The 288358-nt window shown below is 42.4% G+C and overlaps 3 protein-coding genes across 5 annotated transcripts; all 3 read right to left on the bottom strand.

Moving 5' to 3' along the window:
• Nucleotides 1–27963: 27963 nt before the first annotated feature.
• Nucleotides 27964–34389, bottom strand: LOC148026942 (bidirectional sugar transporter SWEET11-like). 2 transcript variants are annotated; one of them, XM_087690544.1, is made up of 7 exons: nt 34254–34389; nt 34044–34080; nt 31094–31307; nt 30309–30467; nt 29975–30094; nt 29514–29890; nt 27964–28058 (listed from the first exon to the last, which is right to left on the bottom strand). In XM_087690544.1, exons 1-6 carry the CDS (start codon nt 34285–34287, stop codon nt 29741–29743), a joined length of 714 nt encoding a protein of 237 aa, XP_087546670.1. In that variant the 5' UTR covers nt 34288–34389; the 3' UTR covers nt 27964–28058; nt 29514–29740. The 2 variants fall into 2 exon arrangements, with proteins under 2 accessions (XP_087546670.1, XP_087546671.1); XM_087690545.1 differs by having other exon boundaries at nt 30309–30472; nt 34254–34333.
• A 67952-nt stretch (nt 34390–102341) lies between these two features.
• LOC148026940 (uncharacterized) lies at nt 102342–250390 on the bottom strand. Of its 2 annotated transcripts, XM_087691485.1 has the most exons (9): nt 250166–250390; nt 249678–249806; nt 231861–232040; nt 189968–190022; nt 135456–135574; nt 134619–134757; nt 133679–133806; nt 104602–104679; nt 102342–104200 (listed from the first exon to the last, which is right to left on the bottom strand). In XM_087691485.1, the coding sequence occupies exons 1-9, from the start codon at nt 250220–250222 to the stop codon at nt 102770–102772; spliced, it is 2316 nt and encodes a 771-aa protein (XP_087547611.1). In that variant the 5' UTR covers nt 250223–250390; the 3' UTR covers nt 102342–102769. The 2 variants fall into 2 exon arrangements, with proteins under 2 accessions (XP_087547611.1, XP_087547613.1); XM_087691487.1 differs by lacking the exons at nt 249678–249806; nt 250166–250390 and having other exon boundaries at nt 102345–104200; nt 189968–190029; nt 231861–232018.
• Nucleotides 129651–133663, bottom strand: LOC148026941 (histone H2B.11-like). The gene has a single exon (XM_087691488.1). It carries the CDS (start codon nt 130524–130526, stop codon nt 129897–129899), a length of 630 nt encoding a protein of 209 aa, XP_087547614.1. The 5' UTR covers nt 130527–133663; the 3' UTR covers nt 129651–129896.
• Nucleotides 250391–288358: the final 37968 nt, after the last annotated feature.

Raw genomic sequence — 288358 nt, 5'->3', positions numbered from 1 at the left:
CAGCATATCAAGAACATGGGTTTGAACAGTTTCTTTGTTGAAACTCTACGATTATGATATAGTGAACTTTGACATCCAATATTTAAATTCTTCTTGTTAGCCTCATTTCTTGCTGTACCTTGAACCCCGTGTTCTGCAGCTCTTGCACGAACTCTTCGACAGCGTAAATTGATTTTTCAACCCTAACTTATCGATTTAAGGTCAGGTTAGGTTAATTCCAACTAATCTTCCTATAACTTTGCGAATAAAATTCATGCTAAACAAGCAACCTTTTACTTGATAATTTATGCAGTTAACAAACAATAATTGCCTAGAGCTATGCATCATAAGAATCATTTCATGCCTTGCACTTTCCTAAGGATTCCTAGCACTTTCCATGATGATTCATTGCAAAGAGGATATGGCTTAATAATGTGATATGCAATTTATACTTCCATGTTTAAACAAGTACACTATTTTAATTCCATTTTATAACAATGGACATTAATCTAATTTTAATTCATTGCAATGCATAAAGCTATTTGCTAGAAATGCATTTATGCTCCCTTTATTTTTCTAGTTTTATTGAAAATATTAATGACTAAATTCCTCCGTCGTGAGCTAATTTTTCTAAATCATTTTAAGACGAAAAATGCATCCTATTTCCAACAATTATCCTTGCACAATTGAATTATAATGATACCAAATAAAAATTAGGAAGGAAAACCTAGGCTTGGGGTGAGATGTCCACATGGATGCTAGGAGACGACCCTCCTGGCTGCGCCTTGGGCTTTCTTAGGAGGCATTGTGAATGCAGTCTTTCCGTCATGGATGCCGCTTTACAACTCCTTTTTGAAATTCCACCATGGCTCCCTTTTGTGATCACTTGCACCGTCCGTCGCAAGCAGTTTTAGAAGGCTTCCTCTTGAAGTAGGGATTTTGAAAAGGGGGTGTTTCAAAATCTTTCATGAATAAGGCCTATTAAAGCCATGGGAAAAGCTTAATGGCCTTATGAAAACTCACACGAATGGGGAATAAAAGGTATAAAACAAAAGGGAGTATAAAGGTCCTTAGGGAGGAAATTTCGTGGATGGGGTGTTATATGCAAGGGCACATGAAGGCTTTGAAATTCCCGGGGATTAGGGGTCATTTTGACAATCCCTCACGAACCTCGGCTAGGAGGGAAAAGAAAAAAAGACATGAAAGGCCTAAGGGAACCCTTAGGGAGGGATTTTGAGGGGGGTGGGAGAAAAAGGGCTTAGGAAGGTCTTAGGAGGGAATTCAGGGGGGGGTAGTCTTAAGGCTATAGGAAAGGGCCTAAGGGGGATTTTAAAACACGGGAGAGGTAAAGGCCCTTTGGGGTAACCTTTTATGGGGGGGAAAGGCCCTAAGGGAGCCTTAGAGAGGAATTTTAAAGGGGGGAAAAAGTAGCCTTAAAGGCTATAGGAAAGGGGCCTAAGGGCCCTTTAGGGGAAAACTTGGAGGGAGGGGGTCGTCCCAAAGGCCATAGGAAGGGGGCCTAAGGGAGCCCAACCTTGGAAGTTTCCAAGGCTCCCTGGAAAGGCACGTCCCTGGAAAGGCACGTGGGGGGAGGAAATGATTCCCCCAGGCAAAGACTAATGGCGGCAAGGGACAGCGCGGCCCACGACTTCAGGTGGAGTGGCGGCTATAGGAGATTGGCGGCTGAACGATGACGGATGGCAGTGGCCTCTGCAACAGCTTGGCTTCCCAGGCGGACTGGCGGTGACCACTTTAGCCTTTCCCTCCCTCACGATTCCTGGCGGCCTCCCCTAATGGTAGTAAGGCATTGCCTCCTCTCTCCCACTCTGCAGTACGATGGCGTACAACATCGTCCTCCTGATCCCTGGCGGCCACCATGGTTTAAATAGGGGAGGGGAGGGGGATTCTCCCTCCCTTGCGTGTCACAAGGCATGCACCATAAGCCTAGGCAACTACAAGTTACGTGATGACATTATCGGTGATTTTGGCACCTAGTTTATATCATGGATTTAGAGAAGCCTTGTCCACCATACTATTCCCCTCTTCCTCCAGCTCAACAGTCGGCTGGAGGAGAGGGGAAATAATTAAAAAATTTTACTTTTGTCTCAAGAATTATCTAGTTCATTTATCTTCTGTTGGGGCAGTTCACGCGTGCCTGCACCTTCGGGATATTATAAGGCTAAAGGAAAAATGGGATGATTAAGAATGGAAAGAGTGGTGTTGGTTGAAAATGTCATGGTAAGTAGTACTACATATAGAGATGTCTTGTAGCATCGATCTCATGAGGAAGAATGTAGTTTCATTCCTAATAGCCATTATTTGCACATGCATTGGGCAAGAGCTAAAACTAAAATTGTTTTGAAGATAGGTGAGTGCCCAGGTAGTTCAGTATATGTATACCCACTATATCATGTGCGTTCAAGGCCTATTTATAAATATCCTTATCTATGATTTTTTCCTTAATAAAACATACCCCTTTTCTATTCAATTTGTAAGTAAGCCATTTATATAGGACCTTTCTTTATGTAAAAAATGCACAAAAGTTGTATTTTAAAAATCCCTTATGTTGAACCCACCTGATACATACATATATTTATGGATGACCTCCCCATGGGTGAGTGGGAGATGCTGTGTGTATTGCTCTCTTGGAGTATGGGTCTGAAATTAATATATGAGAATGGTGATTGGCTAGTGGATATAGATCTTGGGTGGTGTATGTGGGCTACAAACAACTCATTAGGGGATCTCTTTGCTGCATGCCAGAATATTCTAATGACTATTGGTGATGTCCATGATTATCAATACTTTTGTGTGTGCAAGAGTCTTGTAGCTATCTTGTTATCTTGGGGTAGTCCTACATTGTGGAAATAACAATGGAGACTAAAGTATTAGATGATGGTTTGCCGTATGCTTGCGTGTGAAGTAGAGATGGTAGAAGAACAGTTTAGTTCTTAATTATTTGTGTAAATCATCCCTGTAATAGGTATATTCTCAGATATTATCTGGTTCTGTCTAATGCGAGAGAATTCAAGGGTTTTTAGATAGCACTACTATAAGTGGAGGCTATGGTAGTGTTGCTTGGAAGATCTTTTGCCTCCAAGAAAAGGAATGCCTTCAAGTTGTCTTTGTTTTTGGTTTCAAGAATGGACAACAAATAGTGAAGCATTAGGAGAAATATGGACTCTCTTTTTTGCCCCTTAAGGGGTTTCTCTCACCTCTCTCTCTCTAAAAAGAGATTCCAAAATAATATTATAAAAAGAGATCTTCTACAATCAAGAAAATCTCGTTTTTGTGTTTTCAATAGATTTCACCTATTATTTTATTCCCAAACTGCAGGATAAGGTCACTTTTTCTCAAAATCCTCATAACTAAAAAAATACAATTCTATTTTTTCTAAAAACGCAGCCAATCATTCTTTAATGCCCTCATGACTCTTTAATGCCCTCTTTAGTGCCCTCATGACTTTTCAATCATTCTCATTCTCGCTTCTTAAAAGGGCGGAAGTTAAAAAATGATATAAAATGACGTACACATCATATTTTAAGATTATTTTTTACCTAGAGACACCTTTTTGACTCAAGAGTTTCCTTGTAAATTTTCGTCTTTTTTGGACAAGTATATACCTATTTCTGGGCATTTTTTCATTCCCTCAGAAAGCTCTAGTTTTGTCCCAAATTTTGTGCATTCTTCTCTTTCCCTCCAGAATATGGTTTCTTGCATACGAGTTCTTCTGAAGCAGCATTGAGGAGTAGTTTTGATACCATTTGTTGAAATCAAAGAATCTCTATCTACAACACACTCTACCCTGCTACAAGCCATCTTCCTCTTCAGAAATATGCAGTAAGAAATCTCCGTCTTCAACAGTCTATACTACAAGCAATCCAGTGATAATGGAGGTATCTTTATTTTTTAAATCTTTGTGATGTTATTATTCTTCACAGTTGTTGTTCAGTCCTTAAGCATCAATTCATAGAGAGAGAGAGAGAGAGAGAGAGAGAGAGAGAGAGAGAGAGAGAGAGAGAGAGGGGAGAAGGGGGGGGGACAGAGAGGACTGTGTGAGATGAACAAAGAAAATAAGTGATAGAGTGACAGATAGTAAATTAGGGTAGAAGATAAGATGATGTTATTGTTTTCCACTAGCCAAGCTTTAGTATGAATGTGTTTAGGGTTTCCTTGATGAATTTTTGTTGAGAGAGAGAGAGAGAGAAAGAGAGAGAGAGAGAGAGAGAGAGAGAGAGAGAATATTTTGGATAGAACAGAAGATAAGATTTGATGCTAATTAGAGGTAGATTAAAAGCCAAGATTACAGGCTGATTAGGGGTTGATTAGGGTCTATCAAGACTGAAAGCAAGAGAAAGAGACAAGAACCAACTGGGTTTTAAAAAAAACACAGATATAGTGAATCAAAGGGGTGTAGTTCTGCTATTTGAATGTTAATCCAAGTTAACATTTGCATACTTTTTTTTTTGCAGAATGCAGGTGCAGGATGTACCAAGAGAAAGAGAGATATTCACTTTCAATTGGAGGATGAATATGCACCAATGTTCAAAAGAACTGTGGAAAGAGATGATGCAATAAGATGCAGGATGCAACAAGAAAGAAATGCAAGGAAAAAAAATGTGGACCTTTGGGTTGATGGGTGCATTTATCCACCTGATCCACTCACTCAAAGGCCACCACAATTTGAAGGGCTTACATCATTTGTAAAGTTTGCTTGTGAAGGCAATGAAGGATTGTATGGATACACATGCAGACTTGTCACACAAGGAATAGCAGGGGCTCATCAAACCTTGACAAATATGCAGACAAGATTACAAGGGAATATGCAGTCTTTGATGGAAAAGGATAGATTATTGGCTGAGAAGGATAGAGAGAACCAGAACCTACAACAAGCAATGTCTGTCATTGAAGATGCTATGCATGCTACACACGTGCAGAATATGGAGTTACAGTCTAAAGTCAATGACTTGGAGAAGGAGAATCAAAACATAGAGAGGAAGCTCACAAAAACTTTGGAGATTGGGCCCACTTTAAAAACCAAAGGGGCACGTCGGCGCATCCGATCCGTTAAACCAATTGGCCAATTAGCCAAAGGAAGTGGACAATATCATAGACGGATATATGCTCAATCTACTACAATGAGAAATATGTTTCCTCATGCAGAGAATGATACTATTGCCAAAGTCCTTAGCAAGAATATGGTAAAAAATGCATTGGAAAATCGTAAATTCAGGGACATTGTGGATGGTGTTGCTAGTGAACGTCTTAGGGATGTGAGCAACTTGTTTACTGCTACAGATGCTCAGGGATTATGTGACAAGGTGGGAATGAGTTCTGAGTCATATAGTATGCTCTATCAACAATTGGATACAGGTTTTAAGCAAGTCTTCAATACTAAGCGAGTAATGCCTCTGCCAAAACCATTTCACGTGAAGAAGGCTCGAAAACAACTAAATGAGAAAGTTTTAGAACTAATTGGTGAGCCTACGCATCTGGAACACACACACATATTGAAGTATGGTTCCAAAGAAGTTGCCTTTGTATTGAATGCATCCAACAACTTTGTATTGGATATATGTAGGGTTCAGATTGCTATGGTCAAGTTTTACAATATGTCTATGGAAGAATGTAGAGGCAAGCTTAAGTTTGTCCTCAAACTTGATGAGAGTGAGATTATCAAGGGGCAAAAACTTGAGCGTGTGAGTATAACACTTATGAATCGAGCATTGGATCCCAACATCGATGAAAAACATCCTTTATACTTCAGTGTACAATCGGAGAATGAAATATGGTGGCTTGCAGCATTTGAAGTACCAAAGGAGGACCATGAAGTACTTAAAGTTTTTTTTAACCTCACTAATATACCCAGTGTTATTCAACAGCAAAATAATGGAGCAGTTTTACATGTTGAGGGGTTTGGGGACTATCAAGTTGAATGGCATCTTGCAGGTGATTTAAAAACATTGAAGTGTATGTTTGGTTTATCAAATGCAGCAAATGCAAAATTTCCGTGCATATACTGCATGCAAACTAGGAAGAAAGGGAAAGATGGAAAGAAAGAATGGCTTGCCAAGGCAGGACAACAGGGTGCTCCGACACGTGATCAGAAAGTCATGAGAAATGGAATGCTAATTCCAGTGGATCCAAACTGGCGCCCTATTTTGGAAATACCACTAACAAGGGTTCACTTTTGCACATTGCATTGTTTGGTTAGAATAATTGAGAAGCTAGTATATGAATATATATGCTTTGCATACAAGATGCAGCCCGTGTCAGAATCTGATGCTACATGCAAGAAGGTAGAACAAGTCCTCTCTGAAGTTGGATTGCACGGAGGCCAAGTAGAAATAAAAAAGGACGAGAAAAAATCGGGGAAGAGTGGAAATGTTCCTTGTAAACCATGCTTTGGCGGACCCAAGGCTAGGAAGTTTTTATCTCCACCTCGAGATAAGGAAGGCAATATACTAGTAAAACAACCAGAGAAGTACGAAGCATGGAAAAAGTTGCACCTTGCTGTTTCAGATTGGAGCAATGGGGGACGAACGAGGATTGCGAAGGCAGAAGTGTGGATACACCTAGATAGATTAGCAGCTCTCTTACAGAAGTTGGGGTTTATGGATGGTGATGCCAATGCATTTAAAGAGACAGCTGCTAAATTTCATAAGTCCATGGTGGAGGCATGGACTACAAATAGCATAACACACTACATGGTCAGTATTATCACCATTGCAAAAAAAAATCATCATTTCGAATTACTTTGTGTTTCTAATCTCTTTTCTTGTGCAGCATATACTTGAAGCACATGGTCCATACTTTGCAGATCAAGGAAGTTTGGCAATATGGTCAACTCAAGGCATAGAAAGATCTCACTGGCAAGCTCGCTGTGCTTTTCAAAAGGCAACTGATCATGGAGGTGGCATCAATGATTCCAATTCTATGAGGCAATTATTCCAATGGTGGTATAGGAGACTAGAGATACGATACGAGGAAAAAGAAAAGAAGTCCAAAACATCTCAAGCAGAATCTATAAGTAGGGCAATATATGAAGTGAGAAAAGCAAGATATGAAAACAGCACAGCTAGACAACGGCACGCAGAATGGTTGGCAACCCAAGAGAGAGATGGCAAAAAATGGAGACCTAGATAAAGATAATAATTTTGATGCATTTAGAGTCCACAAGAGAGCACAAGTCCCAAGGATACGACACATCAATACTCATATCTCTAACATGAGATGTCTTATAAATTTTCTTTAAAATTTCAAAGGTTTGTCACTATATTTTTCAAAGTCGATTTCGAACTTTGTTTTTTAATTATGAAAAGTCCATTTTGAAATCCTAAGACAAAGATATGAAAATTCTAAACATTGGAACATTCATTGGCCTAGAGAGAGAGGGGGGGCATGAGGGGGGTGTCAGGAGATAGAGAGAGGTAGGGATGGGGTGGAGAAATGAAATGAAATGATAAATTTAAAATTCATTTACACCACAATAAGTTTGAAAGTTTCGTATTTAAGTCGTCTCTCCTTTCATTTTTTCCCATTGCTCTCCACTCTACCCTCCACCTTTCTATCCTTCATTATCACAGCCATGGCACGTTCCAAGCTTCCTATCAAAAAGGCGCCTGCGAGAGCAAGAGCTCAACACTCTTCCGAATCTAGTGAGCGTACTGTGAGTGACAAAGATCCCCTGGTGACCGATAACGGTGGCCCTACTGCAGCCAATAATGGTGGCGCTACTGTGGCCAACAATGGTGGCCCTAGTATGGTCGATAATGATGGTTCGCCATTGTCCAGAAATGGTGGTCCACATGCTCCAGCTGCTCCACCTCCCACTACTGCTCCAACTCGTAATACACGCCCTCCAACACATAAAAAGCGAAGATGGAGACCAGGCACAGCTGCGCTACGCGAGATAAGGAAATTCCAGAAGAGTGCCGACTTGATTATTCCTAAGGCACCATTCTCCAGGTTGGTGCGAGAAATACTGCAAGATCTACAGTCAGGGCATCATCACAAGTTCTTTTCGAGGAACCAGGCAAGGAATGTGGGGCGATGGTCAAGCCAAGCCTTGCTTGCTCTCCAAGAAGCAGTTGAAAGCTACTTGATTGATCTAATGAGTGATGGTCAACTTTTAGCCATTCATGCCCGACGTATCACTATTAAGCCCATAGATCTGGTTCTTGTTCGCAGGATCCGCAATAACAAGGATGCATTTAATCTTAATGTCAACAATATGCTTTGAGAAGCTACCTTGTAATTGGATCTATGTTTTTAGCTCAGGTTTGGTTGTAGATTGTAAGGATCTTAGTTTTGGGTTATCTTTCCAATAGACCTTCAAGTATTTGATAGTAGTGGCCTGCAAAATGGAGCTAAATTTTCCCTAGCTCTAGTCGTACTTGGTGCGATGCACTATCTACCGTGTATTTCATAGTTTCGCAATGCTAAATCCAATATGTGATATTCTATTTTGACCATGTTTCGCATTGTGTGAATTTTCAAGTTTCCAATTTTGTAAGTAGTTTTGTTGAGGATAAATTCAATGTGCCACCACGTACACGTCGGTGATCAGTTGTACATGGGCCGATGCACTATATCCTTACTATATTTAGTGGTTTGGCAACAGTATATCTAATGCGATATTCCATTTTGCCCATGATTTATTTTTTGTCAATTTTTAAGTTTCCAATGTTTCGCATTGCGAGGTTGACAATACATTTAATCTGCAGTTGCACACACTCATTATCAATACATTTAATCTACAGTTGCGAGGTTGACAATACATTATCAGTGCAGTATAATGCAGTTAACGCATTTTCAAAAAAAGATTGAACCGTCAAATTTATAAATCGGAATCTGGTGAAACTTCACCCTCATGCTGGGCATTAGAAAAACTCATTTATATTAAAAATTTGGCCCCATCAGAAGCCTCTGGGTCACCTGTCCGGAGGCTCGCGTTTGGGGCCCTGAATCTGGGGATTCAGGGCCCCAGACGCGAGCCTCCGGACAGGTGATCCAGAGGCTTCTGTTGGGGCCAAAAAAATTTTGGATGGTTGATGTGTCCTTGAGGAGCCTACAGGTAAAATTTCATGTGAATCGGAGCACTGGTGATATTTTTCCTAAGCGTGGATTCATTAATTGAAATTTTAGGGTTTTTGAAAAGTTTGGCTATAAGTTTAAAGTTTCACCTCATTTTACACATTTCACTTTTGAGTTCTGAGTTCTCTCTCCTAGAAGACATGGTACGCACCAAGCAAGCGGCCCGGAGATACCCCCCTGGAAATTCCATACGGCAGCCACGTCCTCCAGCTCCACCACCACCACCACCACGCCAGCATCGCAAGCGTCGATGGAAGCCAGGCACAGTGGCTCTTCGCGAGATCCGCCACTACCAAAAGACCACTCACCTCTTGATACCGAAGGCTCCATTCCAAAAGTTGGTGCGGGAGATCATGGAGGGCATATTGATCATGAACAACAGGAACTAGTTTCCAAACACATCACGCGCGAAACAACCGGATCGCTGGACTGCCCAGGCCCTCCTCACACTACAAGAAGCTGCTGAAGCCTACCTCGTAGACTTATTTGGAGACTCAGTCTATGCAGCGGTGCATGCAAGGAGGGTCACTGTCACCGAGAGGGATCTGCGGATAGTCAGGTTCTTTCGGCGATGGAAAGATAGTCCTCGCGGAGGTTAGCAAGGATAGAGGTGTACAAACTCAAAAGCACATGGAATGTAGCTTCTGAAGACATTTTGTAAAGCCTTGGTCCTAATGGACCCCATGTAAAATTATTATTAATACAAATACAAAGTTTTTGGCGCGTCTTATTTTTGTTTAGTCACTTGATATTTATTTTATTTACGTCGTTGAGTTATCGTTACATGCGTTCGAACAAATACATGTTGCGCACGAATTCGATAAAGCACTGTGTATTAAATTTAGGGTACGAATCGTGTTACGTATAAATTCGATAAATAAATGCAACATTCAAGTTAAAAAAAATAGTAAATGACACGTATCACAAACTACATTGCACGCGAATCCAACAAACATCAGTTTTCATTACTTGAAGAGAAGATTACAAAGTGCACTACATCAGTGATGCGATATCAGTAGGCAATAAGTACATCTATTCTCTCCTAGGCTTCTTGGAGCTAGGCTCCCCATGGTCAGAGCTATTCTTGATCATAGGCAACAATACATTTTGCCCCAATAGTTCCTGTCTAATGACAGTGGGGTCTTCAACACCGGCAACCATGCCACGGGCCACCATGGAGAAAAGTGGGCCAGACCTAGTACTCGTGAATAAGTAGAGAAGCTTCGAACGTCGAAGCAACACTACTTTCTCCAGGCTGGAGTTGGTCGAGATGGTCTTGAAGGGCCCAGCCTTTGTTAGTGCCCTCAACTTCAAGAAGTTCTCTGCAAAAGCAGGGGAGCATGTCTTATGAAATACAATAATGTCGTTGACAAGCTGCCCAACATACTCCTTCAATGCCGAGTCTTGCACCCTTCCTTGGCTACCAGATCGGCCACCCTGCCTAGATGAAAACTCATCTATATAGACAATCTCCTGCAACACACAAGTTCAGTATCAGACTCACTATGCATGGAGTGTGCTGAAGATATATAAATCATATTCATATGAAACTTAACCAGTAGGGCCTCTAGGGCATCGGGAGCACACACATCTGTTTTTGTCGGGATCGGGCCCCCAGAAGTGCCCTGGCCGGAGGCTCGCGTCTGGGGGCCTGAATCTGCAGATTCAGGCCCCCAGACGCGAGCCGCAGATTCAGGCCCCCAGACGCGAGCCTCCGGCCAGGGCCAGATTCAAGCCCCCAGACGCGAGCCTCCGGCCAGGGCACTTCTGGGGGCCCGATCCCGACAAAAACAGATGTGTGTGCTTCCGATGCCCTAGAGGCCCTACTGGTTAAGTTTCATATGAAACCGAGAACATTACCTTCTCTGCATCATCTATCTGCCGCTGTAATGGAGCATCCAGGTCTGCTCCTGCCACTGGGCTGCCCTCGTCTCTCTCCTGGGTAGGCACTGCATAGTCGGGTCGAGGACCAAAAAGGCTTTCCTGCAACCGCTCGAACTCCTCATCAGAGATCTGATACTGTGGCGCCGCATTCTCAATCTGCTCCTGGATGCTCACAATGGCAGAGATGTCATCGATGCTCGTGCCATCATAACGAGCCACCTCATCAACATGTGGTGGGGCATCCTGTAAATCAAAATCTATGAAATCACTAGGTGCATCACGCACCATGATGCAGTATAGTTCTTCTTCCCTAAGCTCCAACAACTCTAGCACATCCTGCATGAGTAGATATTCCACCCCCTCGATGGTGATAGCATGGAGAGAAGAGAGGGGTGGCTCTTCGCTCGTGGGCATCTCATCAGGGCAGGGAGGTGGGTGCACAATGGCCAGGCTCTGTGCTGCCTCAACACTCAGATCGAGAGTGATCTCCTCAGGCTCCCTCTCAAAGTACTCTAATAGTGGCCGAGAAGGTGCGTCGATGTCCTCGTCACTGTCCTCTTGCACCTCAGTGCACATAACATATATGGCAAAGGCGGCATCCCTCTTAATGAGATCCATCGTGACATGGTCCTGTGACGAGGTGGGCACTGCTCTAGCGCGGAGATGTTGCCCCACATGCACCAGGGCTCGACTTATCACCTTTGCATGGCTGGATCCGGCACACAAACTATACAAAAAATCCATGGGAACCCACCTGAGAGTGGAGTCAGGAATAGAGCAAGTGAGAGGGTTCACTGCATCACAAAACGATGCTAGTATACTAGAGTCAGGGTCTACAGCGGAAAGCGAGCTCTCTAGACTCAAGGTCATGCAAAACCTAGGGTATATCTGGTCCCCTATGTGCGCGTAGCATGTGGAACTGATCCATGCGGCGAAGGCGGGAGTGGTAGCCATGGCACACAAAGAGAGAAGGAATGAGAGCACAAGTGTAGGGAAGTGGAGAATGAAAGCGAAAATGAGTTTGGAGTTATAGCTTTTATGTGTCTAGGGTTTTAAATAAAGATTCTTTATAAAGTTATTAATTCTAAAGTTTCAAATTAAAACTCTTACCTTAGTTTCTTTATTTCAGTACTTTAAAGTCACTGTTAAAATTACTCATACAGACAAATGCTTCGTTCTACATTATTATATCCTCGAATATGTTTGGGTCGCTGAGTATATTCAAGTCTAACGAGAGAAAATATATAATTTTTTAAAGAAAATAAATCTAAAAGGCCTTGAAATTCCCTTTGGATCCAATTTAATATTAAAATGTAATAAACGAGCAGCAGAGATGCGCTACAATATATCATTGTGCAAAGACAATATTCTCTAGATTATAGACCTCTAACCTACAATTTAATTATGATTTTTAACTGCACGATTGAGTAATTACAGTATGTATTATCGCACGCTTGGATCACAGTAAACTAAAATTTAAAGTACTCAGAAGTTCAAAAAAGGTATGTATTCGCTCTTTATAAAGTTTTTTTACAAGGATTCCACTATCTCAAGGATATGTGGAGAAGCACATTGTTTACATGTCATGGATTGCTCACTACGAGTCCTGACTTTTCTATTATCTAACTTGAAATAGAAGTTGTAGAGGGGCTCACTAGACATTAATTGGATTTCTTGTCTCAGAAAATAAATGGGCCAATGACTCTCTGCACTGACTACGAAAGGATTATGACCACTCCACAAGATTACCACATCTACGAGCGCTGTATGTGTGTCATCTCGGATATCTTGATCCAAGCTGATCCACTCCCCTCGCAAAAGTCGCCATCTTCTATATCGAAAGCGAACGCACAGAGTTTGTCTAGCAATGAAATACCTGTAATAAAAACAAAAATAATGGTAAGTGATCAATGCGACTAACATAACAATTCATCTAAGCGAGACCTATGTCAATTAAATCAAGGTATGCAAAGTAGTAAAAAAGTTTTACCTGAATGTAATATCAGATTGGTTGACCCTGCACTCAATCGTCTCATCAAAATGTGTTCTTTTGACTTCCCAAGACTCACCCAATAGCTGACTCATCCATTCCTCGGATGGACACTTGCATTGATAAGTAATCTTTGTTTTCTTCAAAACATCACATGAACCAAACAAATGTGCAAACAATGAGAATGGAATAAACCAATTAAGATGCACATCTTTGGAGCCTGTGGTGGGTTTCATAGCACTATTGATGTCAGATTTTATCTTCGACTTGCAAGCTCCTTACAACTCCAAGCTACCAATGAACCATTCACCACTAGACAATGGCGGCAATGGGACATGCTGCAATCTCTGGCTTTCTACCACATACAATGAATTATAAAAAAAGATATTTTGAGTGGCAAGTTGACTTGTAGAGGTATTATCATAGATCAAAGAACCTATCTCTTCATGCCAAACATGTATCTTGCCGCTTAAACATTCCACATTCTGCCATTCATGCAAAGTCGATGGATATAGAGCTGTCAATCAAACAAGACTGAATTAGAATACTGCAAAGACTTTTAAAAACAACTCTGATACAAAAGAATAATCAATGATAAAATTTAACAACTTACTGTTTTGTTTATAATTTGCAATGTTGTTCTCGTCGTGTACAGAGATTTGTTTATGCGTATAAACATGTTGAATCAACACTTCTGTTACTGCACTTGTGCCATTAAACACTTTTCTGAACTCTAGAATTCTACCTTTCCAATGTTTGCTAGGGTTTGCAACATCCTTGCGCTTGACCTTGAAACTCCCTCGAGTACTTGGGTGCATCAAAATCCAATCCAACTTATAATACTTATCACAAATCCAATTACCGCCATTATCTTTCCTATTGAAGACCTCCACTACAAGTATGCTACTGATATTTTTCCTCCGTGAAGACATCTGTAATAACCAAATACAAAAGTTACCTATTAACATGTGTATAATTTGCAAATGTTATCTCCAAATGAAATTAAATTTAAATGGATCAATTTAAAAAAGAAACATTATACCTGTAATTTCTTTCACAAAGATCCCTAGATATGTTGAACAAGAAGTTGACTTATAGCAAGACCATTGTTCCTTCACTGACAAATTCCTGTAGTACAAAAACAAAAGAAATATTGAGTCAACACATACATATAACTTATATAGGCTTTGTCCAAATGCGTTGAAATTTAACCATGGAACAGTAGTAAAAAATGGCAATATACCTGTGGCTTTCTCTGCAAAAAATCCCAAAGATATTGTAGAAGTTGAGTTCTTAATAAATCATTGTTCTTCACCCTCGGAGATTCTTGGAGTAAAAAAACAAAGGAAAGCTCAGTATGCATGTAACTTGTATACATTTTGTCTAAACGAGATAAAATTTAACAGTGGAGCAACAAAAAAACAAGACAATATACCTGTAACTTTGTTTACAGAGAAACCCTAAGATGTTGAAGAAGAAGTTGAGTGTTCAAAATCCCAAAGATGTTGTAGAAGTTGAGTTCTTAATAAATCATTGTTCTTCACCCTCGGAGATTCTTGGAGTAAAAAAACAAAGGAAATCTCAGTATGCATGTAACTTGTATACATTTTGTCTAAACGAGATAAAATTTAACAGTGGAGCAACAAAAAAACAAGACAATATACTTGTAACTTTGTTTACGGAGAAACCCTAAGATGTTGAAGAAGAAGTTGAGTATTCAAAATGTCACTATTATTGACTGTAAGAGACTCCTAGAGCATCAAAACAAAAGAAATTACATGTCAGAGAATGCACATAACTTGCACAGGTTTTCTCCAAACGAGATAAAACTTTACCATAGAACATCTATGGAAGAGAAAAATATACCTGTAGAGTTTTGTGAAGAGAATCTTAGGGCTTTGGTAAAACAAGCTCTGCTCTCATGAAACACATGAATCTCTCTCTGTGCTTGTGCAAATCAAATGAAATTTTACAGGGTTACAGACATGGCAAGAAACAGTGAGGCTGTAAAATTTCGTCAGGAAAGAAGAAGCGGGGAAAGAGATATGACAAATTTGAGTTCCGCCTAAAAAAGAGGGGGAAACTGAAAAGGGGAGAAAAGAAAAGTCAAACATAAAAAATAAGAAAATGAAAATTCGAGGCACAAACTTCCAAGAAGTGACAGCTTTGTACTCCCCTTTTCCCTTATTTTATTGCTGAGGGAAGATTTGGTCCAAGATATGGCTAGAAGATTCATGTTACATGAATCTGAAATCCCAGCTCTCTCATTGGTTAGGCCTATATTTGTTTATTCACTCCTTAAGGGGCAAAAAAGAGAGTCCATATTTCTCCTAATGGGATTTTTGTGAGTATTAAAGCCATGCACATGGTTGAAAAGGATATGTATCTCAAGTTAGAAAATAGCTTAGGAAATATGGTACTTTGACTATAGATGACTCTATTTTGAGACTCTTTTTAGGGATAAAGTTTACTTATACGTTGGATGAAATTACAAGAGTCATTAATGTTGAAAATATAGCTAAAAATCATGTCATTCATGTATGTACTAGAAGAAACAAAATATAAAATAGTTGAAAAAATGGTTAAGCATGTGGCTTTATCTTTACCCCGTGATAGTGAAATTAGCTATATATAGTCTGTATGTTAGCTATATATAGTCTGTCTATATATAGTGCCCCAGGTCCCCTTTATATATTCCTATCATGTGTGCTCAGTTGACACACTTCTGGGGTTCCACTTCCGGTGTCTCATATCTCTCTTCTCTCCTCTCTTCCTTTCGTCTCTCATCTTCCTCGCAGTTTCCAACAAGTGATAGGCTGAATGAGATAGTTTTTAGATAGCCAAGTCTATGTGGCTGGATGGGTGTGGGGCATAAGTTCATTATAGAGTCATAAAAGAAATTGAAGGTTGGATGTGATGGGCTCCCCTTACTAGTTGTAAAGAAAATTTTCATGCAAATGTTAGCCAAGCATGGGAATCCATTTGCTATTTAGCCTGCTCAAATCCATGATTGCTATAGCTCTTATGGTTATCTTTAGAGTTCCATATGTTTTGTGTAATCTTAAATTGATTCCTATTACTTGGGTGTACTTCCCCAAGTTGATGGAGCTCTTAAATGAGATGAGGATGAGGATCTTGGATCCCTCTTTAGCTCCATATTTTAATTGTTGGTTTACAGTTCTGAAGAAGAATGGTGTATTGTGGTTCATACAGGATATGTAGCTTATCAACAAGCTCACAATCAAGAATGTAGATGTTGGATTGATTGTAGATGAGTTTGTAGATGTATTTGCTAGCAACTCTATTTATTCCATGGGCAATTTATACTTCGGCTGCTACGATCAATTTCAATTAGCATTAGAAAGCTATGTTATTACTACTACATGAAGATGGCGCTGAGCTTAGTGTGTATGTGTACCCTTCCATAGGGGGTGACTAACTCAGTTTCCCACATGATGAATGTGATGCATAAGGTCTTGCCCATGGTAGAAATTCCTCACCAATTAAGATTGATGGGATTAGCAAGTTGTAGGAGACATGCTCTAATCTATTAAAAGTCAGAAGGTTTTTGGGTGCATGCATCTTCTATCTAATACGGATTCCTCATTTTGCACATGGCTAAAAGCCTTTATTAGTTATTGAGGAAGGGGTGTAAGTTGAGGGAAAGCATATAAAGGCTATTTGAAAGCTAACGAAGTTGTTGAATTTTGGACCGACATTGAAGAAGGCATATTATTCAAATTGAAGGCCTATTATCCTCACAATTGATACATGCCCTATCGGTATTGGATGGATAATTGGGTAGGATGATGTTGAAGGTAATATGTATGCTATTAGATTTGGAGAAAATGTATTGAATGAGAGGCAACAACAGTATCAACAAGTGAAAAGAGAGCTTTGGGGAGTTATTACAGCACTTAAATGTGATAGAGAGTATTTTGTGGGAGCACAAGTAGTTGTGGAAACAGATTGTACACTAGACATAGCTATGCTATGTTGGATAGCTTATATTAAGTCTTTGAACCCTAATTTATGGCATATTGCTAGACAAGGAAAATACGATGGTTGATATATTATCATGAGTATGCTATGAAGATGAAGATGGCATGATGGATGAGGATGAAAAGAATGACTTTCTTGCTAAAAATGCTTATTTTATAGTAGGGAATGACTTGACAATTGTTTTATATAATGATCAAGTGTCCTAAATGCTAGTATAGCTATCATAAATGTAGGGATAGTAAGGAATTCAATAAGTACAACAAGCAAATTACCTTGGAATGCTGTTATTGAAGGAAGTTTAATAGTAATAAAGGAGTATTTGGCCATGGGAAAATCATATACAATAGCAAGAAGACATCAAAGATGTCATGTTTTAGCTATGGAGGTGTTTCTAGAAGCTGAATATATAGGTGAATGGCTAAGAGTGGGACAATATCTTAGCACTCTATCCAAGAGCGAAGACTAGATAAAAGAGGAGTTTAAAAGGTAAAGATAAAGGCTTATGGATTATTTTTGAAAGATGGCTATATATGGAAGCATGCTAAGAAGAAATGGAAAGCTCCACTATGAGGTCTTGTAGGTAGAGCCACATAGGTACAAGTTATATGAGAGTTTTGCAAGAGCTTGTGGGCTAATCATAGAGGTGTATGGAGCACCTTTGAGAAGATAAAAGAGAGATACTAATGCAAGGGGATGTATAAAGACATCACACACTTTGTGGAGTCTTCTACTACCTATTAGATGTATCTAGTAGTGAGATAGAGAGTGGATTTGGTGACTATACCTACTAGACTCTGGCAGAAGTGGTACCTTGTGTTTGCACGAGAGGACATGATAAATCAAGTGGAAGGAAGGGCATGAAGGATAAATTTTACACAAGTAGTGTATACACTCCTCTTAGAAGAGATCTTTTGTAAATATGGATGTGTGGGAAAAATTATAGCAGATAGGGGAGAATTGGATACAGACGAAGTATTAGAGTTCTTCTCTCAAATTAGGGATAAATTTGGCTCTTACTTTAGCTTAAAATCTAGAAGGCAGTGACAAAAGTGAGCATGGTCGTCTACCTACCATTAAGGCCTTGGCCAAGTCATGTGAAGGAAATATCAAAGAGTGGCCAAGACTACTCACGTATGATCTATGCGCTATAAAACAAGTTATAGTGATGTCAAACAATACATTCCAACTAAATTGATGTATAGTCAAAGGCCCATTATGGTCATAGAGGAGATGGCTGATACTTGGAGTGTATTGCCTTGGAAAGAGGGCCTGAGTAGAGAGGAATTATTGGTTTTATGCATAAGAGAGCTGGAGAAAAGGACAAAAGATATTAAAGTAGCTATGGAAAAGTTGAAGGCATCCAAGCTTCAAAACAAGAAGCGGTTTGATTAGAGACATAAATTTTGGCCAAGAGCCATGTAAGAAGGGGAGTGGGTGTTGATTTATGAAAGCAACTTGGAAAATCTACATAGTGCTAGTGAAAAAACCTCTAAGTGATGAGTTGTTCAATATGTTCTAAGAAAGGTACATGACAATTCTACCTATTCACTCAATTAGCTAGATGGGGTAGCATTGATTATTCCAATTGTAGGTAAATGGATCAAACTTTTTAAGAGAAGAAAGTCTACAATATATAAGCTAGATAAGTTGGACACCACTATTATCCTTGATAGTGTGGAAGAGGAAGAAGAGGATGATATGGATATGGATGAGGAATACTATGAATCTGGTGAATATTAATGTTCTGGCATATGCCAAAGGATGTGCAAGTCTGAAGAACCAAACGAACAAAATGGCTGCAAGAGACTACAGTAGTGGACAATGAAGGTAGATTTGAAGATGTTGAGTTTTTAAATTTTGGAAGTAGATTAATGGTGACCAACACATCCAAAATGGGTTCCAATACTTGGGAAAGGCCGCTACAAAGTTTATTTGACATTCTAGTTCGTATGCAAAAGTTATAGGATCGGAAAGGGTGATGTCTAGTTGGGATTACATGTTATGAAGAATAGTTACAAGCTGCACAATCAATTTTAGGGGTTGTTATCTTTAGAATTTGATATTGGTGTGTTAAAAGAATTTGTAGATCACAAATGGGGCGATATTTTTGTTTTTTAAATCTTGGTGATTTGAGTTATGGTCTGGAAGATACAAATAATTTCCTATAGTTTGAACCTACATGATCGTCTTTTAGTTAGGAAGAGATTGAGTTTGATGGATGTAATCTACTATATGTGACACATGCTTCAAAAAATTTGCATAAGGCTAACATGTGGGTGCCCAAAAAAAGAGAGAGGATTAGGATATAAAAAATGAGAAATGTAGAAGAGGTCTATCCACTGGTGAGCATGGTTAAAGATTAGCAAATTGATAGAGATGAGGAAGAGGAAGTGGCAAACATTGAAGATGCAACTAAAGGTGAGTTGAAATATGAACTTGGGATGCTAGGTGGACTTATAGGGATTGGAATGTTATATGAGATATTGTTGCCCAAAATACATGTAACATGGGATGTATGTGCTCTTGATGCCTTACGATCCGAGTGGGAGTAGTTGGACCTGCAACATGAAGATGATAGGTGTTTAGGCTTTTGATCTTGGGGGGCTACATGTGGTACCTCTGGAGGACATGCAGGCTCAAAGGGGGTGGATGTCATGGGATTTTTGACATAGAGTATGAAAGCAGAGTATGCTTTGTCTACAGAATGGTAAAGTGACAGACTTCTTAGTTTGTGGACTTCTCTAACTTGCTCATTTTCATGAGAATAGGAGTTAGTCAGTGGAGTCTTAGGAGTTATTGACCATGTGCTTTGAATAGTGATTAGTAGTCACTTAAGTAACTTTTTTTGTGGGAGGTATGGTGAAGAATGAAGCAAGAGATTAAAAAGACCATTCAACACATATTTAGGGATGCCAACAAGGCTAATTGGGTGGTTGTTATCTAACGTGGCCACAAAGGTGAAGGTGATGGCATGTTAATGGGGAGAGAATATGAAGGAAAGGTGGGGGGAAGAGCCAAAGAAGTAAGTTGGCTCGAGGCTCATATGTTAGAGAGGAGAGTATTAGGACTGTTTTTGAATATGGGAAAATAGGGAATGATAGGGCAACAAGATGTCCTTGAATATCTTAATCTCTTATAGGGTCTTTGAGGCAATCTCTCACTCAATTTTTGGTCCCAAACATTAGGCGAACCTTCCTTGATCATCAAAGAGGGATTTTGATGGGTTTATGCTCTTCATGTGGATTGTTTTCAGCTATGCATAATATTCAAGAATAGGGTAGCAAGTTGGAACTTAATATTGATGCTCAAATAAGGCTTCTCTTGAGTTCTACCACTTGATTGTTGATCTCTACCTTTGATAGAAATAGTATAGACTACAATGTTTTTCTATCGCAATAAAATTGCAATTATAGGGTTGAAGTTCTCCTCAAGGCCCATAGAGGTTATTTACGTGCATTTATGCATTCATATTCATGTGTCTTGTCTACCATGATGCCATCATTTTCTATCCAAAAATTTATGTATGCATGATATTTTGAGGTGTTACCTACTACAGCTTTTGGATTATTTTTAGTAGAGATTATTTATGTATTAGTGTGTATATTGATCCATAGTGTTAGTTTACGTTGGGCTATTGTCCCAAGTGTATGCATGTACCTTTGTTTTAGGCATATATATCAAATCTATCAAGTGTATTGCAAATTGATTACTTTATTGAGCCATACAAAATGAAGTCACTTGGTTTTAGCTATATCTATCTTAATTAAATCTTCTAAATTTTAAATACCCTTTCTTTCATCTTGTTCTATCTGTCAATCTCCCTACACCCTTTTGTCTCTTACCCCTATAGTAGACCTTGAACACTACATGCTCTGACACCGTGCTATGGGTAACAACTCATCACAATATCATGTATATTTTATGAACATTGTGAGGTATCTAATTGATTGCATATAGACAAAGCTTGTTGCATATATCTTTCCATGGCAATTTGTCATACTAAAATCCCACATGTGCATAGAGGGATGTGCCATTGAGCTAGCTTGCTCTTGTGAATGAGAAGTGAGTAGCTTTGTTGCTCATCATGGAATTAACCTAGTGCCACTGATGATAGACAATTATCGATGGGAGAATGTGAAAGATTGAATAAGTAGAGTAGAAGTTCATGTATTGATTCCCACCAAGTAGGTCATGGTGACAAAATATGAACGCATCCACTAGTAATTGATCAACAATACCCTTATCAAGACCCAAAAACACTAACATATACAAGAGTATGAAGACATCTACTACCTACAACCACAATTGTAGTGTGCTAGCTTTGAGCTAACTAAGAACATGCACATCATACAATGAAATTGGACTTAAAATTTTTGAAAATAGAAGTTTGCATGAGAGAACTAGATGTGGATTTATAATAATATGGGAAAAATGTATAAAACATGAGATTGGTATATAGTTTGGTATCATATGAAGGCCTAGCCTAGAAGATGGAGTTCCATGACCAATGGGTTTCCTATTTTCTTTAACTAGTGGAAATTTTCCTATGTAACGAATGGAAAATTTCCTATGTAGGGAAATTTTGTTATGTTACTAATGGACATTTTCCTAATGTAAGAAATTTTCCTACATGGAATATTGCCTATCTGATTCTTAGTTACTCTAAGAAGGAAATTTTTAGTTTTCCCTTGTTTTAACTCTACTTAGGTGTGCTTTTAACTAGGGAATCTCTTTTTTTTTTCTCCCTACCTAGGGAATGATTAAGATTTTCTTATGTTAGATTACTAGTTGACTACAAGGATCAACATGGAGACAAGCACATTGTTTACTTGACTTGGGTGCATTTTTTATATGGGGCAAGTTAATGAAGAATGGTGTAACAACTCCGTAATAGAAATACCCATTCCGCATATGCATTCCCTCTTGGGAAGGGGCCATAGGGATAATCATAGGGATGATATTTTCTTAATTAGGTAAAAATTTTTATTCCCTCCTTCCCCCAGCCGACTGTCGAGCTAGGGGAGAGGGAGGGAAGGGTGGACACTAAGCTCCTTGCTGGAGCTTGAAGCAAGGGAGACTCATGTGCCTCGACGTGTGGGGGAGGGAGGATCTTATCCCCTCCCCTATTTAAATCGAGGGGGTGCAGACAAAGGGAGGCTGAACGTAGTCTCCATGATGCCATCATGATTGTGAGGAGGCCGCTGCTATAGAGCTTGAGAGGAGGGTGAAGAGCCGAGACTCTGATAAGAGTAGGAGACTAGTTGCCGCTGCCATATGATCTAGGGAGACTGCCATGCTACCGTAAGGCAAGGGGGAGAAGTTGTCCGACTGATCGCCGAGGGGGAGGAGACAAGGTGCTGGACGCCGTATAGCTAGAGGGGGTCGCCGCCAGTCTGTTGGAGTGGAGGGGAGGAGTGGAATGTGCCGCCGTGAGAGGGAGAGGAGGAGTGGGAACGCTGCCACCACCACTTGGAAGCATGCCAGCTGCCACCCAGGAACCATTATCTTGTTCCCCTCCTCCACATAAGGCTTCCACATGCAAAAGCTCTCGGAAGCTTCTGGAAGCTTCCACGTGGGCTTCCTAAGTCCCCTTCCACACTACACCCATTCCTCTTGTGGTCTCCCACCAAGCCTCGGTTCATGTGGGCTTGTTAAATCACCCCCCCTGCCCCCGAAAATCCAAAGCCCTTTCATGTGCTCCCATATAACGCCCCCATACATGAGATTCCCTCATTAGGACTCCATAAGCCTCCTTTTCCCCCCCGACAATTGACTTGAAGAGCCTTCATCTGGGATTCTTAAGCCCTTTTTCCCCCATGAAAAAGATTCCTTCTTAGCCCTTTTATACCTTTGTTTCCCCCCTTTTTCCTTTCAGCCAAGAGTTATTTTCCTTTCCCCCCCCCCTCCCCCCCCGGGATTCAAGCCCCTTCTCGTGCCCATTCGTAATACCTTTCAAGTGGGTTGAAAACCCAGTTACTCCGTGATTTAACCCCTCATTAGCGGGTTATACATTCTCCTTCCTTCCTTTTCCGATCCACTAAGACCGTTTAAAACCCTCCCGAGGTTTAAGCACCCCCTTTTTTGTGAAATCCCTACTTCAAGGAGGAAGCCTTCTAAAACTGTTTCCGACGGACGGTGCAAGTTATCACAAAGGGAGCTACAGTGGAAGTTCAAAAAGGAGTTCGCAAAGCGCATCCAAGACAGAAAGGCTACATTCGCCATGGCTCCTAAGAAAGCCCAAGGCGCAACCGCAGGAGGATCGTCTCCTAACATCCACATGGACATCTCACCCCAAGTCCATGTTTTCCTTCCTAATTTTTATTTGGTATTATTATAATTCAATTGTGCGAGGATAATTGTTGGAAATAGGATACATTTTTTGTCTTAAATGCTTTAGAAAAAAATTAGCTCAAGACGGAGGAATTTAGTCATTAGTATTTTCAATAAAACAAACAAAAATAAAGTGAGCAGAAAATTGATATGCATTTAGTCCATATTTACAAAAACGAAATTAAGATAGTGCACTTCGTTTAGGCATGGAAGTATAAAATTGCATGTCACATTATTAGGCCATATCTTCTTCGCAATGAGTCATCATGGGAAGTGCTAAGAATCTATAGGAAAGTGCAAGGCATGAAATGATTCCTAAGTTGTATAAACTAGTCAATTATCGTTTTTCAACTACAAAAGGTTGCTTGTTTTAGCATGACGAACAAGTTATAGGATGCTTAATTGGAATTAGGTTATAACCTAACCTATGCTTGATCTTAAATCGTTAAGTTAGGGTTGAAAATCGATTTACGCGTAGACAATGAGTCATGTGTTTATGGAAATGATAACGTAATTATCTTCACGAATTAAACAAATTGGCATAAAACTAATCACCTAAACCCACGGAGTACTCGTTTTAGAAAGAGTTAATTCAATTCCAAAGAACTCACTAGGATCTAATACGTGACCTAGTTGCACGTATTGCAAAAACTGAAACTCCTATACCCTAAATACTTGCCCACATTCACCGAATGTAGGGACAGCGGAACATACTTGAGAAGTGATCTAGGGTTTGTCCCTAAGAATCTTTCGCTAAAAAGATGGAACTTGGAACCCTAGGACTGACAACGTCAGCCTAATGTAATCAAGAACAGATTGTTTCGTGACTCCATTTGATGAATAGAATAGTCCCATAGTTCGATGTGACACTTGTGCAACAAGTGCACAGTCGTATGATCTTGTGATTGGATCACAAGGGAATGGCCAATTCTCGAAATGAGGTTGGCAGATTCTTACGCAAGTTATCTTGCAAGACGATGAATAATCGTCCTAATATAGTATCTTTCTGGGGTGAAGATAATTGCTTGGAGCAAAGGACAAACCAATAAATTGGAATAACATATGAACTTAAGGTATTGACCAAGTCGGGTTAATAGGGTACGGCCCTAACCCAGGATATACGGGATCTTGCCAAGTCGCAAGTCATCCCCGATCGAGTGTTGGATGTATTCGAAAAGAAGAATTCACTCCTTAGTAGTTTGCCAACATTAAACGACCAATGGAAATATTTGTGCTTGTTATAGATTTAAGAGCATTGTTTTGCTTTGTTTGATCAATGAGTTAAAGGACAAATGGATATCTAATACTTCAGGTTGAAGGCCTGAAGGGAGAGGCAACTTCAGTTACCCCCGACTATCTGCCTGACCCTAACCAAGGGGGTTGTTAACCGCGCCGGGAAGGTGGACCGAACCCGCCGTGAGAGGTCTCTCCGTTGAGCGCTAATTGAAGTAGGAGGACGCTTGGGTGCCAGGGGGAACTCTGGCCGTAAATCCCTCGCCTTCCGGGCCCTGCACAAGAGGCTAACATGACTCGGGATTGGATCTCGAGACCCGCATACTAGTCTGCGGGTGGAATCTTGGATTGGCAATCCCTGTGGATTGCTGGATAGCCTTCGGATAGATTGTGGATAAGCCTACGGGCTGGACTTTATATAAATATGATAACCTGTTAAAAAGGAACTTGTTTGACATTGCTTTTCTATGTCAAGTGATATGATTACGTGAAGGAACTAGTGCCTAACGGGCTAATTAAGGAAGCTGATTGATACATGTCCAACTAAATGTGTTAGGTAATTAAATAACTAAAACAACCCGAGGAAAGTGCGGTGGATGGGCCATAGGTCCGTCCTACAGATGGATGGTCCCGGTTGGCCGGGAACTTTTCTCAAATCACGAAGAACAGCCAAAAGATCGCTCAGAGAATACAAACAGTAAGAGCATTGACCTAGAGTTATAACTAATCCCGATTTACGATGTTTTAGGGGAACGGAATGGGACTATACCTTATGGCAGAGAGGTTGAGCTTTGTATCCCTCTCGTTTCCCATTCTCCTTAAACCAAGTGCAGCGTGAATCTGCTTCGGACCTGGGGTTTCTGCGTAAAGTATTCGCTCGGTTTCGACGTTAGTTGCTGTTAGGAAATGACCAATAGGGAAAACCCTAATTCAGGTCGGTCCTAAGTGGGAATGGCCAGAATACTTCTGCTACGTGGCAGACGCGGAAAGTCCTAGATCGCAAACCCCGTACATTCCATGGGAGCGCCGGGCAGAGCTTTCTAGACATCCTTTCCAATGGACTGCTAAGACGTGTCCTGAAGATACGAGTGGACACGTTACAAATGGACATGATTGAAGGACCTCAAGGATAACTAGAAAAGGCATAGCAAATTCAATTGAAGGCGATGATGAAAAATGAAGCATATTGATAGGGTGAAAAAAAAATCAAACTTGATACTTCTATTCATTTTGAATAAGAGTATTTTGGTAACTTGAAAATATCTAGGAGTCTATACTTTTTGGTCTTTTTATGTAAGCGAATAACAATCTATCTATGATCTTTAATGCTATGTTTGGTGTTTAGTGGACATGATAACTTGGAAGTTAAATTTTAGAAGTGAGCCTCAAAAGTAAATTTGAAGGTTTAATTTTAGAAGTGAACCTTAGAGCTTGTCCAAATGATAAACTATAGTGAGGGAAAAACTCACATGCTTGAAAGGGTCATTAGACCATCTCAAAACATCTATTCAGGGATGATTTTCTTTTTAAAAGACATATGAGAGGCTTCCACATGGGGAACTTTTCTAGTTTAACCATGTTGATCATGATGAACATATGTTTTCCTTGTGGTTATTGAGAGAATCTTAGTTCAATCTTAAAGTAAGTGCCATATCACTAAAGTGCTTACCATGGTGTATATTTTGTGAGCATAGTCCATCATCTGTGAGGGCTTTCAAGAGTGATTTCAGATGGTCAAGATGATCTTGAAGATGACAATTTAAGATTTTGATAATGTCTTCTTTTGAATATTGAGCCTTAGAACGAAGCTGAAATGATGATTTCATTCAAAATGTGACAGTTGAGGGTAAGCTTAGTAAAGGGAAATTTTTTACATGCCTCAAGCTAGTACATATGGGTTTAAATGTTCACATGTGCTTTTATTTATCTATTGTTCAGGGTGATTTCATTTTGGTAATGAGAACAAATCATTTCCATTTTTATATTAGAAGAGGCATCAATAGTCTACTTTCTTTGCAACTAAAGGAAAGCTAATATGCCCATAAGGCATGTAATGGCCAATAGAAAAGCTAAATGTGAAATACATTCAAACACTCAAGTAACCTACAATATTTTTACAAATAGCTCAAAATAATATTTTTGCCAAAATATGAAATAAACCGGTATTCTCTATTGATCTCTCTCTATCTTTAGGCTTGATTTCTTGTTCCTTTCTCTCTCTCTCTCTCTCTCTATATATATATATATATATATATATATATATATATATATATAAAGTCAAATATAGCAACCAAACTATTTTTCTTGAGCTCTCTCACACATACATAGATAACCTTTCTCATCACAAGAGAAAGCTCAAAATCTAGGCTTCTCATGCATGTATGTGAAAACAAAAAACGTTACCTTGAAGCCATTGTCTTTCCCAAAGGTAGTGTGGAGGAGAGGCAAGTTTGGAGGAGAAACAAGCAAAGAAACCAAAAATCATGAACAATATATAGGGAAGGAGCTCCTACTATGGTGTTTTTGCCGCCTTTTTCCTTGTTTGCTCTTTGTACACTCCTTGCAAAATGTACACAAAGAATGAAAGTTTTGTCTGTAGGGTAAATTTAAAATATGTCATTATGTTCATTGGAATGTAGTCAAAATGTGCACTATTGGTATTGGTAGAAAGAGTTCTAGGACTTGCATAAGAACATTCAACAAATATATCCAATGGACCTAAAAGGGACTATTGAAGTGTTTTTAGGGCAGGTTGGCTTGCACCAGAGTTGGTTTTCTAGGAATTAGGCATGCCACACTAGTATCTAAGCTAGAATTATGGCTAAGTATAAGGCTCCTAACACTTGGGAGGCCTTGGGTTCAACCGAAAATTCCAATACAATTTCCCTACCTATTAGAGATGCCACACTAGTATCTAAGCTAGAATTATGGCTAAGTATAAAGCTCCTAACACTTGGGAGGCCTTGGGTTCAACCGAAAATTCCAATACAATTTCCCTACCTATTCATTTGATGATTGTCTTGTCTCTCTTGTTTGGATGTGTAATCCAATACCTAAAGTATATGCCACTACACATGGCACTCAATCAAGTCATCCCAACCCATTGGCACACATAGAACAATAAGCTATTAGAAAAAGGACAATCAGTGCTTTTCAAAGCTAGCTTCCATATTATATGCCTGCAAATGAATGCTTCTAGTTGTCAACAATGTAGTGGTGCCCTAGGCAATTATCTAGCCAGGGATAATAAAGACGCAGAATTGCATGTAGTTTCCAGTTCATTGGCTCCGAAAATGCTCAAGCAAACACTAGGGTCCATCTTAGAGTTAAGATTAAATGGGTTAGAGAGATAGAAATCCACTCATTCCATCTTAGAGTTAATATTAAATAGGTTAGAGAAATCCACTCGACACCTTTTTTCTATTTCATAGAATGATACGTTTATTTGCCTTATTAATATGATCTCCATTAGCAAGTTTAGTTTGGTACATGTGTTATGGCCCTCAACAAGTCCAGTCATTCCCTTAGAAGGAACAATGCAATTCTTGGCCAGTAGATATTTTTCAATGGAAAAATTTAAGCCATGTAATGGGAAACACAAGTAAACTAAGGTAATTGATCTCCCACTATTATGTTAGCAAATACATGGCTTTAAAGTAGAAGGTCCACCCATAATGTGTTTGTGAAGCTTTGTTCTTGTGCTTCTATGCAAATGGCAAGGCCATAACTAACATTGCTTTTTAAAAGACCAAACTTATTTCCTATATTGGTGTCTTCGATAATTTCCTACTTCAATTAAGGGTTACTAGGGTTAAATTTTGGCATTGAAAACACTTTTAACTGCTATGATTGAACAAATAAGAAAATGTCATGTGAAATACTATAGGTAATCAATTAGTTAGTAGATCCACACTAATGGACATAGAAAAAGAGGACAAAAAGTACATCTAAGTGTTCCAATTCTCTCTATCCCAAGTGACCATGGGGACAATATATATAAATATATAAAAGGGCTATTCACAAATTGAATAGAAAAGGGGTATATTTTATTTAGGAAAATTCATAGATAAAAGTATTCTTAACTAGGCATTGAACATATGCTATGGTTTCCAAGATCAATTCTTTTACTCTAGTACACTTGCCAATATAATCATTGATATCGTGATATCTATATATGCTCTAAGGCACTTGTTTTTCTTAGGGGTATATTTTATTTAGGAAAATTCATAGATAAAAGTATTTGTAACTAGACCATGAACATATGCTATAGTTTCCAAGATCAATTCTTTTACTCTAGCCTTGCCAATACAATCATTGATATCGAGATTCAAGTAGATCTAAGTGTTCCAATTCTCTCTATCCCAAGTGACCATGGGGACAATGATGAGACAATGATCACAAATTATATATATATATATATAGGGCTATTCACAAATTGAATAGAAAATAGGTATATCTTATTTAGGAAAATTCATAGATAAAAGTATTCTTAACTAGGCATTGAACATATGCTATGGTTTCCAAGATCAATTCTTTTACTCTAGTACACTTGCCAATACAATCATTGATATCGTGATATATATATATGTTCTAAGGCACTTGTTTTTCTTAGGGGTATATTTTATTTAGGAAAGTTCATAGATAAAAGTATTCGTAACTAGGCCTTGAACATATGCTATAGTTTCCAAGATCAATTCTTTTACTCTAGCTTTGCCAATAAAATCATTGATATCGAGATTCAAGTGTGTGTGTGTGTGTGTGTGTGTGTGTGTGTATGCTCTAGGGCACTTGCTTTTCTTAATGGCTTATCATTAATCCTTTAACACAATATTAGTATAATACGCTTTGAGTGGTTGTTAATGCGATATTTGTGCATGCTTTTCTTGATAGTTTGATAGCAATACATCCACACACGGATCAAGGCAGTAAGAAAAAAGTAATATTTTTGCTATTTCACGAAAAATGTTTTAGCCCATTTTATGGCTAAAGTGCACTAGACCAGCGGGTTTTATACATAGCTCGAAAAAATCAGATTTCTAAGAACAATGGTCTCGACGGGCATGCTACTTCATAAGCTAGTGGGGCAAAATAAAATCACTTTATTGCCGAATTTCTCTAAGGTCCTACGCCTCCATCGTCCGATCATTGAGAGTTTCAATGTTCGGGAAGTCGGGGTGACGGTTGGATGGCAGCTCGGGTAGAATATGGGTGGTGGGAAAATATAATTTAGCAGCACTGATCAGCATGTAAGCTGCCGATTCCTTTTGCTTTTCGGACCTGGAGGCTGGAAGCCGCCACAGCAGCTGCGGCAAGCTTGTAATACGCGAAGATGAGGAGCTGCACGGCGGCCAAGGACAGGTTGACGATGTTGGGCACCTGCTGAACACGGAAAGTAACTAAGAGCACCATTATCATAACAGAGATTAGTTATTAATTCGAGGAGGAGAAACTAATATTTACCGCCATTAGAATGTCTTCGGTGAGCCATGCGAAGGCTGTCCAAATGCTGGAGCTGAGAAAGAGGAAGAGCGGCAAGTAGAACGGCATGAACTCCACGTTGCCGGTCCTGATCACTGTTCTCTATAACGTCCACCGTTCAACATTTACTTACGGGAGCATTAAACCCAAATCTAGAATTAATTATCTGGATTAATCATGAAGAGGTCGAGAAAATACTTTGTTCTATTAAACAAACACAATAATTTTGCTATTGCACAGGAGGGGGCCTGGTCGATGGTCGATCGTCATTAAGAAGAGGTAGAGATAATATAGAGGGTTTATCAGAGATTGATACCATGATCAAGAGGGGAGATGCGCTGAAGCACATGGAGGTGGCAGCGCATGCGATGCCAACCACGGTCGCGCGCTGCTTTGCAGAGAGCAGAGCTTGCGTGAGAATGACCAGGGACAGGTAGAACCCTGCAGCAGCCCCCAGCAATTTCATCTGGCGCAGCTGCACTGACAGAACGCATTAATATTACGATTTAACGTAATTACCATTAATATTGATCGACATTACGATTTAACCTAATTGAATCGCTGACTACATGATTTTACTTGAAATTTATGGAAACATTCTCCAGTGAATCTGCTTTCACATAGCTACTAGACTGTAGCCACACCGACCAGTTAGAATCAATGACCGTATGATTTAATATCAATATGTATGCAGTACTAATCTTAATTGGACGTAGTAATTAGGACTTCAGAAATACTACCATCAATCAGTAATCAGACTCCTTTCACGTTGATCAGATCATGAATCGCAATACTGCACGACTCAATGACGCGCTGCCCGTCATTGTGGCATTAACGATATGATGACACGCTGCCCGTCATTAACATGATTTCAATATCGTTAATGATCACACGCTGCCCATCATTAACGATCATTAACATGATTTCAATATAGTAACAAGCTGTAAAACGCAGAGTTAGAATCAATCCGTGAAATCTCTATCCGAAACCCCCTTCAGATTATAATCGATCGCATTCTTAAACTCGCGATCACACAACAGCCAGGATGCAAGGCTTATATGTACACAGTGGGGCTTATTGTTGTCATTATGGATGTTATACCTGTTCCGGCTTGGAGGCGAACTTCAGGTAGATGGAATTGAAAGCGAGGTTGAGGGAGAAGCCAAAGGTGGTGAGGAAGACGAGAGGCCTCGCATCCGGCCCCCGCAGCAGTCCGAAATAGGTCCACTGCAGCGTGCTCAGTACGGCCACCGCGTATGGCACCCCCGAGAACCCCTCCGTCGACCGTCGTCGCCATATCCTCACGAATGTGGGCCTGCACATCCACACACACATGCACACACGGTCGCTCATATCCTCATTGCTACACACAAACACAACAATTCGTGGGCTGCACATCCACACTCAAAAAATGCACATCCACACTCGCAAATGTACACACAATGTCATTCCTGCGAGCAAAAACATTTGGACTTGCTGTAACAGTATATACAAGTTCAAGGAAAGTTATAAATTTCACCTCCATACCCCAGAGCTTTTGGATATATTCCTTATATTTCACCTCCATGCCCAACAGCTTTTGGATGTATTCCTTGTAGTTTTTTGCAATCCAAAACATCGTTAATTTCTACAAGGTGGCGTACATACCATCTGCATATTTAGCTACTTCCAGTTGGGGGCCAATACAGTTTGGAGTACCAAGTTTCTCCTTCCCAAAAACTACCCTACCATATTTGGAGGACAAATTAGAGCTCTCTTGAAACACCCCATCATATTTCGGAGGAGAAATTGCATCTCCTTTTCCTCTACTTTCCGAGTCCAAAACATCATGAAGTCATATAATAAAGTATATTGTACTAGGCAGCACTCACAAAAAACCTTTTTCTCAAGCCCTTATAATAAATGCAAGCTCTTAAAGGCAAACTGGATTTGATGTTCAAAATCCATATGAGATATCGGTTCTATAACTATGACGCTCAAAAAACCTGCCGGTAATTTGAGGGGTATAACCAAATTCTAACCGATATTTTAGGGTTCCAACCGATACAAATACACTGAAATGTTGGCGCTATTTTAGGATACCAGTCAATACAAATACACTGAAACGCTGGTTTTTGTTAGCATTGTGTTGTAGTGCAAAACATCATGAACGTCTCCTAGGTGAGGCAACATATTGCACGCATGTAGCTCGCTAGATGCAATTAGGGCCTCGACTAAAGTTTCGAGTGCCAAGTTTCCCCTTGTCTCCAAAAAACTAGCCTACCATATTTGAAGGGGAGGTGCCTACAAGGGTGTCTGTGTGTGTATGTGTCATCTTCAAACCTGACAAACTATCTTTCGGGAAACAAAAACTCCCATATATGACAATAATCACCCATATACATGTAGCTCTTTGAATCCCTAATGCAAGTTGTCGTTAAAGACTACTAGGCGCTCCGCGCCTAGACTCGCCCCGGCGCTTCGCACCTGGGCGGGTGCGATTTTTTGGGGGGATGTGTGCTGGACGCGTGGCACCCGCCCCCGCATTCTCAATAAATAAACTGTGCATTATTTTAAAAAAATGTCCAATTTTTCTTTGTAGAAATGCCCGTTCAGGTCATTTGTGTTTTAGGCTTACTAAAAGGTTTTCGTTTTCTGTGAGATAAAACCCTCATAAACCTGTGTATCTTGGGTATGCGTGTTTGCCTCCACGAGAGAGAGAGAGAGTTTTCTTGCTGCTGCTCCATGGTCTGAGGTGCACAGAGAGAGAGAGAGAGAGAGAGAGTTGGCATTGCTATCCAACTACAGGTACAACATTCTGGCATTTCTGTCTCATTGTCAAGAAAAATCAAACGAATTTGGTTTCCTGTCAAAGATGAACTTGGCACATTGTGCCACGGAATAGAAACATTGTAGCGGCCTTCACAATAGTAATTTCCTCTACAATTCCTCCCCTTGATGTTGATATACTGCGTAGATCTACCTATTTTAGTGTAGAGCAAAAATGGACCACATACTACGAATTACACATTTAGATACTACGAATTACACATACTACGAACAGATCAAGAGAGAGAGAGATAGCACCGCCATGTCATCGCGAGATTTTTCTTCAGGGTCTGAGAGAGAGAGAGAGAAGCATGGCAGTAGGATTGACGCTTCGAGCGAGATTTTTCTTCAGGGTCTGAGAGAGAGAGAGAGAGAGAGAGAGAGAGGCATGGCAGTAGGATTGACGCTTCGAGCGATGGCGATGGGCAGAAGCGGACTCTTCTTACACAACTCAGTGGATGCGCCCCGTTCTCTGCCTAATCTGTGTCCCGTCCTGTTCGGGACGTACTCCACTCTTGCCTCCCAGCAGCATCGGGGAGGAGCTCGACTCAACCGAGTCGCCCTCTCCCCTTTCGTAAGGATGAGAGCATCCAAATCAGAGCACTGACGTCGATGATCGAGGTGGGAGCAGGTCGAGGTGGGCAAGTCGAGGCGGTGCGCAGGTGGAGGACGGGTAGGTGCTGTCGTGGCACCCGCCCCTGCCATTGTTCGTGGGGAGGCGTTCGTGGGGAGGCCGGGGCTGCCACGTGGCAGCAGCCCCCGACCTCCTCATATATAGTAAGGATACGTCCCCTTTCAACTTGAAGATTTAATGTCAAAATATGGGAAATAATTTGCAAACTGTAGACTTGCAGTAGCCAGGGGCCCAGGGCCCCTTTGAACGAGTGAATTAAGAGACGTTTCGATGTAATTCGCATTGAACTGATAGTATTGTGTCTCAATTTCCATGTTGAATGTTTTACGGAGAATGATGGCTAAAGCCATCTAAAATCAAACTTTTGCGATGGCTAAATAATTGGAGAAGCTAAAACTGAGAGGTGGAATGTCGTAACGTGCTTGACAATATCTTAAGGACCTGCGAGTCATGACACAATTAAACACAATCAACGCGGCTGATTATTGCATGCACCGTTTGTCAACACACGTTCCATACTATTGGAAATGCGCATGGAAAGAGAAACCCAATTGTCTAATACATGCAATATTCTCAAGTATACATATTCGACACAATCTTGTAACTTACGTTGGCGACACATACAGCAGCACCCCTGTCACATTACCTGCCAACAGGCAACAAACCAGCTCCATCATTAAACACCTAAACATGTTATTATATATTACAATCTTCTGCATATGCAAAAACAAGAATTCCCGAATCCCGATAGGAATGAATTAATAAGGAATTAGATTGCCTCTCAGAGTGGTGTTAATCTGCGTGAGTAGATTGATTTACCAAGAAGGCCAACTGCAAGGATCAAGGCCGTCATCGTGGCGCATCATCAAACATCAATTAATTCCTGCATTTACCCGGGGGAAAGAAAGCGGAACATTAAAAACAATAAAATCATTCTGTAAAATATATTGTCTCGAAGCTGCAGAAATCAAAAGGCCTCGTGACGTCCTCGGAATGGCTGATCATCCCTAATTTATACGTGGAGGCGATGACTTGAAGTTAACGACAGATAATCCTTGGCTAAGATAAGACACGTGCGCCTCCTAATTAGAAGGCAGTACGTACAGTACGTCCTCAGAATGGCTGATCATCCCTAATTTATACGTGGAGGCGATGACTTGAAGTTAACGACAGATAATCCTTGGCTAAGATAAGACACGTGCACCTCCTAATTAGAAGGCATTCTGTACTGCATCACATGTTTTCCTTCTAGGCTCCAATATTCATTGGCTCACGCTAAAAAACTTGTGGTGTTAAACTTGCCGTTTCTGCCAATCACACGGCAGCATGGAGTCTCCCTGTCCAGCATGGCAATCGAATCGTCTGTGTCCAGAGTGGTGGTCAAGTCGAACAGAATCACAGCCCGAGGCCAAACACCAATCACACACAGCTGGAATTGGCACTCTCTTTACTCTCCCCCTATACCCGCGTTGGAAGACTGGTTGTGGAACATATTCTCCTTCTCCCCTCATCCTACACCAGCCCCCCTCCGACAAGATTTAGGGTTGACCTTGCTTCCCGAGCTCTAGCCCTGCTTTATGAGCTCCATCCCTACTTGTGTGTGCATCAAACCCTTCCGGCCTGCCTTCCATTGTTATCAGTGATGCAAACACTACCATGCATTGGGTGAAGGGGAGAAGGTGCATAATAGAAGAAGAAGAAGAAGAAGAAGAAGGTGTCTGTCTCCTCTAGCCCTCCCCCGGCCTCCTCTCGCCCTCCCTTGGTCAAGAGGAAGGCCCTCCCTTGGCCAAGAGGAAGGAGATCTTCTATGTACTGTTGTTGGACCTACCTGAGTAGGTCTTTGTACTAATGTTGGACTTACTTAAGTAGCTCTTCTATGTGTACTACTCTTTTATTTGGGAATGTGTCCTTAATTTTTGTACATATTTTTCTACTTTACTAATGGGAAACTCATCTTATCAACCCTGATCCAATGTTATGTCTACTTTGCTCATCTAAAACTAATGTGGAGCTGCAGCCCTTCACCTCGTTAAGTAGTGGATTAATATTGTGACTAATGTGTTCGGGCAAGTTGCACCCTTTACCTCTTAAGAAATGGATTGATATTGTAACTAATGTGTTAGGGCTTAATAGTCAATAGATAAAGAGCTTCACATTTTCATCCCATTTTGTGACACCCGCTTTTGTCTCCAAGCTAACAATATCACATGCTTAAATGTGGCTCTCATATCTTATATGTGTGGGTCTTAAAAGCAGAATGCATATCCAAGAGAGGAAGACAAATAAACAAGAAATGTGGATCCAAATTTCAACTTCATCACATACAAATCTACAACTTCTTCACATCTCATCTACTTTTAAACCCATGATAGTGAGCTACATTCTCTTTTTGAATTCCAATCGGCTTCATGTGTGGCAATTATAATCCACATTATATAAGGTTTGAACATAGATTTAAGGATTGAAACTACATCAACATCATAAAACATCCCATAATGCTACTACTTTCACTGAATCAAATTCTAGGTGTCCTCAAGATCTAATTCTATTTTTATTTTATCATGTCATGTGATGCATATAGGCTCTTGATATGACCACCATGAGATGCATTAAAGTACAAACACTACCTCCCGGTCCTATACAAGCCTCTTCCTTGCATTGGGAAAACATAATTGACCCCCACTCAAGGTTTAATGTTCTACATAGTACTTATATACCTTGGGATCGTGTTCAAGACTTTATCAATGGGAAGTGTTATAAGATCTAAGATACACACTCGACCTTCTTATATACTTAAAAGATATATGGTGAATATTATGTTGGCGCAAAGAGAGAACAGATAAGAGAAAAGATATATATATATATATATATATAGAGAGAGAGAGAGAGAGAAAGAGAGATTGATAACACACTAGGGACTGGAAGATGGGCCAGTCCCTCCCCTTGTGGAGTTATATTATTGACAAGGAGTAAGCTCCTCTGTTACACATAAACCAGTTCTTAACTTGTAGATCTTGGAAACAAGATCACAGTTCCTTGCACAATATACAGCCGGCTAACACTTGCACAACTTGGAAGTTAGCACCTTTTGATCCTTCTTGAGTCTCTCCTACATAGTATATGTAGGGCTCTCCTATTGGAGCTTTATTTTAGCAGAACTTCTGCAACACTTGCTCCTCTTCTCCTCTTGGAATTTGATTTCAGTAGAGCTTTCGCAGCACTTGCACCTTCTCATCTCCTCTTGGAACCTTATTTTAGCAGAGCTTCCACAACACTTGTTCCTTCTCTTCTCCTCTTGGATGCATGCAAAGTGATGCTTTCTTCAACTCCCCCACACCAAAGGAGAGCCTCCTCTTTTATAGGCTTCAAGAGCTTCTCTTCTTAGAGAGAGACTTCAATGCCAAGATTGGAAAGGTTGATCTTCATGCAAGATGTGGCTATTCCAGTACCTACTCTGCAGTACCATTTTGAAATATCTCTCTTGCGTTGCTCGAATGGAAAAACGTCCAACACAAAAGTTGTAGATCTCGCCATTTTCGATAACCATAGTGGGTCATCTTTAGAGATCGACTTTCTATCGCGAGATATTTTAAAAATGTATTCACCATGTCTATTTTAAGAAAAGCTGCTTTTTAAACTCTATACTTAACTTATGGTCCATGCAACCACCTTGAACTATAGATAAGGAGAGTTCATTAGATTACCTTGAGTCTCAACCTTAAGATTGACTTAAATACAAAAGCTTGTGCCATCTTAGACCTTAGAAAGAGAAAATTAATTCTCTCCTCACTTCTAGAGAATCACGTCTCTCGTCTTTCTTAGTGAGAGAATTACCTCTCTCATTCTTCTTCATGAAAGAATTACTTATCTCCTTAATTCATTAAGAGAGAAAAGACCTTAAACCTTGACTTATCAGGGAGAGGATGACCCCAAATGAATGCAATGCTCATTACACATAAGTAAACGTTCCCAAGCATCCCCAAATACACACATAAATACATATACACAATGCTAATGCACTTCCTCTTCTTAGAACTCAATCCATATTCATTTACGTGTAACTCCTTGGTTCTTGTGTACACTTTTACACTTGCGAGACACTTTCTTTCCCCTTCATAACTTGTACTACATGTACTAGATATCCCTATCACAATGCTCTGATCACTCCATTAAGTGATGCACTAGGAATACTAGTCTCTAAATGGTCTCATGGCCATGCTAGATATTCATCAATACTTAAAGAAAAGTGAGTCATTAATTTATTGGCATAAATTTACTAAATAGAGAATGTGTAATAAGCAATCAATTTAGTGACATCCTTTTGGCTTCTAAACAATTGACCTCAACTGTAGAGGGGATACATAGTCCTTAAGAAAATCTACAAAGTCTTGTAATTCTCTCTCAGTCATAAACTGAGCATCCAATGGGGGATAATTCTTAAACTTAACTAGCACGATCTCTCTTACCAGATTTATGTCCTTATCCCCAAACTTGAAAGTCTTAGTCTTCTTAAGCTTTCTCCTCTTATGGTCCCTCTTTGTTCGTTTGCTAATTGCACGAGACTTAGAACCGAGAGAGTAGGAACTAGAAGATGAGGAGGAGGAGGAGGAACTTGAGTAATCAGGGGAGTAGCTGGTTGCGAAGGGAGATGACTCCCTCCTTATCCACCTCACTCGAGGTGAGGTCTTTTTACTCTTCTTACGTAAAAGTCCTTCCTTCTAGGAAGCTTCTTAGCAATTGGATGCTTTGCACTTTCACCATCAATTGGTGCAATGGTGTTTCCTCCAGTATCACCATCTTTTGGAGGATTCGGTCCTTCATAAGTAGCTTCTTTCTTTGCCCTTAAGTTGTCAATGAATTGAGGTACTTCAAAAATCTCCAACAAGCTACAATGCTCTATCAATTGAGCCTGTAATTGCTCACTTGTAGGCACTTCATCAATTTCCATATTTACCTTCTCCTTGCAAGGATCACCTTTACTTTGAGAAAAGCAAAGAGACCTCCTCTGATACCACTATTATAAGATCTGAGATACACACTCTACTTAAAATATATATGGTGAATATTATGCTGGCACAGAGAGAGAATAGATGAGAGAAAAGAAAGATATATAGAGAGAGAGAGAGAGATAAAGAGATTGACAACAGACTAGGGACTGGAAGATGGGTCAGTCCCCCCCTTGTGGAGTTATATTATTGACAAGGAGCAAGCTCCTCTGTTACACATAAACCATCTTAACTTGTAGATCTTGGGAACAAGATCACGGTTCCTTGCACAGTATACAATCAGCTAACACTTGCACAAGTTGGAAGTCAGCATCTTTTGATCCTTCTTGAGTATCTCCTTCTCTCCTACACAATATGTGTAGGGCTCTCCTATTAGAGCTGGATTTCAATAGAGCTCTTGCAGCACTTACTCCTTCTCTTCTCCTCTTATATGCATGCAAAATGATGCTTCCTTCACCTCCCCCACACCCAAGGAGAGCCTCCTCTTGTATAGGCTTCAAGAGCTTCTCTTTTTAAAGAGAGAATTTAGTTCCAAGATTGAAAAGGTTGATCTTCATGTTGCAAGATGTGGTTATTCCAAGACCTACTCTACAACACCAATTTCAAAATATATCTCTGTGCGTTGCTCGAATGGAAAAACGTCAAACACAAAAGTTGTAGATCTCGTCGCTTCCAATAACCTTCCTTAGTTGTTTTTAGAGATCAACTTTCTATTGCAAGATACTTTAAAAATGTTCACCATGTCTATTTTAAGAAAAGCAGCGTGTTAAACTCTATGCTTAACTTATGGTCCATGCAATCACCTTGAGCCATAAATAAAGAGAGTTCATTAGATTGCCTTGGGCCTCAACCTTAAGATTGAATTCAACACAAAATCTTGTGTCATATTAGACCTTAGAAAGAGAAAATTACTTCTCTCCTCACTTCTAGAGAATCACGTCTCTCATCTTTCTTAGTGAGAAAATTACCTCTCTCGTTCTTCTTTGTGAAAGAATTACATCTCTCCTTACTTCATTAAGAGAGAAAAGACCTTAAACCTTGAATTGTAAGGAAGAGGATGACCCCAAATGAATGCAATGCTCATTACACACAAGTAAATTATCCTAGACATCCCCGAATACACACATAAATACATATATACAATGCTAATGCACTTCTTCTTCTTAGAACTCAATCTATCTTCATTTATGTGTAACTCCTTGGTTCTTTTGTACACTCTTACACTTGGTAGACACTTTCTTCCCCCTTCATAACTTGTACTGCCTGTACCAGATTTCTCGTCACAGTGCTCTAATCACCCCATTAAGTGATACACTAGGAATACTGGTCTCTAAATGGTCTCATGGCCATGCTAGATCATCATCAAAACTTAAAGAAAAGTGAGTAATTAATTTATTGACATAAATTTACTAAATAGAGAATGCATAACAAGCAATCAATTTTGTGGCAGGGAGAAAAAAAGAGAAGGTATGCCCACAAATGTTCCAAAGCATTGGACAAGCTCAAGAGTAATGGGATCCTTGCCAAAATCAAATGAGTTGAGCTATTTGCAAATGACTACATAAGTTTTTCATAAGTGTATTTATGTTATCTACTACAGAAGAAAGTCTTGATGAGTTTTATGTAAACAATGTCATGTTAATGCATAGGTATTGGTGTGCATATGGTCCTAGAGATACACATGGATAAGCATCTCAACCCCTCATGGTACATAAGAGACAGTGTGTGTCAGGCATAAATGCATGCAAATGTACATGTCACTTTAGTATTAGCCAACTATATCTATGGCCCCATATCACTCAAATAAGTTATATCCAATGTGAGCACATAGACACAGTTGGTGAGATATGCCATGGTGTATCTTTTTCTAGTGAGAGAACATCTTTCACACCATGGTTATCCATTGACATGAAGAAGTGGATAACCAAAATGCTACACAAGGGTTTTACACCTTCACAAGTTTTGACTCATCATATTACTTTGGTATCTCAAAGTGCAATGCAAGGTTACTTTCGTCTCATTAGGGATACATTCTTGACCCTACGAGACATCCTCAATGTAGCAAGCAAGTTGGACTCTCTCACATTTCAAACAGATGTAGATGATGTAAAAAGTGTCCATAACTGGGCATTAAGTAATCAAAGTAACACCTTCATTTACCATCCATTTGGTGGAGTGGCTATTAGACCTTTCATACTCGGTATTCAAATGGAATGGCAACTCAAAATGATGAGCAAATGGGGCCACAATAGTGTGTTGGCTATGGATGAGACATTTGGTACAAAAAAATACAAGGTACCATTAGAGATTGAATTATTTCAAATTCAATTTGTGGGATTTTGTTTGTTTTTATTTCTAAAATATTTACTATGTTGCAATTTCTCTTATATACTGTACTTGTATTTGACACCTTCATGAATGATGTGCTGGTTTCATGGGCTATCGCTTCTTACAATGATACCCCATCAATCAACTCATGGCTTAGGGCTCTATGTGATTGGGTGCTTCATCACAATAAGTCTTAGGAGCCAAATGCTTTCATGGTCGATGATGCCCAAGCTCAAATCAATGCAATCCAATAAGTTCCTTTCCACTGCACATTACATTGAGTATCATTTGCAATGTGAAATTAAATAGTTTTTTATCTATTTGTAGGGTGGTGTTTGGTGTGCCAATATACCTATGTATATGGCATGTTCATAGGAGCTGGTTGAAGAATTTGATTAAAAAAGTATGCCTGGTTCACCCACAGTTAGGACACAAAATAGAGAAGAGGACGGCTTGCAACTTCCATGAGAGTTCTATAATGTGTATTCAACAGAGATAGAATTCGTAAAGTACTTTAAAGACCAATGGGGACATTGCATAGGTATATCCTAAAGTCATTTTATTTGAAATTTACTATTTTTAACATCTAAAGCATTTGCAATGTCCTATTGATATGTTGATTCGTGCTATAAGGATGCTTCCACATGCAAATCAAGATACAAATGGTATTGTGGAGTCATATCATGCATTTCTGAAAGGCCATTTTCTATCAGGTCGTCGGACTATCCATGGCAGAAGGGTTGATTGGTTAATTCAAAAATTGGTATGTCATTTCTGCTCCTATTATTGGTATCAAGACATGCTCAATATGCTGGATTCAAAAAAAAAAATCAACATTTTGAATATTATACAAAACTCTATAGAAAGGGCTACAAGCATCCCCAGTGAGAATGTGCAATTCGCTAATGGATCACGATGTGATGCATATGTTCGTAGTCGCACTCATGAATCTCATTCGTATCATGTTCGCAATGCGGATTGTGAGTGGGCTTGTTGTGATTGTGACTAGGCACAATGTGGAAATATGTGCAAGCATCAAATCAAAGTTATGGAAATAAACGGATTACAAATTCTCATTGTCATAGAGAAATCGATGGACCTTTACAATGCACAAATGAATAGCCATGAACATGAATTTTAAGGCACTTCTCTTATAAGTTTATTTAGATTCTAACCAAGTTTTATAAAACTCTTGTATTTCAATTCTATTTGTTGTCCTTTTATAGTACAAGAGCTACGATTGCATGCAAATATTACAAGGGAGCTTCTGCCCCCTTCACCACAAACTCATAACATGGATGCTCATGAAGGCATTGTCCTCATACAAGCCACATATACAATAAATTATTTCCTATACAAACAGTGATAAGTATTGATGGTTTTATGATGATTTTAATGCAAAGGACAATTTGCATTCCTTATGCTCTTCCATAATGGAGGATCCGTCCGTGCCTAACCAATCTTACTTAATCATGCAAAAATTTTGCTCAAGAAAGTGAAGAATGATACTGATCAATATAAGGCATCTCTCCCAAACATTGGTGGTCATCCTTGCATTCCATTGCAACGATTAAATGATGGTTTCAACAATAGCATTCATAGAGCACATCCATTCTTTGAAAAAGGGGGGAAAAGACAAGCCATGCAACAAGTTGAAGGAGTAAGTGTGCAACCCTTTCCTTGCCCTCAATGTAGGAAACGACCTAGCATGCAAGAAAGTTTGGATGTGCAAGCACGGAAACCAATGGAGAATCAAAGTGAGCAAGGTTCTAAATATGATTTTGGAAATACAGAGATGGACTAGTGTGGCATCTATGGTACTAGTCCTCATTTATTTAGTAGCTAATGTCTTGAAGTCCTTGTAATTTGAGATGGTGATATGTGTTATAATTGATGGCGAGATTTGTTCTCTTCTTTAGTTTGACAATTTCATTTATACATGTTTGTACTAGTCTTTTATAATCTATTGATATTTGGAAGCAATTCTTATATGAAGATTGTTGTTTTTATAGAACTAGGCACATAATTATGTAGTTAGAAGTATTACAAGATTTACATTGGCCTTCATGTATGTTAAAGCATTATAAGTAGGGTTTATGCATGTTAGGGAGCATCATATCTATCTTTTTTTAAAGTCTTATGAAACATTTTCTTTCATAACCATATTTAAGGGATGTTCCTAGATCCCATGTTTGTATATAATGCACATTCTATTACCACCATGTTCAAGGGGTATTCTTAGTTCGTATGTCCATGATTGATGCTCGGAGGAACTAATGCTTAAATGTAAGGTCCCTGAGTGACACATAGGTAAACAATGTGAGTGTTGTGTGTCCAAAAACATGAATTGTGATTGCATGCAACCTACCTTAGAAACATTAGATTGCATTCTTAGATGAGAACTTCACATAAAATATTGTTTACAAGTTAGTGGTATAGGATATAAAGTAGGAGAAAAAATGATAAATGATGGTGCAAGACGAAGGAGGTAATGGAGGATGGTGGTGAGGAAGGTCGTTCATAAAGGAAGGGATGATAGTGAGAGATGGCAGGCCAGTCATGGTGGCAAAGGATATGGAATAGGAGGCATGGGGGGATAAAGAAGGTGATGGAGGAGGGTGGTGAGGAATACAAGGCAAAGAGAAGGTGATAATACGGAGAGATGATAGGGTATTTTTAAAATAGGCCAAAATTTCTCTTTTATAAGTATGTATCTCACATGTACCCTCTACATATTATGGCAATAGAGTAGCATTATGTTATTTGTTTTATTATAGCATTTTTTAGTTCATTGAATAGTATCTTCCTTAGTATTGATAGATTAGGAGGATTATGAAATATTAAACTAGCTTTGTTCCTATACATATGTTGTGTGTTAGGTGATTTTATTGTAATATATAACCCTTATAAATATGTTGCATGATATTATTGTAGTGCTAACTAATTCTGTTGCATGATATTATTGTAGTGCTAACTAATTATGGTTTTTGCTAGGATTAAATGTGTGTATATAACCCTTATAAATATGTTGCATGATATAATTGTAGTGCTAACTAATTATGGTTTTTCCTAGGATTAAATGTGTGTATGTAATAGTCCTACCAAAAATGGGATAACTTCCTAGGATTAAACATGTGTATTGATCGATTAGGAAGATTACGAAAGATTAAACCAATCTTCTCACTATATATATATATATATATATATAGCATATTAGGCTAGTTTGTATTAATGTTTGACCCTTTATAGGTGTCGTGCATGACATTATAATAATTTAACTTATAAATACCATAAATTCCAAGTATTAACATGTGTAGATGTCTTTTATCTCATGGTGCTATATTAGATAGCATATTGATTTAATTGTTATGTATACAATGGTAACAGAGTTATGTGTCCTTAATCTGTTATCATAGTGATAGTGTTAAAGAGAGAGAGAGAGAGAGAGAGAGAGAGAGAGAGAGAGAGAGGGAGAGGGAGGGAGGGAGAGGAATTAAAGGTGGAGAGAAGGAGAGGGAATATTAAAGGTGAGGGGAGACAAAGAATGGCAGGCTTGTGCAGGTGGTGTGGTGGCTTCCGCTTCCTCGAGCCAACGTGGCAATCCCTTCTACCAGCCCTCCAACATGGCAAACATGACAAAAGGTACTGCAATTTCACTATAAGGATATGGAGGTATAGCGATGGCGCTTTCTGATGCAAAATAGCGGTGTCGCTATTTGTGTCGCTATTAGCGTCGCAAATGTGACGCAAATAGGGGCGCTAATAGCGACGGTGCTCAGACGAAAAAAACGCAGAAACAAACAATAAATACCTAAGTGTCCAAGACATCAATCATGCTAGAATACATTTTTTAAAACACATAATTTTGAATTTTTTTCTTGCGCTTTGCACCTTCAATTTTTTCTTACTCTGCCTTTGTCCTTCATCTTCCTCCTACCTTGGGACTGTCTTCTACTTTCAATTTTTTGGATTTTTCATCCTCGTGTTTTGAGGGTTAACATTAACCCCCCTCCTAGCTGAGTGCCCATCCCATGGCGCTTGATGGTATGGGCTAAAAATGTTGATGGTGTGGAATCTTTTTTTGAGCCTTTGGGGAGGTAGGTCATGTTGGAGATGCTCTATGTGAAGCAGGTTTTAAGGTTGTTGATGTCAAAGATAGATTGGTGGTTGAAGAAGGCCTCAGCAATTGTGGGCTTGTGGCACCACTACACAATGTACCTGAAAAGAAGAAGAGTACACTTCCTAGGGGAATGTGTTTATCTTATCGTGTAGTGTATTGTGCAAGTGATAGTGGAGTTTGGAGATGGGTCGATAAGTAAGCCTAAGGTGTTGTCCTACACTTGAGGACCAGTTCATGTAAAGGGAGGTGTTATGTGTAACTTAGGGAGACATGTCTATCAAAATGTCTTGCTCTTGATTTGTCGTAACTTGTGAAGTGGGGGAGGGGCTAGGGTGGTCCCTAGGTGTAGTGCTTGTGACACTCATACGGTACAAATTGAGGGATTTCATTTTTTTATTTTCTTTTCTTTTTTAATTTTTTCTCTTCTCCTTTATTCATTTTTTTCTTTTTTCCTTTTTTTAATTAAAGGAAGTGTGTTAAGTGGCATCCTGTTCATAGGCAAGGGCCAAGCTATAGGGAGGCTTGAGAGATCTTCTTAGAAAAGCTCTACTCTACCTATAGCCCTTCAAGCTAATTCTTACATTGAGGGGCACAGTGGACAAAAATGGGTAGTTGCACACCCAGTAAACCTACTATCGCTTATATATTCTAATAAGCTCATACAAAATGATGGCAAGAGGATGGCTCTCATCATGAGGCACGCCATTGCATGACTATCTATCCTTGCATTAATGTCAAAAAAGAGGGGGTGGTAATCGCTCTCCCTTTGCAATAGCCTCTTGTTTTAATAATATTCGTAAGAGGGAGAGATAATTACAAGTGGTGATGAAGGTAGGATTTGGACAAGAGGAGAATTCCATGAGGAAATCTGTTATGGATGGGTGAAGGTCCCTCTTAGTGAAGGTTAAGCATCCCTCTAGAGATGTGACATTCACATTATATATCTTAGGGAAGTCATACCTACCATGCACTTCCCAATCAACTCCAATTCTCTGCAAGTAGGGCATGTAGGTAGTACGATCATTTCTCTCGTATATTAGTTTGCTACAAAATTCCATCCACGCATCTAGATTAGAGTCCTAGATGTTTCTACGACAATTAGGTTATGCTTCATACCCCTCCACTTTTCTAGGCACCACCGCCACCTTGTACTCCTAGTAATCTCCTCTAACCATCTCTTCCCGAGCACCCTTGGAGAAAATAATCTATCCAATGTTCAAGGGAAATTGAATGAAAATTCAAATGGCCAACTATGATTCTCCCACTACTCCCATACTATAAGTTCCTTGCTCCACCTCATAGAATCTCACTCCTCTCCTTGATGGATGGCCATATGAGGAACTTGTACCGGCTTGGCTTGGAGTTTTCTTCATGCTAGATCTACTTATTCTCTCTGCTTGTGCCTCATTTCTACCATTCTCTTGGGGGGTGTGGTTTTCTCTCGGGTAAGTTACTCATGAATATATGTGTGCATCATGTGAGTTCAAAATAATGTATTTTTAAAATACCATTTTTATACATTTTTACATACAAAAGGGTGTAATATGAAGGTGTTATTTACAAATTGAATAGAAAAGGGTTATGTTTTATTCAAGAAAAAAACACAGATAAGGATATTTATAAATAGGCCTTGAACGCACATGGTGTAGAGGATTTACTTAAAGTAACTTCCCAGAGGGTTTTCTTCCCTTGCTCTTTTGGTTGTACTTGTGTTTGCAAAGAGGGGCTCAGTTCATGGCAGCTGCTCTTCCTCAATGTGGTCAAGCTCAAAGTCCGACCCCTTTTTGAGCATTAGGTCTCTTGGATCTTCAAGGAGAGGCTATGCTCATTGCTCTAGCTCCCCAAACCCTAGTATTTTAAGTTCTTGCATGGTTAATCCAACCATGATCAAATGGGCTCTTTGTTCCTCCACTCCTAAGATGGTGCTAGGTTTGGGTGACTTGGCATGGAGTCCAACTTGAAATGCTCTCCCAACTAGCTCCAATTTCCTTTTGAGTTCCTCAATTGTTTCTTCTTCTCTTGACTAGGTATCATTCAGTACTATGTTTAAGAAGCCTTTTTGTTGCTCCAACATTCCTTTCTCCACTGCTGCAACTTGCCTTCTACCATAGCACATTTACTCTCTGAATGGGCCATCCAGTAAGCTAAGTCTTTAATCATGTCCTCCTTCTTGGCTACCCATTTTTTACGCCTTCCCTTTCATCTACTCCAAACCCTTGGTCTTGGTATTGGCTATTTGATGCGTGAATGCCTATGTTTGATGCCGGATGTTTGGGGAATGTATGCCTATTTATTGACCATCATTTGGAGCTGATTTAGTAGCCTAAAATACTCAAATTTACACAACAAATCACTGCTATATACTCCAAGGCTGAAGCTTATTTAGTCACTTTATGCTTTTCCTATTGGTCCCATGGGTGCTTCTCAGGTGTTTCATATGACTATTGGGATGCAAATGAAGGTTAGAAAATGCTTTGGATGGTTTTAGAATGTATTTTGAGCCTTGTTTGAGCTTCATATTGATTGGCATTTACTTGACATTGGTCCGCACTGGCATGCTTTGTGACAGAGGTTATACCTATGGTCTATGTATGACTCATTGGTACATGCTTGATGCTCATGTTACCTACACATGCTAGTTACATTATTTGGACTTGAATGCTACCGGAGCTTCATTTAGGCTTGACTATGGATATTTTGGAGCTTATTTTGGTCTTGCTTTGGCTCGTCAAAGATTGTTGGGATCGTCTTTATGGCATTGGATGCTATCATTGGATACTTGACCGCTCATATGCTCTGGATGTCTTACTGATGTATAATCTTGGATACTCCATCACTGGTACTCTTACATGCTTTTTTCAAAGCTTATTTTCTTAACACTTATGGCTTTTGTCCCAGTGAAGTGTCTTTGTATGCTTATCAGACATTGAGCAATGCGGATTATGCATATTGAGCTTTTGGAACTTTGAGACTGGGATCTCCTCGTGGACGATGTATGATTGATATACCTTGGTACACATAGATGTACTTGGGCTAATTCAACTTTGTATTCACTGAGCAGACACCAACTTGTGCCAAGTCTTGGCAGTGGTATGTACATTTTGTCATACTGATTAGGGGTGTACTGACTTTATTGACCGACTTTTTCTCACGAACATGCTTGGGTGTTGGCTCATGTCAGTTTGACTATTACATGCTTGTTTATGCCCGCTTGTTGCTAGTTTTGCATTAACAATCAGTGATTGGCTTTGAATATTGGGTTTTGCCTACTGTCAGCTCACATTGTACACTGCTATCATAAATTATAGCAAGCTTATATCTCTGGATTGTACTGTCATGTATTTTTCATACTGAATCATCCTGGTTTGATGTACTTTTGATAGTACTTGGTGGACAATATCATTAAATACTCATTTCTCGCCATTTTCACTTGGTTTTGGTGGTTTTTTGTCATTTTCTATAGTTTACAATAGGCAATTTTGAAGTGTCTATGTTTTTTAGCTTGTAGTATGGCATCTTCTTCCACTAATAGTGCTATCTTCAACATCATTAAGCTTGATGGTACAAATTATGTCTATTGGAAGAGCCAAGTTTGGTAGCTATTGGTGTAGAAATCACAAATTAAGCCATCAAGGTTGAGTGGAGGCAATCATTAAGACTCCTTCTAGGACCTCCTAACATCAAGGCGCTCCCTCCTATAGACTCAAAGCTTGAAATTACTAATCATTCAATGTAGCATTACAAAAATTCATCAGTTCTGCCCGAAAATGCACCTACTTGCGTGTATCTGCTCTGTGCATGACGATTTTGCAACGATGTAGACAATGATCATAGGGCTTTTATAGAGCATAAAGAGAGATTCATTTCCATAAAAATACTTTTGAAAACAATCCACTACAGCTCCTAAAATTAGTGAAAAACCAAGCTTGGGTCAAAACCCTAATCCAAGAAGCCATAGTCAAAGCTTCAAATTTTGACATTTTTCATTGTTTCTTTTCACTGAAGTTATCAATAGTGATTTTAATCACTAATTAATACTCTCTGAAGTTCATTACAGTTCTGGAAGTGCCTGAGGAGGCTCAAACTTCATCCACAAAGTTCGTGAGAGAAAGCAGATCAAGTATCAACTTGTATCCATTAATACTCAATTAGTGTCAATTTAATACTAATCCTCTTGTGTCTCTTGACACATTAAAATACAACCTTTTTGCTTGTTAAATTGAAGCTTATTAACATGGCAAAGCTTGAGAAAATAGCTAAAGTCAATGGTGAAGGTTTTCATGCCTAGAAGGAGAAGACCATGTATCACATTATGCGAAAGGACTTATGGGACCTGTTTGAAGATGATGCAGATAGCACGAAGGAAGATGATGAAGATGGGTTCATTGAAGAAGACTAGCTCAAAACCAAAGAATGGAAGAAGATGAATAACAAGGCACTAGGCATCATTGCCTGGGGACTAAGTGATGATGTGCTACATCATATCTCTGGCATTAGAAATGCTAGAACTTCTTGGGAGAAACTTGACAAGATGTTTGGTACCCAAGCAAAGAACTCAAAGGTAAAATCACTCATGCAGTTTTATAAACTAGATATCAAAGACAGTGTCTCTATGACCACGCATTAACAAGTTCAAGAGCCTAAAAATCCAGCTTGCAACTCTTAAAAAGAACATTGATGAAGATGAGGCAATAGCAGTGCTACTTGCCAGTGTTAATCATGAACCGTATAAGAACCTTATTTCAACACTAAGTAATGTTCCCAATCTCTCACTCAAAGACATTGAGCACTCACTGCTTGATGAAGAAAGAAAACTTAAAATCAAAGATGTAAAAGAAACTAGTTCAAGGGAAAATCTATTATACACTAAAGGAGCTGCTGGACCCAAAGGAAGAGGTCGAGGATTCAACACCGATAACAAAAGTCGGATGACATGCCATTAATGTGGTAAGACTGGCCATATTGCTAGTGATCGCTTTCATAAGAAAAGAGCACATCAGATGCAGAATGACCACCATCAAAGTCAATTCATGAATGAAGAAGAAGAAGAAGATGCTTCCGGTATCATCAACAAATTTGACAGATTGTTCTAAGGAATTTTTTCCCCATAGTGGATGTAAAAACCCTACCAAGATGTAAAGTTTCAAGCCTTAACTTGACTAGACTGCCAAAGAGCTAGTCTCCTGGTCCATGTACACACGCAAGGGGAGCAAAAGCCAGCAAGAGTATAGACTCATCATTTGAGGGGGGCTATTGAGAAATAGAAAAATGATGTATGCTGTAGGAAAAGCTATACTGAATCCCATATGCACAGTGAGGAGAGTGAAACAACCAAACTTCTATAAATAATTGTACTTGACTATCACTTTCATATGGAATGAATACAATGCCATAATGCTTTGTACTTTCAATTAAGTGTCTTGACTTTGTTAGTTCTACACAAGATTGTGTTTATGAGTTCAAGCTGCCATCTTGGAACCTAATTCACTTGTGTAATAGTGGTGCGCAGATCGGACGCAGGTAGCTCACGTAGTGAATTCCCAAAGGTCCCCAAGAACAAAGTACTCTACTTTTTAGCACAAAAACCAATGTAAAAACAAGCACGACATGAGACAAGAGACAAATTGGGTTGAATCTCCCCCATGCCTTGTGTGAGCGCTTCACAAAGCATGTATTTAATATATATTTCCAATCTTTTTGCTCAAAAATAGCCCAATTACAAAAATATGACAAGCTTTTAGCTTTTGAGTTTGCTTTCTACCAAAAATAGGAAAATAAAGCTAATGGACGGTGCCCAAAGAGTCTGGCACGCCCAATCTCAATGTCCAAATAAAAATAACATATCCAGGCGCATAAGCGCATACAAAATAATAATAAATAATCGATGTCTCTATAGACATAACAAAATATAGGCGTGGCACCTATCAAAATATAGTCCAAAGGTCGAAAACCCGCTAGACTCCAATGCTTTCCTCCGCCACTGCTGCTATCTCTACACATCAACTGAAGCATTCACAATCGTTAGTAAAATAACACAATTAAACCGACAAAAGTGAATACCTAGCAGTCTTCAGCTACATAAATAAATCAACTGGTTAGAAATAAATCCTAACCTTAATTTATTACGAGTGCGCACTCTAAACTCATAAACGTTTATTAATTTAATATGCATTTTGCGGAATCACCCGCTATGGAATCACCCATGTACACACTAAATTAATGAAACGCCCGAAAAGGACAGGCGTCCCCATCAACTTCTCGCACAAAGAATCCTCTTTGCATATGAGCCCCGGTCATCTAAGTTTACGGAATCCACCGTAAAACCTTACGGAATCCACCGTGGCACGGAATCCACCGTGAAATATGCCTATCAAAATATAGTCCAAAGGTCGAAAACCCGCTAGACTCCAATGCTTTCCTCCGCCACTGCTGCTATCTCTACACATCAACTGAACCATTCACAATCGTTAGTAAAATAACACAATTAAACCGACAAAAGTGAATACCTAGCAGTCTTCAGCTACATAAATAAATCAACTGGTTAGAAATAAATCCTAACCTTAATTTATTACGAGTGCGCACTCTAAACTCATAAACGTTTATTAATTTAATATGCATTTTGCGGAATCACCCGCTATGGAATCACCCATGTACACACTAAATTAATGAAACGCCCGAAAAGGACAGGCGTCCCCATCAACTTCTCGCACAAAGAATCCTCTTTGCGTATGAGCCCCGGTCATCTAAGTTTACGGAATCCACCGTAAAACCTCACGGAATCCACCGTGGCACGGAATCCACCGTGAAATATGCCTCCTGGCATCATACCCCCGGGGTGGGATAGCAATTGACCTCAATTGCTATTAGCTCAATGTGGAGCTAACAGAGTGGGGAAAGCATTTAAGTGTCTAGCGTGCATCCATTGTGCTTCCTCTACAGGATGGTTCTTAAATTTGACTAGATATCTAGAATACCTTCGGCCAGTTCTAGTGGTCATGTAGTCAATGTCTATGATGGCTTCTGGTTCAAGTATTTCAGTTTCTTCCTCTAATAAAGGTGGGTTTTCATAGACAGGGTGGATAGGTAATTGGCCTCTAAATGGTCTCAATAAACTAATATGAAATATATTATGAATTTTCCAATGAGATGGCAATTCTAACTTGAAGGCATTATCATTAATTTTATGAATGATTCTAAATGGTCCGTAGAATCTAGGGGCTAATTTGACAACTGGATGTCTATCTACACTTTGCAGTCTACGCTTTTCTATTCTAAGCCAAACATAATCATCAACTTTGAAATTCATGGCTTGTCTTTTCTTGTTGGCTTGTTTGGTATATGATTGTTGGGCTTTAGCAATCATATCCTTTACCTCATCAAAAATAGTGTTATGCATAACAGCAATATCATCGGCACTTTGTATTCTATTAGACAAAGATGCAACAGGTGTAGATAATCTATGTCCATAAATAACTTCAAAAGGTGCTTTCTTTGTAGATGTGTGAGGTGTATTATTGTAAGCAAACTGTAATAAATGCAAATGAGTATCCCATGTCTGAGGTTTAGAGATAGTGTATGCACGTAAAAGATCTAAAATAGTGCTATTTGTGGCTTCTGTTTGTCCATTTGTTTCTGGATGAAATGCAGATGAGAAATCAATCTTTGTGCCTAGATTTGCAAACAGTGTAATCCAGAAATTATTACAAAATCTAGAATCTCTATCTGAAATAATCACTTTCGGCAATCCATGGTTAGTAAAAACAGTTTTCAAAAATAACTGTGCTGCTTGTGATGCTGTTAAAGTTTTCTTACATGCAATGAAATATGCTTGCTTACTAAATCTATCTACAATTGTCCAAATCATGTCATGGTTAGATTTAGTATTTGGTAATCCAGTAATGAAATCCATAGATATATGTTCCCAAGGTTTAGATGGAATAGATAAAGGCATTAATAACCCATACTGTTTACCATGATGTCTTTTTATTCTTTGACAAATCAAACATTCAGAAACAAAATTAGACACATCTGCATCCATATGCGGCCAATAAAAATCTTCAGTTAACATGCGTAATGTAGAGATGATACCTCTATGACCTTGATATGGGGGACAATGAATTTCATTTAAAACAAAAGATCGGAATGGAATAGTAACACACAGTCTCTTTTCAAAGAACATGAATCCATCATTATATGATAATGAATCAACAGGAATGAAATTATTTTGAACTAATTTTTGCCAATCAGAATGAAAAGTAATATCCTGGTGATATGTGTCTTTCATAGCAATCAAAGAATCAAAAGATATGATAGAAATGTTATGAATTGCAGGTCTTCTACTCAATGCATCGGCAACTACATTTTCTTTTCCAGGTTGGTATTGAATGATAGGATGGAAACTTTGAATGAATGAAGCCCATTTGATATGACGGTCAGAAATTTGGGGTTGGCTAAGTAGATGTCTAATGCTTTGCTGGTCGGTCTTTATCATGAATTCTGAACCCATTAAATAATGCTTCCATTGTTTTAATGCTTGGACAACTGCTAAGAGTTCTTTGTCATAAGTGGAATATTTAAGCTCAGAGGGTTTCAGCTTAGAACTAGAATATGCTATTGGATGGTTATCTTGCATTAGCACGGCTCCTATTCCTGATCCGCTAGCATCGGTCACAACTAGAAAGAATGGTCTATTAAAGTCAGGCAATTGTAGGACAGGGGCATTGGTCAATGCACGTTTAAGTAAATCAAAGGATTTCTGTTGGTTTTCAATCCATTGATAAACAATGCCTTTCTTAAGAAGTTTGGTCAGTGGTAAAGCAAGTAATGAGAAATTACGTACAAACTTCCTATAGAAACTAGCAAGACCAAGGAATGAGCGTAATTCATGTACATTTTTAGGAATAGGCCAATGCAATATTGCATCAATTTTCTTAGGATCAACTTTTATTCCTTCTTCTGATACAATATGACCTAGATATTCTATTTCTGTCTTAAAGAATTCACTCTTGTCAGGATTTGCAAACAATTGATTTTCTTTCAGTAATTGAAAAACTAATGATAAATGCTCATAATGCTCTTTTTCACTTTGACTGAACACTAAAATATCATCAAAGAAAACAATCACACAATATTGATATTTTAGAAAAATACGGTTCATCATTCTACTGAAAGTAGCAGGTGCATTAGTTAATCCGAATGGTATAACTAAGAATTCGTAATGGCCAAACTGTGTCCTGAATGCAGTCTTAAATATGTCGGATCTATCTAGCCTCACCTGATGATATCCAGATTTAAGGTCAATTTTACTAAATATAGAAGATCCTTGCAGTTTGTCCATAAGGTCATCAACTCTAGGTATAGGATACCTATTCTTTACAGTGATCTTGTTTAATGCTCGGTAGTCAATACACATCCGATAAGTATTATTCTTTTTCTTGACTAAGAGCACAGGTGCACCGAATGGAGAACTGCTAGGTCGAATTAAACCTCTATTTAGTAATTCTTCTACTTGACTCTGGATTTCTTTTTGCTCTATTTGATTGTGCCTATATGGGGCTTTGCAAGGTGGTTGTGTGCCAGGTATTAGGTCAATCTTATGGTCTTCTGGACGTGATGGAGGTAAACCTGGTGGTAGGTCTTCTGCAAAACAGTCCTTAAAATATGCAAGAAATTCCTTATGCTTAGGGTGCATATGAGTTTCTTTTGCGTGTAATTCATTCACCCAAATGAGATATGATTTAGTATTCTTGCGTAGTGCACGTTTTGCTTGAGTATGCGAAAGCAGTGGAAACATATGAGATGCATGCATACCAAATAATGTAATAGATTTTCCTTGAAAATTAATATTCATTGTGTGTGTGGAATAATCTATATTGGGATTATGTTGGTGTCTCCATGGCATTCCTAGAATAATTTCGTTAGACTGTAATGGGACAACTAAGAAATTTCTTCTTTCAATATATGGACCAATTTGAATTTCTAAATTTTGAACTTCTTGTGTGCCATTGTACCTAGTGCCTAAAAATGCAGCTTTTATGCGATAGTGCGTAGGTACTGTATGCAATTTCAATTCCTTTACCAATTTTGCTGAAATAAAATCATGCGTACTACCGTCATCATGCAATACAGTTCTTTATTTTCCATGCACCATACATTTCATAGTCAACAATGAATGTAAAGTAGGCATACCTGGTAAAGTGTCAGAAGTAGTAGTAGGATCATCTTCTTCTTCAGTGAAATCCGGCATATCCTCATGCTCGTCTTCGTCCATAGCTCCAAGGTAGTTGATATGTGCTAATGGCTTCTTTGAATGACAATTTGCTGCGAGATGGCCTGGCTGGTGACACTTGTAGCATACGATAGGCTTGGCTTTGGTCACATTATTTGCAATGGCTGGGAGTCTGGGTATATTTGGATTTGCTTGTTGGATATGCTTAGGATTTGGATTGATAGTGGATGGTAATGCGGGTGGTTTAGGCCAATTCTTGTGGAAAGATGGTGATGAGAAACGACCTGGATTAAACCTTCTGAAATTTGAATTGAATTGTTTAGATCCATAATTACCGTTTACTTGGAATGGTTGTGGTCGTCGATCTCTTCCACGTAACTTATCTTCAGTGTCGTGAGCTAAAGAGATGGCATCTTCAAGGGTAGCAGGCTTGAACATATTCACCTCAGCGTAGTAATGTCCAAGAAGTCCAGACATGTACTTCCGCTTATGTGTCGTCTCTGGTACGTCTTCAAGCATGCGTAGCTGTAAAAGTGCATTCCAAAAACGCTCTGTATACTGTGGAATAGGCTCACGGTCGCGTTGTTGAAGTAAATCCCATTGCTTGATAGCCTTCTCATGAAATTGCGGTGGTAGGAAATTTTGCATGAACTTCTTCTTGAAATCTTCCCATGTAGCAGGACATTCTATGCTCTTGCGGACGACAATCCACCAAAGTGATGCTCTATCTATCAGATGATTAGTAACACACTTGATTTTATCTTTCTCAGGATAAGTTTCCTCATGGAAATAGTCATCAAATTGGCTAATGAATGATAAAACAGTCTTTCCTTCTCTTATGCCATTGAAAGTGCGAAACTTGAAACTTCGTTTACTTATCTTGGATTCCTTGCGAATGGTCTGTGCTTCAAGAGTGGCGTCGATGGTACGGCGTATCAAATCTTCAGCTTGAGGTTCTTCTTTATCAATGGACGCTCCTTGTAGCTTTGTCAATTGCGCTTGCAAGGCTTGCCTAGCTCTTCGCTCTTCGTCCAATTGTAACATGATAAGATCCAGCTTTTGTTCCATGGTAGGCTCGGGTAGATCGTCTTCAGCCATAGGATCATCCATATGTGGGGTAGTCATCCTATAAAACTCAACAAACCTTTCTCACTCAAAATCAGTTAGCGGGATGAGCGTAGCTCAAATTTGGGGTTACAAGGCTATGTATTTTTGGGTATTTTCTTCTTCAATTTTCAGAAATTCTGAAATATTTCTGTCTCTGTTTGCTGAAAGTACTTCAACGAACTTGCAGATAGGTAAAACAGCTTGCTGCGAACAACTTTCCAGTTCTGAGTTTTTGCAAACGAACAAGTCTTCTAGGAGTTTTAAGCAATAGTCAGTTCTGATTTAGTCTGACTTGCAGAGTTGCAGACTTAGAAGACTTGCAGGGTTGTGAACTTGCTGAACTTAGCCGACTTGCAGAACTTGCAGAACTTGTTTACAAGTGACTTGCTGAACTTGTCTTCTGGAGTGCGTGACCCGGAGTTTGCAGACTTGTCTGCCCAGTAGAACTTGCAGAGTATAGTATGGCTTAAGCTTAATTAGTTAAGCTTAAGCTAATAAGCTTAAGTAAGAAGCTACAGTCCGCTGTTTTTTTCGTGAAGAGGGGGGGGGGGGCCGTTTTCACTGCGCGCAATTTTCGGACCTCCCAGGATGCATCGATTTGTTGATTAGAAGCTTCTAAAGCTTCTTAAGCTTTGTCTTAAGCTTTTACACTAAGCTTTTTGAAGATAGAGTTATGGCTTCTTACTGTTTATCACGACTTGATGAAGAGAATTGATGATTGGTCCTCCGCCGACAGAGAGTGGTCCTTCGCGATCTGACAGTAGAAATAGGGGTTCTTGATCGCCAGAAGTCTGCCTGTATCGACGGTTCGCGACGAGATTGACTGTAGAGGTCGTTTGTTCCTGGAGCTCCGCCTTCGCTCGAGATTGGTAGCGATTGGAAGCCCTTGATCTCTGCTCCGCTCTGATACCACTGGTGCGCAGATCGGACGCAGGTAGCTCACGTAGTGAATTCCCAAAGGTCCCCAAGAACAAAGCACTCTACTTTTTAGCACAAAAACCAATGTAAAAACAAGCATGACATGAGACAAGAGACAAATTGGGTTGAATCTCCCCCATGCCTTGTGTGAGCGCTTCACAAAGCATGTATTTAATATATATTTTCAATCTTTTTGCTCAAAAATAGCCCAATTACAAAAATATGACAAGCTTTTAGCTTTTGAGTTTGCTTTCTACCAAAAATAGGAAAATAAAGCTAATGGACGGTGCCCAAAGAGTCTGGCACGCCCAATCTCAATGTCCAAATAAAAATAACATATCCAGGCGCATAAGCGCATACAAAATAATAATAAATAATCGATGTCTCTATAGACATAACAAAATATAGGCGTGGCCACGCCTATCAAAATATAGTCCAAAGGTCGAAAATCCGCTAGACTCCAATGCTTTCCTCCGCCACTGCTGCTATCTCTACACATCAACTGAACCATTCACAATCGTTAGTAAAATAACACAATTAAACCGACAAAAGTGAATACCTAGCAGTCTTCAGCTACATAAATAAATCAACTGGTTAGAAATAAATCCTAACCTTAATTTATTACGAGTGCGCACTCTAAACTCATAAACGTTTATTAATTTAATATGCATTTTGCGGAATCACCCGCTATGGAATCACCCATGTACACACTAAATTAATGAAACGCCCGAAAAGGACAGGCGTCCCCATCAACTTCTCGCACAAAGAATCCTCTTTGCGTATGAGCCCCGGTCATCTAAGTTTACGGAATCCACCGTAAAACCTCACGGAATCCACCGTGGCACGGAATCCACCATGAAATACGCCTCCTGGCATCAAATAATTTGTCTCTACTTGTCTATGTCATCATGAGTTTGGTCCTTATCTTCCATCCGCCATAGCATCTGCCATGCTCTAGATCCACAATTTTAACATTATGCAAGTCCACCCTCATCTTGTCTCTCACTGAACACGTGCATTACAATGTGGTTGAGGAAGCACAGAGTGCTTGGAAGCTTTGGTATAAGATCAAGAACCTCTATGACAAGCAAAGTCCTGGAAGTCAAATGTATTGGCTAAAACAGCTTATGGACCTCTGCATGAAAGAGAATGTGACCATCTCAGCTCATCTAAGCCAATTTCATGCTATTCTTAAGAACTTGGTTTCGCAGGGCATTGATTTCAAAGAGAATGTCACTCCATTGTTCTTGCTTGGAACTCTTAATGAGTCTTGGGATGTATTTCACACAGCCTTATGTGCTTCTACCACTACTCTGAAGCTATTTGATATTGAGAGCTCTCTTTTACAGGAAGAGATAAACCATAAGAATTTGGATGTGTCTCGTGTGTCTCATGCTTTGACAGTTAGAGTCCGACATGATGAAAATGCAAAGAATAATCGTGGTAATGGCCATGGACCGAATTCGCAGAAATCTTGGTCCAAGTCATGTGGCAAGTCACATAGTAAGTCTCGTGGGAGAAATGCAAATCTAATTTGTCATCATTGTGGCAAGAAAGGCCACATAAGGCCACAGTGTCATGAATTGCACAATGAAAGGCGTAAAGACAAGGGGAAAGAGAAAGTGCAGGAAAAGTCTTCTTATCACAGCATAGTACCTGTTAAGTCAAGTGTTAAAATTGAAGAGATCAAAATTATGCAACTCGAGCATAGTGATGCGGAGTATATCCTTGTAGCAGCTTCATCTAGTGCTTCACAGATGACAGAGATACACTCTATATATGCACAATGTTGGCTCTTGGACTCATATACGTCCTTTCATGTGACACCTTGCCGAGAGTGATCCATTCATACCATTATATTTCGTGTTCTATGCACTTGGTTGATGATAGGTCTCTTGACATTGTCAAAAATTGGTGATGTTAGGCTGCAGTTTCTTTATGGTAGCAGTTTTATTATGCACTATGTACGTCATGTACCTGCATTGACATGCAGTCTCATGTCCACTAGGGAATGCTAGATGATGCAGGATATCATGTATCTTTTGGAGACTCTACATGGAATATTACTTGTGGCAAGTTTATGCTTGTGAGAGGTGCCAAGGATAGTAGCCTTTACCGCTTAGTCGTTTCTAGATCTACAATTGACCATGCTTTGTCTATGGAGTCTTTACCTCATGTATCTCTTTGGCATGCTTATTTAGGGCACATGTCTGTTAAGGGAATAAAAATGCTTTTTGATTTGCAGTACTTACTACCCCTTGACTATTCTCATTTTGATTATTGTGATCATTGTCTTTATGGCAGGCAGACTAGGTCTACGCATAAGAAGTCTGGTATGTCACACATGAGTAACCCCTTGGCTTTGGTACATTTTGATATCTGTGAGCCCATGCCGTGCCAGTCTTTGGGTGGTGCAAAGTATTTTGTTATTTTCATAGATAATTTTTCACGTAAGGTATAGGCTTATCCCATAATGCAGAAGTCCGATGTCTTGGTAGTTGTTCAGAGGGCAGATTGGTAGAAAACGAGTCTGGGCATAAGCTAAAATGCCTCAGGACTAATAATGGGGGTGATTATGTATCATGTGCTTTTGAGTAATTATGTGATAAGAGGGGTATTAAGCGTCAGTTGATCACCCCTTATACCCCTCCCTAGAATGGTATGGCTGAGCGGATGAATAGAACCATCGAGGAAAGGGTTCATAGTATGCTTAGCCATGCAGGCCTACCCCAGCACTTTTGGGCTAAGGCAATTATGACTATCGTGCATATCATTAATATATCACCTATAGTGGCATTCATTTTCAAATTGCAGAGGAGGTATGGATAGGAAGCCTCTCTCTTAGGCGCATTTATGTGTCTTTGGATGTGAGGCATTCTACCATGTGCCCAAGGACAAGTGTAATAAGCTGGATCCTAAGAGTGTTAAATGCATATTCCTCGGTTATGGAGATGCAGAAGAGATGGGTTACCATCTATGGGATCCGCAGGTGTGGAAAGTCATTTGGAGCCATGATGTAGTCTTCCATGAAGACAATATGCATAGGCAGCCGAGGGAGTTGTGGAGATATGCAGGGTTATATTTCAGAAGGAGCCATGTGCTCCCGTATAGCCAGCTAGACAACTTGTAGCAATAGCAGATGCTCATGGCCAGGGTGTTGAATAGAATGTTGGGCAAGTAGAAAAGCATCCAGTGTGGCATTCTACTAGAGATAGATGACCACGTGACAGATTTCAGCCCTCCATGCACTATGTCTTGGTTATAGATGCAAGAGAGCCTCTCACCTATGATGAGGCTATGCACAAGAGAGGGCTATGGAGTCTGAGATAGACTTCTTGCATAAGAATATGACTTGGGATTTGGTTTCCTTGCCTAGTGGCAAGAAGGCTTTGCCATGCAAATGGGTATTCAAGTTGAAGAGTATCCCTAGACACCCCAAGACGGCTTATAAAAGATTTTTTGTTAAGAGTTTTAAACAAGAGAATGGAGTTGACTTTGATTAAATTTTTTCTCTTGCGGTTAAGATGACCACCCTTTGCTTGGTTTTGGCCTTATTTGCACAACTTGACTTGGACTTGTATCAGATGGATGTCAAGGCGACAATTTTACATGGGGATTTGTATGATGAGACTTACATGGAGCATCCTAAGGGCTTTGCAGAGCCAGGTGGCAGGGATCACCTAGTGTATAGGTTGAAGAAAAGTATTTATGGCTTGAAGCAGGCACCTAGGGAATGGTACCATAAGTTTGATGCTTTTATGTAGTCACAGGGCTATAGCAGTAGTGCTATGGATCCATGGGCTTGTACACGAAGAAATCTTATGATGGATCTTTGCTTATTTTGATACTCTATGTGGATGACATGCTATGTGATGAGCTAGATGCTCTTAAGGCTCATCTCAATAAGAGATTTTTGATGAAGGATTTTGGACAGGCCTCTCACATACTTGGTATGCACATTAGATGCAACAGGCATCAAGGACTTCTCTTCTTATCACAGAGGGAGTACATTCATAAATTCCTTGAGTGCTTCCACATGGAGGACATAAAGCCTATTGGTTGTCCATTGCCTTCTTATGTGAAGGTATCATAGGTCAATTGTCTACAGACAGATGAGCAGTGGGTCAAGATGGCCAAAATTCCCTATGCATCTGCAGTGAGTAGCCTTATGTATGCCATGATAGCCACTCATCTAGATATTGCATTTGCAGTTGGTATTGTGGCACGCTATATGGCTACACATGGCAAGAAGCATTGGAATATCGTGAAGGGTATCATGAGGTACCTGAAGAGAACTGCAAATATGTGCATATGCTATGGCAGCCACGATACAAGAGTGATGAAGTACACTGACTCTGATTATGCAAGACATGGAGATAGTAGGAAGTCCACTTCTGGCTATGTGTTCACCTATACAAGAGGTGTTGTCTATTGAATGTCTAGGGTGCAGAAACGTATGGCTCTTTCCACCACTGAGGCCGAGTATGTTGCAACCACTAAGGCTTGCAAGGAGGCCATATGGTTAGGGAATTTGGTTCATGACCTTGGTATTGATGATATCCCTACACTGCATTCAAATTCTATGAGTGCTATTCAGTTAGCCAAGAATTTGGTCTTCCATGCAAAGACAAAACACATTGAGGCGAGGTATCACTTTATACATGGGGTCAATCAGGACAAGTCTGTTGACCTTGTCAAGATCTCGACTGACTAGAATCCTATAGTTTTGCTCACCAAAAGCCTCTCTATGGAGCGCTTTGCCTTCCTCAGGAGATTGATGGGCATGGGATGAGATGACGTATTTCCTCATCTTCTTGTACATATATGCATATTGTACTATCTTTACTTTTTCTTTTTCACTCCTCACTAGAAAAAATTCACCTGTAAGTGGGAGGTTGTTGGGGGTAAAAGTGCCTCCGCCTAGCCGCTCGTGTATTACTACACTAACAGTACCCACACCTACACACTGCAAGTGGTGGGCACCCAATCACCATCGCTTTATTATTTCCTCTTTTAGTGATAAATGAATAAAAGGAAGGTCCGTCACACATTGTGATTGGAGTTCCCACATTGTGAGTCTCTCTCTTGCTCTTGTTCTCCCACCGTAGCTCTCCTGTGCAAGCTTCGATCCTTCTCACCTTTCACTTCTTGGATTACTAATCATTTAGGGGTTTTCTCCACTACCTTTTATCTTTCCACCACCCTCAAGGCTTCCAAGATTATGGTCATTGGCACCCCTCTGAACCCCACAGTTGACGCCTTGGACGTTGTCTAAGGATAATTTGAAACTCTAGGACGTTGAGGGTGTCTTACTCACAGAGGAGATAAATAGAAAGAATGTGGATGCAGCCTTTAGTGTGTCGTCAGTGTGCCTTGCTATTTCAAGAGACAGTCTTAAAACTTTGGATTATACTCTAGTGTTGCATAATAGTCCATATCCTATGGACAAATTCCCAACTCTATGATATAAGTCAATATGTTGGTCAACAGGTCTAGTGTTGCATAATAGTCCATATTCTATGGACAAATTCCCAACTTGAAATGTGGAGTTCCTCCTCTATTAGGATCCTGTATCCAAGTATGGATGTAACATGATATTGTCTTCTAATTGCCAATTTCTTGTCATTGCTAATAGGCTAAATGAAGTTGGAGCCACATATATTTAGTCATACTCAGAAGTCTTGATGGCATTTCCTTGCTTTGCATTGGTCATGATTTGAAAATTCTCTTATGTCCATGAAATGCACAAAGAATACCACTTGCATAAGAAATTGCAGATAGATTGAACTAATCGTTGGAGCTCAATAAGTTCCTATAGTGGCATGGGAATTTTACTTTTCTTGAAGGATGTGATTAAGCATTGGCTTAAGCCTATTCTCTTAAAATTTCATTCGCAAGAATCAATTCTTTTGCAATGCAAAATGCCTTAATGAAGATGAATTTGTGTTCTTTCCAAGAATAGGGCAAGGAATGTACCTCATTTGTTATGTGCTGGTCAAGTAGGCCTATGTTAACCGGAAGATGAACAAGGCAGAAAATCTGGAGAAGCTAAAGCAAAAGACAAAGGCCAAGGCAAAGTAAAACGGAAGACAAAGACGCACAAGGAGAAAAATCCTAAATAAGGGAATAAGGCGCACAAGGAAAAGCGCAAGTCAATACTTTTGTAAAAGAGAGTAAGTGCATCGTGGTTTAATTCAAGGAGCTCTCCATCTTCTCCTCTCTTCTTCTCTTCTCTTCTCTTCTCTTCTCTTCTCTTCTCTTCTCTTACTCGCGACTATGAAGCTTGGAGCGTGGAGCTTGAGGATGGAGCTTTATGGATGGTATATCGGCTATATGAGAGGTAGCCATTAGTGCTCGGCTTGGAATGCTTGAAACAATAAGCAGTCCGTAAGTCTTGGCGGTTGAGTGAAAGCTCCCACATTTTGCTTCCGTTGCCGGGACCAACGGATTCAATACTTGAGCCCTTGCGCACTTCGAATCGAGCATTGAAGGTTTTCCCCGAACCGGTGCTTGAGGTAGATAGGTAGGAAGCGAGGGAGTTTGAAGAGGTATTCGATCTCCTTAGCAAGTAGGCTTTTGCTATTTTGGACTTGGGAAAGCATGGTGGAGTAGTGTAGGTATTTTTCTTATAATTTTTTCTTGTATTTAGGAAGGATAGGAGCAAAACATTGGAGCAAACAGTAGGGTTTTCTATTGCGGTATAACAGGCTGAAACAGGGAAATAGGGGCACAGATTCAGATTTCTGGCTGGAAGAGTATGAGGGACTAACTTATGAGGTCACAGCAGGCTGGGATGGGACAGTAAGAGGCCCAAGGAACTAGAAAAAACCACATTTGACATCCTGCCTTCTGAGAAGAGAGTGAGCTTGAGAGCCAGGGAGAGAGAGCCAGAGAGAGAGAGAGAGCTTCGGGGAGATCGTTGAAGCGCTGATCGATTCGAGCGCCATAGTGATTCCAGGTAAGTCTTGCATTTCCTTGTATTTCTTTGCATCTATTTGGAAGGCACGGCACGATTCCTGGAGTAGGCATTGACCTTGAGGCAACGCGCGCAACCCGTGGGTCGTCATCCACGCCGTCCAACCAGTTTGTTCGAGTCCTAGAATAGGATTGCCCGACTTCTGGAGTCGGACTGTTCGACTCCGAAAATCAGACTACTTTTTTTATGCAATTCCCAAAATCGAACCAGTCCCAGTATCCGACCACCTTTGCCTGTCTGATTGGACACTGATCACCGTCCAATTTTGAACATCGGACACTCAGACCCTAGAAATCAAAAACAAGGAATTGGATGGCTCGCAATCTGACGTCTATCAAAATCAGACGTCCGATTCTAGAAATTGGACGTAACTAAAATCGGACCATTGGACCGATCGGACCAACCTGAAATCAAACATATGATTCTGATAATCAGACTCCTGGAAATCGGACATCTGAAAATCAGACAAAAAACTGTCAAAATCGGCTAGAACACAAATTTTGGCGCATCTAAACCCCGAAATTGACCCCAAAGGCTACATAGAGCTAAAGGCACATCGCAGATCCATCAGTGGGCTAAAACTTAGAGCAAGTAGTTCAAAATTTGGCTATAAACGGTCCTCCAAATTGCCCATGGCATTTACCATAACGGCCCTGCGGACCGGGGGACTGCCCCCCTCGGACCCCCGCAAAGGGGGCTCTGTCCCCTCCGCACCTCCCCCAAGTAGGTTGGAGAAAATGCGCGTCGTGATAGGTCCTCCGAATTAGGCCCTAGTGTAGTAATGGCTCTACACAAGCATAGATCTTCACTTACAAAGCAGCAAACAGAAGCCCATACCCAAATAAAGACAAAAAGAGACCCTAGAACCTCAACAGGCCAATCTAGCCATCAAGGGCAAAAAGGCCACACCACGAGAACACAAAGACATTGTGTTCAGACCGTGTCTAGTCAGAGCAAAATGCAACATCAGCAAGCTACAAATGCGAAGATGACTAGACATGACACTCTTGACGAGAGATGTACCTTGAGCAGCACTGCACAGACGACCCAAGACATCGGTTGAGAATACACATCTGGTTGTGCAGTTGAGGACTCAAGCCAAGACCCAGAAGACGAAGACATAGTACCACTTGCTTATCTTAGGGTCAAACTCACCGCGAAAAGAGAGCATACTATCGATGCTCGGATTGATGAAGGAGCAAATTTTAATATCTTGACCTATGAATCATGGACCCTACTAGGCTAACCAAAGCTCACACCGACTAATGCAACTCTTAGCCCTTATGGGGGACACCCACTAGCACTTGTAGGAAAGTGCAAAATCCTTGCAAAAATTGAAACTGAAAGCTTGCCTATCCTATTTCATGTTCCTCCAAATAGTGCTAATTACGAGAAGGAAACCCTCCTAGGAAGACCCTTCAAAAGGGGGACCAAGTGTGAGGCTGACTATGTAGCACAGAGGATACACGTGACACTACCGGGTGTGAGGATAGTCACAACCTTTAGCAAGGGTGACCTCGTTGAACCTTGAGGAAAAGGCAAGGAAGGTGCTAGCATAAAAGTCAAGCCTACTAACGAGAGCAAGGACTTATTGGAAGAGTTGATACAAGCACAAGTCGAACAACGAGAATCAGTGAGTGAGGCCATGCCTGAAATAAGAAGGTCAAGAGACAATGCCAAGGACAAGCTTTCGACTTACAAATATCGTAGAAGACCCCAAAAGAAGCCCAAGCCTTATAGACGAAGGCATCAATGCAAGGTCGGCACAACGCCGCGATGAATATCCAAAGCATTGCTATGTGCTCAAGGGTATTACGCAGGTAACCGATGGATTTGGGTACCAAAACCCCCTGCTAAACCACCTCTATCAGCTGAAGGCCATATTTCATCAAAAGCAACGAAGTACAGGAGGAAATCTAAGAGAAACTCCAGGTCTCAAGGCAAGAAACCAAACATGAGTGTTCGAAAGAAAGAGCCTCAGCCTAGCATGCTTAATAAGCAGATGTCATATGTAACCATTGAGAGTGCACAAAAGCCATTAGTGTCCAAAAATCCTTTGATTTCCCAAGAGGATAACAGGCATCATAGGCACAACATTGCTCATGGCAAGGCTGATCTCTCAACAAAGCAAATGGCACAATCGTCTAATAGCCTCGAGCAAATCATTCAGCCACCAGTGCCAAGTCCACCTAAGAGTCCTAGATCTCCTACACTCTCTTTTTCCAAATGGACACAGGAAGCACAACAGTGATCGTCAAGGGCAGCTACTCAATCCCAATCTCTATCTCCATCTAAGCTTCCAAATATCCAAGAGGTGGGACATGACACCATCCGTAGCCCTCGGCCCAAGGATATGCTTGTGCAACCTATTGTGACTAGCTCAACTCATGCTCGATCTACACAAGTGAATGCTCAAAGAGCAACAAAAGACGCGACCACTTCCGATCACCCTAGAACACCAAATTGGGGAATATGGGAATTTCCCATAAGTTCGGAACACGTGGTCAAATCTTTGGATTTGTCATAACTTGAACACTATAACTCCAAATCAAGTGTTCTATAGCTCAATAGATTCCATTTTTCAAGCACTTTCCAATGATAGCTCACATCATATGGTTTTGAGAAACTTATGGGCATGTTATCCAAGTGGCACCTTTTTAGTATTCAAAAAATGGAAATTGGGAGATTCCCAAACTTACTAATATTGTGTTCTAGGGACTTGACACCGCAATCCACCAAGAGTAGCCAGCCCACTGGACTAGTCGCTACTACTTCCAATCAAGAATCACAGTAGTCACATCCCTTGGCCATGACAACGCCCCTTGCGAAACGTATCCTTAGTAGTTTACCTGTGGAGGAGGTGTCGCAACCAACTTCCTTGACAACTCCAGCACTTCCAAAGTGCCTAAAGCATAAGCTGGAGGAGTTAAACACAAGGGAATTGGCTAAAGAGCTAGACTCTCCAAAAAGGGAGGCAATTGTACCCTCACAACCTAGCAAGGCTATTTAGCAAGCCATGGTTATGTCCCATCAGGACACACTAGAGAAAGAAAATGTTGAGGCCCAACCAAGCACATCAACAGTTGACCTAGTCCAGGGTCTTGAGTCATTGAGAGATGCACCTTCACTGACCAAGAAAAAGAGGAGAAAATAGCAAAAACAACAACAGCTATAGGTGGTTGTGGACCCCAAGACTATCGAGACCAAGAGCGCTAGAGAGCTGAGGAATAAAGCATCGAGACCATCCACCAATAAACCCATTGATGTCTCTCCTAATAGCAATGAAACCTCAGACACATTCGTGTGCTCTGAAAAATCAAAGCAGTCATTACCATTAATGGCTGCTTGCAACACTCAATCCACCGACAATAGAACTCGCATTGACCAATCAAGAGTGGACATAACGCTATCACAACAAGGTGACAAATTTATACCAGTCACATCCAAGGAGAACCATAACGCAATAATGAAGCCTCAGGAGAAACATGGAAACCCTAAGAGCATAAGAAATCCTAGCATTGGCCAAACTTGCTCGTCTAGGCCTGAGCCCCCAGCTATGCTAAAGCCCAAGCAAACTCCTAGAACCTTGCATGAGATCGCAACTGAGCAAGCCCTCCTTGAACATAGAATTGTCACAGAATGCTTAACCGAGTTGGATGCTAAGCTCAAAGTGTTCGCACGCGTCTATGTACTAGCAGACATGGGTGCATTCCCTAAAGAGCAGCTTGAAGAATACTTGCCATTTTCCTTGTCCTGGGAAGAGCAAGAACATCTTGACGAGCACTATAGCAGGCTCTTGTATGAATGCATGCGACTCATCTCTGAGGAGGAAGCCGACGAACTACTCTTAACTGTAACATTCAATGATGTGCTCTGCCAACTAAATCTCTTAGAGATAGAGCAATTAAAGTGACTATCAGAGGTTCAAAGTCAATTTGAACAACGTTGGTGTGAAAACCGTGTTGCAATGGCCGAACTAGGAGCCCATATCATGACTGGCTCAAAGGAGCGATTGGCCAAATGGTAGTCTCAAAGAGACCCAACCTATGTGGCACCAACTTTCTTTCGAGTGCTGACTGTCGGGTATGGACTTAGTTGAATCTAGCCAAGAGAACTCTCTGTCTGATAAGGTTCTCACTGAGGAGGAGCTACATGTTGCCAATAGACTCGGACAAGCTTCCATGCTACTCAATGTTGCAAAATATCTATCGGTATTGAGTAAGCTGCCACGAGTACTAGATGCGTGTTCCACGCTCCAGTACGGAGTTTTACAATTTGCTTTTATCCTTGTGAAGTGACATGGATTTGTCAATATGTATATAAATAAACAATGACTTTTGTGACCCTATATAGACAATGTCAACACACACAAGCAATGATAGTCAAGAGCAGGGAAATGAGTTGGGTTCAACAGGCTAAGCTCCTTAGGTCCTCCTCTCACCACACATTTAAAGTTGTGTGACCATCCCCGCCTCCAGGTGGAGGGCATGCAACCCTCATCACCACCATAAGAAGCTCTGACCAACATCTCGGAGGGTGTAGACATGGTACCGTCCCTTTCTATACACCTTTCCCCTATCTAGTCTATCCTTCCAAAGATGAGCCATGCCCCACTCCCTGACAACCAGTCCACGCAACTTAGCATAAGCCAAGATCTGCTAATGGCTAGAGGCCAAATGAACATCTCGAAGGGTGTAGACAGGGTACCGTCCCTTTCTATATACCTTTCCCCTATCTATTCTATCCTTCCAAAGATGAGCCATGCCCCACTCCCTGACAACCAGTCCACGCAACTTAGCATAAGCCAAGATCTGCTAATGGCTTGAGGCCAAATGAACATCATCATAGGGGCCATACCTCTACTACAACCACTGCATGCCTCACCTCTTCCCTCCTCGTCATATGCACTTGATAACCCACTGTATAATCCCTTCCATGCGAATGGTTTTATCATGTCTCAAGGCCTAATCCTTGGTTTGCATTTTGGAGGTCCCCCTATAGTAGCAGACATGGAGCACACAGTGCAGCTGGCTTGCAAAGACGATGTCCACCGTCGAAGGGAGCATGCAGCACAAGCTCCTCCATCGGAACGCTACGTGCCTAGCCTCAAAAGGTATGCAAAGAAACAAGGCCCCAAGCGACATCGCCCCGGATATAGGCCAAAAAATCCCCAGGCCAGGGGAATAGAATCTCAAGGGAGCATGCAAGGCATGGCAATACCAGTTGTGCGGGCCCCCAACAAACGCTCAAGCACCAAGTGCTCGAAAGAGGAGAGGTCAGCTCGAGACAAGGAAGAATTTGATGCATTGTTCAAAAGCATTTTGGAAACGATTGCAGCCAGCGACTACACCATTCAAGTCCCGACCGACATCTTCCTTGCCCAACCTCATAGGAGCCCCTCACCACAACAGAGCCTCAGTCGCCTAACCACCCGAACTCACCCCACCTTGTGCAAATAGAGTAGCCCCTATGATATATAAGCAACTTAATAAAGGCCATCCTGCCATAACTTTTTGTCTTTAAATGGTTAAAGGGGCAGGCTCCCCACCTGTGCACACTTCCCTTACCTATTGCTACTTTAACAAGCACTAGAATAGGCATCGCAATCAGCATCATAGGATTTTGAAAAAGTAATATCTTGACATGATTGCATTTGTTCGTTGTACTTGACGCATACGACTTGCATATACTCTCATGAAGTGACAAGTGGATGCAGGTTGACACAGGTCTTCATGCAAACGTGTTCAATGCCCAAGTCACTGCAAGACCACCAACCTCACAAAGAACTACGACAAAGCCACGCTGTCGAAAGTGAAAAATCACCCTTGCGAGTGCCCACATCGTGTGGCCCAAAGCATAGTCATGGGCTATGCTCTCTTGCTGGGTCAAGCTCTACAGTTGGCTCATGACAATTGTTACCTCAATTTTACCGACATTGCATGTTGCAAAGAGGTTTGCAATATCTCAAGTGTATCTCCCCATCTCAACAACTGCTTCTCTAACAACGAGGCTAGGGCACAATCATCACTGTAATATCCATTTCCTGAGCCTTTGAAGCTTAACATTTCCCAACCCATTGAAAGGCTGATAGCCTCAACATATTGCAATGGTTGTACTCAGGCAATTCCAAAAAAAAAAAAAAAGAGAAGATAAGAGAAAGAAAGAAAGAAAGAAAGAAAAAAGCATAAGAAAAAGAAACAAAAAAGAAAACAGAAAAGGAAAAAAGAAAAGAAAAGAACGAAAAGTTAAGAAGCACCCACGATCACAGCACAGCACCTAGGGGTCCTCAAATTAGGTGCGTCCAGTGACCTTGGTCAGCTGGCTCCGTCCCTAGTCCCCTAGCCCCTTAGCATCACCCACAATTGTTCAGGGCACATCAAGGGCAGGACATACCTAGTCCAGTGACCTTGGTCAGCTGGCTCCATCCCTAGTCCCCTAGCCCCTTAGCATCACCCACAATTGTTTAGGGCACATCAAGGGCAAGACATACCTAGGGAGCTTGTCTCGCTTATGGTTAGACCTGTTACCCTGACCCATTCACACAATTCCCTCTTTCACTCTACCTTAATACCATTGCAATCAATTGTGATAAGCACCGCACGAATGGCCATAAAAAGTACACTCTCCTCATCATGCAGGTCCAATACCTACCAACTACCGATAGTGCAGTGTCCCTGTGTTCAATTATGTTACGTCGTGTAGTCACAATGCAAAGGATGTTGCATACACCTTCACGTGTACTTCTTCTCAACATGGAAAACTTTGCTTCATCCACACATTGTTATGAGAAACCAGCCCGCAATCTTCTAACTACATAATATCTAAGGATGCACGAGCACTCACATAATATCTGCACCAAAATATATACACAATTTGGGTCCTCAAGTGCAGGATAATACTCTCAGCTTGCTTAGAGTTTGACCTGTCTCCCAAACTAATTAAACTATGTCTTGTGCACGATAGAGAAGACTAGCACTATCCCTAGGGAGAGACCACCTATGAGAGGTTTTCAATTGTAGGTATTGAAGACTCCAATGAAAGTATCGTTCACTCTTCATCGACACCCAACTCTGAATTATTATCCTTTATCATCTTGCAAGCCCGTCAGGAATTGTCATGTGCAAAATCCCTAGCAAACCAACACTTGTACTGGCCATCATGAACAACCCTACCACCAACTCCAACAACCCTACCACCTGCCACCTAGGCCACCAACGTGCCCCCAACGACCTTCCTCCACATCACCACCAACACTCCTCCATAGCAACCACCGATGTCCCTTCCACCCACGTCTTCAGTACAGGCCAAAGCCTGCTACCTACGACGGTGACTGCCATGGAACTGGCACTCGTTTAGGAGGGGGGTAATGTTAACCGTAAGACGAACAAGGCGGAAAATCTGGAGAAGCTAAAGCAGAAGACAAAGGCCAAGGCAAAGTGAAACGGAAGACAAAGACGCACAAGGAGAAAAGTCCTAAATAAGGGAACAAGGCGCACAAGGAAAAGCGCAATTCAATACTTTTGTAAAAGAGCGCAAGCGCATCATGGTTCAATTCAAGGAGCACCGAGCTCTCACCCGTGCAATTTGTAAATGTAGACGGGCGGTGGAAAGGAAGCTAGGAAGATAGGACAATGGGAAAAAGGGCCTAGGCCAGGGCCAGGCATGTAAAAAAGGGGATAAGGGCATGACCGCCCAAAAGGGATTTAGGGTTTTGTATATAAAGTTGAAAAGTGAATGAGAAGCTCATTCTTGTGTGTGGCCAAAAGTGGCTCTCTTCTTCTTCTTCTTCTTCTTCTTCTTCTTCTTCTTCTTCTTCTTCTTTGCTTGAGCTTGTTCTTGAGAGAGGGAGTGTGAGAGTGTGAGGGAGTGAGTGTGTGAGGGTGAGGGACTGGGGAGGAGAATCTCTCCATCTTCTCCTCTCTTCTTCTCTTCTCTTCTCTTCTCTTCTCTTCTCTTGCTCGCGACTATGGAGCTTGGAGCATGGAGCTTGAGGATGGAGCTTGCTTGAAGCTTGCACTTGGATCATAGAGCTACCGGAGTGCGCGGGAGAGGAGGTAACTCGATCGGCATGGAGGTAAGCTCACTACACCCGTAGATATGAATGGCACATCAGCTATGTGAGAGGTAGCCATTAGTGCTCAGCTTGGAATGCTTGAAACAATAAGCGGTCGATGTGTCTTAGCAGTTGAGCAAAAGCTCCCACACCCTAGGTCCAAGCATTCATAACTTCTAGCAAACAATGTGAAAGTTGAGTCTAATCATCAAATGCATGTTACTAAGTCATCCCCTGTGTCCATGGCCATATTGAAAGTCACTTCAAGAATGGATCATTGTTGCTTCTACAACTTAAGGTTTCCTGGTGACTTTGGCTTAGTTGGACTAGACAGGTTGGTATGTTGTGTTTCTACTTTGGGATTCTCATTGGCTTTGGTGAGCATGTTTGAGAAGTTGATTGGGTTTGGAGTTTGGTTGACACTTTGTCATCGAATTTAATAGTGGTTATCACATCAGAGTTATTAGGTCAGAGTTATTATGTGGAAGCTCATTGATAATTGGTTGCTCATTGATGCTTGGTTGAGCTTTTGATCGATAGACCACTGGAGCACTCATGGATTGGGCACCCTTCCTCTTGGGTTTCCTCTTACCCTATTTTGATTTACATTTTTGAGACTTATTTTCTGGAATCTATTGAGGATCATACATGCCACTTGTGAGTTTAGGCATCCACACCAAGGTTTTACCTTCATAGTAGCCTTGGCATGCAATAGGCTTTTGGAACCCGGTGTAGCCTAGTCATCTATGTACCACAATGGTGCCAACTCCTCCGTTTAGGTCTAGAGTGTGAGGCATGAAAATTATGAGTTTCAAATATTTGGCTTTTGTGAGGTTTTAAACACTAGTGGGACTTCACAATGGGTGTACATTGTGGTGCACTACCCCTCTCCCTTAGGGTTGACACTAGAGTTAACTATCGATGTGGCACTCCAGGCATTTGGAGACTATGATGCCCTTGCTAAAATCTACTACTATTCTAACATTTCCTATGGCAAGGTGAATGCATTGCGAGTCGTAGTCAACATTATAGTGGACTTATTTTTTGAGCACGTGATCCAAAAATAATTCCTTACCAAAATTTGTTTGTTAGGTAGTACATAAAAGATGATGGGTAGGCTCTTAGTCTCAATAGAAACTATTAGTTTACACTTCCCTAAGAGTGGAAAGGACTACTCTCCAAATGGGTTGAGTTTTGTATTGATTGGTTGCAATTAGGATTGGCCCACAATGATCCAGTAATCATATGTTAAGATGTTAAAGTCAGATCCCTCATCAATTAGCATATCAAAGGTATATGCCTTCTAAGCTATCACTATTATACACAGGTAGGCTAGTGCTATTGCTTCCTCATCCTCATCCTCTATTTCAGTGTTAATTGCAACTCTCACATTCATTGGTGGTTCTATCATTAAAGGTTCATAGAGTGGATCTTACAGAGGATAATACTTTTTTACGTAACTTCCATTGAAAAATCCTATGCCTTCCCTCCCTTAAGGTTTTGAGTTTGATATTGCCTATTCTACTAATATTGCGAACCTTGAAAGGTCCCTATCCCCTTAATTTCATATTTTACTTGTGTCCCTTAACAAAGTACAATAAGGCTAGGTCTCCTTAATCAAAGTCTTGTTGTTTAATATGCTTGTCAAACCAACTCTTGTGTCATGCCTTCTCGTAGATTAGGATATAGGTTGCAATGAGACAAGTCTTAGATAGATATTCTAGCTTTATCAACCATTTTTCCATGCTTCCTTGCCTTCCCATCTCTCCTAGACTGCTATTCTCAAGCTTGGAACAAAGAATTCCACTAATAGAATTGTTTCAATTCCATAGGTCATTTTGAATGGGGGTTTGTCCTATGGTTGTTTTGTAGGCCATCCTATATGCCCATAGAGCTACCATGAGCTTATTGTCTCAGTCACTGCATGAAGTAGAGACTAGCTTTATTAGGACATTTACTAAGATCTTAATTCATGGACTCAGCTTGACCATTAGCTTGAGGATAATAAGGTGAGGATTTCATGACATTTATTAAGAAGATGGATAACAAGTAAGCAATTACTTTATTGATGAAGTGTGTGCCTTGGTCACTAATTAACTCTATGGGACAATTGAATCGTGAGACTACCTACTCCCAAAGGAACTTGGCCATGGTCCAGTGCCATTTTTGCAAGTTTCTCAACCTTCCATCCACTTGGTGAGATATTCTGTGTAACAATGATGTACTTGGCTTGTGAAAACTATGCCACAGGGTTGATTGGACCAATGAAGTCAATTCTCCATTTCTCAAATGGTTGGCTTATGATCACTGGGGTCAACTCCATTGTGTCCTTATGAATAGGAACTTTGGTCTATTGGCACTCATGAAAATGCTTTATAAACTTAAATGCATTGTGGAATAGTGTAGGCCAATACAACTGAGATTGGAGCACCTTGCGTGCTATGGTGTCTCCACTAAAATATCCTCTAGTAATCCCGCCATGTGCTTCCATGAGCACATCATGCATTTCATGTTTAGAGACCCATCTCCTTAAAAGGCCATCCTATCTTAACCAATATAATTGACCAGCAATCAACTAATAGGATTGGATCTTTCACATTAGTCTCTTCAACCTAGCTTTTTCTATGGGTTGTTCAAGCAATCCATTCTTTAGGATATGGACTATATTATCCACCTAATATGGTGTGAGGTCTACACTAAAACAAGTCCTATTCACACTAGACATTCTAAAAATATGTGCATCTGATAGGTCATTAATAATTCTCTATCCAACCGCTTCACATGTGGGTATGCGGGATCTATGATCTGCCATATAATGTTGTTTGCCTTTGCATACTACCATAAGAAGTAAAATTCCAACAACAAAAGTAACCATCAAGTAATGTGTCCTTTTGTGCAGGGTTTATTCACAAGATAGAGCAATGCTTGATGATCCACAAAGAAGGTAAAGAATGTCACTGGAACATAGTATCTAAACTTCTTTACAGCAAACACCATGGCTAACCCTTTTCTCTTTATTGTGGAATAGTTCATTTCCATATTAGTGAGTTTTTTGTCTGCAAGCAAATCACATTGGATAATTAGGGTTATGCTCACCAAGGTAGCACAACACTACCCCAAGGACAAACTTTGATGCATCAATGTACACATGGAAGGTAATGGACCAATCTAGGACTCTTAAGATAGGAGTTGAAGTTAGAACTTGTTTAAGTCTTTCATAGGTTTTTTGACATTCTTCGATTCACTCGAACACTACCAATAGCTTGTACAAAGGTCTAGAAATCAATGCATAGTCCAACACAAACCACTGGTAGTACCCAATGTGGCCTAAGAAGCATTTAACTCCCTTGAAGTTGGTCGGAGGGGAAAGGTCTGCAATTACCCTAACTTTTGAGAAGTATGTAGCCATCCCATTCCTTGACACAACAATGTATCCTAAAATACAACCATTCTTCACTCAAAACTAGCACTTTAAGGGATTCAATGTAAGAGAACATATTCCCTATATCATTTGAAGACTATTCGTAGCTCTTCTAAGTGTCTTTCCTAGTTGGTTTGGATACGCAAGTCATCAATGAACACTTCCAATGATTTTCTAAGGATATCCTTGAAGATGGCACACATGAGGCAATGTAAGATAGCAAGGGCATTATCATCCAAATGGACTTGCACTTGGTTATAGCATGAGAAGATGTCTATAAAACTATAGGCTTCCTTTCTTGCCACTCTCTCTAGCATGTGCTTGGTGTATGGTAATGGATAGTTATCTCTCTTTGTAGCTGCGTTGACCTTTTCATAGTCCATGCACACTCAAATCTTTCCATTCTTTTTCATGACTATCACTAGGGGTGATAACCATTCTGTGTGCTCTATCTCATAAATGAATCCTGCATTTAGAAGCTTATCAATATATTCATTCACTAGATGTACATGCTTAGAACTCATTGCATATGGCCATTACTTAAGTGGTACTACATCAGGGTCATGGAAATATTATGAGTCACAATACATGGATCTATTCTGCTCAACTCATCCAAGGACTATACACGCATTTAGAAGCTTATCAATCTCTTCATTCACTAGATGTGCATGCTTAGGACTCATTGCATATGGCCATTTCTTAAGTGGTACCACATCAGGATCATGGAAATATTATGAGTCACAATACATGGATCTATTCTGCTCAACTCATCCAAGGACTATGCAAACACATCAGAGAATTCCCTTAAGAGTGTTATGATATTAGTCTCTTCTTCCTTAGTTAGGTCATCTACTATGTACTCAAGTTGAGGCTTTTCTCCTTCCCTTGCCAAGTTGACTTCCTTAACTTTGGCGATAACTTTGGCCGGTTCTTCCATGGGTTCACTTTACTTCCACCTTCATAAACTTTGTGAAGTGCTTGGGAAAATCTTGGAGTTATACTCACAATCCTCACTGGAAGAGGCTATCTCCCCTAGTGGTCATAGCTTTGAGGCTAACTTCACTCCAAATAATGAGGTGTTGCTAGGCTAGACTAATCTTGCTTGCTCATAATCTACTACCTCTAGGTATTCTAGCCAAGTTCAATCACAATCTACCTTGGCAACTATTTCGTTCACTCTAAAAGCATTGACCTCTTAGGGTTTAGAGTGTGCTCTGATTTGCTCATAATGTACTACCTCTATGTATTCTAGCCAAGTTAGATCATAATCTACCTTGACAACTCCTTCATTCACTCTAAAAGCATTGACCTCTTGGGATTTAGAGTCTGCTCTGATTTTCTCAATTACTCCTCTATTTGTGTCATATTCTATGGTCTCCACTTTCTCTTGATTTCCTCTCTTATGGAACATCAATCTTCACACTCATTGTCAGAATACTTATACTCAGGTTGTGTGTTGTGTTTATGGTTCCTATTCTTAAGTCTTTTCTCGCTCATGGTGAGAGTCCAGTTGTATAGCAAGTTTCCCACTAGCTCGCTCGACATGCACTCAAGGATTCTATGGAGTTCCAATTTGTAAGTTGGGACATGATAGGCGATTGGTATCGGTCAATTGATGGAACTCCTAGCCATCATGCATAGGGGCACTATGGGTAGGTTAGAAGTTGTGGCTTTCTTAGGTTTGCTAGCTAAGTCTACAATTGGCCTATATTTATCCCCATCATTTGAGAATTGGAGATCAATGGTTGCCACTCATCCTCAAGACGATAGGAAATGTACTTAGTTAGGGGTCGAGAATTTATTTTGGCCTTTGTGTCATCCTTTAGCATGGCAAAGATGGCATCTAGGTCCATTGGTGAGGCTCTCCAAGTGTCTATCTCTCAAACTTCTTTTGATATATTGCCTAAGAATACCAAACCATTATCCCAATCCTCTATCACTCGAGCATTTCTCATCTAAGGTCTATTTAGCAAGATTTGATATCTTTAAAAGGGAAAATCCTTTAGGACTCCATAGGGTCTAACCTTCATCCTGTTTTCTAGAGCAACATTGAATCATACAGTTTCCACCTATGGGTTTCCCCAAGCTTGCAGGACTGCATGGGTAAGTATACTAACTCCTATTCATTTGTTTACTATCCCCTTCCGCGTTGTGTCTCATAGGGCAACAATAGGTAAGACTGTGTGCATCTGAGTGCATTCCCAAAATGCATTCACTTATGGATACTTAGACATTGGATTCAACATGAGGCCTGGTATGTGCATCATCATAGCATCATGGTCAAGCAAGTCTTGGGTTCATGTCTATCGATTCATTCTACCCATGCTTTAACACTTGCCACAATGCATGATTTTGGCTAAGAAACTCTCCCAATGGCAATGTTACAAGAGTTTATATAAGTATGGGTTACTATAGGTCGTGGAAATCTAGGGATTCTTGTTGGATTAATGTCGATTAATGTCGATCCTTGGAGTGGGTTTGGCTTTGAATCGTTAGGTGTAAGTAGAGACAAAGGGGTTCCTCTTCCCAAGTAAAGTTGTCTAACTCCTGGATAATACAACTGGGCATAGGGTTATCAGTATGGCAACCATCTTGGAAATTGGTAATGCATAGCATCATGCCAAAATCTTTCATGGTTGGCACAAGGCTAAGATCTAGGATCGAAACACTCAGATGGCATGTGGTTCCCTCCACAATGCACACAATACATGTGAGGTCACACTAGCCTTCATATTGACTCCTATGGTTTGATCAACTCTAACTTTAGATTAGTTATCGCTTGGATCTGGTAAACATCATTTCCTTTATCTTTCTGACTAGGGACTGATCATTCGCTAAGTGTTGCAATTATCTTGGCATTTCTAAACATGTTATTCCCTTGTTGCGTAGCCCTAGAGCTTCTCTCTTTGAGCAATTCATCCACTTGTATAGCCTCCTCAAAGACTATACAAGTGGATACTTGAATGTATAGACTCCACCATATTCATCAATGGGATCTGCAATGAAAACCTCTATAAATCCTTAGGGGGCAGCTTAAACCTACAGAGGGAGGCTATAAAAGTGGATGACTTGCTCGGCCGGTGGAGCTCTTGAGAGAACACTAAGGAAACAAGGAACTTACCATAAGAAAATCTATCTTATATTCATCAATAAGCTTGTTTTCATCATTTATATAAGCATAACAAGAAAAAGAATGCCAAGCACGAAAAATATTCACATAATATCATAGAAAGAAAAAAATTGATCACATTCTTCTTAGTCTTCTTAGAATCCATTAAAGAACTACAAAAACACAAAATAATGCTCCATTTTGGATGGAATTTCATCACATAGTATTCATCTTTAATGTCTTCATAGTCTCTTTCAATCTCTCATATAGATACAATGTTTTTCAACATAGAAATGACTATCTCTCATACTTGATCTCTCTCACACATATCCTCACTCAATAGTACATTGGAATTACAATCAATAATCCTCAATAACCCTCTCTTGATCATGGATACCCCTCCCAAGAGGTATATCTTACATATGAAGAGCTACCACGGGTAGTACAGTGTCCCTTGAGAGCTCCCTAATGTCACTGTCACTACTTACAGTTTTCACTTCAAGTCTTCTTCAAGTACTTCTTCGAGCTATTCTCAGCTTGTATTCTTCCTCTTCTAAGATTTTAAAAATTTCCAAACATCCATCCATCAGAACATTCATAGAGGCAAACATAGCAAAACATAATAGAAATTGAGGCTCTATATAAGCTTAAGAAAACATTACAAAGGATCAACAGTGGGGATAAAAATCATGCTGCTTCAACCAAACCATCCAAAACCATTCAACACATTCTCAATCATTCCACAAAAGGCTCATTCATAACCTCAATCTCACAAATAGAAAGAAAATAAATAAAACAGAGGCAAAACAAACCCAATTGGAACCAAATAGACTCACATCAACCAAAAAACCATCCAAAAATCAACAAAAAGTAGCTAAAAATACATTAATTTTATCACTCAACGTGTCCCCACACTAAGTCAAGGAGCATCCTTGCAACCTTAGAAAAGGAGAATAAAAGCTCAAAATACTAGCTCATCACTTTTATCTTCAACATTGATCAATTAGTGTTCATGAACCAACCTTGACCCCATCCAATCTTCAAAAGAACCTAAATTTAATGAACAAATTGATGAAAGGAAAACACCTTAAAATATAGATCAATCTTTAGTGGTCAAACTAGAATCAAACAAATTTGTAAAGGATATAAGAGGGTTCTGCATTGCAGCACATAGTCATCGAAACATTCTTTAACTTCAACCTCCAACCAGTTTGGATCAACTTCAGCTTCAATCTTCTTCAACGACAACTTCATCATCTCCTCGTGACAAACATAATATACACACCACACACATAGAACATAGAACACAACACTCACAAATACACATCAAAATGTAGTATGAATGGCACCAGTCCCCAAAAATGGAGAGCTAAAGAGAAGGAGAACTTTCATTAAAAAGATTATACATCCAAAGACTACACCACTACTATGTAGGATGAAGATATTTCTTCTTAAACTTTATGCTAAGCTTGAGAAGTTCTAGTGTTTTTCTTTCATCCACAAAATGGAGAGGTATATTCTGAAGGAATTGTAGAGACAACACATCCTTTCCAATAAGATAATGAATCTAGTAGGAAATACCTATGTAAAGTAGTATAGCACATCCATCTAAGCAACAATCACGTCCTCATTAGGATTTACTGTCAGATTTGGAATATTCTTTCAAGTGTTCAAATTGGACTATTGATGCATAAAGGCAAGATACCAACAAAAATGTGTAGCAATACATACATAATTATCCTCAAACTAAGCATGCACATGAGCAAAAGGAAGATAGGAGTTCAAACATGTTGAAGGAGTCTCCCAAGACCCAAGAATAAAAGGCCAATTAAATACATGCCCTATCACAGAATCATGTAAACTCCATTGTCATAAATGAAGGATGTCATTATCAAATCCAAGAGTGTCCAATACATACTGAGGTTAAAGATTGATATATTCTATAGGAGGTGCAATAGGAATGAGTGTACAACATTGTGAAGAGGTAGATCATATGACATATCATAGAAAGATGGAAAGTGTAAGGATAATGATATTGAAAATGGAGGAAATAATACTAAAAAGACTTAAAGTGATTCTAAACAAAAGGTGGAAGGAATAGGAGGAACAATAAGAGAAGAATTTGTAGTAGGAGGAGGAGAGGTAGTAGGATGAGCAATAAAAGGGCATGAAGTAAAAGTTGGAATACGAGGGAATAAAGTAGAGATAAAAGATAAAATAGGATTGGAATCAAAATAAGTAGTAAGAAGATGAATATAAGAAGGAAGGTGAGCAGCAATGAGGGAATAAGAAATAAGATCATGAGGATCATGAGGATAAATGGAAAAACAGAATTTAAAATTTTGGAATAACTTCTCAATAAACAAGGGATTATCAGCAATGTGTTGCAACACTTTAGCACACAACTGTTGGATATCAGACTTATAAAAAGTACTATGTCAGTGGCGTGGACCCATGACAACATCATCCAAAGAAGAATGCCAATCAACTCCTCTACATCCTGATGTGCACTCATGAAAATTTTGCAAACCATCCACAAGATTGAAATCCATAGAATATACATATAATATAGCTTGAAAAACCACATCTCCCACATAAATATTCAAATCCTCCTCCTAGAATTTATAAATCCCCTTTAATATACATGAAAGAGAGCAACCTCACTTGAAGATCAAGTATGTCATCCAACGCTCTGTGAAACACTAAGTTAATCAAATCACTTGACCAAATATCCTACCAACCACCCTCTAGAGGCTGTAAATCCACATTACTCGAAAAGATATATAGTGTCAACCTCTGTTGATGATATTGAAGCCCAAAAGAGGGTGGAGGGGAGACAATTTTAATGTAAGAGTAGAAGCTTCTTGCACAAAATTGATAAAATATTATAACCTTTCCACCTTGGTAGCAAAGGCAACACACAACCGAGCATGTTCTTATAAACTTTCCAACTCCTCCTTAGAAGGCACAACAAAAAGGAATAGCATGAGTGGGAGTGAGAACAGAGAAGATAAATATTTTAGACTGCAACTCATCAATATGCTTCTCTTGAGATTCCACGGTCACTTGGGCATGTTGTAATTCACCCTCACAAACACTAAGCTTCATGGCTAAAGTGGGCATCTTTGCCAAATCATCATCCTCCTCTTTAATAATGAACACTTTATCTGCCTCTAAGCTTGCAGCTTTAACTTCTAACTCTCTAATAGTAGCTTTATGAGAATCCATTAAAATAGTAGCTCCTTGCATTTGCTTATGTATGTCATTGAGGGGGACAAACCTTTTTGAAGCCAAATCTTTTAGTGCCTTGCTCAATTGACAAGTCAAAGAATCCACCTTATCCTACAAAAAGATAGAAACTCTTGTGTAGACACACTGGAGATAGGAAGTCAAAGTTGTTTTCATTGTAGTTTGGACATTTGACATGAGTTGGGAAAACAAGGTGCCAGTCAAGTGTACCTTTCCCATTATAGTGCAAACAAATTAGGACATACAAGGAACGGGAGAAGAAAACTAGCAAATACCTTAAATAGGAGTTTGTATCACAAGCGACAAAACAAGGGTAGGATTAGAAAAACCTTGTGTGTAGCGCTTCTCACAAACTGAACTTGATAGGAGGCACATCTACTCAATTTGAGTTGGATTGCATAGGAAGAGAAGAAACAAAAGGAGGAGATTGCTGAGAAAGTGGGACAAGATCAAACACAGGCATGCCACTTTTGGGGGAGGGGCCAATTGAGTGATCTTCTATAGAAAAACCCCATAGAAAATAGAACTGAGTTGACCCTTCTTTACATGCTCAAAGTATTGATCCATTTTATTCAACATAAAGGTTGTCTAGTTAAGCTTAACCCCCTCAAGGATTCTGACAGATGCAATGAATAGTTCCCTAGACAAGCACTTGGATGCAAGCTTTGCCCCAACATAAATCAGTCCTAGAGAAATTGGCATAACTACTTCCATAAGGGAGAGGAAATATGTGCCAACTCTTGAACTAGTAATAGCCTTATTCCCTATCAAAGGAGTAGAGCTCTCCTTCTATAACAAGGCAAGAATATCTACAATGGATAGTACATGATTACCACTAGGCACAAGGAAATCTGCAAAGGGTAGAAACACGGCCTTATTGACAGTGGTGGCAAGGGATAAACAGAAATGATGGCCATAAACCAAGCCCAAAATCTTCTTGTAAGTTTCTAAAAAAGAGTAACAAAGCTTCGACCACAATAAGATAAAGACCAACCTTACAAATGCCATTAGCATCCAACTGGAGAGAATAATCATGGACCGAAAAGGGAAGATGTTGAATCACAAGTGTAGGAGGTCCAACAGGTGACATTCAAACTATTCAAGAACAATAAAACACAAAAATAAGAAAAAAATTTGAAAATTCTTGCAAAACACTAATATATAGACCACAACTGAGATATAAAAATTTAAGGAAAAAGAAACAAGACTAAAGCAGACAACTCCAAGCAAACCACAACCTATGGAAATAATCATGGATTGAAGGAAAGATGTTGAATCACAAGTGTAGGAGGTTCAAGAGGTGCCATTTAAAATATTCAAGAAAAAAAACACAAAAATAAGAAAACAAAGTAAGGAATTCGTACAAAACACTAATACACAAACCACAATTAAAATAGAAAAATTTAAGGAAAAAGAAAAAGTCTAACAAGACTAAACCTAACAACCCCAAGCAAACCACAGCCCATGAAAAAAATTTGACATGACCTACGCACACGTGCGACCAAAAGCTTCATGATATACAAACAAACAAGTACTCTAATCCCTCATAATAACTATGCAATCCAAATAAAATATAATCAAGTCACACCTTATCCCTGACTTAGACTTAAGCCAAGAAACCATAACAAACTCATGACATAACCACTAACCAACATATAGGACTGCCAATACTACTATTTAAGTCATAAACCCCAACCGCATAAGCGCATGTCATCATCCTAAGGTGCGACGATCTAGGTTGTGTAAACTAAATGGATTCTTTTTAGCATATGATATCAACAATAATTTTTTGTTAGATTATGCCCTTAATGCATAATGAGTCGTAGTTGGCAACCCAAAACCCACATAGACTAGACTTCAACTTTGACAATGGCCTCTACAAATGCACTTCCTTGTTACAAATTAGATTACGTTTGGCACAAAGCACATGCATGCGTGACGGTAGGAGGTTTATTTTTATTTACAATTTAAATGTGTCTACACTGTGTGTATGTGTGTACTATGGACTTCAAGGGTCAATTTTAATTTACAAAACTATGTGGATTATTGCACAAGGTGCTTGTGCAATGGTGGGGGTTCCTTTTACAAATAAACAATCAGTTGACTTTAATTAAAAATTTCATGGGGTGCATTTTATTAATTTTGTAGGTGCAATAGTCATGATAATTTTATTTACAAAATAAATATGTGTTATGGTGCACGTGAACGAGGAAAACAAAAATGAAACCTGGTACTGTGTATATAGTACCCTCAAGGTCCGATGGCACAATGAAAGAAGTAGCGTCACTCCCACGTCCAAAAAAGATCTGCAAACAAGAGTGCAGTAAGTCCACCAACAAAGAGTAGACCTCCTGTGGAATGATAAAAATAAAGCAAAACCTTGATGGCTAATACCCATCACACATAAAAAAACAATAAGAGTGTCTAGTTATGTTTGTTACTTATCGTTTTTTTCATTTTTGTGGTGTTTTTTTCTTTTTTCTTTGTAAGTGTGTTTAAGTTTTTTTTCTTTCTATTTTTTATTTGTAATTATTAATTATATGGTTGTGATTTTGTTTTATTTATTTTTCTTTATTTTATTTATGTGAGTTAGATTATGTTTATTGGGTTTTTTATTTTTTAATTTTAATTTGGGTGTTGTGTATGTGTTGGTGTTTCTTTTGTTTCAATGAGGATGTTGTGTTGGTAGAAAGAAATATTCAATTAAAAATGAGTGGAATTTATATACACAAGTGTTTTTGAATTTTTAAGATTTTTTGGAAATTTTAGCTATTTTTATGGATTTTTATAGATTTTTCGTGAAATTTACCAATTTTGATTAGATTTTTTTTTATTCTTGAATTTTTTTATGTAAATTTCTCCTTGAAATAGATTTTTTTCATTCTTTAGAATTTTCTTTATTTTTATCATAAATTTTCAATAATTTTTCCCATTTAATTTGATTTTTTATGAATTTTCATGTGTTTTTAGGTTTTTCATTTATATATTATAAATAATAATGGGGGTAAAAGCTGGGTAGTACCGCTACACAGGAGTGAACTACAATCTAGGTGTGACCAGCAGCAAATCCACTATACAGAGAAGACCACACACCTGTCCTCATGCGTGAATGGGGCCTTAGATGGCATGCACGCATAAACCAAAAAATTGTACACCAATAACCATGAAAAAAAAAACACATGAGACGAGCGTGGCACAATCTGCACAAACGATTGCTACACAATGTGAGGGCGATCGAAGGAAGGGGTATAAAACTAGGGGTGGAGGGACCAAATTTGGGGGCGGAGATCAAATTTGGGAGGTGGGGGCCAAATTCAGAGGAGGGGGTAGGCAAAGTCGGAGGGGTGCAAAAATTGAAGGGGGTGGACAAATCAGAGGGGGTGTGGGGTAGGGGACGTGTGGAAGAGGGGAAGAGGGGAAGGGGCAGTGGGTGGACTGGGTGGACTAGGGGGAGAGGGGAAAGCGGCGAGTGGGCAGGATATTGTAGGGGTGGGATAGTGGCAGGCAAGGTGGGCTGGGGGGAGGGGAAAGGAGCGGGTGGCAAGATAGCATAGGGGGTGGGATAGCAACATGTGGGCACAATAGGGTAGGGTATGGGACAACAGTAGGAGGTGGGCTAGGCTGGGGGGGAGGAAAGAGCACTGAGTGGGCAGGATAGGGTAGGGGGTAGGGAGGGGGGGACCGGGGTGTAGGGTAGGGGGGGTAAGGTGACGGCACACAGGAGGTGGGGGATGGGAGGGGGGTAGAACGACGGCAAGGGGAGGTGAGACAAGGAGGATGGCAAGGAGGAGGAGGGCGTAGGAGGCGGAGGCAAGGAGGGTGGTAGTGAAGGTGAGGTGGCACCAGGGGATGTCGGTAGTGGCTAGGGAGGGAGCCACGTGGAGAGGCAACGGCGAGAGAAGAGAGAGGAGAAGGAAGAGAGGGAGGAGAGAGTGGGAGAAGAGGTGGAGGAGGGAGAGGAGGGAGGAGGAAGAGAGAGAAGAGATGGAGAGAGGAGAGGATTGTAGGGGAAGAGAGAGAGAGAAGAAAGGAGAAAGGAGAAAGGAGAAAGGAAAGAGAGGAGAGAGGAGAGAGGAAAGGGGGCAAGAAGGAACTGTTGGGGGGAGGGTTTTTTGTAATTGTTGAGTTTCTTATCTTTTTTTGCTGTGTAACCCCTCCATGTCACACACCATCGCGGGGCGAGAGTAAAAAAATTTACTATGACAGGATCGGACAGGAGTGGGAGAAGTAGCTGTAGGTCGTTGGACATGATATAGTGGACACACCGACGCACAGTACAAGACAAAACCCTACATTCACATGAAAAAATGACAAAAACATGTACGAAAACACACTTAAAAATTAATAACATAAAATTTGACTAACCAAAATGAGGTGTAGAAAGAAAAAAAAAAATGTCTGAGCAGAGGTGTCATACTGGCTTGTTAAGTCAAAACATAGTTCTAATAAGAAAAGGGCACGTTCACATGGAACAAACGAAAAAATAAAACCCAAAAACGTGATCGAAAATTAATAACAAAAAATCAAGTGGTTGCAATGGAATGCAACAAGAAAGAAAAATATTTAAGTTGATGAGAGCAATAGGGTTATTAAGTAGAAATATGGGTCCAATGACAAACAGAGTGGCTCACGTGGAAAAAAACAAGAAAAACTCGCACAAAAATCAAAACAAAAATTAATTCCAGACAATTCGTTAAGCAAAACAAGGGGCAATTTAAAAATGTCCAAGAAATAATGTTCGATAGGGTTGTCCGGTCAGAACATGATTCTGGTGAAAGAAAGTACATTCACATGATACATGAGGGCTGAAATGATGAATGGGTTGCCTCTTACCCCTCTTACCCATCCAACCTCCAATTCTCACTAAGAGAACTAAAGAGGGGTACTACCTGGCCAAAGGGAGGATGGGCTAGGATATCTCTTTTCTCAAAGAGAAAATCAAAAGAACTAAGACACAACTTCACAAGAGAGAATATATATACTAGACACCATACTAGAATATGAGAGAGAGAGAGAGAGAGAGAGAGAGAGAGAGAGATGAGAGGAGAGGGAGAGAAGAGGAGAAGAGGTAGGAGGAAGCTTGCCATTATGTATTCATGGAATGAGAAGATGAGAAAAGAGGAAGACAAGAGGAGAAGAGGTAGAGGAAGCTTGCCATTATGCTACATAATAAAATAACTCACTCATAGCTTACCTCAAAGAGATGGACTAGCATGAGGGTATTCTAGAGTGCTCTCATGTGCTTGTCATTGTCATTGTTCTTCTTTATATCTCCATGGGCTCCTTATATAGCCTCCATGAGGGATTAGATTAAGCTAATCTTCTTAATTAACATAATCTTAGATTATGTATGGCATCTTTGAAATATGGAGAATAGTGGATGGGACAAGTCCCCACCTTGGTCATCATGCAAGAAGCCAAGGGTGGTGGTAGACAAAATAGAGAAAGGGAGCTAGATTACAAGAGGTGGGTGCCCAAAGCACATTATTATAATATATTTACAAGAAGGATAGAATGGAAAGTTTACATAGTGAAAGAGAGAAGAAAATTGCATGTAGCCAACAGTCTGCGCCTTCGTAACTTCAAATCGGTGAAGAATCTTAAAAAAAGTCTCTTTTGCAACTTTGTAGACTAGGTCGAAATCGATCGGAGCCAAGCGAGAATTTTCTTGAAATTCACTTTCCCTTGGGAGTTATTGAGATTATTAAAAACGGCTTCCAAAAGCTACTTTGACTTTAATTCCTTCTATATATATAAATACATATAAGCATGTGACAAAAGAGGTCCATACTTGTAATCTTTTGTGTAATGTGTAAGATCCAAATGACACCATGATGTGGATATTGACTTGTGTACTAGGGTGAGGTGTCCTCTAATGATGGTGATAGATTCCAAATCTTAGTGATGTAGGTGGAACCCACATGTAGTTGGAGGCCAGTCCTTTGAAAAATCTATTCACTCACTCAACTCCTAGGTGTAATCCATATCCATCTTCACTAAGATAATCATCACTTTTACCCTTTACATTGACATCCCTCCTAAGAACTTGTTCCCCCCATTCGCTAGAGTTGTCATAATCGAGAAGCAATATAGCATACCTAGTGCTTGAAGAGTAAACTCAAAGTGATATGGTAAGGCTCTTGATAGGGGTTTTGGCCAAATTTTGTGGTAGAAATCTGCTTTGTAAATAACCCGGATCAATACATAAGAAAACATAATTAAAAATTAATAACAAAAATTCTGTGGGTCAAAATGAGAGGGAGAAATAAGAAAAATGTCCAACATGACCAACAACTCAAGACTATCCAAATACGATGCCATTCCGACAAGAAAAGAGCGTGATCACATGAAAAAATAGAAAAACTTATGTAAAAATAAGCTTGTAGACATGCAAAAATAAATAACAACCAATCCATGCATAAAAAAGATGGGATATAAAAATAAAAAGTATCTATTAAAAAAAGGAAAGATCAAGGCTATCACATCAAATTGCAATTTCGACATGAGAAAGGCGTCACATGGAAACACGCTCGATTCACGTAAAATTTTTCAAAATTAATGACTGATAAATCGTTTCTCAAAAGAGAGGGTGGTAAAAAGAAAAAGTGGCTAGTTCAAAGGAACAAGCAGGGCTATAAGATCAAATTGCAAGTCGAGTGAATGTAGAATGTGTTCATATGGAGGATTAGCAAAATGATAAAACAATCCAAAGGGCAAGAGAAGACCGTCGGAACGAGTTAGAATAGGACCGATGGGTGAGGAAGAGTTCTCAACAGGGCATTGTTTAGAAAATGAGGACCTCTGTCACACTGATCAACTTGAAAGGAATACCAAAGTGACTGGTGATATTCTCGTACAAAAACAGGGCCACATTATTGTCATCATCCCGTTTGAGACCTTTGGCTTCACACCACTTCGTCACATAGTATGTACTGACCAAAATATATTTATTCTGCTTTCTTTTGATTGGTGGATCAATTGGGCCCACAAATTCGATTCCCCACTTCTCGAATGGCTTTAGGAAAAGGATGGGTTGTAGTGGCATAGCAATGGTTTTGGTAGGCTTTCCCATCCACTAACAAGTATCACAACATTTACAATAGTCATAAGTATCTTTATACAGTCGGGGCTACCAATATCTTGCGAGCAAAGGCTTTCTAGGTGTAACTTCTCTTACAGAGTGTCTACCACAAGGCTCATCATGGCAAGCTTTCAACAGGATCTGGATCTCATCTCTTGCAACACATCTTCATAACACTTCATTTTTATCTCTCTTGTACAAAAGAGCGCTGCCTAGCCTGGTGTAGAGGGAGTTGATTCCAACAGAAGCTTCATCTTCTCACGGCTAGAGAGGATACTTTTGTATAGCAAAGAGATTGGCCATGTCTACATACCATGGGTTTACTACTTGATCCACAAATAAGAAAGCACCTTGAAGGTCTAGATCATCTTGCTCCTCTTCGTTTCTTTGAGAGATTCGCAACAAATGATCGGCCAACACACGAGAGTGACCGGGCTTGGTAACCACTTCAAAGTCAAACTCTTGGAGCAGGCCTTTCACATCTACTTTATTCATCAAGGACAGTGCCTCATGGTTCAAAATTTGAAGTGCATCGATAGCAAATAGTGTTGAAACTTCTCCAAGACAAACAGCATTACGAGGCATTCTAACTCCATAATACTATATAGTTCGTTTCTCAATCAATGACCTTACGATCTGCATAGTAGTAGATGTGCTAACTGAGCTTCAAGGAGTCTTTTGTACATAAGATTTTGCCTAACCCTTTTATAGATACATCAATGTGTACATGGAATTCCTTCATCCAATCAGTAGATTGCAGGATGGGTGCTTCAATCAAACACTGCTTCAGAGTGTTGAACACTTCCTCACAATCAGTGGTCCAAGTAAACTCTGAATCTTTCCATATGAGCTTATGCAAGGGAGTTTCTTTGGTTGCAAAATGTGTAATGAATCACCTGTAGTAGCCCACATGGCCCAGAAATCCCCACAACTGTTTGAGATTGCTTGGCACAGTTAGAACTATAATCTTCTCAATCTTGACATAGTTTTTTGCTATCCCTTGTATAGAGGCAATGTAGCCCAGGAAGAACTCTTGCAGATGTCAAGATTGTGGGAGAGAAGGAATGAGTCTCACTTGTAGCTTTCTTGCTTGCACAATGGGGGAATACACACATAGGTGAAGGCTGAAAACAATTTTCCTCTTCTTAGTTGTATAAGCCAAAAAGAACTCAAGTATATAGAAATAGAAGAACCCTATATATGGGTCTCAAACCAAACTCAACTAACTAAGGTGGCATACTAACTGAGCCACGAACTAGAGTAGATAAGGATAGTTGTCATCTAGCTATTATTCATGGGCGGTGTACCAACCGCATCTGCAACCGACAAGTCGGTGACATAAATGCACAACGGTCACCCTGGCATATCACGAGTGGAGCTCGATATCTCAACACTCCCCCTCGAGCTCAATCCCAATTCCTGCACACCAAGCAGGTCTCTGAACTTGTGCAGCTTCTCTGCACCCAATGCCTTTGTGAATATATCAGCTACCTAATTCTCTGTGCTGACATAAACTAGATCAATAAGACCTAGTAAAACCCTCTCCTGCACATAGTGATAATGCACCTCAATGTTCTTTGTTCTAGCATGATAAACTGGGTTATTTGCCAAGTGTATACTACTCATGTTTTCACAATAAATGACAACTGGCCCATCTGTAGGCAGATGCATATCATAAAGTAGCTTATGCAATCAAGCTACCTCACATGCAGCCATTGCTACACCCCTGTACTCAGCCTCTGTGCTCGACAAGGCAACTGTAGCCTGTTTCTTGCTACTCCAAGTGACTGCAACACTCCAAAAGAGAGCACATATCCACTGGTAGATCGTCTATCAGAAATATTACTAGCCCAATCAGCATCAGTGTATCCATGCAACTGTATCTAAACCCCAGTCTGATAAAGTAGTCCATACTGCAATGTGGACTTCACATACCTGAGTATGCGTCTAGCCGCATCCAAATGCGGTTTCCTTGGAGCCTACATAAACTGACTTACCAATCCAACAGCATAGCTCAAATCTGGCCTGGTAATAGTCATATAAATCAAACTTCCTACTATGCGTCTATACATAGTAGGGTCTTCCAGAAGCTCACCTGCATCTGCGCTCAGCTTCACATTCTGCTCTAAAGGAACTGAAGTAGGCTTACAGTCTGTCATCCCATATTTGGACAACATGTCCAATCCATACTGCCTCTGCAAGAGCTATATCCCACTTGGTGATCTAATCACCTCAATGCCCAAGAAATAACGCAGCTCTCCCAAATCCTTCATCTCAAACTTCTGCTTCAATAGCATTTTCACATGAAGGATATCTTCACCACTATCACTTGTGATAATCAAATCATCAACATAAATGACAATCAGCATAATACCTTTCTCTGTTTTTCTCACATAAAGTGAGAAATTTGCCTTGGAAATCTAAAAGCCAATAGTGACAAGATATTGTCCTATCTTGTCAGACCATGCTCTAGTTGCTTGCTTCAAGCCATACAAGGCTTTCTTCAACCTACAAACAAACTCAGGATGAACAGCGTGCACATAACCTGGTGGCTGCTCCATATAGACCTCTTCTTGCAAATCACCATGCAAGAAGGCATTCTTTACATCCATCTGATGTAAAGACCATTCCTTTGATGCAGCCATAGCAATGACTGCTCTTACGGTTGCCATCCTTGCAACCAGACTGAATGTTTCTTCATAATCAATGCCATATGTTTGTGCATACCCCTTGACTACTAATCTTGCCTTGTATCTGATCACAGAACCATCTGCATTGTGCTTCACCTTATAAACCCACTTACAACCAATTGCATTATTATCTTTAGGCAAAGGTACCAATTCCCATGTAGCATTTTCTTCCAAGGCATCCATTTCTTCATCCATGGCTTTCTCCCATTTTTCTTTTTCCATGGCTTGCTCAAAAGAAGTGGGTTCTGGTTCCTGTATCACTTTGACCATATAGGCATAGTGAATGCCTGTAAATCCATCATATTTCAGTCTATCCACAGGATACCTAGCTCTGGTAGACCTGCGCAAAATAGGTTCACTCCCAGGTGCTCTCAAAACATCCATGGTCTTCCTTACTCCAGGTGTAACAATAGAAGGAATACCCAACTCATCATCAATGCTCTGTTCTGAGCCACTGGATTCACCATCCACATAAGAGTGACTTGCATTCACATCAAAAAGGGGCTGTGATCTACCTTCTCTTTTCCTTTTCGTGATACCTGCATACCACTATCTGCATTGCTTTGAGAAAATTCTCCTGATCTCAATCTGCCTGTCCCTGGCAAAGAATGTGAACCACTACTAGAGGACGCTCCAGGTCCACTAATATCTTGTGACTGCTGCTGTGAATTCTGTGTAGCATTACCATTTTGTGCATCTACATTATCAATCACATTTACTGGTTTATACCAGCTACTCATCTCATCAAAAACATCTCTGCTCACTGTAAACTTATGAGTAGAAGGGTTATAGCATCTATACCCTTTTTGCTGTAGAGAATAACCAATAAAGATGCACTTCTCAGCTTTTGGATCCAACTTGGATCTCAACTCATCTGGCACATGAACATAGGCAATGCAACCAAAAATTTTTAAATGAGAAATATCTGGTTTCCTACCAGTATACCTCTCCTCTGGAGTCATCCCATGTATTGGTGTTGTGGGAGTCATGTTCATTATGTAGACTGTTGTAGCAACTGCTTCAGCCCAGTAAAAATCCGAGTAAAAATCCGGCAAGTCTTTTTCATTGAGTATGGCACGAGATACCTCTCCAATATGCCTGTTTTTTCTTTCTGCAATTCCATTTTGTTGTGGGGTATGACTACATGAATATTGCTGCTTTATGCCATGCTCCTGCAAGAACCTTGCAAACTCATTTGAGAGGTACTCTCCCCCTCCATCTGACCTTAGGAATTTTATTTGCAGGCCTGTTTCTTTTTCAACCATAGCTTTAAGAGTTTTGAAATGCCCAAAAACTTCACTTTTCTTTTTCATAAAATACACATAAACTTTTATGCTATAGTCATCAATAAAAGTGACAAAATAATGACAGCCTCCAAGAGATGTAGCTTTAGTAGTCCGCACATCAGAGTGGATTAATTCCAATGGCTTATTACTCTCTTGAACATGTCTAGGAAATGGTTTCCTTGCCTGTTTTCCAAATTGACAGGCTTCACATACCTTATGCATTTCTGCAACCTTGAATTTAGGCAATCCTTCAACAATATTTTAGGCCTGCATTGATTTAAGTCATTGTACATTAACATGACCAATGCGTTTATGCAAGATATCAATATCTGCAACTACACTGGTCCCATGTGTAAATATTGCTGCACTCAATTCAGGCATGTCTGCATCCAACGTAAACATTATGCCCTTCTTCTTTCCTTTTGCTATCAAGCGACCTTTATTTTTCATATCCTCAACAAAGCATCCATGAGGATTAAATCTGACCTGCAAGCCCTGCTCAACCGTTTGACCAACAGAAACCAGATTCTTGGTGATATTCGGGACATGAAATACATCGTACAGATATTTCTTTTTTCCATCCTGCATAGACAATGGATTTTTTCCAATATGCACAATAGGATGTGCAGTATCATCACCAGTCTCCACAAATCTTGGTTTTTCCATTTTCCTTGCATCATCCATCCATTCTCCATGACCTGTCATGTGGTTTGATGCACCTGAGTCAACATATCATACATCGTTGCTTTCTTCTACACTTGTCACAGAATTGTTCATGTGCTGCACCATAAACAAATGCTCATTTCTGTCATCACCCTGTCTACTAGAAGATGCATAATTCCCTTATTGCAATTTTCCATTCATGATGTCATTATGCTTTTTATAGCAGTCTTTAGCCATATGACCCATTTTACCACAGTAGTAGCATTCAACATTACTATTTGCATTTTGGTCTCTTTGCCATCCACCACGACCTCTTTGGCTCCCCCTGCCTCTAGAGTTACCACGTCCTCCTCCATAGGACTGGTTTTCTTGAGTTTGCTGCATATTCTGATTTATACCACGGCCTCCAGATCGGCCTCCTCTACCTCTGCCTCTACCTCTTCCAGCATTTGAGTAGAAGAGAGCTTCTTTTGAAGTTCCTCCTGAAGAAGATGCAATGCCATTTCTCTGCTCCTCAGAAATTAGAAGAGCAATCAACTCCTCAAAATCAGGAAATCTTTCAAGGACGGAAATGGATGTTCGGAACTGTGCATAATCCTTTTCTAGACCATTCAAGGTCACAAAAACTAAATCATCAACTTCCACTGGCGACCCAATGGAAGCAAGTGCATCTGCAATCTTCTTCACCTTCATGTGGTAGTCATTGATGCTCATACTTTCTCTTTGCACATTGGTCAACTCTTGCTTGAGCTGCATTTTCCTGGCTTGCGTATTTGTGCTATACATTTTTTATAAAGTATCCCATGCCTCCTTTGGCGTACTTGCATCTTGAATATGCACAATCATAGAGTCTGAAATGCTGATAGACAACCAGTACATAACTTTCCTGGCTCTCTCATGCCATGCTTTAAATGCCTGCATTTGCTGTTGATTGGGAACATCAGGAAGAACTGGTTCTTCTTCATTTCCTACAACGAATTCCCAATATCCTTTTCCCATAAGGAAATTCGTCATTCTGAACTTCCATGCTTGGAAGTTGTTCTTGTCAAGCTTTTCAGTGACAATCTATGAAAGAGAATCAGACGCCATTACAGAACACTGCAAAAAATTATTTCACTGCAAAGAACACAGCTTCAGCCTCACAAGGGCAAATCTGCAAAACTGATGAAAGTGGTATTTGACCACACAGTCACTTCCTAGTGACGATTTTGCATCAACAGGCAACAAGGATAATTCTGTAACTCCCAATGTCTCTGTGCACAGGCATACGATGCAATTTCTACAGTAACTTTTCACCGACCTGTAGAACAGTGGTCGTAGAGCATAAAACTGGGCCTTTTCCTGAGTGCGTGTAGAAAACTTCCACCTCCAAAACAGGCCCCGAAATGGCCTCAAATCAAAAAAACAGGGTCACCAGGGGCTAAAGCCTTCTCCTGCAGCATATACTGCCCTCTTGCTTCACCGCGAAGGGTATCTCAACCTGAGACAATACACTCTTGCACTTTCCGGTTGTGCTACCTGCAGAGACTTGCTCCCAAAACAGAAAAATGAAAGCAACACTGGTCCTCTTACCAGAATACCGCGAACTTGGTTTGCTTTCTTGAGCTCCTTACCACGAACAAGGCTCTGATACCATGTCAAGATTGTGGGAGAGAAGGAAGGAGTCTCACTTATAGCTTTCTTGCTTGCACAATGGGGGAATACACACACAGGTGGAGGCTGAAAACAGTTTTCCTCTTCTTAGTTGTGTAAGCCAACACCTGTATTCATGGGCGGTGTACCAACCGCATCTGCAACTGACAAGTCGGTGACATAAATGCACAACGGTCACCCTGGCATATCACGAGTGGAGCTCAATATCTCAACAGCAGAGACTCCAAAAAAACATTTATCGGGGTTGAGAGAGATCCTATGCTCTTGACATCTATCAAAGCATTACTCCAATTGTCCCCAATGCTCACGGATTAAGCTACAGACACAAATGACATCCAAGTAAACATCAATGAAATCATGAAAATGATTTTGAAATGTGGCTATCATCACTCTTTGAAAGATAGAAAGGGCGTTACAAGGCCCAAATGGTATCACTCTGTAGCATAAGTTTCCCATTATGTTGTAAATGATATCTTGGGTTGATGTTCTTTTGCTATCTGGACTTGGTTATATCCATTGAATCTATCCAAGAGGGAATAGATTGGTAATGCTCTTGACATCTATCAAAGCATTACTCCAATTGTCCCCAATGCTCACGGATTAAGCTATAGACACAAATGACATCCAAGTATACATCAATGAAATCATGCAAATGATTTTGAAATGTGGCCATCATCACTCTTTGAAAGATAGAAAGGGCGTTACAAGGCCCAAATGGTATCACTCTGTAGCATAAGTTTCCCATTATGTTGTAAATGATATCTTGGGTTGATCTTCTTCTGCTATCTGGACTTAGTTATATCCATTGAATCTATCCAAGAGGGAATAGAGCTCATGTCTTGCCACTGTGTCCAACAGTTGATCTATAAAAGGAATAGAAAAATGATCATTCTTGTCTTGGAGTTTAGCTTTTGAAAGTCCACAAGTATTCACAACTTTCCATTCTTATTGGATATTATCACAATGGGCGAAACCCATTCACTATTGGCCACTAGATAGATAAACTCAGCTTTCAAGAGCTTCAATAATTTGGCTTTCACCAAGACTGAGTAATTTGGATTCATACGCCTCTGTCTTTGCCTCACAATTTTAGCATCATGCTCAAGATCAATGTGATGTTGACACAACATGGGATCAATCCCCTTCAAATATTTATATGACCATGCAAACATGTCTAAGGTCTTCTTCAATAGGTCATGAAAGACTGATAGCTCCTCTTCTAGAATATTGATACCCACCTTTAAGTGGTGACGTTTAGTTCATTTGTATCCACAAAAGTTAATTTATTTTCACATTCCACTTCGCAAATGAAGGTCCCATGACTTTTGGATATAGATCTTACTCCTTCAAGGGAGTGGCCTTCTCATCTGATACTCCACTGAAAGTGACTTCTTCTTATGGGGACTCAGCTAACTCTTTGGAATGTTGAAATAGTATCATGACTGTTTTGAATTTTATGGGAGAGTTACTTATCTATTGACTCAAGGACTCATCTTCCGAGGATGCCTCCAAGAACGTCACATAAGAGGAACCATCTATGCTTTGTTTGGGCTACAAGACTAGTGTTTATTGTTAAGGTGCATCATAATCATCATTTCTTGAGAAGAGAAAATTAGGGCAACAAAGAGTAACTACTAAAGGAGGGCTTATTCTGCTTAATCCATTTCTTATGGAGGTTTTGCATATGCTATGGCTCATTAACCAATCCAAAGGATACTAGAGTCATTCTTTCTAATAGCATGGGATCTTCAACTTGAACCACTTCTAAAACTTCATTCTCATTAGTATTCTCCTCTAACTGTATAGATTCTTTCATATCACTTTGATCATCTTCATCTTGACTTTCATCCTCATCTTTGACAGACTCTGTCTCGGCCTTTATAGGGACTCTGTATGAGAAAAACAAACTCTCTGTGGTATCCTCTGCTTCTACTTCTCCCTCTGCCTCTGCTCTTGTGTCTGTCTCTATCTCTGTTTATGTCTTTGGCTCTATTATCGCCATATAACAGGATGAACAGTGCATCCATATCTCTATCTCATTGTCAAAGGTAATTTTAAAAGTCATCCCTAGTTCACGCAGTAGGTATTCACCTAATCGACAAGGACTTTGTTTCTCTTAGAAGTGGGCTTACAATGCCTATTGTCAAGGACTGTGTCTCTATTTTCTTGGGAAACGTCTATTTGACAGCTTCTTCGTCTACTAATGTACCGTCTATAACTTTGGTGGAGGAGTCGATTAAGAATTCGATAGAGGTGGATCCATTACCTTTTTGCGAACCATACAACTTTACTACCACCTTGTTGGGTCCTCTACCTGAGGTTAGGGTTCCCTTGAACCAATATATTCATGCTTTTACTTTAAAAAGCCATGGTCTTCCCAACGCAAAGAGTATGAGACCCTATAGAAATTTGATTTTACCACCAAATAGGTTAGTCAATAGCCTCATCCTGTGAGAGTTGTCTTCACATATGGAAGAATGTCCAAAGGCTTAATTTTGCTTTAGTTTGCTAGTCTAATAAGCCATCATGTAGAATGCATACGTTGTAAGCCTAGACCTTTCATTGTCACATCCGTCATTATATTCATTGATGAACCTCTATCAATAATCAATGCATCCGCTATAAAACATCCCTCAATCCAAACACCAATCTCTAGGATACCAAGATCCAAACAGGTGTTAGCCACACCCACTTCTTTCATAGGCTTTGGGGCTTTATTAGACTTAGTGGTAGCTGTAGGAACAATTCTTAGGCCACATCTTCTTCTCAATATGCTTTTAAATTTCTTTTGACACAACTGGGAGACAACATCTGAAGGTGTCTAGGTCTTTGACCAAGTCATACTTTTTTATAAGATCCATGGGCTTTTCCAATCAGCTAGGGTATGGAGCAACACCCACTTTTATCTTTTCTCTTTCTTTTAGTAGTGGCATCATCTACACTTCTTCTATCACTAAGGGTACTTCTCCATCCTCTATCTATTGGACCTCTGGTTTTGCTCTCTGTAATTGTCTCAATATCCTTTTGTGGCACAAGACTACTCTATATTGCATTGTTTTGTTCCGTATTGTTATGTTTCTCCTTTGGCAGATTGAACTTCACAATTTTGACAGAAGGAACTTTCCCTTTAGGAACTGTGGGTTCTCTTTTCGTATTACACGTTATTGCGTCAACTTCCAATTCCACCAAGTTGGAGACATGTTTTTGGGTCTTCTGTTGGTTTTCAATTGTGGTAGCTTCTTTCACAAGAGCTAGATTGGAACAATCTTTTTAGTGTGGCCTTCTCCTTTGTATCAATTTCAATTGTGGTAGCTTCTTTCACAAGAGCTAGACTGGAACAATCTTTTTAGTGTGGCCTTCTCCTTTGTATCAATTGCATAAGGGTTTGTAGTCCATGGACCTTCTTGGGTTTTGATCATTTGGTGAGATATGTCCCTTTCCTCTGTATCTGTAACACTCCACTTCTGATCTTTGGCTTTGTCTTTTAATCTTATTGATTACATATTGCAGTTTATCACATAGAAAATGGCCTTGCCAACATCAATGCTACATCTTTCCTAATTTTTTTGGTTAGTGGCTTGAGGGACACCTGCATCTTGTCGCCATGATCAACCTCTACTCTGGGTTTGGATCCCACAATACTGGACAGGTGTTTAACAAACACCTTTACAATGGAAGCACTATCTAGGTATTGTTTGCCTTCATCGCCTTCAATTAGTTCCATGTGTTCCCTGCTGCGCTTTTGTTGCAGGGACCTGTAGAACATGGATGTAGAAGCATATTTTTCTATGAAATATTTACCTCTGAGTTGCACTTGCAAGGTCGCAACCCTCCTCAAATCTTCTTTTTTCATAAAGGCCTCGACTTGTCACAACAATTCTATGGCAACTTGATTCGAAGGGTTTGGTTATATCCAACACACATGCTCTGAACTTCACAGCGCTATCAAACTCCCTTGTCCTTCTGTCATGATTTTTTGCCAACCCAGTGACCTTTATTGCCTCTTCTATTTTCAAAAAGGGGTCTGTCGTGTCTTTCATTAGAGGCTTTCCACATCTCATGCAGGTTCCTAACAAATCTCTTATTTTCTAAGAACGAAGTGTTGAACATGAACTGTAGGGACCCTCCATAAAACCCTTGGATGAAGTGATTTTAAGCATGATTTGTATTGGAAAATGATCCGAATCCACCACTTTCACCAACGCCTTTAATGTTGATTTGGATCCAACCCACCAACCTCCCGTGTTGACATAAGCCCTATCCAATCTAGTAGCCCTCCAAGAACGACCAGTTTGTCTGTTGTGCCAGGTGAATGTCAATACTTCCCTTCCCCCATTATATGTGCAACATCCACAAGTTCTTGGCTCCATCACAGTTTAGTGTAGTTCTCCCTTTTAACCTTGATCATAGTGGTACTTTTATGAGACCTATCTCTCTCCTCAAGGACCATATTCCAATCACCAACCAAGATGGTGTTCTTCAAATCCATAATGTGCCCAAGCATATCCCATTGTTCGGCTCTCTTAGCCGAGCTGTTACAATCATAGACAGAGACTACTTAAATCACCATTTCCTCTATTTCTATGCTTACACCTAAAGCAGATACTCCATTGCCCCTCCAAATCAACTTGGGTTTCAGTTCTTCCCTGATAATCAACGGGATCCCTCCTCTCCTCTTGCTTCAGCATCTATCATAGTCACATGACCATTCAGTAGTATTTGGGATTCATCATTATTGTGCAATTTGATTTACTGGACTGCCAATAAGTCTGGCTTTCTCCTGCCTACCAGCCTTTTTCATAAGATGCTAGCTTTCTTGTTAGCTCGGATGTCAACTCAGATGATGCCATTGTTGGACTTTGGTACTTCACCCAATAAGTTGATAGCGGGTGACGAACTTCATCCTCCATCCAATTCGGCAACCCATGGCAGGTGACCCACACCATGCAATCTTGTTGGAGAGATTCTTCAAGGTTGAAGTGATGGGTCCATTGCACAGCATAGACGAAGTTTCCTCCATATCCCATCGCTGAATCAATAATCCAATCTCTTCTACTGGGTCCCCAGAAGAGTGAAATAGAACCCTCTTCCCACGAACTTATATTAATAGAGCAAAGCCCTCCCATGATAGGTGAGCATAAACCATTTAGCAAAATCATTCTCACTAGGGATTTTTCCCATGAAGTAGAAGTAGATCCCACATGCAACAAACCATGCATTGCCCTTGAGTTTCTACGAAGAGAATGAGGCTTTGTGCCCTAAATAACTTAGCACCCTTCTCTGCACTAGCCTTCTTCCTGCGCTTAGAGAACTCCTTGATATTTTGCCTAAGATTTCTCTTGACCTCTACCATGTCAAGATTATATTGCTTACCAATAGGGGCAAACAGGTAGTCCAAGTCCATAGCATCCTCTCCCTTAACAACCTTCCTCCTCAACTCAATATCAGCACTTCCACCTTCTGCTTAGTGTTTGCCCATCGAGGCTTGTTGCATGAACTAGGCCATGTTAGCACACCTTGATGGCCATAATTATGGACAAAAAAGGTCTTTGAATGTTTCCTTAACCACGTGTTCCAAAAGTTAACGATTCTTTCATTTAGTGAGTATAATTCATTACTAGTATTAAATGTTACTTCAAAGAGTTTTCAAGGTAAAACTAATCAATTTTGTATCTAGAAGTAATATACCCTACTCATTCGATCCATTCTCATGATCACAAGCTTGACTACAGTAAAGGCAATTGTGATCTTCAAGAGTGTACAATCTTTGCCAATTAGAACATACTTTTAAATTTGAGTTTTTACTTGCATCTACCTTTATGTTATTGAACAGTAAAGAAAAGTGAAGATCTCGAAAGCATACGAGGAAATGGCACCTACCCCATAATTCTAACGCAACAAAGAGACTTGTGCCAACTCTTTAGCATGCTACACATAATATGTTCATGTGTTTTTCAATGTTATTCCTATGGTTTTATGGAGTTATAAGTTAATTCTTAAGCAAAAAAATATTGAAATTTCAAAGCCATTACATCTTAGACTTGGCTAAGTCACCTGCTTAGTTTATGTTTTATGTTTTGTAAGATACTTTTTATCAAGGCAACATATCAAGCTATACAAGTTTCCGAGTAAATATGATTAGCTTCAAAAACTTGTGAGTGGTTATTTATCTTATGCATCGTTCAAAATTATTTATCTTATGCATCGTTCAAAAGGCACATCATCAATCTACCTAGATATGGCTAAAAGCAACTTCAATTCTGCAGTATTGATAGGATTCATAATGTACATAATTTTAGTCACTAGATTCAATTATCGTATGCATTAGTATCATAGTCAAAGTACGTTTAAATTGGAGCATAGAAACATCGAAGTAAACTATTTGAACTTTTTGACTTGATTAAAAAATAAATTCCATGTGCTTTGTAAACTCTGTGTTGCTTAAAATATGGTAATTTTAAGTGATTGTCTATTTACTAAACTCTAATGCAATATTCAAAAATAAGCATTTGGAGAATTTACATACAAAATACCGTTAATTTAACTAATTGCACTTATCAACCTAGATGTTTGCTCATTTTATTCCTCCATCATTTACAATGCTTTAAAAGGTTTGTGGATGTAAATCATTAAAAATCAATGGCAACTCATCCCACAAAGTTTCATTCGAAAACTTGATTAAATTAATTATGAAATCCCTTTGATTGATGTGTCCTTCATGACAAGTCTTTGTGGGATGTGTTCATTACTAGAAAAACCTACTACATTTCAATTGCTCAATAATTCTTGCCCACATTTAGGAAAGAATCCAAATGCCCACACACTAATGCACCCTTGTTTATCTGTACAAATAGAAAGGTGTGCCTTATGATAAGCTTAAGGTTATCACTGGTTAAGAGCTACAAATTTATAGTTCAACTAGCGTGCGCATAACATGAGACTCTATTTTCTAATTCTACTTGTAAGCACTCATTTACTTCCACTCAAAACAGAAAATTTTGCCTCAAGTTTGGCACTTACTGAATACTTCAGCATCTAACATACTTCAACTCATGGTTAGCTCTTAATTGGCATTGCAATTTCAGTTTGCTAAGGTGTAGTTATTGCACGTTTTCTTAATGACTGGACTTCTACCAATTCCTCTCACACACTTCACGAAGGGTATTGAGTACTTTGCACCTCATGATATTCTCATGTCCTCCACATTTAATAGCAAACAGGGAAGGATGGACAAATTTTCTGAGGCAGCTGCCACAGGAAGTGGGATAAAAGAACTTGAAAAAACATGCCAAGTTATGCAGGACTTTTATGGCCTACAAATAGTCGATTCTGAAATGACCACTTAAATTAACAAGCAATTCATGCATCAAAACCTGAGCAGGACCGTTCCTTGATGCTTGTTCATGGAAAAAAGAGGTTCTTAAGAAATAGCTGCAAGATAATTGCCTCACGCTGGTCGGCATTGAGTGTTAACAAATGGGGGTCTTGCAAAATTTTGTTGTGGTAAAGCTGTGGGAGGCTGCGCACCTGTGAATGGCCTTGCAAAAGTCTGTTGCATTGGGGCTGTTTGCACCTGTGGTCTCATTGGCATTGTTGGTCTGATACCTGGGTTCACTTGTTGAGGAGGAAAAGTCTGTGGAGTTGGGGCAATCGTACCAGGAGGCAAGTTGCCTGGCATTCTTTGGGGAGAAAGAGTCTGCGGATTAGGTGCCATCATACCAGGACGCAAGTTGCCTGGCATTCTTTGGGGAGAAAAAGTCTGTGGATTTCGTGCCATCATACCAGGAGGCAAGTTGCCTGGCATTTGGCCTGGTGATGAGGGTAATGCAGACTGCCGGCTGGCCAACATCATTCCTTGTGTGGGAAACCCAGCTGGCCAATTTGCACCGATGCCTTGAATGGATGAGGGCTGTCCTCCATCTGACATACCCAATGCTTGTGGAAATATCCCTGCTTCTGGGCATCCCATAGCTTGTGGGAAAGGGGCGAACCCTTGTGATGACTGCATGGGTTGTGACATAGGCACCCTTCGTGGAGGCCCTGATCCATCTGCAGAAGGCATCATTTGCATTGGAGGCCGAATCACTGATGCAGGAGGCCCAGGTGGTAGAGGCATCGAGCCCATTTGCTGCTGGAAGCCTCGTGGTACTAAATTCTGTCCCACTGGTGGCCATGCCATTGGGGCCTGTTGCATGGGCCTTGTGCTAGTCTCTGGCATAGAGCCTGGAAATCTAGGTGCAAAAGTTTCTCTTGGTGGTCCTGCAAGAGGTTGTCGAGGTTGAGGTGGCACAAAAGATTCTGGTGATGGCCTTCCTATAGACCATTGTGACTCTGGGAACAGCCTTGCTGCTGGTGTTTGAGGAATGAAGACCTGTGTTGGTGGTCCTACCTTTGGCACTGGTGTTTGCTGCCAGCTTGTGGATGCTTGATTAGAAGACTGATTTTGCATCCCCGGTAGCTGCTGATTCTGACCTCTTATCCATGCAGTTGTTCCTTCCTCTACCTGATGTCCCCAGGTATCCTGAACAGATGGGGTTGCTGATAAATCTGCTTTCCTCTTCATCATATCACTAAGCATGGTTGAATTAGAAACTATTCCACTGTTAGAACTGTCATCATTATCTTGAGGCGAAATCAGTTTGTCGATTCCATCTTCTTGTTTCTCTTCAATACCTGCTACTTTTAAAGCTGCTTTCTTGATATTTTTGAGTTGTTCAGCTGTTTCAAGTACTTCAGCTTGAATATTCTTGTAGATCTTTAAGGCTGCAGGTTGACTCTCTTCTGTGTCCTGCTCATACTCTTGTTGCAATGCTTCACACTCATCATCAAAAATTTTGGGGTTGAAGTTGAAAGAGTATCGTGGTGCTTTGGAGCGAATCTGCAGGAAGAATTGACTTTGTAACTGGCTGTTCATGCAGAAAGAATCATTTGTGTACCTGGCTGATCTATTTTAATCGAGAGTAATATCTGTGAAAGTAAATGACAGCATGCTCAATGTGTATGAAGTAGTCTAGCCGAGATTGAATGTGGACAAGTAGGTTGGGCTGCAGAAAGACAACATAAGGCACATACCCTACCGATAACTAATAAGAAACCAATCCTATAATATGCAACTAGACCAACACATCTTATAATTACATTTTTGATACGAAATGCAAATACACACCTTCCAGCTCTAAATGCAGGAGAACAAATACCAGAAAAAGGAAGAGAAAAAAAAAAAAGCATAACAAGTCAATTCCTGGTTTGGATAGAACACACATGCCAACTTCCACACACCTTGGCTTGTCGTTCTTGTACAAGAAACATCCCATGATGTACTTTGGCTTTCATCTTTTCTCTGGATTCTTTTCCAAGCTGAAAGTTGAACAATGAAAAGCTCTATTACTCTTCAAATAAAGCTGTGCTGGAAACCATAATATTTACCAACATGTTGTAATTAATATCGTAACCTCAGTAACACACATTGGCCCTGAATAGGCAATGCAAACACATGTTCCTAACATTATAAACAACATAATGTGCAAGGTGGATGAACTAAACCAATGCATTGGTAAAAGGATTGCACAAAAACTGCCCCTGGTTAGATGCTCATGACCCTTCAACCACATTAATGGTCCTATCACACCACTCCATGGGGTAGTTAACGCAGAAGCATTTTGGTAAAACAGTCGCCCTTCTACATCACGCATTAATTCAATGCCTGCTCACTTGGGGATAAATCTGGGCATATTTCTATCTATAAAACATACAAACCCATGCCTTTGAAACTACCCAGCTACTTCATGATGTGGATCTCAAACACTCCTTTCTTCGTGCATGTTATTACTAGCCAAATTTTAAACTCAAAAAAAGGGCTAGAGCTTTAAATCTGTACAGCCTAAACATGCATAGGGTACACATCCTTCACTGTTCTCATTTTGATAAAATGTGCTGAACATGCATAGGGTACACATCCTTCACTGTTCTTATTTTGATAAAATGTGACAAATCTGACAACTTTAGATTGTATATGGCAGCATTTACATGATTGACAAAGACATCCAAGTTCATTCACTCTAAATCTAGAAGTTTCATTGATAATCCTTTGACCACAATGTGTATTGAAACAGCAGGGTGTTATTTACCTGAAAGAAAATAAATTATGAGACTTAACCCAGACAGAGGGGACATGAGTTCTGAGCTAGAGTTGGCTAGAGATACAAAATGATCCTTGGGACAAAGATGAGCCAATTAGAGTTGTACAATTTTATGGTCAATCACCTCATTCATGAAATATGCTTCAAAAGAGCCACGGTCATGCTTGACTTTTGAAACTTTTTCTCCAGGAAATAAAATTTTACAAAACTCCCTCAGCAATAATCACCACAAAGGTCAGAAAAACAACACAATCAAACTCTGAATACATGGAATATATGTTTAATAAATAAGGATCTACCAGCCCAGCTGCCTGCTAGGAGAATATCTACTACAAGGACTAACAAAAAAGCCAAGCTGGTGACCTATAGTGCCAAACCATGCAAGAGATCCCTAAGGAGAAAATGCATTAGTCCCAAATGTCAAAGAAGGTATCTTCATCTAATCATGCTTTGAATCTTCAGACAGTCTCTCATTAACCCCTAAGTGTGTTTGATCTCTGTCCACACGCAGGTGAATCTCTGAAGTAGAAAGAAGCTTCTGTCAATAGCCTCACTACATCTTGCTGTCCAACTGTAACAATGCAATCATAATCCCAACTATGGCGGTTTCTGCAATCCACTCTATTTTGGTGCAGTGTGGATTGTGGATGACCCTTGTTTGGTGGCTTATGTATGACCCTCATTTCAGTGAAGTGCACATGGCTAGTTCTGGATCAATGTACCACTTTTAATTTCAATTTTCTACAACTACTCTGACAAGGACAGCCTGTACAGTCTCAAATCTGCCTCCTTTCTTGTAACTCTGCCATCATCTCTGACTGTGGAGTAGAAGAATCCCTATCTGCCAACAGCTACTAATAATTTTGGGATATTACCTTTGTAGAGCAACAGCATCCATGTCTATGAAGTGTCCAACTCTGTCCTCCAATCCTCAGGAGCCCCCTCTAAAATAGACTGCAGGATCAACTGACCTCCTCTGGGTCCTACTAGTCTCTTGTCTCTGATATATCTATGAAAGCAAAAGGTTTTTCAATTAACTATCAACCTCAAATTGAGATGGGGGCCTCTGCCCTCTGCAAGTGATATAAAAAAGGCATAGGAGGTGACACCCTCTACTGGCTCTCCTCTGTTGGTAAACTGTATCACTAATTGGCTAATCCCTTCAGAGAGTTATCAGTAGCCGAGACCTTTTTACCAAGGTTCATTGTTGGATCCTTGCTCTCACAAAATGCTCACGAGGCATACAGATGGTGCTGCAAGCCCTCTGATAAATGAGATTTGAGGACAATGTCATTAACATACAGTAAGAGTGGTATCAAGAACCCTACAAGTCCTTCACGTGGGCCTCTATATACTCAAATATTTCATCAATATACATGGTCAAAACCATGGGGATAAGGGCAGCCTGGCTGTACAAGTAAATTGCAATATGACAAGACCCCAATGAACTCACCCGAATTTGGCCTACAAACATTAGCAAACAGAGTAAATCACACCAAACCCAATTCCTAATCAGCACGATTGAAACATACATCAAGTGCAGGCAGATAGGATGCTTCCCAAATAGTGCCCTCATCACTAACAAAAGCAAATGCTAAGGAAAGTAAAAAAACACAAGTGGAAATGTACAAAGATGCTTTACCAAGAATTAGTACCTATGAACATTCTGAAGAGTTCAACTGCGCCCACCAAGGAACAAGCCAGAGCCATTTGGTCCAAGCATATCCCGCTATACTAGGCTTCCATAGCCCTTGTGCTGCTCTAGCCTATGAGGCTGACCCCCAAAGATCAGGTAGCCACGAGGGACCCAAAAGACCCATCGGTTGGTGCAAAAAGACATCAAGGTGCCTCAAGGCAAGAGAGTGGCATCAGCCACCGAGAAGAATCTAAGGCAAGCCATGAGATTAAACTTAGGTCTCTCCTCTGATTTGTTCTACCAAGAAAGCAAACAAGGCACCGCTAGAATCTCCATTTGCAATGAAGCAACCAATTTGTCCTCTGTCGGATGCCATTGGACCTTGCAAAAGCACCATTTTTCATGAGCACACCAAATGGTTGAGAACTAACGCAAATGTAGAGAACTAAACCTCAGCATTAAACACATGCCACCATGAACTCTGAATCTCCATATTAGCATACCAAAGACCCCAATCCTCAAGAAAAAAATGGGAAATAACCATCCAAGGTTGTTGGCCATCATGCATTGCCTGAAAAAGAGACCAGCAAAGGGCTGCCATATGAGTCTGGACCATAGCAGCCAAAAAGGTCAGAAACATTTAAAAACGAAACATTAGAAGCGTGTTTCCTAAGTTTCTTTCAAGAGGGGGTAAAATAAGAAATGTGGGTTTTTTTATATAGGAACTTTTAATAGTTTTGACTAGGGAGAGAGGTTCTAAACCTCTACGGAACTCTCTCTTAAACAAAGTATGGCCAATTGAGCTTGAGTGATAATAGAGTCAATTGAGAATAGTACGTTACACATCCATAATCCATTATTGACTTAACACTTATGTCAAAGTTAGTCTCCAGACAAGCTATACTATGGTTTAGAACTCAAACATTATGATTCATATATATCATAAAAAGAAAATTGAAATAAACATGTAAATAGCCTATCTACAATTTGGACTACTGAGTTAAGTTGCAACATCATGATTCTCATTTCAAAACAAACTGGCAAAAAGTCAAAATCAAGAATAAATCATAATATATCATAAACAACTCATAAATGAGACTAAAGTCGTATAATAATCAACTCTCGAGACAAAAATAGATACTATATTTACAAAGTCCAATAACTAAACAAAATCACAAAAAAATTAGTCTCTCATCCAAAATCTTAAGCCCTCACAAGTCATTGCACATCATCATCATGATGTTTAATATTGCCCAACAATTTTTGTCAAAAAAACCATGTTTTGAGTTCCAACTCAGCAACAGAAAAAAGAGAAAACCACGTTTTTTACTCTCAATAACATTTCATACTTTATGAATCGTTTCGGAAGTTTCAAACTGAAAGAAACATGTTTTTTAGCTACTATGGTTTGGACATCAAAACAACCCCGACCCCACGGATTTCGATGTATAAACATGGCTCCAAGATATCCAAGATATACCAATACACACAAAATCTTTCTTCCACAGCATGACACAAAAGTGTCCAGTGAGATCATTCAAGGCAGCATTAGTCTAAGGAAGCAATGGCAAAAAATAAGTGAGCATGGGGAGCATAACGGTCTATGCCACTTTAAGGAACACATGAAATGGCCAAGCTTGAGACCTCCAATAAACAAGCTTGGCTTCCAATTTTTGTGATATCCTGCATATCAACACCCAAGGGATACCCAAGATGCCTCACAATGTCTCCGTGCTGAGACCAACCAAACCATACCACCCCAAATCTAGCATATTTGAGCCAATACAAGCAATGAGGATTCAACAACATTAATGTGGAGATTCAACATATGTCCAAACAATTGCCAATATAGCGAAAGCTTTGCAAAGGTTAGAAGCATCTACGTTCACAAGCATGAATGTATCATTAGCGAGCACCTGGCCAGTAAAATGTTGGCGCAAAGGGAGTGAGAGGCCACCCAGCTGTCCTGTATCATCGAGATATGATAACATAGAAAGAATGGGGTAAGTAGCAAGTGCAAAAAGGACTGGGCTCAGAGGAAAGCCCTATTGAATTGAGCGTGCTAGGGAAAAGGACTCAATGACTCTGCCATTTAGCATAACACAAGAAGTAGCACTTGTATTGATGGTATAGATCAACCTAGATATATGAGGCCCAAAACCCATGGCTTGCATGAGATCCGCAAGAAATGACCATTCCGACAAATTGGAGGCCTTCTCAAAATCTAACTACACTAGAACAACATCCTATTGGGTGAGTCATACATAATCTATGGCCATCTGCACATTCAAGATATTGTGTCAAATGTTTCTATCCTTAATAAAACCATATTAATGAGGATGCACCAAACCAAGTAGGTGTTTATGAAGACAATTTGCCAATACTTTCGCAAAGATCTCATATATAGTGTGCCCGTCAAGGAAATCTGTCTCCAATATGTAAGTTTCAAAGAGAAGAGAACTTTAGGGATCAACTTAACAACCCCTTCTTTCCACAATAAAGGCATGTTGCCAGAAACCGAGACCTACTAACACATGGCTGCCAATGGTTTTGCCAAAAGAGACACATAGCTTCCAAAGAATTCATTGGTAATACCATCCCAACCAAGGCTTTTATCATTAGACAAATGCAACAAAACTTCAATAACTTCATCGTCACAAATATCAACCTCCAAGGTGTCTTGCATATCCTAGGGAACCCGATGTCTAACCAAGGCAAAAAAGATTGCATAGGTGTGAGCAACCTAAGGAGAACATGCTTGCTATGAACCCAAAAGATTCACATAGTCCCAATTAGGGTTGCATTCCGTGCGTGCGCGGAAAATTCCGTACCGCACGGTACCGTACGAACGTTACGTACGGTTCCATGCAATAAAGTGTGAGTTCCTAGTACTTACCCCAGTGGATCTGACCACTGCAAAGCCTAAACAACACACAAATTCAATTTTCTAACCATTTTTAATGAATGTTGGCTGAAGTTGACTTCTCTTTCTAACTTCTCTCCTCTCCTCTCTCTCACCTCAGCCCACTATAAAGGGCCACCCCCCACCCCTTGTCACCTCTTCACCCAAAAATCAACCACCTCCTTCAATCTTCCCCCCTTAAGCTCAAGCTTGAAGCATCTACAATATCTTCTCCTCCTCTTGAGTCTTCTCCCCCTCTCCTATCCCTATCCCTCTTCCTCTTGCTCTCCCTTTCTCTATTCCTATCCCTCACCTTCTCTTCCTCTCCTCTTCCTCTCCTTCTCCCCCTCTCCTATCCCTATCCCTTTCCTCACCTCCTCTTCCTCTCCTTTCCCTATCTCTTTCCCTCTCTCTCCTTCTCTCTTCATTTCATCCATCTCCCTCTTCCTCTCCCTCTCCCTATCCACAATGCCAAAGCCTCTTCATGAAGCTTTTGGTCTCTATACCACAAATCTTATGAAGGCCTTGGCAATGCAAATTGCTATCGTTGGACTTGCAAGTTTTGTGGAAAGACAATGACTAGTAGCATCAGGAGGCTCATCGTCCACTTGACCAAGGTGGATGGTCAATGCAGCCCATGTTCTTCCATCCCTCAATCCGTAGCGGATGAGATCATGAAGAAGTACTCTCCCCTCTCCCGTCAAAGTGTCCATGCGTCATCGAGCATGGCAAAAGCTCAAGAGTAGATGGTTCCCCCCGACATGGAAGTGGATGCTTCTGAAACACCTTCTTCTACACCTCCTAGCCCATGCACCTCAACGGCCTCAAGCTCCACTACCACCATTGAAAGCAAAAGGTCATGTAGGCAAGTCTCACTACATGAAGCTATGGGTGGTATTTCCAATCCTTTGTCTTTCCTCAAAGAGAGGCAAAGGAATGTGGAGATAGAGATTGCACACAGTATCATTGAGTGCAATCTCCCATTCCACTTGCTTCAAGTGGATAAGTGAAAGAGAATGGTCAAAGCCATTGCCATGGTTGGTCCATGCAAGGGATGGTATAGTGTCACCTACAATGACATACAAACCAAGAAGCTTGATGAGGACAGAGAGAGAGAGAGAGAGAGAGAGAGAGAGAGAGAGAGAAAGAATCAATAAATCTCTCAAGCCCATGCGTGCCGAATAGGTAAAGTATGGTTGTATAATACTTTTTGATAGATGGAGCGATCGAAAGAAACAAAGCATCATCAACATCCTTGTTTCTTCACCTCTTGGCACATTCTTCTTATGGGCCGTGGATGCAAGACAAAGAGAACAAAGAACTACAAGCACATTCATATACTCACATATTCGCCAAGCTATCATTTAGGTCATCTTTTTTTATTTATGATTCAATGATTTGTTACTCATTTTATGTTTCAATATTCATAAATCATAGTTCAAACTTTATTTGAACTCTTCGTAAACATCTACCTCTTCATTCTTCATCATGACTCATAAATCTCTATCTCCATGATCCATGATTCCATCATAACTCAAACATATCTCATCTTTCACTTATGCCATGTAGGTTGGTGTGTCCAACGTGGTGCAAGTGGTCAACGACAATGCTTCTAATTATCGAAGAATAGGCCGCTTACTTGAAGCAGAGTTCCCGTCCATTGTATGGACTACACGTGCCACCCATTGCATTGATCTCCTCATGGAGACATAAGGTTATTGGAATGAGTGAGGAAGATTGTTGGGGATGCTTGTCTCATAGTAGATTTCATTACCAAGAAAGTAAAGGGCTTGGCTATCTACCACACCTAAAGTGATATAGAGTTAAAGAAGCCCTCCAAGTCCCATTTTGCTACTATGTGGTTGCTTCTAGAGCGACTATATGACATGCAAAAAAAAAAAAAAAAAACAGCGAGCCATGGTCTCAAAGGAATTCAAGGCATGGCTACAAGAGGAGCCACTCTCAAGCATAGGAAAGAAAAAAGCCATTCAGAAGTTTTGCTTGAGAGAGGCCTTTTGGAATGATGTACAAGCGCTTGTCATTGCTATTACCTCCTTATATAGGGTTCTACGCATGACTAACATAAAGGGCGCCACCTTGGGGCTTCTTGTGCACTTTATGGGAAAGGCCATTGAGAAGATCAAGACATACAAAGTACTAGATGCAGAGGACCCAAGGTAACTACACTTGCTTTTGCATAGCTTAATTAATTTTAAAGTAAAGAGTTTTAATTTTCAAATTTGAATAACTAAATCAAATGTTTTCTTTTAATGTAGTGTTGACATATTGGATGTCATACCAAGGTGTGATAACATCCTTTACTTAGTGGGGAAAATATGAAAGTGGATGAGAAGACCCATCCACAGATTGACTGCCCTCTTACATCCTGCTTATAAAGCTCCACTCTTTTTCATGGATCAAGAGTTGGCAAGCCGATGGAGATGCCTATCTCCTGAAGGCATTGGATAAAGACTAGCACATAGCATTCTTACAATAAATCATCACTTATAGTGACCAAAGAGGAACCGCTTTTGCCAACACTCTATGCTTGAAGAGGATCTCTTTGGCCAATAAGTCTTTTTTTGTGGGAATCTTTTGGATATGAAGTACCCACTGTCCAAAAGATTGCCCTTAGAGTGCTTGCACAAGTAAGTTGTAAGTATCCACTTGTAAGTTGTCACCTAAAGTTGAATTGTTATGTAATCATTGAATTTGAATTTTTTGTCTAATGTAGGATTGTTCAACGTGTGTGTGTGTGTGTGTGTGTGTGTGTGTGTGTGTGAAAAACTGGTCAGCATATTCTCTCATTCACACCAAGATTTGAAACAAGTTGATCACATGGTAGTTAGAGTGAGTAATATATTGTCGCTCTAACTTGCATATGCTTCCAACTATGCATGAGATGCCCATGGCTAGACAGGTAAGTTAGAACTTAGAAGTAACAAGTTGTATTCCACTTATTATGTATTCTAAATACTGAGTTAGATTCTAAATATGCAAATTATCATTTTCTTTGAATTAGGTGAATGTTGACGAGATCAAGTTAAGTAGGCCTACCTTGAAAAGTGTCAACAAGGAGCAAAATGAGGAGCAGAGGCCATCTTCAAGGATCTCTATATGGAGCTGGAGAAGATTAACTGTCAAGTCTCACGCACGCATAGGATACATTGAGTTGTTGCCCGAGTTGCAAGCACTAGAACCGGCCCCACACCAACCATCAGGACCTATGTGAGGTGAGGCCTTGGGAGTTCCTCCACTACATGTGTAGTTGTTGTAGAGGATGCTCCAATAAGGGAGCCTGAGTATGATGATAATGGGATTGTTACAAGTAATGGTGACTTTGGTGAGCCATTTGAGGCCTCTTCTAGTGAGGGCAGCTCTCCACCTTCCGATGTGTTTGAGCCTGATGATGAGTCGTCCTCATGAGTCTAGATATTTTGTACTTAGCCCATTTTTCATTATACATTTTGAGTCCTTTCATGAGCATTTGCCATTGATGAATCTTTTTGGAGCACTCAATACATGACTCTAGTTTCAACTCTTTCGACCTATATGGCCTTGTAATTGTTTTCTAACCTCTAGTCTCTAATTCATGAAACTTTGTGATGATTGATCTATCTTAAAGTTGCACATTTTATGTGTGTTTTTATACATACATGCATATAATTTTACATGTATTTTTTAATGAACATACGAAATGACGTATTTTATTCTTGAAGATTTTGTGTATATTCTGGACTGCACTAGTTCACGTGAATCATATCGTACTAAACATATGAAACCACCCTGGTCCCAATACATACATACAATAGACAAGGGTTTGTGACCATGTGACCATCTGCATTCTGCAACCTTAATATATTCTCCCATGCAGGGGATGCATACAAAGCTCAAAAAATTTTATGAGTCTAACAAGAACTGTCCCAAAGACCTTCAGTCAAGTCCCGGAGTATAGCTTGTTGATAAGATTGCAGCTGGAAACATTAAATAAGTTCAGCCAACTCTGCCGATAAGGAGACCAAAAAAGCATCATGTGGAGAATCAAGTAATTGTAGGCGAACCAAGGCTAGAATGTCCTCCGCAGCATGCAAGTGCTACCTAGTAAGCAAAGCATGATAAGTTTCCTATTGCATTGACATCGTCTGCACATTAAGAAGCAATATTTCAACTGAGGCCAAATCTTCTAGTGGAAAATTGTACATGAGCCTTTCAAGCAGCTAGCTCATGTATCCCTTGAAGACAACATGACTTTAAAATGAAGAGTTAAAACCGTAGGAGCAGCTTACCCAAGAGACCTGCGAAAGCATCCACAGGTGGTCTGATGACATCAAGCTGCAAAGGAAAATGATCTAATAAGACATATTGCTGCAACACTTGTCAAGAATCGTGTGATGGGGGGAGAGGCTTGAGCTGCTACGCCAAACACATACTGTATATACAAGAGGAAGCTCACTCAAGAACACAAGAAGAGAGATGGAGGCCAAAACGTTTTCTTACTGGTTTCTTCTTCTTCTTCCACACACTATACAATGTACACAAAGTATAAATAAGATACAACATAAAGGAAAGTGGCCTTCTAAGTCAAACAATGCATAATCGACTATACTAATCGACTGGCGTTATATCTTTGCCAGTTGTAGGTAGATGTAGCAAACTAAATATAATAAGTGATAAGTCAGTGGCCATGTGAGTATCATAATGACCACCAACGTGCTAAGTGTAGACGTGCGGACTCATCTAGCTAGGCGGTCCATCATCAATGTCCGCACGTGTTGAGCTTGCCATCTCAACACTCCCCCTCAAGCTCAATTCTATCTCTGCAACTCCAAGTAAGCTTCGAAAGTTTCGAAGCTTCTCTGCACCCAATGACTCTGTGAAAATGTCAGTTATCTGATCCTGTGTGTTGACATATACCACGTCAATCTCTCCTTCAAGTACCTTCTCTCTCACAAAGTGGTAGTGTACCTCAATGTGTTTTGTCCTAACATGGAACACTGGATTCCTAGGTAGCTGTATGCTGCTCATGTTGTCACAATGAATGACAACTGGACCATCTCCCTGCACGTCCAAATCACCTAATAACTTTTGCAACCATACCACCTCACATGCTGCCATAGCAGTACCTCTATACTTAGCCTCTGTACTCGATAAAGCAATTGTAGGTTGCTTTTTACTGCTCCATGTAATTGCTACCAAGGGAAAACATGAATCCACTTGTAGATCTTCTGTCTGATATGCTACCAGCCCAATCTGCATCTGTGTATCCAAAGACCTATACGTCCTTACCTGCCTCATAAAAAAGTCCATAATGTAAAGCGGACTTCACATACCTCAATATACGTCTAACTGCATCCAAATGAGGCTTTCTAGGCATCTGCATAAACTGACTGACCAGGCCAACAGCATAGCTCAAGTCTAGCCTTGTGATAGTCATGTAAATCAAACTTCCCACTATCCTCCTGAACCTAGTAGAAACTTCTATCTCATCCCCAACGTCAGCACTCAACTTCACATTTTACCCTAATGGTACTGAAAGAGGCTTAGATGTTGTCATACCATACTTGGATAACATATCCAAGCCATACTGCCTTTGGGACAACCATATACCATCATCACATCCGATCACCTCAATACCAAGAAAGTATCTCAGCTCACCCAAATCTTTCATCTCAAACTTCTTCTTCAAGAAGTCCTTAACTTCAACAATCTCATTGTCACTGTTACCTATAATAATCAAGTCATCCATATAGATGACTGATAACTAAATTTGCATCTCCCTTTCTCACATAAAGTGAGTGATCAGCATCAGAAATACAAAATTCAATATTAACAAGATACTCTCCAATCTTGTCAGACCATGCTCTAGGTACTTGCTTCAGCCCATAGAGCGTCTTCTTTAATCTACACACATATGTGGGATGCTCTAAATCCTCATAACCTGCTGGCTGCTCCATATACACTTCTTCTTGCAATTCACCATGCAAGAAGGCATTCTTAACATTCATTTGCTGTAAACTCCAACCTTTGGCTACAAGGCAATCACACACCTAACACTTGCCATCCTAGCAACTAGGCTGAATGTCTCTTCATAATCTATGCCATATGTTTGAGCATAGCCTTTGCAACCAGCCTAGCCTTATACCTGCTAACTGAACCGTCTGCATTATGCTTGACTTTGTAAACCCACTTACAGCTAATAGCTTTCTAACCCTTAGATAAGGGTACCGAATTCCAAAGCTTATTGGCTTCAAATGCAGCCATCTCCTCATCCATTGTTACATCCCAATGAGCATGACCAACAACACCCTCAAAACAAGTCGGCTCAACATCTTCAACTAGTTTCACCATATAAGCATAATGGTGAGCTGCATAACCTTCAAAACCAAATCTTTTAACAGGCTATTTGGCCCTACTAGATCTGCGTACCACCAGATCACTCAATGGAGCTTTTATATTACTATGAGCTCTCTGTACACGTGGTATCCTGACTCAAGGAATACCAAGCATATCATCCAAACTCTCCGAACCACTAGAATCTCCATCAAATCCCAAATGACTGATAGATGCATCATTACCATCTAGCACTTTCTTTTTTCCTTTGTCCTTCCCTGCAACACTTAAAGATCCACCTAAAGATGTGGGGCTACTCCTTAGTCTCCCAGACCAAGAACTCACTGTAGGTGTAGTACCAAATGATGTTTCTGGTCCACTAAGACTCCGTGATTCTTGTTTATCTTTCTGCACATAGCTGTCTTGATCATTATCATCATCCAAAACATCACCAGTAGGTGTATACCAACCTCCCATCTCATCAAAGTTAACATCCCTGCTCACTCTGAACTCACCTATGACAAGGTTATAACAGCGATACCCTTTCTGCTCTAAAGAGTATCCAATAAAAACATATTTTTCTGCCTTTGGATCAAGCTTCTTCCGTAGCTCATCTGACACATAAACGTATGCAACACTGCCAAATACCTTCAAGTGCAATACATTACGCTTCTTGCCAGTAAAGCATTCTTCACGAGTCATCCCATGAACTGTAGCTGTGGGAGCTCTGTTCATAATGTAGACAGTAGTATGGACAACCTCAGACCAAAAATGTTTGGGCATATTCTTTTCAGTCATTAATGCCCGTGCAACTTCAGCAATATGCATGTTTCTTCTTTCTGCAACACCATTTTGCTATGGGGTATATCTGCAAGTAAATTGCCTCTTTATCCCATGAGTCCTCAAGAAGCCACTGAACTCATTAGAGACGTACTCTAACTCTCCATCTGATCTCAAGCACTTCACTTTTAAGCATGTTTCTGTTTCAATAGCTGCCTTAAAAGATTTGAAGTGCTCAAACACATCACTCTTTTCCTTCATGAAATATACCCATAGCTTCCTTGAATAGTCATCAATAAATGTGACAAAGTATTTGATACCACCAAGAGATACATTCTATTTAGGCACCCAAACATCTATATGTACTACATCAAGTATATTTCTACTCACCTCTATCATACGAGAAGGGTTGTCTTGCCTCCTTATCAAACTAGCATGCTTCACAAACTTTATGCAATTCTATAACTCTAAAAGAAGGCAACCCTGTAACCAATCCTCTGGACTGCATTAATTTCAACATTTGCACATTTGCATGTCTAATACGTTTATGCCATATTTCAATATCTGCAACTACTCATTTTCCTTTAGCATGCATAGCAGCATCCATTGTAGGAATTTCAACATCTAAAGTGAACATTCGACCAACTCTACTTCCTTTTGCGACCAACCTGCACTTATCATTAAAGTCTTCTACAAAACAACCTTTTGCATTGAATCGGACCTACAACCCCTGCTCTACCATTTGGCCAATAGACACTAGATTCTTTGTAATTGATGGCACATGTAATACATCTGTCAAACTCTTTATCTAGTCATCATACAAGGACAAGGGAACCTTTCCAATGTGTAAAATTGGGTGATACGAATCATCACCCATCTGCACATAACCTCCGTTTTGTAAATCATGCATCTCTCCAAACCATTCAACATGACTAGTCATATCATTAGATGCACTTGAATCAACATACCATATATCATCATGTGTCCCCTTTCCTGTAACTGCATTTATCATATGCTGCATAACAAACGCATGCTCATTTTTATCTTCATTCTGTCGTGAAGACGATACATAGTTTCCTTGCTGCAATTTACCACTGCGAATATCATCCTTCTTAGCATAACAATTGATTGCAATATATCTTGTTTTGCCACAATAATGGCAAACAATAGCAGAATTTCCAGAGCCTCTGTTCTGCCATCCACCTCTTCCTCTAGAGCTCTCCCTACCTCTAAAGTTTCCTCTGCCTTCAAAAACCTACATTTCACCAAACTGTTAATTGAATCTGTTTTGCTGGTTATCGCCAGCACGCCCCATACCACAATCTCTCGAAGAGGATCTACCACGTTCCCTTCTTGAACTCGAGTAAAATGCTTGGACATGTTCACCATTTCTTTCAGACGAATCACCCTATATATTGATATCTTCAATAATCATGAGAGAGATCAGCTCATCAAAATCTGAAAATGGCTTCCGTACATATACTGAAGTAACAAATGATTTCCACACCTTCTCATTGTTAAGGCCACTTATAGTGGATGAAACCAAATCATCATCATCCGGCATTGTATCAATCGCTGCTAAAGCATCTGCAATACTCCTCACCTTCAACATATACTCATTGACAGACATTTTCGCTTTCTTTAAGGCATTCAACTCTTGCTTGAGTTGAATCTTTCATGCCTCTGTATTTATTGAAAGCATGCTCTCAAAAATTGTCCAAGCTGCATGTGAAGTTTTTGCATTCCTGATATGTCCCAACATAGTATTATCAATGACTGCAGATAGCCAGTACCTCACCTTTTTGTCTTTCGTATTCCACTCTTTCCATGCTTTTAACTCATCTGCAGTCAGAGGGATACCCAGCTCTGACTCATTTTCTTCACCTGAAACAAACTCATAAAGGCGCTTTCCAATGAGGAAATTCATCACACGAAACTTCCATGAAAGGTAGTTGTTCTTGTCAAGCTTCTCAATAATGGGATTTCCATTGTTCTCTGTCATTATCACAAACAAGGATACAACACAACAAGCTAGTCTTCTGCAAACTTTTACAACATGTGCACAGCAATACACCAAGCAACCTTTTTTACTGATTGCTCAATAGTACATGTAATCTGCAACCTATTTGCAGATAAAACTTATGTTTGCTTCCTGTAAACACCTCAAAAATTACAGATTCGCAATCTATAACCTACACACCCACTTTCAGTCAATACAACAAAAATCACAATATACCCTGAAATTGCTGTCCGCAACCTTGTGGCTTTAAAAAGGGGCCTGAAACGGCCTTAGACACCCAAAATAATTGCGGGCTAGCCCTAAAGGGCTAATCTGTAGAATATACAGTGATCTACGCGCACACCAAATCTCATAGCAATCTGAGATTTTTGCTCGACCCTGCTTCCGGTGCCTCCACAAGCACTATCCAAGAGAAAGAGTGGAAGAATGAGAGAGCTTCTTACCCGTTGCTTACTTGCTCGAACCTTGCTTCTTCTCCTTCACTTCAGCCTTCAAAATCAGCCTCTCTCAGTGGCGCGGCTCTGATCTCATATCAAAAATCGTGTGATGGAAGGATGTGCTTGAGCTGCTGCACCAAACACACACTGTATACACAAGAGGAAGCTCACTCAAAAACACAATAAGAGAAATGGAGGCCAAAACGTTTTCTTGTTGGTTTCTTCTTCTTTCACACACTATACAATGTACACAAAGTATAGATAAGATACAACATAAAGAAAAGTAGCCTTCTAAGTCAAACACTGCATAACCGACTATAGTAATCGATTAGCGTTATATCTTTGCCACCTGTAGGTAGGTGTAACAAACTAAATAGAAAAAGTGATAAGTCAGTGGCCATGTGAGTATCATAATGGCCACCAACGTGCTAAGTATAGACATGCGGACTCATCTAGCCAAGCAATCCATCATCAATATCCGCACGTGTTGAGCTTGCCATCTCAACAACACTAGCATTTCCAAAACTTCTAGTAAAAAGGAATTCTCACACATAACATAGATGCGGTCCCATCGGGACCACATAGCCAAATATTGGGCCAAATGAAATGTAAACCCCAAGCCAATAAAGAAAGCCATAATCAAAGATCCTATTTGAGAATGTCCATCATAAAAGCATTTCAAACCTAGATCTCGAGGGTATCCATCAACGAGTGCTTCGAAGTAGATTGGGAAGAGTCAATACACATGTTGAAATCTCCCATAAGCAAACCCAACCTACCTAGAGACAAGAGAATCATGAAGGCAAATCAACAAGGCATGATGATGCAATGAGTTATTAGGTACATAGAGGCCAACAAGCGATAAACCTACCCTTCAAAAACAATTTCAACCACTAGAAAGCATCGATTAACATCATTCTTAATAAGCAACGACCGGAATTTCTCATGTACCACCATAAAGACACTTGATTGTCTTACTACTAGCATAAAAGAGACGGAAACCATGACAATCCAAAATACAACGAGCATCATTGTGACAACAGCATATAATACATCCCGATTGTTCTCGTGCAAAATACGCCACATATCATGCTGCTTATTGTGGAAAAAAATCCATGAACATTCCAAGTGGCAATCCACATATCTAAAATCCAAAAATTCATGAACAAGGCTATTCAAGCCTCGCTTGAACTTTCTCTGCTAATGCCTTAAGAATCCCATAATCCAAGAAGTCCGCAAAAACTGCAAAAGCATTCTACGTTGAATGAGTTGGCTTAGAAGAGAAAGGGTTAATTCCAATCATCGAGATTGAACAAGTTTATCTACAATCCCACAAGGTGATCACCTTCCCTTCCTTTGCGCATATCTATGCAAGGAATCCAAAGGGCTGGAGTGTTGAATTCAAGACAGCCGAAACTCAACCATTTTTCTCTTTTTTGAACAAACCTCTGTATGTGTGTGTGTGTGTGTGTCGATGGGTGGGTGGGTAGGTGACCATACGAAAGATGGTGTTGCAAAAGCAACTTGCAAATCAAATTAGTTATTGTAGGGGAGCATCTCTCTCTCTCTCTCTCTCTCTCTCTCTCTCTCCACATGGCACGAGGATGACACACTACTAGACCCACTTCCTTCAGGTATTTGAGGATGATTTCATCACCCAACCCAATTATTGGATCCGTCCCCCCTCCCAGGCAGAGGCCAGTGACAAACTTCTTTCACATATCAAATTCCACAAGTACCACTAGCTTAGCAGATCCTGATGTAGCATGATATTACTCATTGCCATCTTAGGTGACTGACATGAGGATACGCTAGTGATTCTATAGCCAAGACTATACTCATGTAGTCCACCCTTGGTTATGGCATACTCATTGTGCCACCCCTTCTTTCCTTAGCTAGTTCTCACACTTAGGAAGGACCACATGCACATACGTTGTGGTGCTTTCATATCACTCTTTTATCATGTTATAGATCTAGTTCTTTGGTGTGGAAGAAGAAGAAAGAAGAAGAAGAAGAAGATTTCAGCCCTATCTCTCTTTGCTTTTGTGTGTGTGCTCTTGGATTCTTCACCTATCTATTCAGGCCATATCTACATCATGCCACAGAGTCACATTAGACTCGGCCATTGCACTTTGCAAAGCAAGACAACCCCGACCACCTAGCCAATGTCTAAGAGGCCCATACCACAATCAAATCATAGCCATTATTGCAAGACACAACAGACACACCCCTCAACCCATTAGCAAAGCGGCACTGAACCACTTCAAGATGGAGATTCTAAGAGATGGACCACTCTAGCTAGATATCATATATATATATATATATATATATATATATATATATATATATATATATATATATATATATAGTCTTAAATTTTTAGATACATTTTGATTTTAGATCTTAGCCTCATATTAGGATACATTTATTTCATGTTACTTCACTTCAACTTTATTATGATGAGATGGCATTGGATATAGATGTATTGGTTTTTGTCTCGTAGGCCACATTGGCCTTTTGCAAACGTTAATATATCTTTCTTTTTTTCTTTCTTTCTCTCTCGCACAATAACTCCACACTTGGGGTAAGATATGCACGTCAGGGTTGTGTGTGTGTGTGAGAGAGAGAGAGAAGAAGTTTGAATTGATCTATAGAAGTATTTACATCAAGCCTTATGGCCAGCCAAGCACGATGAAAGATTGGCAGCAAACATTCATGAAGCCAAAAGGTTATGATAACACCATGCTATAGGAACAAAAGAAGGGGATCATGAAACGAGCATAGCAGAGGTGGAGTGAACAATATCCATGCATGGAGCAGCCATCTCTCCAAGTATCAAGCCAGCAAGAACCATGGAAGTAATCTACCATAGTAGCAATCCTAGCACACAACCCGCATGACCACAATGGCAGGAGATTGAATCAAAGATAAAAGCATTCCGAGTCCGCCCAATGTGCCAAAGCTCAGTCCATCCCATAAATTGAAAGAGGCAAGGATGATGGGAATGTAACATTGCCATGGGTGGCACGGATGGCCAAAGACCCAAGGCCGAATCAAAGATGAAAGCATTGTGAGTCCACCAAATGTGCCAAAGACCACTCCATCGCATAAGCTGAAAGAGGCAAGGATGATGGGGCAGTAACGAGACTATGGATGGCATCTTGCCCAAAATCCAAGAACAGATGGGCATTCTCTAACCTGCCAATAAAGTTCGTACTTGGGAAATGAAGTCCCAAATCTATCTGGCAACCATGCAAGAGATGGAAAGATAAGCAAGGATTGCATCATATGTAGTATAGAAGGCGCATTTGCCACAGGATATCCTGCGACCATGCAAAACATGCCAAGTAGAAAGGTCTCCAATAAGAAGCCTCCATATGAAAACTTTTCATTGATAAAGCTCAAACTTCTATAGATGAAGTAGCTGATCACACCACTTAGCTTCACTATCACGAATAGAAAGGCATGTGCTTTCACAAAAGCCCAATCCAACAACAGCAATAAGGGCTGAAAAGCAAGGGACAATGCCTCAAAAGTCGGTCTTCCAAAGTCGACGAAATCAACCTGTAACCTCAAGGTATCTGGAAGTATTGACGAATATGGCGAAAAGAATAAACTCCAAGCTGACTCGGAATAACATTCTAAATATTCTTCAAGCAAAATCTTACCATTTGTTTGAATTTATCCCTTTGCATGTGCTTGTCAAGCCAATCAAGCACCTTGGATATAGCCAAAATCTATGTTTGTAAGGAATTAGCTTCCTTTCTAGAATTAGGAGGGCACCAAACAATGAAGCGAAGAATCCTACCATAATGCAATCAAGTGGGTAAAAAGAAAAGACTTTGAAGTTTTGAATGGTTGTGTCAATTTCAAAACATTCAACCATGAGTCTTGAAAATTTGTGCGCCCATGTGAAATGCCAATATCCTAAATAAAAGACCTAGCAATATCTATCAAAGAATGATGTTGAGCACACATGGCATAGTAGCATGTTGCTAGGATACCCACACCTCACCCATCGATTTTCATGCTTCTTCCATAGCATAAGCAGATGGACTACATTAGTTTTTGCAATGGCTTTTGCACCCAAGGAAGCAAAAGCAAGAAATAAGAGATCATGTTGATCATGATTGTTTGTGCAACTTTCAATCACACATGTGGGGCCAAACCTAGGATATACAATAAACTTATCATGAAAACGTGAAGATATCCAATCAAGCAAAGCATGAGGAGCCATATCCAACCTGATGGGATAACCCAAGTGTCAAGTTCTCTCTCCTCAAGAAACAATGCCCCTTGCCAACCCAAATCATTCAAATCAATTCTCTATACAAATGCTCTAAGCGGATTTTTTTTGCACTAATATGTAGGCCCAAAGTGAGACCAAATAGGCTCCAAACACTCACTACCCTCTCCAAATTGAACCTCTCAGCCTTAAGAGATATTAACAAATCATTGACAAGAGACTGCCCCCAAGATTTTGCTCCACTTAGAAGAGCTAGTCCAATGATCATACTATCAATAGCCACTTATCCAACATGGAGAGCATCGGATGTATTACCAATGCAAAGAGCAAGGGTCTAAAGGGGCATCCCTAATGAAGGGAGAGACAAAAAGCAATTTCATCAATCACCCCCTATTTAGCACAATGCTTACCACTACATCAATGCTGATGGTATCTATAAGAAATGTCATTTTTCGACCAAAACCCATGGTAGACATTGATTCTCAATGAAAGGACCAGCTAACATAATCAAAAGTCTTTTCAATAAACAACTGAAACATAGCAACATGTTGTCCAGAGGCTTTGGATTAATCTTTCCCCAATTGAACATTTAAATCGACGAATCGATTATGAGAATACTTTCTGCAGTCTACTTGTGATGATCTTAGAGAAGATTTTATACTAAGATCCCATACTAGAGATGGGCCTCTGCTTCAAAGTTTTCGGGGAGGGAACCTTCAGTAATAAATAAAGCACTGCAATCTTCCAATCCGAAGGCATGCAACCTGATCTTCAAACATGCTTATAAAGTCCAGCCAATGGGTCCTTAAGCTGGTCAACATTATGCTGAAAACGGTTCATTAGGCAAGTCATCCCAACCAAAGCTTTTCCTACATGGAAAATGGGACAACACCTCCTCGACCTCTGCCTCAATGAAGTACCATGCCTAAAACATAATGGCGAGCAGCATGAATTGTAGCAGTGCCTTGCGGATCCAACAAATGTTTATAGTACTCTAGACACATCTGAATCACAGACTGAGGCTCAATGACCAAAATGCCCTACATGTTTAACAAGCACAATATATTCTCATGTGCATATGTTTTATAAAGGCCAGCAAAAAAACTAATGATTTTGGCAATTGTTATCATACAAAGCATCCAAATGGGTTAACAGTTCGTATTTTGCATATTGCTAATTTGAAGAGCTGGGACTCTACATTTCAACCATTTTGAATAAGTGGCCAATTCATCAGATGTGTCCCCAGCTCATTGCAAGGTCACAGAATGGTCCAGCAAAGATTGCAAATGCTGTAATTCAGCTCTGAATGTAGATGGTTATTCCCAAATGCTCTAGACAAAGCACCTACATTATCCTGAAAGATTGACCATGCATCCATACCCTTATATAAGACCTGTCTCCCAAACGAAGCAATCGATCGTTGTAAGTACCCAGGAACTATTCATGTTACAAGAAGCATAGATTGAATCACAAGGGCCAACAAACAAGCAAGGCCTTGAAGGCATCCACCGGCCGATGAACTATTTCCACAACCAAAGAATACTAGTCCGAAAGGACATGCTGTCTCTCAACCCATATATTAAGTACTGACAGAAGGAAGGAATCACTCTGACAAACATACATCCAATGCAATCTAGCCCAGGTATCAGAATGCTAAAGAGAAACAAAGGTAAAACTGAGCTCAAAAGGATGGAACCAAGGCCACATATCTTGTCTCAATGACAAGGCTACCAAAGCATCCCATAGGACCATCTATCACAAAATGAGGCGAAGTCAGCTGCTCAGCATACTCACAAGTATTTAAGTCTCCCATCGCAAACCCCTATAGGGCCATAGAGAGACATCGCAAGTCCTCCCAAAGCTGCTGCCAATCCTGAGCAATGTTGGGTGTGTACACCCCTACTAACCACAAAGCCTCATCCTCATACATGATTTCCACAATCATAAATCTGCTCCAGCATCCTAGCAAATCAAAGATGGCTGCAAGGAAGAGCGAACAGCCAACATAACTCCAGATCTATGAGGAGCACAACCATTGAAAGACACCATAAAATCTTTATATATGTAAATGGAACCAGCCATTGAGTGTTTCTTGTGTCCCACTGCACAAAAAATATCCCATCTTCCAGCAAAAGCAGTCTTCCACATATAATATTGTTTGCTCCCATACAAGACACCCTTGGCATTCCATAATGCTATCCTCATGATAAATAGGTAAGAGAAAACTACTATTGTGATGCTTCCCCCTTAGCATTTGCAGATTTACCAGCCTGGAACCTCTCTATCTCACTGCAAATGACATCCACAAGATTAGCTGTTTGCAAACCAGCAATTGATACCTGAGAAGGATATTGTTGTTGCTGATTACGAAAAGCATCCCTTGATGGAAGCAATCTTCCCTGAGCATCAAACCGCAAGGCACAATCAAAAGTATTTTATCAACCACACCTACTGCAATATGAGACAATTAGGGCCTAGATTAAAATCCTTTCCCCCTTCATTAAAAATTGAGTAACATTAGGTGGGGATTTGTGCACAGGAGCCAAACAAGATTTCTGGTGAGCATAACACTTTACCACAATCACCCAAGGAGCTTCCTTTGAAGCTTGTTCATGATGGGAAGGAAAAGGCTCATCCTCTGGCCTGCCATCATACAAATCCTTATTTCCAATTTATGCAGTTGGCGCAAGAGGAGATACATGTTGCTACTGAGACAAAGTTTGAGCTTCATGCGCTTGTATATGCATCTCAACCTCTAGATCCACACAATGTTGTGATACCTCAGGATTGTGATCACATTCAGATATAAAGTGACCCAACTGCCCACATCTAAAATAGTGGCCTGCAAACATCCCCCTTCTCAACTCATTAGCCAAGGGATGCAAACCAAGATATTGACGAGGTATTTTAGTCAGGCAAGGTTTGCTTGTATATCAGAGAAAACAAGCATTATTTCTATTATGTGAGGCCAAGCGAGGCTCCACCAATACTTGTCCAAGAGGAGCCTATGCCTATCTATTATCAGCTTCCTTGCACAAAACATTACGTAAAAGTAAAACCTCAAGCGAGGTCCAAATCAGAGCAATCAGGGGAATATGACCTGTAAAATAGAAAATGGGAGATCGCTCATGGAAGGTTGCAATTTGCTGCAACACAATATTTGTTCGCAGAATTGCCACTACATGCCCACCATCTCGTAAAGCAAATGTTTTGCCTTCAGTTGCATGAATCTATTCACTCATCAAGTTGTTAGCTTGAGCCAACACACCTTGATACATATCTCCCCTCTCCTATAGAGGAGGACATGCACCCTGCTGTGTGAACTCCAGCCCATCCAATGAACGGCTACCTTGCAAACCTACCTGCTTCATCTCCTGCCACATCTTCATGAATGTTCTCTCCTGCACACGCTCATCATCGGAACCCACATCACCTTTCCATCCACCCCATCTATTACTAGTCAATGCTATCCATATCGATGCCACAAGAGGTTGTAAGCATTAGAATGACCCCCAATTTGAAGGGTTTCAAATGAACCTGACTGTTCTCTCTTTTTTTTCGTAAAAGGTAATTGTATTAATTACGAAAAAAAGGTACAAGTTTACATGATTACATGATTACAAAATACACGAGGGCCCTAGGCCAACGTGTGGAAAATCCCAATACTAATCCACGAAAAAGGTTACACAAATCATGGCAAGGACCCAGAGGCAATTGCCATATGCCAGGGAAGCAAGTCCTCCCGAGGGAGCAAGTCCGAGTGTCGAATGAGATCTATCTACCAATGCAAGAGACCTTTAAGCTAGGCAATGTGTCTCGGTACATTAGAGGCCGAATCAAAGAGAGGCATTCCGCGTGGTCCAAATGTGCCAGCATCCCCAGTATCTGAAAAAGTGGAATAAGATCTTCATATGTAACTGTGGCGATGTGGGGTACTTTGGGCGCACAAAAACCCAATCGAAAGAAGTTAGTGAGGACCCCACCACTGCGCGCCAGACTTGTGACAAGAGTGACCATATATTCTTAGTGAGCGGGCAAGAAAGAAATCGATGTCGAGCCGATTCCACAGTAGTGGTACAGAAGAAACAATTGCCATTCGAAATTCTACACTTGGAAAGGGCCGAGGCAAGAGGAAGACCACCAATCATTACCCGCCAAAGAAAGACCTTGCATTTGAAAGGTGTCTTATTCAACCAACCCTCCATCACAGTTGCCTTCCACCATGACTGCGATTTCCGCAATCCCCATACAGTATTAGCTTTCACACCCAGCCATTGATGATCTTGAATGAGAAGATGATACACTTGATTAGCAGAGGCCTTTTCCAGACTCACGCAGCCTGCAAGGTCCCAATCCTACCAAGGACGATCCACAGCCAGGGCAGGAAAGGGTTGCCTACCCTGAAGCACCGACAAAAGCTGTTCCCATAAATCACGGTATCCGTGTGGGATCCTGAAAAGTCTCCTAGCAGTACGAAACGATGCGAGGACATTGCGAGTGGCAAGGGTAGCATCCACAATCGAAGTCACACCTAAATGGGCCATGCGGCTAAATCTCGGTCAGAGCTGATGTTTGTCTTTCCATGAAAGTAATCGCGACACTGCCAACAATTCCAGTTGAAAGGAGTTAGTATGCAAGCGGTTCCCCAGTGGATGCCAACGGGCCTTTTGGAGCACCACTTTCCAAGAGCCGACCAAGTGCAGTGACAGAGAGGAAGAGGGACTGGAAAATCGAGAGTCTGCATTAAGGACATGCCACCAGGAGGCCCGAAGTCGTGTATTACCATGGCGTAGCCCACTGTTCTCGAGAAAATAATGGGCTATAATGGTCCACGGGTGATGATCCACACATATGGCGCGAAAAAGAGACCAACGAAGAGCCAACATATGAGTTTCAGCATCCAAAAAGCTCCACCACCCATGCATTTAGGGGTACATGTATGTGACCATGAAATCCACGAAATCCTGCTTGCAATGAATCCTTCTTCCATAACATGAAACGAATGGGGCGAGTGAGAGCCTTCAAAGTAGTAGGAGTCCACGGCAGCAATGGCAAGAAATATGTTAGCATTGGCAGCATAATTGTCTGAGCCACTTTGAGGCGGACATGGAATGGCCACGCTTGCGACTTCCAATACAAAAACTTTGCTGCCAGTTTTTGTGAAATCCACTCCAGTAGGTCCTTTGGCCGAACATCCACCCCCAATGGGTATCCAAGATGCCTTACAATGGAGCCACGGGAAACAACTTGGCCCTACTAGCCTAATGACTGTAAATCAGGCTCCGTGCAACTGAGTATGGCTGATTTAAAGGCATTGATGCAAAGACCAGAAGCATGACCAAAGAGCATCCAAACATCTAATGCCTTTCGAATGTTGTCCCTGTCCGCCCGCAAAATCATAAAGCTATCATCAGCCAGAGATTGGCTAATGAAGTGCTGTCCCAAAGGAAGAGACAATCCGGCCAGCTGATCAGAAGCCGCCATTGAGGATAACATTGAAAGGACCGGGTGAGTCGCCAGGGCAAAGAAGAGAGGACTCAAAGGGCAACCCTATCTGACCGAGCGTGCAAGGACAAATGGCTCTATAATCCCACCATTGAGCATAACTCTTGAAGAAGCCGCAACATTAATGGTGTAGATCAATCGGAACATCCAAGTACCAAAACCCATAGCAGACATGAGTTTTGCAATGAAAGACCAGTCTAAATAGTCAAAAGCCTTTTCCAAATCCAATTGAATCAATACCACTTCCTGACTGGAGTGCCTCGCATAGTCAACAGCCACTGACTGTTCTCCCTCTCTCTCTCTCTCTCTCTCTCTCTCTTTTTAAATCTGAAAAATCTGTGTTATGGCAACAAGTGCATGTATCAGCCATAGCCTCCCATCGCTTTGATCAAAGCTCAATCCACATGTTACTTGGGAAACACGAATAACAAGAAAGCATGCAACAAAAGAGGTATTAGACATACACACACACGTTAGTTCTCTCATTGACAGGTGGTGTTCAAAGACACTATGCTTACTGTATAAACTAAATCGAACGCTATGGAGGGAAGATTAGTGTTAGGGCCACAGGAGGTAGTTCTAGGCACTGGTGAACTTGGTAACGGCTTTAGTGCCCTCAGAGACGGCATGTTTGGCAAGCTCGCCGGGTAGCAAGAGGTGGACAGCAGTCTGGATCTCCTGGGAGGTGATAGTGGGCTTCTTGTTGTAGCGGGCAAGGCGGGAGGCCTCCTGGGCAAGCTTCTTGAAGATGTCGTTGATGAAGGAGTTCATGATACCCATGGCTTTTGAAGAGATGCTGGTGTCAGGATGGACCTGCTTGAGGACCTTGAAGATGTAGATCTTGTAGCTCTCCACGGCCCTCTTCTTGCTCCCCTTCTTTCTGCCCTTCTTTCCCTCAGCATCGCCACCACCTTCCTTGGCAGGCTTCTTCTTGGCCTTGGACTTCATGGGCTTCTTCCCTGCCAACTTGGTGATCTTCAAGGCCTTTTGTTCCGCCTCGGCCTCGTGTGCAGGAGGCTCCTTTGCCTTTGGCACCATAGCTGTGTGCCTACAGCAATCCGATGCACAGAGAGGAAGAGGGGGAGAGAGAGAGAGAGAGAGAGAGAGAGAGAGAGAGAGAGAGAGCTCAAAGATACAACTACCTGGCCTTGTTTCTAGACAAGTCAGCGCTCTCTCTCTCTCTCTCTCTTTCTCTCTCTCTCTCTCCATGAAGATGATTGAATTAAAATGCAATATTTACATCAGACCATTAGGTCAGCTAAGAAAAACAAAACAAACACAAATCAAGCTGAAAGGCCTCTAAGACCATAACACATGAATATCACACAGAAAGGACAGCCGGAGTGGAGCGAACAATATCCAACCAAGGAGCAACAATGTCAAGAAGAACCAGGTCAGCTGAAACCATAAGGGAGATTTGCCATAACAATAAACCACAAACACAAGCCACATGACCATGGATACCTGAGGCAGAATCAAAAAATGAAGGCATTCCGAGTATGCCAAATATGCCATAGAGCTGTCCAACGAAGGAAATGGAAAAGGAAAGAATGATCTAATTGCAAGGCGAGCATAGAAGGCATCCTTCCCATAATCCATGAACGAGTTGATATCCGCTACTTAGTCACTGAGAACCACACATAGAAAACAAAACTCCAAATCTATCGAGCAACAGAGCAAGAGACCAAGAGATGAAGCAATGTATCATTGCATGTAGTGCAAAATACACGACGACCATGGGAGATCTTACCAACACACAACACATCCCCAATTGGAAGACCCCCAATAAGCAACCTCCATATGAAAACTTTACCCTGATAAGGAATCTTAGACTTCCAAAGTTGAAAAAATCTTTCCTGCCACTTCTTTTTGCTGTCCTGAATATGCCATATTTTATTGGCCTTTCCAGTGACCCATCTCTTGACCTCAACCATCTGATGATAGATCTAATTAGCTGACCTATTCTCGAAATCATCACATAGCACAAACATCCAATCCCACCAAGGAAACAAGGGTTGTAAAGCAAGCAATGGAGAGTACCTCAAAAGTTGCTCCTATAAGGATGACCAAATGTCATGATAGCCACCAGGCACTCGAAAGTACTAACAAATGTGCCGAAAAGAATAAAGACGGAACTATCCAAGAATGACACCTTCATAGATTGTCTCCAACCCCAAGTGAGCCATCCGATTAAACTTATCTCGTTGCAAGTCTTTATTAGGCCAGTCTAATATCCTGGAGGTAGCTAGCACTTCTCCTTGCAGTGAATTCTCCTCTTTATGAAGATTAGGAGGACGCCAACTATGAAATGCAAAATCTCTTGTCAAGATGCAATCAAATGAGAAAGGAGAAAAGATTGGGAAACCTTCATAGGTCTCGTGAAATTTAGCAATGCCACCAAGAAACTTAAATAACCATGTGAGCATGTGAGATACCAGTCTTTTCAATGAAAATTTTTGCAATATCTGTCCAGTGTCCAAGGATGACTCTACATACATAAAGCCTACAAAAGTATCAATCTCAAAGCAACCATATGGAAATTAACATCCAATAAAGCTACAACCCCCATCCTTTTAGGAGTAGTCACATGCTGCCAAGAAATCCACACCTAGCTCAAACGATTCCTTTTCTTTTTCCACAACATGAAGCGGATAGGCTGAACCAGTTCCAAAAGAAACTTCTTAGTCCAAGGAAGTAAGGGCCAAAAAAACGAGACCATATTGATCATGATGTATTGAGCAACTTTAAGTCTCACATGAAGAGGCTAGCCTTGAGATTTCCAATACATAAATCGATCATGTACACAAAATGACATCCAATCAAGCAAGGCATGAGGAGCTACATCCACACCAGTAGGATAACCCAAGTGTCACGTAGTATCTCCTTTAGAAATCATAGCTCCTTGCCAACCCAAAGCTTGCAATTCACTCTCTGTACAAGAAATCGGTGTAGATTTATGAGCATTAATATGAAGCCCCAAAGCTAAAGCAAAGAGATTCCACATAACCATTGCCCGATTCACATTAGTCCGATTAGCCTTGAGAAACATAAAGGAATTATCAGCCAAAGATTGACCCAAAAGTTGGGCACCACTAGAAAAAGACAAACCAACAATCTCACCTTAATCAGGCAGCTTATCCAACAAAGAGAGCATTGGGTGAGTGACTAAGGCAAATAGCAAAGGACTAAGAGACCAGCCTTGCCGAAGAGAATCTCTCTCTCTCTCTCTCTCTCTCTCTCTCTCTCTCTCTCTCTCTCTCTCGTTAATTGAATTAAGTAGTAAATATTTACATCAGACCATCAGGTCAACAAAGAAAAACAAACGAAAGCCTACCAAGACTTAAACACAGAAAAATCACACAAAAAGGAGAGCCGGAGTAGAGCAAATAATATCCAACCAAGGAGCAGCAATGTCAGGAAGAACTAGGTTAGCCGACACCATAGAAGAGATTTGCCACAGCACTAAACCACGAGCACAGGTCACATGACCATGGATGCCCGATACTGAATCAAAAATAAAGGCATTCTGAGTACGCCAAATATACCACAAGGCTGTCCATCTAAGGAAATGGAAAAGGCAGGAATAATCTAAATGCAAAGAAGACATAGAGGACATCTTTCCCATAATCCACGAACGATTTGATATCCGGTGCTGAGTCGCCGAGGACCACACACGGGAAACAAAACTCCAAATCTGTTGAGCAATAAGGCAAGAGACAAAGAGATGAAGCAATGTCTCATCACATGTAGTGCAGAATACACGACCAGCAAATGTCCGTGTGTGTGTGTGTGTGTGTGTGTGTGTGTAACTCTTACATCTGTTTGGGGGTCTTATTTCCATGACCTATTTTCTCTTTAAGAGAGGCAGAAGAAACTCGACTTACATGAGGATATGCAGCGCTTGTAGGGCTAGAGAAGATGCGCTCACACATACAGTCCTAGGAGCCTCACATGAAGTTATGGCTATTTGATACTTTAGATACATCCACACACTTATATAGTACCTTCTTAACCTTAGGACCAAATTGTTCCTCAAACACAGACTGTGATAGTTATTATATAAGAGGACTGATGGTCATAGCAAGTTAGCATAATAAAAGAGGGAAATACTATCATGTACAGTACTTCTAGAGTCAATTTAGTTACATCTGCTTCAACACATTGGTTGATAGACTCTGAAAGCTAGTACTTTAGAATCTACTGGCCTGCAGAACAAGGATTAAAGTGGTTTTGAATTTGAAGTTCAGCGCATAGCTAGGTATGGGATACCACCAGACGATTGAGTTTTCTTATTGTAAGTACATTCCTGGATTGCCCATTCAAGAAAAGAATGCCAAAACTGGGGGTTTAAAATGCATTACATTTTCAATATTTTGCCCTTGCAGAAAGTTTCCTTTTGTTTGAAGCAATCTAAATAGCTGCTGAACTACTCGTGTTTCCATCTTAATCCTAGAATCTGCTGAGGTATGCTTGCCAGCCTGAGCTTTTCCTGCATTCCATGTGTTTTGCATACATTAGACCTTTCACAATGTTCCCCAAATATAATATTTCGGCCTAAAACCACACATGAACCACTTTCCCATTAGGTTTTACGTTTACCATTATAACTAGTACAGATGGTCCTGAAGTTCGCTTGCTACTCTGCGTGTGTGTGTGTGTGTGTGTGCATGAGTGTGCATGCATGTGTGCACATGCACAACTCCATCCTATGTGGTTTTGAAGTTTAATATTTCTCACATATAAATAAGTTCTTTTGGCAAATAGACAAACATGGTATGGAGTTCACTATTGTATGGACTGTAGAAGTTGCAGAAGTTACTTTGGGCAAGCTCACTATGCAATATAGTGATATCATGGACAATGAACCTAAACCCTGCATATGCGTTATATATCGCTTTGATCATGGCCAGCATGGCACCAACAAGACAATTTCAGATTGCCTCAACTAGCTGCAAAATAAAAATTGCACAGTTGCAATAGGTTTGTCTTTGAGATAGCCTTGCAATAACATTGGCCAGGCTAGTGTTGAATACTGACTGATTGAACTGTTTGTTACTTTCGTTGACACTGTGTGTAAAAAGACTGGGCAGGTTGCTACATTGTAAAAAGATACCACATGGCTTTCACTTCGCTTAGTCTGGAGCAGTTTCAACTCCCAGCTTGCCAACCCATTTCTGGAAAATCCTTGTTTATTTTAAAGGCTACTTTTTTTTTTACAAAGGTCTACATTGGTAACTGTAGATTTTCCTCACTTCGGTTTAAAAATAGGTTAAACTTTTAAGTCTATCATCCCAATCAAACCTGTGAGATATTGATTAAGTATATCCCAAACTACAATGGCTCGCATCAGTGCACCTTCTTCATGATTGGCCTGTGATTCCAACCTTGTCATTTCTCCCTTGAACTTTTTCGTCTCTTCACCCACCCTTGCCAGCTCCCCCTTGAACAAAAAACTCAAAAAATTAGTTGGCTGTTTTAACAAATATACTATATACTAGCAAAGCTCCAAAGCACAAACAGAAACAAGAAATTTTGAATGTTGATACTAAAGACTTGCTTCATTAATATGTTTGCAATTCTGAGGTAGACATTTATGCATGGTGCTAAGGAATGGCTAAAAAGTGAAGACCAGAAAAAAAGAGCTTGCACAAGACACTAGTAAGAAATCAGGACAGAACTTAGAGTGTTCAATTCATTGCACAACATTTGATAATGAAAATGTTCTAACAGCCTCCTAGCACACAAGGAGAAATTTTACTTCCTAAAACCCCAGCAATGCAGTCCTCTTTTAGCAAATGAGGACCTATGATGTATATAAACCATGTCTTTGTGCTGAGTAAAATTTCCAATAATCTTCTGTAATAAATAATATAACATGAAAACTTGCTCCATTGTTCAATGCCAGCTTGATGTCTTATTTGCCTCCTCGACTATCTATAATCATCTTACTGTTAGATACAGATCAAGCTTCTACCTTTCTATACTTTTGCATTACCTAACATAGAAAGCAAGCCCATTATTTAGCAATGGTATTAGATCAAAGGTATTTCTTAAGTCACAAAGAAATATAGTGTGCTGAAGTCAACACCATCTAAATTAGAAACAATGCAATGAATTTAAAATGAAAGGTCACACTACCAATAGTGCTTGTCCTTCAGGTCCATCTGCTGCTGACTCGAGCATCTCTGTATTCCCAAATGATTTTTCCAACATTTGCCTAAGGTTTCCACTCCTCCATCTTGCTTTTTGCAACTGATCTATACAGAGAGGGGTATTTTCAGGATATAGCACTGACTTCATGTTTTCTAGTAAAATGCTGTATGTAAATATACAAGAAGGAATGAATGAGAAGTTCCAGCAGTACAGAAACACCAAGCCAGTAAAGTTTGTAAATTCCAGAAGGATTATTATGACACTTCTGGAAAGCCATGCAACTATATAGAAGACTTCTTATTGGAGCAGCAGGAGGTATAAATCTAACCAGATTGATATCTAGCTTCTCCTGTAAAAGTCATGTCCTAGTGCTACCTCTGTTCATTTCATTGTTTTTACCGCCCTTCTCTCTATAGCAACCTCCTTTCAACGCTTCCTCATCATCTCACGATCACTTGCTCCCCCTTTCACAGCTGTTTACGGCTGATCCCTAGCCTAGTCTGCAGGATGCGTGCAGTTTACAGCCACCTGGCCACTTGTGCATGAGCTCTCTATCTTCTCTTCTCCCTGCTTTTCTTCGGACCTTATAGTAGGTAGTTTTGTTTTCCAAAGTCACTTGTATGGGTTTCAATGACACTATGAAAAGATAAGGGATAAATTGCCAGAGAACACTGCAAAAATGTGGATGCAGCAAGAAAAAGCAATTATGACCACATAAGTGTCAGGCTATCCCAATCACTTGTGGATCCCTCTTCTAGTCCTTTCTTAATTCATCTGTTGTGCCGATGCTGCAATAATGCACTATAGAAGGACACTATCATCCCCCAAGTCACCACACAGTTACTTCTCCTTGAAGAACATCATCTCCTGTTTGGTAGGTGATTCAGACCAACAGAGAGAGAGGTGGTTACTTTCAATGAATGTATCTAAAGTCCTTGGATGACAAGTTCTGCAAAAACAGATCTAACCTGAAAAGTAGCAAAGAACTGTATGCAAGCCTCACTCATGTCCTCCCGCATCAGTCATGAGAATGCCTATGCCACTTTGACTGTTCCTACAGAGTTAGGAGCTGAGCTTCTAGACATATCCATCCAGCCAGCCATAGGTTCCTGGTGCCCCACACCCCTGGATTTTCTCTCTATGGAGATCCAGCCGTGCATGTCTTAGCTCGTGGAACAGTAATTGCACATTCACACTAGATCATAGGCTCTTTCTGAGTTCTCTCGGGAATCTCTCATTGGTCCAATGACTTTGAGTGGGACAACTAACTTAGTCAACTTTCTAAAGGTGGCCTTGGCTCTTGGCTCCTAATTTGGATCTCTATCCCTAAAAAGAGAGTGTCTGTTAGAATGACCCTAATGCAGCTCGTCAATGTGCCTCCCTACCTCCATCCTTCACCAAGCCTCTGAGCTAGTCTTATGTGCCACTCAAAACACATACTGTAAACAATGTCTCCGTGTTGCATCCTCCTCAATAAAACCTTTCTCTTCTCCACTTGATGTTGTATAAGATGAATTTATTTCTCAATCTTCTGACACCAAGTCCAAGAATCCTTTCAGGTTATACGGATTGATTTTCATATCCTTGGGAGTCCATACTTTTTTAAGGAGCAATCTACTTAGAGCTACTAATACTACCCAAAATAGAAATTGGAAAAGTTGCACATACTTAGGGGATGATTTCATATCATGACATTGTTTAAAGTCTCAAAATCTTTCAAAACATTCAAAGGAACTGTGAGATAGAGAGAAGATCGAAGCTTAGTTTAGAATGCAATAGACAGTGTGGAGAGTGAAGCACAACACCTAATGCAATAGACTGAAAGAGTGTAATCTGAAAGTACAAAGTGCAACCCTTAAACCTTAGGGTTGTAGGGGGTGTTCACACCCGAACACGATAAGTGCCCGTAAGTGTGTAACATAAGCACATACGAAATAAGACAATAAGTCTAGGGGAAAAAACCTCTCATACCAAGAGTAAAAAGTGCCCAGTGTCCTATTGATCACCAACACTCCTCTATGAGCGTAGGCTTGAGTGAAAACCCAACAAACCCCCCTGGAGTGAAGAGTGATCAAAAGTACAAGGATCATCCGCCACCAAAGGAGATCAAATTTAAAGCATTGCGAAATGCTTCAAATTTGTCACAAGGAAGAGCTTTGGTGAAGATGTCTGCCACATTACTGGTGGTAGGACAATAGCCAAGGCTAATATCACCCGCATGTAGCCTCTCTCTGACAAAGTGATAATGTATCTCAATGTGTTTCGTACGTGCATGAAACACTGGGTTCCATGCCACTGCAATGGCACTCTGATTGTCAGTGAACAAAGGAGTAGGCTCCATAACAGATACATCTAGATCAACTAGCAAGCGTCTAATCCATACGCATTCAACTGTGGTAGTGAAAGCTGCCTTGTATTCAGCTTCTCTAGTGGCAACAGTGGACTGTTTGTTGCTAAGCCAAGATATGCAAGACGAGCCAAGAAAGAAACAATTGCCACTAGTGGAGTGACGTGAATCATAATCACCAATCCAATCAGAATCACTGTAAGCATGCAACTGCAGTGGTCCCCCCTTGGCATAAAGCAATCCAAGAGATCTAGTACCCTGCAAGTAACGAAAGATACACTTAACAGCTTGCCAATGTGACATGCGTGGCTGATGCATATATCTGCTCAGGGTTGAAACTGCAAACTGTATGTCCGGCCTAGTGTTGCATAGGTAAATAAGACATCCAATTGCTGGAGCATATGTGTGTATATCAAACAAATCACTATCATCATGTAATGACAGCTTTAGTCCAAGTTCCATTGGTGTACAGACTGGCTTGCAATCTTGTAAGCCAAACTTCTCAAGAAGTTTACCAATGTATCTTGATTGTGATAAACCAATACCTCTAGCATCATGTATGAACCGAATGCCCAAGTAATAATGCAAAGATCCCAAGTCTGACATCTCAAAAGTTTGCTGAAATTTTTGTTTGAATGCTGAAATCTGATCGGCATGTGTCCCTGTAAACAAAATATCATCAATATATAGACAAATGATAAGCATGGATCCCCCCTTCTTACATACGTGAAGAGTAGACTCAAATGAGCTATTTATAAACCCTTGGCTGAGCAAAAAGGTATCTATCTTTGCATACCAAGCTCTAGGAGCTTGTTTCAAACCATATAAAGCCTTTTTCAGCTTGCAAACCAAGTGTTCGGATCCCTCAACTGCAAAACCAATGGGCTGATGTACATATACTTCCTCATGAAGTTCCCCATGTAAAAATGCAGTTTTAATATCCAACTGATGCACAGTCCATCCATAATGGGTAGCCAAACCAACCATAGACCTGATGGTCGTCATCCGGGAGGTAGGAGCAAATGTCTCCTCATAGTCAATGTCTTTCTTCTGTGCATAGCCTTTGGCTACAAGCCTTGCCTTATATTTGTCAATGCATCCATCTGCATTCCGTTTCAGCTTGTAGACCCATTTTGTTCCAATGGCTTTCTTCCCAAAGGGCAAAGACACTACATCCCATGTTTGATTCTTAGTTATAGAATCCAATTCAGCTTGCATTGCTGCAATCCAATGCACACTTTGTTGTGCATCCTCAAAACATTCAAGCTCCTCATCATCAAGTATATTTGCTACCATAACAAACTCCATGGTATGTGTAGTATCATGCATACGAGCTTGCCTACTAGTACGACTACCCATTGGTGCATCTAGATGGCTATTTTTCATAGTCTGTAAATACCATCTAGGCATTTGAAACCAACCTTCCTTCCGTGGATGGGTGGTAAATTCCTGATTACAACTTAATTACAATAGCAAACAATTATTGCAAATCTGAAAATACAAATTTACCTACTAATCTTAGGCAATGCATACTCGATTGGCCCCAAAATGGGTGCCCCTTTCGGTATTTCTTTAGCTCTATTGAAGAAGAAGTTGATTTACAATGGAATTCTCCCAATCCCTTTCGGTATTTCAACTCCCCTTGCTATCCAAATAAGTGACCAGCAAGTCTTCAATCTATTTTGCCCCTTGATTCCGGCACTTAATTGGCCTTCACCCACTTCTTGGACGATGGAAATGCCCCAAATTCAATGGCTGGCTAGTCCTCCACCTGAATTTAGCTTAAATTTACCTTCAACCCTATTAAATCCAAGCCTTGGAGCTTCCAATTTCTGGTACGCTTCTTGAGGCTATTGCTCAACCCTAATTTCTGCTGTAAATTAGGGTTTACAACAGATAAAGTTGCAATTTCTCAGCCTCCAAGGGTCCAAATGCTGAGATCTTCGAAGCAAGGCTGTGAAATGATTGGGAGATGAGAGGAAAAGCTGTAGAGAGAGAAAATTCGGAGTTTTGTCGCAAGGAATGACTGAAAATCAGTCAAGTGCAGCTATTGCCTTGCCACAGCAGCATGTAGATGCAAAGAACCGAAGAAAATCAGTCATTTAGTGTTGCTGCCCTGCCTCAACAGCCTGTAGACGATGTCTCCTGCCATTGATTGGTCTTTTTTTTCCCCTGGCTGCCTTAGAAGGTCCTCCAATGGCTACAATTCAAACCAGCAGCCTCTTCTCCCTCTCTCTTGCAGGCTGAAGGCTGAATTTATAAAAATGCCTCTCTCCAGCCTCTAGAGACGTTTTCCAGTCTTGCATGGGCATTTTTCACAAGTGGCAGCCTTCCCAAATGGTTTTTCCAGCATTTTTCATAATTAAATATTAATTTTTAGCCTTAAAATATTGAAAATTAATCTAATAATTATTTTGATGCCCTAGAAAATAATCTGACTGGCCAATAATTAAGTTGGCTAAGCAACTTCCATTCCCAAGTGTCTCTGCGCCATCTTCGACCATCGGATTGGCATTAGGTACCATTAAACGCCACTTCTCTAGTGTCACCAATTGATACTTATGGCCAAATGGATGACCTAGGCCAACAACTGGCACCAAATACCACCAAGTACCTGTGCAGCATAACTTATAGCAAATTTTGCTTTTGACATCCCGTGATTTCCTGGAGTCCTGAGCTTGTAAATTTACTCTAAGCCCAGTTACACCTCACGTGTGCAACGTTTACTTAACCATGTGATTAAAAATTAATCCACATGTTAAGTGAGGTTTCAAAAATACATGTCCTCATGACACATTTGTCTTGCTTCATGACTATGCATAAGCTCTTGCTGAATTTCAGTTTCAGCACTTTGATGAATATTCAAATTAGCCAATGGCTGATTTTCTGCATTTTCCAATGGAGCAACTGGTTGAACATTGAGTTTACTTGCTGAAACTCCAGCAGAATCACCAAATGTAATGGGCAACAACCCTTCAAATACATCACGGGCAGCCTGATATGTGTCTAAACCAGTAAGGGACAATTCTGATTTTTCATCAAATAGAACATCTCTACTGACAAACACCTTTTGAGAGATAGGATCATAGAGTTTGTAGCCTTTGCTCTCACTACTATATCCCACAAAAATGTATTTGACAGCCTTGTTATCCAACTTTTTTTTTAGTACATGGGGAATGTGTGTGTTGGGTATTTCACTCATGCCTCACTTATGCCTGCACTCACATCGAAGTGTTGGTGATCAATAGGACACTGGGGCACTTTTACTCTCGGTAGGAGAGGTTTTTTCCCCCAAACTTATGGTATTATTTCGTATGTGCTTATGACACACACTTACGGGCACTTACCGTGTTCGGGTGTGAATACCCCCCTACAACCCTAAGGTTTAAGGGTTGTACCTAGTACTTTCAGTTTTGCACTCTTTTGAATCTATTGCATTGGGTGTCATGCTTCACTCTCTAGTGTCTACTATTTTCTGTGCTGAGCTTCGATCCTGACCTCCACTCTCACATTTGGTATCAGAGCAGCATTAGCTCTGTTCAGTAGAGGTTCCGTTCTGTTCAGCTCATCTCCCAGCCAACACCAGTCAGCAGAGGAGCTCGTCAGCCAGATCGTCCTGCACCCACAGGTCCACCATAACAGTGCCCAGACTCAACGGCAGCTCCTACCTTTACCATGCACACAAGTGTCAGAGCTGCCCGTCCTCTGCAAGCTTTCCCTATGCCAGAAGCGCTATCATGCCTGCGCTGCTTATTCTCTACTGTCCCTATCCTGGTCTGAGCCTGTCACTTTGTTGGGAGCGCCGCCAACGAATGCCCACCCGCTTGGACCTCAGGCGCTTGCCCCTCCCTGCACTGTTTGTGCCGTTTCGTCCCACAGCCGCCCCCTGTGCCGTTTCGTCCCACAGCCGCCACTTGTGCCCGTTGGTATCACATCACCTGACAGGTCTATCGAGCGCCGCTTGACCACTCCCGTCTAACATCTGCCGCTTGACACACGCGTCAATTCGTCTGCGATGACCAGTCGTTTTCCCTCACGTCAACAATGTTGACCACTCCCGCCTGTCATCAGTGCAACTTGTCATTTCCAAAGTAAATTGTTTTTAAAAAAATTACCTTTTTTTCCTACCAGAATTAATTTCTGGAAGAGAGGGTTCCCACGGCCCACGCACAGCATTCAGAAACGTGTCTCGAACACATTAAATGCAATTTCTGGACACAGTCATCAAAAAAATTTTGGGCTTTTATGTTTTCTAAGGACATTGGCATATGAACTGCAATCGCACCCATTGATAGACTGTTTTGAACAAATCTGGGGCAAGAAATTTTGGGGATTTTGCTGGTACAGTGTTGCTGAACACTGATTGCACATTGGACTGCATGCATAATAGACAGTTTTGACAGAGTGCACCTCTATACACTAATTGCAGAAAGTTATTTCCTGCAATTTCTGAAAATTTTCAGATTTCCAGCGAATTCTGCTTCGACATTGCTCTCTTGCATTTTTGGTAATTGAAAAATCATGGCAAATCAGGAAGAAGATGTTTTCACCTATGTATCCAAGGAGGACAAATTGGATAAAAATAACTATTCACTTTGGTCCTTCATGATAAAGAATGTACTTGTGGCCAAAAATCTTTGGGATTATGTTAGTGGAGAAGAAGCTCAGCCTGGAGTTGTGGCTCCAGCTACTCCTCCTCCAGGAGGACGTGCACCACGGGCACCTCAGCCTGCTCCACTTCAGCCACTTCCCCAAAGAACAACAGCTCAAAAAGCAAGGGATACACGGGATGCACAGGATTTGTCGCTGATTGCACTGGCAGTTCAGCGGTCAAACATCCCCCACATTTGTTTAGTAGCTTCTTCACAAGAAGCTTGGCTAACTTTGGAGCAGATGTTTGCAGGCAATAATGAGACTCGCATCTCTTTCCTAAAGAAAAAGCTAGAGACATTGAAAATGGATGAAGGTGATTCTATTCAGGATCACTTGAACAAAATTCAAAACTTGCAAGAGCAACTCATGAATGTTGATAAGTACTATTTGGATGCACAGATGATATCCACCACTTTGAACTCATTACCTCCTTCGTACTTGGCTTTTCATACGGCCTTAAACCTCACAATGAGGATTGCCATGCAGCCAATCACTTTTCTTCAATTAGTCAGTTTGCCTCTAGAGGAGGAGCAAACACAGAGGAATAATGGTGTAAATGCTATAGCCTCTGAGTAGGCTTTTATGGCTAGACAAAAGAGCAAAGTCAGCCAAGTGAAGAATGCTCCACAAAGTTCTGGGAGTTCTAGCACATCCCAGGCAAACAAAAAACAAGGGGGTACGTAAGCCAAAAAGGAAAAATGCTATTATTGCAAGAAACTAGGACACTACATTACTGAGTGCAGAAAGCGCATTGCCAAAGAGAAGAAAAAGCAGTCAGGAATGTTTGTTTCTGATGCTCCTTCCACTGCTACGGAGTCCCCATCCTTTGCTGCAAACAGGGACTATTGTTTTTACACATGCAGTTATGACACCTCTTGGGCAGATCAAGCATTTAGCTCTACTGAGGATGCGGACACTTCATTTTTTGATAGTGGTGCTTCTAGGCATATTACATCTCGCAGAGATTTATTTGCATCTGTTCATGTAGCTCCAGTTGGCAAGTCTGTACAGTGTGCCAACAATGCATCATACTCTATTAGAGGTATTGGGAAGATTGTGCTCACAGCCATTGATGGCTCTATTCTCCGCCTACAGGATGCTTTATTTGTGCCAAGCATAAAGAAGAATTTGCTCTCTATCTCTTCTTTGGCACGTTGTGGATTGCAAGTCACATTTGATGATGACCGATGCATGGTGAGAGACAAAGAACACATGACTTTGGTCTTGACAAGCACTTTATGTCATGGGTTATACGAGTTGGATGTTCTTTCAGTTGATCAGTCAACGTACTTAGCATCCACTCTTACTCCTGCTATGATACACGCAGAGTTATGGCATGCTAGGATGGGGCATGTGAACTTTGGCAACTTGATGCTCTTACAGCATACGCAGATGCTAGATGGATTACCTCTACTGGAGAGACCTCCTGAGCACTTGTACGAAGGATGCATTTTGGGGAAAATGCATCGTTTTTCGTTTCCCCGTAATGTTGCATTTTTCCCAAAAGCAACATTACACAATTTTGCTGGGTCTATTCCTTGGTCAAAAAGTCAGAAGTGTATGATCCATTCTTGGCTTTTCTTGCACTTGTTAAAAACCAGTCTCAATGTAAAATTAAGACTCTCCATTTGGACGGAGGGGGGGAACACATGTCCTCTATGCTGAATTATTTTTTGAAGCAGAGGGGCATTGTCCATCAGTACACTACTGCTTATACTCCACAGCAGAATGGGGTTGCAAAGAGAAAGAATCGGTCACTCATGGAGATGGCCAGATGTATGCTGAAGGCAAAGAGCTTGCCTCACAGTTTCTGGATGGAAGCCGTCATGTGTGCTTGCCATGTTTTGAACAGATGCCCCACCAAAGCATTGAAGAAAATTACACCTTTTGAGGCTTGGAACAGCCGGAAACCTTCTGTTGAACACTTTCGTACCTTTGGGTGCCTTGCATATGTACATATTCAAAGGTACTTAGGAAAAAGTTGGATAACATAGCTGTTAAATGCATTTTTATGGGATATAGCAGTGAGAGCAAAGGCTACAGACTCTACGATCCTGTTTCTAAAAAGGTGTTTGTCAGTAGGGATGTACTATTTGATGAAAAATCAAAATTGTCCCTGGCTGGTTTAGATACATATCAAGCTGCCCGTGATGTATTTGAAGGGATGCTGCCCATTACATTTGGTGATTCAACTGGAGTTTCAGCAAGTGAACTCAATGTTCAGCCAGCTACTCCTTTTGAAAATGCAGAAAACCAGCCATTGGCTGATCTGAATATTCAGCAAAGTGCTGAAACTGAAATTCAGCAAGAGCTTATGCACAGTCAGGAGGCAAGACAAATGCCTAGATGGTATTTACAGACTATGAAAGATAGTCATTTGGATGCACCCATGCCTGGTCGTACTAGAAGGCAAGCTCGTATGCATGATACTGCACATACCATGGAGTTCATTATGGCAGCAAGCACCTTCGATGATGAAGAGCCTGAATGTTTTGAAGATGCACAACAGAGTGTGCATTGGATGGCAGCAATGCAAGCTGAATTGGATTCTATCACTAAGAATCAAACATGGGATTTGGTGTCTTTGCCATTTGGGAAGAAAGCCATTGGAACAAAATGGATCTACAAGCTGAAACGGAATGCAGATGGATCCATTGACAAATACAAGGCAAGGCTTGTAGCTAGAGGCTATGCACAGAAAAAAGGCATTGACTATGAGGAGACATTTGCTCCTACCTCCTGTATGACGACCATTAAGTCTATGCTTGCTTTGGCTGCTCATTATGGATGGACCGTGCATTAGTTGGATATTAAAACTGCATTTTTACATGGGGAACTTCATGAGGAAGTATATGTACATCAGCCCATTGGTTTTGCAATTGAGGGCTCGGAACACTTGGTATGCAAGCTGAAAAAAGCTTTGTATGCTTTGAAACAAGCTCCTAGAGCTTGGTATGCAAAGATAGATGCTTTCTTGCTTAGCCAAGGGTTCATAAACAGCTCATCTGAGTCTACCCTTTACGTATGTAAAGAGGAGGGATCCATGCTGATCATTTGTCTTTATGTTGATGATCTCTTGCTTACAGGGACACATGCTGATCAGATTTCAGCATTTAAACAAAATTTGCAGGAAACTTTTCACATGTCAAACTTGGGGTCTTTGCATTATTACTTGGGCATTCAGTTCATACATGATGCTAGAGGTATTGGGTTATCACAGTCAAGATACATTGGTAAACTTCTTGAGAAGTTTGGCTTACAAGATTGCAAGCCAGTTTGTACACCAATGGAACCTGGACTTAAACTGTCATTACATGATGACAGTGATTTGTTTGATATACACACATATGCTCCAACAGTTGGATGTCTTATTTACTTATGCAACACTAGGCCAGACATACAGTTTGCAGTTTCAACCCTGAGCAGATATATGCATCAGCCACGCATGTCACATTGGCAAGCTATTAAGTGTGTCTTCCGTTACTTGCAGGGTACTAGATCTCTTGGATTGCTTTATGCCAAGGGGGGACCACTGTAGTTACATGCTTACATTGATTCTGATTGGGCTGATGATTATGATTCACGTCACTCCACTAGTGGCAATTGTTTCTTTCTTGGCTCGTCTTGCATATCTTGGCTTAGCAACAAACAGTCCATTGTTGCCACATCGTCATGTGAAGCTGAATACAAGGCAGCTTTCACTACCACAGTTGAATGCGTATGGATTAGATGCTTGCTTGCTGATCTCGATATATCTGTTACCGAGCCTACACATTTGTTCACTGATAGTCAAAGTGCCATTGCAATGGCACAGAACCCAATGTTTCATGCACGCACGAAACACATTGAGATACATTATCACTTTGTCAAAGAGAGGCTACATGCAGGTAATATCAGCCTTGTCTATTGTCCTACCACCAGTAATGTGGCAGACATCTTCACCAAAGCTCTTCCTCGTGAGAAATTTGAAGCATTTCGCCATGCTTTAAATTTGATCTCCTTTGGTGGCGGATGATCCTTGTACACTTGATCACTCTTCACTCCGGGGGGGTTTTGTTGGGTATTTCATTCACGCCTCACTTACGCCTACGCTCACATCGGAGCGTCTGTGATCAGTAGGACGCTAGAGCACTTTTTACTCTTGGTAGGAGGGGTTTTTCCCCCAAACTTATGGTATTATTTCGTATGTGCTTATGACACACACTTACGGGCACTTACCGTGTTCGGGTGTGAACACCCCCTACAACCCTAAGGTTTAAGGGTTGTACCTTGTACTTTCAATTTTACACTCTTTTCAGTCTATTGCATTGGGTGTCGTGCTTTACTCTCGACTGTCTACTGTTTTGTGTGCTGAGCTTCGATCCTCACCTCCACTCTCACAGTGTACATATGCAAGACACCCAAAGGTACAAAAGTGTCAAATAGAAGGTTTCCGGCTATTCCAAGTCTCAAAAGGTGTAATTTTCTTTAATGCTTTCGTGGGGCATCTATTCAAAACATGGCAAGCACACATAATGGCTTCCATCCAAAAACTATGTGGCAAGCTCTTTGCTTTCAGCATACATCTGGCCATCTCCATGAGTGACCAATTCTTCCTCTCTGCAACCCCATTCTACTGTGGAGTATAAGCAATAGTGAACTGATGAACAATGCCCTTCTGCTTCAAAAAAGAATTCAATATAGAGGACATAAATTCCCCCCCTTGGTCAAAACGGAGAGTCTTTATTTTATAGCCAGATTGGTTTTCAACAAGTGCAATAAAAGCCAAGAATGCAACATACACTTCTGACTTTTTTACCAAAGAATAGACCCAGCAAATTGAGTAAAGTCATCAATAAAAGTCACAAAATAGTAACATCCTCCCAATGACTTTGTCTACATAGACCCACATACATTTGAATGCACTGATTGTAACCTGGTTGTGGCTCTAAAAGCAACATCATGGGGAAACGAAAACCGATGCATTTTTCCCAAAATACATCCCTTGCATAAATGCTCAGGAGGTCTCTCTAGAAGAGGTAAGCCATCTAGCATCTGTGTATGCTGCAAGAGCATCAAGTTACCAAAGTTCACATGCCCCATGCGTGCATGCCATAACTCTGCCTATATCATAGCAAGAGCAATAGTGGATGCCATGTACGCTGACTAATCAACTGAAAGAGCATCCAACTCATATAACCATGACATAAAGTGTTAGTCAAAACCAAAGTCATGTGTTCCTTGTATCTCACCATGCATCTGTCATCATCAAATGTGACCTGCAATCCACAACGTGCCAAAGAAGAGATAGAGAGCAGATTCTTCTTTATACCGGGCATAAACAAAGCATCCTGCAAGCGGAGAATAGAGCCATCAATGGCTGTGAGCACAATCTCCCCTATGCCTCTAACAAGGTATGATGTATTGTTTGCACATTGTACAAACTTGCCAACTGGAGCAGCACCAATAGAAGCAAATAAATCTCTGCGAGATGTGACGTGCCTAGAAGCACCACTGTCAAAAAACCAAGTGCATGCATCCTCAGTAGAGCTAAATGCTCAATCAGCCCATGAAGTGTCATAACTGCATGTGTAAAAGCAATAGACCCTATCTGCAACAAAGGATGCGGACTTAGTAGCAGTGGAAGGAGCATAAAAAACAAACATTCCTGACTCCTCCTTGGCAATGAGCTTTCTACACTCAGTGATGTAGTGGCTTGGCTTCTTGCAATAATGGCATTTGCCCTTTTTGGCTTGCGTGCCCCCTTCTTTTTTACTTCCATGTGAGGTGTCTGAAAGTCCCAAAGCTCTATAGAGCATTCTTTACTTGACTGCCTTTACCCTTCTGTCTATCCATAAAAGCCTATTTAAAGGATATGACATCCACACCACTATGTCTTCTTGTTTGCTCCTCCTCTAAAAGCAAACTAACTAATTGAAGAAAGAAAATAGGTTGTGGGGCTATCCTCACTACGAGGTTTAGGACAGTGTGGAATGCCAAGTATGATGGAGATAATGAGTTCAATGTAGTAGATATTAGATGTGCATCTGAATAGTACTCATCAACATTCATAAGTTGCTCACGCAAGTCCTGAATTTTGTTCAAGTGATCTTGCATAGAATCACCCTCATCCATCTTCAATGTCTCTAGCTCTTTCTTTAAGAAAGAGATGCAAGTCTCATTCTTACCAGCAAACATCTGCTCCAAAGTTAGCCAAGCTTCTCGTGAAGAAGCTGCTGAACGAATGTGGGGGATGATGGACCACTGAACTGCCAATGCAATCAGCGACAAAGCATGTGCATCCTATGTATCCCATGCTTTTTGAGCTGTTGATCTTTGGGGAAGTGGCTGAAGTGGAGCAAGCTGAACAAGCTGAGGTGCCCATTGTCCACGTCCTCCTGGAGGAGGAGTAGTTGAAGCCACAACTCCGGGCCTAACTTCTTCTCCACTGACATAGCCCCAAAGATTTTTCGCAACAAGTACATTCTTCATCATGAAGGACCAAAGTGAGTAATTGTTACCATCAAATCTATCCTCCTTGGATAACAATTCTATGCTTGCATGGGCAAAAGCCCTCTTTTCTAGATGTGAATTCTGGAATAAAAAAGTAAATTTTTCTAAAAGAAAAAATATACCTTGTCGAGTTGAGCTGATGGTAAGTTGACAAACTGAGAAAAATGGCCAACAAGCTCTGCACTAGATACAGGAGCTCAGACTAGCAGCCGTTGAGGACAAGGTGGCGCAGGCGGGCGGCACTGGAGGCGAACGTGGCGTTGCTAGCAAAGTCCGAACTGGAAAAGGACGGGTGGCGCTCAATAGGCACCATTGTAGAAGGGGCAGCACAGACCAGGGCAAGGCCAATACAAGTTAGGCGGCAGGCGGCACAAACAGGCAGTGCCAACAGGCACTTGGGGGTAGCAAGCGAACTGACACACGAAGGGGTGGACCTGGGCATGGCAGCCACGCTAGTGATGGGCATCAGAACCCTAGCAAGAGGGTGCGAATTGGCAAGCAGCTAGGCATTGAAGGTGCAAGTTGCAAGACAACTGCTTCTGACGGGCTCAAGCTGACTAAGCGGAAGCAAGGCAACTCCTAGAGCTGACAATGGATTGAGTGTTGATCTGTACTAAACCAAGACTCCTGAGCGGGAGAGTTGAGCTGAGCAGAAACTTCCGGAGGCTGAGCAGAGCTGAACTGAGCAGAGCCTTTGCTCTGATACCAAATATGAGATAGAGAGAGGATTGAAGCTTAGCTCAGAATGCAATAGACAGTGTGGAGAGTGAAGCACGACACCCAATGCAATAGACTGAAAGAGTGTAATCTGAAAGTACAAAGCACAACCCTTAAACCTTAGGGTTGTAGGGGGTGTTCACATCCAAACACGATAAGTGCCCGTAAGTATGTAACATAAGCACATACGAAATAAGACAATAAGTCTGGGGGAAAATGTGAGAGTGCGCAACGGAAGAAGAAACACAAACACAGAGGGGAGAGAGAGAGAAAGCAGAGAATGAAGGAAGAAAATCTGCACTAAATGAAATGAATGCTGAATACACTGAAATGGACTGATCAGTCCCTGCACACAGTCCGAAGCGTCAGTGAGGGCACCAGATCAGGCTGGAAACAAAGGCAAAACCAATGCCGCAATGGGAGAGGAGAGAGACTGTGGTGAACCTGCGAAAAACAATGTGTATGGCTGATGGGGGGGCTGCTATATATAGCCCCCCAGCCACAAAACTGACTGACTGGCCAAAATCTCGCCGACTTGGCCAAAACTGGCCGACTGCACCAAAAAACAGCCACTAAAGGCTGACTGAGCTCCTCTATCTCCTGCTAGACTCTGACAGGAGCTCACAACCAGGAGATGACGGACTGGCTCTGAAATAGAGTAGGCTAACACCCCCTCTCAGATTGTGGGAGAGTCTGAAGACCTAACAACCGCATGTGATGAAGCAAAGAAGCCTGAGACAAAGGCTTCGTGAAGAGATCAGCCGCATTGTCTGCCGTGGGACAATAAGCCACCGCCAGCTCCGAATCCACGATCCGCTCTCGAACATAGTGGTACTGAACCTCAATGTGCTTCGGGCGAGCATGAAACACCGGGTTCTTTGCCAGAGCAAGGGCACTTTGGTTGTCCACGCGCAGCTCTGTAGGTCCTGTCAAGGAAAAGCCAATCTCCGCCATCAAGCGACGGAGCCAAATGGCCTCCATAGCGGTCGAACATAAGGCCCGATACTCAGCCTCTATAGAAGAAAGTGCCACAGTAGGCTGCTTCTTGCTGCTCCAAGAGACAGCACCAGATCCAAGGGTGAAAGCATAACCTGTAGTGGATCATTGCGAATCCACATCACCTGCCCAATCAAAATCACTCCATCCAGAAAGAGTGATCCCATCTCCATACATGATCCCGTAGGATCAAGTCCCCTGTAAATACCGAAGAACACGCAAGGCTGCCCTCCAGTGGTCCTGGGTAGGAGTCTTCATAAAAGAAGACAACAAAGCCACCACAAAAGAGATATCCGGCCGAGTATAAAGAAGCCAGATCAATGAACCAACAAGGCGATCCCGTAGGATCGAGTCCCCTGTAAATACCGAAGAACACGCAAGGCTGCCCTCCAGTGGTCCTAGGTAGGAGTATTCATAGAAGAAGACAACAAAGCCACCACAAAAGAGATATCCGGCCGAGTATAAAGAAGCCAGATTAATGAACCAACAAGGCACCTGTAACGGGTGGCATCTGAAAGGGGAACGCCATCTGCCAAAAGTATGGACACGAGGTCCATGGGGCATGAAATAGGCCGACACTCGGCCATTCCAAACTCCAAAAGAAGCTCGGAGATATACCTGTGCTGCGAGATAAAGATGCCCTGTGCCATCTGATAGATCTCCAGTCCTAGAAAGAAGTGAAGGATCCCTAGATCCATCATGTCAAACTCCTGTCGTAGAATAGACCAAGTATGCTCCACTGGCGGAGTGCCGCTCACTGTAATAATAAGATCATCTACATACAAGATAAGCAAAACACAAAGAGAACCGCAGGCCTACAGTAGAGGTTGGGATCATGATCAGAGCGCTAAAAACCACTCTGAAGAAAGAAGCGGTCAATCCGCTGGTACCAAGCATGAGGAGCCTGCTTCAGGCCATAAAGGGCCTTCCGCAGCCTGTAGACATGATCCTCCTTCCCCTGCACAAGAAAACCGGGAGGCTATGAAACATAGATCTCCTCCTCAAGGACGCCATTCAAAAAGGCTGACTTGACGCCCATCTGATAAACAGGCCAACGGTGGTGAGCGGCAAGAGCCAAAATAACTCAAATGGTAGACATCCGAGCTGTAGGAGCAAAAGTCTCAAAGTAATCCAAACCTGCTCCCTATGCAAAACCCTTGGCAACAAGCCTAGCTTTATGCTTGTCCAAGGAGCCATCTGCAAGATACTTGGTCTTAAAGACCCATTTCACACCTATCACCTTTCGTTTCTTGGGATGCGGTACACGCTCCCAAGTATGGTTCCGCTCGATGGAATCGAGCTCTGCCTGCATAGCCTGTCTCCAAATATCCTGTGCAAGAGCCTCCTCCACTCTGGAAGGCTCAAAATCCTGAAGAATATGTGACATAAGAGCATAGTTCACACAGAGTAAACTATCCCGTTGGGCCTGTAAGCGGGCTGATGTGCGTGGACCTATAGAAAAAGCAGGAAAGTGAGTGACACCTGAATCCTACATAAGCCGGCGATACCACAAAGGAATCCTAAGAGACTCCTATTGCGAGGGAGACCGAGTAGCCTCCAGAACCTAGAAAGCACCTGTCTCAAAAAGGGACTCCCCCTCACCAAGAGAAGGTAGATCCTCCTCATCTAAAGAAGGCTCCCCATCGGATGGTTGTGGATCCCTAGAAGACTCCGAAGGGGAGGCTGAAGGGATGGAAGTACTCAAAGAAGGAGTCACATCCGCCAAAGGGAGAGGGGAAGCCGAAGTAGAAGGAGGAATAGGAGGGGGAGGAGCCGAAGAAGGAGGGGTACTAAAAGGTATCCTAGAAGGAAGTGAAGGGAGAGAAGGTGGGGGAGGGTCCGTCGATGTCGAAGAAGCACCGCAAGAGAACCATCAATCGAATCCTCGGAGGCCGAACCCTCATCGAAGATCACATCCCTACTCACCTCAATCTTCCGTGTAGTCGGGTCATAGAGCTGATATCCCTTTGTGGTTGTGCTATAGCCCACGAAGATAAGCTGTCTCGACTTAGAGTCGAGCTTCGTCTTCCTCTTCTTTCTTGTCCACATGGACAAAAGCAACACATCCAAAGATGCGAAAGTGGGACACGTAAGGCTTCCTCCCAAAGAAAGCCTCAAAAGGAGTCATGTCCTGCAATGCCGAAGTCGGAGAGGGGTTGCGAATATGCATTGCTGTAGCCACCGCCTCACCCCAAAGGGAATGAGGAAGACTCCTATGCTCCAGCATGGATCAGGCCATCTCCACCATGGTCCGATTCACACGCTCCACAACACCATTCTCTGATGGTGTATTCGGATGGGAATACTCCACCCAAATGCCGTGATCCCTGCAAAACTGAGAGAAAAGGTGAGAAGTGAACTCGCCACCGTGATCAGCTCATACACCACGAACTTTGGAAGTTGTTTGTATCTCCACAAACACCTTCCACTCACGGAAAAGGGAGTACGCCTTGGCTCTTGTACTCCAAGAAATAAGGCCACACATAACGACCGAAGTCGTCCACAATCAGCATCAAATACTTGGCCTTCCCAAGGGAGGCCGTGCCCATGGGTCTGCAAAGGTCGGTGTGAACCAACTCAAGCGAAGAAGAAGCCCTCCTAGAAGCAACCTGTGAGTGAGGCTGCCTATGCTGCTTGCCCCTGAAGCAACTGGGGCATAAAGTGTGTAGAGGAGGGAAATCTAGAAGTCCCTCCACCAGCTTCCTCCAAGAAGCCCGTCGAATAGAATCAAGGTTCAGATGCCCATAACGAGCATGCCAAAGCAGCCCAAGCTTGTGGGAAGCCCTCACAGCCAAGGCTCTGAGCTTCTAGAGCCCACCCTCCTATGTACCTGTCCAAAGAGCATCACCTGAAGAAGCATCCTCCACTGTGACGGCATCCTATGTAAAGATGACTCGGGTACCTAGCTGAGCAAGACCATGCATAGACAATAGGTTAAAACCCAAATCAGGTACATAAAGAACTTTGGCGGAAAAAGACCGCCTGTCAAAAAACATAGGTAAAGTTTCCACGCCTCGAACAGGAACCGTAGAGTTGTCACCAATGGTCACAATGCCCCCTCTCGAACAAAGATCCTGAGGCCAATCCTGTCGAAAGGTCATATGAGAAGATGCTCTGCTGTCCACGAGCCAAGGCTTCTCCTAAGTGGTAGAAGCTAGAGTTGTATCCTCCTTAACAAAGACATGCACAAAAGCAAACTTTGTCGTGGCTGGGGCCGCCTTTGAGCCCTCCTTGGGCTTCAGATGGGGGTACTTTTGCCAACACTTCTCCTCAGGATGAGTGCCCTTCCCACAGTGGTGGCACTTGGGCTTCTTCTCCTTCGCATCCTTCTTGTCCTCCTCCTTCTTGTCCTTGGCCTTCTTCTTCTGTTGCTTCTTCTTCTTGCCGCCACCGGTACCTGCAGTAAAATCCTTGGCGGAACCACGGGCTCCCACCTCTCTGACACGCTCGTCATGCTCCAAGACAAGTGGGGAAAGTTCCTCCCATAGAAGTTTCTTGCGGGTTCTCGAGGTGATGAGGCTCGTGTAGAAAACATCAAACCGGGGTGATGGCAGCTGAGTCAAGAGAATCATCGCCATATCCTCGAATGAAATCACCCGACCAAGAGAGGCTAGCTCGCCTCGCATGTCCTCCATCTTCATGATGTGCTCCCTCATGGAAGAAGAATCATCAAGACTGAGCAACCGCAACTTCTTCTCCAAAGAAATCTTGTGGGCAAACGTCTTATGTTGGCACAAAGACGCAAGCTTCTTCCACACTTCCACCACAGTCTTTAACCCGTGAACATGAACAAGAACCGAGTCGTGAAGACTCATAAAGAGAAAGGAACGGGCTCTAGAGTTGAGCCTATCCCACAAGGCTGCACAATCCATAGAACTTCCATCGGGCGAATCCACGAGGGGACAGTCGGTGGGTGAAGAAACAAGCTCCCATAGGTCGAATGTATCGAGGATGCACTCCACCTTGCACAATCATAGGGAGTAGTTGGAACCATCCAACTTGTCTTCCTTCGAAAAGGAAGGGAGTATGGGCATCTGTATCAAGGGAATCAAGGAAGGCATCCGAACATCTGAAGAAGTCTTCACCGATGGAACCTTCACAGTAGATGGAACCCACTAAGATGCACGGACAGAAGAAGGATGGGTGCGAGGAGACTCCTCCCATCGTCAATCACGAAACTCCTAATAATCCCGTCTCCGCTCAGAGGAATGATGAGAAAGAAGCTCATCCTCTAAGTCGTCAGAGCCTGAAAACTGGTAAGACATCTTCCAAATCTGCAAACACCAAACACACCAAAGAGAACTTTGCCGATGCCGAAGGATGACCACCGGAAGGGTCACCAACCACCAAAACGCACGCTGTGGAGGCCTACAAACACCTGGAGCTGCAAAACGCAATGTTTTCTGATGAAAACCATCCAGACAGAACCGCCGAGCACCAAAATGCAGCCTCGGAGACTGTCCCCTGCAAGAAAAGGACCCACAAAAGGTAGAACGACCTCTAGAACAGCAAAATGCAGCCTAGAGGAGTGTCGCCCAGCTGTAGGGATGGCCGCCTTGCAGAAAACGCACCCAGGGGAGGAGTATTGATGATGTGGCAGCCTCAGAAACTGTCGCCTGCAGCAAACGCTAGGGTTGGAGCCGCCAGTATGAGCTGCCTTGGCTGTTGGAGAGAAATCAACAGCAGCAGAAGAAGGGGATGGTGTCTCTCTGTCGGGGAAGATCCTCCGTGCTCTCAGTTAGGCGATGATACCATGTGAGAGTGTGCAACGGAAGAAGAAACACGAACACAGATGGGAGAGAGAGAGAAAGCAGGGAATGAAGAAAGAAAATCTGCACTAACTGAAATGAATGCTGAATACACTGAAATGGACTAGGCTGGAAACAAAGGCAGAACCAATGCCGCAATGGGAGAGGAGAGAGACTGTGCTGAACCTGCGAAAAACAATGTGTATGGCTGATGGGGGGGGCTGCTGTATATAGCCTCCCAACCACAAAACTGGCCGACTGACCAAAATCTGGCCGACTTGGCCAAAACTGGCCAACTGCACCAAAAAACAGCCACTAAAGGCTGACTGAGCTCATGTCTCCTGCCAAACTCTGACAGGAGCTCACAACCAGGAGATGATGGACTGACTGTGAAATAGAGCAAGCTAACAGAAAAAGCCTCTCGTACCGAGAGTAAAAAGTGCCCCAATGTCCTACTGATCACCGATACTCCTCTGTGAGCATAGGCGTGAGTGAGAACCCAACAAAAACAACATTGATTATCATGGAATCTAATCTTGCTGAAATGCACTGCAAAAAGAATATTTGGCAGCCTACAATGTTTCTTGCATGTCATGTAAAAATGAGTGTGCAGATTCATGATTGCATTCAAAAGGCCTTGAATAAGTGACGATCTACATAACAAAAGTAAATATTGTATTTGAATGCTTGGTGGATCGAGCTTTGCCTAGGAATGCATATTCCAAGTTCAAGCTCTTTCTAGGAGTGCTTTTCCTTCATCAATTTACTCTCTTCGAAGGCAAGATTCTTAATCTATGTTGAATCATGTTGTTAAAAACTTTCATTTCTCTTTATTATAAGACTGATGAGTAGTAGATTGCTTGAGATTGAGAATACATTTTACATATTTCTTAATAAGCAAGCCTTTCTTGATTCTATTAGGAAGATCTTGTTTGTTTACTCTATCACTAGAATCCTTCTCTATATATATGATTTTAATTTTCATAATCAGTTAAAGATAGAAGACTTTAAAAAAACAATCAAAGAATATTTGACTATGAAGCTTATGCTTAAGAGAATAAAAGCAAACAATCAACAAGGAAGTAATGGAGACAAACAATAAATGAGTATCTATATGAAACACAACAGTGACACAAGGATTTTTTAAGATTATATGGCCTTTGGATTTTATGTTTCCCCTACAATTATTCACAATAAATAAAACAAATAAGTACCTTCTATTCTTTTATTGGTCACATTCTCTAAATATTATCATGCATATTTTTATGTTAATCAAATATTATGATTTGTATTTCATTTTTATGGAACGAGATTTTATTAAATTTTTCTCTTGTTTCAACTCTTAACAAAGAGATTCTTGAAAAAAAGAGAAATCTCTTATGCTAGAGTATATTTAGAAATTACACTATCATTAAAAAAAGAGTCCCCCGAGGGGGGGAGAGGGAGGCTCGGAGGGAAAGAAATAAAGAGAGACCATCCTTACTAGATGTGTAATTATGTTAATTTAAAGGGACTCAAGTATGATTGTATTTTTTCTATTCTTTGTCTCTATGATTATAACTCATACTTTCTATCATCCTATTAAAACATAATTTTTACATCTCTTTAGCTTTGTTTAGAATTTTGAAGTTTTATTCTAGTAAGGAATCTCTTTAACAGCATTCCACATTTCCCTTATTCTACTTATGATAATTAGATATTTCAATAATTATAATAATCTATTTATATTTAAATATTTAAAGAGACAAGCATGTTTTGTAGAGAGAGAGATATAAAGAGTGAGTTAACTTCAAAGCTTGTTTTTTGAAGTCTCAATTCGTGACACTTTTGCAAAAACAGCCCATGCTGCAGATCCTGTCTTACTCAAATTATTTGACTTTGATTGTTCAAGTGCGAAAATTGGAGTTCAGAACATAAAGTTATGGAGATTTTTGGTTGCTATCTTAAAGCTGTTTTGAAAAGCACTTTTGTATCCAACTACAATCCTCCAATTAATCAAGTTTCTTGGAGATCTGCACAAGGCATATCCTGCAAAGCCTAATTCACACGTTTTTTTATACTTGGATTGAGGATGATAGAAAGAAATCCAGGTTTTCTCCAACCAATGCTGAGACACAAGTCTCCAAAAGTCAAATGTGAACTTAGCCCACTTAATTCCTCACCAAAGTAATGAGGTAATTGTAAATCAGTAATATGGTTTGTGTTTATGCAAATCTGGCCAGTTTAGTCAAATGATAAACTATGATCCAAATAGAATCATGGCCTTTACTACTTTGAGGCAAGCCTATAATGAAAATACACGAGCATATTTCATCTGAATTTCTGCCCCATTGGAATACACAAGACCATAGAAGGCGCTCTATCATCACAACTCCATCCTCAAACTCCAAGGTTGTATCACTTACATTGAGTCCAACATGCTCCTTGTGGAAATTCTAATGCCACAAAGGCATATGGCTCTAGCTCAAAGGAGCCTCTACAAAGAGAAGGAAAAGGTAAAGGGGCTAAACCTTGCTTGATTTGATCTTCCAACCAAAACTCCTCTTTTCCAACAACCAATAATAGATTTATTCTCATATATAATGCTGACACCACTTTAAACCATTGTTGTGGAAAGCCAAAAAACTAGTGCCCTTTAGAAACATTGAAGATCTTGTCATAGGCCTTCTCGAAATCCAAGAGAAGAACTCTCACCTAATGAATATGTTGGGTCCACATTATAGGCTTACGAAGTGAAGATGATGTCCAAAATGCTCTAAAGATGGACAAAAAGTCTCTATATATGACAATTACTTTTTGGAGGAAGTAGTGCGATTCTAGTACTGATAATCTTTGCCAATGTCTTATAACTACTTAACAAAAGGATAATTGTCGAGAAATGATAGGATTTGTGGAAAGAAAGTTATATTAACGTCTACAACAGACCAAGTTGGCCTATGAGACCAAAATGTTGCATACAAATGTCTGGGAGATTTCAAAAGTCCCAATGAAGCTAACATTTATGCTATGTTGAACTAAATTGAGTAGGTACAAAAAATGATATCTGGACTAGATACAATCTAGAGTTACTCCCAGTGCGGTGTGGAACTACTCCTGGGGTGTTCATCCTAAGATGTCCCGCATGGGTCGGTCCAGCATGGAGAGGCTAAAGCGGCGGGGCAGGGCCCTCCGATGGCGGCGTAGTATCCCTTGTATCTTCGACCAGTGTCTTCTGCGGGGACGGGGGCCGGCGGGGCGTGGTCGTCGGGCTTTACCTCTCGTTGTGGCTATTTCTAAGGTGGTCCCCAGGGGTCGGGAGGCCGGTTGGGCTAGTGAGGCCTCGGTGGTGGGGAGGGTAGCTGGTATTTGATAGAAGTCGTTGAGTGTGCGTTGGTTGGTGGCTCCTTGTCTTTGCTCCGTGGTTCGTAGGAGGTGGTCTCTGTGGCGTCGTATTTCCAGTAGAAAGAGCCCCAAGCATCTCTGGTCTTTGAATTCCATCACCTTGGAGAGTGGTCCGAATCCTTCGCTGAATAGGTAGTGGAAGCGTCCCCGGATTTCGTAGTACACTGGGCATCTACAGATATAGTGTTCCTCTGTCTCTGGCTCGAGATGGCAAAGCTGATAGATTCGGTCTTCTGGGGGGAGGGGGTTGGCCCCGTACCTGCCCGTTTCGACCCGTAGTTGGTGTGAGGACGTGCGGATCTGTCCGATGGCACTTCTGACCCCGTGAGACAGGTGTGTGTCCATGTAGTTTGGGCGGGTGATGAAGCCGTCCGAGGAGACATGCAGGAAGTGTTCTCGGTAGAAAGCCTTCTTGGTTCCTAGTTCCGATGTGGGGGTCACCCATGTCCTAGCGGTGTCTGTCTGGATGATATCCATTCTGGTGATGCGATTTACCTCCTCTCGGCTGAGCTCCAGGTGTGGGCAGTCTAGGCTGTATTGTAGTGGGGGGAGATGGTCCATGTGCAGGCCATGGAGCCGTAGCCAGGTCTCTGTTCGGGCATACCAGCACTCAGTGTCCCCTTGTGTTGCTAGCTGTTTGGATGACTTCAGGGCGAGTCTGGGGTACCCGTGCCGGGGCAGGTCTCATATTCAGCGCAAGAAGGTCACGGTCTGGAAGAGGGCCTCAACCACGAGGGGCGGTGCCCCCATCTCTGCGCGGATGATCTCATGTGGTACGGAGGGCTTCCTTCGGATCATCCGTGAGATCATAAGTATTAGGGGTCTCTCCATCTGGTCCCATCCCTCATAGGTGGCCTCCTCCTTAGGCAATGGCTGATCCTGTGGGGCCCTCCGCGTGTGGTAGAGATTGGACCCCCATATGGGAGCCCCGTACAGGAGGGCTGGTGTGACCAAGGTGTCAAAAAGCCAGAGCCTTGTCCGGGGTTCCTGGAACTATATGCGGGCACATTGGTTCTCCATTGACCCGAGGGCTGCATAGCCTCGGGTTAGTCTATCTTCCGTGGCTTTTCTCAAGGTAAATCTCGGTCCAGAGAATGTAATCCCCAGATAGACGTATCTTTGGACCACGTCCACGGTTTCTCCACCGTATGTGAAGGGGGGTACCGACCGTCGGAGCCATTGGGTTGACGTGTTGAACACCATGACCTTGGTTTTCCCCAGGTTCACAATTAGGTCTTTGTCTTGGCAGAAGGCCTGTAGTGCGTCCAGTTGGCGCTGCAGCCCTTCGGGTGTGCTAGAGATGAGGACTATGTCATCCGCATATAGTAAGATAGGTATCAGTGTCCCTCCCAGGCTCGATCCCTCCTCGCCCAATCTATCTATGTACTCTGAGATCTCATCAATGTAGAGGCCAAATAGGGTGGGCGAGAGTGGGCATCCCTGCTTGACTCCGATGGTGCTGGTGATCTCCTTTGACAGCCCTCCTGATGTCCGAACTCGGCCCGTTACCGATTCGTACAGTGCCAGCATCCCCCATCGTATTTCGGTTGGTACCTCCAATTCCTGTAGTCTCTGCGTGAGCCTCGCTCGTGGAACTATGTCAAAGGCCTTGTGTAAGTCCACGAAGCAGCAGTACACCCGTCTTCCATGTGCTCTGCCCTCCTCTATGATGGCTCTCAGTGTGAGGATATGGTCAAGGGTGCAGAACCCCCTCCTAAACCCTGCTTGTCTTGCTGCTCGGTGTTGGTGTTGCTCTGCCCACTTGCTCAGCTCGTGGTCCAGTATGGATCCATAGAGCTTGGCTAGTACATGGCCAACCGTGACTGCTCGGTAGTTCGTGGGAACCATGGGGTCTCCGGCCTTCAGGATAGGTATTATGGTGTTGGCTGACCAACTGGCTGGGAAGCCTTCGTACAGGGCTCTGTTGAACATGTGTGCTAGGAGAGGTGCCAGTATATCTCTAGCATGGGTCAAATGCTCTGCTACCAAACCTTCGTGGTCTTGGGCACGGCCATTTTGGATTCTGTCAATGGCGTCCTGAACCCGCCCCGTGCTGAAGAATGTGGATGATCCGGGTCTGCTTCCTGGGGGCCGAGGTAGCTGGGGCTGCTTGGGTACTTGGTATAGTGAGGTTGCATATGCGTGCCAAGTGTCCGGGGAGGTGATGGGCGTCTGGGCTCAGGGTTCCTGAAACGCCTTCCATGCCTCTTTGCTGTCCTGTCCTAAGAATAGCTGGTAGAATTCGTGTTCCACTTTGGAGAGGTAGGCTCGTTTCTTCCGTTGCACTAGGCGACAGAAGATCAAGCGTGCCTGTTTATGCGTGTGTACTCCCCGTGCTTCGTCCTGTTGAAGACGGAGCCGGGTTTCCCTGCACTCTGTGTCGTACCAGTTATTCTGCGGGACATTCTTGTTCGGAGGGGTGGGGTGGGGAGAGGGGGATGTGTGGGGGAAGTATTCGGCAGCTGAGGTGTGTAGTGTGCCCGCCAACTGTGCTGTGACCTCCTCCAAGGGTGCGTGGGGGTTCATTTCTTGCACGCTCCAATAGAGATGGTCGGAGTATGCGCTCGCAGTTAGCCTGGTAAAGTGGTACCTAGGGAATCTTGGGGGGTTAGGTCATACCTGCAGGTTATGTCAAATTGTAGGTATGCATGGTCGGCAACCACTGCGAGTGGGCGAGGTGATATTTTAATGGACTGGACGTCGGGGATAAGTGATAGAGGGCCGAGGATATAGTCCATTGTGCTTGCTCCCAGTTTCTGTGTGGGTGCTCCATGTGCCCCCCGTCCGATGCAGTTGGCCGCATGCTTGTGTGGGAAGCATGTGAGGGCATCCGACCCGGGCCATCTATCGAGGCCATTGAGGATGGCCAATCCGTGTACCCCCCCTAACGCCAGTAGGTGTTCGCCATATTCGGTGCACTCAGCTATGTCCTGTGACGCTCGGTTGAGTCCTATCTCCTCCGGTGCAATGTCTTTGTACATGTGGTCTTCGCTCTCGAAGAAGGGGGTTTGCCTTTGTGCTGTGCGTGCGTTGAAGTCTCCAACCAACATGACATCCCCCAAGCTGGAGTAGTGCATGATATCTTCGTACAGTGGTAAGTATGGCGACTCGCCCTTCTGTGGTGCGTATGGGGAGTGTGCTGGTGGGAAATAGCACACCGCCATGTATATGTCTCGGGGGCGATCTGTGTGTATCCGAATCCACATGAACCGGGCTTCCTCATCTTTCCGCATGACTTGCACCATGGGCTGTAGCTCCTCCCTGTACAACACAGCCACCCCTCCGGACCCTCGGGTCCCTCCTTTTGTTCGGACTCTAGGGCGGCATGCCGTCTCCCATCTATATCCCCTCACTTCTGGTAAGTAGGTGCCCGGGCTTTGGTGGGTTTCTGTGTAGAGGACGATGTCCTTGCCAGTGAAGGTCTCCTGGAATAATCCTGCATCTGTCTTCATAGCTCCGTTGCAATTCCACACTGCAAAACTCAGGTGGGTCTCATAGGCCGCACCCTGTCATTGGCGCTTATCTGTGATGATGACCCGACCATCTCTGTATACTGCCCATTTTCCCGCTTTGCGAGCCTCCAGGATCTGTAGCATGCATTCTTTATAGTGTGCCACCTGTGTGGGTGTGAGGTCATCCTCCAGGTGGACTTTTTCCCCTTTTAGAGCTGTCCTTTTAGAGAGGAAGGCTGGTCTGGATTCTAAGTTGGTAAATTTGAGGATAAGAGGCCTTCCCTTGGTGAGGTCTTTCCCTACACGCCATGCATTCTCCACTATTTGAGGGTCCTCTACTCCCAGCTTTCCACATATCTGTTGGGCATCTACTAGGGGGCTATCCCCTTCCTTCCATCTGACCACCCGGATGTGGAGCACTCTAAGCTTTCTCCTTTTCTCCTCCTCCAGTGCTGCATTCACAAACTCCTCCTTCTTTGTTAGCGACTTCTTGGCTACCTCAATCCATTTGGAGTTCTCGGCCACTTCGGCTTGTGCTTGTTTCACTATATTCGCCCACGTGTTGAGCTCCTTTGTTACTTGTATCTTCAGCTCGTTGATCTCGGATTGCACCTTGGTGGGTGTTGTTTCGGTGATTTCTCCTTCCTCCTTGAGTAGGTCCAGCTGGTTTCTATATTCATCGAGCTCGTGCCTCAGTTCTTTGATCACCCTGTTTCTCTCCTGGAGGGACGTTTCAATGTCCACCTTCCAGGAGGTGAAGTGTGATGTGATCTCGGCATAGATTTCGTTCTTCCATTCTTGCACTTTCGTGCTTATTTCCTCCTTGATTTGGTGTGCAGTTTCCGCGCACATTGCTGCCATGATTTCCTTGATGTTGCTAATGTCTTGGTCATGCGCCTTGCATACATCTCGGAGGGCCTCCATGCCTTTCCTTGTGTGGTAGTCTTTCACCTTGTCAATGCTGCTCCAAATCGCTGAGTATTTCTCATTCTTCTCCCCCCTTGTGCTGCTGCTTGGTGACGAGGATGTCTTGTTCGAGCCCATCCCTTCCTCACGGTTCCGGGGCTTGCTCAGGGGATGTGGGCATCCGGCCTCATTGAGGTTGCGGATGTGTGATGGGCGGTGGTGGGAGGTGGCGAAAAAGTCGGGTATGTGCAGGGCTAGTGGCGGTGGGGTGATATGGGTGCCGACGGGGTCTGCGAGGAGAGGAGAGATGGCGACTGCTCCTGTCGAGGGAACAGGGAGGGCGATGGCCGGGGCGGGCTGGCGTGCGTGGTCCGGCGACTCGGACAACGAGGCGCATGGTCACGTGGAGATGGGGCGTCCAATTGTGCGACTCGGACGAGGGACTGGTGTCCGAGTCGAATGAGGGTGGAGATTTGGACAAGCGTCGTCCGATTGTGGAGACTCGGACAGTTTAGTCCACGTGGCAGTGTCCGAGTCGGATGAGAGGGCGTCCGATTTCCAGTGGATTCGGACGGGGAGTGTGGAGGTTTGGGGACTCGGACGGAGCGTGGCGTGATGACAGTTCCCTCCGACGGATCGATGATGGGGCGAGACGGAGAGAGAGAGACGGACGGACGAGGCGAGACAGACGAGGCGAGACGGATGGGGCGTGGCGAGACGAGGTGAGATGGGCGGGGCGAGAGAGAGACGGACGGACGGGGCGAGACGGGGCAAGACGGGCGGGGAGAGACAAGGCGTGGCTGTGACGGGCAATGGCAGGAGATGGCGTGGCTGTGACAGACGGACGGGGCGAGACGGGCGGGGAGAGACAAGGCATGGCTGTGACGGGCAATGGCGGGAGATGGCGTGGCTGTGACGGACGGACAAGGCGAGACGGGCCGGGAGAGACGAGGCGTGGCTGTGATGGGCAATGGCGAGAGATGGCGTGGCTATGACGGACGGACGAGGAGAGAGAGAGGGAGAGAGAGACGAGGCGAGACGGGCGGGGAAGACGGACGGGGCGAGACGGGCGGGGAGAGACGAGGCGTGGCTGTGACGGGCAATGGCGTCGAGAGAAACACAATCTATTACAAAGAAAAGTCCAAAAGACTGAATTAGAATGAAGAATGATGAACATTGAATCATGCTGATACAATGGAGTTGAGCTTGGAGATTACCACAATTGTCACGACTGATCGAGCAATAGCACTTGTGGATGAAAATGCTTTGGGGAGGAAGTGAAACACAATCCCCAAGAGCTATCCAAGAGCAAGGTTGCATCATGTCTGTGGATAAGACGGATCCATCCAACCCGTCCAATCCAATTGGATCCGTATAATCTATTTGGGATCTATCTGGTCCAGCATCACATAGTCGAAATTTGACTATTTAATTTGAAAAGGCTCCTAATGGTTTATTTAAAAACCATTTTCCAACCCCAGATGACCCTTTGTAGCTCATTTTTTAGTTGGCTCTACTTAAAAATATACTCTCCTAGTTCACTCTCCATCCCAACTTTCAAGCTCTCTTCCTTCAACTTCAAGGTTCAAGCTTCGTCTCTACTCCAAGCTCTCATCTCAACTTCTCAAGCTTCACACCTCCCCCTCTTCCTCTTCCTCTCCTCTCTCGTACAAGCTACCACCTCCTCTTCCTCTACCTCCAACTTCAGCTACACCTCCTGTATCACAATGCCTAAGGCTCTACTTCATTGGTAGCCACTCTCATGTTAAAACAAGTAATATTTACTAAACTAACTCTTAATTCCTATGTATTTCTTAATGACTATACAAAACATCAGATTTTATTCAGCATTTTTTTGTGTACCGTACTAAGTCCATGGACTAGATGAATAAAATGGATCATAGTACATACTTAACTACCCTATCTAAGAGAGAGAATGTTACAAGGACATGAATTTTTAACTTAATGCTCTTTGCACACTTAAGTTGTGCACATGTGACAATTAAGTTGAATGTGCCAAGGTGACAAATAATCCATCTTTGATAGTGGAGAATATGGGTAATAGTTATTTTGGGTAGATGCCAAACAGATACCTAGGACAGATCTTGATCAAATTTCCCCTTGGAAATGACTTTTGGTATCATGGGGATTAGAGACTTAAATGATCCAATATGCTAGACTTAGGTTTGTGGAAATTCTTCAACCCTTTCACATTCAAAGAGGTTAGGACTTTAAAATTGGGGCTGGACATAGCCAAAGTTTGGACATGGATATGTATTTTTAAAATTTTATTAATTAAATCTTGGCTGGAAATTAGGTCTAGAGGCTGAATTTGCATGGGCAAATTTGACACTTGGCGCTCGGCTAAGTTTGGGTGAAGAATGTGGTCAATGTAAATGCAATTTATTATTTAAGAGAAAAAGAGGTGTGTGTTGATGTGAACTTGTTATCTGTTTAGTAGCTTTGCCACTTGAGCGAGCAATTTTGTTCACCACAACCACAGTCGAGGTCCTAGACTCTCACACTGATTTAGTGACTGCTCGAGACAAGGCAGAGAGCCTCATAACCTTTACCACATGACACTTTCTTACCGAGTTGTCTATCAATAATTCGGAGTTCCATCACTTCGAGGCTTTGGCCACCACATGGGAGCCCACCATCTCTAAGCATATTTGGCATTTTCGCTTAGGACATCTTGGCTACGACTCTCTTTACGAGCTGTTGTGTAAGGAGATAGTTGAGGGCCTTCCATGACTAAAACTATCTCGAGAGGTCTATAAAGCGTTCAGCTAGGTAAATAGCATCGTACACCATTTCCTTAGCAGTCTATCACTAGTGCTGCGGAAACCCTTAGGCTTATTCAATTGTGGTTCCACATCCACTGCTGCCTTGAGTGGCACACTGAACTTCTTTTTGATAGTGGATGATTTATCTAGATACATGTGGGTGTACTTCCTAAAGCACAAGTTCGATGCCTTCACTTATTTTAGTGCTTGGGTGTTATTGATTCATAACCACACTAGTCATCGTGTGGGTACTATGAGGACTGATTCTGGTGGTGAATTTACCTCCCACAAGTTCTCTGAATTTCTACAGGAGCAAGGCATTGCACGCCAGCTCCCCCGCACAAAATGGAGTCATAGAGCGTAGGAACTGGATAGACCTAAATATGGCAAGCTCTATGTTGTTTGCAACAGAGCTCTATGAGCGCCTTTGGGTCGAGGCTATTTACACTTCATTGTATATCCTTACCCGATGTCTAATTACGGCAATCCCTAAAACAACTGTACGAGGCATTCTTTCGCTCTCAGCTTGTTATTTCTCACTTCAAAGTTTTCAGTAGTCGTGCTTATATGCACACTCCTAATGACAAGATAGGAGAGCTCACCCCTCAAACGGATCTCTTGATTTTTGTGGGCTATTTTTTTGAAGCCAAAGCCTATCTTTTTTTTTTTGCCAATAAAATGTTGCTGATTATATTACTCAAAAAACTGATTACAACATAGTGCTCATGCTCAATAGACTAGCTGGAGCTAACGCAAGGTCACCAGTACATCATGTATACAAGCCTCTCAAGGCGGTCTAGGGAGGATGGGGGCAAGAAGCTGGGGATGGGGGAGGGGGGGTATATCGCCAGTTGGGGTTGCCTGCCTGCATTACAAAGAACAGACCCTGGCCGCCCCAAGTGCGCATGAAGTGACCTCGTAGCTCGTGACAAGCCCTAGACTCGCCCTGCACCTGATCCCATTGGCCATAGAGGGAGTGGATGATGGAGGTCCAAAGCTCCGCTCAGGTCGCCTATGCTGAAAGTCTCTCTCCGCCGAAAGTCTCCTGACACCGCGCCTTCCAAATATGCCATCCAGTAAGACTCCCAATGATCTCCCATACCTCGAAGCGGTCTGTTGTAGGCTCCAGTACCTGGCGGATGGGTAGAGCCTCCAAACCGACCACTCCACACGACCCTGCCTCGATAATGAATATCGTGTCTTGCATCCCAACCTCATACGTAAGGTGACGGCCCTGGCTTACTTCCTGCCAACAGAAAGCTCCCCCATGAGATACACCAAGGCTGGGTGCTATACGACGAAGGATGCAGCATGCTCCTCTCCACACGAGCTACGCCTCCTCACATGACCCAAGGCAATGCTTTGGGGTTTCTAGAGGCTACTATGTGCAATGCTTACAACCTCCCTCCTGCATTTGGGCAAGCCAACTTCCCACCGCCAAGCCTCCATGTGCCACCAGCCATAAGAAATACGACACCCTCCTTGGCCTCCAGCTATCCCATAGGCGGTGCCAAAAGGTCCGTCAAAAGGGCTCCATGATGCTATGCTCTGCCCAGTGCCTGCTACGTGACGACGCCCAATCCATATCCTCCTGCATCAATATACGTCTGACAATCCTGGCAGTGTACTCTAGGAACCTGGGTGGCTTCTTGGCGGCCGCCGAGGCCGGGCATAGCCACTCTCCTGGATCCCACTCTAGCTCATCAAGTGGTTTGCCCTCCCAAATCCACAGGCGCCATTCCTTGAGCTCCTTCAAAAAAACATACGGGTCCAATCTCCATATCTTCCCCTAAAGACCCACCACCCGAATCCTCCTCCACGAAAGAGCGGCAATCCCCTCATCCTGCTGTCCTCTGTCAAGGGCCAGACATCCCCCCTCTTGAACAGCGAAGAAAGACCCCCGTGGGGCACCACCCACTCTACCTGCCACCTGAAGGGAGATGCCTACTGGTGAAAACCTAGCTGCCATACCTCCCCGGGCTCTATCGACTCTCGTATCGGGGGAGCAAGCCACTCGGGAGGTATTGCTGCATCTATCTCCCTTCTCCTCAACTCCACTCCTCTCTGGCAGCCTGATACTCGCTGCAACACCTTGTCTGCCAACCTGTACACCTCCCACCATGTCCTAATGGTACGAGCCGGGCCGGCCTCCCACCCAGCCTACTGGATGTGGGAACGCTCACCTATCTGTGCCCCTTTCCAATCTTTGACCTGGGGGTTCCAAATCACCGGCTGACGGTCTATCTCCTCCTAGCAACCTGGGGAACTCTAGATTAGGGCCTTACGAAGGCCCTGCCAAACGTGGAGTAAGCTACGAAGGAAAGGTGATCTGGGGTGGGGTGGGGGTGGGGGGGGGGGGGGGGGTTCTGGGCTGACGTGAAGATCCATCTCAGGGATGGCCTCCACTCACCGCCAAGCCTCGGTCTACAGTCCTAGAGGTCGTCCTACAATAAGACCTTCCAGGTCTGCCCGCCTAGTGTGAGACCGCGGACAACTAGCTTGCCCAAGAGGGCCATACTCTAATACTCTCGGTCTATAATCCCAAGCCCTCCCTCTGACCTATGTCGTATGATGGTTGCCCACGCCACCTTGGCCCTGGAGTCCCTGGAACCATCAGACCCTGACCAAAGGAAATTCCACACTAGGTGGCAAAGCTGAACTACGCATGATGAGGAGAAGCACCAATACGAGGCGATGTACTAGGCCATAGCTAGGAGGACCTAGTTAACCACCAAGGCTCGTCCGGCGAGTGCGAGACAGACCGTGCTCCACTAGGTCAGTTTCCTTCGAATAGAATCGAGAACAAGAAGAAACTCTTGGGCAGGGGTGATGTCGAGTCCCACCTAGAATCCCTAGGTACCGGATGGTCTGCCCTCTGCTCACCCATCTAAAACCCAAGTGGACGCTCCAAGTGGATGTCGAGTCCCACCTGGAACCCCTAGATACCGGATGGTCTACCCTCTGCTCGCCCATCTAAAACCCAAGTGGACGCCCCACTCCGTGCTAGAGTCCGGGTCTGTGAGGAAACCAACTGACTTTCGCCAGTTGATCTTTGCTCCCACTGTGAAGCAGAATACGTCAAGGGCCAACCTCACTCTCTCCAGCATCAACTCATCATCCTCTATATACAGGGTTGTATCATCTACGTATTCTGAGTCTAACAACTCAATCTCCTCTCTTATTGGAACTTGGAGGCCATGTAATCCGCTTACACGTAACCTAAGGAAGTGAGACATCGCCTCTACGAAGAGTAGAAACAGGTATGGGGCCAGGGGGCAACCCTGTCGAACCGATCTCTCCAGCCGAAACTCCTCCCCCTGCCTTCCGCCTATGAGAACCCTGTTGGTGGTCGATCTGCACAGGGCGGAGACCCCACTAATCCAAGCTTGGGGCAAACCCAACCACGCCATGGTGCCCTCTAGGAAATCCCAATCCACCCTGTCATAAGCTTTCTCAAAATCCAAAAGTAGTACGGCCAGTCTCTGCCCACTGTGCTAAGCCCACTCTGTCGCCTCAAAGAAGGTAAATACATTGTCTAGGATGCTCCTATCCTGAACAAAGCCTGTCTGAGTGTCATGGATGATATCTGGAAGCACGGATGTAGTCACCTACCAATCATCTTTGCTAATGCCTTATAGGCCAGTGACAATAAGGTGATCGGTCTCCACTGGGAAAGCTCCAATCGGTCTCCCCCCTTGGGGAGAAGACTAATAAGGCCTACCGAGAGACTCCTTGGCATCTATCCTGAGGTGAAAATCTCCTAGAAGGCCATCAGTAGGGGATCCTTTACCACTTCCCAATAGGTAGTGAAAAAGGCCTTAGAGATGCCATCCTCCCCCGAGCATTTCTGCCCATCCTGTGTATGGAAAGCCTCCTCTAGTTCCTTCTCTGTGAAGGGGGCTAGGAGGGAGCGTCCCATCTCTGTGACGAGGGGCGGGATGTGATCCCATACCTGCTGTCTACATCTCTGTCCTCTAGCTGAAGTTGTCTCCTGCTGCAAAAGGCGCATGTAATAGTCGGTGGCAATCTCCATCACCTCGTCTGGGCAAGAACGGGTCCTTCCATACTGATCACGGAGGCTGCATATCTGCTCTCCTACGGTGCGAGGCTGGTGCACCTGGAAGAACTCTCTGCACATCGTGTCCCCCTTCCACGCCCAGAAGGCTGTTGAGGTTCGTAAAGAGAACTCCGAGCACCTATCCTCTAGGCCAGCAATGGCTGCTCGCGCACGCACCTCTTGTGCGTGGAGGGTAGGGTCCCCTGGTGCCTCCTGCAATGATCTGAGTGTGGCTGCAAGGTCTCGCTGGAGTGCTCTCTCCTCCTCCCAGCTTTGCTACCTGGCTTGTATGATTGCCTCTTGGCAGATTCTGCTCGACTCTGCTAGGACCTCTGCAACCTCCTCTGCTATTCGGTCCCTCCCGCCCCACTCTCTAGTCCAAATCTGCTCTATCTGTCTCGTCACCTCCTCCCTCCTAAAAGATCAAGTCAGGGATCCGACAGGATCGTGTGTCTAGGGCGGATGCTGGGGGGTCAAGTGTCAGGAGAACAGGGCAGTGATCAGACAAAGTGATGCCTGCCAACTACTCAATCTGACCTCCGTGAGAGCCTCCCCACTCTCCCACATAAAATCTCTCCAACCGCTCCAGCAAAACTCCACCTAGCCACTTGTATCCCCAAGAGACGTCCAACGACCTCTCCCTCTTGTGGAAGGCAGGATCTCTCCACGCATCGCGTGCTTCGACTACCAACAAAAAGACCTCCCATGCCTCTTGCACCTCTCCAAACATGCCCATATAGCTACTGCCTCTGCCCTGCTGGTCCTCCAGAGCCTCCAAATTGTTGAAGTCTCCTCCAACGATCCAAGAATCTACCTCTGGGAGTCCATCCGCAATCTCCACCCAGAACCTGTTGCGTGCCCTAACCTCCGTAGGGGAATAGACATTGAGAACTCCAAGGCATGAGTCCCCAATATCCAATCTGACCCATAGAACCCTCCCTGCCACTATCGTCCCGTGGTCCCATACATAGGCGGTGAGACTTGGGCCAATAGAGGTGCATACGTCTCCACTCCCGTCATGGGCACCTATGGCGTACTCCCAATAAGTGTGCGAGCTGCTCGGCAACACCTTCCCTACCCGCTGGGCTTGGGTGGGAGTGAGCTTGTGCTCCTGTAGAAGCAAGATGCCAATCCATCCGCCAGGGCAGGCTGCAGCTCTTGCCAAGCAATCAACCTCCTGGAACCATGTGCCCCCACTGTAGTAGAGGCTATTCACATTCCAAGATGCTAGGTGTAAACTCATAGGGAAATGTGACATTAATGTGACATTAAAAGTGATATTTAATGTCACGTTAAGGTCATAAATATGGAATGTGACATTAAAAGTGACATTTAATGTGACATTAAGGTAAATCTAGGGGAACATGCACAAGAATGACCGTCCGGGCTCTTGGGCACCCAAACGGGGTTAAGGGGAGCCTAGAGAGTAAGAGAGTCCAAGAATAGTAGGACTCCAGAGAAGTGGACGGCTAGCAAAGGAATACGAGTGAGAGGTGCCAGCACTTATCTAGGCGTGGTTGGGAGGAGAAGAATCACTCGTGCTCAGAGTTTTTTCATCGTTTTTTCCTGTCTTTCCCAAAGTCATCTTTCATTGGTATCAGAGGGTATGGTTCAACGGCCAGATCCGTCGTTCGTCAGATTGTCAATCATTCGTCAGATCGTCAGTAGTCCGCCAGGTCGTCAGTCGCCCGCCAGGTCGTCAGCCCTTTGCAAGGTCGCGTGAGTATCTGGCGCCGTGAAAACGCGACGGGCCGTGAAGAAAAAAAGTGAGACGTGCCACGTCACATAAATGTGACACGTTACGGGCAGGAAAAAAGGTTCAGACGAAACGACCAGGAGTGGGGTCGCGAGGACCAGGCGTGGGGTCGCGAGGAAACGTGACACGACTGCAGTAGACGGAGGCGAAATGTGAAACGTGACTTTGTCACGACTGCTGTTGATGGGTGACTGCGACTGCTGTGAGATGGACATGACACAACTGTTGTCACGACTGCTGTGAGAGGGACAGAAGAATGTCATACACGACTAAGTCAAGAAATTGAATTTCCAGCATGACTGCTTTACTGCTCTAATCTGGGAAGATAAAATCTGTTTCTTACTCTTCGAGTTTCTTTCCAAATCAGCAGCCATTGCCTGCCATTAAAATCAGGAAAGTACTTTACTTTGTATACAAATTTCTTATCTTTGCTTTCCAATTTCAGTGTATTAATGGCAGAAAGAGGGAAAGAGAAAGTAATGGAAGGTTCTAGTTCTGGGGACCACCCTATGGTAGATCCCCAGGAACCAGAAATGCAAGAAGAACAGTGGGAAGAATTTTTTGCTACATGAGAGCAATTTGATGATCTTACTGCTCGTGTGCAAGCTCAAGGGATTCAAATGGAATTTTTAACTCAAACACTCACTGAAATAAAATCTCAATTAACTTTATTGTTGGAAAGAGATAAAAATAAGATAGAAATCTCAGATGTCCCATCTTCATCGAAAGATTTAGATGTGACTATGCGAGATCCTAAGGAACCCCAACCTTACCATAAATTGAGGGATAATCTAGTTCTAAAGGATATGAAACCACCTCAATTTTACGGGGAGGAAAAAGATAGGAATAAAGACACAATCTTTAATTTCCTCCAAAAATGGGAAGATTTACATAAATTAAAAAATACCCCACCACATCTCCAAGCATTGGAGGCTAGTTTAACTTTGGGGCCCAAAGCATATAAGTGGTGACGAACTTTAAAGGAGGCGAATAAAATACCTGAAACTTGGGCTCAATTTGAATCTGTCTTTTTGAAAGAATTTCTTCCTGAAAATGAAATGGAAAGAAATTGGGAAGATTGGGATTATGTCAAACAAAAGGGACGACCCCTACTGACATATCTGGAGGAATATCGTGAGATAATCCTCAAACTGGAAGGAATAGATGAATTCCAAAAAACAAGAGGATTCATTAGGGAACTAGATAAAGCCTATAAAAAGGAAGTAAAACGGAGTTTACCTAAGACGCTGAAAGAGGCAATTAAATTTGCATTAATTTATGAAGATAGTATGCGTCCAAGTACACTTACTAGTCTCACTGATACGGAGCCCAAGTCTAAGGAATTGGAAACCTCAAAATTTGTGGGAAAATTTAAAAGGAAAATGCCATTTTTTAAGGGTAAAAAACAACCTTTTGAAAAGAAATCATATATGAGGCCAAAGTTAAGTCCTGATGACTTTGATAAGGCCAAAAAAGAAAAGTTGTGTTTCAATTGCCTATCCCCTAACCATGCTGCTTGGAATTGCCCTCAAAAGAAAAAGAGGGAAGACAAAGGAAAGGATAAGGACAAGGGCAAGGGAAAAGAAAAACAAATCCATGTAGTGCAGACCTTAGAATTAAAGGGCCATGAAAAGTATAAATCTTTAGAGGTCTTGCACATGGATGTACAACATAAGTGTTGTATGTCAACTTCTATGTGGCAGCCTACTTTTGGACCACATGATTTACTTAGAGTACATGGATTGATAGCTGGGAAAAGGGTTAGAGTCATGATTGATGACTCTGCCACTCATAATTTTATAAATTATTCACTTGTCAAAAAATTGAAACTTCCCCAACAAAACAGTGAGCATCAATATGTTGTTCGTATGATGCAAGGCCAAGACAATAAAATATGGGATACAATGGTATCCAATTTGGAAATTGAGATTCAAGGATATAAAGATAAGCTTGATTTCCAAATAATGAACATGGAAAGAGCTGATATTGCTCTAGGGAGGAAGTGGCTATGGGGATTGGAACCATCCTTAAAACGAAGCTATCACCATAATACACTGCAATTTGAAAGGGATGGTAAGACTTTTGTCATTCAAGGTGAACATGAAGTATCTGATAATCCTTTGCTGTGTTCTACTGAAGTTCAGAAGCTGATAAAGAAGGAAGTTTGTGAGGTATATATGCTATGGTCTCTTCCTGTACAGAATACTTTTACTTTCTGTAATATAAAGCAACAATTTTCTTATGTTTGTGAGTTGAATGTTAATAATGAATTGAATAGTTTGTTAGATGATTTTAAAGATGTGTTTCCTTCTGATTTACCAAGTGGCCTTCCACCAGATAGGGGTGATATAAATCACCCAATTGATATAAATAAGGATACACACCCAATTTCAAAACCACCGTATAGGTTAAGTGAAACACAGCATCAAGAAGTTGAAAAACAAATTAAGGATTACCTGGATAAAGGGTTTATTCAACCCTGTAATTCACCTTGGGCTTCACCAATTTTATTGGTAAAGAAAAAAGATGGTTCTATGCGACTTTGTGTTGACTATAGAGCACTTAATAAAATAACGGTGAAGAATAAATTTCCTATGCCCAGAATGGAAGATCTTTTTGATCAATTGCAAGGGGCAAAATTCTTCACAAAGATAGATTTAAGATCAGGCTATCACCAAATAAGAATTAAGGCACAAGATGTTTCCAAGACGGCATTTCGTACGAGATACGGGCATTATGATTTTTTGGTGATGCCTTTTGGCCTCACTAATGCACCAGCTACCTTTATGAAGCTGATGAATAGTGTTTTACGGCCCTATCTAGGACATTTTGTAGTAGTCTTTTTGGATGATATCTTGATCTTTAGTAAATCAAGAGACGAACATTTGGAACACTTACAATTAGTATTCCAACTGTTAAGAGCACATTCCCTTTATGCGAAGAAAACTAAATGTGAATTCTTTGCACAAGAGGTCAAATATCTGGTGCATATTATCTCGAAAGAGGGAATCAACATGGATCCAGAAAAAGTAAGGGCAATTATTGAATGGCCACCTCCAAGGAACCTGGAAGAGCTGCAGATCTTCCTAGGTTTATCTGGATTTTATCGTAGATTCATTCGAGATTATGCCAAAATAGTTGTTCCAATGACAGACTAACTTAAAGGGAAAGGGAAAAGTTTTAATTGGGGAACAGATCAAAATGAAAGTTTTCAAAAATTTAAGGTAGCTATTGCTACAGCTCCAGTATTATTAATAGTGGATCCCAATAAACCATTTGTGGTTGAAGCTGATGCCAGTGATAAGGCGATAAGCGCAGTCTTATTACAAGAAGGTCGACCAGTTGCTTTTGAGAGCAAGAAATTAGATCGTGTAAAACAGAATTATTCTGTGTATAAGAGGGAGCTGTATGCAATAGTACATGCAATGAAGAAATGGAGGCACTATTTGTATGGTGCCAAACTTTTGATTTTATCGGATCATGAAAGCATTAAGTGGCTTAATGATCAACCGGATTTACACGGGCGTAAAGCCAGATGGGCCGAACTCCTCCAAGAGTTCGACTATGAGATAAGATATAGAAAAGGAAAGTATAATATAGTAGCTGATGCACTCAGCAGAATGCCCATCATTAATGAATTGAGTTTTACTCAGTTCACTTCCAACTTGCTTGAATCTTTAAAAGAGAAATGCCAGGTTGATCCGGCATACTCCAACATATGGGAAGCAATAAAAAATGGGGATCCAAATGAAAGTGCTTTTACTAAGGAAGGAATATCTAAGGATGTTCAACAAGGAAATGGAGCATCAGGGGTTGCTCAAACTGGATTCAAGTGGAAGAATTTTACCATTGATAATGGTTATTTACTCTACAAGGGTAGGGTATGTGTCCCGAAAGATACAGAAATAAGGCGCCAGATACTCTTTGAGTGTCATGATACCCCTAGTGCGGGACATCCAGGAGTTAATAAGACTTATAGTCTTATTAAAAGGCAGTTTTATTGGCCTGGAATGAATAAGGACGTCCTTGACTATGTGGTCAAATGTAATAAATGCCAGGTTAATAAAGCTGAAAGATTAAAAATGGGAGGACTTCTCCATCCACTAGAAATTCCTTCGGGAAAATGGGAGAGTATCTCCATGGATTTTATCGTTGCTTTACCTAGAACACAGAAGGGACACGATTCTGTGTAGGTAATTGTGGATAGGTTAACCAAAATGGCTAGGTTCATTCCAACTTCAACTGATGTTAAAACACCAGAATTGGCTAGATTGTTCGTAGAGAACATATACCGATTGTATGGCCTTCCGGCAAATATAGTTTCTGATCGGGATAGAAAATTTGATAGCCATTTTTGGCGTGCGGTATTTAGGAAATTGGATACTAAACTTAGCATGAGTACAGCGGATCACCCGCAAACAGATGGGCAAACTGAAAGGGTTAACCAAATTCTTGAAGATATGCTTAGGGCATATGTAAGTAAAAGGCAAACTAATTGGGAAGAGTATTTACCGATAGCAGAGTTTGCATATAACAGTGCCAAGCACTCTTCCACTGGATATAGTCCATTTATGTTAATGTATGGGTTTCAGCCCAGAGCTCCTTTTGCAGTAGGACTGCATAAGGAAAAGGTTCAGGCAGCTAAAGACTTTTTGGAGGATATGAATAGTATGTTAAAATTTGCTCAAGAAAATATTAAAAAAGCTCAAAATAGAGCTAGAGCATATGCAGATCCTCACCGAAGAGACATCTCCTTTGAAGAAGGAGAATTGATCTATCTTAAGGTGCCTGAACAAACTAAAACTATGAAAAAGGGACAATGTCCAAAGCTTTCACCAAGGTATTGTGGTCCTTTCATAATACTTAAAAGGGTGGGAGAATTGGCTTACAAGCTCCAACTACCTGTTGGTAGTAAAATACATCCAGTTTTTCATGTAAGTAAATTAAGGAAGAAGCTGGGTGATTTGGATAATCTAATCTTAAATGATGCTATTGAAGAGCTATTCTATGACCAATCTAATCCACATGAACCAAAAAAAATATTAAATGTTCGTAATCGACGAACAAGGAATACTATTTATCAGGAATGTTTGGTTAAGTGGAAAGATTGTTCAGAAGAAAGCTCAACATGGGAGCGAGTAAGTACTTTAAAGAAAAGGTTTCCTGATTTACAGTTAGACCTTCCAAGTATCGTTTTCGAGGACGAAACCGATTCTTAAGGGGAAGGAAATGTGACATTAATGTGACATTAAAAGTGATATTTAATGTCACGTTAAGGTCATAAATATGGATTGTGACATTAAAAGTGACATTTAATGTGACATTAAGGTAAATCTAGAGGAACATGCACGAGAATGACCGTCCAGGCTCTTGGGCGCCCGAACGGGGTTAAGGGGAGCCTAGAGAGTAAGAGAGTCCAAGAATAGTAGGACTCCAGAGAAGTGGACAGCTGGCAAAGGAATACGAGTGAGAGGTGCCAGCACTTATCTAGGCGTGGTTGGGAGGAGAAGAATCACTCGTGCTCAGAGTTTTTTCATCGTTTTTTCCTGTCTTTCCCGAAGTCATCTTTCAGGAAACCTGTGATTGACCGAACAAGCATCTCTTCGTTGTGGAAGCTACTGATGAGGAGGAGAAACTGTGAGGCGTGCAAGTATGCTTTGCCGCAAGTCTGGACGGCGAACTCCAGTCCCCCATGGAGGCCCTTGGCTAGACCATAGGGGTGTTAGATGCTCCAAGTGGTACTATCAATGCATCTATCAGCCATGCTGAGAGTCGAGACTCGGTGCACTACTAGAATCGGGCCGCCTGTGCTAGGGGCCACTCGATCACATCCCTCGGAGCTCTCCATTGTGGAGGGGCTTGAAAGATAATAATCAAGTGTGGGACCTCGGCACCAGCCCACCAGTTAATGTCCATCATGCACCCAGGCCACTGTTGTGCAAACAATGCTAATCCTTGATCTCCCATCCACTGGGAGATGTGATCCGCCACCTGACTCTTCAACTCCTCTATCTGTGTGGTCGTCCACTTCCCTCAGTGAGAGGACCGAAGAAAAAAGGCATAGTTTGGTCCATCCGGTGGTGTTAGTAGATGGACCTTGCCCCTACTTGACTTACGAACCACGAAGATCCCCACCTCTAGAGGTAGTGGGAACTCTCCACGCTCCGCAACTCTCAGGTAGGACCATGGGCCACTGCGGAAGAACTCCTATGGCAACAGCTGTGCCTGTTTCGAGAAGGTGTGACGGGAGGCAAGGGCGGATGAGCTGGTGGCTGCATGGGAGGGAGAGGACTGCTGGTGCGAGGAGAAAGTAGGTATGTGTGGCTCATCACCTCCTGTGGGAGGGTTGGGGGGGAGGGGAAACTTGGGGGGACCACCTGAACCGGGTGTGGATCAAGGGGGTGCTTGATACGAAAAGTGGTGGGGGGAAAGAGGATCGAGGGATGGTGGGATGGGCAGGGATGCATGGCACGCGTATGGGGGGACTGGTGGCCTGGAAAGGGGGGGCTGTGGGCTAGGGTCAGTGGGAAGGGGGGGGGGAGATGTAGAGGTGGGTGGGTGTCTCTCTCTATCATCTCTGTACTCGTCTAAAACTGTCCACATCCACCTGTGGGCTTGTCGGCGGAACGACCCTAGCATTGAAGCGCATACACTCTACTGCCTGGTGCCCAAAGTCATGGTAGCGTAGGCACTGCCCTGGCTGCCTAGTCACAATGACCTGCTGTCTAAAGGAGTGTCCGCCTACCTCAATCTCTAGGAACTGTGGGATGTTCTTAACCTCTTTCACTGCCACCCGTACCTTGGGGACTCTTGCAGCAGTCACTGCATCCGCGAAGGACGCGGGAAGGACCGTGCCGAAGAGCCATTCAAAGTCTTCCACCAACTGGCAATACTCTATCACTAAGCCGGGAAAGAAAAGGGTGACCGGTTGCCGAAGAAACCTGTTGTGGAGTGCAAATGCCTCCACAGTGAAGAAACTGTACCAAGGGACCATGTATATGACCCCCTTCATGGACGCATAGGGTGAGCTGGCAAGTAGCTCACGAGCTGCATCAATCGAGCTTAGCCGAACCATGAAGATCCCTTGGCCCATTAGAACCACCTCCACGATCTGTGCTGTGCCGATGCGCAGCGTAGAGTGAAGCCAGTCCCGAAGCTGGGCCTTGGTTGGGGAATGTCCTACTACCTGACCATAAATCGTTGTTTCCTTTAGCTCCAGCTCTTTAGCCCAAATGGCTAGGAGCTACTTCTCGGAGAGGACGATGCGCAAGGTGTTTGACTGGGGGACACTCGCTGAGTGTGCCAGCATTTGACCAGAGGTTTCCATTGCGCATCCATTCTGAAAAGCTACCAGTCACGTTGCAGTGCTGCCTGAGGGGGAAAGTTGCTACGGACGGAGGGAGCAAGCGGGGGGGGGGGGTGGTTTTGGTTTTCATGTTTTGGCGGTGGGGGAGGTGTTGGACACCGCGGATATCGAGTTACGCTGGCAACGGATAGAGAAGGTGTGTCCCAGGACGATGGGCGGGGCGGAGGAGAACGCTGCCAGTGGCCAAACGGGGCAGGCATAAGCTATCAGGGCGGGGGCGAGCAGTCGGGGATGGCGCGTCAAATGGAGCGGGCGGGAGGAAGCACAGGCCAAAAGGCGAACGAGCAAGCAGTTGCAAGGGGGGGGGGGGGGGGGGGGGGGGGGGGATATACTTCACACAGGCAGGGTGGGTGCGACAGGCTGCAATCAAGGGGGTGGATGCGATAGGTCATAGGCGGGGGTGCAGGCAAGGAGCAAGTGCCACTAGGCCGCAAGCGTGGGCTACAAGTGCGGCAACAGATTTCACGAAGGGAGGGCCGCTGGCGATGGCGACGTGGAGGGAACAAGCGGGGCGGGCGCAATGGATCAGGCGGGGATGGCACGACGGATCAGTCAGGGCCGGGGTAGCTTGCGCAACGCGACGGGCAGGAGTGTTGACTGCGAAATCCTATCATCTGTTCGATCCTCGGAAAAACAAGGCAATTGTTAGGAGGGATGTTGTCTTTGATGAAAGGGACATAGTGCACTTCTCTACACTAGACTCTTCGTCCTCACCTTCGCACGCATCATTTGAGATCATACCTACTAAGCCCGGTCTACTACCCACTCCTAACCTTCCTATAGATACTTCAGCTCCTAGGCCTTCTCCACCACAAGACCCATTATCTGGCTAGTATCAATAGGCCATGCGGCATTCGAGGATCCTTCCACCAGATTTCCCTCTGGAGGGCCTAAAAGGTATGCTCGGCTCACCGCTCAAGCTTCATATGCATCGCTATTTACGGCTAATTACATTACACATCCTCAGCCGACAAAAGACTCTCCAAGTCCCTCTATGGTGTGAGGCCATGGAGAAGAAATTGGATAGTATTGATCGCAATGGGACTTGGACATTGGTGGATCATCCTCGTCACAAGCTGGTCATCGGGACAAAGTGAATTTCTAGGACTAAGCTAAAGGCCGATGATACTTTAGACAAATACAAGACTCGCCTTGTAGAACAAGGTTTCAAGCAAAAGCACGGCATTGACTACGAATAAACCTTCGCACCAACCACTCAGTTGACGTTATTTTGTCTGTTGGTTGCACTCGCCACTCTCCACAATTGGCTGATCTATCAGATGGATATCAAAAGTGTCTTTCTGAACAGTTATTTGGAGGAGCAAGTCTGTGTGGAGCAGTCTCCCAGCTTTTCTTCCAGTAGGATCCCTGACTCGATACTGCACCTCAGCAGCTTTTTAGGCGCGGAAGGGGGACATGATGTGGAAGGAGTTTTTCTAGGTGCACCAGCCTCGCACCTCAAGAAAGCAGATACGCAGCCTTCGAGATCAGTATGGGAGGACTCGTTCTAGCCCAGACAAGCTGATGGAGATTGCCAATGATTACTACAGACGCCTTTTCCAGCAAGAGACGGCCTCACCTAGAGGACAGAGATGTAGACAGCAGGTATGGGATCACATCCCACCCCTCGTCACAGAGGAGATGGGATGCTCCCTCCTAGCCCCCTTCACAGAGAAGGAACTAGAGGAGGCTTTCCATACACAGGATGGGCAGAAATGCTCCGGGGAGGATGGCATCTCTAAGGCCTTCTTCACTACCTATTGGGAAGTGGTAAAGGATCCCCTACTGATGGCCTTCTAGGAGATTTTCACCTCACGACAGATGCCAAGGAGTCTCTCGGTAGGCCTTATTAGTCTTCTCCCCAAAGGGGGAGACCGATTGGAGCTTTCCCAGTGGAGACCGATCACCTTATTGTCACTGGCCTATAAGGCACTGGCAAAGAAGATTGGAAGGCAACTACGCCCCATGCTGCCAAACATCATCCATGGCACACAGACAGGATTTGTCCACAATAGGAGTATCCTAGACAATGTATTCACCTTCTTTGAAGCCACAAAGTGGGCTCAGCACAGTGGGCAGAGACTCGTCGTACTACTCTTGGATTTCGAGAAAGCTTATGACAAGGTGGACTGGGATTTCCTAGAGGGCACCATGGCAAGGTTGGGTTTCCCCCAAGCTTGGATTCGTGGGGTCGCCGCACTTTACAGATTGGCCACCAGCAAGGTTCTCATAGGTGGTAGGCGAGGGGAGGAGTTTCAGTTGGAGAGATCGGTTCGGCAAGGCTGCCCCCTGGCCCCGAACCTATTCCTACTCTTTGCAGAGGCGATGTCTCACTTCCTCACATCCCGTGGGAGCGGATTACGCAGCCTCCGGCTTTCCGTGAGAGAGGAGACTGAGTTGCTAGACTCAAAGTATGCAGATGATACAACACTCTACATAGAGGACGATGAGTTGATGTTGGAGAGACTGAGGCTCGCTCTTGAGGTGTTGTGTTCTGCAGCGGAAGCGAAAATCAACTGGCGAAAGTCGATTCGTTTCCTCATAGACCCGTACTCTAGCACGAAGTGGGGCGTCCACCTAGGATTTAGATGGGTGAATAGAGGGCAGACCATCTGGTACCTAGGGTTCCAGGTGGGACTCGACATCACTCCCACCCAGCAGTGTCTTTTAGTCCTCGATTCTATTCGGAGAAAGCTGACCTACTGGAGCACGGCTCGCCTCTCACTAACCAGTCGAGCCCTGGTGGTTAACCAGGTCCTCCTAGCGACGGCCTAGTACATCGCCTCATGTTGGTACTTCTCCTCATCCTGCATAGTGCAGCTTTGTCACCTAGTACGGAACTTCCTTTGGTCCGGGTTAGATGGCTCCAGGGATTCCCAGGCTAAGGTGGCGTGGGCGACCATCATACAGCATCGGTCAGAGGGAGGGCTTGCGATCATAGACCCATAGTTTCAGAGTATGGCCTTCTTGGGCAAGCTAGTTGTCGGCGGCCTCACACCGAGAGGGCAAACCTGGAAGGTCCTATTGCAAGAGGGTCTTCAGGATTGTAGATCAAGGCTTGGCGGTGAGTGGAGGCCGTCCCTGAGATGGATCTTCACGTCAGCCCACATCACCCCCCCACCGGATCACTTTCCCTACATAGCTTACTCCACGTGTGGTAGGGCCTCCGTAAGGCCCTAATCCAAAGCCCCCCATGCTTCCAGGAGGAGATAGACCATTAGCCGGTGATCTAGAACCCCCAAGTCAAAGATCAGGAAGGGGCACAGATTGGTGAGCACCCCCACATCCAATAGGTTGGTTGGGAGGCCGACCCGGCTCATACCATCAGGACATGGCGGGAGGTGTACAGGATGGCGGACGAGGTGTTGCAGTGAGTACCAGGCTGCCAAAGAGGAGTGGAGTTGAGGCGAAGGGAGATAGATGCAACAATATCTCCGGAGTGGCTTGCTCCCCTGATACGGGGTGTCGATAGAGCCCGGGGAGGTATGGGCCGCCAGGTTTTCACTAGCACGCATCCCGCTACAGGTAGAAGGCAGAGTGGGTGGCACCTTGCAAGGGACTTTCTCCACGATTCAGGAGGGGGGGCATCTGGCCCTTGACAGAGAGTAGCAGGATGAGGGGATAGCTGCCCTTTCGTGGAGGAGGATTCGGGTGGTGGGCCTTCAAGGGAAGACTTGGCGATTGGACCCCTATGTTTTCTGGAAGGAGCTCAAGGAGTGGCGCCTTTGGATCTAAGAGGGCAGACCACTTGATGAGCTGGAGTGGGATCCAGGAGAGTGGCTATGGCCGACCATTGCAGTCGCCATGAAGCCACCAAGGTTCCTAGAGTACACTGCCAAGATTGGCACACAGGTACTAATGCAGGAGGATATGGATTGGGCGCCGTCACATAGCAGGCACTGAGCGGAGCACAGCATCACGGAGACGTTCCGAAGGACCTTCTGGTGCCGCCTATGGGATAGCTGGAGGCCAAGGAGGGTATCATATTTCTTATGGCTGGTGGCAAATGGAGGCTTGGCGGTGAGAAGTTGGCTTGCCCAGATGCAAAAGAAGGGAGGTTGTAAGCGTTGCACACACCACCCTCTAGAAACCCCAAAGCACTGCCTTTGGTCATGTGAGAAGGCGCAGCTCGTGTAAAGAGGAGCATGCCGCATCCTTCGCCATACAACACCGAGCCTTGGATGTATCTCATAGGGAGCTTTCTCCTAGCAGGCAATCAGCCAAGGCCATCACCTTTTGTATGAGGCCGGGATGCAGGACACGATATTCATCATTGAGGCAGGGTCGTGCGCAGTGGTTGGTTTGGAGGCTCTACCCATCCACGAGGTACTGGAGCCCACACCACACGCTCTCAAGTATGTGAGATCATAGGGACTCTTACTGGATGGCATGTCTGGAAGGCGCGGTATCAGGAGACTTTCGGTGGAGAGAGACGTTAAGAACAGGCGACCCTAGCTGAGCTCTAGACCTCCATCATCCACTCCCTCCGTGGCCGTTGGGATCAGGTGCAGGGTGAGTCCATGGCTTGTCAGGAGCTCCGTGGTCATTTCATGCATACCTGGGGCGACCAAGACCTGTTTTTCATGATGCAGACAGGCAACCCCAGATGGCGATACACCCCCTCTCCATGACTTCTTGCCCCCATCCCCCCCAGACCGCCCTGAGAGGCTTTTGTACAGGATGTATTTGTGTTTCCACATCAGCTCCAGCTAGTCTGTTGAGCATGAGCACTCCATTGTAATCACTTTCTTTCAGTAATATAATCAGTCACATTTTATTTGCAAAAAAATGATTTACGGATTAGGATACATGCAAGAAGACCACGGGATATATTCATCGCAATATGATGCTTTTCTCTTGCAAATTCTACCTATGCCACACGAGATGGATCTCCCTTTGATGTACTTTATGAGAATATCATGAGATATGCTAGCATTGGGGACATATTATTAGTAGGAGATTTCAATGAACGCATTGGAGATAGACAGAGTGACTTTTATATGCATGACAGTGCCATGTTCAAAGAGATCGACATAGATGAAATAGGCCTACGCAGGAGAGCCCAGGATAAAGAAGTGAGTACCTATGGGACACACCTATTGACTTTGGAAAGTGCACATGGACTAGCCATCTTTAATGGTCTGCCACAATGGCCAGGATCTGACAATTTGACATGTTGGAATCACAAAGGAGGGGGAAGTATTGTGGACTACTTGATAGGCTCACTAGCATTGATACCAGACATCCAAAACTTTAAGATATCTAAGAGACCAATTGGCATAGCAGCAGATCATGCTATTTTGACACTCGTGCTCTCTTGTATCCATATGAAACATGAAACACCATCCCTCCCTAAACATCCCAAATACTACTTTACAGAAGACACCTCACACATCTACAGTGGTTCTCTACAGACTAGTTCACATACATTGGACTTGAGTAGATCGTTGGAAGAATGTACAAGGGATTTAGTAGAGGCCATACATGGATCAGCCATGTATGCATCCTCACACACCTTGCCCCCATGTAGACCCACATGATCTACTACTCCCCAAAATAACTGGTATGATGATGAGTGTAGTCACCCGAGCTTGCTTACAGAGAGAAGTAGAGCTAGGCACTCAAACACATTGCCAAGCAAAGGCGTTCTTCAAACGCCTTGTGCGGAAGAAGAAACGAGACTACTTAGCAAAAGCAGAAGCAGAGATATATCAGCTGTTTTTGGGGCAGGATAGCAAGGGCACATGGAAGATGTTTCATGAAAGACAGCACCCATACAAATTACATCACCAGATACTTGGCTTGACTATGGGAGATAGCTGTATGACCTGCCAGGACGCCACCTATCCAGTCCCCCACAAGCTTGTGGGCCAACATAGTGGTCTTTCTTCACACGAAAGATGGTTAGGGATGCAATTTATAGATTACAAAATGGGAGGGCATAGGATGAAGACAGACTAGTAGCAGAACATTTCTCACATGCTTGTGACATATTAGCACCCATATTAGCACATATGTTCAACACAGCAGTATGTGAAGGTTTCCCTATGAGTTGGTCAAACAATACTATAATTCCGCTATTTAAAAGTGGGGGTCCCCTGATTCCTAGCAACTACAGGACTATCATGATCGGTTATACTTTGGCCAAGATATATGGATCTATATTGGAGCATGAACTTAGTGAGTGGGCTGAAATACAAGGCAAGAGAGCACAAGGACAAGAAAGTTTCAGATAAGCATATACCACACTGGACCATATTCTCACACTTAGAGCCATTATTGAGGAGAGTCGAGCCCGAGACAAGAGGATCTATTGTTGCTTTGTAGACTTTCGCAAAGCTTTTGATGCAGTGCATCGTACACGCATCATGCAGAGATTGCAAGACATTGGAGTACTAGAGGGTATACGATGGGGTGTCTATGCATTATATGAGGCAGTGACAGGTCATGTACGAGCATCTCGGGGGCTATCAGAGAGGATTGACAGTACTATAGGAGTGAAACAAGGATGTCCACTTTCATCCACATTGTTTGGTCTATACATAGATGAAGTGTCTCATTAGATAGACCGAGGAGGAACTTGCTGGCCGCCCTACAATTTTCTTGTGAGTTGCTTACAGGTATGTATTGTGACAACCAGAGGGCCATTGCGCTTGGGGGAAATCCTATCATCACCCCTCGAACACGACACGTGGCAGTTCACTACCACTTCACCAAAGAGCAGGTTGAGCTAGGCACCATTTTCATAGAGCTTGTATTATCTAGTAACAATTTTGCAAATATTTTAACCAAGGCAGTCCTACAATATCTTCTACTGTGAATCAGCTTAGGTACATCCTCCTCTACTTCTTCCAATTGACAAGGAAAGGGTGATTCTCTCTTACTTCTTCCAACTTAAGAGGGAGCGGTTTCCTTCTCTTGATAATAATAGTGATCATGTTTACGGTTTTTTGCTCTCACACATTTATTTATTTTGTATTGTATATTATGGACATTTGTAACTTCATCAGCACTGTCAGGATGACATGACTATAAAGGACACTTGGCCAAGTGAACAATTCTCCTACGAGAGCACTGTCCAAGTGGCACCGTTGTATCACGTTCTACATGACTATGAATACTTACATATTTCTTTATATTTCCCCATGCATTGGCATTCTATTCATATAAACATGCATCTGTGCGTATTTATCCCTTTTCGGTCACCCTTGGAGTGGTTGACTCTGAATCCACCATAATGGTGGCATTGCTCATGGCAATCTCCAAAGGCAATTTTTCTCTATGCTTGCATGTTGGCTTTGCTCGTCTTGCTTGTTCCTGTCGTTTTTCCTCTCTCTCCACATACTCTCCATATGATTGGCATAGACACACACACTTCAGAATCTCTAGGCACTTAGCTCATTAGTAGTGTGTGGGATTATTTTGCTTGTTTTATGAAGGTAGTGGGGCTATCCAATCTTTTTTTCCCATATCTCAGGACACATTGACTCAATGGATAAAAACGGATTTGAAACAATTACTTAACGCTAAATCTTTTGAACAAATTACACCAAAAGCTCTCAAAACCAAAAAAACAAAACACAATCCACTGTTGATTCCATCCACCTTTGTAACACTCAGTAGGCCCCTAGACAGCCAACGTGCACCCTTGGTCTCAAGCCCTAACCTCTCTGGAATGATCACTTGGGCTCCTTTGATAAGATAACCATCACCTCTATAGTCTTGGTAGGTTACTAGACAGCCGACATCTACACTTTGCCCGATGCCTTGGGTAGCTGCTTTCGGGTGAGAGACCTAGGGGTAACAGAAAATCAATATTAAGAGTTTATTTCTCATGCCTCACTTTTGGGCCTGAGAGGGGACGTTGAGCTAAAAATGCATTAGCCTAACTTTAACAGCCCAAAATACGCTTGATTAATAAAGAAACCTTATTTTAAAAAGAAATGCAATCCTCGAGAATTATTGTGTCCCACATGCAAAACCTAATTTGAATGCCCCAAACTTTCTATAAATAGATATGCAACACACCACTCTCCCTCAATCTCGTTTTTGCAGGTTTCAGGAGCCATATCTCTGCTGCCCACACCCCATTCATGGAGGACATCACGGTCAGAGATTCCCCCAACCATTTGCTACCATCTGGCACTTGATTCCAGCCTTTGCCACCTGTCTATGGCTGTCGCCTAGTACCCTGGAGCTATCGCGTACAATCCATGTGTTGTGTTTGATGCTGACATCAACATTTGGTGTTGTTGCCAACAATATGGAGCTATCGCTCTGATCTTCTCTCCTCCATTTGTTGCATTTGTACCTAACAACTGTTGCCCAGTTTTTCTCTTCTCAAGTACATGCGTTTTTAGTATCTCCCTCTTGCACTGCTGCTTGCATCAGATCTAGCCTTCCTTGGCTGCGTTTGTTGGTGTTTGACACCCAAAGGCTGTCTTTGTTGCAATTCGAGATCCATTCGAGTATGACACACTCTACAGCTCCTAACCTTTGCCTTGATCCTAGAGATACAAGAGTTCGAGGTTCAATATTCATTGCATAGTGTGTTTGTTGCATGAGCACTATATATTCATTATTCACTCACTTTACTATTCATTGTGTTCCCTCTCTCTAAAATACCCTAACCCTAACCCTAATTGTGTTGTGTTTATCAGTCTATGCTTTGTCATACGATTGATTTTGTGTTTTTCACGTTTAGGGCATTTCTTCACACCACACCCTTCTGTAAAAAGGAAGGCTTGTTACAAAAAACCAGCTCGGCGGCCTGCTGAAGGTAGTAACACAATGAAACTGCAAATACAGCACTGCTGAGGTCAATGACCGCTGATAGGAGCCACGTGTGGAGCTAGGTGGCAGCTGAACACCAAAAAGCAGGTCAGAACTGCCTGGAAATCAGGTCTTCAGCCCAAAAAATGAAGGTCACCAATCAGCTGGAAAAGGTGTGGCAACTAGGCAGCCAGATCTTCCCTAAAAAATAGCCTAAAAGTAGATGAAACAGTGTGCCAGCAGTAGACAGCACATGAAGATCCTCCATGAACTGAGATGTCCTCTGCCTTGGTGTGTGGAAAGCAGCCAAAAAGGTGGAGTGAAGGAACTCGTGCAAAATGAATGAGAATGTGTTGGGGGTGTCAATCGATAATTCCCACTCCCTATTCATAGGCATGTGAGTCACTGAACTGTCTAGGGCGGCTCCTAGGTTGTTGCAGGCGGTGCCCAGACACTAACAAATAATACAAATAAATCCTTTTTGGGGCTATACAAGGAGAGAAAAAAAGGAATAAATGTAATAAGTAACTCAAGTCATCTCTAGCACCTGCCAATACATGAATGAATAATTGGGGAATACCTCCCTGCACAATGTGGTCTGCATGCATGAGAGCTTGTGCTTCTCAAGAAGAAAGATACCTACTCAACCATCACGAGTAAGCTGCAGTTCATGCTTGACGATCAATTTCCAAGGAATGCAGATCCCACTATAGTGGAGATATTCCAAGCAGCTCGGTGAGTACTCATCAAAAATGTGTAGATTGGCTGAACAAGATCTTGCTTGGCATGGTCGTAGACAAAAAACAGGAAATCAGAGGGGGACACTTGGCAGCCAGTTCAATGGATGATGTTCACCCTCTCTAGGGGTTTCCATTGCATACATGTGAAGTACAAATCGTGTTACAAAGTCAATAGCTGCACATATTCAAGAAACCCATTTTTGAGAAGGTGCAGCTACGGAGTTAACATACTGCACACCTGCAATGGAGCTGAGGGAGAGAAGGCAGATAGCAGCTGCAAGTAGAAAGGGGAGAATAGGAAACAGTGGATACGTAAAGAGGCAGAGGTGAGGATGACCTGAGTAGAGATGATGGTGACAAGGATCGTGAGTGAGGGAGAGAAGGCAGATAGCAGCTGCAAGTAGAAAGGGGAGAATAGGAAACAGTGGATACATAAAGAGACAGAGGTGAGGATGACCTGAGTAGAGATGATGGTGACAAGGATCGTGAGTGAGGTGGGAGAGTTCTTATCGCTAGTTGCACACACCACAATACAGACAGGAACTCTATTGAATGAGTCCCATCACTGTTGTTGGGATTGCCGCTTGCATAGAAATCTAGTTCCATAGCATTTTGGGCAGATAGCACCCCTTAGGTGCTTATTGGCTTACAGACACTTGATTGGTGTTTGGCAATAATGATGTACCTACCTCTGTAAATAGTGGGTGTCATCTTTCAAGATTGATCAGACTCAGATGTCATTTTGAAGCACTCATGCAGCTGCATCTCCTCATGCAGACAGGACCGATTTGCTAGTCTCACTCCCCAGCAGATAAGAATGGGTTGCACTCCATTTTTCTTGTTTTTCTTTTGATGTTGTACAATGTTCTTTTGAACAACTGCAAGATAATTTCTCCTTGTCACAAAAAAAAATTTAAAAATGAATCTAGCACGTGCATCCAGCAGCCATTTTGCTGAGCCAAATGATTCCTGGAAGACATTTAACTTTGACAGTTCAAAAATGATGACTCTCAGTTCCTGTAATAGCACTTGGCCTTTGAGTAAATCTCTATGCTGCATTTCACGGAAAAAGAGCAACAGCAGTCTGTTTGCTGCATCCAGCAGCTTGTTGACTATCTCACCTTTGAGATTTCAATACAAGAAACTGCCACTTGCTGGAAATTCTCACGCACCTTTACCTTGATATCAAAAACCATTGTGCAAATATACAACCTTGCTCTTGAAAAGTAAAACTGCATTCTATATTGCCAATGGGGAAATCATTTGCATGACACATTAATGTAGATTGTTAAACAAAAAACCGCAAAATACTGACTTTTGAAGGTTACCTAGCAGAGATTCCCTTGTTTCTGCAGCATTCTTTAGTCTCTGAAGCCACTCATCCTGTGCACTTTTAAGGCAATTAATACTGGATTAGAATAGAACACTTAACAAGCACATATATTTTAAGCTAAAGACTAAAACTGAATCACAGAAATAGGAAAAGCTAAAGTGAAAACTAACTCATGTGTTCATGCCTTTACTTTGGCTCATGACACAACTGTAAGTACTGCACTCTACACACCACAGTTTTTCGTGCAGCACAAAAGAGACAGAAAAGTATGGGAAGACAGAAGCATGTGACCCTTCCTATTGCTGGAATGAATTAGACAGGAAATGACAATATTGAGCCAGAAAACGACATTTGAATATGTATGATATGCAGCAACAAATAACAAGGTCACTAAAATTGACTTGAAAGAGTTTACTAGACATCAGAAGGCCAAGAAGAAACTTGGGCATATACTTAAAATCAAAGCCTAAGACAAGCTAAAAATGCATGATGTGAAACTAGAGACATGCAAGGAGGAAAGAAGCATATAATAAATGGTGGCAGCATGCTGGTCAGACTAGTCCGTACTTGATGCCTTTGAACCTTCTGCCCTGACCTGATCAATGAACCAAGCTACAGCTGCCCAAGTGCTGGTAACCTTGCATTTGAAGATTATCTTCGTATACAAGACATGGCTTGCAAACTGCTGTCCAACAAAGTCCAAGGAGCTTTCCTCCCAAGGCAACTCTAATGTGTGTAAGGGATTTGCATACAAACATATATCCACATGCAATGTCTAGCATGCAGCACCAATGCATCGAACACCATATGAATGATATGCTTCATCTTTTAGATGAAGATCAAGGTCCAAAAGCTACATCTCTTTGGGCACAAACTTCATAGCCTTTGGTTCATGGATTTCCTGCCACTAGATTGGTCACCTAAGGTTCATGGCCAAGGTTTTAAATTTTGCTTCAAGCTGTGATTTTAACTTCGAAAGAGGGAGAGGAGACTAATATCCGCCAATAGAGTCAAGACACCAAAAGCCAACTAACATGGAAGGCCCTAGCTAGACAGACACAAAATGACCGTGGCCCCGGAACATGATATCTCAAAAATCAAAAGGAAAATCTATAGTCCCCTACTCTACAAGGTGGTTGTTCACTGTCTAACCCCAACTGGGCAATGTCCACATTGTTAAGATACCTAAGACATTAGCCCAATTATTGTCAAATTATGGGTTAATTTCTTTGGCTCTCATACAGACCCAAACCAGAATTCAAGATATTTTATCACAAAGATGACACTCAAGAATTTTTTGGCAAGAAAACTAACTCAAAAAGTTCTATGAAAGGGGATCATGGGCAAGCAACACTTTCCATCCCTGTTATCATCACTTTCATTGCCAGTTTACATCGCAATTGCAATAATTACCATCACCATCAGCTGCATTTGTCTATAGCCCACATCAGCACCCTCCCTCAAAAAGTTCTATGAAAGGGGATCATGGGCAATCAACACTTCCCATCCTTGTGATCATCACTTTCATTGTGAGTTTACACCGTAATTGGCATTGTAAAGAAATACTCAAACACAAAATACAAACACAATGGTATAACAAAGTACAAAGTGATAAAAGAACTAAGGAAGGCTAGGGTAACTCAAAGATAATGAGCACAAAAGATGAATGAATAAATACAATGCTCAATGCAACAAACACACTAAGCTAGGTGAAAATCTCAAAATCAAATGTCTTTGAAGGACTGAGGCAAAGGGTATAAGCTGGAGAGCATGCGGCACTTTGTACAAATCCTGAAACGTAGCAGACAGCCTCCAAATGTGATCAGCAGCTGCAAACGCAGATTTGTAGAGTCTGGATCAGGCTGAACACACAGTGGCAGCATGGAACAATGGGCAGCAGGCTGAGAATTTTCAAGGAGATGAAGGCAAGTCAGGTTTGCTGTAGACAGAAAATGCAGCTATCAAAATGTTCCAAAAAGGCTGGCTTCCACTGTATGGTGCAAACACAGATTGTAAAGGGTCAGGCTGCAGCAAACACAAACAGCTGAAGGGTCACAAGCTATAGGCAATGGCCGGGAACACGTGTCTAGAGGATGGAAACTACCACCAACTACAAACACAAATGTTTGGATGGCTGTAGACTGATCGCTAGGTGCTAATGGAAGGCTCATCACCACCATGAACTGAGGTATCCACCACGGAGGGGTGTAAACAGCATGGAGATGTGGGTGCCAACTAATGGAGGATTTACAATGACAAGATGGGCTGAGTGGATAGGCTACCTCCTATTAACAGATGAATGGATCCTCCCATATTAGGGTTTGGCTTATGGGACACAAACACTCTCTACAAAAGCAGTCATTTAATAAAAACTTTTGGTAATAAGCATGTTTTGGGGCTGTAATAAAGAGCTATGATGCAGTTTTTAGCATAGCGCCCCTCCTCAGGCCCAAAACTGAAATCAAGAAGGGATTGCAAAGCATAGCTCAGCCATAATCATCCTAAGGCATCCCATCCAAAGCAGCCAGGGCATCAGGTCAAGGGTACATATCAGTTTCCCAAGGACCTACCAAGACTACAAAGGGAATGGTTATCTTACTGAGGGAGCCCGAAGGGTCACCCCAAAGAGGCCAAGTGGTAACCTTCCTTGGCAAGGGTGGTAATGACCTAATTAATCAACAACTACAGCAAGCATAAAATTCACATAAACTAAAAATGCAAATGTTACCACCTAATCTTGGACAATGGACAGCCTATTGGTCCCAAAAATCGGTGCCCCTTACAATACTTCTTTATCTTTTATTGCAAATGGGTGAAGTATACTAAGATTCTTCAATGTCCTCTGCTCTCCAAGTGCCTCAGCAGACTTCAAACCAATTTTCCCCTTGGTTTGCTCGAGGATTGGCCTTCAATTAAGTTCCTCATTAACAAATTCCACCCCAAATGTTTGCTGGCTGAATGGCCACTTGAATCTCCTCAAATTGCCCCAATTTCAATGACTGAATTTCAAGTCTTTAGGCCTTCAATTTTTAGGCATGCTTTCCAAGGTCCCTGTCAAAACCTAATTTCTGCTGTAAATTAGGGTTTACAATATAGATTCACCAAAAAATCCACCTCCAATGGCTAAATTTGCTAGAAATTACTGAAGAAGGACAAGAATCGCCTAGAAGATAAGAGAGAACACTAAAGAGAGAGAAAATTAATATTTCCACTACGAGAAAATGGAAGAAATCAACTATTGCCTATCTAGACAGCCATGAAAGCTATCTCCACTAATGCAACACACCAAATATGATGTTGCTTAGCTGAAACAACCCTTAAACTGCTGCCACCTATTGCTATAGTCTCTTCTAAGCATGTCACGAGCTCTTAGAGGCTCTCTTGTTGGCTCGAAATGGCCCATCAACTATTGAAACATTAAAGGCCACCTCCTCTCTCTCTTTTTTTTTTTTGTGAATAAATGTATATTAATATTGGAATATTTACATTTGGCCTTCAGGCCAACCAAATAGAAAGGATACAAGTCTCACATTTTTTACATCAAACCATCAAGTCAGCAAAGAAAGAAACACGTACGCAACTAAAAGTCTACCACAACTCTAACACAAACATGTCATTCAGAAAGGACAGCTGGAGTGGAGCGATCAATATCCAACCAGGGAGCATCAATGTCAGGAAGAACCAAATCAGCTCTCTTTCTCTCTCTCTTTTTTTTTTTTGTAAAAGGTAATTGTATTAATTACAAAAAAGGTACAAGATTACATGATTACATGATTACAAGAGACACGAGGGCCCTAGGCCAACGTGTGGGAAATCCCCATACTAATGCACTAAAAAGGTTACACCAATCATGGCAAGGACCCAGAGGCAATTGCCATATGCCAGGGATGCAAATCCTCCCGAGGGAGCAAGTCGGAGTGTCGAATGAGATCTAGCTGCCAATGCAAGAGCCCTTTAAGCCTGGCAATATGTCTCGGTACATTAGAGACCGAATCAAAGAGAAAAGCATTGCGCGTGGTCCAAATGTGCCAGCATCCCCAGTATCTGAAAAAGTGAAATAAGATCTTCATATGTAACTGTGGCGGTGTGGGGTACTTTGGGCGCACAAAAACCCAATCGAAAGGAGTTAGTGAGGATCCCACCACCGCGCGCCAAGTTTGCGACAAGAGTAACCAGATATTCTTGGCGAGCGGGCAAGAAAGAAAACGATGTCGGGCCGATTCCGCAGTAGTGGTACAGAAGAAACAATTGCCATTCGAGATTCGACGCTTGGAAAGGGCCGAGGCAAGAGGAAGACTACCAATCATTACCCGCCAAAGAAAGACCTTGCATTTGAATGGTGCCTTATTCAACCAGCCCTCCATCACAGTTGCCTTCCACCATGACTGCGATTTCCGCAATCCCCAAACAGTATTAGCTTTCACACCCAACCAATGGTGATCTTGAATGAGAAGATGATACACCTGATTAGTAGAGGCCTTTTCCAGACTCAACCGGCCTGCAAGGTCCCAGTCCTGCCAAGGACGATCCACAACCAGGGCAGGAAAGGGTTGCCTACCCTGAAGCTCCAACAAAAGCTTTTCCCATAAACCACGGTATCCGCGCGGGATCCTGAAAAGTCTCCTAGCAGTCCGAAACGATGCGAGGACATTGCGAGTGGGAAGGGTAGCATCCGCAATCGAAGTCACACCTAAATGGGCCATGCGGTTAAATCTCGGTCTGAGCTGATGTTTGTCTTCCCATGAAAGTAATCTGGATACTGCCAACAATTCTAGCTGAAAGGAGTTAGTCTGCAAGCGGTCCCCTACTGGATGCCAACGGGCCTTTTGGAGCACCACTTTCCAAGAGCCGACCAAGTGCAGTAACAAAGAGGAAGAGGGGCTGGAAAATCGAGAGTCAGCATTAAGGACATGCCACCAGGAGGCCCGAAACCGTGTGTTACCATGGCGTAGCCCGCTGTCCTCAAGAAAATAACGGGCTATGATGGTCCACGGGTGATGATCCACACACATGGCACGAAAAAGAGACCAACGAAGAGCCAGCATATGAGTTTCTGCATCCGAAATAGCGCCACCACCCATGCGTTTAGGGGTACATGTATGTGACCATGAAATCCATGAAATGCCTGTCTACAGGGAATCCTTCTTCCATAGCATGAAATGAATGGGATGAGTGAGAGCCTTCAAAGTAATAGGCGTCCACGGCAGCAATGGCAGGAAATACGTTAGCATTGGTAGCATGATTGTCTGAGCCACTTTGAGGCGCACATGGAATGGCCACGCTTGCGACTTCCAATACATAAACTTCGCCGCCAGTTTTTGTGAAATCCACTCCAGTAGGTCCTTTGGCCGGACATCCACTCCCAACGGGTATCCAAGATGCCTGACAATGGATCCACGGAAAACCACCTGGCCCTGCCAGCCTAATGACTGTAAATCAGGCTCCGTGCAACTGAGAATGGCCGACTTAAAGGCATTGATGCGAAGACCAAAGGCCTGACCAAAGAGCGTCCAAACATCTAATGCCTTTCGAATGTTGTCCCTGTCTGCCCGCAAAATCATAAAGGTGTCATCAACCAAAGATTGACTAATGAAGTGCTGCCCCAAAGGAAGAGACAATCCTGCCAGCTGAGCAGAAGCCGCCATTGAGGATAACATTGAAAGGACCGGGTGAGTCGCCAGGGCAAAGAAGAGAGGACTCAAAGGGCAACCCTGTCTGACCGAGCGTGCAAGGACAAATGGCTCTGTAACCCCACCATTGAGCATAACTCTCGAAGAAGCCGCAGCACTAATGGTGTAGATCAATCAGGACATCCGGGTACCAAAGCCCATAGCAGACATGAGATCTGCAATGAAAGACCAGTCCACATAGTCAAACGCATTTTCCAAGTCCAATTGAATCAATACCACTTCCTGACTGGAGTGCCGTGCATAGTCAATAGCCATTTGCACATTCAAGATATTATCCAAAATGTTGCGTCCCTTGATGAAACCATATTGGAGAGGATGCACAATAGCTGGAAGGTGCTTGTGAAGCCGATTCGCCAGCACTTTGGAGAAGATTTTATACATCGAGCCCATCAAAGAAATTGGTCTCCAGTGTTGCAGCTTTGACGGCGAAGGGACCTCGGGAATCAGTTTGATAAGGCCTTCTTTCCATGAGGAAGGCATGACCCCTGTTTCCCAAACCTGCTGACACATGACCGCCAATGGCTTCACCAATTGCATGGCCAAGTTCTCAAAGAATTCATTAGTGAGACCATCCCAACCAGGACTTTTATCCTTAGGCACGTGCAACAAAACATCCATAACCTCCTCCTCGCAAATATCCGCCTCCAAAGTGGCTTGCATATCAAGTGGAACCTGCTGGCGGACCAGATGATAGAAGACCGAGCGGGCATGCGTAATCTGGCTGGAAGGCGAGGGAGAAGAACCAAGAAGTTCCATAAAATAATTTCTGCACATAGTGACAATGGTCTGCGGATCAGTGACCATGCGACCTTCCGAATCCTGGAGTCTAGTCATATTTTCGCAAGCCGGAGAAGCATGCAAGGCGCGAAAGAACTTATGAGACTGGCAAGCACTATCTTGCAATGTGTCAGTCAAGTCATGCAGCTTGGCCTGTTGATAAGATTTCAACTGAAATACTTGAATAAGATGGGCCAAACGCCTTTCCAGTGACAGCAAAAAATCATCATCTGGGGAATCCATGAGCAAGGAACAGACCAAAGCCAGTAAGTCCTCTGCTGCATGTCGACGTCGCCGACAAAGAGCGGCATGATGAATCCCATACTGCCGAGCAACCCGCTGCACATTAGAGAGCAGCCGCGCAAATGCAGCCAAGCCGTCAGAGGCAAAATCCAATAAGAACCTCTCAATCAATTGCTGCATATAGCCCTGAAAAATTGGATGCTTCAAATAAGAGGAGTTGAAACGTAAAGGGAGCCTATCCAGCAACTGCATAAAAGGTGCAATAGATTGTGCCCACATCTCAATCTGGAGGGGGAAATGGTCCGACAACGCATATTGTTGCAAGACCTTCATTTCCAGCATCTCGAGAAGAAAATCATCCCCTTGCATGATATACATTCGGTCCAACCGCGACCAAGTAGTTGCATATTGTGCGGAATGAAAAGTAAAGCCTGAAAAAGAAGGGTGAAGCCACGACCAAAGATCTTGCTTAAGCACACGCAAAGCAAAGGAATTCCACACCTGGCTTTCCGGCGTATCCATTACCGAATGCCCTGAAGTGGACTGAGAAGAGTCCACACATATTGAAATCTCCCATCAAAAACCCCCTTCGTCCAAGTGACATGGAGCCCTGCAAAGTCGACCAAAGATCCCGTCGGGATGCGGGATCATTCGGAGCATAGAGGCCCAGCAACCATAAAACCTCTCCTTCAAATAAGACTTCGATTACCAGAAAGCGGCCTTGCACATCATTTTTGACAAGAACAGGCTGGTATTTCTCATGGACAATCATCAGCACGCCCGAATAGTGCGTAGCATGTGTCCCGGCACAAAACAGACGGAATCCATGACAATCCACAATTTTTACTGCTTCAGCGTGACTTTTGTGCTCAACTGCACACAATACATCCCACTGGTTCTCGTGCAAGACAGTCCACATGGCATGTTGCTTATGGCGAGAGCAAATGCCTCGCACATTCCACGTGGCTATCTTCATATATCTTCAAAAAAAAAAGTCAGGAACGAGGCGCCTGTTGCCTTGATTTCACCTTTTCCGTGAGAGCATCTAGGACACCCTCATCCAGAAAATCAGCCAATACTGCAAACGAATTCTGGCGACCTGCTTTAGAGGTAGAAGGAAAATCCACTGCCTTGGGAGCGGGGCAAGGATAACGCCGATCCCAGGGTGTAATCACATTACATTTTGTATCAAACGCCGGCGCATATAGGTGGGCCCTTGGGGCCGTCTGTATAGGCTTTCCTTGTAGACTGATTACGGGGGGCAGACGGGGCCATAGTACGCGCAGCCGGCTATGAAGTGAACATTTCTTTCCTGCGCATATACGTGCACACGGAATCTTGTGAAGTATTAGGCCCAGGATCCGCCAGGCCTGCATCCAACTTTTTACCTTTTTTTTTACGTGCCTCAATCCAATCAGTGCTACGAGAATCCAAACCCAGGACCTGTTGTTTGCCTTTATCCACGACATTTGGTGGCTGAAGGGCCTCCTGTGTCGGGGCATCAGGCACCATGTCATCCTTAGGCAGCACAACCTGCGCATCCTCGGAAGACGGTTGCCTTTCAAGGCATTCGGCCATGAAATGCCCCAATTTACCACATGAAAAGCAGTGGCCTGCAAAGTTGCCCCATTTCAAGCAAAAATGCAAAGGATGCATGCCAGAACAATTGAGGCGAAGCCACGCAGGCCTTTTCCTGGCTGTGTCCCATAACATGCATAAACGGTTTCGATTCATAGCCCTGAGACTTGGAGGCACCAGCACTGTTCCCACAACGGCCATCGCATCCTTCAACAATGGCCAATAAACCGCCGGACAATTTTCCACTTCCATCCATACCGGGCATTCTCGTTGAAGCAGACGCTGGAAATCGCCCATAGGGCGCCATGGTACCACATGGACCAAGCGGCGATCAAAGAATAATGGCAGCTTGGACAGAGGAGCTCAGCTCGATCTGTTTCCGATTTCAACAGCACCTCATAAAAGCCGCGAGGTCCAAGGAAGATCTCCTCAACACACTCCCCTTGCAATAAATGGTGCATCCACTGGCGAATATGTGAAAGCACTGGGATCCTGCCAGTGAAGAAAAGTATAACTGCACGGTCATAAAACACCGAGAAGGACCGCAAGACTGATTTCGGGTCCACCGTGGCTTCCAGCACATCATCAGTTCCCGCGTCAGAAAAAGTTTCATTGTTGTGCTGGACATAATCGCCAAGCAGAGTATTGGCAAAGTCCAGCAAATGCTCCCAGTCAATCTCCTGCGAATCCACAGGATCAGAGGCAACCTGCGCATAGGAACGTTCCTGAGGACCCATTGGCTCGTCAAAAGTATGCTTGGAGCGTTTGCCCACAGGCGGCAATTCAGAGCCCGGAGGCATCTCCTCCATGCAAGGCACCATATCCTCCGGCTCCTCTATATCGGAATTAGGGCCAAGGGCTGCCACCGTCCGGTCTAGAAAATCCATATCCAGGCCAGCCATACTGCTGTCTTCTGTCTTCTGGCTTCTCTCTCTCTCTCTCTCTCTCTCTCTCTCTCTCTCTCTCTCTCTCTCTCTCTCTCTATGTGTCTGTGGAAAGGCAAGGCTGCACTGTCTCCGTATGCAGGTCGCAGAACCCAGAGGCGCAGGCTTAGACACGAACAGAGGATACGGCCTCTCGCGGGGGCGACGACCACGGCGGCTGACTGGCGAGGGCAGCGTCCGACAGGCGAGGGTGGCGTCCGACAGGCAAGGGCGGACAGGTCTGGCAGGCGATGGCGGCGGTCAGACGATGGCGTCTGACAGGCGACAGGGCAGCAATCGTCAGGGGCGGGCGACAGAACAGGCTGCCGTCTAACAGGACAGGGCAAGCAGTCGTCAGGGGCGGGCGCGAGGACACGCGACAGGGGCAGGCAGTCGTCAGACAGGACAGGCGTCTGACAGGCGGCTGGGGCAGGCAGTCGTCTGACAGGCGACAGGCTTCCGGTGGCGAACAGGACCGCGACGAGCAGGAGCCGCTGGTGTGACACGCAACAGGAGCAGGAACGATGGCGGGCGAGGGGCGACAGTCATCCGGTCGACGGCAGGGCAGGGCACGCAGGCGGCGTCATCTCTCTCTCTCTCTCTCTCTCTCTCTCTCTCTCTCTCTCTCTCTCTCTCTTTTCGTAAAAGGTAATTGTATTAATTACGAAAAAAATACAAGATTACTGGATTACAAGATACATGATGACACAAAGCCATCATGTGAAGAGGTTTTCTCTTTCTCTTTCTCTCTCTTTTTTCTGATTACAAGATACACGAGGGCCCTAGGCCAACGTGTGGGGAAGCCCCGTAGTAATGCACTGAAAAGGTTACACCAATCATGGCAACGACCCAGAGGCAATCGCCATATGCCACGGATGCAAATCCTCCCGAGGGAGCAAGTCTGAGTGTCGGATGATATCTAGCTGCCAATGCAAGAGTCCTTTAAGCCTGGAAATATATCGAGGTACATTAGAGGCCGAATCAAAGAGAAAAGCATTGCGCGTGGTCCAAATGTGCCAGCATCCCCAATATCTGAAAAAGTGAAATAAGATCTTCTCATGCAACTGTGGCGGTGCGGGATACTTCGGGCGCACAAAAACCCAGTCGAAAGGAGTTAGCGAGGATCCCACCACCGCGCGCCAAATGTGCGACAAGAGTGACCAGATATTCTTGGCGAGCGGACAAGAGAGAAAACGATGTCGGGCCGATTCCGCCGGTGTGGTACAGAAGAAACAATTGCCATTCGAGATGAGACGCTTGGCAAGGGCCGAGGCCAGAGGAAGACCACCAATCATCACCCGCCAAAGAAAAACCTTTTATTTGAACGGTGTCTTATTTAGCCAGCCCTCCATCAGCGTTTTGTGCCACCATGACAGCGATTTCCGCAGTCCCCAAACAGTGTTAGCTTTCTCTCCCAGCCATTGGTGATCTTGAACAAGAAGATGATACACCTGATTAGTGGAGGCCTTTTCCAGACTCAGGCGGCCTGCAAGGTCCCAGTCCTGCCAAGGGCGATCCACAATCAAGGCAGGAAAGGGTTGCCGACCCTGAAGCTTCGACGAAAGCTGCTCCCACAAATCACGGTATCCACGCGGGATCTTAAAGAGTCGCCGAGCAGTCCGAAATGATACAAGGACATTGCGAGTGGCAAGGGTAGCATCCGCAACCGACGTCACACCTAAACGGGCCATGCGATTAAATCTTGGTCTGAGTTGATGTGTATCTTCCCATGAAAGGAGTCCCGATACTGCCAACAATTCCAGCTGAAAGGAGTTAGTCTGCACGCGGTCCCCTACTGGGTGCCAACGGGCCTTTTGGAGCACCACTTTCCAAGAGCCGACCAAGTGCAGTAACAAAGAGGAAGAGGGGCTGGAAACACGAGAGTCAGCATTAAGGACATGCCACCAGGAGGCCCGGAGCCGTGTGTTGCCATGGCGGAGCCCGCTGTCCTCAAGAAAATAACGGGCTATGATGGTCCATGGGTGGTCTTCTCTCTCTCTCTCTCTCTCTCTCTCTCTCTCTCTCTCTCTCTCTCTCTCTCTCTCTCTCTCTCTTCTCTCTCTCTCTCTCTCTCATGAAGATAATTGAATTAAGTAGTAAATATTTACGTAAGACCATCACGTCAGTAAAGAAAAAAACATAGACACAATTGAAAGTCTACCACAACTCTAACACAGAAATGTCTAGCGTGGAGTGAACAATATCCAACAAGGAGCAACAATGTCAGGAAGAACCAGATCAACTGACACCATAGAGGAGATCTACCATAACACTAAACCACAAACACGAGCCACATGACCATGGATGCCCGATACTAAATCAAAAATGAAGGCATTTCGAGTACGCCAAATATGCCACAAGGCTATCCATCTAAGGAAATGGAAAAGGCAAGAATAATCTGAGTCCAAAGAGGACGTAGAAGTCATCTTTTCCATAATCCATGAACGAACTGATATTCGGTGCTAAGTCACCAAAGACCACACAGGCAAACAAAACTCCAAATTTGTCTAGCAACACGGCAAGAGACAAAGAGATGAAGCATTGTTTCATCACATATAGTGCAGAATACACAACGACCAGCAAAGATCTTGCAGGCACGCACCATATCGCCAGTTGGAAGACCCCCAATAAGCTCTCTCTCTCTCTCTCTCTCTCTCTCTCTCTCTCTCTCTCTCTCTCTTTTCATAATGGATGTTATATTTATAAAGTACTAAACAACAAAAGAGTTACAAAAGTCATGGCAAAGACGTAGAGGAAATTGCCATATGCCAGGGAAGTAAGTCCTCCCGAGGCAATATGTCAGAGTGCCGAAATCTCTCTCTCTCTCTCTCTCTCTCTCTCTCTCTCTCTCTCTCTCTCTCTCTCTCTCTCTCTCTCTCTCTCGCTCTCTCTTTGCTTACACAGCTGGAATACCCCCCTCTCAACCTCCAAAAACGTTTTTTCCACTTGCATGGGCAAGTTTTGTCAATTGCTAGTCTTCCAAGACAATTTCCAACATTACCTAATTTTATTAAATTGATTTTTAGAATATTAGTTTTGAAAAATAAATTAATAATTATTCATGGCTTAAAAAAAATCTAACTGACCAACAATTAAATTGGCTAGGCCAATTCATCACCCAAGTGATCCTAAGCACTCATTAGCCTAGAACTGGCATTAATTAATTACTTAATATTAATTCTTTAGTGTCACCACTGACACTTAAGGCTAATTAAATAGTCTAGGCCATATTCTACCACCAAGTACTACCTAATACGTGTCCAATATAACTTGTTACAACTTTTGCCTTTGGTACTCACTGATATTTCAGGGTCCCAAGGCCCACATTGTGAAATAACTAACATACACCTCACATGTGCAAGTCACATTTGCACATTTGATAAACTCTTTAATCAAATGGTAAGCAAAGCATCAAAATTCCATGCCCTCGTGACAAAAGGCATCGAAAAAGGGTGCTTGTCGGCAGCAATGGCCTACTAGGACTTGCAAAGGCAATGGAACCACTTTGAATTTTTTTTATCTCTTTTTTTACTTTTTTGTGTGGGTTTTTTTTTTTGTTTTGATCCTATTGAGTATATGTGCCCTTAGGAAAAATAAAAGGGAGTGGTCAAATCCAACACATCACAAAAAAAAAAAAAGTAATTCCATCTACTCATGGGTGTCAATGAAGAAGAAAATATGGAGAGAATAGGGGTAATGCTACCATAGAGTGTGCCTAGGGAGGCTGCCATGCGAGCTACCATAAATATGGTGGCACCAAAGTCAACCTCAGCCTGCAGCCAAAAGACAAGCTGCTGCACCTCTCCAGCCTCCACGACTGACTTCAAAACAATTTGCTAGATCTTCCCATTCCAGCTACCGCCTTGTCACCTAATCAGTCAGCTGCCAAAACTGTTGTGTTTTTGCTGCAGCCTGGTCATACAGTCCTATTCGTGGAGGTCTATGTCATCACGGACACGCTCCTAAAGGCTGCATTTTGCTGCCTGCTCCTCTCCGACATATTTGACTAGTGGTTACAACACTCAAAATCCATCTCCGAAGGACGTCACACTCTAACAATCTTCAACTCTACCCTTGAGCATTCTATACACTCTTACATTCATTTATAATATTCATTCACTTCTGAGTTCTTCTTCTTCTCCCTCCCTCCCCCCTCTCTCTCTCTTTTTTTTTCTTTTCGTAAAAGGTAATTGTATTAATTACGAAAAAGTTTACATGATTACAAGATACACGATGGCTCTACCCCATCGTGTGTACACACTGACTCTTTACAAGAACCAGACGGCCAAAGAGTTACAAAACCATGGCAAAGACGCGGAGGAAATTGCCATATGCCAGGGGCGTAAGTCCTCCCGAGAGAAGATGTCAGAGTGCCGAAGAAGATCTATCTACCAATACAAGAAACCTTTAAGCCTAGCAATATGCCGCTGAACATTATAAGCGGAATCAAAAAGGAAAGCATTCCGAATGGTCCAGTTGTGCCAACAGCCCCAATATCGAAGAAAGTGAAACAAGATCTTCATATGTGGCTGCGTCGGTGTGGGAAATTTGGGCTGCACGAAAACCCAATCAAACGAGCGAAGCGAGAAACCAACCACCGCTCGCCAGACGGCTAACAAGAATGACCAGATTTTCTGAGCAAGGGGGCAAGAAATAAAACGATGACGAGCCGATTCCACAGTGGTGGTGCAAAAGAAACAGTTGCCATTGGAGATTCGGTGCTTGGAAAGAGCTGAAGCAAGCGGAAGACCACCAATCATCACCCTCCAAAGAAAGACCTTATATTTGAATGGTGTCTTATTTAACCAGCCCTCCATCACAGTTACCCTCCACCATGACCAGGATTTATGCAATCCCCATAGAATATTAGCTTTAGTAACCAGCCATTGATGATCTTTAATCAGAAGATGATACACCTGGTTAGCTGAAGCCTTTTCTAAATTCAGACTGCCTGCAAAGTCCCAGTCCTGCCAGGGACAATCCGTAGCAAGGGCAAGAAAGGGTTGTCTGCTCTGAAGCACCGTCAAAAGCTATTCCCATAAATACCTGTATCCACAAGGGATCCTAAAAAGCCTCCTGGCTGTACGAAACGACATGAACACATTGCGACTGGCAAGAGTGGCATCCGCGACCGAAGTTAAGCCCAAACGTGCCATATGGTTGAATTGTGGTCAAAGCTCATGTTTACCATCCCACGAAATTAACCGCGAGACTGCCAACAGTTCCAATTGAAACGAATTAGTGGCTAAACGATCCTCCGTTGGATGCCACTCAGACTTCCGGAGGACCAGTCTCCAGGAACACACCAAATGGGCAAGCAGAGATGAGGAAGAACTGGAGAACCGAGAATCGGCATTAAGAACATGCCACCACGAACTGCGGATGTGGGTATTACCATGCAGAAGCCCGTGATCCTCAAGAAAATAACGGGCTATGACGACCCAAGGATGACAATCCGAGCACATGGTGCGAAAAAGAGACCACCGGAGTGCCAGCATATGAGTGTGGGCATCCAAAATAGCCCCTCCACCCATGCGTTTTGGGGTGCATGCATGCGACCAAGAAATCCAAGAAATACCCGCATGCAAGGAATCCTTCTTCCATAACATGAAACGAATAGACTTCGTAAGATCATTCAGTGTAGTAGTAGTCCAAGGTAGCAATGGCAAGAAATATGTAAGCATTGGCAACATTATTGTCTGGGCTTTTTGAGGCGAACATGGAAGGGCCAGGCTTGAGACTTCCAATACAGAAACTTAGCCGCCAGTTTCTGTGAAATCCACTGTAGTAGCTGCTTTGGGGAGACATCAACCCCCAAAGGGTACCCAAGATGTCTGACAATGGAGCCACGGGGGACAACCATTCCCTGCCAGTCCAATGACTGCAAATCCAACTCCGTGCAGCTGAGAATGGCCGATTTCAAGGCGTTAATGCGAAGACCAGAAGCCTGACCAAAGAGAGCCCAAACATCTAATGCTTTGTGAAGGTTATCTTTGTCCGCACGCAAAATCATAAAACTGTCATCAGCCAAGATTGACCAATGAAGTGTTGTCCAAAGGGAAGCAACAATCCATCCAACTGAGTAGAAGCTACTATATGAGATAACATCGAAAGAACCAGATGAGTCGCAAGGGCAAAGAAGAGAGGACTCAAAGGGCACCCCTGTCTGACAGAGCAGGCAAGGACAATTGGCTTGGTAACGCCTCCATTCAACATTACCTGCGAAGATGCTGCAACACTAATAGTGTAGATCAGACGAGACATCCGGGCACCAAAACCCATAGCAAACATAAGTTCTGCAATGAAAGACCAGTCCAGATAATCAAAAGCCTTTTCCAGGTCCAATTGAACCAGTACGACCTCCTGATTTGAATGCCTTGCGTAATCAATCGCCAGTTGCGCATTTAATACATTGTGCAAAATGTTTCTGCCCTTAATGAAACCATATTGGAGAGGATGCACAATGGCAAGAAGATGCTTATGGAGGCGATTCGCCATAACTTTGGAAAAGATTTTATACATAGAACCCATCAAAGAAATTGGGCACCACTGTTTCAACATGGATGGCGAAGGAACTTTTGGAAGCAGTTTAATAAGACCTTCTTTCCAAGAGGAAGGCATGATCCCCGTTTCCCATACCCGCTGAAACAAAGCCGTCAAAGGTTTCGCGAGCTGGGTGGCAAAAAACTCAAAGAACTCATTGGTGAGACCATCCCAGCCAGGACTTTTATCCTTAGGCAAGTGTAACAGAACATCCATAACCTCCAACTCACAAATATCTGCCTCCAGAGTAGGTTGCATGTCCTGAGGAACCTGATTGCGGACCAGATCATAAAAAACTGAACGAGCATGAGTAATTTGGCCTGAAGGAGGAGAAGTAGAACCAAGAAGGTCAAGGAAATAATTTCTACACATATTCACAATCATTTGTGGATCAAGAACCATTTGACCTTCTGCATCCTGGAGCCTAGTCATATTCTCTCGAGCAAGAGAGGCATGGAGAGCTCGAAAGAACTTATGGGTCTGACAAGCACTGTCTTGCAGAGTGTCCGTCAGATGTTGCAATTTGACCTGCTAATAGGATTTCAACTGAAACTCTTTAATAAGATCAGCCAGACGCGTTGCCAGTGATAGCAAAAATGCGTCATCGGGAGTGTCCACCAGCAAAGAACGAACAAAGCCAGCAATTCCTCCACTGCCTATCGGCGCCGCCAACAAAGAGAGGCATGATGGATCCCATACTGGCGAGCAACCCGCTGCACATTGGAGAGCAATCGTTGAAAGGAAGTAGTGCCCTGAGATGAGAAATCCAATAAGAATCGATCAATCAATTGCTGCATATAGCCCTGGAAGATTGCATGCTTCAAATAGGACAAGTTGAAATGCAAAGGGAGTCTATCCAAAAATTGCTTAAAAGGTGCAATGGGTTGTGCAAGGAGCTCAAGCTGCAGAGGGAAATGATCCGACAATGCATATTGTTGTAACACTTTCATTTCGAGCATCTCAAGGAGGAAATCATCATCTTGCATGATGTATATGCGGTCTAACCGCGACCATGTTGTGGCATACTGGGTAGAATGGAAGGTAAACCCTGTAGAAGAAGGATACGGCCAAGACCAGAGATCTTGCTTAAAAACCGCAAAAGCCAACTGCTGCCACATACGTCTTTCCGGCGCATCCATTACCGAATGTTCTGATGTGGACTGTAAAGAATCAACACACATATTAAAATCCCCCATCAAAAAACCCCGTCTGCCAAGGGACAAGGAAATCTGCAAGGTATGCCAAAGCTCCCAGCGAGATAGAGGATCATTCGGAGCATAGAGGCCAAGTAACCATAAGATCTCTCCTTCGAATAAAATTTCAATCACCACAAAGCGGCCATGTACATCATTCTTGATAAGAACCGGCTGATATTTTTCATGTACAATCATAAGCACACCAGAATACTGCCTGGCATGTGTCCCTGCATAGAACAAACGAAAACCATGGCAATCCACAACTTTACCTGCTTCACTATGACTCTTGTGCTCAACAGCACACAAGACATCCCACTGATTCTCATGCAATATTGTCCACATGGCATGTTGTTTGTGGTGAGAACAAATTCCTCGCACATTCCACGTAGCTATCTTCATGTGGATTCAAAAGAAGATCACGTACGAGGCACAACTTGCCTCAATGAGACCTTTTCGACGAGAATGTCTAGGACACCCTCATCCAAGAAATCAACTAACACGGCAAAAGAGTTCTGACAACCAGATTTGGAAGTGGATGGCATATCCACTGACTTGGGGATGGAGCGGGGATAACGACGATCCCATGGGGTAATGAGGTTACCTGGAGTATCAAAAGCCAGCTTAGCAAGTGGACCCTTTGGACCATCCGAAGACACTCTCCTAGCTGGTTGTTGACGGGGAGCAGAGGAAACCATAGCAGGAGCAGAGTGCTCTGAAGACATCATTTCTTTCCTGTGCATATACCTACACATGGAATCTGGTGAGGCAACAGGCACAGTATCCACCATGCCAGCAACAAGCCTGTTGCCTTTTTTCGCGCGTACATCTACCCAGTCATTGCCACCAGAATCCAAACCCGAGACCTGTTGTTTACCTTTATTCAAAACTTTAGGTGGCTGGGTGGCATCTTGCGACGGCACATCACACACCATATCTTCCATGGGCTGCGCAACATGCTCGGCATCTGAAGTGTGGTGCTTCTCTGGGCATTCAGCCATAAAATGCCCCAATTTTCCACATGAAAAGCAATGTCCTGCAAAGTTGCCCCATTTCAAACGAAAATGTAAAGGATGCATGCCAGAGCAATTAATGCGTAACCAAGCAAGCCTTTTTCGAGTAGTGTCCCATAACATACACAGGCGGTTGCGATTCATGGCCCTTAGGCTTGGGGAGACCAGAATAGTGCCCACAGCGGCCATGGCATCTTTTAACAGTGGCCAATAAACAGCCACACAGTTTTCCACTTCAACCCACACACGGCATTCATGTTGCAGCAAACGCTGAAAATCTCCATGGCACCACATGGACCAGATGGCGATCAACGAACAATGGCAGTTTAGAAAGGAGAGCAGCACGGTGTGTCTCTGATTTCAACAGCACCTCAAAAAAACCCCGGGGGCCAACAAAAATCTCTTCAATACATTCCCCTTGTAGCAAACTGTGCAGCCACTCGCGAATACGGGAAAGCAGCGGAATCCTACCAGTGAAAAAAAGTATCACAGCACGTTCATAGAACACTGAAAAGGAGCGCAAGACATGTTTTGGATCCAGAGTGGCTTCCAGAACATCTTCCGTTGCAGAGTCCGAAAAGACTTCCTGATTATGTTGAACATAATCGCCCAGCAAAGTGTTAGCAAACTCCAACAGGTGCTCCCAATCAACCTCCTGGGAGTCCACAGAATCAGAAGCAACCTGAGCATAGGAACAATCCTGGTGATCCATTATCCCTACCGAAGTATGCTTGGTGTGTTTGCCCGCTGGCTGAAGGTCAGGAGTAGGGGGCATCTCCTCTGTGCACGGAACCATGTCCTCTAGTTCCTCGGTGTCAGAATCCGGACCAAGAGCTGCCACCGTTTGGTCTATGAAAGCAAGATCCAGGCCAGCCATATTGTATCAGTACGTATGTCGGACAGAGGCCTAGTGAAAAAGTTGTGGGGGGCAAAAACACGCAGACCTCTCTCTCTCTCTCTCTCCCTCTTTTCTATACAGAGTCACTGTCCAGGGGCGTATTCTGCACGCACAGCTGATGAAAGCGGAGCTTTACTTGTCAGCCTCAGTCATGGCCTGTCCGACGAACCCTGGTGGCAAGGCACAACCCTAACAGTGCAGGGGCAGGAGGGCGGAACAACGGCCTGGTAGTCGACGGCAGAGCAAGACAGTCTGGGGCACAGGGCAGGGGTCCATTATCAGCTGAAACCCTAACGGGCAGGGCGAAGGGGCGAGAAGCAGGAGCAAAGGTCGGAGTACAAGCGGGTGGGGGACGTAGGCAACGGGCCGTCCAACAACAAGGCGGGGGACTCAACGGCCATGGAGGGCGTCAGGGGCAGGCAAGGGGATTGCGAAACCAGGGGACCGCAGGGCTGCAGCCACAGGGTCGCAACCAAGCGCCGGTGCAGAAGAGGACGGACTCAAGCAGGTGAACCCGAGATCAACAGGGCAGGCAAACGCCGTGGGCGTCCGCAGCGTAGCTCAGCAGGCAATGGGCTTGCGTCATGACAAGAAGGCCCGCCAGTAGGCACAAGAGGCGAAACGTCCAGGCGGTTGTCTCGCGTAGGAAACGGGGTGCCAGTGGACGATGGGTCATGTCCAACACACAGCAGGGGGCGACGGGTAGACAGAAGAGGGGCGCAACGAGACGTGGGCAGAACGGACCTAGCACGAAGTGACGGGACGACGTCAAGCAGGGCGCCGTGCAGGAAAACGCGTCCGCGCGTCAGAAGGCAGCAAACCTGCCATCGCTCAGCTCTTTCAGATTCTCTCTCTCTTTTTTTTTTTTTTCGTAAAAGGTAATTGTATTAATTACGAAAAAAAGTACAAGATAACTTGATTACAAGAAACATGACGCCAATTCCAGGCCATCATGTGAAAAGGGGCTAATTGCTACGAGTTACAAAGTTATGGCAAGGGGGCAGATGAAATTGCCATAAGCCAGGTACGGAAGTCCTCCCTAGAGAGCAAATCAGAATGTCGGAGAAGATCCAACTGCCAATACAAAAGGCCCTTAAGCCTTGCAATATGTCGCTGAACATTATAGGCGGAGTCAAAGAGAAAAGCATTCCTAATGGTCCAGTTATGCCAACAGCCCCAATATCGGAGAAAATGATACATGAGTTTCATATGTGGCTGTGCAGGAGTGGGGTATTTGGGCTGTCCGAAAACCCAATCAAATGGGCGCAGGGTGAATCCAACCGCTCCTTGCCAAATAGCCGACAAAAAGAACCAGACTTTTTTTGCGACGGGGCAAGAAATAAATCTGTGGCGGGCTGATTCCACAGCAGTGGTGCAAAAGAAACAGTTGCCATTGGAGATTCGTCGCTTGGAAAGAGCTGACGCAAGCGGAAGACCACCAATCATCACTCTCCAAAGAAAGACTTTACATTTGAAGGGGGTCTTGTTCAACCAGCCCTCCATCACAGTTGCCCTCCACCAAGACCGGGGCTTTCGCAAGCCCCATAAAGCATTGGCTTTGTTAACTAACCATTGTTGATCTTTGATCAGAATATGATAAACTTGATTAGCAAAAGCTTTGCTTAAAGTCAGCCGGCCTTGTAGGTCCCAATCCTGCCAGGGATGATCTGAAGCAAGGTCAGGAAAGGGTTGTCTGCTCTGGAGCATCCGCAAAAGCTGTTCCCATAACGGCCTATATCCCCGCGGGATCCTGTAAAGCCTCCTAGCTGTACGAAAAGATATAAGTACATTGCGACTAGCAAGGGTGGCATCCGCAACCGAAGACAAGCCCAAACGAGCCATCCGGTTGAATTGTGGTCTAAGCTCATTTTTGCCTTCCCATACAAGTAAACGCGAGACTGCCAATAATTCCAATTGAAAAGAATTCATAGCCACGCGATCCTCCGCTGGATGCCATTGAGCCTTTATAAGAACCCGTTTCCAGGAACATACCAAATGATTAAGCAACGACGAAGAAGAACTAGAGAACCTCGAATCAGCATTAAGAACATGCCACCAAGAAGTCTGGATTTGGGTATTGCCATGTAGAAGCCCATGGCTCTCAAGAAAATAACGGGCTATATCGACCCATGGATGATGATCCAAACACATGGCACGGAAGAGAGACCAGCGGAGTGCCTGCATGTGAGTTTGGGCATCTAAGATAGCTCCGCCACCCATGCGTTTGGGGGTGCAGGCATGCGACCAAGAAATCCAGGAAATACCTGCATGCAATGAGTCCTTTTTCCATAGCATGAAGCGAATAGACTGAGTAAGCGCATTGAGAGTCATAGTAGTCCAGGGCAATAGTGGCAAAAAATATGTCAGCATTGGCAACATAATTGTCTGGGCCACTTTGAGACGAATATGGAAGGGCCAGGCTTGAGATTTCCAATACATAAACTTAGCCACCATTTTCTGAGAAATCCACTGCAGAAGCTGCTTTGGTGGAACGTCAACACCCAAAGGGTACCCAAGGTGCCTGACAATGGAGCCACGAGGAATAACCCGACCCTGCCAGTCCAAGGACTGCAAATCCGACTCCGTGCAGCTAAGAATGGCTGATTTGAGCGCATTGATGCGAAGGCCGGAGGCTTGACCAAAGATGCCCCAAACATCCAATGCGCGCTTGAAGTTGTCCTTGTCCGCACGCAAAATCATAAAAGTATCATCCGCCAGGGATTGGCTAATGAAGTGCTGTCCTGAAGGAAGCGACAGACCGGCCAACTGAGAAGAGGCTACCATATGGGATAACATGGAAAGAACTGGATGTGTCGCGAGGGCAAAGAATAGCGGGCTCAAAGGGCATCCTTGTCTGACAGAGTGGGCAAGTACAAATGGCTCGGTAACACCTCCGTTCAGCATGACTCGCGAAGACGCTGCCGCGCTAATGGTGTAGATAAGACGAGACATCCGGGGACCAAAGCCCATAGCCGACATAAGTTCAGCAACGAAAGACCAATCCAAATAGTCAAAAGCCTTTTCCAGGTCCAGTTGAATCAGTACTACCTCCTGGTTCGAATGCCTTGCATAATCAATAGCTAGTTGAGCATTCAATATATTGTGCAGAATATTTCGGCCCTTAATGAAACCATACTGTAAAGGATGCACAATGGCCGGGAGATGCTTATGAAGTCGATTCGCCATTATTTTGGAAAAGATTTTGTACATTGAGCCCATCAAGGAAATGGGCCGCCACTGTGTCAACCTAGATGGCGAAGGGACTTTTGGAAGTAGTTTAATAAGGCCTTCTTTCCATGAGGAAGGCATGATCCCGGTTTGCCACACCTGCTGAAACAAAGCCTGCAATGGTTTCGCCAGTTGGGTAGCAAAAGCTTCAAAGAACTCATTGGTGAGGCCATCCCAACCCGGGCTTTTATCCTTGGGCAAATGTAACAAGACATCCATAACCTCTGCCTCACAAATATCGGACTCCATAATAGCTTGCACGTCCTGCGGTAGCTGATTGCGGACCAGGTCATAAAAACCCGAACGGGCCTGGGCGATTTGATCTGAAGGTGGCGAAGTGGTGCCGAGAAGGTCACGGAAATAATTCCTGCACATATGCACAATAGTCTGCGGATCCATGATAAGGTGACCTTCTGCATCCTCGAGTCTGGTCATATTCTCCCTAGCAGGAGAGGCGTGAAGAGCTCGGAAGAACTTATGGGTTTGACATGCATTATCGTGCAACGTATCTGTCAGATGTCGCAGTTTGGCCTGCTGATATGATTGCAATTGAAATTCTTTAATAAGATTCACCACTCGCATGGCCAGCGCTAGCAGAAACGCATCATCCGGAGAGTCCACCAGCAGGGAACGAACCAAAGCCAGTATGTCCTCGGCTGCCTTGCGACGCTGCCGAGAAAGAGACGCATGGTGGATCCCATACTGCCGAGCAACCCGCTGCACATTAGAAAGCAATCGTTCAAATGACGCAGTGCCTTGAGAAGCGAAGTCGAAGAGAAATCTGTCAATCAATTGCTGCATATAGCCCTGAAAGATTGCATGCTTCAGGTAAGACGAATTGAAACGCAAAGGGAGTCTCTCCAGAAATTGCTTGAACAGGGCAATGGGTTGTGCAAGCAGCTCCAGCTGCAGAGGGAAATGGTCGGACAAGGCATATTGCTGCAACACCTTGATTTCGAGCAGCTCAGGAAGAAAATCATCATTCTGCATGATATATATACGATCCAATCTCGACCATGTTGTTGCATACTAGGCAGAATGGAAAGTAAACCCTGTAGCAGACGGGTGTAGCCAGGACCAAAGGTCTTGCTTAAGAACGTGAAGAGCCAACGCCTGCCACATACGACTTTCCGGCGTATCCATCACCGAATATTCCGACGTGGACTGGGAAGAATCCACACACATATTGAAATCCCCCATGAAGAAGCCCCGTCTGCCAAGTGACAAGGAGGTCTGCAAAGTCTGCCAAAGCGCCCGATGAGATACGGAATCATTCGGAGCATAGAGGCCAAGTAGCCATAAGATTTCCCCTTCAAATATAATTTCAATCACCAAAAAACGGCCATGAACATCATTTTTAATTAGAACAGGCTGATATTTGTCATGGACAATCATGAGCACGCCCGAATAATGCATGGGCTGTGACCCAGCATAAAACAATCTAAAACCATGGCAATCTACCACTTTTCCGGCTTCATCGTGACTCTTGTGCTCAACAGCGCACAGGACATCCCACTGATTTTCATGCAATACAGTCCACATAGCATGTTGCTTGTGCCGGGAACAAATTCCCCGCACATTCCACGTGGCAATTTTCATGTATACTCAAAACAAAATCAGGTACGAGGCACTGCTTGCCTCGCTTTGACTTTGTCAGCGAGAATGTCCAGAACTCCCTCGTCCAAGAAGTCCGCCAGCACTGCAAAAGAGTTCTGCGGACCAGATTTGGAAGTAGACGGCATATCTGCTGGCTTTGGGATGGAACGGGGATAGCGACGGTCCCAGGGGGTAATGACATTACCTCTGGTATCAAATGCCAGCTTAGCAGAGGGCCCCTTTGAACGATCCGAATACATTTTCCTGGCGGGCTGATGAAGGGGGGCAGAGGAAATCATAGCAGGGGCCGAGCGCTCAGAAGACTGCATTTCCTTCCTGCGCATGTATGTACGCATGGAATCTTGTGATGTAGTAGACGCATTGTTCTCCATGGCCGCAACAACCCTGTTGCCTTTTTTTGCACGTACTTCCACCCAATTAGTGGCGCTGGAATCCAGACCCGCAACTTGTTGTTTACCTTTGGCCAAAGCTTGGGGCTAATGGGTAGCATTCAGCGATGGGGCATCACACACCATATCTTCCATGGGCGGCACAGCATGGCCATCCTGGGAAGTGTGTTGCTGTTCCGAGCATTCGGCCATAAAGTGCCCCAACTGTCCACAGGAGAAGCAGTGCCCTGCAAAATTGCCCCATTTCAAACGAAAGTGTAATGGGTGCATGCCAGAGCAATTGAGGCGTAACCAGGCAGGCCTTTTTCGTGCAGTGTCCCAGAGCATACACAAGCGGTTGCGATTGACAGCCCGGAGACTGGGAGGGACCAGAACCGTGCCCACAGCGGCCATAGCATCCTTCAATAATGGCCAATAAACAGCCGGACAGTTTTCCACCTCGACCCAGACCGGGCATTCACGTTGCAGCAGACGCTGGAAATCTGCCATTGGACGCCATGGAACCACGTGAACCAACCGGCGATCAAAAAACAAAGGCAGTTTAGACAGGAGAGCAGCACGGTGCGTTTCTGATTTCAGCAGGACCTCAAAAAAACCCCGGGAGCCAACAAAAATCTCTTCAACACATTCCCCTTGTAACAGATGTTGCAACCACTGGCGAATACGGGAAAGCAACGGGATTCGCCCAGTGAAGAAGAGTATGACAGCGCGATCATAGAATACCGAAAAGGAGCGTAAGACAGTTTTTGGGTCCACTGTGGCATCCAGCACATCATCAGGTGCAGAGTCAGCGAAGGCTTCCTGATTATGTTGAACATAATCGCCAAGCAAGGTGTTTGCAAATTCCAGCAAATGTTCCCAGTCCACTTCCTGAGAGTCCACCGAATCCGAGGCAACCTGAGCATAGGACTGATCCTGAGGAATGCCTATCTCTTCCGAAGCATGCTTGGTACGTTTACCCGCAGGCTGGATGTCGGGAGCAGGGGGCAGCTCTTCGTTGCACGGAACCATATCCTCAGGTTCCTCCGCATCAGAATTCGGGCCCAGTGCTGCCACTGTTTGATCTATAAAATCCAGATCCAAACCAGCCATCGTATCTGATGAGTTGATCTCGAGGGAGGACTGACCCTCTCTTTTGCCGGCTCTCTCGCTTTTCCTTTTTTCTGTACAGAGGTGCTGTCCCGGGGTGTGCTCGGCAAGGAGAGCTAATGAAAACTGAGATTTACCTGTCACCGTGTAGGGGCAGACAGGCTGGGGTGCGGGGCACGCAGGCAACGGGCGCCAGATGCTGGCGACGGCAGGACAGGTGGCCAGATGCTGGCGACGGCAGGGCGGGGCATGCAGGCAACGGGCGCCAGATGCTGGCGCCGGCGGCGGGGCCTGCAGGCGATGGCGGCGGGGGCTGTAAGCGAGGGCGACGGGGCATAGGCGACGAGGGCTGCAGGCGAGGGGGCACAGGCGACGGTGGCACAGGCGACGGGGGCACAAGCGACAGGGGCTGCAGGCGAGGGCGACGGGGCATGGCGGACAAGGCGACGACGAGCAGGTTCCGCAGGCGATGGCGATGGCGACAGCAAACAGGGTCACGACGGTCAACCCATCAACGGCAGGGCAAGGCACGCAGGCGGCGCCATCGCGTTCTTTACCTTGACTCTCTCTCTCTCTCTCTCTCTCTCTCTCTCTCTCTCTCTCTCTCTCTCGCATGACGACAGGATGCTTGCCGGTGTGAGGACGCTAACATGACAGTTCTCTGACGGTTGCTGGCGTGACAGCTCTCTCCGACTATTGCCGTTACATTCATTGGTCGTGGTGAGCAATTGTGGTGTGAGGGACCTGGCATAAGGTGATGTACCTGGCGTGATGGAATGCAATCATGAGCAGGTCTCTCTCACTCAGTCGTGAGCAGTCATGATCAGAGAATGCAGTCGTTCTCTCTCGCATGCTGGCCTGAATGAATGAATGCAGTTGTGAGCAGGGTCTCACATGCTGGTTAGCAGGGAATGCAGTCGTGTGAGCAGTCTCTCGCACACTAGTTTGAATGAATGCAGTCGTGAGCAGGAAATGCAGACGTGAGCAGTCGTGACCAGAGAATGCAGTCGTGAGCAGTAACTAAAAACAGTGTGAACACATTTGGGCTCGTAAAAGATTACTGGGCTTGCAAAAAATTTAGCGAGGGGTTGGGAAAACCCTGGAAATTTGCAGGAATTTGCAGGAAATAGCAGAAATTGCTCTGATCTGACAATACAAAGTACAAGTTGAGTGGCTTTGCACACAGTGTATGAGAGATGGATAATGTAGACAAATGCAAGCATCAAACCGTGGAAAATGAATATCTGGGGACGAATCTGATCAAGAACTAACACAACCGTCCATGGAAGCGATGTTCGACACCCCTTCTAAGAGCACACGGTACAAGACGTATGGCTGTAGAGTCCGTGATTGGACCGTCTCCCAAGCATCTGACAGGCATGGAAAGACTTCATGCACCATGAATGAAAAGAAATACAAAGAAATTCATCTCATGATTCACTCTGAACTACGAATTATGAGACAAGAATTAGAGAAAGAAACACGAGAGCAAGTCAAAGCCGAACTGATAGTAAATCAAAGGGCAGAAATGCAAGACATGCAGATAAAGATTAAGAATGACATACAAGCACAAATGCTGTCCGAAATGCACGCGCTGAAAACTGAAATGCTGAAAGTTGTAGATACCTACAAAGCTGAAATCTTAGAACTGGGGTAAGAATTGAATACATTTAAGAAAAAAGAAATGAATGCGCAAGAAGAACTACAAAAAGAGAAAGAGGCTTTGAAGGCATGTGAAACGGAGGTTCACTCATGGACAGAAGTGACAAAGACAACACAGAAGCAGATAGAAGAAGCCAGCCCATGGATTGAGGCAATAAAAAAGAATAAGGGAACATCAGTGAACAAGACTAAAGTAATGAATGCTACCTTGGAAGAAGAGGCTAGGAGACAGACTAGGGTTTTACATGTACAGGTAGAAGGATGGGAGGAGAAGAGCAGCCCACAGGAAGATGCTAAAACACTTGCTGACAAAATTGCGGCTTTAGACGTACCTATCGTTAGTGCTTGGAGAGTGGGGAAAGAGGACTCTAATTCTTCGCTTTGGAGACATAGAGAAAAAAAAGGCCTTCCTCTCCAAGAGGAGAGCCCTCAAGGTTGTGAAGATTTATTTGGATGAGGACCTTACCCCAGCACAAATAGCACATCACAGAGAACACATGCCCAAGGTATTGGAGGCTCGCAAAGAGGGAAAGTGGGCTGTCTATAGAGATGGACGAGTCATCAAAATTGACAAAAGGACTTCATGACGGTACGAGGCCTATGAGACACTTCAGATGTCAATATGGAATTGTAATGGAGCCCTGCACTTGGATGCCAGTTACTTTGAAGATAGCTTCCGAAACATAGATATAGCAATGTACACAGAAACACACCAGTGTAAAGGTAGCCGACTACCAAACGTGCGGGGATACAGGTGGGAAAGTGCATTTCGTCCAGCACCTAGAAAACCAAGAAGCACTAGTTCTTCTTGAGGTGTGGCAATACTATACCGAGAAGACCTCAAATGGATAGTGCAAGTAATGAAAAGAGATGATGATGCACGATATTTATGGATTAGGATACATGCAAGAAGACCACGGGATATATTCATCGCAATATGCTACTTTCCTCCTGCAAATTCTACCTATGCCATACGATATGGATCTCCCTTTGATGTACTCTATGAGGATATCATGAGATATACTAGCATTGGGGACATATTATTAGTAGGAGATTTCAATGCACGCATTGGAGATAGACAGAGTGACTTTTATATGCATGACAGTGCCATGTTCAAAGAGATCGACATAGATGAAATAGGCCTACGCAGGAGAGCCCAGGATAAAGAAGTGAGTACCTATGGGACACACCTATTGACTTTGGAAAGTGCACATGGACTAGCCATCTTTAAAGGTCTGCCACAATGGCCAGGATCTGACAATTTAACATGTTGGAATCACAAAGGAGGGGGAAGTATTGTGGACTACTTGATAGGCTCACCAGCATTGATACCAGACATCCAAAACTTTAAGATATCTAAGAGACCAATTGGCATAGCAGCAGATCATGCTATTTTGACACTCGTGCTCTCTTGTGTCCATATGAAACATGAAACACCATCCCTCCCTAAACATCCCAAATACTACTTTACAGAAGACACCTCACACATCTACAGTGGTTCTCTACAGACTAGTTCACATACATTGGACTTGAGTAGATCGTTGGAAGAATGTACAAGGGATTTAGTAGAGGCCATACATGGATCAGCCATGTATGCATTCTCACACACCTTGCCCCCATGTAGACCCACATGATCTACTACTCCCCAAAATAACTGGTATGATGATGAGTGTAGAGTCACCCGAGCTCGCTTACAGAGAGAAGTGGAGCTAGGCACTCAAACACATTGCCAAGAAAAGGCGTTCTTCAAACGCCTTGTGCGGAAGAAGAAACGAGACTACTTAGCAAAAGCAGAAGCAGAGATATATCAGCTGTTTTTGGGGCAGGATAGCAAGGGCACATGGAAGATGTTTCATGAAAGACAGCCCCCATACAGATTACATCACCAGATGCTTGGCTTGACTATGGGAGACAGTTGTATGATCTGCCAGGACAACCACCTATGTAGCCCCCACAAGCTTGTAGGCCAACACAGTGGTCTTTCTTCACATGGAAAATGGTTAGGGATGCAATCTATAGATTACAAAATGGGAGGGCACAGGATGAGGATGGACTAGTAGCAGAACATTTCTCACATACTTGTGACATATTAGCACCCATATTAGCACATATGTTCAATAGAGCAGTATGTGAAAGTTTCCCTATGAGTTGGTCAAACAATACTATAATTCCGCTATTTAAAAGTGGTGATCCCCTGATTCCTAGCAACTACAGGACTATCATGATCGGTCATTCTTTGGCCAAGATATATGGATCTATATTGGAACATGAACTCAGTAGGCTGAAATGCAAGGCAAGAGAGCACAAGGACAAGCAGGTTTCAAACGAGGATATACCACGCTGGACCATATTCTCACACTTAGAGCCATTATTGAGGGTCGAGCCCGAGACAAGAGGATCTATTGTTGCTTTGTAGACTTTCGCAAAGCTTTTGATACAGTGCCTCGTACACGCATCATGCAGAGATTGCAGGACATTTTAGTACTAGAGGGTATACGATGGGGTGTCTATGCATTATATGAGGCAGTGACAGGTCATGTACGAGCGCCTGGGGGGCTATCAGAGAGGATTGACAGTACTATGGGAGTGAAACAAGGATGTCCACTTTCACCCACATTGTTTGGTCTATACATAGATGAAGTGTCTGATTACATAGACCGAGGAGGAGGAGCTGGAGCCACCCTAGCAGGGGTGCTGATACCAATATTACTATATGCAGATGATATTGTTCTCATTTCAGATTCACCGGAGGGTTTGCAGTACCATCTAGATGCTTTGCACATCTTTTGTAGAGATAAAGGCCTCGCAGTGAACCTTGGGAAGACCAAAACCATGGTTCAGCAACATGGGTGACTAGATCTATATACCAATTCACATTTGGGGGAGACATACTGGAGCATGTGAGGGAATATGTCTATTTGGGAGTCACTTTCTCTCGCCCACGTTTTTCATTGAGAGGGGCGTCAGAAGCACGTCTGGCACATGGATATGCAGCACTAGGGACACTTGAGAGTCAATGTGCTCACATACAGTTCCGGGAGCCCCGTACCAAACTTTGGTTGTTTGACACCCTAGTCACACCTACATTACTATATGGAGCAAAGGTATGGGGTTGCAGCTTGTACCACAGGTATCTTAGCCCACTCACTAATCAGATTGGAGTAGAGAGGGATTATTATGATGGTTGGGATAGCATGGAAAGGCCATTGATCATAATGATAGCGTGCATGATTAGGAGTAAGCCCTCCACTCCACATCCCATTGTCAGAGCGGCGCTAGGGGCAACACTCATAGTCATGGAGGCACTCTTCAGGGTAGTGACCTTTTGGCATAGACTATGGGAACTTCCACGCCATAGATACTCTAGATTGGCACTAACCTCATCTAGACAACTAGCAACAGGAGGCGACAAGAACTGTCGGTTTTCACAGATGGCTATTTGGATGAGCCTACATGGTTTGGATATTGACCCGTCTTCCACCTTTGGATTACAACCTTGACTGCGCTACACTTTCTCTCAACCAATCAGAGTTGAACCAGGTGATCAGAGCTGATATCTTGAGGATTGAAACGGCAAGGACATGGATCCACCCACCACTCCCTCTAGGATCGAGGATGGAGTTTTACAGGAGTCATTTCTTGTGCCTCTCTGATGATGATTTCACTATTCGGCCAGCATATATGGACACCCATCTCTCCCATAGCGTACAGGTTGCTATCGAATAGATTCGCACCTCCTCACATAGGCTCTAGATGGATACATGCAAATGGACAAATACCCTAGCAAAGGATAGGACTTGCCAGCATTGTGGTCGAGAGCCTGAGACAGAGGAGCACTACATATGCAGATGCACAGTATACTATGACATATGAGGACAGTACCACTGCCTCTTCCGAGATGGATTTGGACCCCTTCGTCGCGTCATGGAGTACGAGGACCAGAGATGCCTAGGTCTCTTCCTCCTAGAGCTCGAGAGGCGCCGAATTGCACTACTGCGAAACAAGAGGCCAGCTCACCCAAAGGGACACACACAGAGAGCAGTGACAAACTTCTTCTACAGAGCCGACCCTACTGACACTACCAGCCTTGCAGAGACAGAGCCACCCCGCCAGACACCTTATGAGCCACACCGTGGAGTCGCATTGGATGGAGCCATTTCTCTTTATCAAGCGCAACGACCCTGTCTACGAGAACCACGTCCAAGGAGGCCACACCACAGTCGGATTAGAACCATTATCACGAGACACCACAGACTCACCACCAAGCATATCAGTGAAGCAGCTAGGGACCACATCATAGCTAAGATCATATGCAAATCTTGAGACCAGCTACAGCCCATAGTCTCCACCACACTTTTGTACATGGCTAAATCAGATCTGGTTCTCCTTTCCTTTCCATTTCTTTTCTATCGATGGAACAACACTACACATGGTTCAACCCTAGTATAGCCCCATCATATAGTTATTTTCAATATTGTTTCATAGGCCACCCACTTACTTGTGATGAGATGACATTAGACATGGATGTAATCTAGATTTTGTCTCATAGGCCACATTGGTCTTATGTAGACGTTAATATATCTTTCTTCTCTCTCTTTTTTTTTCGTAAAAGGTAATTATATTAATTACGAAAAAAATACAAGATTACTTGATTACAAGATACATGACGACAATCTAAGCCATCATGTGAAGAGGTTCTAAGTACTACAAGTTACAAGGTCAAGGCAAAGGCGCGGAGGAAATTGCCATATGCCAGGGACGTAAGTCCTCCCTAGAGAGCAAATCAGAATGCTGGAGAAGATCTAGCTGCCAATACAAGAGGCCCTTAAGCCTCGCAATATGCCGTTGAACATTATAGGCAGAGTCAAAAAGAAAAGCATTCCGAATGGTCCAGTTATGCCAACAGCCCCAATATCGAAGAAAGTGATACATGAGCTTCATATGTGGCTGTGTCGGAGTGGGGTATTTGGGCTGCCCAAAAACCCAATCAAAGGGACGCAGGGTGAAACCAACCACTCCTTGCCAAACAGCCGACAAAAATAACCAGACTTTCTTAGCGATGGGGCAAGAAATAAATCGATGGCGGGCGGATTCCACAGTTGTGGTGCAAAAGAAACAGTTGCCATTGGAGATTCGTCACTTGGAAAGAGCTGAAGCAAGCGGAAGACCACCAATCATCACTCTCCAAAGAAAGACTTTATATTTGAAGGGTGTCTTGTTCAACCAGCCCTCCATCACAGTTGCCCTCCACCATGACCGGATTTACGCAATCCCCATAAAGCATTCGCTTTAGTAACTAGCCATTGATGATCTTTAATCAGAAGATGGTACACTTGGTTAGCAGAAGCTTTGCTTAAATTCAGCCGGCCTTGTAGGTCCCAATCCTGCTAGGGATGATCCGAAGCAAGGGCAGGAAAGGGTTGTCTGCACTGGAGCACCCTCAAAAGCTGTTCCCATAAAGGTCTATATCCACGAGGGATCCTGAAAAGCCTCCTAGCTGTACGAAATGATATAAGCACATTGCGACTGGCAAGGGTGGCATCCGCAACTGAAGACAAGCCCAAACGTGCCATCCGGTTGAATTCTTCTCTCTCTCTCTCTCTCTCTCTCTCTCTCTCTCTCTCTCTCTCTCTCTCTCTCTCTCTCTCTCTCTCTCTCTCTCTCTCTCTCTCTCTCTCTCTCTCTCTCTCTCCGTAAATCTCTTTTTTTTTCGTAAAAGGTAATTGTATTAATTACGAAAAAAATGTACAAGTTTACATGATTACAAGATACACGATGGCTCTAAGCCAACGTGTGAAAACTGTCAGTACAAAACCAGGAAAGAGTTACACAAGTCATGGCAAAGATGCAAAGGAAATTGCCATATGCCAGGAAAGTAAGTCTTCCCAAGGGAGCAAGTCAAAGTGCCGAATGAGATCTATCTGCCAAAGCAAGAGGCCTTTAAGCCTGGCAATGTGTCCCGGAACATAAGAGGCCGAATCAAAAAGAAAGGCATTCCGAGTGGTCCAATTGTGCCAGCATCCCCAATATCTAAGAAAGTGGAACAAGATCTTCATATGCAACTGAGCGGAGAAAGCCCTATTAAGCTGCATTTTCGGGGTCAAAGGGGGCCACTCTTGTTTTTGTGCAAGTTATTCAAGTGGCAATGTCTTCCAACCTTAATGTGGAGTTTCATGCTATTATGGACAATAAGGTCCCTATGTTATCAGCTCTTCCTCAAGATCAAAAGCTCGATGGAAAGAATTACTCCATCTAGCAAGTAATGATACTTGCCATCTTGGAGTCCTATGATTTCGCGGAGATTGTGGCCGAGCAGATCGTCCTACAACCTGTGATTTATCCAAGATTTCTTCTTGTCAAAAAGCTCAATTGGTGCAGGTGCAAGCATATTGCGACAAACGAACTGCCTGCATCCGATCACCCCTATTTCTCTCTTACACTCCAGATGTGATAACCCACATTGAGCATTTGGCCAACAATTGCAAATGCAAGAAAGGTGATTACCTTAGAGGGCATGGCAATAACTCTTCTCTTGTAGTTACCACCCCGGTTTAGTGTCTTTTACTCCACCTTTATTACTTCAAAGTGGACAAACACCCTTAAGAGGGAGGTGTTGATTAAAATGGTCTTGGATCAAGAGGAACAACTCAAAGGACAGAAGCTCTCAAGACAAAGACATTAACAAGTCAATCTTCTCAACAGAAGGGGAAGAACAAGAAGCAGAAGAAGGATCCAAGCAAGAAGAAGCCAACAAGACTACTTGTCACATGTGTGGCAAGATAGGTCATTGGAAAAAGGATTGCCCCAACAAGGACAAGAAAGGACACCAAGAAGGAGAAATCTACGAAGGACTCAAGAGCAATGATCGCTCCTTCATCAGCCACTTTTCCTGATTTGGAAATGATTGAGGATTTGAGACTAGAAGCCCACTAATACAGTGATGATGGCCCCATAGCCTTGTGAGTGAATTGTGGACAATGGCACTTTCTGCCACATGACTTCTTCTATAGATGGTATCACGTGTATGCATCCGATGCATGAGAAAATTCTCATTGGTAACAACTCTTACATCCCCACCAAAGGAAAATGTGATATATAGTTGATTCCAAATGGGCAAGGAGGTGCTCACACAACGAAAGTTCTCTATGTGCCAAGTTTTGGTTATCACTTTCTTTTAGTGAGCAAGATTTTTGCACTTGAGCCCTTGGAGCTTGTTTCAACGTACTTATGTGGACCAATGAGGATGGAGTCCCTTAAGGGGAGTTCATACTTTATGCTAATTGTTAATCATTTAAGCAAGATGACATGGGCGTATTTCTTGGAGTTGAAGACTGAAGCATTCTCACACTTTTAAGGATTGGTTATTCAAGGGAATAGGTCTAGTACAAAACTCAAGACCATACAATCCCACAAAGGAGGGGAGTTTGTCTCCAATGAGCTAGCCAAGTTTTATGCATCAAGGCATTCACTAGAAGTTTGCCAACACCAACACACCTCAAGAGAATGGCATATTGGAGTAGAAGAATTGCATTGTGATTGAGATGGCATGAACTATGATGGGGCAGGCAGACACCCCAATGTCCATGGGCTGAAGCAATGGCCACTACTACCCACATCCTTAATCGATTACCTACATCGACTGTAGTTGGTATGACATCTTTTGAGACTTACTTTGGTCAAAATCCAAATATATCTATCTCAAGGTGTTTGTTCACGTCCCAAAGAAACAGTGGAATAAGTTTGAGCTAGCTTTCAAAAGTTCGGAGTTCATGGGTTATAGCTCGTAGCCACAAGGATACAAGCTTTATGATCTTGTTTCACGAGAGGTATATACGAGTCGTGATGTTTGGTTTGTGGATTTTCCAACTGTTGAGGGGTGGTTGTGCATCCCATACTTGGAGATCCAAGGTGACAGTTGGACCCTTGAGCCTATGCCTTTGGAGCCTACGTCTCTTGAGGCTCCGCTATCAATAGAGGAGGAGATTTCTTCACTATCGGATTCGCATGTTGAGTCGGCATAGATGGATGTTCCACAAACTTCATCAAAGGCAGAGTGACGAGGGGAGTACTAGCCTTCTTCTCGTTGGGCACATAACACACTCCATGATGTAGGGATTGAGGGAGTTCCTAAGGAATGGCAGCCACAGAATGGCCCGTGGCAATCTCAAAGGAACTACGCAGACTCCGCCAAGCTTGTTTGTACTAAACATTGTCTAATGACTCGTGCCATACAGGATAGAAAGTCTGTCTCTGTGAAGGAGGCTTTGCAATCATAGCATTGGAAGAAGGCTATGGAGTAGGATTTGGAGACTATTGAGCAAAATGGCACTTGGGATCTTGTGCCATGGCCCATTCATAGAAAGTTGATTGGAGCCAAGTGGGTCTTTAAGACCAAATACCACAATGATGGCACTCTAGATAAGCACAAGGTGTAGCTAATTGCTAAAGGGTTCGCAAAGTGGCAACCAAGAGTGGATTTTCACGATACCTTTGCACCTAGAGCTCAAATGGCTACCATTAGGGCCATTATTGCCTTAGCCAGCCATAAGAGATGGCCGATTTATCAACTTGATGTGAAGTCTGCCTTCCTTAATGGTGATTGGAAGGAGGTTATCTATGTTGAGTAGACTCTTGGCTTTTCCTCATCAAATGTGAGACAGTGTGGCTTTGGAGGTTGTTACTTGCTTCTTCTCAAATAGGTCCCACTACAATTCATTGCAACAATGAGAGTTACATTGCTTTGGCATGGAATCCCATATTCCATGCTAGGTCGAAGCACATTGAGATACACTAGCATTTCATTCGGGAGAAGATCTTGGATGAGACTATTGATGTAGTGTATTGCAAGATGAAGAATAACTTGGCAAAATTGTTTACAAGGCTCTTCCTCAAGCCATCCTTCAACATCACTCCAGATCTTGAGCCTTATGCAGCGTCCAAGTTCTAAGAAGGGGTGTCAAAGATTTAGTTATTCCCTGGATGGAGTACAGTTACTCTCATGCAGATTTACGCATTTCCTACATTAGAGGCGAGACAATTTCATGCGATCACTAGATGATTCGCAACAATTTTGGGCAATCAAGCAAGTCATACATGCTGAGTAGGCTAGGAAGATGCCATGTGTCACGCAGCATATTTTGTGCAGCATTTCTTTTTTAAGCTCTGTGATTATTTGGCAGACCTGGTCTTTTTTTTTGCAGACCTGGTCATTTTTTCCTATTGTTTTTCACCTATATTTGGCTGGCCTGCCCCTAGTCATTCTCACTTGAGTTTTGCAAGTGGAGAGAGATCCTCAGCAGAGATACACTCCTCAGCCCATTGTACATATCACCTTCATTTCAGCATTTGTCTACTGCAGATTTCTGTGTTCTACTGTCTCTTTCTCTCTCCCTCTTCTCTCCATGTTCATCTTCTTTCAGACAGCCATACACTTCTGCATTCACTACACTTTGACAATATTAACGTCTATAAAAGGCCAAAATGACCTATGAGACCATGAGTTACAATCATTCGTACGAGGACGCAACTATCTAAAACAAATAGTAAATGCAAATGTGAATAAACAGTAGAAGAAAGCTAAAAGATATAAGCTTATGCTAAAAAAGAGAACTCTATGTGGTAATGAAAGCTCTAGTTTTGATACAATCTCATGCGGGTATACAAGGCCTAGCTCTAGACCTCATGTATCCATATATGAATGTGCCATCAATGTCTATATCAAAGTCAAGAACGTCTAGATCGGCCAAGAGCTCAATCAAAGGGTGCCCTCGATGATCCTCCCTTGTGTGGATTGAGACTCTAACTACTCCAAGTCTCCCTCGCAAAGAAATATGTAAGCATAGCCTCTAGATAGGACTCGGTATCCTCCAGCTGTATTCTTGAGGAGTGTCTCACAAAACTGTCATATCTCAAGGATGAAGAGGCCAAGGCATCACTAATCAATAAAATCCATGACTCTAGATGGTGGTCCAAGCCCGCCTCTGAAAGAGACAATGGAAGTGGTCTCAAATCTCATAGTATGTTGGGCAGCAGCAAATGTGGTGTTGTGAGCAAACCAACTCTCATGTTATCTCCACCTCAAATCAGTTACTTCACTCAATCAAGCATTAACAATAAATGGTATGACAGAATCACTTAATCGTATCGTCAAGAACCAATTTGTGATCGAGTTAAATAACATGATTTGTATTTCCCCAATTATGATCTCCCTTGATTAGATAACCAGTTCACCTTGCCCTAGGTGTTCCTTCAAACTTACATGGGACTCAAAATGAACGCTTAATCCAGAGGTAAATCTAGCTTGGTTTCATGTTATCGATGCTCGTTGTATCGGTAGCTTTAGGTACTTCCATATGTGGTTGAGGAAGTCATAAGATTAAGGTGATGGCTTGTGATTGTCAAGATTTCTTGCATATTTCTGCAAAATTTTGACTATGGATTGCATTTTCACTCATTTAAGTCCCATGGCTGGTCAACTATACATCAACGAAAACAGCTATACCTAGTAGCCTAGTGCTTAGTAGCATTCTAAGCAAAGTCAATCAATGATCTACAAAAGACAACACTCCCAATGAAATTGTCAACAAGGGACGTATACATGAGGTATATTTCCCAATGTTTGATTTTTTCTTTCCCTCTATCCATTGGGTTCACGATACTCCAAGGATGACATGGATAAGTGGGATTTCATCTATTGAAGTCCATTCGAATATTCTAATCACCAAATACTACATTGAATAGGGTGCTTATGCCAACTTGAGGTTATTATTGATGACAAAAGTCATCCATAAGGAGGGACAAGTTACATCCTTCGACATCTAGGATGGATGACCACTGCAACATTGGCTACTAATCACTAACCATTATGTCACTAGGTGAGACATCCACCTAAAATCTGAAGTACACACAAGGCAAGGCATAAACAATACCAGCAAACATAAGAACGGACATCAAATTCATCTCCTGGTCATATAGCCAACCAAACTCACCCCCAAGCTCGGGAGCAAGCACCAAACCGAGTTATGACCACATCCCAAGAGCTTGCATCCCATACCACCAAACCACGCCATCCCGGAGGACAAATGTGTGGGCCTACAGGCCAAGAGTCCAAGAGTGGTGATCACAAAATGAATGTGCACTACAGGGCCTTGAGTCCTATAAATAGGACTTCGCTACCCTAACCCTAAAGTACCCTTAGTGCATTCACTCCATATCACCTCATTACCATTGTGACCAATGCTAATAGCACCCGTTCAAATGTCCAAGGATGTACACTTCCCCCCTTATGAATGATTGTTGTCCTCAGTAATATCCTCAAGAACAAAGTGGGGAAAATTATTCTTCAATGAGCATACAACTCTCATATAGCTTCTCCGTCCAAGTGGTTCTTCCACTTGGCCAAGGATTGAAGGTAAACAGTCCAACAAGATCATTTAATCATGTGATCAAGAACCGATTCAAGCTCAAGTAGAATATAACCAAGAATGCCCTCATGTTGTGGGACTTCCCCAATCAAGACCATCAATTCATATTGTCCCAAAAGTTCTTTCAGACAACTGAAATGGAATACTAGATGAACTCGAATACTAGGTGAACTCAAATGTCCATAGGTAAATCTAGCTCGTAAGTGAAACCAACCTTTCTTTAGTGATGGGTGGTAATTCCCTGATTACACCTTAATTACAGCACCAAGCACTTATTGCAAAACTGAAAAGACAAATTTACCTACTAATCTTTGGGCAATGGACACCTGGTTGGCCCCAAACTTGGCGCCCCTTTTCTTTAGCTTTATTGAAGTAGAAGTTGATTTACAATGGGTTTCTCCTAATCCCCTTCACAATCCAAACTCCCCTTGCTGTCCAAAGTGACCAGCAAGTCTTCAATCTAATTTGCCCCTTGATTTGGGCAATCAATTGCCCTTCACCCACTTTGAGAAGAATGGAAATGCCCCAAATTTTACGGCTGGCTGGTCCACGTGATTTCAGCTGAAAATCACCTTCAACCCTAAATAATTCAGGTCTTGGAGTCTTCAATGTCTAGCACACTTCCCAAGGCAGCTAGTAAACCCTAATTTTTGTTGTAAATTCGAGTTTACAATAAAGATTCGCCCAAAATCTCCACCTCCAATGGATAGATTGCTGCAAAACTTGGAGAAAAGCTGGGAAATGGCTAGAGAAAAAGAGAGAATGTTGTATAGAGAGAATATTCAAAAAAATTTCATCACGAGAATTCAATGAAACTATTTAGTGATCACCAGTTTTCCAACTCCAAATGGATTCACCAACAACAACGGGAATATTAGAGGCTATAATCTTCAAGAGAAAGTGCATTAGCTGCAATCACAAGCTCCCCCTGGTCAAGAATATGCAATTGGCTTACCAAAATAGTCTCCAATGGCTGAGAAATTGCCCCAAAAGCAAGCAACAACAACCCAATCTCTCTTCTCAATAGCTCCAAAATGGAAAAACGAGATTTCCTTGTCCTTTCAGCCCCAATCCAGATTTCCCAAACTTGCATGGGCAAGTTTTGCCAAGTGGCGACCTTCTAAACTGAATTTTCAGCATTATCCAACCCATTAAATTAAATTTCAAAATATAAATTCTGAAATTAATTTAATAATTATTTCAATGCCCAAAAAAATAGTCTAATCAGCCCATAATTAAATTAGCTAGGCCACTTCATCTCCCAAGTGTCCCTATGCCATTTTTTACCATCAAATCGGTGTTAAGTACCATTAAACACCACATCTCTAGTCTCATTAATTGACACTTACGGCCAAATAAATGACTTAGGCCAATAACCGACACCAAGTACCACCTAGTATCTATATGAAATAACTAACTGCAATTTTTGTCTTCAACATCTATTGATTCCCTCGGATCCTGGGCTCATTTATTTGCACTAACCTCAGTTGCACCTCATATGTGTAACATTTACTTGAACATGTGATTAAAAATTAATCCACAAACAAGTGAAGCTTGCAAAAATACATGTGGTCATGGCATTAATTCATGCTACTTATCTTCTTGGCAATCTGGACAGGACCACACAACCTTAAAGATAATTTATGACATTTTCTGATAGTCATTGAATCAGAATACTTTGGGACTTTAAGATAAACCCGCATGCTCTCCTAGAGCTCTCAAGGAGTATGATTTTAGTTAACATAAAAAGTGGCACAATCCTATGCCGTTTTAATGCTTTTCCTCACAATCGTCAACATTTCCTGTATATCATATATTAAGTCAACCATGGACTGCATTTTCACCCCCTTTAGCTAGATGCCAATCGATGATTTCGGTTCATAACTATACATCAACACAAATGGGCTATACCCAATAGCCAAAGGCTTAGCATTGTTATAAATAAACTCAATCTAAGGAAGGTAACACTCCCAATGAGATTGTCTACTAAATAAATATGCATACAACATATTCTCCCTAGTCTGATTTGTCATCTTCATCTATCCATTGGTCTCAAGATGCTCTGAGGACAACATAGATAATCTAGTCTCCGGTTTCTAGAAGACTAACTGCCAAATTGACCGATGAATTTAGGATCACGGTCACACTAACTATTTCCTCAAGAAAACCATAAAGTCTATACAAATGCTCGAAAAAGAGACTAGTCAATTTGTGGCTTTTAACAATTGTTTTTGTTGGAATAAATCGAGCCATTTTTTTCAAACCGGGCTACAACACCACCCCTAGAGCTAGTGTCCCATACCACCTACCCACACCATCCCAATGTACAAACATGGCCAAGAGTCCCAAGAGTGGTGATCACACTGTGAATGTGTACTATAGAACTTTGAGTCCTATAGCTAGGACTCGACTAACCTAGCCTTAAAACGCCCTACAACATTTGTACTAAGTCAATTCATGACCACTGTGACCAATGCTACTAGCACCCATCCATAAATAGAACTTGAGTGCTCTTAGTGCATTTGCACTAAGTCACTTCTTGACCACTGTGACCACTACTACTAGCACCTATCCAGATGTCCAAGGATGTAACACTAGGTGTGAACATGCCCCAACTCTAGGGCAATTAAGGGCCTACTAGTGTGACAAGCCATGGCACTGTCCAGAAAATTAATACCCCTAATAGCTAAATGGCGTGGTAAGACTATCCATGTAAAAACCATGCCACAACACATCAAATGAGTGACATCTTACTATGCACACATTTAAGACCATCCTACAAGCTCTCTATGGCTATCATAGCAATGTCCCTAAATCTACAGGTGGTTCATGAGGGTCAAGATGAAGGTATCATTGTGCTAGCCAAGTTTCTATAAAAATCATTCCTCTATGGGCCTCACCCCATCCAACAAAGCCATTTTCTAAGCAAATCTGACATTATAAGTCCCTTAATAAAATACCCTTGTTTATTTGATAGCATCTACTTCTCAAAATCTTGTTTAGTCAAAAACCAATTCTTGGTTAATTTCTTCTCTCACTAGCAAAATCCACATTCCTTGGAAGAATATCAGCTTCGTAAACCATCACATTTGCTCTCTCCAAATGTTCTTGCAATGACAAAGCACTTCATTCCATGCAAACTTTCCACACCTTCCATTACGACTTCTTGGAACATAAGTCTCCTCTTTGACAGTAACAAGTAACACCCATGGTGTAATCCTTGCACAACCAGAAGTTGTATGTGCTACAGTGATAACTGATCTTTATAAAGAATCGAGCTATTGTTTTTCTTAATGCATCCTTGAAACTACATGTTTTTGAAAAGAAACTGTGCTTCAATATAATACACAAGTACGCAAGATTGCATAGCTCGGTAAACATAGGAATGAAATGAAGTCAAGATGACAGTTTCTACCATTTCCTAGCTGTGCCGTTGTAAACACTTATCACATGTGCAAGCAGGACTTAATCATTTTGGACCAACAGAAATTTCTTTACTGCTTGTACAAGGCAAGCAGAAAGGAGACATCAGTCTACATTTTGCAATTTAATGTAATGCTTGTGCTTATAGTGAAGATGTATTCCTTGATTACTGAACAGGTTCATAGTTCAGAAAATCTACCAGTGCTTGATGAGAGGGTGCTGCAATAACATAGGTATCTCGCTTTGAATAACCAACAAATTGCCTACCAAGGCAAATTAAAAAAGTGTATCTTCTTGACTCATCTCCTGCATCCTCATTTTTCATCTCTACTTTGCTTCCATCAAGCGGAATCACCCCAAGAGGATTTTTGGCTTGCACCTACACTTGGCACAAATTGTAGAAAATCAACTTCAAAGCATTTCAAAAACAGCAATATTAAAGCAGTCAATGTAGCCATGAGAGTGCTAATGTATCCAAACAAACCTTTATGAAGAAACTGGTAACACTCAATGTAGATTGCTAGACAGCTGTTCAAAACTATATGACATGGTCACATACAGATTTAGTTCCATGCACAGCACTTAAACTTGATTTGCTCAATTGAATTAACTTGAGGATAAACACATGATGCAAGAGATTTCACCCATTAATCCTCCCATCTGCGAGGAGTATTTTCTTTGATTGATGCTTAGAGAAGTCCACCATGGGACAATAGACCAGCTTCAACTCACCATCAAAAAGACCTACATATGTCAGTATCACTAGCTCAATCTTAAACAATCCAACCTGAAAGAGTGGCCCCCTCTCAATACAAACGAGTCCCTTGTACATACCACAGGACATGAATAGCATCCCCTAGTGGGCCTGAAGGGATGTCTTCATGAAAGAAGACAATAAGGCCACAACAAAAGGAATGTCTAGATGTGGGTAGATGGTCCATATAAATGACCAAACCAAGCTATGATAGCAGGAGTCCCCTGTAGAAATCTTGTGAGATATCTAGTGACATTAGACACCCTGACTACCTAGGTTGCCCACGAGATTGCTGTGAGATATCTTGGATGTCATGGGAATCGACATTACTTTAGAGCATCAGGCAAAAGGTCCTCTATTGGAGCTTTGCAAGACTTTCTTCACCACAGAGAATGGTGGTTGCCGACCAAGTTCTTCTAACGACCATGTAGGATTTCACTTCCTATGGGGCATTCTCTAGGTCATAAATTGGCCAAGTGAAATGCCTCGTCAGGAATTTAACAATCTAAGGATGAGAGGAAGCCCATCCAAGGCAAAGGTGGGTTAAGATGTTATTCTTCAGCCTAGATCTGGGGTCATTGCAATTAGGAACCAGTCTTCACTTTCACAATGGAGGATGGTTGCCTTCAAAAAGAGAACTTGGATCAGGTAGAGTTCATAGACTGCTCTAGACAGAGGATTAGAGTTGCATCCTTGGACATCATATGTGGGTGGTTGCAACATTGGCCACTAAGGGTCACTAAGTATGAATGCATCCAGAAGGTTAGGATGGCCTTGTAGTGCGGAAAATACAAAGCACTTTAGGGTTTGGATTAGGTAGAGTTCATAGACTGCTCTAGACAAAGGATCAACGTTACATCCTTGGGCATCATGGATGGGTGCTTTGCAACATTGGCCACTAAGGGTCAACTAAGTGTGAATGCACCCTAAAGGTTAGGATGGCCTTGTAGTGTGGACAGTATAAGGCACTTTAGGGTTAGCTAAAGGATTCTATAGTGTGAATGCGTACATAATACTTTAGGGTTTTGTGATCCCGTTCAAGGAACTTTAGGTTTTAGGCAGCTAGATTCAATAAAAGAAACCTATTGCTCATTTGCACACATTATCTCTGCCACACTCTTGGACTTGAAACCCTAGGCAGCTTTATTTGCACATCAATACCGAAGCAAGTCTCTACCGCACTCTTGGACTCGAAACCCTAGGCAGCTTTATTTGCACATTAGTACTGAAGCAGGCTGGTATGGACACTTAACGCTTGTGGCAGAGGCTTGGTCTGTTTGTTACATGGTTCCCAAGCTCAAGTGTGAGCTCATATCAGCTCCAGGGCCAGCAAGTGAGTATGATGTTTGTTCCCTTAGGCTTGATGCTATGTGTTTGTATGGCTTGTGTCATGTCATGTGTGCAAGATGGATCCTAGAGGGTCACAATATTGGTATCAAAGCCTCTTCCTGCTCTCCAACATGGGTTGTGAAAGCATGCACAAAAACACTAGAGCTCATGGGACCATGATGGTCTAGCCTAACAAGCCCTCTCCTCTTGCATAGGGCGATATGGAAACTACTATAACGATGGAAGAAGACAAGGGCAGCACATGCAAACCAATGGTGGGAGTCGATGATAATTAATCTTTCTTTGTCATTGCTATCCTATCGTGTTGGAATGGTATTTCTAGTTGCTAGGCTAAGTTTGTTGCACTTGCTGCTATGTTTAGTTGGCCAATCTAATGCATATTTGGCATTATTTTATGCCTATATATTCAGGCCCCCTCCTCCTGTGTCGGTTGCTAGACGGTGACTCAAGTTGTTTCTATATGTCTCATGTCTTGGTATATGGATTTCATTTCTCAAGCATCTCTTTCTTTCTGAGTTCTTTGTGCAGTATTCTTTTTTTCTTTGCAATGTTTCTCTTTTCTCTTTCCTATTTCCTCTTGTGGTACACAATCTACTACAGCAATTTCCTATGCTTCCATTGCTGCATCCACTTCTAACACCTTGTGCCTAGGCAAGAGTATTGTGCTTGTAACCACGGTCCCTTTATTATCAATGCATGCTGGTAACCGCGTCTGGACTCATAGTACCAATTTCACAAGGCTGAGCCCCACTTTTAGTTGGCAATGCCTAGGTCATGAATCTTCTAGTCAAGCAAGTCCATTAACCTAGGCTCTCTATAGTTTGGGGCCAACTATCTTTGTTTGGCAGGCCCTCTACTCTCACAAAAGTTTAGTACACCACTCCTACCATTTCTACTACCTACCCTCTACCACAGCATGGCATCACACAATGTCTCTACACAAGAATGGTGTCATTAACGACCATCAACACCAGGGGTGGAGGATGTAGTGTTCGATTCTCCCAATTCCACACATTTGCATGGAGCTATACACCATGGATGCTTCAAACCCCTCTCCTATTATTGATTCATCCTCTTGGTGGTCCTTCATTTATACCCTATTGAAATGCTTTAGCACGATGACCATGCATTCTTTTCACTTATACATTCTTCACAATCCTATTAGGATGAACTAGCAAACTAATGCATTGTCTCAAGATTGACAAAAGTGATCTATTACGAAATGGTGGCATCATTGCAATCTACATCTTCGCCATGAACCTGTTCGCAATCATGTATCATGCACAATCATCTCCCATCTATAAACCTCTGTTTGAATCAAATGTGAACAATAGGAGCTTTGACACACACTATCATGTGTTTTGACGGAGAATGCAGTTCTATTTGGAGTATGCATTCCTTTCTTAGTCAATTTTAGGTGTGATCACACAAGACTGTTTTTTTTTAGCCCACGTATTTCTTTTTCAATGGCATTGGGACCTGTTCACACTTATCAGGTGGTGATCACCAAATCCCCTTGCTACCAGCATCATTTTATTCCCAATATGCAGGTCGGCCAGCATTTCCTATGTGATTAGGTCATCCAGTTTTTCAGCCCTCTGCTGTATATAGCAGGGAGATTGGCTGCTACCACACATTCATAGGTTATCTTCTGCATGCTTCAGCACACTAACATTCAAAGTCTTCCTTCCATCTTCCAGTGCTGCCTTCAGTCATTAGCCTAATCTAGTGCCCATCCTATCGTGGAAACAATACAAAATATTCATTTATCTACCTCTCTCATCTACTCCCACTTGACTAAGATGTCCTCCGGGAACGAGGTGTGGGCAATGAAGCTCTAGCACCTACAAACTACAAAAACAGGATTGGAATGAGTGGGAAGGCAACTTATCTATTTATAGAAAGTTTGTGGCCTCTCAAATTAGGGTTTACATGTGGAACACTAAAACTCCCTAGAAGCCGGTATGTTTAAAAGAAATGGTTTAATTTCATTAACTTACTTTAGTTTTGGGGCTGCTCAATTAAGGCTAATGATTTTTTAGCTCGACCATAGTCACTACAAGTACCCCGATCATTTAGAAGAGGAGTATTATATCAAGGTGAAATCAGCCTTTCTTCTTGGATAGAGTGGTAGATTACCTAATTACAAGCAACTACAGTAAGAAAACTGTTTCTTTTGAGCATGGAGTTGGCATTTCTCTTTCATACTTCCCTCCCATCCCACCCACATCTCCCAAATCTCTTTCTATTGCATTCAGTAATTTAGGATTGCACTCTACTTCTACATCTAGCACATTGGGAGTTAAGTCTTCCATCTTTGCTCCTAGTTTCTTCTCATTCTCTACACCCCATGTCACCTATCCTCACGTACATCATTAGAGAAAGTGCTACCCTTTAACACTATGCCTTACCACACCCACGAGTGAGCACATTTGTTTACCCTGGGACGACAATGATAGGCATCCCTCTCACTTCCCTGAGACACTCACATCCTCATCTATCAGCCTCTCAAACACAAGGATTTCCATCCTCTTCTTATGGTGTGCTATCACACACTCCATGGGTCACTTCCACACAAAGATTTCCATCCTCTGCCCCACATGTCCCTATCGCTCCTCCATGGGCTTCTCATGCGATCACCATACCTATGCCTAGTCAGTCTATTCCCACTTTTGGATCCACTATGCACACTTCCTGCATGCATGGTGGATACCCTAGGATTGATTCCCAAGTGCACTCCACTCCCCCACCCTACTCACCTTATTCATCTTATAGCACTACCACTCCTATTGCTATGGCCAAGAATGCCTTCACGGATAAGACTCGTTTTAACAGGTCAAATTACACCACTTCGTTGAACTTCATGCAACAAGTGCTTGAATCTCAAGGTCTTTTGAACCTAGTTGTTGGTCTAGAGCCTATGTCGAACCCTCGACTCGCTCACCTTGATCACTTCTGTCAATGGAAAAGCAGCAATGCCACAACCAATGTCGAACTAATGCATGGATCACTTTCTGAATTCCACTCTCAGTTATAACATTTTCCTCTTGCATCTGAATCTTGGAGTCATCTCATTGATCGCTATCTGGCACGAGATTGCACTCAACGTATCAATCTTGACTTTGAGCTTACAAGTTTTCCCTTAAAGAAAGGGATGATTTGAAAGTCAAGGTGGCCGAATATAGACAATTACTCACTAAGTTTGCCACTACTAGCTTCCTGAAGTCAAATGACAATCAAGTTACATTCTTTTTGAACAAGCTTTCTAAAAAGTATTTCCACATCATTTAGCACATCATCTTGTTGCCCCGATTCCCAACCTTCTATGAGTTCAATTGTCAGTTCTTAAGTTATGCAAGTCTACATGATTTTAAGTCCACAAGATGTCCTCCCAACATTCTTATTTAGAGAGGAGTTTGGTTGCCTCTTCTTTGCACAGGAAAATCGGAAGTGGCAAGAACTCTCAAGATATGAAGGCAACTCAAAACAAGGGAAACAAGGGTGACAACCCTTCTTCAAATGAAAACAAAGAACCTAAACCCATCTAGCAACAACTCTTTAAAAAGAATAGGTTTTACACATGTCAAAGATCGGGCCATGTGGACAAGGTGTCGTACCAAGGCTCAAGGTCTCCCACCTAGAAAACCACAACAAAAATGTTGCGATTACCTCTACTCCTGTTGGATAGTCCACTAGGGCTGCAACTCCCACTACCGTCCTATCTGCTTCTTCTAGCATAGTTGCTACTAGACATGGAACACGGACAACCTCAACAACCTATATCTTTCACAATCCCTAAAGGATTAGCTGATCAGTTTGTTGGTTCCTCACCCATTGCACTCTTTGCATCCATTCCGAGGTCTCCTCCTATACCCCATCCTAGGCATACTTCCCCACCTCGTCATGCATTCCATTGGTAGAGACCTATTGATGGCCGTACACACTGGTAGCCACACCTTTAGACTAGCACTTCTCTAGGTCCCTTTGGACACTCTAGGTTAGTCTAGAGTCCCTCTAGATCTTTAGTCTTCCATTGCACTCATTCATACATAAATCATCATGGCACATCTTCTCATTTAGCTTTACTTTGCTTTTTCTCTTTTGCTTTGAAGCATCTCAGTACTAACCTTTGTTTTGCAGATTCTGATCTCGCTTGCACGGTCTTTATGTTTCACTATAGGACTAACATGCAAGTTTACATCGCCCCTTCTTGGGCTAGAGACATGGGATGCACATCATTCCTTTTGCAGTTTCATCTTTCTCAAAGATTTACTCTTCTACTAGCATAGAGGCCTCCCCTCCCATGGTGGATTATGCAATACCTCTCTTGATGCTGAATAAATGACCTGATTAAGTACTAATTACAGCAAGCATAAAATTCACATAAACTGAAAATGCACACTTTATCACTTTAATCTTGGACATTGGACACCTAATTGGCCCCAAACCTAGTGCCCCTTCTTGTATTACTTTATCTTATATTGCAAATGAAAGGAGTACAACTGAGATCCTCTAATCTGCTCCGCTAATCCAAGTGCCTCTTGCTGTCAAAATTGACAGCAAGCCTCCAAACCAATTTGCCCCTTGGTTTGCTTGGGGATTGGCCTTCACCTTGCTCCTTGAAAGACAAATTCAACCCCAAACCTAATACTAGCTAACTGGCTTCTTGAATCTCCTTAAAACTCCTCAATTTCAGCTGTTGGAATTCAAGCCCTAGACCCTCAATTTTGAGTATGCATCCCGAGATGGCTCTCAAACCCTAATTTTCGCTATAAATTAGAGTTTACAACAGCGATTGACTAAAATATCTTCCTCTGATGACTCAAACTGCCGGAAAATGCTAAGATAGCTTGACAAATGGCTGGGAAATGAGAAAGAATGTTGTAGAGAGAGGAATTTCAAAGTTTCATCGCAAGAAACACTCAAAAACTGTTGTTGCCTTGCTCAGACAGCAATGGAACCTATCACCTACAGCTTAGGATCACTAGAAAGACTACTGCCCCCTCTTGCATGTTGTCCCTTGCACCAAAAGGACCTTGGGATCCTAGCCCTAGTGGCTACAAATCACGTCAGCAACCTCTCCTTGCTCTCTAATAGCCAACTCCTCTCTCACAATGGCTGCAATAGACTTCCATCAGCCCCTTAAAACGCTTTTTCCACTTGCATGGGCAAGCTTTGCCAAGTGACAACCTTCTAATCCCATTTTTCAGCATTATCCAGCTTATTAAATTAATAAAAACCAAGTGTCAAAGAAGAACAGATATGCCAACATTATCCTAAAGGGAAGAGTTGAAGGCAAAAGCAAAGAAATGGCAGCAGCAAACATGAAGGATGTGTAGACGTGAAGTGCAGGAGAGAAGTCGTATATATATATATATATATATATATATATATATATATATATATATATATATATATATATATATATATATATATATATATATATAGAGAGAGAGAGAGAGAGAGATAGTAAACACGATTTGTGTGTAACAACAATATGTCGATACACAAAGACAAAGAAATGTATTTGTACTTTAGGGTTTACGGGTTTTTTTTACCCACAAGGATACATTCACATGTACAAATAAATAATACAATACATGGGAAGTAAACAAAGGGCCTTTATACCCAACAACCTCACTATAATTTAGAGCACCAAGAAATTGCTCCTTCGGCAATGATAAAGACATATCCACTAGTGGACTTACGAGTATCCAAGTCACCAGCCATGTCTACATCACAGTATCCCTGCAAACTCAAAGTACCCTGCCCATAGCATATACACTTTCTTTGTGTACCCTTAAGATATCTGAAGATACATTTGACAGCCTCCCAATGTGCTTTATTGGGATTAGACATATAGCGACTAACAACTCCCACTGCATGAGTAATATCCAGATGAGTAGCAACCATAGCATACATAGGAGAACCATTGGCTGATGCATAAGGAACTTCCTTCATTGCACTAGCTTCCGTCTCATCCTTTGGGCTGCTAGCTTTGCTAAGTTATGGAGGCAAAGGAACTCCAAGAGGTTTAGCTTCAGCCATGTTAAACCTCTCAAGTACTTTTTCAATATACTTTTCTTGTGATAAAAACAACAATTTTTTATTTCTATCTCTCCTGATCCTCATGCCCAAGATATGCTTTGCATTAACCAAATCCTTCATAGGAAAGACTAATTTTAGTTAATCAATGAGATCATCAAGACTAGTTTTTGTCTTCCCAACTAACAAACATATCATCTACATAGAGAACAAGTATAATAGGACTGCTCTCAATATCCTTCTTCATGTACAAGCAGTGGTCTACATGGCTGTGATTAAGCCCATGAGAGAGCATAAAAGTATCAAACTTCTTATACCATTGTCGTGATGCTTGCTTCAGTCCATATAGGCTCTGTTTTAGTTTGCATGCCAAGTGCTCTTTGTCAAGAACTACAAAGCCCTCAAGCTATTTCATGTAGATCTCTTCATCTATATAACCATGCAGAAAACATCCATCTGATACAACTCCAAATCAAGCACTATAGTGAGAGCAAATAGCACACATAAAGTAGCCATCTTCACAACAGGAGAGAAGACCTCCTGGAAGTCAATACCTTCCTTCTCTGCATAACCCTTGGCAACTAATTTGCCTTGTACTTGGGTTTCCCATCAACTATTTTTACCTTATACACCCACTTATTTGGAAGAGCTTTCCTTCCTTTGGGTAGAGGTACAAGATCCTGATTCCCAAGTATTATTTGCATACAGAGATTTTATTTCTTCCTGCATTGCAAGCTCCCACTTATTGCCGAATTTACATGACTTTGTCTCAATAAGTAAGAGGCTCACCCTCATCTGTTATCATAACATGACACAAAGAGGGGTCAAATCTTAGTGACTCCCTTCTAAAACAAGTAGACCTGCGTACCCAATGATTTACATTCTCTAGCACTAGCTCTACATCAGGAGACAGATAAATTTCAGCATTTTCAGGCTGCTACAAACCATGTTCAGCACGCTGCTCATGCTGTTCAGCACCTTCATCTTGTTGTCCAGCACCTTCATGAGCATCTCTTTGTTGTCCAACTTCTTTTGGCTTAAAAATAACCGGTCGATCATCAATTTCAGCCTGCGGTAAAGCATGATGAGGTTCCTTTTCTGACATAGTGGGTGGTTGTACATGCTGAAATTTGACTCTCTTTGAGTCTTCATCAAAGGCCAAAGCATTTTTCAGCAACTTTGCCTCATTAAACACTACATCTCGGCTGCGTGCAATTTTCTCGGACTGAGGTAACCATACCCTATAGCCCATTTCACCTTCATCACCATAACCCATAAAGGTACCCTTGGTGGACTAAGTAACATCAATCTTACTCCTCAGTTCATTCCTGACATGTACAAATGCATCACAACTGAAGATACGTAGATGGTCATATCAAGCTAGTTTGTTAAACCAAACCTTCTCAGGGATGCCATTCTTTAAGGACTTGTTACAAGAACGATTGCAAATGTGTACCACAGTTTTTAAAGTCTCCCCCCCAAATTCACAAGGGAGATCAGCAGTGGACAGCATGCACCGCACTCTCTCACACAATGTCCTGTTATATCTTTCTGCGACCCCATTCAAAGAAGAATTGTATGGAGCTGTAAGCTCCCTTTTGATACCATGAAATTCACAAAAGGACTTAGATTCAACACATGTGAAGTCACCCCCATTATCTGTTCTAAGACATTTCAGCTTTTTCTCTGTTTGAGTGGTCACAAATTCATGAAATGACTTAAATGCAACCAATACATCACTTTTCTTTTTCAACAAATATATCCAAAACTTTCTAGAACGGTCATCAATGAATGAGACAAAATACGTAGCACCTCCCATAGATTTTACAAGCATGCTACACACATTAGAATGCACCAAATCCAAAAGAATTTGTTTGTGAGAGACACCAGAATAATGAGAATTTCCCACTTTCTTACCAAATTAATAATCATTACAAAAGTCGAGCTTTGAGCCCTTAGCATCAAGTCTTTTCAAAGAAAAAAGGACTTCAAGTCCCTTTTGATTCATATGACCCGATCTCTTATGCCAAAGCTCTAAATGTGAACCAATTTCAGCAATGGCAAGAAATTTACTGAGTAAGGCTTGCATTATGAGCAAAAAGTGTGCCCTTTTTGCAGCCCTTTACAAGAAGCATAGAGCCCTTCTTAAGTTTCCATAAACCACCACATATCTAGCATCTTTGAGCACAAGCTCTTAACCATTGTCCAAAGACAAATGTATGGTGCCAATCCCATCAATACTGCAAGCATGATTACTACCAAGGTAAACCTTTCCATAGCTGCCTATGTCAAAAGTAGCAAAACACTCCAAGCATGGAGTTATGTGCAATGAAGCACCAGAGTCTACTATCCATGTCTATGTCAACCCATCATCAACTATCAATAATGCATTGATGACATCTACTTTAGTAATCTGTATGTCTTGAACATGAAGAGCAAGGGCATCACTCATAGCACAAAGTACATCACCATCTACATCAGATAGTTCTTCAATGATAACACTGGAGATCACATTGACCTTCTATTTGTCCTTCGAAGTCTTAGGTGCATCAACCTTTTCCTCCTTTTTCTTCTTGTCTCCTGCATTCTTCTTTCTTTCCTGTTCCTTTTTGAAGTATCTACAATCAAGCTTCTTGTGACCTTTATGGCCACACTAATAACATGTAACATCTTGCTGCTTTTCTTTCCCTCTACGCTTACTTCTGTTTCTTTGTCCTGCATTTGCATTCTTCTTATCAGCTCTACCTCTAACATTGTATGTTGAACTACTGCCTTCCCCGCTAGATTTTCGTCTAATCTCTTCATTGAGAATAGACCCTCCCACACCATCATATGTGAGACTAGGATTGTTACTCAAAGAAACCACAAGTGTTTCCCACGAGTGTAATAGTGTCACAATCAAGAAAATAGCCCTCAGCTTATTATCAAAGTCAAGATTTGTATCCTTCAGCTAATTCAGAATACATGTAAATGCACTCAAGTGCTCAGAAACCAGCTTGGACTCATCCAGCCACATATTCGCCAACATCCGCATTAAATGCAGCTGATTGATAGGTGTGGTAATCTCATAAGTAGTCTTCAACTTCTGCCATATAGCATTACATGTATCCAAGCCTTTGATATCTATAAGGATATCATCAGTGACACCCATTTTGATATAGGCTACAACTTTCTTGTTCACCTTGGCCCAATCTTCATCAAACATCTATGCAAGCTTGTTTAGTTGCAAAGCATCTTCACAATCTATCAAGAAAAGAATACCCTACATACGATCTTTCCAAAGATCAAAACCCTGACCATCAAACTATTTGATTTCCATCAAACTTTTTGTGTTAGAATTGGAAGTTGTAGCAATTTTGCCAAAATCACAAATATCAACCAAAGTATCTACAAACTCCCAAGCTTGAGCACCAAATACACGTACTGTCCTTGCTTTATCAACAATAAACCATTGTTGTTTATGCACAACCAGTCAATATAGAGGCTGAACCAACAAGTGCATAGATATATCCAATCAATGTGCTCAATCAGAGTATTCAAAACTAAAGAAAGTGTTGTATTTCAGACAATAGACAGCTTGGGAAGCAAGATTTCTTCACAAATGAGGACTTTCATAGTGCTCAACATGCTTTGACTGCCATCCAGTCACCTATTGCTGCTGCTGCTCTCACACAGCCACCTGCAGGCTGTCGCCTGCCTGCGCAGAGCAGGTTCTGCTGTCGGCTGATTCCACACAGTCAAAATGACTACTGTCGCTGCAATAAATGTAGTCGCCAATTGCTGTGCACACACGCAGACCTGAAAAACTGACAACCTGACCTGAAAAATGTTGTCTCGATGTGCATGCAGCTGCTCATGAACAGTTTGCTACTGTTGCAGTCCACAAACAGCTGTCTCCGGATGCGTGTTCGTGACCAGCTGCCTCAAATGTGCGCTCTCATACCAATTGAAGGAGAGTTGAAGGCAAAAGCGAAGAAATGGCAGCAGCAAATGTGAAGGATGTGCAGGCGTGAAGTGCAAGAGAGAAGTCGAAGAGAGAGAGAGAGAGAGAGAGAGAGTAAACACGATTTGTGTGTACCAACAATATGTTGGTACACAAAGATAAAGAAATGTATTTGTACTTTAGGGTTTACAAGTTTTTTTACCCACAAGGGTGCATCCATGTGTACCAATAAATAATACAATACATGGGAAATGAACAAAGGGCCTTTACACCCAACATGTCCGAGGGTTGGCCATTTCAATAATGTCACTCAAAGGCCAAGGGCACTAAGCCCAAATCCCCCTACTACTACTTAGACCTCGACCCCTTTTGCTATGAATAACCGGGCACACTAAAGATAAGTTGAAGAATGACCAACAACTCCTCCAAATGGGATGTGGGCAATAGTGTGAGGGTAGAAGACTTATGGCTGAAGGCTGAGAGTGATAATAATCAAGGATAAAGGATGCACTAAACAAATGGCTCTATTTATAGAGGATTTTGGTGCATTTGTAATTTTGTCCTACTATTTAGAAATAAAGCCATTTAGTTTTGGTAATTCAGCATAAGCTACTTTCTAGAGCTCTTTTAAGGAGAAGTAATTAGGGATTAATACACATGTATTAGTGCAAAACCTAATGTTAGTGCATCAACATCTCGATGCCCTCATGATTCATACTTTGTGTAATAATCTACATAATGCTTAGCTCATCACAAAGTGTCATGTGAGACACCAATAAATCAGTTTAAGCTTATCCTATCACTCAAATTCCTTTAGGGAAAGTTAAAACACAACCCTTTAGTTAGTCATGGTGGAGTGGTAGAACTATACATGAAAAGCAAACAGCTAGAATTCCTTGATATCCTAGACTATCAAACGCCTAGACTTGGACTATGAAATATTCCCGCCACGGCACTTCATATCAAGAAACGAATTCAAGTTTGAGACGTTTTAAAAATTACTCATCGAGTTGTCACATAAGTGACCGTATATAATTTTCTTAATATCAAGTCTCGCATTAAATCAATTCTGCAATCCGACACGAGAAGACGCCTCAATGTTCCCAACCAACAAAAAGCAAAAACACCTTGTAAATAATATTACGACGGCTTGATCATAATTATTCCTGCATTATATTTGATTTAGTATTCCTGTAATGCGTCAAAGGTCACATTGATTTCGTAACCGCAAGACAAATCGCAAAAGCCTTAATCGGTAGACGAAGAACGTGTAAGAACGAGCATGATATTGAGTAAGTTAAGTATCAAAGAGTATAGCATAACTTCATAAACAAGATAAGTCATGAGGTAACTTAGCCAAAAACCACTAGATGAAATCATTTTGAAGAAAAAAAAACGTTTTTGAACAAATAAGCCAAAATTTATTACGTTTTTTATGCCTGGAGAGAGAGAAAGCATAAAATAATCATCCCCATGCCACCATCCAACAGATAGGCAATCAATATGCATTTTTAATCAAGCTCACTTGGCTCTTGACAAGTAGCCAAATGAATGAGTCGACTACATACTCCTCCTCGTGCCTATAAATACACCCCATCTCCTTCACAAAGAAAGCAAGAAGGAAGACCTTCTGATGATGGAAAATTTTCTCTACTTCTCGTATCCATTGAAGCTTTGAGCTTGAAAGAGGAAAATACCTCCCCTACCTCATTTCTATTCTCTCTACCCCTATTATGCCTTCGTTCTATACAACCATATCGCCAAGCGAAACGCTAGCAAAATTTTTCTAGACGACCACCCACTCTCCCTGAACTACCACATCAATTTCACCTAGCATCCATGGCTCCACGAGGTCACAGAAATTCAAAAAGCCCATTTAAAGCAAGGGATATGGCTGATGGAGAAAATGACAAGGTAAGAATTGGTGAAACCCTTGTTACAACAAACCTGAGAGAGGTAACATCTTATCGGTTTGAAAATTTTAATGTTTTATAAGCTTATCGTTATATTTGGCTTTGAACGATTATAAACGCATTCTAAAGAAAATGCATATGAGCTACTATCGCTCAGAAAAATAACATTGTTAGGAAAGGAAATATTTTATATTTTTCTCTTAAAAGTGACTATCTCTATTTCATTTTGCTAATGATAAATAGACGCATATGAATTTTATAATAATTTATAGAAAATCATTTAGATAATATCATAAAATAATCAATGCATTAAATCAACAGAAAATTGTATAGGAAAATATATACTAGACGCGCATAAATTAAATATGTAATAATATAATTCAATATCCGAAAGATGAAAGAAAATTTGCTTATGATTTTTGCATTGCCTAGAATAAAGTTTTCAAAAAAATAATCAACATTGCACTTAAGACATATCTAAATGAAAATTAATCTTTCTAGATAATGTTCAAAGTCTCAGACATCGTCAATTCAACCATAGAATATGAGTAGAATAAAATAAGAATTATTTTCTTGCTGAAAACACACACAATGTTAATATTAATGATTATATTAGCGAGAGTATCAATATCATGAGTTGACCCATGTATGACTCAACGAGAAAACCTTACCTAAAATATTGAGAATGTTGAAGCAAAAACAACTATAAAATACTTTAATCCTAAAACTATCAGTATCAAGAAATTAAATAAATATCGAAAGTCTGTAGGACTTGTTGGACATTGATAAAAAAATTTCGATACAAATTATAAAGTCTAAACAGACTCGGAAAAGTATTTGAAATCCTATCAAGTGCGGATTAGGACAGAGCAATGCATGAATTGTCTGCCATGGATATAAATACCTATATTATCTTTTATGGAGAAAATACCAAATTTTTCATAAGAATAAAATAGACTTCACATTCGCAAAATAACTTGCGGATCCCGAAAAAGAGTTGCAAGTAGGAAGCGAAACCATAAGAATAAGGTGGGACCTTAAAAGGGAAACCCTAGATTTGGGTGGGGCTGCTCCCTATGCTAAAAACACTTGTTGTTGTTTCTTTTGATTTGTGCATGCATTGATGGTTGCACAGGAAAGATTAATTGTGCTTGCAACAATTAGATCTGATTGTAAATATATAATTAGGATAATAAGAGAAAAGATCGTACTATACCTCCCCCACGGCTATGCAGAACCCTGTTCCAAGGAAGATTGTTTTGTACCATCGCGAGAAGCTTTGGACTGGTCCCAATGACGAGAGGTCGCTCAGTGAGAAATCCGTTAGACAAGAGGAGGCGGGAGTGCCATGGGGACTCTGACCGTAAACCTCTCAATTACTCCTAGGAACTACCTGACCCTCACACGAATCAGGATGGAATCCTGGAGTCCCCACTACTAATGAAGGGACAAAAATCTTGGAGGGTTTCTTTTCTTCTGTACAGACAGAAGAGATTTTCCAATGAACGAAGGTTTATCTTCCGCGTAGGCAAAAGGGAAAAATCAATTGTAGATAACTTTGCAAAATAATAAATAAATATGTTTTACTAAAAGAACATTTTCTCTGCCTTTGTGTTGTGCCATAAAATTACGCGAAGGAACCTGTGATAACGAGTTAATTAACAAAGCTGCTTTCATATATCATAACTTAATGTGATAGATAATTAGAAAACTAAAGAAAACCATTTGTAGGAAGCAAGTGGGCAAGATCCCTGACGGATTCCTCCTACGGATGGGTGGCCCGTTAAGCTGGGAGCTTCTCTCAAGAGATTAAACGAAATGTTAATTAGGAAAAATTAGATAGAGCCGAGCATTGACTTACCTAGGGTCAAGTCTTAAAACCTTGATCAAAAATGACCTAAGGGGAAAGGTGCGGTGGCTGTGCCAAAACTCCATTAAGATTTCCTGAATCCTAACTAGTTATGGAAAAAAGCGTTGCACTCCGTGAACCAAGGGTAACTACGATCGCTCCAGTCGGACGAGAAGCCCTTATAGGACACCTCCGATGGAGCTAGGTGATGTATCAAGACCTCAGTTGTTGTCAAATTAGGACCCCGAGCTTGCAAGTTGATCCTCGTGGGGACGACCAGTATCTTCCGTTATGGGATGGGCTCTGGGAAACCTAGACAATTGACCCCATCTATTCTCGCGAGTACTGGGCAAAGCCATCTAGGATAGTTCCCCGATGGACCACTAGAGCATGCTGCCAGAAAATTATTTGATACAAACTACTTGAGTGGACTATCCTTTTCAACATCAAAGAACATGAAGCAAATACCACTCCTAATGAAAGAGAATCCACCAATGATGCTTCAAACTCTTGCTCAAAGGCCGCACTAACAATGATATTGAAATCCTCAATCTACTAAAGCTAAGCATACCAAAAGAGACCTACCATGTCACTTGAGGTAAGATAGCTGAAGCAATGGAAAAAAGGAAAAGACTATGAAGCTAAAGTGCAAAAGAAAGTACACCATCTCCCAAAGCAATTGAGGACCTTGAACAAGTGAAAACCTACCATTGTGAGCATCTTCTTGAATGAAAACCCCATGCAATTGCGTAGCGTGCTCCCTTTTACCTCATTGGGCAAAGCATCATGACCTTGCATTTCTCATCCTAGGATCCCAACAATGGCACATCTAGAAGGCCTATATCCATGTTCGAGAACCAACAAAGATCAGGCATAGTGTCCACCTACCATCCTTGCTCAGCCTTGGAGCATGCAATTGCGTAGCATGTTCCCTTTTACCTCATTGGGCAAACCATGATGACCTTGCATTTCTCATCCTAGGATCCCAACAATGGCACATCTAGAAGGCCTATATCCATGTTCGAGAACCAACAAAGATCAAGTATAGTGTCCACCTACCATCCTTGCTCAGCCTTCGAGCTCTATTATCCACTTTCCCAAAAGGTCATTGAGATCAACTGCAGAAGATCTGACGTCATCTCCATGTTTTGAGGATGCAAAGTTTGTCCTTCAAGTTGTGGGTTGGCAGGCCCTGTTTGATCCATACATCCTATCTTGACTTCTCGCCGCACACCCCCAAAATGCCTTGAGCCATTGTATTTCCTTTTGCAATTGCACACTCGGCACTATTTTTTCTGTGATTCATTTCATTCATGCTGCCATTATTCAATGTGCTTTCAGCAGCACAATTAGCTAAAAATTTCCAGCCAAAAAATAGTTCGCCAAAGTTTTAAGCATTGATAAGCTACAAATTATCTTTTTTTTCCCCCTTAAAAAGAACTTATGAATAGCTAAATTTTTTCTAACTAGATCACCATAGTCTTTAACATTGACAATGTTACAATTTGTCCTTTTTATACCTCATAAGGTATTTCTGTAGAGTGTTTTACCTTATTAAAGTTTGTCAATGATGTGTTTCTTTAACATTGACAATGTTACAATTTGTCTTTTTCATACCTTATAAGGTATTTCTGTAGAGTGTTTTACCTTATTAAAGTTTGTCAATGATGTGTTTTTGACAGAATTCTCTTTACTTGGAAAAATAACAAGATTTCACAATATTAAATCTATCACAACATGGCAGTGTCAGATAGCAAACATCTGCTGATGTCAACAGTGCAACACAGTTTGCTCAGAAGGTGGCAGAAAGTGGTATAAAAGAGACCACTGCTGCACAGCACCTTGGCCAAGGGTTCCTTTTGTTCTCTCCAGGTCCATCAGTTTACTATGGATTCAAAAATATGTATTTGTAGGAGGGAACATTTTCTGATCTAACATTGTTGGAAAGGCGGTAGATGTTCCATAACAAGACAATGCTCATACTCCATAACCACATAGTCTGTTCTAGGTTTACTATGAGCCTAGATAAATAGAGGGACCGGCAAGCACACGAAATTTCCTGAAATGAAGCACCAGTCTTTCTCGTTGTGGCCTGAATTGAGTGTACGAAGCTTTACAAATTTGGATTGATGAAGCAGTTCTGCTGTGTTGTTCATACTTACCTTGAAATCATTTTCAAAGTAGAAAAGATAAGACCCTTGAAGAACGAAAAACCGCTTTTTCCATGACTTGAACTTCCCGCCTCGCTTTTCAAGCCATCCAACCAAATCAGGTTCACTCCACATAGCAGCCTGGATTGTGCCAAAAGTAGGAAACTTGAGAATGAGTGCATTAAAGCTGCACATGCCACAAAGCCCCAGTATGTGCAGGCTGCAGCATTCTTATGCATGCACACATACCAACTTTCACACTCTACAACATCTACGCATTGCCTTCTGTTAGTATAGACATGACCATAATGAAATCGATGCTCGCATCTGCTACGTACTAATGAGATTCAATGGAAAAAAGTTACATGGATCATTTTTCTGGCATCAACATGCGAACCCTAACAAATAGACAAACCCGTCCATTATGCCTCGTCTTATTATCATTACTTGTTCGAAGGCGAATACAAAGCATTACGCTGTATCACTCTGGAGATACAGACCTGATTCTGCGTGGTAGGTTTCATGGCGCCAATGACTCCTTTCATTTTGGCCTTCATCTCTCCCGATTGAATCGACGTCGGGGTCTCCACACAAAATGATGAAAGCTTGCTTTTCTGCAAAATGCACGTTCCTCGATGGGATGGCGGGGCTTGACCAATGCACGTCCCTTTCAAATACGAGGATTCTATTCACCAATGCGCGGTTTGGAAACTCACACGTGTTATTCAATGTGTGTGAAGACTCTCTCTCTCTCTCGTGTTCAATTTGTGGGCGCAATAGAGTTTCACTATTAAAGGAATCATAATGACATGTCGAGAGAACAATAAATAAATATCACGATTCACATGTATGCAAAATGCAAAATTAGATAAACTTAAGACTTTCTTACTAGTCCTCTTGAAGCACTCAACTTTTTCAAAAGTCACCAAAACATATTTCAAGGTCTCACAATCAATAGCAAATGAGATAATTGGATTAAAATCGAAAGAATGCAAACTAAGATAATTAGATTACAGTCGAAATTATGCAAATTGAGGAGCAAAGGTGCTACAATGGCACAGAGCATGTTGAAACAAAGCCGACGAAAAGCATCACCATAAATGCACATTGCAAGCATAATATTCTTAAAAAGTTTTTTTTTGTGCGCAAATGTACCTTATTAGAAAAAATTAGTGCCTTCACTACTCTATGCATTGGAGAACAATCATCTATCCTATGAATGGTTGCAATGCTTTAAACATATTACGATAGTCTTCTGAAACTTTTTTCTACTTGAAAATATATGGGATACATCTATCAACAAGAGGCATGGCTAGAAAGATAATTGAAATCAAAGAAAAATGGCAATGAGGCTTACCAAAAATTGTAGTTGGTGCACAAACCTCTATTTTGCAAGAGGACACTAGTAGATGTATGTGCAATTGATGCACGCTAACTAAGCATGAGAGATTTAAAAACTGATGATGTCCCTAGAAGCTAGGGGTCATCAAAGAATGTGATTTTTGGATTGTATACAAATCCAAGGGTGCAAAAACACAAAAACGCTACATATTGTACAATATTATTATACCTCCACAAAAGCAAACATTGTAGGATCCAAATATGGGAATGTCAAGAGGTGGTCCACAACCTGAGCAAGGGTTCTACACATTATGGGGTCTCCCAAAAGAGAGACAAACTACTCATGCAAACACAATTGGATTGGTGAAGCAAGATAATATCCATATGTGGGTATAGCCATCTTAAACCAACAAAAAGAAAACCCTAAAATATATGGAAGAGTTGTCAAAGAGCACTCGTTGTTATCATAGAAAAATGAAAGCTATCATACAATATATCCATGTTATAATCAAAGAGTACATTGCCCAAGAAACACAGGAGACCACTTTTAGACAAGTAATTAAAATAAACAAATATAGCAATATACCTATGCAGAATTCAAATACAGTTTTTAAAAATGTGAGAAATATGAAAGCAAAGAAACTAAAAGTTATACACTACTAACCAACAAAATCTCGTTATCTTACTATCATAATTTATGGATGTGGAATTAATGAGAATCCAAATCAAGTTACATGAAGCAAGAATCCCAAATTTTAATGTAATATAAAGTAAGCATTACAAACATAGACACAAAGAGGTCTATCCTATTTCAAAACTAGAAAGGAGACATTAAGTCATTTGTGCCAATAAAGCACTAAAACTCACCATAGACATCTTCAAAATCAAAACTTCCTTTTGCATGATGGACACTTGCTCCAAAAAAGAAGGAAACAACATACGACAACAGACATTATTAGAGGCCACTTTGTTTATTTCCCTTTTGTCAATATCAAGCACAAACCACATGCTTATGACCATGGCTTCCACATGTGTTAAACCTTTCACTTTGAACCACATCTCACTATTTATATTATGAAGGTTCACATCTATGTAATCTGTATTTGTCAAACAACATTAGAGACATACATGGATTGAGATTGCATCTTCTTAGACATAGATTGTAGCATAGCATGAACATGATCATTTTTTTGAATTTCTTGGCCAACTTATGATGGTCCCACAATGTTGAAGAAGTCCTTGTTGGCTCAAAAGGCCTTAAATGCTTTAGGGTGGCAACGTTTGCATGTCTCTCTCCTTGTTTCTTATGTAGATATACCTTCTTTCATCACCCCAATGCCCTTATTATTGAAGAGAGAAGGCCAAAAATTATACACCATTATGAATAGCATCCCTTAAGAAGTATTTTCCTTGAGTAAAAGCTTAATTCTACTAAGAAGGGAAAAATCTAAGAGAGGTAGATAAATAGAAATGACTAGAGGAAAAGGAAGACAACAATCAAAATAAAATTACAAATTAATAAGCAATTGGCATGGGTACATTAAGAATACAGAGAGATTATGGCCCATGCAAATATTTGAAAAAGGGAGTATCGAAAGTATTAAATGTCTCGTACTCCCCTAAAGAACACCAAGTAGGCAAGATTTGCCTATGTGGTACCATCAAAGCTTTTTTCAAGCCATTGATACCCATATTGTTAGGAGAAGTTGCAATCACCGAGTGTGCACTGGAATGTCCAAAATGGAAGGTTGCCCATTTTCAAACACCATGTGCAGATCTATCCAACACACACAAGTAAGTACTTCTATACACAAAATCAAAGAAGGTGAGAATATCAATGATCAACGACACATACTATTGGCAAACATAAAATAGATATCATCAATCTATGAGAACGAGTACTATCAACAACAAAGGCTATGATACTTCAATAGCACAACAAAGTTTAAAAGCACGACAAACAATAAAAATTTCCATCCAAAAAGAAAATTGTAGTAGAAAACTATTTTCCCCTTTGCAAAACCTCTTGAGATACAATGTTTAGTGTGGGTTGTGAATCAACACTTTTATTTGAGAGCAAAACTTTGATTGAGTTGGGAGACTTTGCCCATGAAAATGCAACATATAACAAACCATGGGAGACGACTGGAGTCTTTAGATAAAGGCCCGTGTAGCTCAAAGTTTTCCATTTGGACTTATTGATAGTTATCATGAATCCCAATTGAATAGGAAATTTCCTTCCTTCTCATAACAAAAGGAAGGCCCACTAACATGGGAATAAATGTGATTCTAGGAATAAAAACTGTATCACCAAAATTTGTCCCAGTAATAGTTTCAACTTCAAGAACTTTGCTACGAAATTTTTGGCATACCAATCAAGTACGATTACATAGATCCATCTTAGGATTAAGTGTCCTCAAGAGTATAATAGGCCTATTCAATTGAAGTACCAAAATTTTCAGGAGTTACAGTATTGATCAAGTAGAGGAACGATTTTGCATCATGCTAAGCTATGGGATCAATGTTGTAGTTAGATGTGGGAATCTTTGAGAATTTTGCACAAGGCTGCAAAATTCAAAGCATCAACATCTTTGTTACACGATTCTAGAATAGCATGACCACTAAAGTAAGTTGCACAAATTTCCACCGAATGCATATACATATAGACATGAATAAATGGGATCCTCCATTGTGGCATTATGCAAAATCATGTGTAATGGAATGATTATACTACTACTATCGTGCAAACAAGTCTCATCATCCTTGAGAGAAAGTAGCCAATCAATAAAGCTTTGATTCTCCACATTGACAACCTACATTGAAACTCTCATATTTTGTGACAATTGCATATCCTCATAGGGCTCCAAAGAGGAGAATGGCAAATAGTTGCATCCACTACCTACTCACAACCAACCTTACAAATAATTGAAAATTTAACGAAAATCACCATTAAAAATATTTATATTCCCCCCAAATGGCATGTTGCATCCCATAATATCTTTGAAAGTTCTATCTAGAGACTCAAAAGCTTAATGATGCATCATAGGTGCTTCATCCCAAATGATAAGATGGAGGCAATGACCGATACATTACTGCCCATGGATGCCAAGTCATCTGATCCACTGAGAGAGAATCCATATCATTGATTGATGGGTGTCGAATATCTCACTTAAAGATGCTACTTGTGCTCCTAAGTGTGCAAGCAAAGTAGGAGTGGAGCGATGCAAGTGTGATCGAGCTGTTTAAGTACGTACTATGCTCCTTTGTTTTCGACTCCATTATAAAAATGTTTTTTTATGCTTTTCAAATGTGCTTGGTTTTTTCCCATGTTGCTAAAATATCACATATTTCCACTTAGAAACACGATGCTTGAGTCTTGTGATGATGCACGAATGGCATTATGAAAGCTTGGCATGGACTACAATAGCATCCATGCATGTGCCAATGATTGTGTGCTGTTTTAAGGAGACTACGGGACTATGGAGACATGTTTGAAGTGTGGTGCACATAGGTATCAACAAGACTTGCAAGGGCAAATTGTCTCTCAAAAGATTCTTAAACACTTTTCACTTATACCACGTATACGTCACATGTTTCGTATGTTAAGCATGGCAAGCTTGACAATGTGGCATGCACAATATAGATCCACAGATGGAGTCCAACGAATATCAAAAGATTCATGCGTATGGAGTCACATTGACTCCACCTTTCTAGACTTTGCATGAGAGCCAAGGAATCTTCAGCTTGGTCTTGCTATGGATGGCGCAAATCCATTTGGTCTTCGCTCAACTTCTTACAGTGTGTGGCCTATAGTCCTTGTAAACTACAACATCTCGCCATGGCTTTCTACGAAGAAATGTCACTTGATCCTTAGCTTACTCGTTCCTGGGTGCTAAAAGTCAAGAACATGGAAGTCTATCTTCATCCATTAGTTTATGAGCTCAAGTTTTTGTGGGAGGAGGAGGTTGTTGTGGAAGACATGGTTGGTGGTCCATGTCTTCCACATGACTATGCATGACTTTCTAAGATTTGTACGAGCCATTCTCATGTGGACTGTGCATGACTTTCTAAGATTTGAGGAGTGCTTTGGTAAGTGGCCTTCCGTTCTCGTTGTTTATATCTAATATGGCTTGTTCAAGTTTGTGTTGACTAGATAGGGATATTGTGACAAGCCCGGTTACCTCATGTCATCATGTTGCTCAAAGTTACATTGTTTTACATGTTTATGAAACCAGCTCTTGCATCTTGCCTTCTCGTAGATCAGTGAATGGGTCACTAGGAGTTGGGTCTTAGATAGACATTCTAACTCTGACAGGCATTCCAAGCATGCTTCCTTTCCATCCATCTCTCTTGGAATACCACTCTCAAGCTTGGAACAAAGAATTGTTGAGAAATAGACAAATGATGTATGCTCTAGGAAGAGATGCCCCTGAATCCCATATGCACAGTGAGGAGAGTGGAACAATCCAACTATTATAAAGCTTTCTACTTTCACAATGATGAGTGTAATATCATGATGCTTTCCTCTTTTAGTTAGTGTCATTGTCATTATCAGTCCAATACAAAATATTGTCTTTATGAGTCCAAGCTTCCAACTTGGAACCTAATTCACTTGTGTAACAGTTGTCTACTCATTGTCTATGTCAATATGAATTTAGTCTTCATCTTCCAACCTCCATAGCTCCTGACATGCTCTAGATTCAACATTTTAACATGGTAACAGAGCTCAACTGAGCATGACATAACTCCCCTCTCTACTCTCTCAGTCCCTCTTAACCTCATGTTAGCTCAAATCTAGCTCATGGTTCCATTTCTTATTTCCATCTCCACTTGACCTTGTGGCAACCATAGCCAAAACAATATCTACCTACCTTGGAGCCTCTAGATCTCTCAAAATAAGCCATATCAGCTCATGATTTCTTCTAGGTACTCTTGCTAACCTCAAGGCATTCCTTCGAGCTCCTCATAGCTCATTATTTTTTATCAGAGAGCCCAGCATTGCATGAATTCTAGCTTGTTGTCTGTTTGCACTTGCTAACATTCGTATGGCATGCTCTCCCTGTATACAATGCGATACTCGCCATCATCATATGACAATTGAAGATCTACCTCTAAGCTTTCTCTAGCTCAGAAGGTTCCCTAAATGATCTCTTATATGAGCTAAATTTGAGAAAAATCAATCGAGTATAGAAATCCTAATTGTGACTCCATAGCCACTCAAGCTTCAAGCTCATATTTCTTACATTTTCTCACTCCTACCACTTGAACCAAGTTCCTACTACTGAGATCTAAAGTTTCCAGCAAGCCAAATCTCAGGAAGAAGATTTGGAGCAACCCACTTGAATTCAAGTAGTCTACCTAAAGATCAAGAAGACCACCTGAAATCAAGCTAGTATCTCTTGATACTATTTTGCCTGTGTCTCTTAACACATTGAAGTACAACTCTGTTGTTGGCTGATTTGCTGCTGATCAAAAATGGCAAAGCTCGAACAAATAGCAAAGTTCAATGGAGAAGGATTCCATGCCTGGAAGGAAAAGACTATGTACCACCTCATGAGGAAAGATCTCTGCGATCTCTTTAAAGATGATGAAGGTGATGTAGATGGTGGGAAAGAAGATTCAGAAAGTGGGATCCTTGCAATAGCTCCATCAAAAACTAAAGAATGGAAAAAGATGAATAACAAGGCATTAGGCATCGTTTCCTGGGAACTAAGTGATAATGTGCTACATCATATCTCTAGCATCAGAGATGCTAGAATTGCTTGGGAGGAACTTGATAGGATCTTTGGTACCCAAGCAAAGAATTTAAATGTAAAATTACTCATGCAATTTTATAAACTAGATATAAAAGATAGTGCTTCCATGACCATACACATTAACAAGTTCAAGAACCTAAAAACCTAGATTGCAACTCTTAAGAAGAATATTGATGAAGATAAAGCAATAGTCGTATTGCTTGCAAGTGTAAATAAGGATCCATATGAGAATCTTGTGTCCACCCTAAGTAATGTTCCAAGTCTCTCACTTAAAGATATTGAGCACTCACTACTTGATGGAGAAAGCAAAGTTAAAAGCAAGGATGCAAAGGAACACACCACCAAAAATAGTCTCTCGTACACCAAGGGCACTTATGGAGCAAAAGGCCAAGGTTGAGGACTCAACACCAACAACAACAAGGATTGGATTATATTGTGGCAAGGCTGGCCATATAGCCAGTGAATGTTTCCACAAGAAAAGAGCACAACAAATGCAAAATGATCACTACCAGAACCAGTTCATGAATGAAGAAAAAGAAGAAGAGGATGCTTTCACTACCATCAACAACTCTGACAGATTGTTCTAAAGAATTTTCATTTTATCTTTCATATGTTTTTCCCATAGTGGATCTCTATTTTTCCCTTCCAAAGATATAAAGTTTCAAGCTTTAACCAGACTAGGTTGCCTATGAGCTAGTCTCCCGAGCCATGTCACTATGTATGGGGGGCAAAAGCCAACAAGTGTAGGGACTCATCATTTTAGGTGGGGTGTTGAGAAATAGAAAAATGATGTATGCTCCAAGAAGAGATGTCATGAATCCCATATGCACAGTGAGGAGAGTGGAACAACCCAACTACTATAAAGCATTGTAATTTCACAATGATGAATGTAATATCATGATGCTTTCCTTTTTAGTTAGTGTCATTGCCATTATTAGTCCAATACACAAGATTGTCTGTATGAGTCCAAGCTTCCATCTTGGAACTGTTGGAAGAGAGGGAGAGAGACAGAGTAGAGTGGAAGATGAGCCTTAGCTCATTGTTGTTCTTCTTTCATTATTCTTCTATCATACTCACTGAAAGAGACTTACACACATAAGTATGACTAGCCAATACTAACTATGGTTAAGTCATCGACTGCACCAACTTATTGAATGTCATGCACGTGTTCAACTATATCCAGCTAATGTCGGTCACACACATAAAGATAGACTGACTGAAGAGTAACTGGAGCTTGATATTCTAACACTTCCCCTCAAGCTCAAACCATCTGATAAAATCCAAGTAGCTGTCTGAAGTATATGAACTTTTCTTTACCAAGAGACTTAGTAAATATGTATGCTACCCGATCTTCAGTCTTTACATGAATCAAGTCAATTTGCCCTGTAAGAAACATTTCTCTGATGAAATGGTAGTGAACCTCAATATGTTTGGATCTAGCATGGTAGACAGGATTGCTAGCCAACATAACACTACTGAGGTTATTACAATGCAATCTCACTCTACTTTCTAGCTATATTCCCAAGTCTTTCAACAGTTTCATCAACGAAACTGCTTCGCAAGCCGCTAATGCAGCTCCTCTGTACTCAGCTTCTGTACTAGATAATGCAACAGTAGGTTGTTTCTTACTCTGCCAACTGATCATACTGCTATCCAATCCAAATGCATAACCACTGGTTGACCTCGTATCATAGGCACAACCAGCCCAAGCAGCATTAGTAAACCCTATCAAGTCAAGGGATTTTCCATATGCATAAAGCAACCTGTAATCTGTAGTACCCTTTACATATCTCACGATCCTCCTGACTACATCTAAATGTGGTTTGCAAGGCATCATGAACTGACTAATCAGTCCCACTACATAACATAAGTCAGGACGAGTAATAGTCAAGTATATCAAGCTCCCCACCATCTGTCGATACATGGTCACATTCTCTATGTCATTCCCAACATCAATCTACAGCTTGACATTTTAATCAAGAGGTGTTTCCATAGGCTTGCATTCAACCATACCATACTTCTGTAAGATGTCATGAGCATATTGCTTCTATAGTAGCCATATACCTTGAGATGTAGATACTACCTCAATCCCAAGGAAATACTTTAGTTCACCAAGGTCTTTGACTCTGAATTCAGTCTGTAAACACAATTTAATTTCAGCAATGGTCTCTTCATCATCTCTAGTGATGATAAGATCATCTACATAAACCACTAGAAACACATATCCATGATCTGTCTTCTTTGTGAATAGGTGTTGATCTGCATCGCCCAATCTAAATCCATGTAGCTGTAAAGAACTGCCGATCCAAGCATTCCATGCTCTAGGCGCATGTTTCAGTCCATATAAAGCTTTTTCAGATTACATACATGTGTAGGAAAGTCCGGGTGAACATAACCTTCAGGCTGCTCCATATATACTTCCTTAACCAAATCATTGTTCAAGAAAGCATTCTTGACGTCCATTTGTCATAATTTCCATCCTTTGCATGCTGCCAAAGCAATGACAGTTCTAACTATTGCCATTTTAGCCACCGGACTAAAAGTCTCCTCATAGTTAAGGCCATATTGCTGTGTATACCCTTTTGCAACCAACCTGGCCTTATAGCGTTCTAACGAACCATCTAACTTGCACTTAACCTAGTACACCCATTTGTAGCCAATGGGGACTTTGCCTTTAGGCAACTCAACCAATTCCCATGTCTCATTTTCAGCCAGGGCTCCATACTCCTCATCCATGGCAGCACACCAATTATCTAATTGCATCATCAAACTTTGTAGGTTCTTTGTAACATGTCACACTAGCCATATATGCATAATGGCAGTCTGAATAACCACTGTATGTAAACTTGGCAATTGGTTTTCTGACTCTCTCAGATCTCTGTAACTGTGGCTCACTCTAAGCTTGCCTCTCATGAGGCGGTACATAACGACTCTACCTTGCTCCACGTGTCATAATAGACGGAATGCCCAACTCACTATCCAAACTGTCGCTATTAGATGACTCATAACCTGCTATAAGTGGATCTGTCACATCCTCAAGCATCTTTTCTTTTCCCTTATCCAATCTCCCCCTCACTGACGTATACGTGTTAGTGGATATATGAGTACAACTCCGCAAGCATCCTGACCAAGGACTTACTGTAGGTGACCCATCACCTGTAGGACCACTCATAGATGTACTCAATGTAGGTGTATTTTCAGCATCACTAGTGTTGGCTAATCCATCAGTAGCCACTGCAATAGAATTACCGTACCACAATGCCAGCTCATAAAAAACAATATCTCTGCTAATCAATGTCTCATGTGTAGATGGTACATGGCGCTTGTAAGCTTTCCGGTCTTGTGCATAACCAAGGAACACACTCTTGACAACTTTATGATCCAATTTCTTCCTCTTTTCATCAGGAACATGCACATATGCAATGTTACCAAATACCTTCAAGTGTGAAATGTCATGTTTATGACCATACAACCTCTCATATGGAGTTACATCAAGAATCCCTACTTTAGGAGTTCTATTTAGCACATAGACAGTAATCACTACTACTTCAACCCAATAACCATTTGGCAAACTCTTCTCATTTAGCATAGCTCTTGCTGATTCCATCAGTTTCTATTTTTCCTTTCTACTACACCATTTTGCTGCGCTGTATAGCTGCAAGTTAATTGTCTTTTGATCCCATATTTAACAATGTACTTGTCAAAGTAATTAGAGATATATTCTCCATCTCCATCTATTCTAAGACATGAAATTTTACAGCTCAACTCATTTTCAGCATGATTCTTGAAATCCTTGAATGCATCAAACACATCATCCTTATGAATCAGTACATAAAGCCAAGTATACTTGTCAATGAAGGATACTTCCTACTATTTGCATGTCTTGCATAATCGGAGTCTGTGTAGCCCACAATTCTTGTATCGTGGCTACTATAGCAAATATACATATCTGTTGTGCCCTTCAGGTATCTCATGATACCCTTTACGGCATTCCAATGCTTTTTTCTAGGTGTAGCCATATAGCGTGCCACAACTCCAACTATAAAGGCAATATCTGGACGAGTGGCTATCATGGCATACATCAAACTGTCCACAGTTGATGCATAAGGGATCTTGACCATCTCGGCCCTCTGCTCATCCGTCTGCAGACAATTGGCCTATGAAACCTTCACATAATAAGGCAATGGATAGCTAATAGGCTTTATGCCATGCATGCAGAAACGTTGAAGGACTTTATGAATGTACTCCCTCTATGAGAGGTAGAGTAGTCCCTGATGCTTGTCGTGCTTAATGCGCATACCAAGAATGTGAGAGGCATGTCCCAAATCCTTCATCTCAAAGCTCTTCTTCAATTGAGATTTAAGAGCATCCAGCTCATCATGAGCTTTCCCTGCTATCAGCATATCATCCACATAAAGTACCAAAATAAGCAATGAGCCATCATGGGCTTTCTTCGTGTAAAGACACGGATCCATAGCACTTCTGCTATAGCCTTGTGACTGCATAAAGGCATCAAACTTATGATACCACTCCCTAGGTGCCTGCTTCAAGCCATAAAGACTTTTCTTCAACTTGCATACTAGGTGTTCCCTGCCAGATTTTGCAAAGCCCTTAGGCTGCTCCATGTATATCTCATCATGCAAATCCCCATGTAAGAATGTAGTCTTGACATCCATCTGGTACAAGTCCAAGTCAAGCTACACGACTAAGGCCAAAACCAAGCGTAGGGTGGTCATCTTGACCATAAGAGAAAAGACTTCATCAAAGTCAACTTCATGCTCCTGTTTAAAACCCTTAGTAATAAGTCTTGCCTTATAAGCCGGCTTGGGGTTTCCAGGGGTACTTCTTAGCTTGTAAACCCATTTGCATGGCAACACCTTCTTGCCGTGAGGCAATGCAACCAAATCCCAAGTCATATTCTTGTGTAGGGAGTCTATCTCAAACTGTATAGCCCTCTCCCAGGAGTGATTGTCACCCCTACACATAGCCTCATCATAGGTGAGAGGCTCTCCTGTATCTGTAACCAAGACATAATGCATTGAGGGCTTAAATCTATCAGGTGGACGTCTATATCTAGTAGACCCCGTCTCACGGCAGGCTCTACGGCCGGTCGAACACCCTGGCCATGTGTACCAACTACTGTTGTAGGTTGTTCAACTGACTGTGAGCAGGAGCACGTGGCTCCTCTTGGAATATAACCTTGCATATCTCTACCATCTTCTCAAGCTACCTATGCATCTTATCTTCATGGAAGACTACATCATGGCTGCGGATGACTTTTTATGCTTGCGGATCCCAGAGGCGGTAACCCTGCATATCTCTACCACCTTCTCAAGCTACCTATGCATCTTGTCTTCATGGAAGACTACATCATGGCTGCGGATGACTTTCTATGCTTGCAGATCCCAGAGGCGGTAACCCATCTCGGATGCATCCCCATATCCAAGGAAAATGCATTTGACAATCTTAGGATCCAACTTAGTATGCTTGTCTTTGGGCACATGGCAGAATGCCTCACATCTAAAGACACGTAGATGCGCATAAGATGGAGGTTTCCCAGTCCATACCTCCTCTGCAACCTAGAAATCCAAACCACTAGAAGGTGATCTATTTATGACATGCACAATTGTATTGACTGCCTTAGCCCAAAAGCTCTGCAGTAAGCATGCATGGCTAAGCATACTGCATACACGCTCTTAGATGGTTCTATTCATCTGCTCAACCAAACCCATTTTGGGGTGGTGTATAGGGGGTGGTCAATTGACGCTTAATACCTCTCTTGTCACATAGTTGCTCAAAAGCACGTGACACATATTCTCCCCCAGTGTCATTCCTAAGGCATTTTCAGCCTATGCCCAGTCTGGTGACAGGGCATGGGTCCACAAACATCCAAATGTACCAATGCCATGGGCTCACTCATGTGCGTCCTACTAGACTTCTTATGCGTATTCCTAGTTTGTCAGTCATAAAGACAATGCTTACATGAATCAAAACATGCATAGTCAAGGTGCGGTAAGTACTGCAAACCAAAAACCATTTTCATTCCCTTCAAGGACATATGGCCCAAACTCGCATGCCAAAGAGATACATGTGGGATGGAACCCACTGACAAAACATGGTCAACAAAGGACCCATCAACTACAAGAGGATAGAGACTGCCAGCTTTGGCACCTCTAGCAAGCACAACACTGCCACAAGTGATCTTCTAGGCAGAATCCCCAAATGAAACATGAAACCCAGCATTATTAAGCTACCCTGTAGACATAAGACTGCGTATAAGCGCAGGTACATGACATACATCTTGTTAACCCCAACACGAAGATAGCAAAAGGAAGTGGAAAAGACGCAGGGCAAAGGCGGAAAAAAGGTAGCCCGACTGAAGAAAGAAAAGGAGAAAAGGCCAAAAGCGCAAGGGCAACCTTAAAAGTCCAAGGCAAAGGCAAAGAGGGAAATGCGCATTTTAAAATAAAAAGGCGCACCCTGAAATCTTGTAAAAGAGCGCCGGGCTCTCACTCGTGCAATTTGTAAATGTAGATGGGCGGTGGAAAGGAAGCTAGGAAGATAGAAGGACAATGGGAAAGAGGGCCAAGGCTACGGCCGGCCATGTAAAAAAGGGAAAAGGGGATGACCGCCCAAAGGGGATTTAGGGTTTTGTATATAAAGTTGAAAAGTGAATGAGAAGCTCATTCTTGTGTGTGGCCAAAAGTAGCTCTCCTCTTCTTCTTCTTGCTTGCTTGAGCTTGTGCTTGAGAGAGGGAGTGTGAGAGTGTGAGGGAGTGAGTGTGTGAGGGTGAGGGACCGAGGAGGAGAAGCTCTCCATCGTCTCCTCTCTTCTTCTCGTCTCTTCTCTTTTCTTGTCTTGCTCGTGGCAATGGAGCTTGGAGCGTGGAGCTTGAGGATGGAGCTTGCTTGAAGCTTGCACTTGGATCATGGAGCTACCGGAGTGCGCGGGAGAGGAGGTAACTCGAATGGCATCAAGGTAAGCTCACTACACCCGTAGATATGGATGGCATGTCGGCTATGTGAGAGATAGCCATTAGTGCTTGGCTTAGAACTCTTGAAACAATAAGCGGTCCGAGGGTCTTGGCGGTTGAGTGAAAGCTCCCACATTTTGGTTCCATTGCCGGGACCAACGGATTCAAGCCTTGAGCGCTTGCGCGCTTCGAATCGAGCATCAAAGTAAGGGTTTCCCTGAACTGGTGCTTGAGATAGGTAGGAAGCGAGGGGGTTGAAGATGGTATTCGATCTCCTTGGCAAGTAGGTTTTTTGCTTTCTTGAGATGTATGTGTGGAATGGAGTAGTATAGGTATTTATTTTGTGATTTGGATACATTTAGGGTAGGAAAAAACAAAGAAAAAGAAGAAGAAAAAAAAAAAGACAAACAGCAGGGTTTTCTGTTGCTGTATAACAGGCTGAAACAGGGAAACAGGGGACCAGATTCAAGTTCTGGGTGAGACAGGGACAGGGAACTAGCTGTGAGGTTCTGCAGGGCTGGGAAAGGACCTTAAGAGGCCTGGGAGGCCAGGACAGACCTCAGTTCCTTGGTTTGCCTTGTGTGTGTAAGAGAGAGAGAGAGAGAACGTCTGGTTCACAAGACGAGGAAGCGCTGCCTCGATTCCTAGGCATCGGTGATTCGTGCTGCTCCAGGTGAGTCTGATGTTTTCCAACAAGTGCCCTGATCAGATTTAGAAAGACTGTGGTGATTTTGTGCACCAGACAGTGAGGAGGGGACAAACGCGTGGGAATTGCGCCTGCCGCCGATGCACTCGGACCAACTCGCTGTGGTCCGATTCCCAGAATCGGACGCTGTGGTCCGATTCCCAGAATCGGACGCTGTGGTCCGATTCCCAGAATCGGACCACCCGAGTTTGAGAATCGAACGCTCGGACTCGGATGCTCGGACAACCGTCTGATCGGACTAACCCGTCAGACTCGGACCAGCCAGAATCGGACCAGACAGAATCGGACCAGCCAGAATCGGACCACCTTGTCCGATCCGATTCATGAAATCGGATCACTTTTTGATCCGACTCCTAGAATCGGACGTGAGCAAAATCGGACCACTGGTCCGATCGGACCAACCCAAAATCGGACGTCTAATTCTGATAATCGGACTCCTGAAAATCGGACATCTGAGAATCGGACAGAAAACTGTCAAAATCGGACAGATACCTAGAACACAAATTCTGATACATTTAAACCCCGAGATTGATCCCTAAGGCTACGTAGAGCTGAAGGCACATCACAGATCCATAACCGGGCTAAAATTTAGAGCACGTAGTTCAAAATTTGGCTATAAACGTGATGCCAGGAGGCATATTCCACGGTGGATTCCGTGAGGTTTTACGGTGGATTCCGTAAACTTAGATGACCGGGGCTCATACGCAAAGAGGATTCTTTGTGCGAGAAGTTGATGGGGATGCCTGTCCTTTTCGGGCGTTTCATTAATTTAGTGTGTACATGGGTGATTCCATAGCGGGTGATTCCGCAAAATGCATATTAAATTAATAAACGTTTATGAGTTTAGAGTGCGCACTCGTAATAAATTAAGGTTAGGATTTATTTCTAACCAGTTGATTTATTTATGTAGCTGAAGACTGCTAGGTATTCACTTTTGTCGGTTTAATTGTGTTATTTTACTAACGATTGTGAATGCTTCAGTTGATGTGTAGAGATAGCAGCAGTGGCGGAGGAAAGCATTGGAGTCTAGCGGATTTTCGACCTTTGGACTATATTTTGATAGGCGCCACGCCTATATTTTGTTATGTCTATAGAGACATTGATTATTTATTATTATTTTGTATGCGCTTATGCGCCTGGATATGTCATTTCTATTTGGACATTGAGATTGGGCGTGCCAAACTCTATGGGCACCGTCCATTAGCTTTATTCTCCTATTTTTGGTAGAAAGCAAACTCAAAAGCTAAAAGCTTGTCATATTTTTGTAATTGGGCTATTTTTGAGCATAAAGATTGGAAATATACGTTAAATACATGCTTTTGTGAAGCGCTCACACAAGGCATGGGGGAGATTGAACCCAATTTGTCTCTTGTCTCATGTCGTGCTTGCTTTTACATGGGTTTTTGTGCTAAAAAGTAGAGTACTTTGTTCTTGGGGACCTTCCGGGATTCACCACGTGAGCTATCTGCGTCCGATCTGCGCACTAGTGGTATCAGAGCGGAGCAGAGATCAAGGGCTTCCAATCGCTACCAATCTCGGGCGAAGGCGGAGCTCCAGGAACAAACGGCCTCTACAGTCAATCTCGTCGCGAACCGTCGATACAGGCAGACTTCTGGCGATCAAGAACCCCTATTTCCACTGTCGGATCGCGAAGGACCAATCTCTGGAGGCGGAGGACCACTCCCTCATCTCCATGAACAAGTCGTGATAAAACAGTAAGAAGCCATATCTATTTCTTCAAAAATCTTAGTTTAAAAGCTTAAAACAAAGCTTAAGAAGCTTATTAAGCTTCCAATCTTCAAATCGACTTGCAAGAAGGAGCCCCCGAAAATTACGGCGGAAAAAAACGGACCCCCCCCCCTCACGATCAAAAACGGCGGCCTCTGTACTCCATCATTAAGCTCTCTAAGCTTAATCCTTAATACAAAGCTTAAATCATTAAGCTTTCTCTGCAAGTCACACAGATCTGACAAGTCGATAAACTCCGGGTCTCGCACTACAGAAGTCAAGTTCAGCAAGTCACTTGTAAACAAGTCCTGCAAGTTCTGCAAATCGGCTAAGTCCAGCAAGTCAACAACCCTGCAAGTCTGTTAAGTCTGCAACTCTGCAAGTCATACTAAATCGGAACTGACTAGTGCTTAAAACTCATAGAAGACTTGTTCGTATGCAAAAACTCTGAACTGGAAAGTTGTTCGCAGCAAGTTGTTCTACCTATCTACAAGTTCGTTGAAGTACTTTCAGTAAACGGAGACAGAAATATTGCAGAATTTCTGAAAATTGAAGAAGAAAATACCCAAAAATACATAGCCTTGTAACCCCAAATTTGAGCTACGCTCATCCCGCTAACTGATTTTGAGTGAGAAAGGTTTGTTGAGTTTTACAGGATGACTACCCCACATATGGATGATCCTATGGCTGAAGACGATCTACCCGAGCCTACCATGGAACAAAAGCTGGATCTTATCATGCTACAACTGGAAGAAGAGCGAAGAGCTAGGCAAGCCTTGCAAGCGCAATTGACAAAGCTACAAGGAGCGTCCACTGATAAAGAAGAACCTCAAGCTGAAGATCTAATTCGCCGTACCATCGACGCCACTCTTGAAGCACAAACCATTCGCAAGGAATCCAAGATAAGTAAACGAAGTTTCAAGTTTCTCACTTTCAATGGCATAAGAGAATGAAAGACTATTTTATCATTCATTAGCCAGTTTGATGACTATTTCCATGAGGAAACTTATCCTGAGAAAGATAAAATCAAGTGTGTTACTAATCATCTGATAGATAGAGCATCACTTTGGTGGACTGTAGTCCGCAAGAGCATAGAATGTCCTGCTACATGGGAAGATTTCAAGAAAAAGTTCATGCAAAATTTTCTACCACCGCAATTTCATGAGAAGGCTATCAAGCAATGGGATTTACTCCAACAGCGCGATCGTGAGCCTATTCCACAGTATACAGAGCGTTTTTGGAATGCACTCCTACAGCTACGCATGCTTGAAGACGTACCAGAGACGACACATAAGCGGAAGTACATGTCTGGACTTCTTGGACATTACTACGCTGAAGTGAATATGTTCAAGCCTGCTACCCTTGAAGACGCCATCTCCTTAGCTCACGACACTGAAGATAAGTTACGTGGAAGAGATCGACGACCACAGCCATTCCAAGCAAACGGTAATTATGGATCTAAACAATTCAATTCCAATTTCAGAAGGTTTAATCCAGGTCGTTTCTCATCACCATCTTTCCGCAAGAATTGGCCTAAACCACCTGCATTACCATCCACTGTCAATCCAAATCCTAAGCCTATTCCACAATCAAATCCAAATATACCCAGACTCCCAGCCATTGCAAATAATGTGACCAAAGCCAAGCCCATCGTATGCTACAAGTGTCACCAGCCAGGGCATCTCGCAGCAAATTGTCATTCAAAGAAGCCATCAGCACATATCAACTACCTTGGAACTATGGACGAAGACGAGCATGAGGATATGCCGGATTTCACTGAAGAAGAAGATGATCCTACTACTACTTCCGACATTTTACCAGGTATGCCTACTTTACATTCATTGTTGACTATGAAATGTATGGTGCATGGAAAAGAAAGAACTATATTGCATGATGACGGTAGTACGCATGACTTTATTTCAGCAAAATTGGTAAAGGAATTGAAATTGCATACTGTACCTACGCACTATCGCATAAAAGCTGCATTTTTAGGCACTAGGTACAATGGCACACAAGAAGTTCAAGATTTAGAAATTCAAATTGGTCCATATATTGAAAGAAGAAATTTCTTAGTTGTCCCATTACAGTCTAGCGACATTATTCTAGGAATGCCATGGAGACACCAACATAATCCCAATATAGATTATTCCACACACACAATGAATATTAATTTTCAAGGAAAATCTATTACATTATCTGGTATGCATGCCTCTCATATGTTTCCACTGCTTTCGCATACTCAAGCAAAACGTGCACTACGCAAGAATACTAAATCATATCTCATTTGGGTGAATGAATTGCACGCAAAAGAAACTCATATGCACCCTAGGCATAAGGAATTTCTTGCATATTTTAAGGACTGTTTTGCAGAAGACCTACCACCAGGTTTACCTCCATCACGTCCAGAAGACCATAAGATTGACCTAATACCTGGCACACAACCACCTTGCAAAGCCCCATATAGGCACAATCAAATAGAGCAAAAAGAAATCCAGAGTCAAGTAGAAGAATTACTAAATAGAGGCTTAATTCGACCTAGCAGTTCTCCATTCGGTGCACCTGTGCTCCTAGTCAAGAAAAAGAATAATACTTATCGGATGTGTATTGACTACCGAGCATTAAACAAGATTACTGTAGAGAATAGGTATCCTATACCTAGAGTTGATGACCTTATGGACAAACTGCAAGGATCTTCTATATTTAGTAAAATTGACCTTAAATCTGGATATCATCAGGTGAGGCTAGATAGAACCGACATATTTAAGACTGCATTCAGGACACAGTTTGGCCATTACGAATTCTTAGTTATGCCATTCGGATTAACTAATGCACTTGCCACTTTCAGTAGAATGATGAACCGTATTTTTCTAAAATATCAATATTGTGTGATTGTTTTCTTTGATGATATTTTAGTGTTCAGTCAAAGTGAAAAAGAGCATTATGAGCATTTATCATTAGTTTTTCAATTACTGAAAGAAAATCAATTGTTTGCAAATCCTGACAAGAGTGAATTCTTTAAGACAGAAATAGAATATCTAGGTCATATTGTATCAAAAGAAGGAATAAAAGTTGATCCTAAGAAAATTGATGCAATATTGCATTGGCCTGTTCCTAAAAATGTACATGAATTACACTCATTCCTTGGTCTTGCTAGTTTCTATAGGAAGTTTGTACGTAATTTTTCATTACTTGCTTTACCATTGACCAAACTTCTTAAGAAAGGCATTGTTTATCAATGGACTGAAAACCAACAGAAATCTTTTGATTTACTCAAACGTGCATTGACCAATGCCCCTGTTCTACAATTGCCTGACTTTAACAGACCATTCTTTCTAGTTATGGCCGATGCTAGCGGATCAGGAATAGGAGCCGTGCTTATGCAAGACAACCATCCAATAGCATATTCTAGTTCTAAGCTAAAACCCTCTGAGCTTAAATATTCCACTTATGACAAGGAACTCTTAGCAGTTGTCCAAGCATTAAAACAATGGAAGCATTATTTAATGGGTTCAGAATTCATGATAAAGACCGACCAGCAAAGCATTAGACATCTACTTAGCCAACCTCAAATTTCTGACCGTCATATCAAATGGGCTTCATTCATTCAAAGTTTCCATCCTATCATTCAATACCAACCTGGAAAAGAAAATGTAGTTGCTGATGCATTGAGTAGAAGACCTGCAATTCGTAACATTTCTATCATATCTTTTGATTCTTTGATTGCTATGAAAGACACATATCACCAGGATATTAATTTTCATTCTGATTGGCAAAAATTAGTTCAAAATAATTTCATTCCTGTTGATTCATTGTCATATAATGATGGATTCATGTTTTTTGAAAAGAGACTGTGTGTTACTATTCCATTCCGATCTTTTGTTTTGAATGAAATTCATTGTCCCCCATATCAAGGTCATAGAGGTATCATTTCTACATTACGCATGTTAACTGAAGATTTTTATTGGCCGCATATGGATGCAGATGTATCTAATTTTGTTTCTGAATGTCTGATTTGTCAAAGAATAAAGAGACATCATGGTAAACAGTACGGATTATTAATGCCTTTATCTATTCCATCTAAACCTTGGGAACATATATCTATGGATTTCATTACTGGTTTACCAAATACTAAATCTAACCATGACATGATTTGGACAATTGTAGATAGATTTAGTAAGCAAGCATATTTCATTGCATGTAAGAAAACTTTAACAGCATCACAAGCAGCATAGTTATTTTTGAAAACTGTTTTTACTAACCATGGATTGCCGAAAGTGATTATTTCAGATAGAGATTCTAGATTTTGTAATAATTTCTGGATTACACTGTTTGCAAATCTAGGCACAAAGATTGATTTCTCATCTGCATTTCATCCAGAAACAAATGGACAAACAGAAGCCACAAATAGCACCATTTTAGATCTTTTACGTGCATACACTATCTCTAAACCTCAGACATGGGATACTCATTTACATTTATTACAATTTGCATATAACAATACACCGCACACATCTACAAAGAAAGCACCTTTTGAAGTTATTTATGGACATAGATTATCTACACCTGTTGCATCTTTGTCTAATAGAATACAAAGTGCCGATGATATTGCTGTTATGCATAATACTATTTTTGATGAGGTAAAGGATATGATTGCTAAAGCCCAACAATCATATACCAAACAAGCCAACAAGAAAAGACAAGCCATGAATTTCAAAGTTGATGATTATGTTTGGCTTAGAATAGAAAAGCGTAGACTGCAAAGTGTAGATAGACATCCAGTTGTCAAATTAGCTCCTAGATTTTACGGACCATTTAGAATCATTCATAAGATTAATGACAATGCATTCAAGTTAGAACTGCCATCACATTGGAAAATTCATAATACATTTCATATTAGTTTATTGAGACCATTTAGAGGACAATTACCTATCCACCCTGTCTATGAAAACCCACCTTTACTAGAAGAAGAGACTGAAATACTTGAACCAGAAGCCATTATAGACACTGACTACATGACCACTAGAACTGGCCGAAGGTATTCTAGATATTTAGTGAAATTTAAGAACCATCCTGTAGAGGAAGCACAATGGATGCACGCTAGAGACCTAAATGCTTTCCCCACTCTGTTAGCTCCACATTGAGCTAATAGCAATTGAGGTCAATTGCTATCCCACCCCGGGGGTATGATGCCAGGAGGCATATTCCACGGTGGATTCCGTGAGGTTTTACGGTGGATTCCGTAAACTTAGATGACCGGGGCTCATACGCAAAGAGGATTCTTTGTGCGAGAAGTTGATGGGGATGCCTGTCCTTTTCGGGCGTTTCATTAATTTAGTGTGTACATGGGTGTTCCATAGCGGGTGATTCCGCAAAATGCATATTAAATTAATAAACGTTTATGAGTTTAGAGTGCGCACTCGTAATAAATTAAGGTTAGGATTTATTTCTAACCAGTTGATTTATTTATGTAGCTGAAGACTGCTAGGTATTCACTTTTGTCGGTTTAATTGTGTTATTTTACTAACGATTGTGAATGCTTCAATTGATGTGTAGAGATAGCAGCAGTGGCGGAGGAAAGCATTGGAGTCTAGCGGATTTTCGACCTTTGGACTATATTTTGATAGGCGCCACGCCTATATTTTGTTATGTCTATAGAGACATTGATTATTTATTATTATTTTGTATGCGCTTATGCACCTGGATATGTCATTTCTATTTGGACATTGAGATTGGGCGTGCCAAACTCTATGGGCACCGTCCATTAGCTTTATTCTCCTATTTTTGGTAGAAAGCAAACTCAAAAGCTAAAAGCTTGTCATATTTTTGTAATTGGGCTATTTTTGAGCATAAAGATTGGAAATATACGTTAAATACATGCTTTTGTGAAGCGCTCACACAAGGCATGGGGGAGATTGAACCCAATTTGTCTCTTGTCTCATGTCGTGCTTGCTTTTACATGGGTTTTTGTGCTAAAAAGTAGAGTACTTTGTTCTTGGGGACCTTCCGGGATTCACCACGTGAGCTATCTGCGTCCGATCTGCGCACCAAAACGGTCCTCCAAATTGCATATGGTGTCTACCGTAACGGCCCTGCGGGCCGGGGGGACTACCCCCCCTCCCCCGGGACCCCTGTAGAGGGGGCTCTGCCCCCTCCGCACCTCCCCCGAGTTGGTTGGAGAGAAAACGCGGGCCGTGACAGGTCTTCCAAATTGGACCCTAGTGAAGTAATGGCTCTACACGAGCATGGATTCTCACGTGCAAAAGAGCAGCCAAAAGCCCATACCTGAACAGAGAGAAACAGAGACCCTAGAACATCAATGGGCCAATCTAGCCATCAAGGGCAAAAAGGCCACACCACGAGGACACAAAGACATTGTGTTCAAACTGTGTCTAGTTAGAGCAAAAGGCAACTTCAGCAAGCTACAACTGCGCAGATGACTAGACATGACACTGTTGACGAGAGATGTACCTTGAATAGCACTGCACTAACGATCCAAGACAGCAGTGGAGAATCCACATCTGGTCGTGCAGTCGAGAACTCAAGGGCATCTATCAGAAGGCTTAAATTTACAAGCCAAGACCCGGAAGATGAAGACATAGTACCACCTGCTTATCTTAGGGTCAAACTCACCCCTAAAAGAGAGCATACTATCGATGCTCTGATTGATGAAGGAGCAGATTTTAACATCTTGACCTATGAATCATGGACCATACTAGGCCAACCAGAGCTCACACCGACTAGTGCAACTCTTAGCCCTTATGGGGGACATCCACAAGCACTCATAGGGAAGTGCAAAATCCTTGCGACAATTGAAACAGAAAGCTTGCCTATCCTATTTCATGTTCCTCCAAATAGTGCTAGCTGCGGGAAAGAAACCCTCCTAGGAAGATCCTTCAAAAGGGTGACCAAGTGTGAGGCTGACTATGTAGCACAGAGGATACACCTGACACTACCGGGTGTGAGGATAGTCACCACCTTTAGCAAGGGTGACCTCATCGAACCTCAAGGGAAAGGCAAGGAAGGTGATGACATAACAATCACGCCTACAAATGAGGGCAAGGACTTGTTGGAAGAGTTGATACAAGCACAGGTCAAACAACGAGGACCAGTGAGTGAGGCCATGCTTGAAACAAAAAGGTCAAGAGACAATGCCAAGGACGGGCTTTGGACTTACAAATATCGTAGAAGACCCCAGAAGAAGCCCAAGCCTTATAGACGGAGGCGTCGATGGAGAGCCAGCACAACGCCACGATGGATATCCAAGGTGTTGCTCCGGGCTCAAGGGTATTATGCGGGCAATCGATGGATTTGGGTGCCAAAACCCCTTGCTAAACCTCCCTGGTCGACTGAAGGCCAGAGTGCATCAAAAGCAAAGAAGCACAGGAGGAAATCTAAGAGAAACCCTAGGTCTCGAGGTAAGAAACCGGACATGAGTGTTCGAAAGAAAGAGCCTCAACCTAGCATGCTTAATAAGAAGATGTCATATGTTGAGCGTGCACAAAAGCCATTAGTGCCCAATGAGCCGTTGACTTTCCAAGGGGAGAACAACCATCATAGGCACAACATTGCTCATGGCGAGGCTGATCACTCAACAAAGCAAATGGCACAATCGTCTAGTAACCTCGAGCAGATCATTCAGCGACGAGTGCCAAGTCCACCCAAGAGTCCTAGATCTCCTACGCCCTCTTCTCCCAAACGGACACAGGAAGCACCACAGCAGTTGTCAAGGGCGACTGCTCAATTCCAATCTCTACCTCCATCTAAGCTTCCAACCGTCAATGCCATCTGTAGCTCTCGACCCAAGGATATGCCTGAGCCACCTAACGCGACTAGATCAACTCATGTTCGATCTACACAAATGAGTGCTCAAAGGCCAACGAAAGACACAACCACTTCTGATCGCCCTAAGGACTTGACATCACAATCCAGCAAGGGTAGCCAGCCCACTGAACTAGTTGCTACTACTTCCAATCCGGGATCACAGCAGTCACAGCCCTTGGCCGTGACAATACCCTATGTGGAACGTGTCCTTAGAAGTTCACCTGTGGAGGAGGTGTCGCAGCCAAATCCCTCAGCAACTCCAGCACTTTCAAGGTGCCTAAAGCCTAGGACGGAGGAGTCAAACGCAAGGGAGTTGGTTGAAAAGCTAGACTCTCCGAAAAGGGCGGCAGTTGTGCTCTCACAACCTAGCAAGGCTATTCAGCAGGCCACGGCCATGTCCCGTAAGGACACACTAGAGAAGGGAAATGCTGAAGCCCGACCAGGCACATCAACGGTCGATACAGCCCAGGGTCCTGAGTTGTTGAAAGAGGCACCTTCATCAACCAAGAAAAAGAGGAGAAAGCAGAGAAAACAACAACAGATGCAGGTGATTGTGGACCCCAAGAATATTGAGACGAAGGGCACTGGAGAGCTGATGAATGAAGCATCAAGTCCACCCACCAATGAACCCACTGATGCCTCTCCTAATAGCAATGAACCCTCAGACACATCTATGTGCTCTGAAAAACCAAAGCAACCGTTGCCATCAACAGTTGCTTGCAACACTCTATCCACTGACAATAGAACTCACATTGATCAATCAAGAGTGGATACAACACTGTCACAACAGGGTGACAAATCTATGCTAGCCACATCCGAGAAGAACCATGACGAAATAACAACAAAACCTCAGGAGAAACGTGAGAACCCCAAGAGCACAAGGAATCCTAGCGTTGACCAATCTTGCTCATCTAGGCCTGAGCCCCCAGCCATGCTAAAGCCTAAGGAAACTCTTAGAACTTTGCATGAGATAGCAACCGAGCAAGCCCTCGTTGAACATAGAAATGTCGCAGAATGCTTAACTGAGTTGGAGGCTAAGCTCAAAGTGGTCGCACGTGTCTACGTCCTCGCGGACGTGGGCATGATCCCCAAGGAGCAGCTTGGAGAGTACTTGACCTTGCCTCTATCATGGGAAGAACAAGAACATCTTAACGGGCACTACGATAGGCTCCTGCATAAACATATGCGACTCATCCTTGACGAGGAGGCTGACGAACTACGCTTAAGCGTCATGTTCAATGAAGTGCTCTGTCGACCGAATCTCGTAGACATAGAGCTACTAAAGCGACTGTCAGCAGGCCAGAGTCAATTTGAGCGGCGTTGGTGTGAAAGCCGCGTCGTAATGGCCGAACTAGGGGCCTAGATCATGACGGTCTCAGAAGAGCGATTGGCCAAATGGCGATCTCAAAGAGACCCAACCTACGTGGCACCAACTTCCCTTCGAGTGCTCATTGACATTCGGGGTGCAGACTTGGCTGGGGCTAGGCTACAGGGCCCTTTGATTGATAAGGTTCTCACCGAGGAGGAGTTACACATTGCCAGTAGACTCGGTCAAGGTTCCATGCTACTCGACGTGGCAAAATATCTATCAGTATTAAGTCAGCTGCCACGAATACTAGATGCGTGTGCCATGCTCCAGTACAACCCCGAGTTCTACACTTGGTTCTTATCCTCATGATGTGACATGGATTCATAGATATGTATATAAATAAACACTGATTTTTGTGTCACCTTGTATAAACAATATCAACACACACAAGTAATGATAGTCAAGCGCAGGGAGAAGAGTTGGTTCTAACAGGCTAACCTCCTCAAGCCCTCTTCTCATCACACATTTACTTGTCATGTGCGCTTGATAAACCACACTAAAATCCCTTCCATGCGAACAATTGTACCCTGTATCAAGGTCTAACCCTTGTTTCACACCTTGCAGGTTTCCCTTTGTGGCGGAATGCATGGAGAATCATGGAGAGCTAGCATGCAAAGACGCTCTTCACAAAAGACGGGAGCATGTGGCACGCGCCCCTCCACCAGAGCGCTATGTGCCCACCATCAAGAGGTATGCCAAGAAGCGGGGCCCTAAGCGACATTGCCCAGGGCAAAGGCCGAAGAATCCTCGAGTCAAGAAAGTTGAGACTCGAAACGCACAACGGGTGGCAGCACTAGTGGTGCGCACTCCCAGCTCCCGCTCAGGCCCCAGATGCTCAAAGACAGAAAGGGCAGCTCGGGAAAGAGAAGAATTTAATGAATTATTTAAAGAAATTCTGGAGACGGTAGCGAGCCGAGATTACACCATTCATATCCCGGCCGACATGTTCCCTGCATACCCCCACGGGAGCCCCACACCAGCAGAACCCCAATCACCCGGCCACCCAGACTCGCCCCGCCTCGTACAAATAGAGTAGCCCCATGTTGTATAAAGGGCTTATCAAATGCTACTGGACCAGGACTTTTTGTTTTTAAATGGTTAAGTGATCCTGACTTGTTAAGTGTTGACATGTTCCTGACTTGTATGAACTTATCAAATCTGCGTTTAATATATTTCACGTCTTTAGCAAAAGAAAAAGCTAATCAAGAGCAGGTGATAAATATCTAAGTCAACACCATAAAATTCAGATAAGTGATGTCTCCTTGCATTGCACTGGTTTATTATAGTTGCGGCATATACCAAGCATGTACTCTCATGAAGCAGCAAGTTGATGCAGAATGACACAGGTCAATGTCTAGAAGCGTTTCACATCCAAGTCACCACAAGACCACCAACCCCACAAAGAACCATTATGGAGGAAGTGACATGAATACCAAGAAACAAAAGCCATGACGGAAACGCCACTAGATGAGAACCCAAGGACACCTCTGCAAAAGCACATATTGCGACTGAGCATGGCCAAAGCATAATCATCGATTACCTCCTCCTTCTTGGCCAAACTCTATGTTCGGGCAGGAGCCATGCTCTCAACAAGGACGAGCGTCTCTTCATCATCCAAGATTCAACTCGCAAGATGTGCTGCCCTTGTCCATGCACAGCTCACTCCAAGTGCTACCTCAATTGTTCGATGACTTACATGTTACAAAGAGGTTTGCAAAATCTCAAGTATATCTCTTCATCTCAACAACAGTTCCTCTAGCATCAAGGCTGGTGACACAATCATCTTTGTAATATCCATCCTTCATAGCCTTTGGATCCCAACATTTCTCAATCCAAATGAAAGGCTAACAGCCTCAATGTATGGCATTGATTGTATTTATTTTTCCCACAAAAAAAAAGAAAAAAAAAAGAAAAAAGAGAAAAGAAAAAAAGAGAGAGAGAAAAAAAAAGAAAAAAAAGAGAAAGAAAAAGAAAAAAGAAAAAGAAAAAAAAGAAAAAGAAAAAGAAAAAAGCACATACAATCACAGCACCGCACCTAGGGGTCCTCAAATTAGGTACGTCCAGTGACCTTGGTCGGCTGGCTTCGTCCCTAATCCCCTAGCCCTTTATACATCCCCCACAATTGTTCAGGGCACATCAAGGGCAGGACATACCTCAGGAGCTCGCCTCGCCTATGGTTAGACTTGTCACCCTGAACCACTTGCACAATTCTCTCGCACTCATCTCAATGCCATTACAATCAATAGTGGTAAGCAAGGCATGAAAGACAATGGACAAGTACACCATACTTTTCTACGAGTAGCCACTAGCTACCAAAAGCTAAGACATCAAGGAGCTCAATTATGCTATATGGCCTTGACAAGACCATAATGATGTCTCAAGCAATATTCAAGTGTACTTTTGCCATCTTCATCGACAAATTTTTCCATCAACTTAGCCCCTTGCTACACTAACCCATTGCTATACAAGGAACCAGGTCGACAGTCTTCTAACTAAGTATAACCTAAATACTCACGAGCACTCACATACTATTTGCACCAAAGCATATACACGGTTTGGGTCCTCAAGCGCAGGACAATACTCCAAGATTACTTAGAGTTTGACCCGTCTCCCAAACTAATCAAAATATGTCGTGTGCACGATAAGAAGACTAGCACTCCCCCTTAGGAAGAGACCACAGGAGAGGTTTTCAATTGCAGGTGTTGAAGACTCCAACGCAAGTGTCGTTCGCTCTTCATCAACACCCAACTCTGAATGCTTATCCCTTACCATCCAACAAGCCCACAAAGAATCGTCATGTGCAGACTCCCTAACCAACCAACACTTGTGCTGGCCATCAATGCAATCCCTCACACAGCATAGCCCTACCACCAACTCCAACAACCTTCCACCAGCCACCTTGGCCACCAACAGGCCCCCAGGACCTTCTGCCACACCACCACCAACACTTCTCCATGGAAACCACAGGCGTCCTCGTCACCCACGTCTTCGGTGCACGCTACAACCTGCTACCTACGACGGTGAGTGCCATGGGACTGGCACTCGTCTAGGAGGGGGGTAATGTTAACCCCAACACGAAGATAGTTAAAGGAAGTGGAAAAGACGCAGGGCAAAGGTGGAAAAAAGGTAGCCCGACTGAAGAAAGAAAAGGAGAAAAGGCCAAAAGCGCAAGGGCAACCTTAAAAGTCCAAGGCAAAGGCAAAGAGGGAAAGGCGCATTTTAAAATAAAAAGGCGCACCCTGAAATCTTGTAAAAGAGCGTCGAGCTCTCACCCGTGCAATTTGTAAATGTAGATGGGCGGTGGAAAGGAAGCTAGGAAGATAGAAGGACAATGGGAAAGAGGGCCAAGGCTACAGCCGGCCATGTAAAAAAGGGAAAAGGGGATGACCGCCCAAAAGGGATTTAGGGTTTTGTATATAAAGTTGAAAAGTGAATGAGAAGCTCATTCTTGTGTGTGGCCAAAAGTAGCTCTCCTCTTCTTCTTCTTCTTCTTCTTCTTGCTTGCTTGAGCTTGTGCTTGAGAGAGGGAGTGTGAGAGTGTGAGGGAGTGAGTGTGTGAGGGTGAGGGACCGAGGAGGAGAAGCTCTCCATCGTCTCCTCTGAGGATGGAGCTTGCTTGAAGCTTGCACTTGGATCGTGGAGCTACCGGAGTGTGCGGGAGAGGAGGTAACTCGAATGGCATCAAGGTAAGCTCACTACACCCGTAGATATGGATGGCGTGTCGGCTATGTGAGAGGTAGCCATTAGTGCTCGGCTTGGAACGCTTGAAACAATAAGCGGCCCGAGGGTCTTGGCGGTTGAGTGAAAGCTCCCACACATCTTGTAACAGAAAAGTAGTGCCAATAGAGAATTGCAGTTGTACATCCTTAATGCCAACAATAGCAAGTGACCTGTCATCACCCAAGCGAACTGAACCAGAGACAGTGCAATAGGAGTGGAATCACTCACGACATGGTGTAACATGAAATGAAGCACTAGAATCCAAAAGCCACCTGCGCATACATAGAGTGAACATTGGTCAACGACGTAGCATCACAAGAAGTAGCTGCAAATATGTAATCCTCATCGGAGTCATCAGTCTGCATGACATTTATCTCCTCGATTTTCACACTGGATTTCATAGGCATAATGCTGCGATCAAAGGAATTTTCATGTACTTTGTCTTTCCCCTTCTCTTTGCACTTGTCATTGTGCAACTCATGACACTGTGGGTGTATATGACTCTTTTTGCTCTGCAATGATGACATGTCACATTAGCATTTCTCCCATGAGACTTGCTGCGTGACTTACCACGCGTCTTAAACCTAGACTTTTGCAAGTCTCTGCCATGGCCATTCCCATGGTCATTCTTGCCATTACCATCTTTGCCTCTAACAGTTAAAGCATGCGACACACGAGAGGCATCTAAGTTCTTATGGTTGATCTCTTTCTACAGAAGAGCACTCTCTACATCATGCAAGTTCAAAATAGTAGCAAGAGCTTATAAGGTAGTGCTGAATACATCCCATGACTTACTTAGAGTCCCAAGCAAAAACAATGGAGTAGCCTCATAATTAAAGGTAATACCCTATAAAGGCAAGTTCTTGAGAATAGCATGGAACTGGCTTAAATGAGCAGACATTATCATATTCTCCTTCATGCGCAGGTCCATAAGCTACTTCAACCAATACATTTGACTTGTTGGACTTTTCTTGTTATAGAGGTTTTTAATTTTATCCCAAAGCTGCCAAGCACTCTGTGTTTCCTCAACCACATTGTAATGCACCTGTTCAATGAGAGACAAGATGAGGGTGAACTTGCATAACTCATCAAGCTCATCCCATTCCTCATCAGTCATAGTTTCAGGCTTCTTGCCATGCATCCTTAGTGGCTTTATCTGTGATTTCTGCACCAATATCTGCGATTTTTGCCCAAAAATACCACCAAAACCAAGGCAAAATGACCACGAGCTGATAGCTAATGATGTTGCCCACCAAGGACCATCAAAAGTACATAAGATCAAGATGATTCAACATTAAAATTCCACATTAGTCCATACATAACTGCTTGCTATAATAAATTACAGCTAGGTACAATGAGAGAAAATTGTAGGCAAAATCAATGCACCAAGTCAACCACTGATTGTCAAAGCATAACCAGCATCAAGCATGCATAAATCAACATATGACAATCATACAAACATCGATCAAAATACAAGCATGTCAAAGAAATCTGTCAGTAAGCCGACACACCCCCTATGTAATAGGGCAAAGTGTACACAATACTGGCAAGACCTAACACAAAGAAGTGTATGCTCAGGGAGTGTGAAGCCCAAATCAGCTGAAATGCATGTATGCGGACCACGGCATATCAACCATGCAACATCCAAGTGAAGAAGATCCCAGTCTTAGAAGACTCAAAGCTCAATAGCATAAACCACCTACTCAATGTCTGTCAAACATCCAACGATGCTCCCACTAGCACAAAAGTTGTATGGACCAAGCCAAGAAGGGCATATGAGAGAACCAGTGATGAAAGATCTAATACTAGACATCAATAAGACATCATGAGCATATAGGCACTGTAGCCTCCAATTAGAGCATCCATAGACATCAACTGTATCCCAAATACAACTCTGGCAAGACAAGAAATATCCCAAGTAAGTTTCTGAAGTCCAAATGCAAGCCAAGACAAGGCACTAGTAGCAATCAGCTCCAAACAATGTAAGTAGCATGTAGTAGTAGCATAGGCCAAGCATGTCAAGACCGATCAGACATAGGTAACATACATGCCATATGTATATCCAAGATGGAGCATCAAATGCATTCCAAAGCTTAAGCTCAAATGAAGATCCGAAACTAAAGCTCGATGTTGTACTGCAAAGGTCAATACTTCATTGCATATCCCAAAGACATTGCTCGAAACTAATAGACATAACCAAACTAGAGGTAAAATAACCTGTCAACCAAAGTAGCATAAATCCCAACCAACAACAAAGTGTTCGCATCCAAATCAAGGCTCAATATCTCTCAAATAGCATATCCGGGCATAAACCATGATGACCAAGCATCAATACATCCAACAAGACACCCGAATGTCAACAAAGAGCATTATGCATAAGCCTTGCTGCCCAAACAATGTACAACACTAAGTCCCTACATAAATAGAGCTATGGAAGCTCAAACCAAGTTCCAAAGCATCTCAAAACATTAGGCAAACATCCCCAAAGTATCTGGGCATCAAATACCAAGCCTCGAGAGTATCACATAAGCTAAGAGCATGGCATTTTCTTGCTGTAAATCAACTCAAATCTGTTGCAAAAAATATTATGATCATAATTTGGCAAATTTGACATCGTCATTGCATTCGGAGTGTGCCAAAACCCCAAGTTAGAGTCTTACCTTGCCTAAATCGGGTTCGGAATGCCCAAGATATGAGAAAAAATGGGATTTTTGAGCCATATTTTGAAACAGGCGCAAAAAAAACATGAGCTGATTGTGGAGCTTGCTGGTTATGCTGAGGATAAGGGGGAAAATGGGGGTATACAATATGCCCAATGAAGCCAAGGAACACTTGCAAAGAGCCTATGAGGGCTGGGGAGAGGCGGGAGATGAAATCTTACCTCGGGGGGAAGAAGCCATGGCTGGCATTGAAGCTCCAAGCTCTAGGTCTTCAATCCGGGCTGAAGTAATGCCAGGCCAAGCTCCATGATCAAGTTCTAATCCAAAGCTCTGATACTAGTTGAAAGGTGAGAAGGATATGGCGGAGAGCAAGAGCAAGAAGAGAGAGAGACACAAATGGGAACTTCAACAGTCACAATGTGTGACCGAGCCTTCCTTTATTCAAACTATCACTAAAATAATAAAGAATAAAGTGACAGTGCTAGGAGCCCTTCACTTGTAGTGTGCAGTGGCGGGTACTGTCAGTGTGGTAATACATGGGCAGCTAGGTAGAGGCGCCTTTACCAGAGTTGATGGAGAGGTTGGATCTAGGCATCCAAAATGATAGCTCCACCCTTCTTAGAATGACTGATGATAGTCTAAGGCAACTAGAAGGTTGCGCTACTAAAGTCCATGTTACAATTGCGAGTGTAGAATGCTTCTTGGACTTTAGGGTGATAAGATTTGCAGGACGTCCTAGCTATTGAGTCTTGCTAGGTAGGCCTTGGATCTTACGAATAGACTGTCAAGTCGATATACTCGCCAGTCGAGTGGTTCTAGGTAGAGGTGCTAATCGAGTAATATTGGATGCTTACCTTAAGTCTCCTCAGAGTGAGAGAGCTCCTTTATCCTCTATTGAATTAGAAATAGCAGATGATCCATCTGGTAGTGAGACATCATCCAGTGACAAATCTAGAGAGGGGTCCACTACAGAGGATATTTATCGGATAACTCTAAATGAGCCGATAGAGCCACAAGATAGGATAAGAGACGCATATGTGATTGAGTTAGACCTTGGCACGCCAAATCATTCGTGGCCAATTAAATTATGTTCCATGCTTAGTTCAACAGAAAGGGAGAACTATGTGTCCTTGATTCAAGAATTTCGCGACATCTTTGCTTGGAGTTTTGACGAGCTGAGAGGCATTAATCCCAGCCTGGCTATTCATACTATTCCTGTAAAGGAAGGCAGTCATTCTGTCCGTTAGAAGGTAAGGCGTATGCCTTTTGAATTGAGGGACGGGCTGTTTGAGGAGTTACAAAAGTTACGGAAAGCTAGTTTAGTCTTCCCTGTACAGCACACTGAATGGTGTTTACTAGTTGTTATCAGGAAGAAGAAAAACAACCAGATCCGACTATGTGTAGATTTTAGAGAGTTGAATAAGTAGACAGTTAAGGATTACTACCCGTTGCTATTTATTGACCAAATTTTGGATCAATTAGTGGGTAGGGAAATATATTCATTTATGAATTGCTTTGCGGGTTATAATCAGATGGCAATTGCAGAAGAGGACAAGTTGAAAACGACTTTTATTACTGTCTTTGGTACTTTTGTGTACCATGTGATGGCCTTTGGTTTGTGCAATGCACCTAGATCATAGCAACGAACAACAGATAAGACCTTTGGTGACATCTCCCTAGATGAGTTGAAAGTGTTTATCGATGAACTGGGGGTAGCTACTGTAAGGGAAAGGATGTTGATTATTTTGAGAAAGTGCTTTGAGCATTGCAGACAATTTTGTATCACCCTTAACCCATGAAAGTGTGCTTTTGGAGTGCCTTATGGGCTATTGCTAGGCCATGTGGTCAGTTCAATAGGGATCGCAACTGACCCTAAAAAGATCAAGGTTATAGTCGCTATAAGTCCACCATGCACTCCAAAAGAGGTACATAACTTTCTGTCATCGATAGGGTACTATCGAAGGTTCATAAATGCCTTGGCAAAAAGGACGTTGCCATTAACGAACTTATTATCCTTTAGTTGTCTATTTGTATGGAGCAACCCTTGTAAGATAGCTTTCGAGGATGTGAAACAGGAGCTAGTAAAAGCACTAGTTTTAAAAACACCTAAAAGAGGCGATGTATTTTACATATTTTCAACAGGCACCATGCATAGTATCAGCTGGCTGCTGTTTAGCCCAAATCTGGGAGGAAAAGTGGTATCATCCGATAGCTTTTGCTAGTCGCGAAATTTGGGCATATCAGAAATTAACTACACCTACATGGAGAAGTTGTGCCTTGAGATCGTCTTTGTGACTAAGAAATTCAGGCACTACATTCTCTATGAGAAGGTAGTTTTCTATACAAAGGTAGAAGGGCTTAGATTGCTTATGAATAAGCTATAACCGCCTGATTGTTTGGCAAAGTGGTTAATCACTTTGCAGGAGTTCGATTATGAGATTAAAAGTAAGCCACCGAGGTTTCAGGGTATTGTGGAATGCCTTGTGAATTTCGGGGAGCCGAAAGAGACTTTGGTTGAAGACAATGACATCGAAGAAATGTTCAAAATTGATACAGCTTCTATCCCATCTTGGTATGCTGCTATTACGCATTATCTATCAACAGGAGAGACTGGAGCTAGTTTGTCAAAATCAGAAAAGAGGAAAATCAGACAACAGGCTTTGAAGTTTTCCTTGATTGCAGGAACACTATATCGACAGGGTGTTAACGATATTTATCGCCGATGTGTGATGCCTGACGAGGTTCCTTTCATCTTGGAAGAGTGCCATGACTCTGCATGTGGAGGGCACTTCGCTGGACGGTTGAGGGCGCAGAAAGCTTTAAGAGCTGTGTATTGGTGGCCGTCCATCTTCCAAGATTCCTTTGAGTACATTAAGAGATGTGATACTTGTCAAAGACATGACAGTAGAGAGAATAGGAAATGCCCACTTACGCCTATTATGGCTATCCTTTCTTTTGAGAAGTGGGTCATTGACTTTGTGGGTCCTATCACCCCATCATCTACTACCTAGAAGAGGTACATTATAGTAGCAACTGATTATTTTACAAAATGGTCAGAAGTGCGGGCGACGAGGTAGGACAATGCAAAAGAGACTGCAAGTTTTCTTTTAGAGTAGATTATCTGCCGTTTTGGTCCACCGAAGGAACTAGTGTCGGACTGTGGAACCCACTTTTTGAATAAAGTGATCAAAAGCTTGACTGAAGCTTGGCAAATCAAGCATAATAAAAAGACCCCCTATAATCTGCAAGCAAACGGACAAGTCGAAAGTACTAATAAGAAGCTTGTGGGTATCTTGTCTAAAATAGTCTCTAAGAAGAAACGAGACTGGGACAGGAAGTTGTATGTGGCAGTATGGGCGTACAATACAAGGTTCAAGCGAGCTATTGGCCATACTCCATTTAAATTAGTATATGGGGAAGAATGTGTATTACCCCTCGAAATCGAGTTGCCAACCATACGGTTTGCAATTAACCACTCTTTGGGAGATGATGATTCACTCTTTAAACGTTTCACGACCATAGCTCACTTGGATGAACTGAAGTTGTAGAGCTTATTACACCAGGAGGTAGCTAAACGTCGAATGAAGCAGTTGCATGACCTTAAAGCAAAGAAGTATACCTTTAAAAAAGGGCAGTTAGTTCTGTATTACGATGCGCGTATGGAGCTGTTTCCAGGAAAGTTGGAACCTAGATGGGATGGCCCTACAAGATTGTTAGACTAGGGAAAAATAGGTCTACGGCTTTACTAGTTGATTTGCAGGGAGTAGAATTTAAAAATAAGGTTAATCTTAATAATATTAAATCTTATTTTTTCTAAGTATGATAATACAAGAAAATGCATTGCAGGTCCATGCTGGGGCTGATTTGAGACCTGCAAAAGAGCTTAAAGTTGGTTGATGGGGCGGTTAATTCCTTATTTGGAGCACCCATATCTGGAGCAGAGATACCATTAGGGGAAACTCATTTGGTGGAGCAAAGGATACAAAGTGATTGAGCAAGAAGATAGAACCTTTGTGTGGGAGATCAAAGTCTTCTACCATCACTGCTTACGAATGTTGACAAGTATCCCTGTTGAGTTCAATGAAGAAGGTGGGATGGAGCCGTCAGTTCATCCTCTAAACATGTTAAATTTAGACTATCATACTTACAAATAGAGGAGTTCGTGATGGCAGGCTGTGTAAACCCATTGTGGACGTACACATTATATTTTGACGAAGCGTCCAGGGGCCCTAATAAAAAAGGGAGTGTTGGAGTAGTAATCCGAGATCCCCGACGTAGAGTTATGATGAAGTTAGCTGCTTATCTCGGGGTACGATTCACTAACAATATAGCGGAGTATAAAGCCTTGATTATGGGATTGCATATTGCCAAGCAAGGTGGTATTCAGCGGTTGTTAGTAAAAGGGGATTCCCAGTTGATCCTAAATCAGCTAGATGGGACATACACAGTGCGGAATCCCATCCTTTGTATGTATCATCGAACTGCGATGACCCTGTTTGAGGAGTTTGAGAGAGTGTCTCTTCAGCTGATCCCACGTTATTGGAATCAGTTTGCGGATTCACTGGCAAATCTTGCTTATGAAGAAGACCTTTTCTTCAAATGTGGTCCGAGTTTGGATATTGCTATCAATAATGAGATGGGTTCTGGTCGCTTGTGGGGAATGTTATCAGAGCATGCAATATATGGCAAGTGATGGTTGATATGGGTGATGCAAAGAGTAGCCGAGACCAATCTACCGTTGTTATCTTGGACCCATAGGTTGATTAGACAACATGTTATGCGTACACCTCTTGCTATCTATGCAGGAGGGATGGGTCATAACCTTATGCATTTAGCTTAGGGCTATGAGCCCTATTTTTTCTCCTTGGAAAGGAGCATATTATTGTATATCTGTACTATTTCGAGGAGGGATGTGTAGGTGCTATTCTGTTTGATTTTGTTAGGCTAAGAGGGCCAGTTTTGCTAGTCTTTAGCAACACAGCAAACAACACATAGATTGAAAATCATTAAAGGGCTAATTTAACACTCCACTTTGTTTATTTTTTAGAATGAAATGTTTGTGCACAATAGGCATCCACATTTGAATTTTGCATGCTACATGGTATAAAACCTGGATACATAGCACTTGATTGCCTAAATAAATGACCAATGCAGAGTGTGTGAGGATCCCTAGGCTATAGGATATACGAGCTATTACTTAGGGTAAGTTTAGTGAGGAAATATCAGTTCCTGGATCGTTCGATAGACAAAAGAGTGGAGCTTGTACGTTTTTTCTTTATGTTGGAGCAGTGCATCAAGGGGCCAATCCTTGAGATGTAGGAGAGCTGCAGTGAGGCCATGGTGTTTCAGTCGAGGTTGCCTCCTATGTATGTGATATGTGGTATATTATACCAATGTGAATGGGATCTCCCTCTGAGGAGTAGGGGAAGGCAAACATTGGACTGTGTCCTATTACAAACATAAGATCGATATTAGAATTTAGTACAGCGTGTCCCTTAGATGCTCCTAACGGTGAGGCTGTGTGGGGGTGTCTTATGTGTCTTAGAGGTCTGGCTAGTGCTAGAGAGCTAGTGTCAGACCCATTTTTAGTCCTGACATTTGCTGATTTGAGTCCAATGATTGTGAGTCAAGATATTAAAGTTAGCACCCTCATCAATCAATGCATCAATGGCATGCATTTGCTTGGCAATGACAGTCATGTGCAAGTAAGCTGGAGCTACGGTTTCCTCATTTTCATCTTCAATTTTCGTGATAGTGGCTACTCATACCTTGATAGGGGATTCTAGCATTGGAGGCTTATGTAGTGGTAGCAGTCCTCGGTGCTGAAGGAGTAGTAGTTCTCATATTCTCTCTCATCATTGAAGGAGTAGCAGTCCTTGTATTCGTCATGAGAACTACCTCATCCGATTGCTCATCATCTCCTAAGTCTTGACGCAACATTTCCTTTTTATCGGTGACTAAGGCCTGATTATACATTACGTTCAGGTTGTGCACCTTAGTCCACCGCCAATTGGATTCATCCAAGAGATTGTTGAGAGATTTCAAGTTAGCAATAGGGTTGTCGGCTAACTTACCCATCAGGTACTCCAAGACCTCTTGGAGTTCTAGCCTATTACTAGGGACATGGAATGTGACAGGTTTGGATTGGTTGCAAGGGCTTCTAGCCATATGCAAAGTGGCACTATAGGATCCTTCTTGGGCACTCTCTCTTTCTCTGTAGCTTGCTTGTACTGATCCTCTTCCTTATTTGAGAATGACAGATTGATTGTAGCAAGTACATGCATCCAATCTTGCTCATCCTCTGGGCAAGGGATATACTTTGTGAGTGGCTTGTAAGAGTTTCTAATCTATGCATCACCCTTTAGCATGGTAGAGATGGCACCTAGGTCGACTGGTGTGGTCTTCCATGTATCCATCTCTACTCTTACTACTTCTGTTCGATTGCCCAAGAAGATTAAATTGTTGCCCCAGTCTTCTATGACCCATGTATTGCACATCTAGGGCTGGACTAATAGGATGTCATAGTCCACTCCCTTCATGACTAAAAGTCAACAGAGAATTGAATTCTTGTGATCTTCAAGGGCCAATTCTTTCACACTCCAAATGGCTGCACTTTCA

Source organism: Lygodium microphyllum, chromosome 13 (assembly GCF_053477565.2).
Source record: "Lygodium microphyllum isolate KBCC chromosome 13, Lygodium_microphyllum_v1.1.10, whole genome shotgun sequence".
NCBI classification, from domain to species: domain Eukaryota; kingdom Viridiplantae; phylum Streptophyta; class Polypodiopsida; order Schizaeales; family Lygodiaceae; genus Lygodium; species Lygodium microphyllum.
The sequence above is the reverse complement of the archived record's forward strand: the minus strand, read 5'-3'. Positions and strand labels throughout refer to the sequence as shown.

Excerpts from the sequence above, each read along its gene's own strand:
- LOC148026942 (XM_087690544.1), bottom strand. The coding sequence starts at position 34,287 with ATGACGGCCTTGATCCTTGCAGTTGGCCTTCTTG. Across the intron at positions 31,308-34,043 it reads CTGCTGTATGTGTCGCCAAC|GCCCACATTCGTGAGGATAT; the intron begins GTAAGTTACAAG and ends GTGGATGTGCAG. Across the intron at positions 29,891-29,974 it reads CCGAAGACATTCTAATGGCG|GTGCCCAACATCGTCAACCT; the intron begins GTAAATATTAGT and ends CGTGTTCAGCAG.
- LOC148026941 (XM_087691488.1), bottom strand. The coding sequence starts at position 130,526 with ATGGAGAGAGAGAGAGAGAAAGAGAGAGAGAGAGAGAGAGCGCTGACT.
- LOC148026940 (XM_087691485.1), bottom strand. The coding sequence starts at position 250,222 with ATGAAGGCCAAAATGAAAGGAGTCATTGGCGCCATGAAACCTACCACG. Across the intron at positions 249,807-250,165 it reads AACCTACCACGCAGAATCAG|GCTGCTATGTGGAGTGAACC; the intron begins GTCTGTATCTCC and ends GGCACAATCCAG. Across the intron at positions 104,201-104,601 it reads TACAAGAACGACAAGCCAAG|ATTCGCTCCAAAGCACCACG; the intron begins GTGTGTGGAAGT and ends TTCTTCCTGCAG.